This window comes from Abrus precatorius, unplaced genomic scaffold, assembly GCF_003935025.1.
Source record: "Abrus precatorius isolate BTA unplaced genomic scaffold, Abrus_2018 Scaffold4, whole genome shotgun sequence".
Lineage (NCBI taxonomy): Eukaryota > Viridiplantae > Streptophyta > Magnoliopsida > Fabales > Fabaceae > Abrus > Abrus precatorius.
The window spans coordinates 5,975,656-6,262,098 of record NW_020874384.1 but is presented as its reverse complement, the minus strand read 5'-3'; the positions used below and the strand labels follow the sequence as shown (position 1 = coordinate 6,262,098).

Sequence of the window (286,443 nt, the reverse complement as noted above, 5' to 3'; positions counted from 1 at the left end):
ATGGTGCATGTGAGGGATCCACAAGTGAACCACAAGAGCAAGTGAATTATATGAATAATTTTCAGAGACAACAACCATCATATCCCCCTGGATTTCAATTTTCGAATAATAGAACTCAGCAGTATTCTAATTGGAATAATCAATATTCTGCTGCAAAGAATTCTAATTCAAATTTTCCTTTTTCTAATGCAGGTCCAACAACACAATATCCTTATTTTCAGAGGAATTCATCCACTCAACCTCAAGGAAATCAGAAATTTTCCAGACCTATGAATGAGAGGTTGACTGAGATGGAAGAAACTATGCTGCAATTCATGAAGGTAACTCAAACAAGCTTCAAAAACCAAGAAGCTTCCATGAAGAAACTAGAGACACAGATTGGACAATTAGCTGAACAATTATCCAGCAGGGATGAAGGAAGATTTCTAAGCAATACAGTAATCAATCCTAAAGAGCAATGTCAAGCCATAACTACAAGGAGTGGAGCTGTAGTTGCAAGCCCTAAACCAGCAGAAAAGAAAGTGAATGATGTAGTAGAAAGAAATATTGAACAAGATCTGCAACAAGGAAATTTTAAGCTATTGAAGAAAGACCATTCAGAAGAAAAAGAAAAAGTTCCCATGAATTCTGAAAGGAAAACCAAAAAGCAACTCTTTGAAGAAGCTTGTAAGCCAATAGACCCAGAAAAATACAAGAGGCTACCTTATCCTCAAAGAGTCCAAAATCCTAAACAAGAGGAACAATTTGAAAGGTTTATGAATGTCTTTAAGAAATTACAAATTAACATTCCTTTTGCAGAAGCTTTGGAGCAAATGCCTTCATATGCAAAGTTCATGAAAGAACTACTTTCCAGAAAAAGGAAGCTAGAGCATGACAAAACAGTACCTTTGACAGAGGAGTGCAGTGCCATTCTCAAGAGAAAGCTTCCTCAAAAGTTGAAAGATCCTGGATCATTTAGCATTCCTTGTGAAATAGGAAACTGCACTGTGGGAAGAGCATTGTGTGACTTGGGAGCAAGCATAAATCTGATGCCATTAGCTGTTCTGCAGAAACTTGGAATAGAGGAAGTGAAGCCTACCAACATTACACTGCAGCTAGCTGATAGATCATACACTTATCCATATGGAGTTGTTGAAGATTTATTAGTTAAAGTTGATAAGTTCATTTTTCCTGCAGATTTTGTAATTCTGGACATGGAGGTTGATTCTAACATTCCTTTGATCTTAGGGAGGCCATTTCTTGCAACTGGAAGAGCTTTAATAGACGTGCAAAAAGGTGAACTTATGCTTCGAGTTCAAGATGAGAAGGTAATATTTAATGTGTTTGAAGCTTTAAAATATCCAGTTGAAGATAATACATGTATGAAGATAGATATACTGGATACTTTCATTACACAACACCATATGAAAGATTTTGATGAAATTGCTGTGTTAGAAGAGATAATATCTGCAGGGAATGACAAATCTGAAACTCTGAATGAAGAAGATATCATGGAAGTGCAGCAGCAACTAGAAGCTCTGCCAATTCAAAAACCTGCAGAAAATATAGTGAAAGAAGAGCTGAAAAAGGATGCTAAAGAAGAAGAAAAGCAAAGGCTAGAACTAAAACAACTCCCTTCACACTTGCGGTATGCATTTATGGATGAGAATCATGAAAATCCAGTCATCATCAATAATGAACTTAAGGAAGAACAAGAGGAAAAATTGCTCAGAATTTTGAGAGAACACAAATCTGCAATTGGCTGGAGTATTGCAGACCTGAAAGGTATAAATCCTTCATTTTGTAAGCACAGAATTTTATTTAAAGAGAATTTCAAACCTGTTGTGCAGCCACAAAGGAGGTTAAACCCAACCATGAATAATATACCCAATTTCTGACAGCAATTGGGTAAGTCCAGTCCAAGTTGTTCCAAAGAAAGGTGGTATGACAATGGTACCTAATGAAAAGAATGAACTTGTCCCTACTAGGACTGTGACTGGATGGAGAATGTGCATAGACTATAGAAAATTAAATGATGCAACTAGAAAAGACCATTTTCCACTACCATTTGCAGATCAAATGTTAGAAAGACTTGCTGGACATTCATTTTATTGTTTTCTTTATGGGTATTCAGGATATAATCAAATAGCTGTAGATCCTTTAGATCAAGAGAAAACTACATTTACATGTCCATTTGGAGTCTTTGCATATAGGAGAATGCCATTTGGTTTGTGTAATGCCCCTGCCACTTTCCAAAGATGCATGCTTTCTATTTTTTCTGATATGGTAGAAAACATCATAGAAGTGTTCATGGACGATTTCTCTGTTTTTGGTGATTCTTTTGATGATTGTTTAGCTAATCTATCCACTGTTTTGCAGAGATGTCAAGATACTAACCTTGTGTTAAATTAGGAGAAGTGCCATTTCATGGTACAAGAAGGCATTGTCCTTGGTCATAAAATTTCAGAGAAAGGAATGGAGGTGGACCAAGCTAAAATAGAAGTCATTAGTAAATTGCCTCCACCTGTCAATGTTAAGGGAGTTAGAAGTTTTTTAGGACATGCTGGTTTTTATAGAAGATTCATAAAAGATTTTTCCAAGATTGCTAAACCCTTGAGTAATTTACTTGTAAAAGATGCAGTTTCATATTTGATGATAATTGTTTGCATGCATTTTCTGTTTTAAAAGAGAAACTGATTTCTGCACCTATTCTTGCAAAACCAGATTGGAAATTACCTTTTGAACTCATGTGTGATGCAAGTGATAGTGCACTGGGTGCTGTTTTAGGACAGAGGAAAGATAGGAAATTACATGCTATCTATTATTCAAGCAAAGTGTTAAATCCTGCACAAGTGAATTACACAACAACAGAAAAAGAACTTTTAGCTGTTGTACATGCTTTTGATAAGTTCAGATCATATTTAATGGGTTCAAAAGTGATTGTATACACTGATCATGCTGCTCTTAAATATCTTTTGACAAAACAGGATGCAAAGCCCAGATTATTAAGATGGATTCTACTCCTCCAAGAATTTGAGCTAGAAATCAAAGACAAGAAAGGGAAAGAAAACAGTGTTGCTGACCACTTGTCCAGACTTCCTTTGGAGAGTTTAACCACTGAATCATTGGAAATAAATGAAGAATTTCCAGATGAAAAGCTGTTTGCAGTGGAAAACATGCCTTGGTTTGCTGACATTGTAAATTTTAAAGCCACTCAATTCATTCCAAAGAGGTTTACTTGGCAGCAAAAGAAGAAGTTCTTACATGACAGCAAATTCTATGTGTGGGAAGACCCATACCTGTTCAAAATTGGAATAGATGGGTTAATTAGAAGATGCATTCCACAAAGTGAGCAAGCTGAGATACTATGGCATTGTCACAATTCAGATGATGGAGGCCACCATGCAAGTTCAAGGACTGCTGCAAAAGTTTTGCAAGCAGGTTTCTTTTGGCCTACACTCTTCAAAGATGCCAAGAAGTATGTGGAAAACTGTGATAAATGCCAAAGAACTGGAAATATTTCAAGAAGACATGAGCTGCCATTAACCAACATCCTAGAAGTGGAACCATTTGATGTATGGGGGATTGATTTCATGGGACCATTTCCCCCATTATTCTCACACGAATACATTCTAGTTGCAGTGGATTATGTGTCTAAATGGGTAGAAGCAATTCCCACCAGATCAAATGATGCAAAGGTAGTGATTTCTTTTATAAGAAAGAACATTTTTTCAAGATTTGGTGTGCCTAGAGTGCTGATAAGTGATGGAGGTACTCACTTCTGCAATAAGTATCTTGAAGCTGTATTAATGAAATATGGTGTGAAGCATAAGGTTGCTACTCCATACCATCCACAAACAAGTGGACAAGTGGAGGTTTCAAATAGAGAGATCAAGCAAATTCTAGAGAAAGTAGTGAACAGTTCAAGGAAGGATTGGTCAAAGAAACTGGATGACTCACTGTGGGCATATAGAACTGCTTTTAAAACTCCAATTGGTATGTCTCCATATCAGCTAGTATTTGGAAAGGCCTGTCACTTACCTCTAGAGCTGGAGCACAGAGCATATTGGACTACCAAGTGGCTTAACTTTGATTTATCAAGTGCTGGAAAGAAGAGAGTTTTACAGTTGCATGAATTGGAAGAATTCAGACAACAAGCTTATCAAAATGCAAAGTTGTACAAAGAAAGAACCAAGAGGATCCATGACAAATTTATTCTGCAAAAAGATTTCAGACCTGGCCAGCAAGTACTATTATTCAATTCAAGATTAAAATTGTTTCCAGGGAAACTGAAATCTAGATGGTCTGGACCGTTTTTAATCAAGGAAACTTCTCCCTTTGGAGCAATTCTTATAGAAGATCTGAAAACAGGGAGAGAATTCAAGGTCAATGGCCAAAGATTGAAGATCTATCATGGAGAGGAGTTTACAAGGAACATGTCATGCATGAAACTGGTTTCTCTTGAGTGAGAAACATTTAATGTCAAGCTAGTGACATTAAAGAAGCGCTTTGTGAGAGGCAACTCACATTTCTAACCCAATTTAACTTTTCTGCATTAATTTTGAATTAACAGTATTCATAAAAGTCAAAATCTGAACTTTTCATCTTGGTTACCTTGCTGAATTTGATGTTTGGAATAAATCTGGTGGCTGAAACAAGAATGCAGATTGGAATTAATTAGAATGCTTAAAGTTCTTGTACAGTCTGAATAATAGTTATCAAATTCTGCAAATTCTCTTAAAAATACAAAGTTCTGCATCATACTCATCATATTCTGTAAATTTGATGCAAAAGGTAAATTTTGAAGCATGTTAAATCTGTCATTTGTAGCGAATCTGATAAATGTAATTGGACTTCATGCTATAATGTGTTATGGAAAAGTCAGAATTGCATTGTGAATATGTTAAGCAGAAATTCTACAGAATTCAGCCTTGGATAAATGTTGCATATGTAATTAAGGGTGAACATGATGAGGGAAGTAGGTATTTTATATGGTAAGTGTGTATTGGAATGATTACGATTTGTTAAGTGAGCCAATTAAAGTTTGGAGAACTTGGATTGATGAAAGGAATCACTCTTTTGCAGGAAAGCAATCAAGCAGAGATGGAATTCTGAGATTTCCCCTCTGGAACAATCACTCTCGCTGATGAGAGTGATAACGCAGAAACTGACTGGGAAACACAGCTCTCTGGAACAATCACTCTTGCTGATGAGAGTAATAACGCAGAGGCATATGAGAAAAACACACTCTCTGGACCACTTCCTTTCCTTGTCAAGAGTGATCACGCGCAGGTAAGTATGGAATATTTCATAGCGCGTTACTCCTTTTACTGATAAAAGTAACTACACTCAAGCAATAAGCTTGCGCGTTATCACTTTGCCCAGCAATAGTGATAACGCGCATTGCATTCAAAATTTTCAAGTTCTCTGGAACACTCACTCTGTTCGACAAGAGTGACAACGCAGAATTTTTTTAAAAAGGGAACGTTCACTTCTCACTTAAAAAGTGGGCACGTGCACACGCGTGACCCCAAACTCCATATAAAGGAACCACGCTCACATCCATTTAAACCTAAATCCCCATTTCCCTCTGAAATTCCTCTGACTTTCAGTCTTTCGTGAAGCAACCAGCAAGCATTTGTTCCTTCTTTTTCACTGTCATTCACATTTCTAAAGCTCAAGGTACGTTCTCTGCATTCTCTGAAACTGTATTTAGGGTTTTTCTTTGCTGCAACTCTGGAAAAATGTCAAAAATGGAAAAAGGGAAATATCTTGAGCGTAATTGATATAAGGAACTTTAAATACTGTGAATAGGTTTTCAAAGTCATTCAATCTCCTCTGTTAATATATTCACATCTGCATTATGCGAAAAAATCTAAAAATGACTTTGAAAGAAATAGAAATATTCCAGTTGCCATCAACGAAAATACTCCTTGCATGCAATATTTGAATGTTGATGTCTGAACTGAGTTGTATGGAATGAGTTACTGCTGTATATTGCACTGCATGATTGTACAGATACAATATTGATAAGTCCTGCATTAAGCTGATCTTTAGTCTTTGATGATAATGAATGAGTGCACTGTCCTAATTGTATGTGATTCAAAGAAACAATAGGCAATATTCTGGATGAATTTCACTGTCAGAAGAAAATTTCTTTTAGGAATCATTAGTAGTTGAAATTTGGTTGAAAATTGTGATTCTTTTTCTGCATTCTTGGTGAAATTGTGAACTTTAAGGGAACAAATTATGAAGGCCAGTTTAAAATCCCCTGAATATGGTTTGATTAATTTTGTACCTAAGTTCTGGTGTATCTGAAAAGTTAAGAGAGCATGTAAAAAAAAATATATATGTTGATGACCTATAATAGCATCTCTGTGTTAACCTGATGTGCTTTGAGAGTGTGCACTCTAAACTACAAATTTAAAGGTTTAACCAATTTTGACTGTGATTGCTTAGTAATTTGCAATAGTGCTTGTGTGTTGATATGATTACATTCTCATGACAGCAACTGATTGTAAATAGATACATACTGCAAGTTGGAATTCTGCACATGGATTGATTGAATTTATCTAGTAAAGAGATGTATACTGTCACAATTCTGTGTCATGAATTTTAAACTGTCAAATTACTTGCTTGTTTTGCAGCCACTTCAAAATGGTCAGAACTTCTTTGAATACACCAGTTGGACCTTCTAAGAAGACCAAAGCTGGATCTGCCAGCAACACCCCAAGAAGGAGATCTATCAAGAATATGCAAGCTGGAACAGCCAGGAATTATTCAACCACTAAAAGAGCAAGAACTGATGGTGTCTCACCTTCCTCACCCATTGAAATTGCTGACCCTCCTCAGCCAAGTGTAACCACACCTGCAACCTCTTCACCACCTCAGCCGACCAGAAGAAATGCTCCTTCTACCTCTACCCCTACTGATCATGATCCAAGATTCAGGAGCATTGCTCATGAAAACTATTTCAAGGCAAATATTCTGAGGAGGAAGATTGTCCCAGATAGTGCCTTTGAAATTGCTGAAGGTAACTACCCTGAGTACTCAGAAGAAATTCAGAAAAGGGGATGGGACAACTTCTGCTCCTTGGCTGACAATGGTTGGAGAGAAATTACACAGGAGTTTTATGCAAATGCAATGCGGTTCAAGGGAGACCAAATTCCCAAATTTCACACAATGGTCAAGGGTATGAGGGTGGATTTCACTGCTGCCAACATCAATCGAGTGTTGGAAATTTACATTGAAAGACAACCTGGGCAGATGGACTTCACTGACTTTAAGAATAGTCCAGACAAGGATTATATTGAAATTCTGCACAGAATTGGAAGGCCAGGCACAACTTGGCAGCTGAACCTCGCCCAGAAACCCAAGTGTATCACCACCAAGAACCTGCTACCATTTGCTAAAGTCTGGAGTACCTTTCTATTGAATTCTTTCATGCCAGTCAAGCATAGTTCAACCCTGGCAGTAAAGAGGGCTAAATTATTGTTTGCTATTGTTAATGATATGTACATTGATGCAGGGGAAGTAATTAGTGAATGTATCTTAAATATTCTGAAAACAAAAAGAGATTCACTAGCCTTTCCCTCATTAATCACTTTACTTTGTGAGGATGCAGGGGTTGAAGTTGGAGACTACCAAGAGAAAATCAGATATGCTCCCCCTATCTCTGTCTCAATGGTAAAGGAAATCTATGCCACCACCTCCTGCACTTCAGCTGCACCTATCCCTACTCAGTTCAGAAAGGAGAAACCAATGAAGATGAAGGACATCCTACATCTTTTGGTTGAAAGGCAAAATCAATTGGCTGAACGACAAACTGAGCTCCACAACAGTTTGAAGGCAGGAACCATGCTAGTGGAATGTGTGTTGATGAATCTTGGTCAGAAGATGGGAATGACCAAAGATGAACTTTATCACACACCAGACTTGGCTGAGAATGCTCAATGTCTACGCTCATCAGTTTTTAAAGACTTGCCAATATACAAGACTCATTTTCCACAGCCAACTGAAGAAGTGGTGGAGGAAGAAGAAGATGAGGAGGATGAGGAAGAAGATGAAGATGAAATTTCTGATGAGGAGGATGCTCAAGATGACTAGCTTAGGATTTTTATTTTCTTTTCTGTTAATTCAAATTTTCTCTTGATGGTTTTGTAATTAAGTTTCAAACTTTTTGGTTTCATTTTAGAATTTGGGTTTGTAATTTGCACACTTGGTATATTTTGGTTTCATGCTAATTCTGAACAATTATGTTTTGAACACACATTAATTATGCAGAATTCAATCCCTTTTTCACTTGCTAATTGACAAAATTTTTGGTGTTTTGTGCAGAAAATGTCACACTCACACAACACTCACACACATTGGCTGATGACACCTGCACAAGCTGCCATGAAAGGGGGGTTATTCCTTACCTCTTGATTCATGTGTTAGCTACACAATACACTGAAAATTTACTGATAATAGTCTAGGTTATGAGCTGTTTTCTGCAAATTAACTGCAAGATAGGTGACAATTTTGTGAATTCTGTGTGAATTTTTTTTAAGTTGTTTTTCCCATTCTCAAAATGAGATCACACTTGTATTTTCAAAAATGAGGCAGTTGCCACTAGGTGCATAAATTTCTGAAAAGTGCATTGTGTTTTCATTAATCCACATGATCACTTATAATACCTAGTGAGATTTTGAGCTGTCTAATTCTTTTCTTGTGTGATTAATCATATTTGGCTGTATTCTCTAGAACTTGCCCTTGTTCTTAATTGAATATGCATGCTACAGTTTTCACCCACATGATAGAGGCCATGTTTGATTATACCTAGTCAGCCTAAAGGCCTTCCTTTATGATTGAATATCTTAGTTCACCCTTTTGAGCTTAATATCCCTTTCTTGAAATTACCTCATTATAAAGCCTTGACTGAAAAACCAATTTTTACCATTCAAAAGATCAAAGGCATAATGAGTTTAATCAAGAATGAGTTTTAAAACTAAGTTTGGGGTGGCATCCAGATTTTAATTGCTTGAGGACAGGCAATGTTCTAAGTTTGGGGTGGGAAATAGCATGCTATCTAAGTTTGAGTTCAACAAGCCAAAAAGAAAAAACAAAAGTGCTGCAGTAAAATGAAAAATTTATGAAGCAAAGCTGTGAAAAGAACAAAAATGTGAGTTCAAAAGAAAAGAATTGCAGCAAAGTGCTGCAGAAAAGAAGAAAGTGACTGAAAGCAAGAAAAGAAGAAAAGTATCAGTGAAAATTCTGCTGCAAGAAAAAAATTTGTTTGCTGTATAAGTGAGAGAATTAAGAAGGAATAATGCAGATCCAGGCTAGTTTTAAAACAAATCACTCAAAATGCCTCTGATTTTTTTTGAAATTGCATGTATTGTTTTCCATTTTCTTTGATACCTACCTTAACCTTAGCCTTGTTATAACCTGAAAAAGTCCTCTAGATGTGTGATTAATTGTACTAAGCAGAGGAGATGGAGAAATTGGGCAAGCATATGGTAGAGTGCAGTGAAATTGATGATTTAGAATGAAAATAGCACCTAAACACTGTTGAGTGATGAGAGAAACACTTCCAAGTGAGTTGTGATCATGTTGATTAATTGTACTCACATGAATTTTGATGAAATATATGAACTTAGGTAGCAATTCTTACTCAATGATGATTATGCAGTAGAAATATCATGATGAGTATTTGGATGAACAACTTGATTGAAAATTTTGCAGAAAACACAGAATTAGAAATTAGAAAAATCTGAAATAAGCAGTTTATGAACTGAATTTGAAAATGGAGGAACTTACCCTTGGTTTCGTTTGATTTGCTTGAGGACAAGCAAAAATTCAAGTTTGGGGTGGTGATGAATCCATATTTTTACTGATATTTTAGCATAATTCTAGCTCATTTAATAAGAAAAATATATGAAGAAAGCAGAAAAACTCAGAAAAAGAGAATGATTGAAAGTTTAAATTCAATTTGTAGTTATTTTCGCATTTGTAGAATTTATGCTTAGTTCTTAAGGAATTTATCTTGTTTTGAAGGAATAAGCTAAGCAAAAGTCATGGAAATGGAGAATCAACGGGAAGGAAGAGGAAGAATGGCAATGCTGGACTCCAAAATACAAGAATTATGGGTTGCAGCCTGGGCGTGATCACTATTGTTAGTGAAAGTGATCATTCCAGAGCCTAAAGGAGAAGAAGAGCCTTGCGTAATCACTTTTATTTACAAGAGTGAGCGTTGCCAGTGTGCGTTATCACTTTCGCCAGCGAAAGTGAACGTTCCAGAGAAGACTCTATTCCTGAGGAGCTGCGCGTTGTCACTTTCGCCAGCGAAAGTGAGCGTTCCAGAGGCACTTGTATCAGGACAGCTTGCGCGTGGTTACTATTACTCACGAAAGTGATCACGCGCAGCCCTTGACCTCCTGCGTTGCCACTATTATGAATAAAAGTGAATGTTCCAGAGGAGCCTTCAACTCTGCAAGTTGCGCGTGGTTACTCTTGCTCTTGAAAGTGAACACGCACACTACATAAAGCTTCTACGTGGTTACTCTTGTGAAAAAAAGTGACAACGCGCAGAACTGGGTTTCTATAAATACATGATTGAAGCGCGAAACTGGGATCTTTTTGCTCATTTTCTGTTTTGTTAGTTAGAGTCTCGTTGAGAGAGAGTGGAGAGAAGATTGGGGTCGAAGCTTGAAGCTCCAAGAAGAGGGATCGGATTGGAGCTCGTGGCCATGACTGCTCTGCATTCTTCTTCATCTTCTTCTTCTTCTTTCTCTGTTTTTGTTGCAATGTGTGCTTAATTTCCCATAGTTAGGGGTTTATGGAACTCGAATTGATGTATTGATTCGACTTTATCTTCTGAACTTTAAGTTCTTGGATTAATTGAGTTGTTAATTCTGCTCTTCATGCAATCTCTGAATGGAAATTCATTTGATTAATCAAGAGGAATCTTTACCAATGGGAATTGGATTGTTTGCTCCGATCTGAATTGGCAACCAGAGTTTAGGGATTTCTTAGGGATAAGGAGACCTAATTCTGCAATCTTATAGTTCTAATTCTTAATGCAACCTGAAATTGAATCTCACCTAAGGGATTAGGGAGGTTTAGTGGATTGTTAGGGTCAATGAGTTAAGGAATTAACCTTTGGCTAGATATATGTGAAACTGATTGTCAATTATTCAATTGCTTGAATGTTCAGAGGATTTAATTGGATTGATATTGATATTCTTGTGAAGTAAATTCCTAACTATCCTTCATTGCTATTTCATTTCATCACAAATCTTATACTCTGTTTCTCTGCAAGTTCTTTGCTTTAATTGCTTTGGTTTATTGTTGTTATATGTTACAAATCTCCTTCAAAAATTCGTATGGCTCAAATGGTTATAATTCTGTGAAGTGGTACTTGAAACCTAAATTCCCTGTGGAGACGATATTCTGATCTTAAATTTACTCATCACTTGCTGCAATCCTAGTGCACTTGCTAGTGTTAGATTGCAAACAACAATTGTACAACACTAAGCAAAAGGGGACCAAAAGAGACCAAAACTTGAACTTGGGGCCATAAGCACCACCAAGTGCCTAGAGGGGAGAGAGTTGATGGAAACCCTTCGTTTGAGTCCTAGGAGTGACATTCAAGGAGTTTCAGCTACCTAAGACGAGTTTCACGCTCATTCCTTCGCCGCTAAGCAAAAAAGGACCAAAAGAGATTAAAACTGGAACTTGCGGCCATAGGCGCCAGGAAGCGCTAGGAGGGGAGGGAGTGGTTGAAAACCCTTCCTTTGAGTCCTAGGAGTGATAATCAAGGAGTTTCAGCAGCATGAGACGAGTTTCACATGCAATCTTTAGCTGCTAAACAAAAAGGGAGCAAAAGAGACCAAAACCAGAACTTGGGCCCAATGGCCCCAGGAAGTTCCAGGAGGAGAGATAGTGGTTGGAAACCCTTCCTTTGAGTCCATAGAGTGACAATCAAGGAGTTTCAGCGGCCAAAGATGGGTTTCGCGCGCGTTCCTTAGCTGCTAAGCAAAACAGGACAAAAAGAGACCAAAACTAAAACTTTGGGACATAGGCACCAAGAAGCGCCAGAAGGGGAGAAAGTAGTGGGAAACCATTCCTTTGAGTCCTTGGAGTGACATTCAAGTAGTTTCAGCGGCTAGAGACAAGTTTTGCACGAGTTCCTAAGCCGCTAAGCAAAAGGAGACCAAAATCAAAAGCTGGGTCCAAAGGCACCAGTAAGTGCCAAAAGCGGACAGTTCAGTAGGAAATCCTTCCTTAAGGTCCTAGTAATGACATTCAGGAGTGTCAGCGGCTTGCACAAGTTTACCATGGGTTCTTTAGCTGAAAGCCAAAGGGAACCAAAAGAGACCAAAACTAGAACTCAGGGCCATAAGTGCCAAGAAGCGCCAGGAGGGGAGAGGGTGGTTGAAAACCCTTCCTTTAGGTCTTAGGAGTGACAATCAAGGAGTTTCAGTGGCCTGAGACGAGTTTCACACGCGTTCTTTAGCTGCTAAACAAAAAGGGACCAAAAGAGACTAAAATCGGAACTTGAGTCCAAAGGCGCTAGGAAGTGCAAGGAAGGGAGAGAGTGGTTGGAAACCCTTCCCTTAAGTGCCTGGAGTGACATTGAAGGAGTTTCAGTGGCCTAAGACGCATTTCGCACGTGTACCTAAACTGCTAAGCAAAAAGGGACTAAAATAGACCAAAACTGGAACTTGGGTCCAAAGGCGACAAAAAGTGCCAAGAGAGGAGAGAGTGGTGGGAAACCCTTCCTTGGGTCCTAGGAGTGACAATCAAAGAGTTTAAGTTGCCTATGTCGAGTTTCGCACGCGTTTCTTCGCCGTTAAGCAAAAGGGGGGCCAAAATAAACCAAAACTGGAAGTTGGGTGTAATGGCGCCAAAAAGTGCTAGTAGAGGAAAGAGTGGTGGGAAACCCTTCCTTTGAGTCCTTCGAGTAACATTCAAGGAGTTTCAGCTACCTGAGATGAGTTTCACGCTCGTTCCATTGCCGCTAAGCAAAAGGGGACCAAAAGAGATTAAAACTGGAACTTGGGGCCATAGGAGCCATCAAGCGCCAGGAGGGGAGAGAATGGTAGGAAACCCTTCCTTTCAGTCCCTGGAGTGACATTCAAGGAGTTTCAGCAGCCTAGGATGAGTTTCGCGCGTGTTCTTTAGCCGCTAAGCAAAAGGGGACCAAAATCAGAAACTAGGTTGAATGGCGCCAGTAAGTGCCAAAATGGAATATTTCCGTGGGGAATCCTTCCTTATAGTGGTAGTAATCACATTCAAGCAGTGTCAGCGGCTTGCACAAGTTTTGTACAGGTTCTTTAGCTGCTAAGCCAACGGGGACCAAAACTGAAACTTGAGGCTGTAAGCGCCAAGATGTGCCTGGAGGGGAGAGAGTGGTTGTAAACCCTTCCTTTGACTCCCTGGAGTGAGATTCAAGGTCTGCACAAGTAATGAGTAATTTTTAAGAATAGAATATCGTCTCCACAGGGAATTAGATTTCAAGTATCAATTCACAGAATTATAACCATTTGAGTCATATGAAATTGGAAGGAGAAGTGTAACATGTAACAGCAGTAAACCAAAGCAATTAAAAATAAAGAACTTGTAGAAAAACATATTATAAGATGTGTAATGAAATGAGATAGGAATGAAGAATAGTTAGGAATTTACTTCACAAGAATGTCAATATTAATTCAATTATGCCTATGAACATTCAAGAACTTGGTTAATTGACAATCAGTTTCGCATATTAATAGCCAAAGGTTAATCCCTTAACTCATTGACCCTAACAAGCAACTAAACCACCCTAATCCCTTAGGTGAAGTTCAATTTCATGTTGCATTAAGAGTTAGAACCTTAAGATTGCAGAATTAGGTCTCCTTATCCCTAACAATCCCCAAATTCTGGTTGTTAGTTCAGATCAGAGAATCAAGTCCAATTCCCATTGATAAATGTGTTCCTCTAAGGTTAATCAAATGAATTCCCATTCAAAGATTATGTAAAATCCAAAATTAACAACTCAATTAATCCAAATACTCAAATTTCATAAGCAAGAATCAAATCAATACATAAATTTGAGTTCCATAAACTCCTAACTACAAGAAATTACACAAACATTGTGACAGAGAAAGAGAAAGAAGGAGAAGAAGAAGAAAAACTCAGAAAAGCCATAGCCACGAGCTCCAATCCAATCCCTCTTCTTGAAGCTTCGAGGTTCGACCCCACTCCTCTCTCTCACTCTCTCCCAACGAGAATCTAACAGAAAAAATCAAAAATGAATGAAAGACCGCGAGATCTGAGCTCAAAACATGTATTTATAGAAATCCCGATTCTTGGCGTTATCACTCTTGCTGATAAGAGTGGCCACGCAGAAGGTCGCGAAGTTGTGCGTAATCACTTTTATAAGTAAAAGTGATCACGAACAACTTGCCAATGTTGAGGACTCTCTGGAACATTCACTTTCAATTCTAAAAGTGGTTACGCAGAATACTCTGAAACTTCGCCTTCTCTGGAACACTCACTTTCGCCAGCAAGAGTGACCACGCAGAGTATACTGAAATTCTGCCTTCTCTGGAACGCTCACTTTTGTTGATAAAAGTGGTTACGCTAGGCTTGCTGAGTCTGAAGTTTCTCTGGAACTATCACTTTCAGTAGAAAAAGTGTTGACGCAGAGATCAAGTGGTTGCGCGTTATCACTTTTATTAGAAAAAGTGTCTACGCACAACTTGCCAAGCTTGAAGACTCCCAGGAACGTTCACTTTCAATGATAAGAGTGATCACGCCCAGCTTGTATTTCCTTGTTCTTGTGTTTTGGAGTCCAGACTTGCTACTTTCTTCTTCTTTGTCATCAAGCCTCCATTTACATGAACCTTGCTTGAATTATTCCTTCAAAAACAAGATTAAAAACTTAATTCCTAAGCAAAAATTCCACAATTGCTAAGATAACTACAAATTGAAAGAAAACTTCAAATCATTCTCTTTTTCTGAGTTTTTCTACTTTCTTCATATATTTTTCTTATCAAATGTGTTAGATTTATGCTAAAATATCAGTAAAAATATAGATTCATCAGGAACAAAAGAGATTAAAATTGGAACTTGGGACCATAGGCACCAAGAAGTGCCAGAACGGGACAGATTGGCGGGAAACCCTTCCTTTGAGTCCTTGGACTGACAATCAAGGAGTTTCAGCGGCCAAAGATGGGTTTCCCGGGCGTTCTTTATCTGCTAAGCAAAAAAGGACCAAAAAAGACCAAAACTGAAACTTAGGAACATAGGCGCCAAGAAGTGCCAAGAGGGGAGAGAGTGGTGGGAAACCCTTCCTTCACTGGAGTGACATTCAAGCAGTTTTAGTGGCTAGAGACAAGTTTCGCACGCAATCCTTAGCTGCTAAGTAAAAGGGGACCAAAAGAGACCAAAACCGGAAACTGGCTCCACAGGCGCCAGTAAGTGCCAAAAGGGGACAGTTCGGTGGGGAATCCTTCCTTATAATCCTAGTAATGACATTCAAGGAGTGTCAGCGGCTTGCACAAGTTTTGCACTGGTTCTTTTGCTAGGAGAGGTGAGAGTGGTTGGAAACCCTTCCTTTGAGTTCTAGGAGTGACATTCAAGGAGTTTCAGTGGCCTGAGACGATTTTCACATGCGTTCCTTTGCTGCTAAGCAAAAAGGGACCAAAAAAGACCAAAACTGCAACTTGGGGCCATAGTCACCAAGAAGTGCCAGGAGGGGAAAGAGTTGTTGGAAAGCCTTGCTCTGAGTCTTAAGAGTGACAATCAAGGAATCTCAACGGCCTGCGACGAGTTTCACCAGCGTTCCTTAGCTGCTAAGCAAAAGAGGACCAAAAGTGATCAAATTTGGAACATGGGCCCAATTGCGTCAGGAAGTGCCAAGAGGAGAGAGAGTGGTGAGGAACCCTTCCGTAGAGTCCTAGGAGTGATATTCAAGGAGTTTCAGTGGCCAGAGATGGGTTTCGTGCGTGCTCCTTAGCTGCTAAGCAAAAGGGGACCAAAAGAGACCAAAACTAGAACTTGGGGCCATAAGCGCCAAGAAGTTCCAGGAGAGGAGAAAGTGGTTGGAAATCCTTCCTTTGAGTTCTAGGAGTGACAATCAAGGAGTTTCAGCGTCCTGAGACGAGTTATACACACTTTCCTTAGCTGCTAAGCAAAAGGGGACCAAAAGAGACTAAAACTGGAACTTGGGGCCATAGACGCCAAGAAGCGCCAGGAGGGGAGAGAGTGGTGGGAAACCCTTCCTTTGAGTCCTTGGAGTGACATTGAAGGAGTTTTAGCATCCTGAGATGAGTTTTGCGCGTGTTCCATAACCACTATGCAAAAGGGGACCAAAAGAGACCAAAATCACAAATTGGGTCCAAAGGCAGCAGTTAGTTCCAAAAGGGGACAGTTCGGTGCAGAATCTTTCCTTATAGTCCTAGTAATGACATTCAAGGAGTGTTAGCGGCCTGCACAAGTTTCGCACGGGTTCTTTAGCTGATAAGCCAAAGGGGACCAAAAGAGGCCAAAACTGGAACTTGGGGCCATAAGCGCCAAGAAGCGCCAGGACGGGAGAAAGTGATTGGAAACCCTTCTTTTGAGTCCTAGGAGTGACAATCAAAGAGTTTCAACAGCCTGAGACTAGTTTCACACGTGTTCTTTAGCCCTTAGCAAAAGGGGACCAAAAGAGACCAAAATCAGAAACTGGGTCCAAAGGCGCCAATAAGTGCCAGAAAGGGACAATTTGGTGGGGAATCCTTCCTTGTAGTCCTACTAATGACATTCAAGAATTGTCAGCGGCCTGCACATGTTTTACACGGGTTCTTTAGCTACAAAGCTGATGAGCGGTTTTCTTGTTGTGTTTAAAAGATTTGTCGCAAATCCTCATCAAAATTTAAGCAAATTAATGTAGTACTAGGGTTGCCCTAGATTGTCTCCCGTGAACATTGGCTATTAATCTTCATTAAACATGTTGAAGGCATTAATTGAACAAGCAATTAAAATGGGCGGTTTTGTGGTTTCAAATCAATATAAAGAGCAGTAAGCAAACAAGTTTAATTAATTCAAACAGTAGAAAGTAGTAATCCTTAGTTCATCCAGATAGATTCTATCCTCATTCCACTCAAGATTTAACACTCATCCTCTCTCCCATGAATTAGGTTAATTTAACAAGCAAAAATCAACCTTATGGTCCTAATGACATTACGCAATTTGTTAGGCTCTAATCCCTCATCCCAAGTTTACACAACCTTAGAATTAAACCTAGGATTGAGCAATCCCTAGTTTAGAATCTCCTTAAAACGAATTAGGGTTAATTAAACAATGTCCTCCTCATTCACCATTAATTCAATTCAAGGGTAAGGAAGAAGTAATTCATGAAAAGAAAGGAGTTATATTATCACTAAAATCAAGGAACTCAAGAATCCATGTGAACTCACTAAGGATTACACAAAATTTAGCCCTCCATGGAAATGGGGGTCAAAAACATAGTTTGGAAATGCAGAAAACTCATTGGCATTAATGTAAAAGCAAGAGAAATGATGAACCAAACCCTAGGTTGGACCCTTAGCTGTCACCCAAGGTTTCCCTAAGCTCTAAAAAATGTCCTAATTTAGTAAAGAAAAGAGAAGGTATGAAAAGTGTAAGAGTCCTCTACCCTAATTTGGCAAAAATCTATTTATACTAAGGTTGGCGCCCTCCAAAGTTATTACTTTCATTCTTTCATAGTAGACACGCGCAACATCAGTTGATTTTTTCCTTTCTGTAGTGTTCACTATCAACTTTGATAGTAGACACACGCAACACTGGTACATTTTGGGCTCTCTGGAGTTGTCATTATGAACTTTAATAGTAGCTACGCACAACACCTTCAATTCTGCACGCTCTGAAGTGACTAATATAAACTTTCATAGTAGCCATGCGCAGGTGATAAGTCTGTAATTAGACCCTATTTTACAGCCCATATATTTATATTTGACCTTTATTTTATTTGGGTTTTATACTAATTTATATATTAATTGTGCAATTTAGTATAAAAGACGCCGCAAGTGGATTTTGGGTGCATTCTAGGCCCAAATTGATGGAAGATTAGAGCTTCGCAGCAGTCAGCATGCCCAGACCCATTCAATAAGCATGGGGTGCTTTGAGCCCATGCAAGGTCGTGCTTAAGGCCTTGTACGGCCGTGCTCATTTGCGGGAAGCCCAATTATGAAGAGTTTTTAGGGTTTGCAAATCCTATAAAAGGGAAGATCTCAAGCATCGTAAAGGAACCGTTTTGACATCTTAGCTTTGGCTTTAGAATATATTTGACATATTTTAGTACATCTTTCTCTCCATGTTTTTGGTTTAATTGTGCTTCATTAGTGCATTATTTTGATGTGTTAGTTTAGATTTGTGTTAGTAACTAATTTAGGATTTAAATATAAATCTTTCTTAATTCCTGCCATAATTTCTTATTTTGACATAGTTTCTTAAAAAGACCATATCTGAAGCTACACTACTCAGAATTAGACAAAATTGGTGTCCCTGGAAAGATAAGACAGAGATCTACAACTTCTCTTTTGGGAGAAAAGCCCAGTTCGAGCATCTTCAAGTCCAAAATTGCGTCACAATGTTTCGGCCCTGCACTAAAATTTTCAGAATTTGATTGTATTGTTGATTTTACTTAGTTAGGGAGTTGGGTCTTAATTAAGCCCAATTATTATGTCTTTTACTTAGTTAGGTGTTTAGGAAACTCATTAGGGAGTTGGGCCTTAATTAAGCCCAATTATTTTATCTTTAAATAGAGGTTATGACTCTATGTAGAATCCTTGTTTTTCTTTTCCCACAATTTTTTTAGAATTACAAGTCTTTATTTTAAATTCTTTCCTTTATTTTCGTCTCTCTACCTTCCATCTTTTTATATTTTCTGGTTTTGGCCGAAGCAAACATGATCATGAAGCAAGGCTAATCCATCAATCGGTTCAAGGTTCATGATATTGATTTTTCGTTTGCATTCTAAACAGAGAATGAGAATTTCAGATTTGAAATAAATGAATTCACCTAATTCAATAAATCAATTGTTCTGAATTTTGTTAGAGCATTAGATTTGCGATTGCTGTTCTTGCTTTGATGAAATTCATAATCTAGATTTAGATTTTGGGTTATTAATGTCATATTGAATTAGTGTTGATTGGAAATTCGTTGGAATTATATTCGTGTAACAATGAGAATTGCGTTGTAGTGATTGAGATCTTGATTTGGTTGAATTTCATATTTTGTTTCGCTATAATTATTCCTTGTTCTTTTCTTTTCTGTTGTTTACAACTTAATTCAAAACAATCCTTCTCTAAGCTAATCTAAAATCACATGATGGAACTAGAAACAGAATGTATCTTATGTCCTTGTGAGATGACCTAGGTGTACTCCTTATATTGCAAAATTCTTAAGAAAATCTAGTTTGTTTGATACCATTGCGACGTGGTTATCAGCCAGCAAGCACCAGAAGGAGAAAGAGCGGTGGGGAATCCTTTGTTTCAATACGAGGAGTCATTTCCAAGGAGCTTCAACAACCCGAGATGAGTTTTTCATGCATTCCTTATCCGCTAAGCAAAAAGGGATAAAAAAGAGACCAAAATCGGAACTTGAGCCCAAAGGCGTCAGGAGGGGAGAGAGCGATGGGAAATTCTTCCTTTGAGTCCTAGGAGTCACTTCCAAGGAGTTTTAGCAGCCCAAGACGAGTTTTGTACGCATTCCTTAGCCGCTAAGCAAAAAAGGACCAAAAATATGTCAAATCTAGAACTTGAACCCGAAGGCGCCATGAAGCATCAGAAAGGGAGAGAGCAGTGGGGAACCCTACTTTTGAGTCCTAAGAATCATTTCTAAGGGGTTTTAGCAGCCCGAGACGAGTTTTCCACGCATTCCTTAGCTGTTAATCAAAAAGGGATAAAAAATAAACTAATTTTGGAACATGTGCCCAAAGGTGCCAAGAAGAGTCAGAAGGGGATAGAGCAGTGGGAACCCTACTTTTGAGTCCTAGGATTCATTACCAAACATTTTCAGCAGCCCGAGATTATTTTTCCACGCATTCCTTAACCGCTAAGCAAAAGGGGATAAAAAGTGACCGAAACCGAAACTTGGACCCAAACGTGCCAAGAAGGGAAAGAGCAGTGGGGAATCCTTCGTTTCAGTACTAAGAGTCATTTCTAAGGAGCTTCAGTAGCCCGAGACGAGTTTTCCATACATTCCTTATCCACTAAGCAAAAGGGGATAAAAAAGAGACCAAAATCAGAACTTAGGTCTAAAGGCGCCAGGAGGAGAGAGAGCGATGGGAAAACCAAGCGATGGGAAAACCTTCCTTTGAGTCCTAGGAGTCACTTCCAAGGAGTTTCAGCAGCCCACGCATTCCTTAACCGGTAAACAAAAAGGGATCGAAAAGATACTAAAATCGAAACTTGATCCTAAATGTGCCAGCAAGCACCAGGAGGGGAGAGAGCAGTGAGAAACCCTTCCATGAGCTCTTGGAGTCATTTCCAAGGAGTTTCAGTAGCTTGAGATGACTTTTGCATGTATTGCTTAGTCGCTAAGCAAAAGGGGACCAAAAATAGGCCAAATCTAGAGCTTGGACCCAAAGGCGCCATGAAGCGTCAAAAGGGGAGAAAGTAGTGGGGAACCCTACTTTTGAGTCCTAAGTGTCATTTCTAAGGAGTTTCAGCAGCCCAAGATGAGTTTTGCAGGCTTTCCTTAGCTGCTAAACAAAAGGGGACCAACGTGAGACCAAAATCGGAATATGGGCCCAAATGTGCTAGGAGGGGAGACTGTGGTAGAGAACCCTTCCTTTGAGTCCTAGGAGTCACTTCCAAGGAGTTTTAGCGGCTTGAGACAAGTTTTGCACGTGTTTCTTAGCCGCTAAGCAAAAGGGTACTAAAGCGAGATGAAAACTCGAACTTGGGTCCAAAAGCCTAGGAGGGGAGAGAGCGGTGGGGAATCTTTTTCTTAGAGTCCTAGGAGTAACTTCCACGGTGATTCAGCGACCCGAGACAAGTTTTGCCCGCGTTCCTTAGCCGCTAAGCAAAAGGGGACTAAAACGAGACCAAAATTAGAAATGGGGCCCAAAAGCGCTAGGAGGGAGAGAGCGGAGGTGAACCCTTCCTTTGAGTCCTTTGAGTCGCTTGTAACGCCCCAATTTTCATAAATTAGCGAATAGCTCTTGAATCAAAATTATTTGTTGATTCTGACTTGCTACTATCAGAATAATTAGATAGATGCTGATTTTTATTTTTATAGAATATTGATTTATTTGAGTTCAGAATTCTAGGGTAACTGCATCCAATATATTTGGTTTCAATATCGTCCAAGAATTTCTTTGATTATGTTCAGCTGTACTGTCTAAAATACCCCTGAGAGTTTTATCCGAAAAGTCAATTTTTGTCTTATTTAAATAATTGTCAAATCATAATTACCTGCCTCAAAAAACATAAGATTTAGTAATCATTGCATTAGATTCTTAATCATTTCTTAGTCGTCAAAATTCTTGCACGGAATCTCATGAAATCTAGTAATTATTACTTCAAAGATTTCCAAATCTAGTATCGACCACTAGATTTTCATGCAAGAGATTTTGTCTCCCGATTTGCGGACATAATCATTTTGGAAAATTCTTTTCTTGTCTTCCAAAATGCTGACACCATGATTACTTTAATCAATTTCCTTTTCTTGAATTTAGCACCACATCAAAAGCCTCGTCCACATGTCAACCTAGTCATGTCGCAATCTTTTTCGGCCAATCAAATTACATACAATTGCTGCCCAAAATCTCGTCTTTGGAATTTTGTGCCGACTTTTGGGAAATTGGGATATCCATAACCATTTGCATGCAGCCCTAAATTATTCCATGCAATTGCTTGCTGAAATTGTACAAACTTTGCTTGCAAGTTTCCCTAAAATTCACTACTCCTACACAAAAAACCGTGGCACCCTTTCTTATCCCATTTTTCACCAATTTCACCCAAATTTTACCCAATTGGAACCATGTGCAGTCTTTTAACTTGGAAGCCTTGCCAAGTAAGCCAAATGTGAGAAGCTTAGTGGCAATTAGTCACTCAAAGCTTAGAACCTTCATATAAATTGTTCAATTCTCCCATTTGCCCATTTTGCAACTCCAAAAACCGAAAACTCTCTCTCTTTTTCTCTCACTTTGTTCTCACACTTCTCATTCTCTCAAAGTCTCAAACTCTCTCAAAAAACCGAGAGACTCCAGCCCCCACACCTCACAATCCTTCATCCAAAAACTTCCAAACACACCATCCTTCTCTCACCACACGAATCCTCCATCATTCCTCCAAATTTTCGTGTTGAAGGAACCACTTTGGAGGAGAAACTTGAAGGTCTTGGTTGTTGTTTTCTCGGTCCAGCAAGTTCTCTTTGGAGATCCACAAATTCCAACCCTTTCTCCCACCATTTCACGCCCAAAATTGAAAGGCAAGGGGGTGTTCTCACCTCTCTATCTTTTACTTGCTTTCTTTGGTTGAAATTGTGTAAAATCTTGGAAAAGTTTCATTTTTATCTTCAATAATTTTGAACAAGCTCATTGTATCATTTGCATGTTGAGTTCCACTTGATTTCTTCACATTTATTGCCTCTAAGTTTACGGTTTATGTGTGAATGAGGTAATCCCCTTGAAAGCTTGCATTTTTTACATTTGTATGTTGTTTCCTTCTTGTGCATGTCTCTGTTGTACACTTATTTTGCTGAAATTCTTGTTCAAATGATGATCCACCCTTGAAATCATGTAACCATGAGCTTGGATGACAATTTCCTTCAATTGCATGTTGAGTTTTGCCTTGTACTTCATTTTTGTCACTTCTAAATTCTTAGTTGTATGCTTGGATGAGTTGGACCCTTTGAAAGTTTGAATTATTATCCTTCGCATGTTGAATCTTTTGGTGCATGTCTCGGTTTTTGCACTTGTCTTGGCTGAATCTTTGGTTCAAATGATGGTTTACCCTTGGAGTCATGGAACTGTGAAATTATTTGTTAAAATCCTCTTCTTGCATGTTGATTTTGAACCTTGAAGGTTTCAGTTTTCTACTTCCTAAACTTAATATTAGTTTCTAACCAATAATCTTGCACTTGGCTACTCAAATGATGCCTTGCATGCCTTGAATTCCTTATTCTTTTGAGATCTATCCCTTTTTAAATAAGTGTACTCTTTTGGATCACGAAAATGAAAAGTTTAAGTGCTGAAAACCCTTATGTACTGCCTCGGTTTAGACTTTTTAAACATAATCCTTTGCTAAAAATTAAAGTACTGCACTTGGATGATGGAACCTTGTATTTGCATGTTGATTTTTCCCTATTTTACTTGTTACGGACTTGATAAAAAAAATGAGATTTTGAAGGCTGGACAGTTTTGAGTATTATGAGGAAAAAGGTTGAAATTTATGTGTTTTGGAACCTTGGAATATTTGGAAAAGATTGGTATGAGTAATAAGAGAAAATTTTATAAAGGAAAAGGTGAAAATTAGCTTAGATGGTCTCGGTTTTGGCATTAAAAAAAAAGTGTTGCAAGGATTTAGAAAAATATTTTGTATGCCTTGTTTTGTGTAAGGAAGCAAAAGTGAAATTGAAAGTGTCTTGCCATGACTTGATTTGATTGAACCATGCTGAAATTACTTGTTTGAGAGGTTGATGGTTGCTTGTAAATTTTGCATGATTGACCTTGGATGAAAATTAGTGCAAGACTTGAATTTACTTGATTTTGGATGTGGAAATTCATGAAATTTACTTGAGTAAATTGCTGGAAAAAAATGTGATGATGTGAGATATGTGATCGCGAGTGTCGCTCTCGGACAAATTAATAAAAACCGAATTGCATAAAAATTATGCAGTAAGAGGTGCAATCCGAGTCATCTCCCAATGATGATAACGTTATACGATTATAAAATTTTTAGAAGGGGTTTGATTTATAGAATAACTAATTAGAATCAAAAGTTAAAAATAATTAAAAACTCTAATCCAAAAATTTAGAAGAAATACGACCACTCTATCACTGGATTCCAAGAAGATGCATCAACCAACAAATTAGTGATTAACATTAAATTCGAATGAAACATCAATTCAAATTAAGCATTCACACGAGAACCCTCATGCATTCGATTAACACATAATTCGCTCAAAGTTCAGAAACCTCTAGAACCTAATCGATTTGTGTTAATTTAATTCACCAATGCCATTAATCTTAGATCTCAAATCTGAAAATCTAATTCACACTTCTTCAAGAATTAATTACATACATCAACTGAATAATATGTAATCAAACAATTGCATAATTATCAATCCAAATGAAGAACTTCAATTCAAAATCATAATTAGCAAAAGGAGAAAGACGAAAGAGATGAAACTGAATTTGTTGTTGAATAAATTGCGAAACCGATCCTCAAGAGTGTCTTAGTCCTTTTTCAATCCTTGGACTAAATGAAAGTATAAGCCTCCATGGATGGAGGGAAACAAGTCATAAAAGGGGAGAAAAAAAAATGAAAAACAGAGAAAAGAGAGAAGAAGAGAGGAGAGGAGCCAAAAACAACTTAAAATTCAAAATTCAAAATTCAAAAATTCCATTTGTCACTTTGTTCCATTTTTTCGGCTATGAAAACGGCCTCCTTTTGGTTCGTGGCCTGAAGGAAAATTGTAGCCATGAATGTTAGCTTCAAAACGCCACTAGCATGGGCTTAATCGGATATCTGTGGACTGAGATATGGCCCAAATACTGAACCTTGCTCAGGATCTGCGACTACAGCGTTTTGACTTTTTCCAGGCCCAGTTTCAGCTTCTTATCATCAGAATTGGTTTCTGACCTCTCATAGAAATTGTGCACCTTTCTCTTAGCTTTCTTACAAATCAAGAATCACAATGAAAGGAGTTATACAACTCAAGATATGGTCCAGAAACCAAAACAGTATCAGAATTTACCAAATACTGGAAAAATTAAATAAAGCCCAAATAAAATTCAAACATCATAAAATGATCCAATTCAACAAATTAAGCACAAAAGAGGATTACTGAGCTAGGAATGAGAGGAAATAATGTTATAAAAATCCAATTGATCAAATTCCCCCACACTTAACTCTTGCATGTCCTTATGTAAGACACAATCAAGCAAATAAAAACATGTAACCTAAAAATCATAGAATAATCAAAACAAATAAACAAATTCTCCAATGAATCCTTAGAAGTGCTGAACTTAGGGATACAAGATCAAATAAAGCATCAAGAGTTCTACAACAATCAAACATCTAACTCCCAACCTCTCAAAAAAATTGCAAGCCAAGCAATATCATTCAAAGTGTATAGATCAAGCATGAAAGATCCACGAGATGGTGTATATAACTGATGAATCCATATTTTACTAGTATTTTACAATAGTTTTTAGTGCAATTAATAAAGAAAACATGCTTGAAATAGTAGAAAACCCTTAAAAAATAATAAAATGTTGCATGTCACTTTTAAACATAGTTATTTTAAAATTCATTGATTTTCTATGTAAAAAGTGACATTTCAAGTATGCTTTTGTAGGGAATTCTGAGCTAAGTTCATGAGGATTGGATGATCAAAGGAAAAATAGAAGAAAAGTAGCAAAAATTGGAAGAAAGAAGTTGATAATTGAAGAACAGCCTCTGAGTGATCACTTTCACTAGTGAAAGTGATCACTCCAGAACCATAAAATGAAGAAGAGCTTCTGCGTAATCACTTTTGTTGGCAAAATTGATCGTTCCAGAGAGGTTGCAATGAGAAGAGCTTCTGCGTAATCACTTTTTTTGAAAAAAGTGAGCGTTCCAAAGAGTCCTCCAAGAAGAGTAGCTGCGCGTGTTCACTATTATCCACAAAAGTGAACAAGCGCAAGAAGGTAGTTTCTGCGTGTTCACTATTTCTAGCAGAAGTGAACACACGCATGACATTAGTAAGGGAAGCTTCTGCGTGGCTACTATTTTCAACAAAAGTGAACACTTTGAAGTGCGTGTGGCTACTATCACCAGCAAAAGTGAACACGCGCAAGTGGAAATGAAGAATTAGCCTCTGCGTGATTACTATTGTTGGAAAAAGTGATCACGCCAGCAGAGCAGGAATTCTATAAAAGGCAGTTAGCTCAGGAATTTAGGGAGTTTTTTTGTTCATTTTTTTTTTCCATTTGTTTTTGTTGTTGAAAGAGTCAGAGAGGGAGATTGAGGACGAACACCAAGCTTCATTTCTTGAGGGATCAGATTGGAGATTGGCTTGAAGATGTTTCTTCTTTGTTCATTCTCTTCTTCTCTTCTCTTTTTGTAATGTTTGCCTAAACTCTTTGTGGTTAGGAATTGTGAATCTGAAATGGAAATGTTGAATTGATTTTGGATCTGAACTTTGAGTTTTGGATTGGATTGAGTGATTGATTCTGCTGTTAAAGTAGTGATTGAATGGAAATTTGATCAACTAATCATAGAGGAACTCTTATCAATGGGAATTGAATTTGTTTCTCAGATCTGAATTAATTGCCAAGGTTATTGGTTTCTCAGGGATAAGATATCTTAATCTTGCAATCTTTTGGTTTCTCAAACTTAATGCAGCATTTGATTGGATTAGATCTAAGGGATTAGAGTGATTTGATTAGATGCTAGATTCATTGAGGCAAGGGATTGTCCTTTGATTAATATAACGTGACACTGATTGTCATTTCATCTAAATGCTTGAAAGTTCAGAACTTTATTGATTCAATGTTGAAGTTTTGGTGAAACAATTTCCTAACTACTTTTTCTACATCTGTTTACTATATACTTTTGTACTAACCATTCTGTTTTACTTTCTAATTTCGTTTTTGATACATTCATACCAAATCCATCTGAAATTTGTGAAGCTCAACTAATTGTGATCTTGTGAAGTGGTAATTGAGAACTTTATTCCCTGAGGACGATACTTGGAACTCAATTTGATTCTAAGATTTTTTTTTATAACTTGCTACAACAACACTAGTACACTTGCTAGTCAGTTTACTTTCAGTGCAACAGCAATTGTGAAAGTAACAATAACTCAACTCTCAAGTGTATAGTTCAAAGTGTTTCACTCAAGTCACCTCAAAAGACAATGCATTACCATAAGCTTGTTAATCTTCTACTTCTCCACTACTTACAATCATATGCAAACACAAATCAAGAGGGCTTTATTCAATGGTAGTAATGGGGCTAATGTAAGGGTAGGGAAATATGAGGATATGACAAGATACAACCGAAGAGAATAGGAATAACATTGGTCCTTAGACAAATCAAGCCATAACACATATACATTTATTCTCTTTGGACTTCCTTTTCCCTGCATCAAAATTTCCCCATTTTCTTTGTAATAATTTTTTTTATTATTTCTTTTTCTTCATTTTTTTTTCTTTTTCTTCTTGCATTCTTTCCGAACCCCTACACTTGAAATGCAATAACATTAATGAAACCAATGCACTCCCTATTCCCTAAGGTTAGGTATAACATAGTTTTCCACTTAAAGCTTATAATGTGCTAAAAGCCAAAGAATGGTCAAAAAGGCTCAAAGGGGCTAAACAAAGGGCAAAATGCAATGTAAGCTATATGGCCAAGTGAGTACAAATTTGAACAAATTTGAAAAAAAAAATGTCTCTATCATGTTCATAATTGCATATGAAAATTGTAGCCTCAAAGAAGAATCAAAACAAGTTCTAGAATGACAAAATCTAAGAGGGAAAACACACAAGAAAGAAAAGAATGGCAAGAATTTCAACCATCCAAAAATAAGGCTCGAAAGCTCACAAAGGTAAAGTCTAACATACTCAATCATACAAATCAAAATCAATCACCCAATTCACATATATCAAGAGGAAGAAGCAAAAATGAAATCATGTAGGAACTCTATCATCCTTAATGACTAATGCCTTAACTCAACAACTTCCAATTCAACAAAGCAAAACAAAACAAAACAAAAACAATGCTAAATAATAAAGTTACTCTCCCCCCTCCCCCACACTTCAACTTTACATTGTCCTCAATGTAATGTATAATGGAAATGTAAAATATAGTAAAGAAAAGGCAGAGGGGAGCTCCCTAATAAAAGCATAAGTGGCTGCTAGCAAGCGGACCTCCTCAATGGTCTCCAAGGGTGTGTCTTCATGAAAAGGCTTCAAGCGGTGGCCATTCACTGTGAATACTTTATCTGTTCCAGGCTCCAAAATCTGTATAGCACCATATGGAAAAATCTTAGTTACCATATAGGGGCCAAGCCACCTAGAACGAAACTTACCAGAAAAGAGCTTGAGGCGAGAATTGTAGAGAAGCACTTTCTGGCCTATGGAGAATTCCTTCCACAACAACATCTTATCATGAATAAGTTTTGTCTTTTCTTTGTACATGCGGGAGTTCTCATAGGCTTCCAACTGAATCTCCTCTAACTCCTGAAGTTGGAACTTCCTATGAAGTCCGGACTGGCTCATATCAAAGTTACAGTTCTTAACTGCCCAATATGCTTTGTGTTCAATTTCCACCGGAAGGTGGCATGCCTTGCCAAAGACAATTCTATAAGGGGACATTCCCAAAGGGGTCTTGTAGGCAGTGCGGTAAGCCCATAGTGCATCTTCAAGCCTCTTGCTCCAATCCTTCCTGTTTGTCTGAACTGTTTTCTCCAGAATATGTTTCAGTTCCCTATTTGATACCTCTGCCTATCCATTAGTCTGCGGATGGTATAGAGTTGAAACCTTGTGAGTGACACCATATTTCTTTAGTAGGGATGCCATGTTCTTGTTACAGAAATGGCTTCCTTGATCACTGATGATTGCCCGGGGCACTCCAAACCTGCAAAGAATGTGTGATTTGACAAAATCTACAACAACATGAGAATCATCAGTTCGGATGGCCTTGGCCTCCACCCACTTGGAGACATAATCAACAGCCAACAAAATATAAACAAAACCAAATGAGATAGGAAATGGACCCATAAAATCAATACCCCAAACATCAAATATCTCACAAAACAATAATGGTTGTTAAGGCATCTCATTTCTACGCGAGATAGTACCCATCTTCTGACATTGTTCACAATTCTTACAATAGGTGTAGGAAACTCGAAACAATGTAGGCCAGTAAAAACCTGCATCTAAGACCTTTCTAGCAGTGCGTTGTGACCCAATATGACCACCACAAGCAAGTGTATGACAAAAATGCAAAATGGAAGGAATCTCAAGCTCATGCACACAGCGCCTAATAATCTGATCACTACACATGCGCCACAAATAAGGATCATCCCAGACATAATATTTAGCCTCACTCCTAAGTTTCTCTATCTGATGCTTTTTAAAATAAGCAAGCAATTCAGAGGCAACTAGATAGTTAACCAAGTCAGCATACCACGGGTCCTTACCTCGCAGCTCTAAAAGCTGCTCATCTGGAAAGTTCTCACGAATAGGTAGAGGCTCCAAAGTTTGTGAAATTTGACTCAAGGGGTCTGCCACCATGTCTTAGCTCCACTCTTATCATTGATCTCTATGTCAAACTCCACCAACAGCAACATCCACCTGATGAGTCTGGGCTTAGGATCCGGCTTCTTTAATAGGAACTTCAATGCTGCATGATCAGAGAAAACAGTCACTTTAGTTCCTAATAGATAAGCACGAAATATATCTAAAGCAAAAATGATAGCCAGAAGCTCTTTTTCTGTAGTGGTGTAGTTAGCCTGTGCAGAATCCAAAGTCCGAGAAGCATATGCTATGACATGAGGGGTCTTTCCAATTCTCTAGGAAAGTACAGCTCCAATGCAAGGTTTGATGCATCACATATGAGCTCAAACAGATACTCCCAGTTCGGTGACTGTAGGACAGGAGCAGAAATTAGGTGCCGCTTCAATTGATTGAAAGCTCTCCTGCACTCGTCATCAAACTGGAAGTCTATATCCTTCTGCAGAAGCTTGGAAAGTGGAAGGGCGACTTTACTGAAATCCTGGATAAATTGCCTGTAAAAACCTACATGACCAAGAAGAGAACGCACTTCCCGCACGCATGTAGGGTAAGGTAAAGAAGCAATAACATCAATCTTGGAACTATCAACAGCTATACCCTCACCAGAAATAACATGTCCTAAGACTACACCTTGCCTAACCATAAAATGACACTTTTCATAATTCAAAACAAGGTGAGACTCAACACATCTATTCAATACCCTAGCAAGGCTATCCAAGCATGCATAAAATGAAGTACCATAAACAGTAAAATCATCCATGAAGACTTCCATGCAATTCTCTAGAAAATTAGAAAAAATGCTCACCATGCATCTCTGAAACATACCTGGGGCATTGTATAGACCGAAAGGCATTCTCCGGTATACAAATGTACCGAATGGACAGGTGAAAGTTGTCTTCTCTTGATCCTTAGGTGCAATGTGAATATGAAAATAACCAGAGAATCCATCAAGAAAACAGTAATGTGACTGACCTGCCAATCTTTCCAGCATCTGATCAATGAAGGGCAATGGGAAGTGGTCCTTCTTGGTGGCCTGGTTCAGCTTCCTATAATCAATGCAAACTCTCCAGCTATTCTGCACTCTTGTGGGAACTAGCTCATCCTTCGAGTTCTTTACTACTGTTATTCGAGTCTTTTTTGGAACTACTTGCATCGGGCTCACCCACTTGCTGTCTGAAATTGGGTAAATGATGCCAGCAGCTAGAAGCTTGGTAACTTCTTTCTTGACCACATCCAAAATCAGAGGGTTCAATCTCCTCTGAGGCTGCCTCACTGGTTTTACTCCCTCCTCTAACTGAATTTTGTGCATGCATGTGGAGGGGCTAATCCCAGGTATGTCAGCCAATGTCCAGCCTAAAGCATTTATGTTTTGCCTCAGAATGTTTAGCAACTTCTCTTCTTGTTCTGGTTGCAAATCCTGGGCTATTATGACTGGCAGCTTCTCATCTGGTGCCAAGAATGCATACTTCAAATTTTCTGGTAAAGGTTTCAGCTCCAAGATGGGTGGCTCTTGTATGGAGGGTGCTAATCTTGGAATTTGCTCTGTTTTTCTAATTTCAGTACCTGCAACATGTGAAAAGTCTTGCACAAGAGCATTATCATATCCCACAACAGAAAGATCAGCATAAGAGTTATTTGCACAACCCACAGAATAATCAAAATATGCACAATCAGTATTTTCCACTACTGTAAAACTAGAATCAGAATCTGTTCTAATAACATCATAACTTAAACTTCCAGGATCAGCATGTAACTCCTCAGATACATATATGTATGCATTAAATTCGGCACAAACAGCACATAAATCATGAATTCCATCACAATCTGAACATTGAAAGTCATCTCTAATACCTACAATTTCAGGAAACTCAGCACACAAATTCTCATGCATATCATTAACCAATGTATCAATGATATCTAAATGAAACACAGAATGCTCTTCTGGTGGATATCTCATGGCATCATGTAGTTTAAAATGCACCTTGTTATCTCCAAATTCCATGGATAAAGTACCAGAGTGTACATCAATCTTAGTTTTAGCAGTTTTCAAAAATGGCCTACCAAAGATCAATGTTGGTTGAATAACATCATCCTCCATGTTTAACACATAAAAATCAGCAGGAAAAATAAGATCATTTACTCTTACCAACACGTCTTCTAAAACTCCCTCAGGGTGTGCTGTGCTTCGGTTGGCAAGTTGGATCACCACTCCCATTGGCTTGAGCTTTCCAATGTGCAAAGACTGGTAGACTGATTTTGGCATCACATTGATTGAAGCTCCAAGGTCCAACATGGCTTGACTGAATTGCTCGCTTCCTATGATGCATGGAATGGTGAAAGTCCCAGGATCCTTGCATTTTGGAGGAATGCTTGGCTGAATGATGGCAGAAACATTTCTGCCCATGCTCACTTTTTCATTTCCCTTTAGCCTTCTTCTATGAGTGCACAAGTCCTTAAGAAACTTGGCATACTTTGGAATCTGTTTGATAGCTTCTAGGAATGGAATATTGACTTCAACTTTCCTAAAAGTTTCCATGATCTCCTTGTCCATCTCTGCCTCGCTATCTTCTTATTTTGAGTCACTCTATTTGGAAAAGGCAGCGGAATGTTTCGTTCAGAATGGCTACTGTCTCTCTTGTTGGATGGCTCTGGTTGCTCTTCAGTTGCATCTATCTTTGCAGAAGTTGATTTTTCTGCTGCAGCATTTGGAACTTTAAGCTGCTTACCACTTCTCAAAGTGACGACGCTCACATTCCTTGGATTACTCACAGATTGGGAGGGAAGGTTGCCAGAACCTTGGGATTTCAGCTCATTTACTGTTGTAGCCAACTGACTAATCTGTGTTTGCAAATTCTGGATGCTGGCTTCTGTTCTCTGCTGAAACTGGACATTGCTGGTTGCCATCTGCTGCTAGACTCGGTTATGAGCTACTGCTTTGTGGTTGGTCTGGTTTAGCTTGCTGTGAAAATTGCTGCCTCATGTTTGGTTTTGCAACATGGTGCCTGAACTGATATTGAGGTTGTTGTTGTTGCTGCTGCTGGAACTGATTAGAATTACCATACCTCAGATTCGAGTGATCTCTCCATCCGGGATTGTATGTATTGGAAAAAGGGTCATAATTCCTTTGCTGCTGCTGTTGTTGGAAAGGTTTTCCAGGATAAATTCCAGCAACTGTTTCATTGGTTTCTTGCATCTATGGACATTGATTTGTTGCGTGACCTGGTACACAGCAAATTCCACAAATGCTTGCTGCTGCTGCGGTTGCTGTGTCTGACCGAGTGCCAAATGCCTCACCAAAGTTGTCAACTCTTCTATTCTGTTCCCCATCCTTTGCTGGTTTGTATCAGAGGTCTTCACTTCATTCACTCCTCTTGTAGACACCATGGCTCGAGTACCATACTGTTGTGCATTGGCAGCTATGTTTGCAATCAATTCACGAGCTGCAGTGGGAGTTTTGTCTACCAAAGCCCCTCCAGAAGCAGCATCAACCATACTTCTATCCATTAGCATGAGACCTTCGTAAAAATATTGAATGAGGAGCTGGTCGCTGATTTGATGGTGTGGACAACTTGCACACAATTTCTTGAACCTTTCCCAATACTCATGTAGAGTCTCTCCAGTAATCTGCCTTATGCCACAAATTTCTTTCCTAATAGAAGCAGCTCTTGAGGTAGGGAAGAACTTCTCCAAGAACATCCTCTTCATGTCTTACCGGCTTGTGATGGAACCAGATGCAAGTAGTACAACCAATCCTTGGCAGATCCATCCAAAGAAAAAGGAAATGCCCTCAGCTTGATGTGGTCCTCCTCCACTCCATGCGGTTTCATGGTTGAGCACACCACATGGAATTCCTTCAAGTGCTTGTGAAGGTCTTCACTAGCTAAACCATGAAACTTGGGCAGCAGGTGTATCAGCCCTGACTTGAGCTCAAAGTCTGCATAGCGTGATAGTTAATATCAGGTGCTACAAGTTCCTTCAAAGTTCTATTAGCCATATTAATAATATCCTCGGAATCAGAATGCAAAGACTCAGACTCAGACTCAGACTCAGAATGCACAGAATGATTAACACTACTAATAGAACCTACACTATTATCAACTTGAATATTAGTAAAGGAAAGCCTTCTATGTGTTCTAATTAAATGATGAAATGTCCTATCAATTTCAGCATTAAAACGATGCAATTCACTAGGGTTAGCTCGTGTCATGCAACATCAGACACATAAGAATGTTGGACACACAGTATGCCGACAGAATGCTAATAGGGAAATAAAACCAACGAAATAATTTTTAAAAAATATAGGACCACCACAGAAGTACTAGAAATAAAATTTTCTATTTTTCAGAATTTTTTTACTATTTTTAAAAATCCTAAAATACAAAAAAAATTGAAAAAGTGGTCTAAACGATGGAATTTTGGAATTACAGGGGTGCACCACTCAATTTAGGGATTGTGTGGTATTGATCCTTGAATTTTTCTGCAATGTCTGACCAAGTTTCAGCTCAATCCGAGTTAGTCGCCAGAAAAATTACCTTTTTACCCTTTTGTAGAAAAACACCTACCAGATGAAGGAATTTGTGGGAGCTCCTTTGGACAAAGTTGATCAGCATGATGAATGCTATTTGGACACCAAAATTCAGCCTCAAACTCCAAACTCAAACTGGTAGTGAAGTTTCCACCTACAAGACTCACAATAAATACCTCAACGCAAAACGCAAAAACGCAAAACGAAATAAAAACACAGAACGCAAAACACAATAAGGAAGATTAACACTCTAAATATGTTAAAAACGCCAGTGATTCCCCGGAAAACCTTCATGCATTCGATTAGCGCATAATTAATTAAAATTCAGAAAACTCTAGAACCTAATTGAATCGTGTCAATTTGCGATCAATCAATCCTCAAGAGTGTCATGTCTCTTTTAATCCTTGAATTAGATGGAAATCTAAGTCTCCATGGATGGAGGGAAACAAGTCATAAAACGGGAGAAAAAAAAATGAAAAACAGAGAAAAGAGAGAAGAAGAGAGGAGAGGTGCCAAAAACAACTTAAAATTCAAAATTCAAAATTCAAAAATTCCGTTTGTCACTTTGTTCCATTTTTTTGGCTATGAAAACGGCCTCCTTTTGGTTCGTGGCCTTAAGGACAATTCTAGCCTTGGATGTTAGCTTCAAAACTCCACTAGAATGGGCTTAATCGGATATCTGTGGACTGAGATATGGCCCAAATACTGTACCCAACTCAGGATTTGTGACTGCAGCGTTTTGACTTTTTCTAGGCCCAGTTTCAGCTTCTTATCATAAGAATTAGTTTCTTACCTCTTCATAGCAATTGTGCACCTTTCTCTTAGCTTTCCTACAAATCAAGAATCACATTGAAAGGAGTTATACAACTCAAGATATGGTCCAGAAACCAAAATAGTATTAGAATTTACTAAATACTGGAAAAATTAAATAAAGCCCAAATAAAATTCAAACATCATAAAATGATCCAATTCAACAAATTAAGCACAAAAGAGGATTAATGAGCTAGGAATGAGAGGAAATAATGTTATAAAAATCCAATTGATCAATATGTACCATTCATTCTTAGTAATTGTGTTTGGAGAACCTTGAGGTATGTTTGAAGTGATGCTTGGCTGGAAATTTAGATTGCTTACTATTTATGCTATGGAATTGCTATTTGAGAGCATCACATGCATCATTTGCATACCTTTATGAAAGAATTGACAAATTATAGTAAGGTGCAGTGTAACACCCCAAAATTTGTCAACTAAGCTAGTGACTCTTAGATCTAGTTTGGTTGCTAGTATCGGAATAACTAGCTGGATGTTGAACTTTTCTATTTTATTCACTAAGGAGAATAGTGACTTGATCTCTAAGTTTTGCATTTTAGAGTAACTGCATGCAATACACTTGGCTTCGATATCATCCAAGAATTGTCCTGATTGTTTTCAGCTGTACTGTCCAAAAATACCCCTGAGAATCTTGCTCAAAAAACTATATTTTGTCTTATTTAAATTATTGAAAAATCATAATTATCATTCTTGAAAAATGTAAGATTTTGTAATCATTACGAAATATTCTATATTTACTTCAAAAGATTTTGTAATCATTACGAAATATTTCATATTTATTTCAAAAGATTTTGTAATTACTGCAAAACGATTTTGTAATCATTACATAGATTTTGTAATCATTTCAAAATATTCTATAATCATTTCAAAAGATTTTATATTTATTTCTAAAGATTTTATAATCATTTCAAAAGATTTTGTAATCATTACTTAGTCTTGTAATCATTACTTCAAATCTTTACAAATCTAGTATCGGCCACTAGATTTTCATACAAAATATTCTTGTTCCCTAAAGTGTAAACACCATGATTACCCGAATCTTCCAAAATCTAGTACCGACCACTAGAATTACATGCAAGAGATTCTTGTCTCCTAATTTGCAAACATAATCATTTTAGAACATTCTTGTCTTGTCTTCCAAAATTTTGACACCATAATTACCTTAATTAATTGTCTTTCTTGAAATTAGCACCACATCAAAAGTCTCATCCACATGTCAACCTAGTCATGTCGCGTTCTTTCCGGCCAATCAAATTATATGCATTTGCTGCCCAAAATCTTAACCTTGGAGTTTTGTGCTGATTTTTGGAAATTGCTCCACCCAAAACCCTTTGCATGCAGCCCTAAATTATTTCATGCATTTTACTTGCCAAAATATACTAACTTTGCTTGCAAGTTTCCCTAAAAATATCTATTCCTACACTAAAAACCGTAACACCCTTTTCTTGCACTATTCTCACCAATTTCACTTCAATTCTACTTCTTTTGGACCGTGAGCAAATTTTGGGACTTCCAAGCCTTATCCAATAAGCTAACCATGAGTTCTTAATTACCTTGGACCATTAAGACCTTAACCTTAATATAAATTATTCATTTTTTTTCCATTTACCCATTTTGGAAACAAGAAACTGAGACCTCGCTTCTCATTCTCTCCACTTGATTTCTCATTTCTCTCTCTCACTTTGCTTCCTCATTTTTATTCTCTCAAAGTCTCAAATTCTCTCAAACTCTCTCAAGAAAATCGAGAGCTTCCAGCCCCTCAAACACAGCAACTTCTTCATCCAAATCACTCAAACACTTCACCCTTCCATCACTAACTTCTTCCTCTATCTTCTCTCCAATTTCCGTGTGGAAGGAACCAACCTTGGAGGAGAACTTTGAAGAACTTGGTTGCTGTTTTTGGTCCAGCAAGCTCTCTTTGAAGATCCACAAAAATCCAGCCCTTTCTCTCACCATTTCACGCCCAAAACTCAAAGGTAAGGGGGAGTTCTCACCTTTTATTTTGATTCTTGCTTTCCCTTGGTTAAATTGTGAAAAATCCTTAGAAAGTTTTCATTTTTATCTTCAATGATCTTGGACAAAATGATTGAACCCTTTGCATGTTAAGTTTGCATCTTGCTCTCCACTTTAATCACTTCTATATTCTCGGTTTTATGCTTGGATGAGTGGACCCTTTGAAAGTTTGAATTTTTATTCTTTGCATGTTGAATCTTTTGGTGCATATCTCGGTTTTGCACTTGTCTTGGCTGAATCTTTGGTTCAAATAATGGTTTACCCTTGGAGTTTTGGAACTGTGAAATGATTTGTTAAAATCCCCTTTTTGCATGTTGATTTTGAACCTTGAAGGTTTCGATTTTCCACTTTCTAAACTCAATATTAGTTTTTAACCAATGACCTTGCACTTGACTACTCAAATGATGCCTTGCATGTCTTGAACCCCTTGTTCTTTTGAGATCTATCTCTCTTTAAATAAGTGTACTCTTTGGATCACTAAAATGAAAGATCTAAGTGTCGAAAGCCCTTATGTATTGCCTCAGTTTATACTTTTTAAACCTAATCCTTTGCTAAAAATTAAAGTACTGCACTTGGATGATGGAACCTTGTGTTTGTATGTTGATTTTTCTCTATTTTTCTTATTGTGGACTTGATGAAAAATGAGTTTTTAAAGGCTGGACAGTTTTAATTGTTATGAGGAAAAAGGCTAAGATCTATATATTTTGAAACCTTGGGACATTTGGAAAGGATTGGTATGATTCATTGTAATTAATTTCATAAAAAGAGAAAAGGAAAATCGCTTGGATGGTTTTGGTTTTGGTATTTAAAAGTGTTGCAAAATTTGGAAAATAACTTGCATGTTTGAACCATGGTAAATAAATAAATTAAGATGCTGGACAGTTTTGAGTTTTAAGAGAAAGACTTGAATTTTGTATTTTGAGGTCTTGAAACTATTTGGAAAAAGTTAGTGTGAACTTTAAAAAGAAATTGCACAAAAGGAAAGGCTAATTCTAGTGGAAAGCCTATGTTTTGAATATATAAAATGCTATAAAAGTTTGAAATACATCTTGTATGCCTTGGTTTGTATAAGGAAGCAAAAATGAAATTGAAAAGTGCAATTACTTGGCTAGACTTGATTGAACCGTGATGGACTTTGCTAGTGTGAAAGATTAATTGTTGCTTGTAAATTTTGCATGATTAACCTTGGACGAATATTAGTGCAAGACTTGAAATTACTTGATTTTGGATGTGGAAATTCATGAAATTTACTTGAGTAACTTGCTGGAAAAATGTGAGTGATGTGAGATATGTACTATTCATTCTTGGTAATTGTGTTTGAGAACCTTGAGGTATGTTTGAAGTGATGCTTGGCTGGAAATTTAGATTTCCTTACTATTCATTGTGAATTTAGCTATGAAATTGCTATTTGAGAGCATAACATGCATCATTGCATACCTTATGAAAGAAATGATGAATTATAACAATGTGCAGCAAAAATGATAATATGATATTGCAATGTTGATAGTCTAGAGCCTTTGAGGGCTGTTTGATGGAAATGGACCACGAATATGATTGGAATTATTGGAAGTATTATGATTTAGTTGCCTTTTGAGTGATTGAGTATTGAGAATAAAAAATCAGCAAGTGACAATGCAAGAAAAATGTGATAAATGAGAGGAAAGGACTTAGATGGTGTGTGACATAAATTAAACTACTTGGTGTGACAAAAGTACTTAAGTTTGATTGAGATAACCTAATAAAGAGCGAGAAACTGAGAGGTAGTACCCTTGAATCATTGTGTATTAACTTGATTAATTAGTGGTTTAGAAAGGAATTAAGTTTGATGAATTGTTCTTTCATGGAGAGAAAAACCGAGAGGAAGAAAATTAAGAGAGTAAGAGTCAGAGTGAAATGATTTATGGTTTAGAAGGTGTTAGAGGTTAATGAAAATAAATGTGATGGTTAGGATGAACTTGAAAGGAGAGATTGTAAAGATTGAGGAATAGGACTGTGCTAAATTGAAAGAGGGATTGAATTGAAATGTGAAATAAAGAGTAACTTGAGAAAGAGGAAATGAATTATGAAGGCTTGAATAATTTGCCTAAGTTGTGGTCCAATATATTAAGTGCTGCACTAAAATTATCCATGAGTGGGAAAATATAAAACCATGAGACTATGAATCTATGATGAAAGATCTATTCTAAGCTATGAGTTCTAGAAACTATATTACTTTGAACTACTATGAACTCATTGAAATTGCTATGAAAACTCATGGAATCTATCTATCTATGCTACTATGAAACTCATGGAATCTATCCATGCTACGGTGAAACTCATGGAATCTATCTATGCTACTATGAAACTCATGGAATCTATCCATGCTACTGTGAAACTCATGGAATCTATCCATGCTACTAAGCCCTGTGATGGCTTCTATTATATTCTATTGTGCCTAGCCTCTAAGTGGCTACATGAAATGAGAAAACTATCAAAGAAAACTGAAAAATATCATTTCATGCATCATACTATTATTTTGAACGACTTGGAGGCATTATCGCGGCACAGCTTGGAGGTGTTATAGGTTCGGTCCCGAGTAGATCTACTGGGGGTGGCAAAAGGGGGAATAATCGACCTAAGTGGCAACAGTAATGTGCCTCTGTGGCCGGGTCGTGACCCACTACAAACCTTAGCCAAACCTGACAAGGACCACACATTCTATGGTCGTCGAGGTCCATTCCCGAAGAGACCCATCTTGGGCCAAACACCAGTGGTGTTCTACTAAAGCTAAATGTTGCTTCTATTCTATTCTATTGTGCCAATCTAAATGTAGGGAATGGAGTCCTCCGATCGCCGCACGACTTGAATCTATCTATGAGACTCTATGGTAAAAGCTGGGTCAAGTCGCCAGTCATAGAGTGATGGGATCCCCATGCATCATTTGCATGTTATTAACACATGAGTGACTCTATGGATGAGATCGAAACCTGCATTCATGCATCATGTGCATTACTATTAGGGATGATTGAATATTCGTGAGATTTGTTATGATTATGATTACATTTATCTCCCTATTATATGATTGAACCTTTGATGATGCTGAATGTGGATTGTTAGATTGAGATGTGACTGTACGCTGCCTTCCTTGGGGTATGGCTATATATGATGTTTGTGTTTGGAGAACTCACCCCTTGTTTGTGTTGTTTCGTATCGCTTTCCTTTTATCTATATAGATGGACACGAACAAGGTGAAGGCATGGAACCTACCTTCTGAGGAGGATACATACTACTTGTTCACCCCTCGCGCTGCTGAATGGATCGAGGAGAATGATAAAGATCCCACTTCTACTTTTAGTTTTTCTTCCCCTACTTCTTCTGAGGAGTTGAATCCCATTACGAATTACTCTCCTCATGACTGATTTTTTATTTGCTTATGCATTAGGGGAACTGCTCTTAGGAAGTCTGGTCTTATTCTGTTATGTTTTGTATTTGGATAATGCTAATCGTCTTTAATTATGACTAAGTACTTGACTATGCTGCCAAACTGATATTTAATATATCGAGGTGTTATCATATTATGAGCTGTGTCTATTCTTACTCTATTAGGCCGTTGGGATTGAAATGTGGAATGATAATTAGCTATGGTATGGTTAGATGTTGAACAGATATGTATATTAACTCTCTTTTTCCAGAAAAAGGGAACCTATACTTATATTTCTATGTATGAAGAAAAAAAAATTTACCAGATTTTGGTGTTTTCTGAGTTACTACATTAATAAAGTGATATCAGAGCTTTAGTATTAGAAGGGTCGTTATATGCAGCAAAAATAATTATATAATATTATGATGTTGATAATCTAATTGAGGGATGTTTGATGGAAATGGACCATGAATATGATTGAGATTATTAAAAATGCTATGATCTAATTGTTAGGTGAGTGGTTGAGTATTGAGAACAAAAAATCAGCAAGTGACAATGCAAGAAAAGAGTGAAAAATTGAGAGGTAATACCCTTGGACTATTATGAATTAACTTGTTTAATTGATGGTTTAGAGAGGAATTAAGTTTGATGATTTGTTCTTTCTTGGAGAGAAAAACCGAGAGGAAGAAATCAAGAGGGCAAGAGTTTGAGTGGAACGATTTATGGTTTACAAGGCGTTAGAGGTTGATGGAAATAAATGTAAAGGTTAGGATGAACTTGAAAAGAGAATTTACAATGGATTGAGGAATGAGATTGTGCTAAGTGGAAAGAGAGAGTAGACTTGAAATGTGAAAGAAAAAGTAACTTGAGAAAGAGGAAATGAATTATGAAGGCTTGAATGATTTGCCTAAGTTGTGGTCCAATATATTATGTGATGCACTAAAATTATCCATGAGTGTGAAATTATAAAACCATGAGATTATGAAATTATGATGAGAAATCTATACTATGCTTCGAGTTCCTGAAAATATATTATCTTGAAATTATTATGAACTCATTGAGAATTATTATGAAACTCATGGTAACTATCTATCCATGCTAAGGCATGTAACTCATGGAAATTATCTATCCATGTTGCTAAGACTATGATGACATCTATCTTACTATATGTTATGATTCTAAGTCCATGGTGACTTCTATTATTACTGTGCAATAGCCCCAAGTGGCTAAATGAAATGAGTTGAGAAAACTATCACAAGAAAACTGAATTTAGTGGTGAAACACGAAAAACTGAATGAATCTTTGTTGTTTCAAGTAATTTTAGCTTGTAAGCTACTAATCCCACCTTCTGTAATTTCAGCCTCTAATTAACCATCAGATTGCGAATGATATGCTAAAGACATAGCCAAAGTGGTTCCCTGCAAATTAAAAAGATGTTGCCAAAATTGACAAGTAAAAATTTTATCTCTATCTAAGACGACAAACTTAAACACTCCATAAAGCTTCACAAATTGCACCATAAATGTTTTAGCAACCTATTTACTCGTGTAATCAATTTTTAAAGCAGCAAAATGACCATATTTTGATAATTGATCCACTACCACCATAATAACTGTGAACCCAAAAGAATTTGGCAATCCAGTTATAGAGTCCATGGCCACATCTTTCCATATTTAATTAGGAATTGGTAAAGGTTGGAGCAACCCAGCAAGAGAAGAGGTCAAAGACTATTGATAAGGACATGACCATGATGAGCAAGGGCAAGGATCCACTTGAAGGACTTGGAGGACCTATGACAAGGGTTAGAGCAAGGAAAGCAAAGGAAGCTCTTCAACAAGTGTTGTCTATATTAATTGAATACAAGCCCAAGTTTCAAGGAGAAAATACCAAGGTTGTGAATTGCATCATGGCTCAAATGAAGGAGGACTAATGCACCACTTTGCTTCAGTTTTTAAGTGTTTAGTTTGTTTTAAATAATGGCTCAATCCTTTGTAAAGTTGGCTAACCAAATTATGTTTTGGGTTAATCAAGTAATGGGCTTTAGTTTGGTTTTATTTCAAGTTCTAATAAGGGCCCAATTGGCAACTTAGGCATCAGCCTTTGGAAGACAAAGAAAGCGCATATCTGGTGGCTTTTGGGTGACTTTTGGTTTCCACAATTTCAGTTACAATCAACCATTAAGTAGTCTTCATTTCCCTAGGTTAGTGGATCATTATTAGCTTAAGTGGAATGTATTTTCCTTTATTGAATCTTTGTAATTCTGACGGTAAAGCTTCTATATAAGCTGACAATTTTTATCAATAAAGCAAGTTGAGTTTTATTCAGAAATATTAGAGTTTATCTCTTTTATCTTAGTGAGAGTGATTCTCCTCAGTTCTTAAGTGATTCAAGAACACCTTGGTTGTATCAAAGGACTTTCACATCCCTTTGTGTATTGCCTTCCTTGGAAAGAGTGATTCTTTCCTTCCACCATTCATATTCACCTCTTGTTCATTCTTTACCAAAAATCCAAAAAACTTAGTTCTGCCCAGAATTGTCTCATAGTCGTAACTCTTGTTCTAGTAGCCCAAATTGAGTGATTCTTGAGCTTAAATCGAAGTTCAGAACAAGAACTTTTACCTCATTTTGGAATCACCTCAATTGGAGTTCTATAACTTAAGATATCGTCATTTCTAAAATTCTGTCCAGCCACCACCAAACCAGCGTTTTTGCTTCCATTTTCATTCATTTTAACACCAGGAACCAACACCTAATTTACCCAGAAATTCATCACTAAATTTTCTGATTTTCCTATAAGGTTCTAACCCTAAAGATCCTAAGTTAGCCCTTGTGTAAATGGGGTTCAAATCAACTTTGCCTACTGACAAATGACACACTACTGCACAAAATTCCTAATATCCTTTGTCATACCAGGCCCATAGAATTCACTCTTAATTCTAGCTATGGTTCTGGCAATGCATGCATGCCCACCAATAAAAGAAGCATGGTATTCTACAAGAACATCTCTAATTAAAGAGGGATCCTTTGGAATTACTAGTCTCTTCTTCCAGAACAACAAACCTTCCATAGCATTGTCATAAGGATTACTGTTTGATACACATTTTCTATATCATAGTACTTAATTGGTGTATTTCAATACTAGCAAGTGTACTAGGTAATTGTAGAAAGTTATAAAATGTGGAAATCAGATTGAGTCCCAAGTATCATCCTCTAGGATCTTATTTTTAATCACCAATTCACAAGATAATAACCATTTGCACCAAACAATTCATTGAATAGATTTCAATATGAAAGAAAGTAAATTTTCAGAATAAAAGAAATGAGAAATTGTTAAAAATAGAATGTTAATTTGTACTATTTGAATGAATTATGAATGAAGGAAAGTTAGGAATTTATTTCACTTGAATATCAATATCAATTCAGTTCTGCCTCTGAACATTCAAGCAATTGATTGATTGACAATCGGTTTCTCTTTACAATAACCAAAGATTGATTCCTCAATTCATTGGTCCTAATATTCAACCAAATCTCCCTAATTCCTTAGGCCAAATTTAGTTCAATATTGCATTACGAATTAGAACCAAAAGATTGTAAAACTAAGACCACTTATCCCTAAGAAAATCAATAGTTTTGGGAATTAATTTAGATCCAAGCAACAAACGCAATTTCCATTAGTGAAAGTTATTTTTTGATTAATCAATTGAACTTCCATTCAAAGATCAAGTAAACACAGAATTAATCCCTCAATCAAATCAAACACTCAAAGTTTAGAGTCAAAATGAAATCAATATATCAATTCTAGATCCATAAATCCCTAACAAAAAGAGTTAGAAACACATTACAATGAAATGGAGAGAAGAAAGAAGAAAGGAAGATAAAAAGCAGAGAGTCATCTCCATCACTTTGTCTTCTCCCAGATTCCTCTAGCAAAGAAGAATAAAAGTCGCTCCTATCTTCTCCCTCTGACTTCCCTTAGAGGTTAAAACGGTTACAACTGAATACCAAAACTAAAAAATGACAAAAAGCTTCTTTTCTAAGTTTCTAATTCCTATTTATAGAGTTCCTCTAATTCTTCGACTTAACCCTTGAAATTCTGAAAGTTAGTTATCCCTAGGTATTCTGGAATCTTCTAAAAGTGATACAAAAGCTCCAAACGTCCAGAATTGGCGAGAAAAAGAAGTTATAAAAATTGCAGAGTTTTGCGCCAAAACGTGAAATGGCTGGAGTCAAGGCGCGCGGTTGCGCGCCTTGGTTGCAAGTGATCTGCATTGCAATGCGCTCTAGCGCGCCAAAGCTTCAGATGATGTGCGTTTCAACGCAAAGCACTTCAGTGAACGCTTCTTCCATATGCTCAGCTCTGCGTTGCTACGCCATCTGTTATGAGTTGCAACTCTCTGTTGCGCGCCAAAGCTCCAGGTAATGTGCGTTTCAACGCAATGCCAGTTATCCAATTACAGGTGCAGGAGTGTTAACGCGTATCACTCAGAGTAGCCACGCAGACCCAATGCTGTATTTTCTTCTTTCCACGTTCAAACGCCAATCACTTGGAGTTGTAACGCCCAGCTCTTGCGATTTCTTCAAGCTTGATTGTTTGACTTTTCTTCTTTAATTTCAGCTTTTAATCCTTCCTTTAAGCACTTTCAACAATTTTCCATCTTTTGCATGAACTCCTACAAAAATCTAAACAATTTTTAATATTTCAACAAAACAACAATTTATACTAATTATTTTATTTTTTGTGATCTTTTCAAGTTATTTTTAGAACTATTTTCCTAATTATTAACCAAAAAATATGCTAAAAACATGGCAAAATATGGATTTATCACTGTTATTGTTGGCTAAACACAATCCGAGTTCTTGAGACAAAATGGTATTTGCTAGGATGGCTATCCACACTTTTTGAAAAATAGAGACTTCGATTCAGACCATGCAATGGAAAAAGATCTAGATAATCCATCTGCTGCTACATTTTCTTTTCCTAGTATATATTTAATCTGAAAATCAAATCCTAAAAACTTGTATAACTAGTTTTGTTGCTCCAGTGTCTAAATTGTTTGTTTTGTTAAGTGCTTAAGGCTTTTCTGGTCAATGCAAATAATAGAGTGGTGTCCTAACAAATAACGTCTAAACTTAGGAGACAGTTTCTTTGAAAAGTAAGCAATTGGGTGCTGATTTTGACTAAAAATAGCTCCAAACCTTCATGCGTCAGTTTCAAGGACAAAAGACTTAGAAAAATTAGGAAAGGCTAACACTGGAGCTTGAGTGAAGGCCACCTTGAGCTTCTCAAAGGAACCTTTGGTACACTCATTCCAATGGAAATTATCTTTCTTAAGCAAATCTATTAAAGGAGCAGCAAGGACAGCATGTCCCTTAATGAATTTTTTGTAACAGCCCAGCAACTTATTCGGAACTGACGACTATTTCCACAAACCAACGCGAGACTTTTCAGTGTGTTTTATCCTCACTCACACACTTCTCGAGAACGTCCCAAAAGGTCACCTATCTCGTAATTGCTCCAAGTTAAGCACGCTTAACTTTGGAATTCTTAAGTGTTAGGCCACCGAAAAGTAAATGCATTTTGTTGGTATAGGTAGTTATAATCAATTCCTTTAAACTATCCTCAACTGTATACACAGTCTCTAGATCCCCCTCTCATTCCGATGTAAGTTTGATTCATTCATGTACCCTTTACCGCAGGAAGCCTGCCAGGAGCTGCTCCTTGTCCGTGCCCACATTGCACCAGCGATCACTCTCCGCCCTCGCCTAGCGCCTAGGTGTCACATTTTCTATAGTAATTAATTAGGCCCAAAAATCCCCTTAAGTGCTTCACATTCTTAGGTTCTGGCCATTGTAAAATTACTTCTACCTTAGCTTTATCCATTGCAACTCCATCACCTGAGACTATATGTCCCAAATAATCTACCTCCCTCATTCCAAAACAGCACTTAGATAATCTAGCAAACAACTTGTGAATTTGAAAAATTCGTAATAATGTCTCAAGATGTTGCAAATGAGAGGACCAACAGGGGCTATATATGAGGATATCATCAAAGAACACCCGACTTCCTTAGTTGTTGTTGAAATATTTGGTTCATCAAACTTTAAAAGGTTATTGCCGCATTTGTAAGCCCAAATGGCATAACCAGCCATTCATAGTGGCCATGATGAGTTCGAATAGCTATTTTCATTCTATCTTTAGGTTTCACCAATATCTAATGATAGCCTACACGTAAATCAAGCTTTGAGAAATATTGTGACCATAAATTTCATCCAATAGCTCATCAACTGTTGGCATAGGAAAACTATCCTTAATAGTTATCGCATTTAGAGCCCTATAATAAGTACAAAACCTCTAATTTCCATCCTTTTTTTTCACCAGAATAATTGGAGATAAGAAGGGGCTTGTACTAGGCTAAATAATTCCTTTCTCTAACATGTCCTGCACCATTTTTTTAATCTGCATCTTTTAGCTATAAGGATATCTATATGGTTTTACCTCACAAGATCTGACCTATTAACCAAATTGATTGCATGTTTTTGTTTTCTATCAGGAGGTAGTCCCACTGGAATATCAAAGATCCTTTTGTAAGTATGTAGCAACAAAGCTAGAGTGGGTTTTAACTTCTTAGGAAGACCTTGCAACTATTCTTCAAGGACATCTAATATCTCTAGTTGTAGCATAAATGCTTCAGCAATAGCATGAGTATGATAAAGTCTCTTAAAGTGATGAAACCCTGCTTGTAATGCTCTCCTAGGTTGATCCCTGTGCAAGGTAACAAATTGGTCATTGACATAAAATTTAAGGGTCAAAGCACTATAATCTGCTACATGTGGTCCCAAAGTAGCCAACCATAAAGCCCTAAGTACCAAATCTGCACCAGCTATAGGAAGTAAAAATGCTGATAATTGGATCACATAATCCTGCACCTTGACTTGTAGATTTCTAATGCACCCTTCGGCAGTCAAAGTGTTCCTATTACCTACCAAAACCTGAAATTGAGGGGCTGGTTCTATTAGCAAATTGAGAAAATGAGCTATACGTGGTTGAATAAAATTATCACTGCTACCACTGTCCAACAATATTTGCAAAGTAACCCCATTAATCTGCCCTTGAAACTTAATAGTACCATTACCATTGGCTCTTTTTAAAGCATTATAGGACAAGTGGTGCTCTGTGTCTATGGGTGAATCAGGACTAGAAGGGTCATTAGGTAGGTCAGGGTCAGGTATATTGGCATCTGTGTCATCCACTTGTAGAAGGAAGATGTGTTTATTAGGACATCTATGAGTAGGCGTAAATTTTTTATCACATGTAAAAAAAAGTCCTTTTTCTATATTTGCATCTCAGCTGAAGTCATTTTTTTATGTTATTGGGCTTGAAAGGTTGGATAAACGATTTAATTGGAGGTGTTGGCAATAAAGGTGGAAGGTTACTATTTTTGGTTATTGTGTTTGTGTTTAAGGCCATATTGTGGACTTTGTTTAGGTTTGGATTAGAGTTGAGGTATTAGTAAGGCTTCCTAGTGTATTTCTCTTAAAATAGTCGAGCCAATAATATTGCTTTCAGAATTTAGACAGGACCCTGGACAATAACATCCCTTCTAATATCTACCTTAAGACCACTCAGAAAACAATCTAGTAATGCATCTAAAATAATACCAGAAACACAATTTGATAGAGCAGTAAATTCAAAGTAGCATTCACTAACAAAACCAGTTTGACACAACTTAAACAAAGGAGAACAGGGGCATTCATATGGATAAGGACCAAACTTAGTTTCCAAGGATCTAACAAATCCTGTCTGGCTGAGTTTTAATCATCATCTGAAATCAAGGAACAACCTCTTTATCCATGTGTATTGCAGCAATAGTTAGCCTTTGATGTCTAGTTTTCTTTTTTCTTAGTTTACAAATAGTTCGTTAAATATCTAATTTATTTTTGTTGAGACTATAAGTGATATTTTTGTTAAAGGTAATTATGTTCAAATTGAATAGAATTATTGAGGATGATATAACTTTTTTTAAAACATGTAACACAACTACATTTACAGAAATTTGACAATACTACAGAAAAAGACATTAAAAAGCATGCGTTGTTTTAGAAGGTTGTTTAAACTGTTCTAATAAGTTTCACTATCCAAAATAAATGTAACTTAGGGAGCAGTTTTGGTCTCTAAAATATGAGTATAAATTGAAATTTAAAATTTGCAAAAATCTTTTTTAGAGAAGGTTTCTCTCCCTAAAGTCTTTCTTAGAAAATAGTTCTAAAGTAAATGATCTCCAAATATATCTTAAAAATTATTTTCTACTAACTGTTGTCTTAATTGACGAATTATAAAATAAAATTTGACGTAAATTCAAAATTTAATAGTAATTATCTATTTTAATATAAAGTCAATATTTATAAAATAATGATACTCTTAAAAAATTATAAAAAAATTTACAATTTTAGAGAAAGATAATTAAAAAATAAGACGAGTGATAAAATTTTTACAATTATTGTATATGCATGTTGAAGAGAAATATTTCTTGAAAACATTTTTCGCTTGTACTGTACAAAATGATGCCCTAATGTAAAACCAACTTGAATGTACTGCATATGTTTGGCAGAGGGACTATAGGACATATATATCTCTATTAAATAAACATTTTTATATGGTCTTTCCTTTTTTCCAATGAATATTTAACTTTTGAAAAGGAAGAAGAGTTTTTTACCGTTAGTCATCATATTAGTGTTTTCTTTGTTTCAATTAGTTCTAATGAGTCTAGTTGCTTCTAGTAAATTGTTGCAAGATAATGTATCCTAATTATTGGTTTTCCTGCTCTTTTTTTCAAAAGAAAAGTTTGCTTTATTGAAGTAATTAGTAGTTATTATCTGCATAGAGTAAGATAGAGTACTGCTCTGCATAACAAGTAAATGATTCTTAGATATCGCCTTAAAATGAAAAATATCAAATGAGTGGTAACGATATTGAATTATTTATAAATTAGAATTGATATGTAAAATAAAAATATTGTATCTTTCTATTATTTCATTCTATAAATTTTTTGAATCATGTCAAACTGATCCATGTATTTTAAAGAGAGAAAAAGTTAAAAGATAAAAATTAATAATATTTTTTATAAGACACATTATTTTTTTGTGAATAAAAACATTTGTAAACTAAATAAATAACAAAATAATATTTTTTATGAAAAATAGCAAATAAGCTTCGGCTCTTTAGTTTCGTGAGAATTTATCATCAATCTACTTTCTCTTACATTATTTTTTTTCTTTTATCATTCTCTTCTTTTTATCACGTTATTAATTCTAGTTCTTACATTTTTTTTCTCTTCCTTTTTTTATTTTGTCCTATCTCTCTTCTGTTCACTTATTTTCCATAAAAACAAAAGTATCATCATATGATTTCCATATTTTAAAACATTATTTTTCCAAATTTTAATACGTACCCTTGTATAATGATAAAATACAAGTCTCTAGTTATGAAGAAATTATTATATAATCTTAGACCACATTATCTTGACCAATAAAAATGCAGTAAGTATATAGTTTTTTCAAAAAGTAAATACTCCACAAAATGTGAGTAATTGAGATTATATAGTTTCAGATTACTTAAAAATTTCTCTCAAATATGTCACAGTTTTATAATTTTTTAATATATTCCATGATATCGTTTTCCGTCAAATTATCCCATATATATCTAAGCAATGCAATGAACAAAATAAATAAAGGCCTTCTAAAAAAGGTTAGCAAATATAAATAATTGTATATACATATATAACCGAAGATAGATAGAATTTGAAAGAAACTAGTGAGTAGCTAATCGAATCATGTCAAAGCTACGGTGCCTCCCACCATCATATGACAACGTCTTTCTCCTTCTGAAAGTCCAACTTGAAACAGCTTGTCCCCTACTTGTTTCCATTATTTTGTGCAACTAAGGTATTTGTTCAAGAAAGCGCTTCACTGCAAATTTGACCGGAATGTGTTTTCTATATTAAGAAGGATTTAGTGTAAATTTAAAAATTATTACATTCAATTTGAATATTTTATTTAATTTATATTTAACAGTATATATATATATATATATATATATATATATATATATATATATATAGAGAGAGAGAGAGAGAGAGAGAGAGAGAGAGAGAGTTTTTCACAAGAATAAATAAATATGAAAATATAATGTCTTCCTATCCATCATTTACGAAGCTTGAGCACTTAAACCATATTTTAATACCAATACTACAAGGCCATATAGCAGCAGCTTACATGGGCTAATTAGATATGGTACTGTTCTTAGGTCTGCCAACAATTATCTTCAGCACATGTAGTACAAGTTATAAATTTAAGAAAAACTTTATCTGAATTAGATTTTAGAGTTGCTAAAAAACGTTTATTACATTTTTATAATTTTAATATAAAAACATTTTATTTTCTGATAAATTTTTTTACTTTAAATGTTTAAGTTCAGTCTTAAAGTTTAAAAAAATTACAAATTTATATAAAGCGTAAATTTCCTTTACTTTTGTCATTTCCGGTGTTTGTTCGGATAAGTGAGGGGACGAGCAAGTTGCATTAGTATATAGTAAAGCAAAGGAGTCTTACTATCGATGATCGTTGTTCTCATGGCTGGATCAATCTTTATCTTTTCTTTCTCTCCAGCTAATTCTAGTCCCTTCAAACAGACATTTTGCATTTATGACCCGGGGTCCAGAGTTGTTGTTCCACAATTAGCGTATTTCACAACGCTTAATCTTTCTAGAATAATCATTTTATAAATAAATCAAAAAATGAATAATTATTTTTCCAAACTAAACCAAACACGCACTATTTGGGTAAATTGTGTTCTGATTTCCTCACTGATTCATGTTTCGCCTAAAAATGACGAGCTAATTAAACAAAATAGTGCTCATAAAGCAATATTCAGTTGAACATTATACACTAACAAAAATCTAAAGAACGTGCCTGGGATGCATCCTCAGTAATAATTGTCGTCGTTTCTGTGATCTCCAATGATAAGAGCTATCACTTTGTCTACTTAAAATGTGACCCGAAGCTCGATCGATAGCAACCTCTCGAAACCTTATGTCAACATATATGTACCAGCGAGAGCGATGCAAGTATTTTGCGTTATATCACACTTGTGTTGAGGATTTTGGATTTTTCAAGCAAAGTCACGAGAGATTGATTGGATGTAAATTATATAATTCCAGTGTTCGAACGAAATAGAGAAACTTTTCTGATCTAATTTGTGATTATAAGATGTATTCTATGTTCAAAGAAAAGTTTATCCAAGCATTCATAAGTTTTTATTGTACCAAACTTTGGGCAATAAACAAGAGCATAAACTAATTAAGTAATGTGGAAAAATTAACACCGACAAACTTAGCATGTTTGGAACAACTTTTTTTCAGGTGAAATAAAATTTTATTTGTCATATCAATTATATCTTTGTTAAATACTGAGAATAAGAGCTCCCAAAATTCATATATTATTTGTCAATGATACATGATGGCTTTCCTAAATCTTAAGTAACCTCGTTTAATAGGATTTAAGGGTAAAAAAATAAACTCTATTGCGATGTTGATGAGTTTTTTCTTTTTTAATTATTCCCTCTTTCAATTAATAGATATTGGCGTTTGGGTTATTATTTTAAAAAAAGAAAAAAAGAAACTTTGACAAATGAAGAATGAAGATTGAGAGCGACAAAAGCTCATAAAACCAAAAAGCTAGGTCTGCCACGAAGGAGGCTTTGTGGTTCTGCCATCATCAAATGAGTGATGATAGGGAAACGGTCATGCTAATTTCATACGTATGGACGAAACAAGGAAGCCCACAATATGTATGTAAATGACCACAGCACAGTCATATTACCCAGAAAAACTATGTGTCTTATGTGCCGTCTTTAATTTGTTTACCAAGCTTCAACAAAAACAAGAATGGGGCGAGTGCTAAGATCGACCTGTCAATTCCTTCTCCACACCCATCATTTTCTTTCACACATCTTGTTGTTACCATCGCCAAATGCCAACCATTTCTATGATTTTCTTTTTTCAATTTAAATGTTACACTATCTACCACTCGGGAGAGTTATTTTAGCAAAAATTAAGGAACTTCTCTTTCCTTTTTTATCTTAAAACCCAATGCTTCATTTATAATGTCTCGCCCGTCATTAAAACCAAAGAAATTGTTTGCCTTATATATTAAGGTGAATGAAAATATATTCCAGACAAACAATGTCTTATTTAGCAATTTCATGCTTAAAAGGGATTAGCTTATGGCTATTAGATGAGAATATTTTCGATTTATACAAAAAAAAAAAAAGAGTAAAATTAAAAGTGCCTTTAAACATTCCAAAAAAATTATAAGGGTGCTTCTACAACAACTGTATTTTTAAAAAATGTATATTTAACTTTATCAAAATAATTAAAGCTCACCAAACACGTTTTAGACTTAGATGAAGTGCACTGGCAAAAAAAAATCCATGCTTAAATTCGAAAACGAGCATAAGTAACGTGAATGAAAGGTGAAAAGGGATTTTTTTAATTAAATAAAGGAAAACACTTTGAACTGGAGGGGAAAAGTGTGGATAATTAAGGTGAAATTGGTGGGCCTTTGAGGTTTTAAAGATAAGCAAAGTATGGCTGGCTTTGATTTCTTGTCTAATCGTCCAACCATTGACTCCGATAGTGACGTTTAACTTTGTCTGTTTATAGCTTCCCATTATCAATTTTAATCAAATACGCCGTTTATTATTTTCCAACTCAATCGGTGTCAAGTTGATATGTGTGAGCTTTTTTATTTTCAAGTGTGGAATTAAATATGTTTGGCCCTGTGCCTCAATTTCTTTTCTTATTTTCTATCCACGTAACAGAGAAATTAAGAGAGGTTAATTTGAACTTAGGGTGTGGTAAGAACGATATAATGATGATGTTAAAATGCGTATGAGGAGTTGACTGCATGGTGACGTGTAATTAGTGGAATACACGCACGATGAAATGGATGAACGTTGAAGGTTGAAGGTTGAATGTTGAATGTGAGTGTGATGATAGCGATAGCGATTATCCCGTGGAAATATGGAGCACCGTTGCTTTCCATTCCGTTTCAGCTTTGCATTTCCGTTGGTCTAAGATCGCCCCCTAAACCGTGGGACCCACCTTTCCTAATACCTTCTACCCTGTGGACCCCATCTAACCGCCCTCATCCTCAAAAACAACCCTACACTCCCTAACCCTAACACTTTTCAAATTCAATTTTACTTTCCTTTTCTTTCCATTTTATATTATTATTATTATTATTATTATTATTATTATAAACAACTCATCATGTGAATTCTTTTTTTATACACGATATTTAAGAATAGTATATATTAAAATATAATATTTTAAAAAAAATTTAAAAATATGAGTTAGAAAATTTTCAATGATAATTTTTTATACAAGTACACAAATTTAGATTTATACCCTATAGATAAAATAATTAAAAATTTTAAAATTCGTCAAAGATGATTTTTTAAATATTAATAATTTTTAAAATTTAAAACTTGAAAATGATAATTTTTTTTAAATATAAATATAAATACAAAATCACCCATAACAATTTTTAAAAAATAAAAAAATTCATGCATCAATTGTTAACAACTTTTGAAAAAATTTAATATTTTCATTTTTTAAAATACAATATTTTTTATTTTTTATATAAAAAATCTCACTCCATGCTTTATTTAATAAATAAGTTTTTTTGTTGTATAAAATGTTAGTATTTTATGACTTATTAAATTAAATTATTTTTTAAAACACAAAATTTAAACTAATATTTAATTAAAAACATAATAAAAAATTATTTGAGATGATAGAAACGAATATTTAAAAATATTGTTAAAAATACTTTCATTTAGCAACTAATACTTACACTTTATATGCACAAGTTAATTAATTTAAGTTGAATCCTTTATTTGTTTTAAATTTTTTAATAGTTAAATCTTAATAAAAGAATTTATTTTTTTAAAATCTATTATACAATGTTGTGATAAGCTTCTATGTTATTATATATTTAATATACTTAGATATGAAATAAATCAACATCTGAATAATCCTCCAATCCTGACCTAACTTAGATAATAATAAATAAATAAATAAACTCATTTGAATTGAATGTGAGTATACGTGTGAAAATTTTTTAATTTACAAAGGGAGAAGAGAGTTTAAGAATATAACTATATGTTCCACTCTCTACCTGTCACAGTAAATAAATAATATATTAGAGTTGTTATTTTATCGTCATACTTTTTATACTTATTAATAGTATAAATTATTGTAATAGTTAAACAATTTTAATTATAATAATAACTAAATAAAGTTTAAAAAAAATGCATGTTTTATTAAAAGTATAATTTATTTTTTATTTAAAATATTTTTGTTCTATACTTGTTTTTATATAGTGTTTAAATTGACATATAGTTAATATGTGATTTATTTTAAAAATATAAATTTATATCAAATATTAAAAATAGTGAGCAAGTTTGCTGCAGACTTTTCAACGCTCATAAAAATGAGGTTAGGTTTTAATTTTTTATTCTTATTCATTTTAAATTCAACTCTAAATTCACTCTCGTTTTTTAGTGGAAGCAAGAATGAGAACAATTAATCCTGCTTTCTTGCCATGCCTAAATTTTTTATTTAGTTTACAAAACTAAAATTAGCAAGATAAAAAAAATAATAGATAAAGTCAATAAGAGATAAAAATATAAAAAGAAAGAATAATAAATATAATATGTAATATGACACTATCAGAAGATAGAAGATGTTAAATGAATTATAATTAGCATGTGTCTATAAATTAATGTTATAATATATTCAATATGTTACTGTATTGCTTATCTGAATAATTTTTTCATCTCTTATATAGTTTTTTGAATTACTTAAATATAAAAAAGAATAAATTAGATTTGCTTAAAAAACATATTTATCTTGATTTTTTTTTACCGTGGTTTAAACTTTGGAATCCAAAAAATCACGTTAATAATTTTTTTGTTAAAAATAATATAAGATATTTATTAAAAATAGATTAACTAAAATATAACTACAATTAAGATTGATTAGTAAAAGTATAAATAAAGAAGACAAAAAAAAGTATAAATAAAAAACTTAATTTCATATTTTACCATCAAATAAAAATTATTTTTTCCCTTTTGTACATCTGATTTATTATTTTCAATTACTTAAATAAATAATATTTGTATCTTATTTTTTTGTCATAATTTAAACTTCTACATATTAACAACTTAGGAATTAGTATTTTGTGTTTAGAGTGAAAAATAAGTATAAATTTTGGAAAATAATTTTCTTTAGATTCAGTAAAAAAAAAACTTTTTTTATTATTTTTATCATTATATAAAATTTTATCCATTAAAATATGATGTAAACATATTTTAGTTTTAAATTTATATATAACTGCTAAGGATGTAAAATTTATTTTTTTAATTTCTAAGGACGTCATTGACAGATTAAATTTTTTTTTATCAAATATAAATATAAAATACTAAAATTTAAAATAAAATGAAATGTCTAAAATTTTGAGACAATGTCCCTAACGACAAATATATATATATATATATATATATATATATATATACATAAAATTTTAGAAAAAGTTTAAAACATAAAAACTTAAAAATAGCGTAAAAATTTAGAAATAAAACAGTTAAAAGTTATAAACAAAAAATTAAAGTATTTCAAATCGCTATTGATAATAATTAGGCAAGGTGATTTTTATTAATTTCTCGAACTCTAGTATTTTTTTACTAAAATTCTATATTTTGATATTTAAAATCTTTTTTATATAAAAAAAATATCCAATAATGGTTGTAACTATATAATTCTTTTGATTAAATTATTCTTTATTTAACAAATTTAGAATAGAGAGAACAGTACCTTTATATTACGGATATAGATCTAGTGCAGTTGACGTGGGAACTGAATGTGCAGTTCTTCGTTCGCTTAAGCCAATTTGACAAGGCTTAAGCAAATTTTACAATTTTTACTTAAGCCCATATGCCCTAACTTAAGCAAATGAAGGCTTAAGTGAGTACAATATGCATGGAGCGAAACAATGAATTAAAGCGAGTGTCTGATGCGCTTAAGCTAAAATATATGCGCTTAAGCGAGTCAGGACTTAAGCGAGGTTATAGTGGCTTAAGCGAGGGACTAGAAAACCATTTACCTCTTAACTTTTAAAATTGCGCTTAGGACTTAAGCGCTCATGTAGTGGCTTAAGAGAGTCAAGGAACTTCTAAAAGGAAAATTATTTTGGAGGAGGGGCAATTTGTTGAATTTATAGAAGAACTTCAGAGGAGAAAATGGAATACATTGGCTGACCCACCAAATAAAATTGATGAAGATATAATGAAGGAGTTTTATGCTAATGCATGGCCCTTGCACCCAAAAAAATCTGAGAAGAAGTCTTGCGTTAAAAGGATAGCCATCTCCTATGATAGGGATGCTATCCATGTATTGTTGGGGAACCCTCTCACCTTACAAGAAAGGCAGTTGTGCGAATACCAGCAGAGGAGGCGCCTGACCACAAGATTTAATGATGATAATGTAGCAAGGTCCTTATGCATTCCCAACAAATCATATGAAACTAACTATCAAGGCAAGCCAAAGAGGTTCAAGAGAGGAAATTTGAAGACATTGACTCAAATATGGATGTCATTTCTCTTTGCACTCACATATCAGATCTCCGCATGCCTTAGGCTTACCTTGTCTTCAGCATTATGGAAAACCTCGCAATCAACATTGCAATTGTGATCTCTGAGGAGATTCACCATCTTGTTATGTCCACCAACTCCCCTACTACATCTGCAACAAAGCTCTTGGGCTTCTGGGCATTAATCACTGCTTTAAATCCAACACAAAGCGACAAGTTGAAAAAATCTATAAATGCCCAGTTCATAAACAACTATTACATTAACCCATTGGACCAGCCACAACCATATCCAGCTTCTTATCCTTCTTCATCAGCACCACCATCAGCACAACCATCCATCCCAAAATGACACTCATGGAATAGCGTATCACATAACATCTGAATCAAATACAGCAACAAATGGAGGACAACAATTGGACATATACACATATATTACCAGATGGCGGCAAACCATCGAGCCTACACCAGCCTTAATGAATCTTTCTATCGCTTTACCCTACACCAGCATGTAGGAGAAACTTCAACATTTCCATGGCCAACCCCAAAAGATTTTGCAGCTGTAGTGTCATGGCCTGGAGACACACCTTCCTTCCCAAATGAACCTAATGCAAATCATGAAGATGGTGGATCACAAGGAGAGGAAGCAAAAGAAACGGGAGAAGGAGAAGGGGAAGTAGAAGAAAGGGAAGCACAACTTGATCATGAAGGTGGTAATGGGGAAGTAAACCATGTGGAGGACGACCAGCCTATTCATAATGATGTTGCTTTAGAAGATGCATAAACACTTTATTTTTTCTTTATTTCCTTTTTAAAGTTTAGATTTTAGTTTATGTTTGGAGTTAGTTCACATTGTAAAGTTTCAAGGACCTATTTAGTTTGTTGCAGTTAAATTATGGAATTTCACTTTATTTATAAATATCTAAATTCCTTTCAATTTGATTCTCTTTTATAATTTATTTGACTTGTTTACTAAATAAACCCAACAAATTACCTTATAAATTAAAACATCACTTACATTAATCATTTTATTTCCTTTTTTCAAAAACAATTATGTAAAGGACAAATGTATTTTGTTTTCAGAAGTGGTGTATATATGTCTGTCAATTTAAGTTGCTGTTTTTCAGTTTTTCTGCATATTCGCTTAGGCTGATATTGATTCGCTTAAGTCATTCTCTAATAGTTTAAGCTAGTTTATCAGTTCAAAAGAGCATTCTCTCTACATTTTTTTAATGCAATTTTCACTCAAGCTAAAGCATATTCACTTAAGCCAAGCCATGCACGCTTAAGTGAAAGTGTAATCCTAGGAGGTGTGCTCTCTATTCTTTTAGGCTTCAGCCATTAAGGTATCGCTTAAGCCCATCATTTACTTCCTTAAGCCTTAAAAATGCGAGCTTGAGCTCACAACCCACCAACTTAAGCTAAATCAAGCAACTTAAGCCAATTTGTAATGCTAGGAGGTAGGCTCTCTATTATTTTTCGCTTAAGCGCGTATATTTTAGCTTAATCGCATTAGGCACTCGCTTTAATTCATTGTCTCACTCCATGCATGTAGTACTCGCTTAAGTTAGGGCATATGGGTTTAAGCAAAAATTGTAAAATTCACTTAAGCCTTGTAAAATTGGCTTAAGCAAACGAAGAACTGCACATACAATTCTCGCGTCAACTACACTAGATCTGTATCCTAAAATTACTTATAGGGACGTAGCACTGTTTGCATTATAGGCTGAACGTATACAGTATGGTAGCGAATGCAGCCAATCGTATTAACACGCCTATCAATGTCAACTAGGGCACGTATAAATAAAACAATACTATCATTTTTTTATCAAAGAAAAAAAATATCATCAATGGATGTCCTTGTGACACCACATTAAGTGCGTGAAGTCATATAAATTAAATTAGATTAAAAAAAATGCTATCATTTAAATTAAATATATTTAAATTTTTTAAAATATGTTTTTTTCATGTTTAATTTTTATAGCTTTATTTATGTTTATTTTTATTATTTTTAGTAGTTGGAAATTAAATAAATTGTGTATATCTAGATTTCATAAATGATTAAAAATACGTTATTTTTATGAAAAAATATTAAATTAATAACAATTAAAAATATTTTTAAATTTTATAAACTTTTTATGTTTTGTTATGAAAAATCTCTTTTTATGATAAACACAAAAACAATCACTACTTTATTATCCTTCTGTCTTTCACTCTCTGAAGTTAAACTCAAATACATGCATTTAGGTGAAAGAACGTTAAATCGTTCATGGAACCATTACATGATTACAGGGTAATTTATATTAGGCTTAAGCTATATTTAATTTAACTATGTTAAGCTAAATTTTATTAAAAGCATATTTAGTTATAAAAGCTAGATTGTATTAATTAAATTTAATAATATTAAAAAGTATTATGAATAAAGATTAGAAGAAATTAGCATATATAATTTATATGTTTAATAAAAATTAAAAATAAATATTAATTTTTGCACCTGTTTAATAAGTGTTTTAGTCTAACTGTGTAAGATAAATATCTTATCAAATTCGTAAACTATTTTTTTAATTATTTAAATGTAAATTTTTGGTTATCATATAAATAAATAAATTAATACAATTCTGAACAATTGACTATTGAAGTAAAATGAAATCCTTTTTATTTTTTAAATGCACATGTTTTGTGAGAGAAAGGATAAAAAACATGATATAAACTATTTTTAAAAGTATTAATGATATAATTAAGATACACGTTAATAATTACTAAATGATAATGTCAAATTTCGTATAGTCAAATTAAAATATTATTGTTATTATAGAAATAAAAATAATAAATATTTTTTTTAATAATTGACTACTGAAGTAAAATGAAATTCTAACTTTTTATTTGAAATTCAAATATTTTTTGAGAGAAAATATAATGAAGATGATATAAAATAATTGTAAACATATTTAAATATAGGTTAATAGTTACTAAATGATAATGTTAAAATTTCGTACAGCCAAATTAAAATTCCAAAAAATAGAATCAGATTATGTTTGTAATCTAAAAAATAAAATTAACAAAATTTTATAGTTTTTAAATACTCAACTCAAATTTAAGAATTAAAATCTGCAAACTCTTAGAATATGTGAGATTAAATGGTCATATTAACAAATAATTCAAAGGAAATAAAATTTAAGTACAATATAATTTTATTAATTAAAAATGACATTTTAATTTAATAATCTATCTAATAAAAATAATTATTAAAAATCAAAATATACAATCGAATTTAAATATCAATTTTGATAAAAAAAAACATAAAATTTATTTACAATATCGCATTTAATTTTATTTTTTAAAAAGTTTATCAATAGTTTGTAAATGATAATAATGTAAAGAGATTTGACGATGGTGGTGGGAGTATTGGAATTGGCAATAACTAAGGTTAGTCAGTAAAAATTATGAATATAATTTGAGTTTATAAAGATATAATCAAATTTTGGTAAAGTAAAATAGTGTGTTGTGCATATGTAGAAAGGAAGAAATGAGAAGGAAAAATGGAAGGGTGGGACCGGGAGGGGATGGTGTCTTTTTGAAATGCTTTAATCAGGTTGTCGTTGGTTCAAGTTTCTGACTACTCTCTCTCTTCTCCCTTCAACGGTTCAATCACTCCCTCACTCCCTCACTCCCTTACCCTGACTTACCCTTAACCCTCGTTAGTTCACACTTGAATGAATTGACACCGCAGTGCATCACCATCCCCACCCCTTTACTTATAATAATAATAATATACCATTGCTGCTTTCGACTAAACTCAACTGAACTCAACTCAGTGAAGGCTCTACTGAGAATGGCTTACATGTGTGCGGACAGTGGGAACCTGATGGCCATTGCCCAGCAAGTGATAAAGCAGAAGCAGCAGCAGGAGCAAGAGCAGAAGCAGCAGCAGCAGCAGCAGCAACAACAACAGCAGCAGCAGCAGCAGCACCCGCTCTCCCTTCTCCAGCCATGGCCTCCCACCGACTTCACCGACCCCTTCCAAGTGCCCGATCCGGGATTCCACTTCCCTCCACTGGACCCTCATTCCGCCGCCTTCAGATTCTCCGATTTCGACTCCGACGAGTGGATGGATACCCTAATTGACACGCCCCCCGATTTCTCCCTCTACCCCTTCCCCTTCCAACCCACTCCACCCCCTTCTCCCTCTCCGCCTAATCAAAACGACGCCGTCTCGTCGCCACCTCTCCTGAAAGCCCTCTCCGACTGCGCACGGCTCTCCCTCAGCCACCCCCATCAAGCCGCCGAGTCCCTCTCCCGTTTATCGAACTCCATTTCCCAACACGGTAACCCCACTCAGAGACTCGCTTTCTACTTCTCCCAGGCCCTCTCCGCCAGAATCTCCTCTCCCAAACACAAACCTCCTTCTCCAACTCCTTCTCCCACTTCCCCTGAAGACTTCACCCTCTCTTACAAAACCCTTAACGACGCTTGCCCCTATTCCAAGTTCTCCCATTTAACTGCCAACCAAGCCATCCTCGAAGCCACCGAAGGTTCCTCCCACATTCACATCGTCGATTTCGGCATCGTTCAAGGCATTCAGTGGCCTCCTCTTTTGCAAGCCTTCGCCACTCGCTCCTCTGGCAAACCTCTTTCCATTAGGATCTCCGCCATACCCGCCATCGCTCTCGGAACCTCCCCTGCTCCTTCTCTCTCCGCCACTGCCAACCGTCTCTCCGATTTCGCCAAACTTCTCCACTTGAATTTCCAATTCACCCCTGTTCTCACTCCTATTCATCAACTCAACCACTCTAGCTTCTCCATTCAACCCAACGAGGCCCTCGCTGTTAACTTCATGCTTCAGCTGTATAACCTCTTGGATGACACCCCAACTGCGGTTGAAACTGCGCTCAGGTTGGCCAAGTCTTTGAACCCCAAGATCGTTACTCTTGGCGAGTATGAAGCTAGCCTTACACGTGTTGGCTTCCTCACGCGCTTCAACACTGCATTGAGCTATTTCTCTGCTCTTTTTGAGTCTCTGGAGCCTAACTTGCCCTCTGATTCGCCCGACCGGTTCCAGGTCGAGAGTCTTCTGCTCGGACGCCGGATCACTGCCGTCGTTGGCCCTGACTCGCCGGGAGAAAGGATGGAGGACAAGGAGCAGTGGAGGGTGCTGATGGAAAGTTGTGGTTTTCAATCGGTGAGTCTCAGCCATTATGCGATTAGTCAGGCTAAGATACTTCTATGGCATTATGGGTACAGTTCTCTGTATTCCCTGGTTGAATCTCCACCTGGGTTTTTATCTCTGGCTTGGAAGGATGTTCCTCTCTTGACTGTGTCTTCCTGGCGTTAATGGGTTCTTGACTGCTGGAAATGGAAATGGAAATGGGTTTCCACCTGGTCCTTTTAACTCTGGTGTGGAACAACTAATTAATTGTCCATATGCCATGGATGATCATCATGCTATGCTGTGCTGTGCTAGCCACTTCAATTGCTCAAGTTGTGCGATGCTGATTTGATCACGTGTCAGTTTAATTGGCGCTGCAATACTAGATTTTTAGGAGAATTAATATTACCACCACTTTTAGCAGTTCCACCCCCCCCCCCCCCTCTCCTACTACTCCCTTTATTTTTGTGTTCAACTTCAATTGATTTTTCTTTTCTTTTTAGCGTTTTGATGTGGCAATGTTATTATTATTATTAGGTTGAAGACTTGACTAGGCAAAAGGTGATCAAGGGAATAGAATGGAATTAGGAAGAAATGGGGGATGGGATGCAAGAAGCTTTCCTTCCCTTTGCTTCTAGCCATTGTGACTCTGTAAATTTGATTTTGTTGTATGGATTTAAATTCGTCTGAATATTAAAGGATTTTTATCTTTTACTACTTTCTGGCACGGACAAGAAGAGTTAAAATTTTCATGGGTCTCTTTCTGCACTCTTGGTTATATTGTATAATCTCGTCTGTTCTGTGCAATGGAATCCTCTTTTGCCCCAAGTAATTTACATTTTAAGCAAAAGAAGAAAGTCACCGTCTTCTATGTTGAAGTTGATGAAAGATCCTTTTTAACTATTTGCATGGACATTGGTGGGTGATGAGTGATGACAAACTCTTTACTCTGCCCCCTCCTATTATTCATGCACAGTCAACTGTGAAAAAATTATTACTTCACTGTCTAACTCACTGTTATGTGGGGAGAAGCCATTATTTTAGTTCACACCGTCTGATCTGAATAAAGTTTGTTTCTTTTTGTGTTTTGTGAAAGTTTTGTTTAGCAGCTAGCAGAGTATTTGCATAGGTTTGTTGCTAGTAGTGCTGATCTTTCACAAATCTATGGGCCATATGAGTAGCTTTGTTGTGTGTCTCTTTCATGATGCAATCAAGTTCCTTGTCTTGCTGGCACAGCAGAGATGGGGAAGATGAATCAGCCTCTTTTCTGAGTCTTCATAAAAACAATTGGCCAGAGCGTGACAAGGGAGACTGGCACTGCTGTTTCTGGACTTCAGTGATTGCGACAATTCAAGGTTGTGACTTGTGAATAAGACGTTCTCTTATTGATCTTGATGATTTGGCAAAGGGTCCCATAAATGTAGACTACACTTTGTGAGGCTGGGTATGCGTCCTATTCCCCACTTTATATGGTGCTTCATAACTCATCCAGTACCTTCCCTCATCTAGAACGCCATACCCCACTTGGCAAAAAATGAAACCCAAGTGCTTCCATAACAGAAAACTGTCATCCCACATGCTTCACTGCTTTGGTCATTTTAATTTTTTATATTTTCCCTGAAACAATTGCCAGTTCGAGTAGCTTCTCTGCCAAAATTTTGTTAATGAACTGAAACCTTACATTGAGATTAACTCTTGTTCTAAGTAATTTTGGGAAGAAAACGAGTGATTTCAGTGAGTTTCAGTCTTGGGTTGCTATGGCCACGTTCTTCCTGGTTCCCAGGTCACGGAAATATGCAGGAAAATAATTGGTTGTTCAGGAAAATGTAGAAGAAAAATAGCTCTTCTAAAAAAAAAGCATTTTTAAGTATACAATTACAGTTATTTAAGATGATATATAAAGTGAATTTAAATTACTTCATTTCAAAGGCTTTCTCAATAGTTTTATACATTATGAGGCGCTTCTACTTGGAAAAGATTAATCTGTTCTGAGCTGTAATGAATGACTGTTTTTTCAAGTTGTTGGAAGGCTTCAACTACCAAGACCCAAAACCTAAAAGTTGGCGTTTAGTTTGGGATTTCTACTTCTAGTCCTCAAGCTCTGCGTAATATTTTAATTGACGTAGTCATTTTAATAATTTGGTGTAAGATGTATGATAAAAAGCCAATCACGTGCATTTATCACATAACATTTGGTATTAAGATGTATCTTGAAGTTTGACAGCTGTTGCAATTGGCTTTATCTAATTAACATAGTTTGCAACTGCTGCGTATGATGGATAAAGTGCAAGAATAAATGGAGTTGGATATAATTATATGAATTTAAAATATCAATTGTGAAACAGTGGTAAAGTTAATTACTTGTTGTAGATATTGTGAATTATATCGTAAACGATTTACGTGATGTGCAAATTCTTTCGTGAGTGAAAAACTAAGATCTTCCTTTGTCTAATCACGCCTTCTAATCTTAAGTTCTCAATGGGACAAACCTAGAAAGTAATAGAATGTGTTTCCGTGATGGCAAAGAGGATTTAGCCACCATATTTATTAACCCTAGGTACTTCCCATTATGCACCTAGAGGTTAGGCCCACACTATATTCCGCATAGATTAGTATTAAGTGTCCAAAGCCCATGAGGAATTGATCATATTATTAATAGGCTTAAGCATTGTCAAATGGATCACAATATTAGTCCGTTTTTAACAAAATAAAAAATTACAATTGATTGTAGCCCATAATGAATTTTATAGAAAATTCTAATATTCTTCCACTTGGGCAAAATCAATTGTGTAGTTCATAACTTTTGAAAACTTTAAAAAAAAAAAAACTTTTAGGCTAATAACATGTTGTGATCACAAACATATGATCCAAAGATACAACACTTAACTAAGACTCTATCCAATAAAATCATACAAATATCGAATCATGGCGATAATTACATCTCCTACTAACGTAACACCTTCCATGGTTACAAATACTGCCAACCTTATCGACTAGTCATCAATGTGGAGTGTAGTGAGAAAATGACATGTCAATATGATCAAACAGTCATACTATCATTTTCTACATTAGTCCTTAATTTCTCTCAAGTGCTTAAAAGCTAAAGAAATTACATAATTCATTACAAACCTTTATGCCTTAGCTCTAACTGACATCAACCATCAGCATAGTGGTCTCAATGACACCGAGCTCAATATTTGGTCATAATACCTCAGCTCCAAATGGCATCAACCACAGGTATAGTGGTCTTAATGATACTAAGCTTAAAATTTGATCATGCCTAAACTTAATACAATGTCAATCACAAACATAATGACTCTAACAACACTGAGTTTTATATTTGGCAATCAATATAACAAATATGCTTATATATACAAAGATGTATAAAAAGATGTATTATCAATTGTTCAAAATAAAATAAAATACATGTCAACCAAACACAAAAGGTGTTCAAAATAAAAGGTCCAACATGATAAGAAAATGACATATGAGATAAACTCTCACTAACTAAGTATATTAAAAAAAATTCATAATTTTATGTTCTCAACATATACCTATTCAAATATAATATGCCTTAACTCCTTAATTTAAGAATCATTTAGCTTATATTATATATCAATATACTTAATAACTATGTCATTTTTCTTCATAAGATTTAACTGTCAAATTACTTTTATTTTAAATGCTTAGAACCATTAGTAATTTTATTTTATTTTTATGTAGAACACAACATTGTTATAATAATAAGTCTTCAATGGTCTAGCAATGAAAATCACAAAATAAAATCTTGTCATTAAGTTTCTTAACCAAACAATATAAGGGTCAACAACATAAACAAACAAAAAAATTTTGCTTATACAATAAAAGTCAATTTCTTACTCTTCCTGTATGTGGATCCCCCAATCATCATAAAGATGTATCCCAAAGTCAATTATTACTACAACACTCAAAAAGATTTATATATATATATATATATATATATATATATATATATATATATATATATATACCATAATCTCTAAATTGTCAACTCTCCCATACATAAGCTCACACTCTTCAATCCCTTGCAAGTACTTTATTACTCTCTTAACAACTATTCAATGATGAATCTAAAGAATGTATTTACATATAGCCAAAAAGTAAACTATTAAAGTAATGTTATGTCTAATTATTTACTCGCACACACTCAAAAGATGTCTAGAATTAGTTCTCTTGATAACAATCAAACTTCTCTCACTAAGCTAAAAGTTTCTTTTATTAATGTGTATTTTACTAGTTGATTATGAGCTTATTCCTCACGCAAAACTAAATCAAGAACAACAATTCCAAAAAAGGAATTTCAGGTATTGCTTTCATTTGCTATGATACAATTAGGGGACAAAATAATTGTTCACAAGAAAAAAACAAGAATGCATAAGAACAAATTATAAGACAAGGTATAACTCAAGATGGTAATAAGCTATCAATGTGAGGCCAGTAAAATAGTACATTCCCCTTTGGGCAGAATGCACAAACCAAAGTCATTTACCCTGGTCAATACCTTAGATTGGTTAATCCATAAGCACACACCGAACTCAGAAAATTATCCCCTTTGGGCAGACAAATCTCTTAACTCAATGCATTATCCAATAACTCCATCCATTTTCAACTCTCAACCCAAACATACAACCACCCCCTTTGGGAAGACAATTGCATGCAAGGATCAAAAGCATTCCTAAACTTATAAAATTCTCCATAAACCAATATAAATTGTCCCACTTTGGTGGTAACAGCTTGTAGCAATCTATGAAAACTCTTATACAAGAATCAATTATCTCTTGTCTAAAATTATGACTTAGTCAACAAGAAGATACGCATCTAACAACATTCTTATTAGTCATTCATTAATTATCAATTGCATTCTTAATATGTTTATACTCAAATAGTTATAATTATACATTAAAAATATTATTAAATCATAACTAAATATTAACAATAATTTTGTTGCACAAAATCAAATAAGAAAATTGAGCACAAGAGCTCTTAGGAACACAATATCTAAGTTGTAGTAGCATAAACTAAAACTTATAACAATAATAATGATGAATTAATTTTACATCAAATTACGTAATAATGGTAATGCATAACTTTAATATATATATATATATATAAGTCCTTATAATGAGGTCAATTACACATTCTCCTTTGGGCAGAATGTGTAAACCATGATCACTAAGGTCAGAACCTCAGATGAGTTACTCAATAAGCATACAATGAGTTTAAGAACCTATCTCCTTTGGGCACATAGATTCTTTATACCAATGTACCTTCAATAACTTTATCCATAAATTTCAAAATGAGTTACTCAATGAGCATATACTAGGTTCAAATTTTATCTTCTTTGGGCAAATATATCACTTCCAACAGCTATATCAACAAATCAACTCTTTTGACCACAAAATTTGAATTTCAAAATTTGAAAGATTGCAATAGTAACTCAAAATTTGAAAAAATTGCAATAGAACATGTAATTCAAAATTTGAATTGGCAATAGTAAAAAACAAAGACGCATATTAATTCAAATTATTACAATTGCATTTATAATGCAATGGAAGCAATAAAATTTAAGAATTAAATATTATTCTAAATTAACGCACAACATAATAGTAGCAACAGAAACACATCATCATAACACAATAAAAATATGAAACGCCACAAGAGAAGCATAAACTCACACACTTACTAAAGTATGTACTAAAATGGCAGTGACAAGAATATTGCAATTTATAATTCAAAATTCGAAAACATGATAGTGAAATAATATATAATCATGCAGTGACATCACATATTTCCCTCAATTATATGTAACGATAAATTATTAATATATAACAATGATAATTAATGCAAACTTAAATATTATTCCGTACAAAACAAAATAATATATAATTGACCACAAAGCATATAACATAAATTAATAATGTTAAGGTTGGTCGAACAAGATCAAAGTATCATGTTTGATTTTTTTAAAAACTTTAATTTTAATTTATTTTGATTATTAACCCTTGTGGTAGCAAAATGTCCACATACGGCAATAGACTCAACATAGCATTGCATCACATAATTCAAAACAAGCGCTCAGCAGTAGCAGTTGCAGTTGCTAACAATATTGCATAAATATTGGATTACACAAATCAATTAAAACAAAATGCGTAGTAATTTGTCATAGGCAACGACAAAATAATTCAATTATTAAAAAATTAAAATTGAAGCGCTAGTAACAATAGAAAGCTGATTTGCGAAACGTAATTAAATAAAATGAAATTAGCTATAGGAGATGCACACATAACGTGATTCATTCAAAATTAAAATGGTCATATGACATCCACATTGAATTAGGTAATTTTAAAATTAAATTATGTCAAACAAATACTCATTGAATTACGTAACTCTACAGTTAATGTATGTTAGACATACAAACAAAAATAACAAGAAATTATTAATGCATATTCAAATAATATTAGAGGCAAAGATCAATAGATTTAGAAATGCAACAAGATAACAGCCAAAAAATTAAATATTATAATATATATATTATATATATATTAACACAATCGATATGTGATTCAAAATTGACCCTAAATGAATACAAATAGCGATTACAAAATTTGATAAGTTATAAAATTGACAAATCAACCATGAATGGCAGCAACATAATGTAATATAACACATCAAAATTTGCAACACAAGAACGTATCACACTGTGACAGTATGACAGTAGAATACTGAATTCAAAATTTGAAAATAGAAATGCATAAATTTCATACAAACATGACAATCGACCCAATGAAAGAATATCATATAATTCAAAGTTTGGAAAGCAACCTAATACATGTAATTTAAGATGACAACAAAAATAGTACGTATAATCCAAAATTGCAATAATAATAAAAAAAAGGCGATCAAAATATTTTGAATTCAAAATTTGAAAAATTAACATGATGACAACAGAAAAATTTGCAACAAACACGATAACAGTAACACAAATATCGGATTAAAAATATGGCATCAGTTGCAATAACAATAACACAAATATCATATTGAAAACATCGCAAAACATCATACGGTAGCATTGCATCAAATTGAAATTGAAAATAACAAAGGTAATAGGAATAACACATAAATATTAGATATCTAATTAATATCACAGCAACGCATTAAATTGGAATCAGAAATTGCAAGCAAGCGTAATGGAAAACAATGCTCGCAGTAAAATTGAAATAAGCATATAAAATATTCATATTTAACTGAAAAGTGTTGAAATATTAGGTATTACAACATAGCAATTGAAATATTTATTCAATTCAAGGTATTAAATTATTGAATATTACGACACAATAACAATGGCAGCGAAAAATTCTTTGATGTGAATGTAAATTCGTTCATTTAGTAAATAATTTAGAAACAATAACAGTGATTAAAAAATGAAAATCATCAAACGCATGAATTCAAGAATTTAAAAGAAACGACATTGAAAAAAAAATCTTCAACATAAATTGAATTGATTCAACAAATAACAGAGGCAGCGACGATTAAATTTGGAAATAAAATGACAATCTGATATATATCAACGATACAAATAGCCCACATAATTTAATCTAAATTCAGATTAATTAAAAATTAATAGTTAGATCCTAAATCATATAATGATAGGCTATGATACTAGATGTAAGAATAAATGAAGTTGGATCTAATTATATGAATTTAGAATATCAATTGTGAAGCGGTGGTAAAGTCTTTTACTTGTTGTAGACATTGTGAATTATATCGTAGACGATCTACGTGACGTGCAAATTCTTTCGTGAGTGAAAAGCCAAGATCTTCTTTTGCCTAATCACGCTCTTCTAATCCTAGGTTCTCAATGGGGCAAACCTAGAGAGTAATGGAATATATTTCCGTGACGGTAAAGGGGACTTAGCCACCATATTTATTAACCCCAGGTACTTCCTATTATGCATTTAGAGGTTAGGCCTACACCATATCCTACATAGACCAGTATTAAGTGTCCAAAGCCCATGAGGAATTGATCATATTATTAATAGGCTAAAGCATCATCAAATAGATCATAATATTAGTCCATTTTTAACAAAATAAAAAATTACAATTGATTGTAACCCATAATAAATTTTATAGAAAATTCTAACATAAATTTCATACTAGTTTGCTTCAACAAAGTCACTATTTTCATTGCTTCTTTCGTTAACCTTTAATGATTACATATATGCCATGCCACCAAACCCGGATACGCAAAAAATCATTCACGGATGTGTTGTATCTGTATCTGATATAGGTACACGTATATTTTGCTCTATATATAATCAATATGATATACATAAATACAAGTATATTTTACTTATTATATATTGCCATATGCGTATTCTAATATTTTAAAAAATTATCATGTTTATGTATCATATATTTAATACTTGTACAACATAGGTAGACTGCACACGTGCAAAACTATGGCTCTTCTTTGAAATGCTAATGGTGTTTAGAACGAAGTAAATCTCTAATACCTTTCAGGGTTGGCACTGAGCAGCGCAGTAAAATTTCTATTTCAGCGACTTGGTGATACAATGAGGATAGGATTCTGGAGGGAGCTGGTGGGCAACTTGATTAGATCATATGTTCTCTTGGTGTTAAATGCCATGACAGCTTCTGGACCCATAAAATTGTGGCTCATTGACTTCTTCATTGGAGGGAATATCAAAATAATTTACGTCAGAGACCCAAACCCATTTGAGTAGTATTGGATCATGTTATTTGATTGGTTGAGCTGTCTTGCGGTTGCACTCTGTTGGGCAGTATGATTAATTCTCTAACTAATATCTTGGCTTTGCACTGCCTCACGCATGTGTGTTCAATTAATTTCATTCAATTCTCCCCTTGTTATATAATCCAGATTCTGAGACTTTATAACCATTATGATTATCTTGATTTTCATAGTTAAAACTGATTAACTAATAAGTAATCATGTCTGAAATTTGTGACTACTGGCCAGACTGCAGAATGCATTTACCTTTTACCCTTCAATTATGCTCTGACCAACTCCTGTGTCCTCTGAGAAAGTAAATTTTCATGATCCGTATACTACAGAATGTTCAAATGACGTCAATGAAGTCAAGGATGGAAAATTTCTGAGTCAGATTTTTCCATCATCCCATTATGTACAGCTAACTCTAACCACCTAATTTGCTTTCTCACCTCACCTTCTTGCTAAACAGGCCTATGCCACTTTCACTCCCAACTTTGAGATTTAGATGAAATAAGTAATTCAAGTAGTTAGGAATTTTTTACAATTCTGGATTAGTGGATTAGTTCCTGATAATATTAATTACTCCATTCCACTTATTTTGATCACTCTAGTACTATATACTAACTTTCAATAAAGTTCACCTCACCTGGGTCCTCATTCTTAGGCAATTTCATTGGTTTAGCCCAAAGATTCTTACGAAAGTTTCCCTCTTAATAATCATTTGCTCGTGCTTTTTTTTGGAGAAGGCCATTTTTCCAAACATATTTTTATTTTGTTATTAAGTGAAATCCTATCATCACTCTACCAAATGACCCGGGCTCATTTTCTGTTATTAGAGTCAGCATAAAATTTACCATAATAATAAAATGTTAAAAAGAAAATGCCAAATGAGTGTGTTATAAGCATTTTTCTTTTAAAACATAGTATTTTCTTCTATTCAACCAAAACATAGGTCACTCATTAGCACTCTGTCACCGTGCTGGCTCTGACTCTTGCTTTCCTCTCTGACTGTTTCTAGATGTTGTGTGGTGTGTGACTGTGTTGATGAATGGGAACTGGTATTGTATTATACCTAATGGATATGCTAACACATTGAATTCTCAAGAATATTGTTGAATACGAATTTTATAATAAATGCTTAAAATTATATGAATAACCAACAATTACTTAGGTGTTTAATGAGCACCATACTGAAAAATAATCACTGGAATAATGTGTTTGATGAATATATGCGGGTTGAAGCTTAAAGCCTGACTGTCTTTACCTTTACGGAAAAAGTATACTCTTCAAATAGTCATGCTTCATTAATCGTGCCTAATGATCCTTCTACACGAGCACGGATTTTTCATTCAATAAGTATTCAAGTATAGTGATGGTGTTATAGATCACGAAATATGATTGTACTGTTAGAAATATTACTTTCAACGTGCACCAAAATTTCCCCTTAGAGTTAGTCTTTAACTTATAGGGGAAGGGAAAGAGAAGGATTAAAGATATGAGGAATGAAGATAAACAAAATTTGGGTAGAAGATGAATACAGGAAGAACACAAGTTACAGAAAGAATTGAGGAAAAAAAACTGCATAAATTCATCATTACGGATTGCTGGTTTATATAATATGTCATACAGCTACATTGGAAACAAGACAAGTAGCAGCATAGTACTATGAACAGATATTTATAGAGGCAACAAGGTGACTGATTAGAGACATTTGGCCTCAATCTCCTCTAGTGTTAGCCCTTTGGTTTCTGGTACAATAAGGTATATGAATACAAGAGATGCAACCGCTATTGCACAAAATATGTAGAACAAAATTCCTGCTCCCAGTAATTCCTGTGAAGAAAACAAAGCTAAGAGTCAGACAGGTAATTTTGATGAAGCAATGGGTTCACTGAATAGCAAGTTTAAAATGATGTTTCCGTTACGGCTCAGTACAGTAAGGAAAAAACACAATGGGAAAACAAAATTCTATTCATTGCACATCCTAATTAACCAAATAGAAAGAGAGAAAAAGAGACAGTCATCAATACATTCAATGGAACACCGATTTAAATCAACAATTGAAACAAAAAAAATTCACATGCATATGTATGATGTGAGATCAGAATTTTGTAAAATTTGGCAATCATCTGATTGATGAGATGACACATTTAAAATATATGGTGAGTTTATGGTCTCTCGTTTAAGATCTTCATCACCTCTAGTGGGGAAAAAGCAAATGTCACAAGGGCATTTGCACCAAAATTGACAAGTACAGCTATACTAAGTCCTCGTCCTCTTAGGCGCAGGGGGAAAATCTCTGCTATCATGAGCCAACCGATTGGACCAAAGGAAATCTGAAAAAAACATAAGGAGATTCATTCAAATCAAACTATGTGGTATAAGTATGATACTGAATGTAAGCATTTATCTCGGTGAGTCTTCAGCTTACATGATCTAAATCATGATATGAAGAATGAAGACAAAAGAAACTTCACCTGATAACAGCCTACGTACAACAGCAGACCAACTACAGCAACAGCTGCTGTGTTATCCAAGAAAATGTAATACGAACCCAGAAGGAATAAAGAGATCACCTGTTATATAAAGAAACACAAGTTCTTAAATTTTGAAGAATGTTTCACAAATAAAATTTTCATGTCACAATCATTCCTCTTTTATAATTAGCGAAGCTGAAGTTGACTGTGCATGCAGAAATAATTAGCAGATTGGCCTGGGCTTCTCAATTTGACATTGAGTTTTCTTTTCTCAGGAAATTGCTACCAAAACCAACCATCAGAATCAAAGAGATAAGAAGGAACTCACCATTCCTGAAACTCCTCCAAGTAGTAAAGGCCTCCTTCCAAGTCTATCAACAACAACAACTGCAACTCCAGTCATAATCAACTAGAACAGAAACAGAAGGAAGTTGCCATGGAAAATATTAGGGTGACTGGATAGATGGTCATACGTTTGGCAAAAGAGAAGGACAATGAGAAAATACAAGATTCAGGACTAAGGAGTCACAAGTTTATTTATTTATTTTCTTTTCTCCAGCTGAAAATGTGACACGTCACACTGTATAGATGGGAAAAGGAATCCACTTTGTTCTTAAAACGAGTTGTTTATCAAGAGCTTTTGCATAGACACATTGGAACTCAAACATGTCATTTAAGCGAAATTAATTAAAAATTAAATACAGAGGGTAGTGCCAATCAAAGTCTAAAATTCTAATCCATTAAAAGTTATTAAAGAAGAATTTATTAAGAACATGGTAATAGTGCTACTATGTTTTAATACAAATTCACACATTAACTATTAAGTAAATGAAAAAATAAGATTTACCTTAAAAAAACCAAGGAGAATAGAGACCCGGGTTGCATCGGATGCTACAGAGAATCCTGCACTCTACCAAATTGGATTGGATTATAATGTTATCACAGCTCATTTGTGCCACATAATAGATTATATGAATATGCAATAATTTTCCTTGACTAAGTCTAAAATTAACATAATACCTGAAGGATCGATGCAGCATAGTAGAGCACACTTGGTTGCCCTGTGATCTGGCATAATTTGCAGCCTATGGTATAAATATACAGAAATGTTGGAAACTGATATTTTTTACTATTTTACTTGAGCAATTGCAGTACCTGTTGAAACAATACCAATCCTGCGCCAATCCAAAGGGCTTTTAAGCATTTCCCTTGGAACATTTCTCCGAAGGTAACTTCTTTTTCTTCCCCTACACAAGAAAGCTCTTCCAGAATCTCATCTACTTGCTGAGGAGCAGAATCACAAATAGCCTGACCATGAAGCTGGATCAAACTACGAATTGCTGTGTCTTTCAAATCCTGAGCATCCCCTTTCCCCTGTATAGCCCGTAAAAGTAGCCATCTAGGAGAAGCTGGGAGCCACCACATTCCAAGTCCCATGATTACTGCCACAGGACTACTAGCTGCAAACATATACCGCCAACCAGCTACAGTGTCTACCAACAAGCTACCAATTCCATATCCTGTCTGCACAAATGATATGTAGTCATTTTTTGTAATACCAGGAGATTCAGGACAGAGAGTAATTTGATAGAAGATTATTTCTGAGAAATCTATACAGTAATAGAATGAAAAATTCAAAAAGTTTATTTGGTTCCTGCATTTATAAAGCACACAAGAAAAGTTAAGGTCCACCTGGAGAGTTCAAAAACTTACAACAATCCCAAGTACTATAAAGAACTCTTTTAAAGAAATTAGTTGTCCACGTATTGGTGTTGGAGCTGTCTCTGCAATGTACATTGGAGCAGCATGCATTGCCTAAAAGAGATAAAATTAACATCATGTATCTCGCTTCAGAGTTAATAAATTACAGAGAAAATATACAGCAAATTATTTAAATATTTTCTCTGCATAGATTCTTTAACTAGCTATTCCTTTTACAGAATAACTCATTTCCCATTTTTCTCTTTTCCTCGCTTGCATGTTTCTACCATTGCAAACTTTTCTAAAGTCTTACAAACTGATATAACTGGATGTATCAATCTTAATTGAAAACACTGCTAGAGAAATTTAATAATGGAAGCCTAAAAAACTGCATAAAATGATATAGCACATAAAATCTAAGGGTTGACATCATAATTCAGTGGATTCAATAAATTGATTTACATTGTTTAGGTAGCGTTGATAAAAATCACTTTTGGATGTGTAAGTGCCAATAAAAATGGTGTTTGGTTTAAATTATAAAAAAAATTAAGGGTCATTTAGTAAAATATACTCCAATCTCCAAATGTGATTTTCTACCAGAAAAACAACAGAAGTTTCTTATCAGTTGTCAGAATACACAGAAAGTATCTCAGAATATATTGTAGGTGTCATGTCAGTTAAAACAGATGTACCATGGCATACCCACATCCCACGTCCTTCTGCCTCTAGCCCCTTGGCTAGATGCATGGGTGAAGCAGAGGCCCACTGTTCCTTGTGTTGAAACTCAGTTAAATTATAAAGAATGAAAGGAAGTATTTTAACTCTTGAACACTTGATCAAATAAATCTTAATATCAAGTCAAAAACCAAATCTTCTAAAAGCATGATCTGTTACTTAGGCGCACACCCACAGATCATTTATTGCTTTAAGACATAAGACTGAAATCCCACCATCTTCAATTGTCTACATGGTATGTACCTTGACAAATCAGAAATTAACATTACAAGCTTGGATGTACTATTTGGGTGAACGAGAGCATACCAGTCCAATTCCTATGCCAAAGACAATTCTCCCAAGCACCAAAATTGGAAAATTAGGAGCTATTGCTGTTACAATGGCTCCAACAAGATACAGTAATGCAGATGTAATCAGCTCCCTTCTTCTACCTAAAAATCAAATTTGTCACATTAATTTCACTGGGGAAGAAAATAGCAAAGATGATAACTGATTGACCTTCCAAAAGAAAAGATGATGACTGATAAAAGGGGAAATTACCTAAGAAGTCAGCAACATTGAAGGCCAATACAGAGCCAATTAAGGCACCATATAATGATCCACTAGTCTGCAAAAGACAGCAAGCATCAATGCCTCAGTATGTATTCAAGATCAGTACATAATTACAAAAATGAACAAATGTGTCAAATCATAAGAATGACCAAAAGACAATGGTAACCGTGACCAAAGAAAAAGCAAATTAATAATTTAATTTAAACTTACAAGAAGACCAATTTCAACAGAAGACAACTTGTACCAAGATATTCCACTTAGCGTTGGTGACTGCATAGAAGGGAAATTGTAAGTAAACAAGAAAACCATAAAAAATATACAACTGAATAAAGCTGCCCTGTGTACTGTTTTTTCACTTGGATAGAACCACATGGCCTTTTTTTTTTCGGGGGGGAACATAGACACTGTGAAAACCCCAACTAAAGAGATCATGTAACTGTCCTAACTATAAATTCATTCCTAGTTGAGCATCTGTGTTATGGATCTGAATTATGCAATTTATACAACTAATCACCATAGCCATATCCGATGAGTATATGGGAAGCATTGCAGATAAACTATGACAAAACTACTATACCATGAAATTATGCTTTAAACAGATGGAAAGTAACTAGTGATGATACAGCAGAAAAATCTTGGTCCTTTTTAAGTTCAGGAAATTATTACAGGTGCTGCACCACAAAATTAATATTATAAAAAAGATGAGTCAGTACCTAAATTATAGTAAAAGGGTGTATACCTGAATGGAAATGGTTGCACTAGATGTGGCACCAATATCATAGCCAAATAGAAAGCCACCCAGAGCTGGGAAGAGAAATCTGAGATTTTTAAAATGCATTTTAGGTAAGACTACAGGCAGGCTTCTTTTTCAAGTAGAAAAAGTATCACACAATCAATTCAAGACTCATTATCAGAAAATCAGTGGGGGCATAGTGAACATGAAATAATGCCATTTTTCTTATTTGAAGTGGTCATATTGTTTCATCAATGTCAAGCAGCAAGAAGATGAAGAAATCTAAAAGAAGGCCAAGATATGTTATAAAAATCAACCCTATAAACATGAGAAGCAAGCTAATTTTATGGTTTTGATACTGTATTAAGCTGTAGCAGGCTATACCTAAAAGCTCAAGGTGATATATGGTATGAGGACATCAAAAATGATTTCTAGGAAAAAAAAATACTCAAAGGCAATCTATTATTTATGTTGTCTACTCAAGATTCTGAGATAGGATCTCAAGGAATCATGAATTCCATGGGAATCAATTTTCTTTAAAATGAAGGAAACTAACACTCATTGTTTATAACCTTAGGGTCAAATTCATCATCAAGCTGCGCTCCACCTTCATCCTCACCATCACAATAATGAGTGATGAGACAACAATCTATGATGAAAAAAGAAAGAGCAATCAATTCCTTTCCCAATCCCCAGTACAACGCGATGTCTATCAGCCATTCTCTAACATTCATGATTAACACATTTTTCCACCTCACAAACATGATCAACATAACACCACTCAGTGAAAATTATGGTTCTCAACATAACACCACTTACTGTCTACAGAAATTACGGTCCTTTACCAGAGCTAGTCCAAGCTAAAAGCTGATTATTTATTTAGCTACCAATTGATTTGTATGTTTTGAAATGAAATAAAGATAGATGACAGATTTCCTAAGCATCCATCAAAATTAACGCAGAAGGGATCAGAAGTTAATACTCACGGGAGAATTGTAGCAGAGACGGAATAGCTTTCGGAGTCATGAACCCCATTAAGCAAAGGCTCCCTTGCACTCCTAATCTCACCAGATGACTTTCCTTCCTAATGAAAGTCAAAGCATTTCAAGCGTTATGAAAGTGAAAATAAACACCAAAAGATAACAGCAAACTAGTTTAATTGCTAGTAAAACAATGCATAGCTCTGAAAGTGTTAGTGTGACTGTTTCTGATTACAAGCATTCAGCTTATTCTTATTTCTATTAATTTTTACCGTAGACCGACCAAATACATAATCAAGAGCTAAATGCACATAATTCTCTTCTCTGTTTTCACTAAAAAAATTGTCGATAGGCATGAATTTGCAGCTATAAAAATGACAATTTAATTCTCTTATTTCTATTGAGGCTCTGTCATAATGCACACGCTGTAACGTAGTGCATCAATATATCCAAATTAAAGGAGCAATTCAGTATACGTTAACTTGAGTGCATGAATTCCAAAACCCCAGATCAAGCGAAGCAGTTCAAGTCGTTTTCTTTGATAAAGTTCATATTTTGAGATACCGATTGAACCCATGATTGTTTGGCAGCCAAAATTTTTGCTCTTTTTTCTCTCTGAATTTCAACAGTTTCCTTCCCTCCCAATACAGCTTTTCTCAGAAACCAAACAAAGTCTTGCACTATGCTAAAATTCAAATTCAGGGTATAGGCTGAAAAGTTCTAGCCCACACAGGAAGAAGAACGGAAAATGAAACAGAGATAGATAATATGGATAGAACCTTTGCGAGAGAGGAATGAGGGAGTTGCTCACGATCGGATGCCATTTCTTTGAAGTTTGAAACTCTGAAGGTAGAAAGAGATAGAAATAGAGGGAGTAGTTGTAGAAGAAAGAAAAGTGAACAAAATATAAATAAATAAATAAAAAGAAGAGTGAACAGAAAATAACCAAGTTTGAAAGGGGGTTAGAGATTGAGTTTGACAACGAACGAATAAAGAAATGAGTGCACGTTGAGGGGTAGAACACACGTGTCTACATAATTTCAGTAATACAACATCATGCATTTTACCTTTAGATGTCTAACTAATTCAACCTCAACATACGAAGGAAGAAAACAGTTATACACACCGAATGATGACAGTGCAATCCTATTTTTTAAGGTTAGTTTTTCTTGGACATGTTTCTCGACATACTAATTTACTAAAGTTTAAAGGGAATTATATTTTAGTTTTCATTCTTTTTTCTAGATGTATATATGCATTTGAAAGTCTAAATTTTATTCTTAAGGAAACTAATTAAAAATCATGAACAAAATTAAAATTGTTGTAAAAGTGTTTTTGAATTTAAAAATTACTATATATTTTTTTTCCATTTATCATTTTCCCCCCTTTTTCATCCATTCTTGTCTTCAGTGTACATGGATGAATATGAGCTTTACATGTGGGTTGATATGCAGAACTCCTTTTTCATCCATTCATGTCTTCATTTTCCCCCCTTTTCCCTTCATTCTCTGATAGTGTGAGAAAATATAGTAGGGTTTATAAAAAATGTTGGAGTGCAAATTATAGAATATTTTCTTATAGAAGAAGAAATTGTTTTGGCATTGTAAAAACAACACGAAACTGGCATGGCTGTCTACCCTGTGCTTCACTTGTTTGCTGGTCCTGGTTGTCACTATCTTTCTATCTACTTCTTTATTTTTCACTGTAGTCCATTATTTATATGCGGTTTCGGAGCTGGCAACGTTCATCCAGTCATCTGGAAAGTTGAAACCTAATAAACTTTTGTTCATTTAATGTTTATAGTTGATAATTTGTATCCACGTGAACATGTTAAAATCAATTTTAGGGATAATTTTAAATACTTAAAATTACTCATTCTTTATTAATAATATAATAACTACTAGTATTTTCAATGATCTTCATACATATAAACAATATTATAATCATGTAAAATAAAAGAATAATTAAAATAATTTCATTCTAATTGACAAGTAATTTAGATTTAGTCTAATTAATGATGTGACAGATGATGAATTTTAGAATCTCTAATCAAACTTTGTATAAAATAATTAATTTAAATACGTGTATGATATATTCAACATCAAGCATACTTCATATACAAAAATAGTAATTTGAGATTTTTTCTTTCTTCTTCTAGATTACAAGTATAATATCATGGTTTGAATTTTCATTTTAAATATGTTGTGCGGATTATATTAATTAATTATTTTATCTTCACACACATGCTTCAGCAATCGATTCTCTAAGATAACTCAACATAGAAAGTAATATTTTTTATGTCATTATTTTTTATTTTCTACTTTTCATGTCAATTTTTTGAGATAATTGATGTAGAAAGTATTTTTAAAATAAACAAACTTGCATTCAGAGAACTCGATATAGAAAATAACATTTTTTATGTCTTTTCTATTTTTTGTCTTCTCTCAACCACGTTTCATCTTCTTTGATAGTTATGAGTGAAAACTGATCTACAACAAATTATTCATAGTAATTCTAATGGTTGATGACTAGAGACAGAACAAAAATGATGCAACAAATTAGAGTGTGATACAAAGTAACATTTTTTCTTCAATTTCCGTATTCTCCAGCGACGTTTCATCTTTTTAACAGTGCAGAATTAATAACACTAGATATCGTGCAAATATATAAAGAGAACAATTTACTTTTGTACTTTTTATGATAAATAACAAACACATGTTATTTATCTAATTTTTTTTCTTTTTTTAATTAAATCATATCGACTTACTATAAAATATAATTAACAGTCTTAATTGACTTACAATTTACTTATTCAACAACTTTACTTTTATAATTCTATTACATTTAGTAGAAAAAAAATACCATAAACTCAACTGGTTAGCGCAATTGACATGGTTGAATTTATGATCTTCTATACGTAAACTGCTCTAATTGTTTTAAAATTTAAAATTGCTTACTTGTAGGATTTGCGTCAACTTTAAGATATGCTTACGATTCCCTAGGCATCTCATATATGCTATTTTGATTGATACAGTGATTTGAAAGTTATATAGCATCTCATATGTTATCATTGGTCATGGTTAGATAGCCATATAAGAGTTATCAAACTGAGACATTTTTTTTTGCTGCGGTGCGGCTATTCACATTGCAATATAAAAGTCTTTTTTTTATTATAAATTTTTTTACACATAAAATTACACAAGTTGATGAGGTTTACCCTAAACCTTTTGAATTTCAGACCTAACTAGAGCTATGATGTAACTCAAGCTATAGACCTCAAAATGGAGTGTTTCAAAAACGACAAGAAAGTTCATGTCGTGAACTATGATTTTGGCTCAAGAATCACTTAATTTGGAGTTGTAAATCATGAGATATAAATTAAAGTTATTTTGGGTACAAATTGGGGTTTGTTTGGAAGAAAGTGCTATGAACCCCTAAAATTCAGAATTAGGAACAATTGAAATCATACCTTCTAAAATAAAAGAAAAAAGGAAGAAAATATGATGGAGAGGGCGCCACAAACAATGATATTTGATAAGCCAATGAGATAGACACAAGAATGGATGAATTCTTGATAAGATCGAAGATTGCAAGGAAGAACTCTAGCAAAGCACAATACTCACTTTAATTTGATTTCAATCTGAATTCTCCTTTTTCCATTCAATCTAAGTGTTTTTAGTACAATGCAAATTAAGAGTTTGGTTAACTAAAATCAAACAAGAGAAAAAGAAAAGCACATTTAGTACAAGTAAATTAAGATAGCCTAGTAGTAATTAGGTAACACTTAGCTACAAGTACCTAGGTAATAAATCAAGAGATGTTAAAGGATTAAAACCATATACTACCTCAAAAGGAGAATAATTAATAATAATATGAACAACCCTATTATATGCAAATTCTACATGATGCAAACACTCCTCCCAAGATTTAATATTTTTCTTTATAATAGCTCTAAGTAAAGTAGAAAGAGTCCTATTTACTACTTTAGTTTGTCCATCAGTTTGTGGGTGGCAAGTAGTGAAAAATAAGAGTTTAGTGCCCAACTTACCCCACAATGTTCTCCAAAAGTGACTTAGAAATTTGGTATCCCTGTCACTCACTATGCTCCTAGGCAACCCATGAAGTCTCATCACTTCTTTGAAAAATAGGTCATCAACATGACATGCATTATCACCTTCTTGCAAGCTATGAAATGTGCCATTTTAGAGAACCTGTCCACAACCACAAAAATATAGTCTTTCCCTCCTTTGGACCAAGGCAAACCTAGCACAAAATCCATAGAAATATCAATCCAAGGATGTTCAAGAATAGGTAAAGCAGTATACAAACTATACGGCATGACTTTAGACTTAGCTTTCTTACACATAATGCACCTCTCACATAGTTTATGCACATCACGTTTCATATGAGGCTAATGAAAATGTTCATGCAATATCTCTAAGGTCTTTTGAACCCCGAAATGCCCCATTAGTCTCCTTCATGTGCCTCTTGAACTAATACATTTCTTATTGAACATTAAGGTATACAAAGTCTCATATCCTTAAACAAATAACCATCATGTTTAAAATAACTATCATGTGCAGTATGTGAACATGTCTTAAAAATATGAGAAAAATCAACATCATGTTTATACAATTCCTTAATGTGCTCAAATCCTAAAAATTTAGTCTCAAGGGTAGAAAGAAGTACATACTTGCGTGACAAAGCATCAGCCACAATATTGGACTTACCCTCCTTATGTTTGATCACATAAGGAAATTGCTCTAGAAATTCCACCCATTTGTCATGTCTTTTGTTTAACTTACCTTGCCCCTTTAGGTACTTTAAAGATTCATGATCACTATGTATCACAAATTCTTTAGGCAAAAGGTAATGTTGCCAAGTCTGCAAGGCTCTTATTAAAGCATATAATTCATTATCATAAGTAGGGTAATTCAAAACAGCTCCATTCAGTTTTCACTAAAATAAGCTATTGGATGTCCTCCTTGCATTAACACGGCTCTTATCCCTACCCAGATGCATCACACTCTATTTCAAAATATTTAGAAAAATCATGTAATGCAAGAATAAGTGCATGAGTTAATTTTTCCTTAAGAACAGTAAATGCCTTCTCTTGCTTCTCTCCCCAACTAAACCCTACATGCTTTGTAACTATCTCATTCAAGGGTGCAGCTAAGGTATTGAAATCTTTCATAAATCTCCTATAAAAACTTGCCAAACCATGAAAAATTCTTACCTCATTAATGTTCTTAAGAGTTGGCCACTCTTGAATGGCCTTCACCTTCTGTTGGTCAACTTGTACACCTTGAGAACTAATAACAAAACTAAGGAAAATAACATGATCTGTACATAAAACACATTTTTTCGTATTTGCATATAGTCTCTCTCCTAAGTGTCTCTAAAACACTCTTCAAATGTACAAGATGATCAAAATAAGTTCTACTATAAATCAAAATATCATCAAAATACATAACTACACACTTTTCTAGAGACTCTCTGAACACATGGTTCATTAATCTCATGAAAGTACTAGGAGCATTTGTCAAGGCAAATGGCATGACCAACCATTCATAAAACTCATACTTGGTTTTGAATGCAGTTTTCCATTCATCCCCTTCCTGGATTCTTATTTGATGGTACCCACTCTTAAGATTTTAGAAAATATACAAGCATCATGCAATTCATCCAACAAATCATCTAGTCTAGGGATGTAATGTCTATATTTTACCGTGATATTATTAATGGCTCTACAATTGGTGCACATCCTCCATGTTCCATCTTTCTTTGGCACAAGTAAAACTGACACTGCATATGGGCTTAAGCTCTCTTCAACCCATCATTTTTGCATTAACTCTTCAACTTGCTTTTGAATCTCCTGGGTATCTTGAGGATTACTTCTGTATGCTGGTATATTGGGTAAAGAAGCTCGTGGAATGAGGTCAATCTAGTGCTCTATCCCTCTCAAAGGTGATAAACCATGAGGCACCTCTTTAGAGAATACATCTACAAATTCTTGCACCAAAGAAGAAACTTTCATGGAAGTGGGTTAGTAGCATCTATTATGGAAAAGTTGTTTTCTTTACTTAAAAGTAAAAGCATTGACTTTTTCATTAACATAGCCTTTTTCACCCCTTTTTCTCTTACAAACACATTTTGCACTTTCTCCTCTCTTTTCTCACTCTCTTTCTCCTTTATTTTTGAACTTTTTCTCTCTTTTTCTTTTTCTTTTCTCTCTTGAGTTCTTTTCTTTCTCATAATAATTTGATCTTCCCTTACCTCCCTGGGTGATAAAGAAGCCAAAGTCACCTTTCTATTCTTGAACTCAAATGAGTATTTATTGATTTTCCCATCATGGTGTGTTTCTCTATCATATTGCCAAGGCCTACCAAGAAGCACATGGTTTGCTTCCATGAGTACAACATCACACAACACCTTATCTGTATACTTCCCAATTGTGAATTCTATTTCAACTTGCTTATCCATTTTTAGCTCTCCCTCTTCACTCAACCACTGCAACTTATAAGGCTTAGGGTGGGATGTGGTTTTCAAATTCATCTTGGTGACCAGCCTAGTACTAACCACATTAGTGCAACTTCCCCCATCTATGATCAATGAACATACTTTTCCTTGAATTTTACATCTAGTGTGAAAAATATTCTTTCTTTGACTCTCCTCATTTTCCTTTGCAACTCCCCCAAGCATTCTCCTAATTATGAGAAGGTCTCCCTCAGTTACTTCTTCATTCTCTCTTTCACTCACTTCCTCACTAGAGTATTCAGATTGTGATGATTCACTTACTATTTCACCACTCTCTTTTAGGACCATGACTTTTTTTGTAGGGTAATCAGAAGCTATATGTTCTCTTCCTAAATACTTGAAACACTTGATATCCTTTGTCCTAGTTTTATTCACAACCTTTTTTCCTTCGTATCTAAATATTGCAAACTTGTGTTAGAAAACAATAAAATTATCAATTCTATTTTAAAAGAGTTTAATCTGAATATTGATTAAGATGAGGACTTTTTTGATTTAGGTGATACGAATATTTGTGTTGAAATTATGATTTTTTTAGAAGATTATGAGAATTGGTGTATTTTTTTTTTTAAATACCATAATAGTGAAACTTTTAGGAAAAAAAATATTAGCCTAAAGTATTTGGATAACAAATTAAAACATATATGGAGTAAAAATGGAGACTTGAAGGTCTTACATTTGAATGAAGAATTTTATTAAGTCAAATTTGATTATATAGATTATTATAAGAATGATATATTTGAGAAACCTTAGTTTTAGATCATTACTTGTTAGTACAACATTGGAGACCTTTGCTTAAACTTAATGACCATTCTTTTAGGAAGTTACAATTTGGGTTAAAGTCTTTAATCTTTCCTTAGAGTTATATGATAATAAATTTCTTTGAAAAGTTTGATCTTGTTTAAGTACAATATTAAAGATTGATAATAATATTATTATCCTATCAAAAGGTAAATTTGTTAAGATTTATGTAGAACTAAATTTTAGAAGATTAGTTCCTCCCTTTAAGGTATTTAGTCAAGAATTTAAAATAAAACATGATGATCTTCACCTTATTTATTTTTGTTGTGGAAAATATTGTCATAGACAAAAAAAAAATGTGCTAAAAAGATAGGTGATGATAAGAATATTAATAGGTCTGATTCTTTAAAAAACCAAAAAAAAATTTTAAAGAATAGAGATAAAGATAATTTGAAAATAGTTTAATGATAACTAAAAGTCATAATAGTTCAAATAGGATAAATATAAATGAATAAGAGACTTTTAGTTTTTAGATGTTAGTTAAAAAATCTCAAAGAAAAAAAATAACTCAAAATAGAAATTAAAAAAATTAATCAATTAAGTAAATATAAAAAAATTAGTGTCACATCTAAATTTAAGATTTTGAGTCAAAATTCTATTGAAATAACCTATACATCATAATAGTTAAGGACAATATGGAAATACTAAAATTAAATATCCTAAAATTTTTTTTTAATAAAAATAATGATGTGACTCATTTAACTCAGTGAAAGAAATAGTCTTAATAAACAACATGTAATAATAAAAGGTATAAATAAAATTTTTTGCATATAAAAATATTAAATTACTTTAAGTAAATAATTTTAAAATATTTACCTTTTGGTAATATTTATAACAAAAATAATAATTTTTCTTACTAATAAGTTTATTTAATTTTCCTCCTTAATTAATTTGATTACAGAAAATAATATAAATAAATTTAATACATAAATTCAACAGTTTTATATTTAATTATGAAATATAAATTTATTATTTATAAACTATTTATATAAAATGTGTTTCAATATTTATATTTCAAGTACCCGTATAATCTCGCGAGTAATAATTATGTAGGCGTCAATATTCGAACTAAGATTAATCACTCATTAAAGGGACGACGCTAGTATGGAAGGGCAAAAATACTTGCTTGACCAATGGGTTTTCATTTTAGCAAATGTTTATTGATGCTCTAAATATGCTTAATCAAGAAAACAAAGTAAAAAAAAAATCTGTTAACATGTAATTTTCATACCAAAATCATAAAATTTAGTAACATATATTTTAAAACAATTTAGAATATTCTATAAATTACATTAAATCTTCATTAAACAATACACTTCGATCACTAATTAATGAAGACTTCTTCATTTTTTATGCTTACTGTTGGTGGCTAAATTTCCATTCACACGAATCCGACGTGGCAAAATATGGTTGGATACTCATACATCATATTTTTAGTTTTTCTAAATTGACAGTCATTTTAATATGTTTTAATATTAACTTAAAAAAAATGGAAATCCACGAAGACGGAACATCGAACCGGAACGTTGTTTCTCCGTTCCATTCCGACTGAGATTGTGAGACCCTTCAACTCCAAAATTGGTACTCCATTATATCTCCGTGCAAAGCTTTGATTTTTGTTTTCAATTTTTCATTTTCTCTAACGCCCTGGATTGGTTGCATTTTCACCTCATTATTAGTTAGGTTTGAGTTTCTGTTAAATTAGACCATAACACAATCATATGATATCTTCTTTTGCTAACTCAAATTTCAATTTCTACATTACAAAATCGTTCATTTTCTTCTTGCTTCCCCTTTTCTCGGTGATGTCTAATCCAATTATCGAATTCGTAATTTGGATTTTTTTTCTGCTCGATTATAATTTGTATTTTATGCATGATGTTGTGTGTGTGTGTGTGTGAGAGAGAGAGAGAGAGAGAGAGAGAGCGCATGCTGATTCAATGATTAATGTATTCTTTGTAGGGCAAAATGGTGAGGCTTCAGACATATGCGGGTCTTAGTTTGATTGCAACTCTGGCTATTACATATCATGCATTTAACAGTAGAGTCCAATTTTATCCGGCAATGATTTATCTGGCAACTTCCAAGATCAGTTTGGTACTTCTTCTCAACATGGGTTTGGTCATCATGTGTGTTATGTGGCAGATAACTAAAAAGGTGTTCCTTGGTTCCCTTCGAGAGGCTGAGGTTGAGAGGCTTAATGAGCAATCGTGGAGGGAGCTTATGGAAATCCTCTTTGCAATTACTATCTTTAGACAGGATTTCTCTATTACATTCCTTGCCATGGTCACTGCACTCTTGTTAATTAAGGCTTTGCATTGGTTGGCTCAGAAGAGAGTTGAGTACATCGAGACTACTCCTTCTGTGTCCATGTTGTCTCAGGTTCGAATCGTATCTTTCATCGGTTTCCTTCTTCTTCTGGATGGCCTCTTTGTGTATAGTTCTGCGAAGCATTTGATACAATCACGGCAGGCTTCGGTTTCGCTCTTCTTTTCTTTTGAGTAAGTCCTCTTTCTATTGTTTTCTTCAATGATTTGTGACATGGTTAATTAATGTAAATTGAAAATGTAACTATGAAAAGTTCTGTAGCACAACTATTGATTGGATAAGAATACTTTACTTTTTACTTTGTTATGCAAAAAGCAAGAGTAGTTCAAGTTAATGTATGGAAAATCCTATTATATTTGAAATTACACTGAAATTTTAAACTGTTTCACATAGGATGTAGACTGTATAGAGATGCAGTAGATGCAGTTGTCATCCAATTGTCATATTTATCAAATTCATTTTGTTATGAATTTTTTTATCATAGAATCAAATGCTGTAAGGACTTGGATCTCTTTTGACATAATCTCTGTTTTGATCTCAGGTACATGATACTGGCAACAACAACAGTGTCAATTTTTGTAAAATATATCTTTTATGTTAGTGACATGCTTATGGAGGGACAATGGGAAAGGAAACCAATCTTCACGTTTTACCTGGAACTTATTAGGGATTTGCTTCACTTGTCAATGTATCTGTGCTTCTTTATTGTAATTTTCATGTAAGTGATCTGTTATGTGTGATAGCTTTCTTGCATTGATTAAACTGCATTGCAAGCAGCATGTGCACCAAAAAATTCATAGTATATGTTGCTGTCATTAACACTTACTTATTTAGGCATTGGATTGAATGTACAATGGAATGTGTAATCATCCAACTGTGTGTGTGTGTGTGTGTAGGAGTGGGGGGTAGGGGGTGCACTTTAGAGGATAAACAATTGAATTTTTAAAAATTTCATAGTTTGTTATATATGTGCATGTATTTTGTCACAATCTCAACCATTGATTTTTTTAATCAATGGCAATAACTACACTTTGTCCTCCAAAGTTCGCCCCCTTACGTTAGAGGAGAAAATCTTTTGCAGTAGCACCTCAAAGTATAGTTATAGTGTGGTCAGTTCTGTTGTGGCTTATAATATAGTTGGCTGAATATGATATCAGTCAAACATTTGGTATATTGGACTTGGTACTTGGTTTTTGTACTACTGCTTTAACCTAAAGATAAGATTACATGGTTAACCTTCACTAGTTTTGTTTATTGCCTAATAACTTGAAGTTGATTTATCAGAAACTATGGAGTTCCTTTGCACTTAATAAGGGAGCTGTACGAGACATTTAGAAACTTCAAAGTTCGTGTTGCAGATTACATACGTTATCGCAAGATTACTTCAAATATGAATGATCGGTTTCCAGATGCAACCCCTGAAGAGCTTAATGTGTGAGTTCTAAATGTGGTACCGCATCTATGCTTATTGTTTTCATATTTATGCACAAAATAATATTTTTGTAAATGGCTTTGCAGAAGTGATGCAACCTGCATTATCTGTCGCGAAGAGATGATCACCGCCAAGAAACTTGTGTGCGGGCACCTTTTTCATGTTCATTGCCTTCGATCATGGCTGGAGCGGCAGCATACTTGCCCTACCTGCAGAGCACTGGTTGTACCACCAGAAAATGGGACAACTGCTGCTGGAAGGCGGCAAGGATCACAGTCAGATGCTCACCAATATGGTAATCATATGATAAACAAAAATTACTGAGGAACAGCATTCATAGATATCAGAAGCATGTCGGCGATGTGCAAAATGTCAGAATTGAAATTATATTATTGCCAGGGATACTGCACTTTTGGTATGAAAAACAGAGTTAAATGTATGATCCTGACAAATTATTGCTCAGAAAAACCTTTAATTCTTTGTTCTACACTTGCAGAAATTTCTCACTCAGTTTCATGTTATATTTTCATTTCAGGTTCATAAAAATACTTCTATATGTAACTGCATATATTACTTAACTTTTCAGACCTTGTTTTCTTTTAATGTTAGGTTGGGTCATTATGTTGCTCGCGGAGTCAGCACAATTATACTGTTTAAAGTATTTTAATAGGGGATACCTATAAGCATTATATGAGGCTTTGCATTTTGTATTCAATGTGATATTTGAAGTTGTTTATTATAACCTGGAATATCCTTTAGTGGAAATAGAGGCTACTTGGTTATTCTTGTGGGTGTATTTTAACTTAGAAATGGAACTCGAATAGGCACTGGAAGCGCAGCTCAAGCTGAGATTGGCAATGGGGTGGCTACTGATAATTTGAGTCGGCATCAAGCAAGGCTCCAAGCTGCTGCTGCAGCAGCAGCTTCAATATATGAGAAATCTTATGTTTACCCCTCTGCAACTTCTTTTGTATGGTATACATTCCCTCCTTGGACAATATCCTTCTTTTTCTGCAGTTGCTTAAGAAATCAACTATGCATCTTTATCATCTTCTGAAAAGGTAAAAAGTGAGTTAAAAATGGAGTTTGTTGAATTTGAAATAGGATAGTAAAGTTATAGTATGATTGTACAATGAAAGTATGATTATTTTTCAAACTCTTATATGAATAAAGTAGTGCCATTTTCGCTTTACTCTAAACAAATATGAAAAGCTATAGATGCTTTATCTTTACAATCTAATTCCTGCTCAGGGAGGTGCCTTTCTTTGCCCAAAAATGAAGAACAGGGTGCTCTTTGATGCATTTTAAGTGAAAGAAAACGGAAAGTGAAAGAGGGGGAAAATAAAAAGATGGAGCAGTTCCATTTAGAATGATTGGTGAATTTTAAAACATGAATTAAGTTATAGGGTATGTTTCTCTGTAGGGAAATGTTTGGTTTCATTTAATTCTTGTTTCCAAAATTATGATGTTTTCATTCCGCTTCAAATCTGAAATCACAAGAAACTGGCTCTACCTTTGTCCTTTTGTTACATAATGAATTAATGAAATGATCCAAAAGTTGTGTACTTTTGTAAAGATGATACGGATGCTATTCCTTGAATCTAAAACTCTAATTTCTCAAACTCGCAGGTCCCCTGGATACACTCTCTATCCTCCAGTTCAAAGATCTTTGGCCGAATCATCTGGTAATGAGCTCAATGGAGAACAAGCTTCCATTGAGCAAGCACAAAAGCAGTTTGTTATCCCTGATGGACCACTGAGTGCATCCATTCCTCCAATGGGGAACTTTAATTTTCTACCTTCCCAAACACATGTAGCCCACATGAATTATGGAGAGGGATTTATAAATGATCCAAATATGCCAAACTCTCAGCAGGAAGCTCAAAGAAAACTCCAGATTGAGGTACAATACCTTTTTTTCTCCCATTAATTGCAACTTGCTTATCATTCCTTCTCCAACTGCAATAAATGGTCATCTTGGTGCACTTCTACTAGCATGTAAACAAGGTCACATCTGATGAATATATGGTGACCACAAAAATTGATATTCACTTCTCACTGTCTCTGTTTTCAAAGCTGGCATCTTATTAAGGGACATTAACTGATTATTATTAGAACTAATTTTTTACTAGGTTTTTCTAAGTATGTGTCATGTCCGATGAATGCTTACAGTTGCTCTTTAGACTTTTAGGATATTTAAGTCTGGTATTATACACTTTACAGTACTATTGATGTCCATGTTTATAAGAAGTTGATGTATCCACTTACTTTAGACATTGGTGAAGCCTAGATCTACTCCATGTTATTACCATTGTTTGTCCTCTGCCAAAATTTTAAACATTTTGCATATAATCAGTGTGTTCCACAAATAGTCTGTTTCTCCACATAATTAAGTTGTTTGATACAGAGGGCACTGCATGATCTTTGAATGAAGATGAAATTAATCCAAATGCCATAGTAACTCATCATTGATGATGTTTCCCCTTAACTTTTAAACAGCTTTTGCAAAATCAGGTTCAGATTCTGCAAAATCAGCTCCAACTTCTGGAGAAGGCAAATGTTGAAAAAGATATAGATGAAGACACATCATTATCAGATAGCAGAGGCAAGCACATCACTGCCCCTTCATCATCTAGTCATGAGGAGATTCAAGACACTGAAGCATAATCATGACTTGGCTTATTTCTGGCTATACCATGAGGAGACTACCTAATGTAGATATAGGGAGAAGGTTAATGCAAAAATCACAGCATTGCTTATTTGCTTCCATGTGACATTAATTTGAATGCTGTATTTTGTTCAAGGATATTAATCTTGGGAATGCATTTTGCCTTTAATAATTTATTTTTCCCTTTTTTAGAAAATAAAATAATCAATGAAAATTTCATTGGTTTTTATTAGCTTATGAGAATTTATACCCATATTGGTACTCTGCAAATAGGTTAGGATTGGCTTAGCAATTAGTAGTTCAATATTTATTCAGTGTGTCTGCTTGTTTGAAATTTTAGGAGTCCAAAATTGAGATGTCTATATCTATTTGCATAACTTGTTATAATGATTGGTAGTGAAATTTTTGGGCGTTTTTCCCCCTCACGTTGTGGACCTGCTTTCTGCTGTAAATATGTTACTTTTCTTCCAGTAATTTATTTTGAAGTTATAATTCGTATTGAAAAGAAAAGAAGGAATAATAACATTATACTATTATAATGAATGCTGGTTTACTTGTTTTGGATCAAAGCAAATACGTAAGGTATCCCAAGTCTTCTACAATTGGATCGAAATTGTCCAAAGGGTCAAGTTGAAAACTACCTTACTACGATACAGTTTGGCTATATATAGTTGGCTTAAAAGCACTTCTAATCTTTATAAACTAAGCAAATTTTGTGACAAGTCTTTATAATTGTTTTTTTATTAGGATTAAGTCTTTGAAACAATAAATTAAAATTTAGTCTCTACACTTAATTTCTTTTTTATGACTAACGTAGAATATTTTTACATCACTCTTACATTATTATGTTATTTAATTTTATAATATTTTATTATTTAAAATAAATATTTATAATATCTTTGCATATATTTTAAATATTTACAAAAAAGTTTTTTTTTTAACTTTCCTTTTCTCTTCTTTTGGAAACTACCTAATTCTTACCGTAGTCTGTTCTACTTCAACTCTTCTTACTCTCCACAGGTTTCACCAAGCAAGAGAATGTGTCTCGCTTAAAATGGAGAACTCCAATACTCTTCTTCACTTGCAAATTCAGATCCATGTGCTCTATCATTGCTTGCAAACTCTATTATTAACAAATACATTCATCTTTAACCTCACCATCTTAGAACCCCATTTTCTCCATCTTTTTCACAAACCCTTTGATAGCATCCATACTCCTCACAACAATGTGCAAGATGCTTGTAAGACCTCAAACTCAAGCTCCTACCAAGCTTTCACATTTCGTCAAATATGTGAAGTGCGTTTTTGTATACTTTGTGGATTGGACAAATCCTGGTTTAGGGTAAGGGAGCACATGAATCATGAGGGTTAAAAAAGTAAGTTGCACGATGTATTTGGACTAGGAAGCAAGCAAAGGTGATTACCACTTTAATGGATTGGAACATACTACAATCCCAGAGGTGGAGAGCCGATATCGAGGTGCCAAACCTTTTCATTGAGACCTCACTGGTGAAGTAAATCATGACATCTACAAACCAACCAATTAGGAGAGAATTAATAGATTCCTCTTGGGGAGTCATTCATCCTTCCTAAACACAGCACAATATATTTGGACTAGGAAGCAAGCAAAGGCGATTACTCAAGTGCCAAAATTTTCATTTGGTTCATAAGTGCCAACAACTCTTATCAAATAAATTCAAATCTCATTAAACAACCAACCTATAATACCACAGTTTCCCAAAACATTGCAACATACACATTCAAGCTCATGAAAAAAAATTTCACTCTCCAACCACAAATATATATTGTCAATGTGCGCCCAATACAAAACAAGTAACAAAATCCACACCAAGTGAAAGAAACCATCGCTAATCCCTCTCAAGGACCCATGAAGAACCAAATCCAAACACATCCTCCAAGTCTAGATTCCAAAATTGCAAATTTGACAACTACGACATGCAAATCTTCCATAATTGCGAAAAGAAAAAGAAGCAAAACCTAAATAAAGTATTGAAACTATATTACAAAGTCCAATTTGCACAACATCTATGGGTTCATATTAAAAACGAAAAAACAGAGAAAATTGAGAAACAGAGAAGAAGTGTTGTAAGTTAATTTTAATTAGTTGTTGTTACAGTTTCTTATTTCCTATTATTAAGGTTTATAAATAGAAGTTCATTTGTTAGTTACTTTCGTCAATTAGTCTCCATGTTTTAAGCCATGTAAGTCGTGAGTTAACTACTGCTTTATTTTTTATATATACTATTTGTAAGGCTACGACGTCAACTTACACAAATAGTTCAGTTTTATCAATAATACGTTCTCTCTCAATTTTGCAACAATGTTCTACTTTAACAATTGGTATCAAAGCTAGGTTATTAGGGCTTAATCCTGAGTGTTTGTGAGGAAAACAGTGAGTGTGATTCAAGAAAGAAACTACAGTTTTCTTTCAGGTAAAAAAGTTGAGAAGAATGGTAGAAGGTGGTGGTAGTAGTTTTGTGCAACCTATTATTCCAAGGTTTGATGGTCATTATGATCATTGGGCAATGTTGATGGAGAATTTTCTTTGCTCCAAAGAATACTGGGATCTTGTTGAGAAGGGAACATTGGTTATGGCAGATGAAGTAGAACCTACTGAGGCACAATAAAAATTGATTGAGAAACGAAAGTTGAAGGACTTAAAGGTAAAGAATTACCTTTTCCAAGCAATAAATCGAGAAATTCTTGGGACAATTCTTAAGAGGAACACAACAAGAAATATATGGGACTCAATAAAGCAAAAATTTGAGGGTTCAACCAAGGTCAAAAGAGCACTATTGCAAGCATTATGCAAAGATTTTGAGATCCTTCACATAAAGGAAGGAGAGACAGTGAATGCATATTTTTCTCGTACACTAACTATAGCCAACAAAATGAAAGTTTATGGCAAAAGTATAAGTGAATCAAGCATTACTGCAAAGATTTTGAGATCAATGGTTTCAAAATTTGATTATGTGGTATGTTCAACTAAGAATCTAAAAACTTAGATATGATGAGTATTGATGAGCTTCAAAGTAGCCTTTTTATTCATAAGCAAAGGATGAGAAGTCGTGGAGAAGAAGAGCAAATTATGAAGATCTCTCACAAAGACAAAGCAAGTAGAGGTCAAGGTTAAGGTAGTACTATCAATGTATATAGAGGAGGATAAGGCAGAGAAAGGGAAAGACAATTCTTCAATAAAGCTTTTATCGAGTGTTTCAAATGTCACAAATTAAGATACTTTCAATACGAATGTCCTGATTGGGAGAAAAAGGCCAATTATACTAAATTGGCAATGGAAGATGATAAAGAGTTGTTATTAATGTCTTACATAGAACTCAAGCAAGCCAAGATGGAAGAGGTGTGGTTTCTTGATTCAAGTTGTAGCAATCATATAACTAAAAACAAAGAGTGATTCTCAGAGTTTGATGAAAGCTTTAGCCTAACTGTAAAACTTGACAATAAATCCAGAATGGTTGTTGTTAGGAAAGGCAGCATTCGTATGCAAGTAAATGGATTTACACAAGTGATTTTTGGCTTTTACTATGTTGCTGAACTTAAGAATAATCTATTAAGCACAGGGCAGCTTCAAGAAATGGGCTTGGCTATTTTGATTCAGCATGGGAAGTGTAGTGTATATCATCCTGATAAAGGATTAATCATGTAGATTGATATGAGTGAAAATAGAATGTTTTCTTTGTTGGCTACCATGATACCTAAAGCTCCTTCATGATTTCAAACCATATCAGAAAATTAATCTCATCTTTGGCAATGTTGATTTGGTCACTTAAGCTACAACGGATTGAGGACACTTTTTAATAAGAAGATGGTCGCCTTCACTCAAGATTCCAGAGAAGTTATTCATAGTGTTTAACTGGAAAACAACACAGAAATGCTATATCTAAGAAGAGTTTGTGGAGAGCATCAAACAAGTTACAAAGTGTGCATGCAGATATATGTGGGCCTATTAAACCAGAATCAAACAACAACAAAAGGTACATCCTAAGTTTTATTGATGATTTCACTTGTAAAACTTAGATTCACTTCTTACATAAAAAATCAGAGGCTTTTGCCATGTTTAGAAAATTTAAAGCTTGTGTTGAAAAGGAAAGTGGTGCATATATTGCTTCTTTAAGGACAAATAGAGGTGGTGAATTTATCTCAAATTGTAACACATTAATTTTAATTTCAGTTAAATAATAATTTCACAAATCGGATAGCCAAATTTTCATAAAAGATTTCAAAATAAGTGAAGGGTTAGTCTTATAGAAGTTCATCCGTCCCTTCACTGAGTCTGATGCTGATCGTCTTGATTATCTGAAAAATGAATGTAAGGGTGAGTACTCTACACTACCCAAAAACACATAATCAACGTAGAGTCTCACCTCTAGAACATTTCTAACACATTAAACAAACACAATTACAAGCAGCATTTCACATCCATAAGCACAATTCATAAACTCATGCATATGCACACCAGTCACACTCACTGTGGCATTGTGATTACAGATTTATACCATGAATAGTCGCCGGTTACCCCCGCCTCACGGATACCATGTGGGCAGTCACAAGTCGCTCAACAAAGGTAATGGTCAGAGGTCTAGTCAGGAAGAGAAAGTGTGGTCCGTGGTGCACCCGTTCCATAGTCGGTGTCACCACCACTCCCCCTTCCCCAAGGTATTTCTACCGTCCTCATCTCCCACACTTCCAGTGTATCGCTGAACCATTCACAACACATTACAACGGCCCTAACACGCTCATTCACACATATTTCATTCACGCATGCAGTAATCATGCTTACATACGGCACACAGCCTACAATTATCGTTTATATTACACGGCCCTTAGGCCCACATTTTCAAAATATTCATTCAAATATACAGCACAAGTGCCCATACCCATTCACAACACTCGGCATACATGCCCTCAGTCTATCACACAACATTTACATACAATTCACATCCATCAAGTTTGGGTCAACACACATAATGTTCACATATCATGGCACATGGTCCACATTATCTTTCTCAGCAATTCCCTACCCACTAACTAAGCCACAATACAATATTCAGCAAAATAACAATAATTTATGCACAAAAGAGTAGGATAGAGTCTCCCCTTACCTCGAATTGAAGACCCATAATCAGATTTGACCACGGACGTGCTCTCTACACAAATTTCGGCCTAAAACACATGGAAGAACTCCATGAGAACTCCAAGAAACTGAGAAATAGAGAAATGGGGATGAGAAACGGAACCTAGCCATTAAAACTCACCTCCAAGTGTTCGCCACATGGATTCAACCCAATTAATCGGTGCAATAGGGCTTTGGAAATGAGAGGATCAAAAGAATTTCAAAGGGAGAGGGAGAAATAACTCTTCCCGAACCTTAACTCTCTTTAAATCCTTTTTTAGTCGCGACACTCTCGCTACAACGAAATATTTTTGCTGCAACGACACGCCCTCTCGCTACAGCGAAAAAACTAGAGAAAACTGATGAACGGAAAATTTTCTCATTTTGCAAAAAGATTTGTCGTCAACCTTCATCAAAATATGCAGAAAAATTTATGTAGTCTAGGATGCAAGCCTAGGTTGTCTCCAATAACTTTAGTTTGTAACATACATTGAACATGTTGTGAACATTTACTATGAAAGCAATTAAAACAAGGAGGTTTTGTGTGATTCCAATTTTAATGTAAAGGTAAGTGATGAAATTAATCAATCCAATCAATAAAATGTGCAATCCTTAGTTTGTTTATGTAATTATATCCCTATCTCTCTCAAGATTCAATACTTTTCTCTTCCTCTGAATTAGAGTAACTCAAAAAGTAAGAATTAACCTCAAAGTCACATATGAATTAAGCAATTTACATGGGCTTCAACCCTTTTCCCTAAGATTACGCAACCTTAGAAACTAACTTAGGATTAAGCAAACCAAGTTAAGAATTTCATTAAAATGAATTAGGGTTAATTAAGCAATGTCCCCTTAATCAAACATTAATTCAATTCAAAGAGTTGAGAAATATAAATTCATAAAGGAAAGGGAATTATATTAACATTCATACCTAGGAATTCAAGAATCCATGAACTCACTAAGGACTACAAGAAAGTTTAGCCCTCCATGAGGATGGGTCTTACAAATTTAAGATGAAACCAAAAGGAATTCAATGATATTAATGCAAGAATTAAAGGAAAATGAAGAGACATTGTAAATCAAACCCTAAGATTGGCCTTGGCTGTCACTCAAGGATCCTAAGCTCTGCAAAATGATCCCAAAGTGGCAAAAGAATCTAAAATTATGAAAAAGGTCCGTACCCTAATTTCTAAAAATCTATATATACTAAGTTTGACACGGCCCCATAGTGATCACTCTGTAAACAGGAGTGTTTACACGCAGCAACTTCAGTTTTTTTTAATTTCTAAAGTGATCACTCTCACTTCTGAGGGTGTTTACACGCAGGTACTTTGAATCTGGAGCTTTCTAGAGTGATCACTCTCACTTTTGAGAGTGTTTACGTGCAGGCCCGGTAGTTCTCTCTAGCTCTGGAGTGATCACTGCTGCTTCTGAAAGTGGTTACTCTGACCTACCCCTTGGAATCAGCTTCCTAGAGTGATCACTATGGTACTTGGGAGTGATTACTCTCAGTTCATTTTTTTCCCAGAGCCAAAAATTCATGAAATTTGTCTAGAATTTCCTGCACAATTATTCAAATGATCAAAATTGCAAAATATATTCACAAAAATTAGTGAAAATAAGACAAAAATTAAGAAAGCTATAATATTTGACCTAAATGGGGTTTTTATGTTATTTACAATCTCTAAGTCTATTTTTCATATTAAAATTCTATAAAAAGCTAGACAAAATATCTATAAATTGTGGATTCATCAAAAACTGCACTCTGATTTTTGCAGAATCTCGCTACAGCGAGACTCTCTCGCTACAGCGAGACTGCACCCCAAACTGTCGCTTTGTCGCTAGAGTGAGACGTCTCTCACTACAGCGAGAAGGCGACAGTTCTGGTCCTTCCTCCCAGGCCCTCTCGCTACAGCGAGAATCCTCTCACTACAGCGAGAACAACCTAGTATTACACCCTGTACTTAGGCACTTAGCCCATTTCAGCCTTATCCAGTCATGCATACACACAATACACACATCTATATACTTAATACATATAACCCTCATTATCAAGTAAATCAACACACGCTTATATATGCATTTAGATTTATATAATAAACAATAATTAATATTACCAAAATTCGGGGCATTACACAAATGAGTTTGAAAATTTTTGCAGAGATCAAGGTATTGGTAGACAATTGACTGTAGCATATAATCTTCAACAAACTAGAGTTGCAGAGAGGAAAAAATAGAATGATAATGAAGATGGTGTGCTCTATGTTGGTGGAGAAGAAGATTCCTAAAATGTTTTGGCCACAAGTTGTAAAATAGAGTGTGCATATTCTTAATAGATGTCCTACTGTTGCTGTGCAAAACAAAACCCCAGAGGAGGCATGGAGTGGTGTAAAACTAACGCTTGCTTACTTTAGAGTTTTCAAGTGTGTAGCATGTGCACATATTCTGGACTAGAAAAGAACCAAGTTAAATGACAAGAGTAATAAATGTGTTTTCTTGGGAATAAGTGACGAATCAAAGTCATACAGGTTATATGATTCACATTATAAGAAAATCATCATTAGTAGGGATTAGAGGTGTCAAAAAACCCAATAAATCAAAAGTCCTATAGGCCAAAAGGCCCATAGGGTTAGGGTCAGGGTCAGGGTCAGGGCTTTAAGGGCAAAAAAATTTCAGCAATTATAAATTTTTAACTTAATTTTAATTTCATGTCTAACTATTAATCATGCCAAAACAACATATACACTCTCTTAAGAAGCAACACTAAGAATTTCTATAAACAATCAAACATGTAAGATTTCAAATATTTCATAAGCAATTAAACAATTAAACACTCCCTTTGTCTTTTCAGCATAGATAAAAACCAAATAACAACAAAATTCATAAAGTCAATGTCTCACTGCAAGACTCAGCATTATCCATTGTAGAGCAATGTAGAACACATTAAAATTGTCAAGTGTCAATTCACCTTTATCATTTTCTCTCTGAAAGAAAAAAAATAAGATGATAAAACTAGTAAAAAAAAAAAAACTCAACACATTAATTCTTGATAGATTCATACTTCACTTGCTTGTTAGTCTTCAATATCTTATTGCATATTAGACTCTAGTATTTTTCTCTCATCATTATATCTAAAACACAAAAATAATAAAAATAGAATTATATTTGTACAAATTATATAATAATCATAAAAGGTGATTATAATAAATATTACTACTTGCGCTTTCAATAAAGCCATGCAACCAACTTCTAGTACAAATTAACATTTGTATATTTTTTGGAAGTGTAGAGCTTCTATATTTAGTGAGAACATGTCCACGAATGCTAAAAGCAGATTCTGATGCTACTGTAGTGATTGGAATACTAAGTATGTCTCGTGCTAATACAGAGAGTGTTGGAAATCTCTTTTCATTATTCTTCCTAATAATGAAGCATATTAAATTCTTCAGTATCATCATAATCAACTTATGAATCATCCAAATACAAATCCAATTTACTCTTACCAATGGTTGACTTAGTTTTATTTTAAAACATTTTAAACTCCTACAAAATATAACATAATAATCATTTAAACAAAATGAAAATAAGAAACAAACCATAATTAAAATAACATAAAAGAACATAAATTGAACAATCTTGATTTCTTTGACCTATTTCTATCTCCATGTGACTGGCAACAAATTGAATTCATTGGAAGGTTGAGAGCCACTTATAGCATTAAAACTGTTTACATATTCTCCAAAAAGTTTATCAAACTTATCCTTCACATTGACCTTCTTATAAGAGGTTAAAGGATCAAGTTTGGTGTAGCAAAATCTTAAAAAATCAAGCTTTAAATGAAGGTCAAGAATAGCTCCAAAAGCTAACAATACACAATAATTCTCTCAATATTTTTTAAATTTTCCTTTCATTCTTGCAGCCATATCCTTTATAACATCATCCTCGTTCAATAAATATTCATTCAACAAGTATTCAATCTTCCAAACTTGCATAAAATATAAGTTTGAAGTTGGATAACAAAAACCAGAAACCATATTTGTAGTCTCATAAAATGGCTCTAAAAATTCACATAATTTATCTCCTTTCCTCCATTCCTCGTATGATGGAAAATATTTATCATTCCTATCAACCACATGAAGAATATCAAAGCTTTTTCATACTTGATTGCACTCTCAAGCATTAAGTATGTCGAATTCCACCTAGTAGAAACATCTAATCTTAACCCAATTATTGTGTCTATTCCAGTATCGTGCACACAATCTTGAAATTTAATCATCCTTCCATCAGATTCGCTCACATACTTAACACTCTCACTAATTTTAAAGAGTGTTTCGTTAGCTACTTTTAGACCCTCTTGTACAATCAAATTGAGTATATGAGCAAAACAACGTACATGAAAAAATTCTCCATCACATAACAAACTATTCTGCACATGAAGATGATTTTTTAAAATATATTGCATATTGTCATTGGCAGAAGCATTATCTAAGGTAATAGAAAAAACTTTTTTATCAATTCCCCATTGCTTCAAGCAATGAAATAAAGTGGCTTCTAATTCAACTCCAATGTGAGATGGTTTTATTCAATAAAAATTAAGAATCTTACTTACTAATCTCCAATTCTCATCAACAAAATAAATAGTTAAGCAAATATAACCCTCACTAGTAGTTGTTGTCTAAACATCAGAGGTAAGACATACTCTATTAGGAATAGTACATATGACTTCTTTGAGTTTTTCCTTCTCTCTCATGTAAAGTTTTTAAACATCCAATACAATAGTATTCCTAGAGGGCATTACAACATTAGGATTCACATAATTAATCCACTCTTTGATTATATCATACTCAACAAAGTTGAAAGGAAGATCATGTTTGATTATGGTTTGTGCAAGAATGTTACATTGAGTATTTTGGTTAATCTTTCTCACACCAAAATTTACATCTTAAGTAGGAATTGCATCTACACTTAAACTTTGGATGTTTTTACAAACTGAAACATGTTGACATAAATGTGAAGTTCCATAATAATTTTTTGTTTTGGGATTTATTCCAATACCATAATCATGGCCACAATATTTGCACACAACTCTTTCAACTCCACCTTATCTATACCAGTTTTAATAAAATATTTCCAAGCATTTGAAAGGTGTTTCTTAGGTGTCTTGACACTTTTAGATAACACAGGAGGAGTTTCAAAAACAACTTCATCATCTATATTCACAATCTTATTCATAGAATCCATAATATAATTTATAGTTCCTATGCATTAAAACAAATATAAGATAAAAATTAAAACAAACACATTTAAGTACTATTTAATAAATATATTAAAACAAAATTTATAATGAAAACTATATCAGTAAATTATTATTTTATGAAATTACTAAATTATGCTATATATATATATATATATATATATATATATATCTTTCTAAATAAATTATGAAATTCATTTCTTAGTAGTACCATGTATCATTCATGTATATTTCTATAAATTATTATTTTGATATCAAAGCATTGACACTTAAATTAACATTATTGTATTATGTTGAAAAAAACAAGATATGATAAATCTATCTTATAGTTTTATGGTTTCCTCTGATGTAAATTTTATCCTGTGAGAGGCCTGAATTAGAAATAGACATGACTAGATAACACAATATATCTAGTTTATTATTTTAGCATGCATGAAATGTAAAATAAGATAAGAGTTTATCATGCTCTTATCCTGTCTTAATTTTATTCAACTATCCTATGCTATCAGTTTCTATCTTACCACCAATAGGCTTAGTGGCAAGAAAATGTCATAAAAAGATTACAAAAAAAAAAACTAAGCCAATAATAGTAACCAAAATTCAATTTTGATACACACACAAGTTTCAATTTCTACTTTCTGTATTGGCCATCCATATCTTAACATCTTGTAAGCATAATCTCATAAAAGAAACAACCAGGACCATTTAGTTAATGACAAGAAAATAATCTTCTTAAGGAGCATATCAAAACATATATATCGTAACTCAGTTTTAAGTTATGACCTCAATAAAAATGTGTTGGCCAAAATGTATAAATACAACATGGGACATGAAATGATATGATACTAAATAAGATATATTTTAAAATTACAATAAAATTAGTATCAAATTAACACAAAACACAATTTTTAAATCAAGAGAGAAAATACATGTTTTAAAAGTTAACACAAGTCACTGATCATTTAATCTAAACATTATGGTATTTTTATCTGTATTGGTATAAAAAGAAAATTTTAAAAAGTAAAATGCAACTAGGAGTATCTTAAGTGTATATAAAATGTCCACAAGATACACATTTGATACATGTACAATTACTATTTTCAAGTGTTAGTGCTTCCTTTTGCATGTGTGTTTGCCCTTCCTTTACCTAGTGTGTTTGTCTATCTCATGCTTCTATGTAATTGCAAAATGTTTGAAAGCTCAAAATCTGCCTAAATTCTTCTTTTATTCTGCTCAAAACCTTAAAGTTTTATCATATTCATATCCACTGTTTTACCAAACAAACAAAATTTTAAAGTTTCATTAACTTGAAAGATAATAATGCGTATTCACCCAATACATTCAAGCAAAATTCTTGAGATTATTAACCGTGAAAATGTTAATAACACTGGATAATAATCAAGAGTCAAGAAAAAGCATTAATTACAAATACGTTTTTGATTGTCAAAAGGTTCTTGTTAACTAGCAGTAGACTTTTAAATGTAGCAATGACATTGGGATATCCACCTTTTGTCCTTTTGTGGGGAAAAAGATATATTACAAATGGCCCTTTCATGTACCAAAGAACAATAATTGAACCTTCGCCTAAGTGTATTAAGTTGACAAGGTAATTCATTATCAATTTTAAGCGATTGAAATCATAGGATACTAACATGAAACATCAAACAACTAAGGAAACATTTATGCCTATATCAACATGCAAGTATAAAGTAGTCGATGTTATGTTTAACTATTTGTAATCCAGTAACCATTAGTTCAAGAAAAGACTTTTCAAATCAACAAAGAAGAAAGAATATCATTCACTACAACTTACATAGTAGAATCAAAAAGTTTGTTCTGGGCACAGTTGAAAAAAATATTTGTCACCAGTCAATATAATACATAAGCAATGATGAGTCCTCCAGATAGACCACACCAACTAAACTACATATTCATATACTATTCAACTTAGGAAGTTTATCCTAGAGAATAGAGATAGACAGAAAGTAAATGTTTTGTTTGAAGAAGTTTATGGAAAACTTATAGAAATAACTAATGACTCTCGTAAGTTCAATATACTTCTTGATACACTTTTCAAAGTAAGTTATTTTCAGCTTAACAAGTTTCATATTTAAATTTATCACATAAGCCACCATATAAAAAATCTCATTGAATAAGCACTTATTTAAATTGTTTTCCAAACGCACCCTAAATCTTATGCCATTACTATAGAATTAACTGAGTAAACACGGATTGACTGTTTAAGAAACCACCTGCAGCCAACAACAACATGATATGCACATACATAATTCAACAAACTCAACCAGTTTTGACCAACGTATTTATAAGATAACTTGGTTATTTCATGAATATCATTTTAATCTTTAACCCAGTTGTCCCATCCTCAAAAACTACTCTTAAGTACAGTAAGGTCCTTTACATAATTTCTTAGTAATCTAAATGAAAATTCCTACCTACATCTACTTGCTCTTAAAAAATCAGTTGTTGATTAAGAATGTGACAGAGGCAAGATGTAGCCACATAATTCATTAAAAAACAGAGCCAAAATATCTCATCCACATAAATTAGTAGCCTAATTTATATTATAGATTTACCTCAATGAATAGACCCAAAAAAATATCATGCTTTTGAAGGTACCCAATAGCATTAGCAATGACAGCTCCAAGAACATAAATGTTTCCTCAACCGCACATAAATATTATGCCTACAAATATATTATCTTTCTTGTTAGTGTTTAAAATTACAAAAAATGTCAACAATTCACAGATGTAGTGGTGTGACTTGAAGAATGGTTAGTATGTATTTTATGAACAATTTGAATAGAACAAAGGAATGCCAAGAAATGAGTACCTTAGTCGGAGACTTGGTTTTAGCTTCCGCCATTGATGAGGAAGAGAGAGACCAAAAATAGAAATTGGATTTTGGCTAAATGAAACTATAAATTACATCTTCAAGTTGTGGATTGTCTTTGGATCACACAGAGTTTGTGTTATGAGAGCCAGGAGTTGAAGTGTTTGTGCTGCGAAAATTGGGAATAGTGAGAAAATTGAAATTAGGGTTTTCTAAATAAAATTGGGGAGTATTTTCTAGGTCAGGGCCAACCTATGGGTATCCCTACCCTGACCTATATATTATGGGCTAAATAACTTAAGGTTAAATTAAAAAATTTTAATTAATATTAGAACTAGGCTTAGTATATTATTCTAGGGTTGGGTAGGGTAGTCCCAGGATTTTGACCCTTTTTGACACCTCTAGTAGGGATGTAATATTTTAAGAAGATGAATTTTGGAATTGGAGTAAAAGCAAATAAGATTGCAAACATGATCTATTAAAGTGGAAATATGATGATGAAAGTGACATTGAAAAGGAAGTAGAATGCAATGAAGATGGCATTGATGTTAATGCACCAAATACAAGTGAAAATAGTTCTGCTTCTAATGAATCAAATGAGGATGATTTAGCAATATTGAATGAAGGAAGGGTAAGAAGAACACCATCTTGGATGATAGACTTTGAAACATATGAAGCTTTATCAGATGAAGATGTTTTGAATACTATGATAATGCTTACTAAAGATGACTCACTTACATTTAAAGAAGCTATAAGAGTAAAAAGTGGATGGATGCGATGATGGAAAAGATTGAGTCAATAGAAAAGAACAAGACCTGGGAGTTAACTGTTCTACCAGAAGGAGTGAATCCAATTGGAGTTAAGTGGGTTTTTAAGACTACTTAATGAGAATGGAGACGTAGACAAGTACAAGGCAAGACTAGTGGCAAAAGGATATGCACAACAATATGGAGTTAATTATACTGAAGTTTTTGCTCCAGTTGCTAGACTTGATAACAATAGTTGCTAGTGGGGATGTTTTTCAGCTAGATTTAAAGAGTGCATTTATTCATGGTGAGTTTAGTGAAGAAATTTTTGTGCAACAACCAGTGGGATATGAGAAAAAAGGTCAAGAAGGTATAGTTTACAAGCTAAGAAAGGCATTGTATAGTTTGAAGCATTTCGAAGCAAGCGCTAAAGGCATGGTATAGTAAAATAGAGGCTTATTTCGTCAGAGAAGATTTTTAAAGGTGTTTATATGAACAAACACTATTCACAAAGTCAAAGGAAGGAGGTAAAATTTTAATAGTAAGCCTTTATGTTGATGATTTAATATATTTAGAAATGATAAAAGTATGTGCGATGATTTTAAGAATTCAATGATATTGGAGTTTGACATGTCTGATTTGGGGAGAATGAGGTACTTTCTTGGAATTGAGGTGGTACAAAATTCAGATGGAATTTTTATGTGTCAAAGAAAGTATGCTCGTGAAATTTTGGCAAGATTTGGAATGGATAAAATCAATTTAGTGAAGAATCCTATAGTCCCAGGCACAAAGTTGACAAAGGATGAAGCTAGAACCAAAGTTGATGAAATTTTGTTTAAACAGGTGGTTGGTAGTATGATGTACTTGATTGCAACTAGACCCAACCTAATGTATGGAGTGAATCTTATAAGTAGATTCATGTCATATCTAACTAGATTTCATTGGCTTGCAGCAAAAAACTATTAAGGTATTTGAAAGGTGCAACCGAGCTTGGAATTTTCTACAAAAAGGGCAGTTGCACAAATCTAGTAGCTTACAATGACAATGATTTTGTTGGTGATTTGGATGATCAGAGGAATACTTCTGGCTTTGTTTTCTTACTTGGTTCTAGAGCTATTTTGCGGTCTTCTAAGAAACAACCTGTAGTGACATTGTCTACCACTGAGGCTGAGTACATAGCAGCTGCGTTTTGTGCTTGTCAGTGTGTTTGGCTGAGAAGGGTGTTAGAGCAACTTCGTCACAAAGAAGAAAAGAGCACCCTGATTCAGTGTGACAATAACTTTACCATAAAATTATCTAAAAATCCAGTTTTTCATGGTAGAAGCAAACATATCAATATAAGGTTTCACTTTCTTAGAGATTTAACAAGGGACAAAGGTTGGAGTTGAGCTATTACAATTCTCAAGATCAGGTTGTAGACATAATGGCAAAGCCTCTCAAGTTAGAACAGTTCTTGAAGTTTGGAATATGCTAGGAATGGTTGATGCTTCACTGGTAAACTAAATGCTTTTTGCATATAGTTTAAGGGAGGGAAAGTTGTAATTAGTTAATTTTAATTAGTTGTTGTTACAGTTTCTTATTTCCTATTATTAAAGTTTATAAATAGTTCATTTATTAGTTACTTTTGTCAATTAGTACCCACGTTGTAAAGCCATGTAAGTCGTGGGTTAACTATTGTTTTCTTTTTTATATATACTATTTGTAAGGCTACGACGCCAACTTACATAGATAGTTCAATTTTATCAGTAATATGTTTTCTTTCAATTGTGCAACAATATTCTACTTTAACAATTGGTGTCCATTCTCTCTCAATTGTACAACAATATTCTACTTTAACAAGAAGAATGAAGAGGAGGAGAAGAAGAAGAAATATGAACCTGTGAATCAAGCTATTGTATAGGAGAAAATTGTTTAGATGTTAGAGAGAATAAGGGGAATAGGCTTTTCAAACTAAAAACTAAAAGGAAGGGAGTTTGAGTTAACGGGGAATGAGATGGTGTAGCCAAAAAAGGATACACTAAAGAACAGAAACAGAGGTGTAAGAGTTTATTTTAAATATTTAAAATATGTTAAAATTTGTTTATAAATATTAATTTTAAATAATAAAATATTAAAAAAATTAAATAGAAATGTTGAGTTAATTATTCATCAATAATAGTATTTTAAAAAAATTACAAGAAAAGTTAAATCACAATTTTTTAATATTTAAAAATTTAATCTTAATAAAAAATTTTATAAAAATTTATTATAAAATAGGCTGACTTTATAGATATTAAAAATATATTTAAATTAATAGCTTTTCATGTCCAAACAACACAATGATAATAAATTTTTATTGTAAATAATAAAATATTATAAAATTCAATGTATTATTAATATTAAATATTATATATTTTAAAAAAATTGTCATTTCTTGAATTTTTAACATGTTTTTAAAAATACATTAGAAAAGATGAAAAGTTACGACTTTTTTTTTATTTTTAGTTTATCAAATATTTTCTAAACTTATTGATAAAAATTATTCTAAATTATTGCATAAATTATAATTTTGTATTATTAAACAGACTTTTAATTATTTAGACGTTTTTTAAAACAAAATATTAAATATATATTTAGAGAAAAAGTTATTTGCATCATCAATTGAGCTTAAAAAGAACAAGTATTTATAGCATTTAGCTAAAAAAAGAAAACTACTACAATGAGAGTTTCCTTGCATCATTTGAACCTAAAAAGTTCTTGCATCATTTTTTCATTTGTTGTAATTAATTTATAAATAACGTTGCCATAACTGATCATTCAATATTTATGTAAATGTATTAATATAAATATAAAATTTAAATATATCTTTTGATTGCATACATCAAAGTAATTTCAAATTGTTCTATATTTGAAAAATATTTCTAGTGTTTTTTTCCTCTCAAGATCCTAATCTTTTTTGTTGAAATTGAAAAGTATTTCTATTATACGCTCTCACATTATGAGAGAATAGATAGTGTCTACTGCTTACTGAAATCTTTTGCGTGTTGTTTGATTGTTTTGTATGTATAACGCTGATATGTATTTGTATGTATTGTATGTTTAGTGATTTACTTATTTAAATCAAATATATGGTTTAAAAATAATAAACAAGAATATATAATTTTATTACAAATATTCATGATGTTGAATTATTTTTTTATGACTTACTTAAATATAAGTCTTATAACCTTTAGAAACATACCTATTTAGATGGTTTGATAGTCTATTTATAAAGAGATTTAATAACTTATTAAAGGTCTCAATACAAAGTGGATCATTGAAAAGATTAATAGAACAAATCAAATTTTTAAAAAGGTTAGACTAAACTTGATAAAAAGTCTATGATAAATAATAAGTTAAAATTAGACTTTAAAATTATTAAATAGGTCATGCTTACTGATGCAAAGGTTAACATATTATCATCTCTAATGGTAAGATTAATATTGAGTTAATAAGAATCAAATTAAAAATAATTTTCCTTTATTAAAACTTTAAAAATAATTATCTTTGTAACACCTTAAATTTAACTTCAATTAAATAATAATTTCACAAATCGGATAACTAAATTTTCATAAAAGATTTCGAAATAAGTGAAAGGTTACAAGTTAATATCAAATCACTGCTACAAGACTAGTTCAATTACAACGTTTTCAAAATAAATTCTAAGTCCTATAGCAGTCCACCCGTCTCTTCACTAAGCTCGGTGCTAATCGTCTTAATTACTTGAAAAATGAATGTAAGGGTGAGTACTCTATATTACTCAAAAATACACAATAAACGTAGAGTCTCACCTCCAGAACATTCCAATACATTAAACAAACAAAATCACCAGCAGCATTTCACATCCATAAGTATAATTCATAAACTCATGCATATGCATGCCAGTCACATTCACTACAGCACTGTGATCACATATTTACACCATGAATGGTCGTCGGTTACCCCCACCTCACGGATACCACGTGGGCAGTCACAGGTCGCTCAGCAAAGGTAATGGTCAGAGGTCTAGTTAGAAACAGAGAGTGTGGCCCGTGGTGCACCTGTTCTATGGTCGGTGTCACCACCACTCCCCCTTCCCCAAGGTATTTCTACCGTCCTCATCTCCCACACCCCAGTGTATCGCTGAACCATTCACAACACATTACAACGGCGCTAACATGCCCATTCACACATATTCCATTCACGCATGCAGTAATCATGCTTACATATGGCACACAGCCTACAATTATCGTTCATATTACACGGCCCTTGGGCCCACATTTTCAAAATATTCATTCAAATATACGGCACACAGCCCACATTGCATTCAAATACACGGCACTAGGCCAACATTCATTTCACATTACATGGCACATAGCCAATATTCATCTATATTACACCACATTTACATACAATCCATATCCATCAAGTTCGGGTCAACACACATAATGTTCACACATCACAGCACATGGCCCATATTACATTTCTCAGCAATTTCCTACCCACTAACTCAGCCACAACACAATATCAAGCAAAATAACAACAATTCATGCACAAAAAAGTAGGATAGAGTCCCCCCTTACCTCAGATTGAAGGCCCACACTCAGGTTCGACCATGGACGTGCTCACTACACAGATTGCGGCTTAAAACACATGGAAGAACTTCATGAGAACCCCAAGAAATCGAGAAACAGAGAATTGGAGAGGAGAAACGAAACCCTAACCATTAAAACTCACCTCCAAGCATTCCCCACACGGATTTAACCTTCAATCAAGCTCTTAAACGGCTTTGGAGGCAATTAATCAGTGGAATAGGGCTTTAGGAACCAAAGGATCAAAGGAATTTCGAAGGGAGAGGGAGAAATAACTCTCCCTAAACCCTAACCCCCTTTATATCATTTTCTGGTTGCGACACTATCGCTATGAAGAGGTCCCCTCGCTGCAGCGACACGCCCTCTCACTACAACGAAAAAACTAGAGAAAATTGTATTCTGGTTTCTGCAGAATCTCGCTACAGCAAGATTGCACCCAGAATTGCACCCTAAATTATCGCTCTGTCGCTACAGCGAGACGTCTCTCGCTACAGTGAGAAGGCGACAGTTCCTTCCTCCCAGGGCCCTCTCGCTACAGCGATAACAACCTAGTGTTACGCTCCGCACTTAGGCACTTAGCCATTTTCAACCTATTCAGTTATACATACATATATACACACATTCATGTACTTAATACACATAAAATATCATTTTCAAATAAATCAACACACATATGAATATATATATATATATATATATATATATATATATATATAAGAATAATAATAATTAATATTACCAAAATTTGGGGCATTACAATCTTTATGCTAACTAATATTATATGTTCTTATTGTAGGAAAAAAAATACTTTTTATTAAATAAGGATCCACTATAATTGGTTGTAATGTCTACTAATTAAATTTAATTCAAATTACATTTCTCTAGCTTAAGCCTATAATATTATTCTATAAAATGAAAGAATCCAAACCTGAAAAAATAATGAGTATCTTGTATTAAAGAAGAATTATTAAAGGTGTGGGTCTAAATTCTAAAGCTTAGAAACAATATTGCTTTTCCTTTTTTTGTTGACACGAATTCTTTCTTTTCTTGATTATCAAACTATTTTTTGATGCTGGATTCTATACCGGTAACCATATGTCACTATGCCAGAAATGAGTTTTTAGAGCGCTAACTTAGACAGCGGTTAGTAAAAATCATTTTGTAACTATATATTTAGAGAGCAGTTCTCTATTAACCGCTCTCTAAAGTCATTCTTGGAGAGCGGTTAGTAAAGAACAACTCTCTAAAGTCATTAAAGTCGTTTATAAATGAAACACGCTCAACACATTTCTTCTTCTTAGCTAACAAAGTTGGTCTCCTTTACTGTAAGTTTTGTTCGTCTTCTCTACTCTCTTATGTTCTCTTCATCTTTTCTGTTAGCCTGTTTTCGTGTTCTCTCACTAACAAATTAATTTTTTTTCCACATTTGTAGATACCTCTTCCTTCTCTGTTAGCCTACTCTCTTCATCTTCTTTGCGCTAACAATTAATTTTTTTTTTATATCTGTAAGTACTTCTTCATTCTCTGTTGCTCTCTTCATATTTTTTGCACTAACAAATTGGTTTTTTTCACATCTATAGGTACTTCTTCATTCTCTCTTTCTTTCTTCTTCTCTTTGTTAACGATGAATCATTCATTCTCTCTTTTTTTCTTTTTTCTCTCTATTAACTTTAAAAATCATCCTACTAATTTATTCCTTTTTTTTTCTGTTTGGTTCATGCAGATATGGAACACCAAATATATAAACTCAAGATTCAATTTTGATTTGTGATAAAAATGAAGAAAACTCACAAAGAAATCAATTCCAAAATTTGATTTAAAAGTAATAATAAATTAATTTTACTCTGCAACAAAAAACTCAAAAAGAAATCAATTTCAAATTTTAGATTCGCGGTTTACATTTATACTTTGGAGAGTGGTTCCACGTGGAATCGCTCTCTAATCTTATACCTATACTTTGGAGAATGGTTTTGCGTGGAACCGATCTTAACTTTTGAGAGCGGTTGTTTAACTGCTCTTTTAAATATAACACATCAGATAGCGCAAGATTTTAGAGCAATTCTAAACGCTCTCTAATTTAAAACAGAACTAATCTCATATCTCTATTCTGACATAGTGTATCACTCCAAACTAGTGAGGTCTTGAGAAGGATAAATGTACTTAGTCTTACCTTCCACAAGTGGAAAGGTTGTTTCCAAGATTTGAACCCATAACCAATAAGTCACAAGGCAACATGTTGCAATATTGCTCACCTTTCCTATACCAGATTACCAGTAATATCAAAGAAAATGGCACATGACAAAGTAACATATTTTACTTGCAAAGTTTTTAAGCATCTCTGAAGCTTATAATTTTATAACAAAAATTGTACCTGGCTTGACAGTATTCTTTATTTTGCTTGTAAAATATCTTTTCATATCTAGTTTTATGTTAAAATTTCTTGAAACCTATTCTAACAAAGTTTTGAATGAGTATTGTTATCATACAAATTATGTTGTAACCTTGAAAATTACAAATATCATTTTTCTGTTTTCATTGCTTCATTATTTTTGTTTTTTGTTTGCCTGCCATCTGCTTTCGTGTGAATCTTTCCTGTGTCATGTATGTGAAAATCTGAAATAATATTAAAAGTGCATATTGGCTATATTCCCAGTGAAATAAAAGTTCATATAGAATGAATTGAAACAAACAAAGTATTTTCTTAGTGTGTGTAAAATTTTAAACTATAATAAAGTAAGCTAGACATCAAGTTTGTTAAAGTATGTAAAATAGAGAATCAAGGACGTAGCTTAAATTTTAAGAATGATAACTTATTTCCTTTTGCACTTTGGGCCTTTAACTTCAATTCTACATGAAACTCATGCCAACATTTTCCCACTTCCATTTTAACATTCCTCTTTGAACTAAAAAAAAAAACTTAGTATTTTATTGTTCATTTGATTATTGCCCTTTTCATTAGATGAATTGAGCAAAATTGGTCATAATAATGCTTTACTTTCCAATGTGACTGAAATTTTGGCATATCTGATGAAGACTTGAGGAATGTACTTTTCTGAAGCTCTATGACATGTAGAGAGAGAGGGGAGGGGAGGGGGAGAAGAGAAGAGCAAGGATAATGGACTTTTTTTTATAAATATTATAATTGTATATAGGAATTTTTTATAATTATATAATTTTAAATAATAAAATAAAAATATTAGCTAGTACTCTTTCCAAATCTCTTGCCCCTTCTAGGTTAGGTTCGTATTCAAACCTTCTTTCCAAATCAGTCCTTGTTCATTTCATTCGTGGTGCTCTTGGCACAATGGTCTAATCTGGAGGAGGGAAGTTGGATCTTTTTCTCTATTTATCATCACTACGGACCATATGGCCAGATCGACGTTGTCAGAATAATAGTGTTCAGGGTCTGCCCCTTTTCAATGGATGAATGCCCCACCCATGTGATATATGCTAAAGGCTTCGTTAGTGAGGTGATATTTCAACCCTATCTCTCCTTCGGGGTTCAACCTCCTTAAGCGGTCAGGAGGCATAATTGGAAAAAGAAAGGCACTCTATGTTCTCGTTCTTGGTGCCAGCTTAGCACTTATCAAGATAAAATTGATGGTTAAATTTTAATTTTTTAACTTTTTAAAAATTAAATTTTAATAAAAAATTTACAAAAATTTATTGCAAAATGATCAATATTTACATAGATCAAAAATATAATTAAGTCTACAAAAATTCTAGATTCAAGTTTTTTAAAGTAAAAAAAATTGTAACATAAAAATTATTAAAAAAAGCACAAACTAAAAAAAATAAAAAATCTTAATCCAGTAAAAAAATGGCACAAACCTAAACAACAAAAGGCTATCTATATTACAAAAATCTTAATATTACAGTGTGTTCGTTTTTTCTTCCGGAAAAGCCGTAATGTATGTCAAAAAGGCAACTAATTATAACTATTTTTGTTTGCATACTTAGAATTTGTGCAACGAATTATAACTATTTTTGTTTGCATACTTAGAATTGGTGCGGAAGAGAAACCAAACGCATTGTCTAAATCCCTGTTTTGATTCACAAAAGCCAAAGACATTATATATGAAAATTTGTCATTTAAGATAAATTTGTCATATTTAATTTTTTGAAAGCTTTTGATTACCTAAATAAAATTATATCGTTTAAATATATAATAACTTTTATGATCATTTTTTTGAAAAATAAATTGTATCGAAAAGTGAACTAAACGGATCAGGTAAGTCAAATTGGCACTAATTTTGGTACCAAGTTGTGATGCATGCAATGCACAATTCTTAGAATTCCACAGAAAAACATGCATATAGACACATAGCGTAATATCCAAAATAAAATAATAGAAAGGAAAAGTGGTCTACATAGTCATGCCACCACCCACCAAACAATTGTGGTCAAAGAACAAAGCACGTGATGCATTGCTACCCTCCAAACCCATAGTGCATTGCAACATATAAAATCCCCCTTCTCCATAACAATTTCGTAGCTCACCCATTACCCATTTCTCTTCCTAGTTAGCACTGCCAATTATTCAATTAAACATATACTTAATATTCTCTCTATCGATACAATTAATTAGAAAGATGGTGAGCGTAGAAGAGATCCGCAAGGCTCAAAGGGCTGAAGGACCCGCCACCATCATGGCCATTGGCACTGCAAATCCATCAAACTGTGTTGATCAAAGCACTTACCCTGATTTTTACTTCAGAATCACTAATAGCGAGCACAAGACCGAACTTAAAGAGAAATTCAAACGCATGTGTAAGTACTCTTCTAAACATACATACATACATATATATATTCTCTAGCTGTGAAATAAACCTTCCAAATTTCCTATTGTCTGGTTTATTTTAAGATTGATTCATGCAAGTTAAGTTATAGAAAATAATCGGTTATGGTTTTAATGTTTTTTTTTTTTCATAGAATTAAGGCTATGAAACCGTCAATCATCCAATAAGTGGCAACTCAATATTTTATTAATTTATTCATGCTGTAATCTTGTGAAAATGTTTAGTATCTGTTCTGTATTTTGAGAAGGAAAAAGAGATTAGTACTGCTAGTAAATTTATATAACTAAACGGAAATGTTATCTATATTTTTATTACCTAAATTTCATTGAAGTCATTGGTGAAGTGTGGAAAAAGAGAAAGGAAAAAGGATATAAATAAAATAATGTATAATGTTTACATAGGGATTTTATTCCTCAAAAGAGAATATATATATATATATATATATATAAACTAAGAAAGTGAGAGTTTATTTATCAATTAAATAGCATGCTGAAATTTACCAAACTTATCTTTTCTCTGTACAAAATTTTTCAGGTGACAAGTCCATGATTAAGAAGCGATACATGTACTTAACAGAAGAGATCTTAAAGGAGAACCCAAATCTTTGTGCTTACATGGCACCTTCCCTTGATGCTAGGCAAGACATGGTAGTAGTGGAAGTACCAAGATTAGGGAAAGAAGCTGCAACAAAAGCCATAAAAGAATGGGGTCAACCAAAATCCAAAATTACCCACTTAATATTTTGCACCACTAGTGGTGTAGACATGCCTGGTGCTGACTACCAACTAACCAAACTCCTAGGACTTCGCCCATATGTGAAACGATTCATGATGTACCAACAAGGATGTTTTGCAGGTGGCACAGTGCTTCGTTTGGCCAAAGACTTAGCTGAAAACAACAAAGGTGCTCGTGTACTTGTTGTTTGTTCAGAGATCACTGCAGTCACATTTCGTGGCCCTACCGATACTCACTTAGATAGCCTTGTGGGACAAGCATTGTTTGGCGATGGAGCAGCTGCACTCATTGTTGGGTCAGATCCAGTTCCAGAGATTGAAAAACCTTTATTTGAATTGGTATGGACTGCACAAACAGTCCTTCCAGATAGTGAAGGTGCTATTGATGGCCACCTTCGTGAAGTTGGGTTAACATTTCATCTCCTTAGAGATGTTCCTGGACTCATCTCAAAGAATATTGAGAAAGCTTTGGTTGAAGCATTTCAACCATTAGGAATTTCTGACTACAACTCAATATTTTGGATTGCACATCCTGGTGGACCAGCTATTCTAGACCAAGTTGAACTTAAGTTAGGCTTAAAACCTGAGAAGATGAGAGCTACTAGACATGTGCTTAGCGAATATGGTAACATGTCAAGTGCATGTGTTATATTCATACTTGATGAGATGAGGAAGAAATCAATTGAAGGTAAGCTTAAAACTACTGGCGAAGGACTTGAATGGGGTGTGCTGTTTGGCTTTGGACCTGGACTTACTGTTGAGACTGTTGTTCTCCGCAGTGTCACTGTTTAAGATTTATACTTGTTATTTTTTATATTATGTATTGCTGAGTTTATTTCACTTTTAAAGTTTTTTTCTTATGATAAATAAAAAGTGGCTAATAGCCACTCTTAATTAAGGTATGGAACCTAATGTTTAAAAGAAATTTTCCTTTGCACAAAAGAAAAAATACCATATAAAATAAATATTAAATTGATAGATTGTTTATTTATTTTATTCGTGTTTCATATTGAGTGATGATTATGACGTTATATTTCTTTATTCAAAATTTAGATGCAGGATTTCTCTCAACTCTCTCTTTATTCTCTTCTCTTTCTTCACCCTTTTTTTTTTTTGGTAATTTTTTTCTTTTTAAAAACCCATTTTGTTCTCCTTCACTTTGTTACCACACCACCCTGCCAAAAGGTTCTTCTTTATGCCATGTCATTGTCTCGTTAAAGTGATATTTTTATCATGCACTTTTTTTTTTATTAAAATTAAAACTTTGCAATATGTCTTTTTCTTTGTATGCATGCTAAGAGCTTTACCATAAAAAATTAAAAAAAAAAAAACTCTTTGAAGGAGAAAAGGAAGGTATTTACTGGATTTTCTTTTTATTTAGGTGGAATCTAAGGAAACAGAGGTGCTATCAAATAACATACTTATTATCTTAACATTGACATCTCCTTTTTTCTAAAAAAAAAGATTAAATGTTTTTATGCCAAGAAGCTTCTTTTGAAATGCAAATTCTATCATAGCTAGAACAAGATGATTTGCACCCATTACCAAGGAAATACAATATGAGGTAAAGAGAAAGAAGAAGAAATATAATATTAAGAAAAATGGGCATTAAGCTGTAAATCAATAGTATGCGAAAATGAGTTAAGGAAATGAACTTTCAAAGATAAAAATGGTGGATTGAAGAAAAGGAAAGAAAATGATTAAAAAAAATTTTAATGGTGAAATTAAAATGTATTAAAAAAGGAACGCAACGGTGATTTGTGATTTATTTATTTTTTGCATATTTTTTATTATTTAAATATTCTAATATTAATTTTATTATATGAAACTTATATTCATAATGTGAATGTACTTTAATATACATAAAAAAAATATAGAATACATGACAAATTTAATTAAAGTTCTTAAACCTTTTTTTTATTATTTTCTTTTGCTTCTTCCTTCTCTCCACTCCTTCTTTTTTTCTCTTTATGTTCATAATATGCTTTCTCTCCAACTTTTATCCAGCTTATTTTGATACCTCTCTCAATAGTTATAGTTATTTCTTTCTCTATTTGTTGGTATGATTTTTGCTTCTAAAGTTTTCATAAAAGGTCAAATTTTTTTAATTTTTTCTTCTTTATGTATAAAGCTAAGTACGGATTAATGAATTTAATTACTTGCAATATTTTATTTTTCAATTTTGAAGTTAAATATAAATTTTCTTATTTTATTAAAGCAAACTTTAATTTTTAAAAATATTTTATTTTTATTCTCTTTTTATAAAAATAAGTTTAGAATTAAAAAAAAATAAACAAATTTTGGATATTCACATACATTATAATGTTTTTTAGTTAATTAATAATATATGAAATAAATTTTTATGTTTCATTTGAATATGTGAGATGTAAAAGTAATTTTCAAATAATATATCTTGTTTTATTTTTTAGATATAATAAATTAAAAATTATTATTATTTATAATAATTATTTTTATATTTAAAATAAACAATTAAGATGAAATAAATGACATTATAGAATTTAATAAAAAATTATTATTTTTAAATAATATTTAAAATAAATAAAAAAGTTAATCATTATAAACTTTCAAATTTTTAGTTTTTCTATAAAAGCTTCTTTTTTGTTATAAAAATAATTCAATATTTTAAATTTATTTTATCACAAACGGCAAAAATGTTTTTAATTTTGTACTTAAATGTTTTTTTTTTTACATTATGAAATGTAATTGAAAGTTAAATATGTGATATGCTTAAAGTCAAAATGAGAGTGACAACTTCCTATGGTCATTTATTGATCACGATCTTATTTTAAATGATCTCTAGTTAAATGCTTTGAATATATTATTATTGGAACCACCTTGATCCAAATACTCTAAATACTAATTGTTGCACACATACTTTCACTATTTGACAACTCTAATATCTTTGACATATTAACTATCTTATTAGGCATGTCATATATGTTAGGTTTACTTTTATGGAGATAATTACAACATTAGGTGTAGATAAAGACAATTTACTTTAGTCCTAAATATTTATATATATTTGATAGAGACTATTTTGTTTAAATACATTCTCAATAACTTTGACTAAATCTCTACTAACTTAGACATTAAAGTGTTTCATACGAGAAGACTATTTTTAGAGACATTCAAATCATTATGTACTATTGCCACATAATGTTAGACCATCTTGTAGTAAGGATATTAACCATCTCAACTGCTACATATCAATATCAAACCAATTTAATTATTTGTTAATATGTATTTGATTATATTTTTTTTAAGAGCAGTGATAAATTTAAAACCATAACCTTTTTCTTATAGCAGATAAAATTGTAATTATAATTTTTCTATTAAACTTTTATTAACTTTTCATTATTCTTAATTTGTTCATTATTTTTTTTGTTTAATTTTTTTTATCAATTATAACCATTTTTTTATAGTTAATTTTTTTTAACTTCTCATAAATAGTTATTATTGACAATAAAAAATAATCGCAATAGATAAAAATAATTAAATTAAAACAAAAAATAAGAATGACTAAATAAAGTCATTCCAAAAATAAAATTTTATTTTTAAGTTGATCAAATTAAATAATTTTAATTCAAATAAATTATTTTCATTAATTGAAACACAATCACATTTTTTAAAATTCAATTGCATTAATTGCTCAAATAAATTCATTAGACATATTTTTTAATTTGACTATAACTTGTGACCAAATTCAAATTTAAAATATAAACTAGTTTAATAACTTTGTAATGTACAAATATTTTACTTTAATATATATATATATATATATATATATAACTTGATAATTAAAAACAAAATTTATATTTTTGTAAATAGTTAAATATAAATATTTATTTTAAGCAATAAATTTCTTTATTTAAAATTAACTCTATAACTACGAAAATATAATTTATTTTAAAATAATATTTTTTATATAATGTGAAGAAATAAAGATAATTTTTATATATGTGAAAATAAGTATTAACAAAAAATCTAAAAATTATTTTCTAAAATTTATAATAAAATTAATAAAGACATAAAAAAGAATTATTAAAAAAAAATATTTCACGCGTCATACTTGTCTCTATTAAATAAATTCTCAGAGTTTTACGTAATTATGCATCATCCGAGAGTTATTTTTTTATATGAAAAAAAATTAAAAAAGTATCAAAATATGATATTAGAAAAAATTATAAAAATATAAAATTTTTTGACAATTTTTTAAAAATTGTCACTGGTAAATTTTTATTTTTTTAATTTTTTATTATTTTTCTAAAATTTCTACTGACAATATCTTTTAAATATATTTTTAAAAATTACAAGTGACAATTTTTAATATATATATTAAAAAAATTATTCCACCATTGGACGAATTTGCTTAACCAACTATAACGTGATATTCATTTAATTTATTGGTGTAATTAGACATTTCATATTATTGATGTAATCTTTTTGGAAAGTCCAACTAAAAGGACTTGAAAAGGCAATGAAAATAAAAACAATTTTTTAATTAAAAATATTTTTAATAAATTTTAAATTCTTTAAACAGTGTTTTTAAGATATTATTTAATAACATCTTTTATTTTACATAAATTTATTTATTAATATCCTTTTTTAGAACTAGTTTTTAAGTATACTTTTTAGAACTAATTTTAAACATTTAAGATTAATAAAAAACATTTAAAAAATGAAAGATTAAGGTTAATTTTTTCTATTTTATATGTAAAAAATTACAAATTTATGTCGTTAATATCGTAAATAACTTACTTAAGTATCTTATGCCCTAACCCGAATGTGCTGTGTTATGTGTCACCCCGCGTGTCTACCAATTCACACACACGAGTCGGTTTCATTACAATAGGCGCCGGCGGCCTCATTTCCTTTACGCTCTCTCCTTCATATTCACATTCTCATTCTCACACACACTCCCACTCGCGGTGGTTTTTGCGGCGGCGCTGTTTCATCTCTCCGGCGAACGAATATCCGAACGCCACAAAATTCTAATTGGCGATAAGGTGAAATGGCGGAGCCGAAGCTTCCAGTGGAAGGAAAACGCAACATCCTCATCACCAGTGCCTTGCCTTACGTCAATAACGTTCCTCATCTCGGCAACATCATTGGATGTTAGTTCCATTCTCTCTCTCTCTCTCTCCATATATATATATATATATATTCATCATTTTAGTTCTTCCACGAAATTGAAATTGAACTTGTTTCTGATTGAAATCCATGACTGATTCGATATTTATGGTGCGTGCATGACTGAGCTTATGTATTGGTTTGATTCTGATTCAGGTGTGTTGAGTGCCGATGTGTTTGCTCGGTACTGTCGGCTTCGGGGTTACAATATTATTTACATCTGCGGTACTGATGAGTACGGTACAGCAACAGAGACAAAAGCCATGGAAGAAAATTGCTCTCCGAAAGAGATTTGTGACAAGTATCTGTTTCCTCTTTTTCTTTTTTACATTTAATCCGAGTTACATATAATTGCTTGCTTACTGTAAAATATCGTGTTCCTGGTTATGTGGTGAGGTTTGATGACTTAGCTTAGTCATATTTAAAGCATCGGCTCCAAGAACTGTTGCAAGTCTATATTTCATGATATCTAGAGTTGTTAATCTGACCTATTTCTGTCCTTGTGATTTTTTTAAATATATGCATTTTACACTTGTCTTACACTTGCTCATTCCTTGAATAAATTTTTTTAATACACTCAACTCTCTGAATTTGTAGATACTATGCTATTCACAAGGAGGTCTATGATTGGTTCAATATAAGTTTTGATGAGTTTGGGCGGACCTCATCCCCTCAACAGACTGAAGTTTGCCAAGCAATTTTTAAAAAAATATATGATAATAAATGGCTCTCGGAGAACACAATGCAGCAGGTTCTTTGGCTAAACTGTATTTATTTAATTGTTTTATTGGTTTTTGTTGGTGTCATTCCTCTCTCCTGTTTGGTTGAAAGTTGAAGGGTAGTTCCCTGTTGTCAAGATATTTTAAGGATGTGCTTGTTATACTTAGTGAAATGCATATTGTATTTCAGCTTTACTGCGATACATGTCAAAGGTTCTTAGCTGATCGACTTGTGGAAGGTACATGCCCAACTCCTGGCTGTGAGTATGATTCTGCCCGAGGAGACCAGTGTGAGAAGTGTGGAAAGCTTCTAAATCCAACAGAATTGAAAACTCCCAGGTGCAAGGTATTAACCCCCCCCCCCTCCCTTTATTCTAAATTTTACTGATTGATTTCTTGATTGTGTCATTCCAATTTGTGGAAGCATTACATGTATTATGATGGATGATCTTTCTAAATTGAATGGATTCCAAAATTGCAACTTTTAGTATCTCAGTTTCAGTGCACAACTTTATTCCTTAAGTTTTGTTTTCCCTTTGTGTTGGGTTTCCTTCTTTGGTTTTTCTTTCTGATATTTTCTGTTTTAATCATGGTTTCTGAAGCACCTGTTTATTTACATGTTCGTTTACAATTTTATAATTTTTGGCATAGATGAAAGTCAAGGGAACTTAGGTGAGATTTTTTGACATCTGTAACAGGTTTGTCAAAAAACTCCTCGAATTCGTGATACAGACCACTTATTTCTTGAGCTGCCCCTATTGAAAGATAGACTGGAAAAATACATCAATGAGATGTCTGTGGTTGGTGCATGGAGTCAGAATGCTATCCAAACAACAAATTCATGGCTTAGAGAAGGATTAAAGCCTCGCTGTATTACCCGGGATCTAAAGTGGGGGGTTCCTGTTCCACATGAAAAATACAGTAACAAGGTTTGTTTATCTATTGGATCTCTAAAAAAAAATTTCATTTATTAATTTTACAAATTATATTCTTGATATTGGAAGGTTTTCTATGTTTGGTTCGATGCACCTATTGGATATGTCTCAATCACTGCATGCTACACACGGGATTGGGAGAAATGGTGGAAAAACCCTGAGAATGTGGAGTTGTATCAATTTATGGGCAAGGACAATGTGCCATTCCACACTGTAAGTTGTTGTCTTTATACAGTTTGAGGATTTTTTATGCTATTATGTGCTCATATGTTTACTTGGGATAATTTATGTCAATATCTTAGTTTCTATCATTTTCCCCTCACTGATCTGTGAATCTCCTGCTGAGTTAAATATTTCTTCTGTTAATTTCATTTTATTTTTTGAAACAGTTTTCTGTGCTAGGTGGGCAATATTGTATACTTAATAGATAGCATTATCTTTTTTTTTTTTTTAATTTTTGGACTGGCATACGTTCTCATGCCTATCTATCTCTTTGTTCCTGTTCTCCTTCTTGTTTTCTGGATGAGAATTACTAGGAAGTCTGATATTCATAATATTGGTGCACTTTTACATTATTTTCAAATATTTTTTCTTCTGTCACACTGCCAGCCAGTTTCTTAGTTGTGCCTACATCCCAGCCAGTCCCATTTTATATCATTACTAACAATCATGGACTTTGTGTAAATTGCTCTAGCCACTTATTCATTACCTTGCTGTTTTTTTTGCTGCACCCTCTATTATGTCAGTATCATTTTGTAACTACAAATTTGATATTTCCACTAAAAACAGGGAAATATTTTGATTACTAAAGTATATTGAACTCAAATGTAATGTTCAGAAACCTACCATTACATTCAATGTTTCATTTGTGTCAAGTTGGAGTCTTTATGAATCATGATGTATGTCATGAAGTTTATTCAATTGGGAAGCTCTTTCTGCTTGCCATATTGTTAAGTGCAAGTTTGGACTAGCTTATTTGGAGTCAAAAGTTATTTTTTGAAATTTCCTCAATTCTCAGAGAGCATACAGAAAAAAATAACTATTTCTTCTAAATATAAAAAAAGATTTCCAGACCTGCTTTAAGTATTTTGTAAATCTTGATCAGCCAATGGATCTCTGTATTGTTTGCAACCTTGGTTTAGCATTTATTTGCTTAGTGAGGTCCTGAAACAAAACAAATACAACTAGAACTAGCCTTGAATTGCTTGATGGATTTGGTTGTATTTTTGTTTTATTATTGAAACATTTCTTGGTAATCTGATGGAATTTATTCTTCAGGTGATGTTTCCATCTACTTTACTTGGAACAAATGAAAATTGGACTTTAATGAAGACTATTAGTGTTACCGAATACTTGAATTATGAAGCAGGTTAGTAATCTGTTTTGAAATGGTTCATCAGTTAGAGCCAGTTATGATAAATTTCTCAACAAACCTTTATAGTAGAAGAAAATAAAATGAATTAAATTTTTCATATGTTAAAATAAACTTATGTACTTCAACTTTTTCGTCTAACTTCTCCATGAATATGTATAAACTTCCAGATGTTTTTCATATGTTAGGATTCAGTACTTATCTTGATTGAAAAACTTCCATATGCTAGAAGTTAATCCAAATTGAGCATAAATGAAGCTTATAGCCAAACAACTGACTTTCTATAAAAGTGATAATGATTGTCATTTAAACAATATGAAGTAACTGAATTTTACTTAAAATGGATTTTAGGGAAGTTTTCCAAGAGCAAAGGCATCGGGGTATTTGGTAATGATGTGAAGGATACCAGTGTTCCAGTTGAAGTATGGAGATATTATTTGCTCACAAATAGGCCCGAGGTAATTATATTTTAAACATACTTTATCAATGCTATTTTATCTGTATTGTTAAACATTTATGGATGTTATATTCTCTCCCTTTATTAAATATTTTTTATGTGATTATACACTGTAGGTATCAGATACGTTATTTACATGGCCTGACCTGCAAGCAAAATTAAATAGTGAGTTGCTGAATAATTTGGGCAACTTCATCAACCGAGTTTTGAGTTTTATTGCCAAACCTGCAGGTTGGTTGAACTCTTTGGTTATTTTTCTCTCTAATGTCCACTAATTAGCTGCTACAAATCCCTAGAAGTTACATGCATGAAGACTATGACTATATATCTTGAAACTAATGAAAAATAGTTGTCCTTTATCAGAGTTTTGGAAAGTCTGAAGTTCTACGCCTATTTCATTCTTCATTATTAAAGTTATTTCATTTTCTGCTTTTTCCTGTTGTTTAATGCACATATTACTTTGTCTTGTAAAGGTCAAGGATATGATTCCATTATTCCCTCTGTTCCTGATGATGTAAGTTGTGACTCCCATGATCTGACAAAAAAATTGACTGATAAAGTTGCTGCATATCTGGACCAGTACATAGAAGCAATGGAGAAGGTAGCCAATCCCCCTTTTGAAATAGCATGATATTGAAAATTGTAATCACTAGAGTGCACTGCCTTTTGAAACATAATGATTATCACTGTCTGATGACATTTTTTTTACAATATGTAAAGGTTAAACTAAAGCAAGGATTGAAAATTGCAATGAGCATATCTGGTGAGGGAAATGCATATCTGCAGGTAAATTTGGAATTGTTATATTCTCTATTTTTACCCCCCCTCCTCCTTGTCTCCTTTTTTATCCAGTTACATGATGCATGGGTGTGTGACTTTAACTTCTGTTTTTTTTTTTTTTTTTTGGTTCAATTAACCTTATAGGAAACTGAATTCTGGCGCCTTTACAAGGAAAATCGATCTCTCTGCTCCCTTGTTATGAAAACTGCAGTTGGGATTGTATATCTTCTTTCTTGTTTATTGGAACCATATATGCCATCTTTCACTACTGAGGTAAATGAAATTCCCTATATATTAATATTGCACTTTGGCTCCATGTTTCAATTTGGTTATTTATTCCAATACTTTCCTGGTACTGGTATTTATCTGTTTTCTGGCATTGAAGGTATTTAAGCAGCTAAATTTGCCTGCGGAGGTACACATTTCACTTTGTGATGACAAAGGAGATGTTGATAGGGTAAAAAGACCTTGGGATATCATAAGTGCTGGTCATAAAATTGGAACACCCAAGCCGCTGTTCAGGGAACTGGTAAGTGGCTGCTCTCTGAAAATTAATGGGATTTGAGTTGTTCTTTTACTGTGCATTGAATGTATTCAAAATTGTTGACCAGAAAGATGAAGAAGTGGAGTTCTACAGGAAGAAGTTTGCTGGAAGTCAAGCTGATAGGGTTGTTCGTGCGGAGGCTGAAGCTGAAAAAGTTGCTGAGCAACTGAAGAAAACGAAAGTTTCAGGTGTTTCTATCCCCTCTTCCATTTCTAATGATAGTTTTGAGTTAAAAAAAAAAGAAAAACAAAGACAGAAAATGAGTTGTTGTGATATGATTTTCACAAAGCATGAACCTGGAGAAGAGGGGGAAAAGTATATCTAAAACTGTAGGCCTTAGAGCATCACTAAACATCCCAATTAGCACTTGCTTTACAAAGACATGACAGTCAATCCTAGTCAACAATAAACTGAATGGCCGAACCTTTTGTAATTCCAATTCTCCATTTTATCCTTGTATATTACTAATACTCAGTGTATCGTTACATGTCTGCATACACTATTATATACAAGAGTTGACTGCTTTATATACGGAATGTATAATAAATAAGCTAACTCTATAATTCCTAAATTGCTGCACTAATTATAAATTAATTGCGAATTAATTACTTCTTGAAATAATAGGAACTAATTCTGCTTAACAGATAAAGAGCTCAATCCAGCCCAAAATAAACACAACATTGTGCAGCAATAGAAATGAGCCGCAACATACACTCTGCACAAGGCACACTCTGCCACCTCACCTTTTTTTTGCATTACAGAAATAGCTAGCATTCTTCTAGAATATGATGAGCTGTATAGTGTATTTGGGCTGGTGTATGTTTGATTGGGCTCTTGGTTGATAATGGTTAAAGGGGAATCAGTGTTTGGTGAGGACCAAGTTTGGCTAGGACAAGACAAGGCTGGATTGAGCTCTTGGTTGGGAGCAAAAGGAAAAAAAATTTCGTGAAAAAGCACATTTTTGGAGATAAAATCTCTTTTGTATCCAAATCCAAAATAATATAACCTTTTGTGCCATTTTGAAAACCTAAGAACACACCACGTCTTGGTCAAATTTTTTACGCTTTGTGTGTGTGGATGCATAACATAAACAACCAAAAAATTTGATCATGGAAAAATCTAGTGGCTATTTGTGCAACAACACATAAGGAGTGTTATTTTGAATGACGGGAGAAGGAACACAATTAATGAGATAGACAACATGTTTGATGCAGTGTTGTCAAATGGCCGTTATGGCGGCGCCATGGCGGTATGGCGTGGCGGCGCCATGGCGGTATGGCGTGGCGGCGCCATGGCGGCCGTTACGAGCATGGCGGTAACGGCCGGCCATGGCGGAAATCGTGATAAATGGTGTTTTTTTTAAAAAAAAATTGGATTTTCTGCACTTTTGGGCCAAATCCGACCCGACCCGACCCAGCTCAGAATCCAACTGCCTAAATCCAGGTTTTTTCTCTCTCTTCTCCTTACAATCTCACTCTCCCTCTCTTTGCAATCGCACTCTCTGCGATCTCACTCTCCACTCTGCTCATCTCTTTGAGCTCCCTCCATCTCTCTCTCTCTCTCTCTGCGACCACTTCTCTCTCTCTCTCTGCGACTGCTTTCTCTGAGATCTCGTTGCTGAGATCTCATTTTCTTGGGCTCTGTGTTTCTGTTTGGGTGCATTTCGGTCTGTATTTTCGGCGACTGCACCATCTCCGGTGACTCCAACCTCCATTTCCGGCGACTGCACTTCCATCTCCGGCGACTCCATTTTTCTGGTAGCTATTTTTTTTCATTTTTCCTCTCAGTTTTTTCTTTATTTCCCCCATTTAAATTTTACCCTTTCCATCTTTCAATTTTTACCTCTCCCACATTTCTATTTTTCTCTGTTTTTTCTCTGATTTTCCTCAAAAAAAAATTCTATTTATTTCAGCTACTCTTAACATGGCTCAACATAAGTCTTCATCAAATTGTTCAAGAACTTCTAATCGTTCTGACCCGGGATGGAAATATGCTCATTCGGTGAAAGATGGAGATACAAACAACATTGTATGTAATTTTTGTGGAAAAGTTATGAGTGCGGGAATCACTAGAGTGAAACAACATTTAATTGGAAAGAAGTGTAATGTGAAAGCTTGTCCCAAGTGTCCGGAAGAAGTTAGAAAAGAGATTGAGACATATCAAAAGGAAAAAAAGAATCAAAATAATTTTGAGATGCCAAATGTGAGAAGCTTTGAAGGTATAAGCTATGATGTAAGTGAGGATGAAGAGGATACCCAAACCCGTAGCGTTGCCATTGGAAATCAGAAAGGGCCAATGGACTTGTTTTGTAGAAAGCCTGAAAGTGCAATTGAGAAAAGAAAAAAGGAAAAATTGAGACAAACAAATATAAGAGAACGATGTGACAAAGAAGCCAAGGCAAGGGTCCATCAATACATAGCTCGATTTTGGTATCAAGCTGGCCTTTCCTTTAACCTCATTAAAATGAAGAGCTTTCAAGAAATGCTTACAGTTGTTGGTGCTTTCGGTCCAAATTTACCAGCTCCAAGTTATCATGATATTCGAGTTCCACTTCTAAAGAAAGAGCTAGAATATACTGATTCCCTCATGAAAGATCATAAAGAGCAATGGAGCAAACATGGCTGTTCCATAATGTCAGATGCATGGACCGATCGCAAGCAAAGATGCTTGATTAATTTTTTGGTCAACTCTCCTACTGGTACTATGTTTGTGAGGTCTAATGATGGATCTAATTTTGTGAAGACCGGTGAAAAATTATTTGAGATGCTTGATGCTCTTGTGGAAGAGATTGGAGAAGATAAAGTTGTGCAAGTGATAACGGATAATGGAAGCAATTATGTCTTGGCTGGTAAGATGTTAGAAGCGAAAAGACCACATCTTTATTGGACTCCTTGTGCAGCTCATTGCATAGATCTTATGCTTGAAGATATTGGAAAGCTTCCTTTGATAAAGAAGACAATTCAAAGGGGAATATCGGTTGTTGGCTTTATCTACAGTCATTCAAGTACCTTGAGTTTGTTGAGAAATTTTACAAACAAGAGGGAATTGGTAAGACATGCAGTTACTCGATTTGCAACTTCTTTTCTATCATTAGAAAGACTTCACCAAGAAAAAGAAAATCTTAGAAAGATGTTTACTTCTGAGGAATGGTGTAAAAACAAGATATCAAAGGAAGCTAAAGGGAAGCAAGCAACAAAAATTCTATTAAATCCTGTATTTTGGAATAATGTGGTGTATACTTTGAAAATCATGGCTCCTCTTGTCCGGGTGTTATGTTTGGTTGATGGAGAAAGAAGACCAGCTATGGGGTATATTTATGAAGCAATGGAGAAAAGTAAAGAAGCTATCATGAAGTCATTCAAAAATAATGAAAGTAAATACAAAGATGTGTTAGCAATCATTGATAACAGATGGACTTGTCAGCTTCACTGTCCATTACATGCAGCTGGTCACATTTTAAACCCGGAATTTTACTATGACAACCCTCAAATTGAATTTGATTTGGAAGTTACAGATGGGTTGTATGATTGTATCAAGAGGTTGGTGCCAAGTCGGGATGTGCAACAAAGTATACTACTTGAATTACCAATTTACAAGAGCGGTGGTGGTCTCTTTGGGTCCGACTTTGCAAAATCACAAAGAAAAAGCATTGCTCCCGGTAATTCATCAAATTTTTCAATATTTTAATTTTAAGGTTATACTTCATCTTCAGAGTTATAATTTGTCTTTCATTTTATAGCTCAATGGTGGAGAATGTATGGACATTCAGCTCCACATTTGCAGCAACTAGCTATCAAAATTTTGAGCTTGACATGTAGTGCATCCGGATGTGAACGCAACTGGAGTGTTTTTGAGCAAGTAATTTTTTATCTCTCGAGCCTACTATTTTCTTTTATAAATTAGAGAGAAACTAATTAATATTCTTATAATTAAACTCACGTTACAGATTCATTCAAAGAAGAGAAATGGCTTGATCACAAAAAATTACATGACTTGGTTTATGTGAAATACAACCAACAACTCATAGAACGTTACAATCTTAAAGATGTAATTGATTCAATTACACTCAATGATATTGATGAGTGTAATGAGTGGTTGGTTGGAGAAATGGATGATGATGCTCTAGATGAGGATGCTGGAAATGACTTAGTTTTTTATGGTGACAACACTTTAAATTGGGCAACTGTTTATGAAGCTTCTGGAATTGGAGAGCCTACAACATATACTAGGCGTCATTCTAAGAAAAGAAAGAATCCATCAAGTGGTATCACTATCAAAGCTGCAAAAGTTTCCAAGATTAAGGCATGTTCAACAACAAAAGGAAAAGAGAAAATGGTTCTTGAAGATGATGATGAAGAATTAGAAGATGAAGAAATGTCGGAAGAAACAGAAGATGAATTAGAATTTAATCTTCCACAATCTGAAGGAGAAGAAGAGGAGGGATATGCCTTGGTGGATGAGAAAGAGGATGATTATGTTGGAGTTGAAGAAGAAGACTAAATTGATAATCTTTATTTTTATTGTTAACTTGACATTTGATAATTACATATTTTGTATTTAATTATACTTTAGATTGAAGGTTATGTTACATATATTTTTAGTTAATTATTTTCTATTATTTTCTGTGACCTATAGTATTTTTTTATATATTTTATTACATCCGCCATAAATCTGCCATATGGCGGCCGCCATAACTTTATGGCAGTTTTTTGAGTTTCCGCCATGAACCGCCATCCGCCATTAATAACATTGGTTTGATGGCATAGGGCCAAAAATGAGTTGACACGTGATTGAAAAATGAGTGTTCTTGCAACATTGAGAATGTGTTGGTGTTTTCTTTCAACTCTTGCATTTTGTTGTAGAGTGGCAACACAACTTGTTTGGTGCAAAATTCCTTTTGATGAAAAAAAAATCTTTTAAGAAAAATTCTGGACCATTGTCTGATCTAATACATTTAACCTTTGATTCAAATTGATTTTCAACTAGAGCAACAAAATTTTGAACATTCAATTGGACTTCTGCATTTGATTTTAATAGAACAACTTAAGTATATTTACTATAATTATCAACGATGGTTAGAAAATATTTGTGACCATGAATGGAAACTTTAGAAAAGGGTCCCTATATGTCCATGTGAATTAAATCAAATATTTTGGAAGCTCTACTATTATTAGAAGAATAAGACAATTCCTTTGTTTAGCCAAATGACAAACATCACAAGTTTCATTGAATTTGTTGGAAATAAAAGGAAATTTTCATCTAAAACATTAAGACGTTTTCCAGACAAATGTCCTAATCTAAAATGCCAAATGTTGTTCATGGTGATAGGACTTGTTGTGGAGGAGTTGACAAAGGGTGGAACATTGGGTAAAATTTGAGGTTCCTTGCTGATTGCTGATTACCAAGTGGTAGAGACCTTGTAGTTTAGCCAAACCAATCATTATCAAGGAGTTCACATCCTGTACTATGCAAGAATCATTAGAAAAAATAAGTTTATAACAAATATTAGAAATAAATTTGGAAATAGACAAAAGGTTGAAAGAAAAGCCAGGAACATAAAGAACATTATGTATGACAAAGGAAGGAGAAAATTGTACAATTCTAGAAAAATTTGATGTGACAGAGGCACCATTGGGTAAGTTTATTCTAATAGGTTTTATTTTGATATAGACTTAAAATAAAGAAAGATTGGATGCAATTTAGTCTGTAGCCCTAAATCTACAATCCAGGGGGTGATGCGTGAAGAAATAAAAGAGAGTGCATGTGTGTGAGAAAGGAAGTGTGTGGTGGCACAAGAAATAAAAGGGATCCCCAAGTTTGAACCAGGTGAAGGGATTGGGCTCTTTAGAGAGAGAGTGACACTTTTGGGCTGCTTGTTGTCTATTGGGCCCAAACGACAAGAAGGAGGAGTTTGTTGGAGAAGACTAATTAAATGTTGAAATTGGGCCTTAGTGAGATTAAGCCCGGAACCTTGAGTGAAACCCTCATTGTTTTCCTTCTCTTGTAAGAAGCACTACTAGCTAAGGAGTTAGTTTGAGGATTAAACTTTGGCCTGTCTAAATAACAAGGATGACCTGGTAGATAAACATGCTTGTTATAGCAAATATCCATTGTGTGGCCGAGACAATAACAATAACCACACTTTTTTTGGTGGTGTTTGCTTTGTTTGTGCTACTTCTAGCTCTGTCCATGGCAGCATTGGCAAACGAGTTATGCTTATTAGCGGGAAACACGGGATAGGGTTGTTGATGTTCGTGTTGAATGACCATGGGAAAAATCTGATTCACGAAGAGTAGAGGGTCTGTAAGGAGCACCTGTGACCGAACCACTGCAAAACGATCATCAAGACCTTTAAGGAACCTAATGATGAAGTCCTATGTATAATACGTTTTGGCAAAGCATTCGCAAGTAGTCATGGGGTGAAAATTATCCAGTTCTTCTCACAAGCAATGTTGTTAAGATCGGGATCTTACCTAAGATTGGGAGAGGGGTAAGAAATCGTAAATCGTGGGATCATAAAATAGATCGTAAGATCCTACCAAACATGTAAAACCATACTTAAACATATATATAAGCATAAAAAATAACATACATAAATAAATTAACATCTAAATCACATAATTTGTTTTTTTTATAAATTTTTCTTTCAATTTAACAACAATGTTTAACATTTGTTTTTGAACATCATCAGGGACAGTCATGCAAGCTCTAACATTTTGTTTTGTTCCTGCCAAATGATGTTTGAAACGATAAACTCTTCCAATATATATTCATTCTCACAATGCTTGCATTTGATTCGTCTATCATCTCCAAAAATAAAAATGTCATAGTTCCACACCATATCATTTCTTATTCTAGCAGTATTGTTTGATTTTGATCTTAAACTTCCACTTCCACAACAATACCACTCCCTACAGCTCCACTTAATTGAATTCCCTTTCCTTTTCCATAGCCACCAACTTTCTTACTTATATTATCCGCGATGCAGTAATGAAAATAACAAAATTAGAGGGGAAATGTAGAACTGAGACCCCACAAATTCACCCACACAAAATTGAGATAGCCTCACCCACGTAGAACCAGCCACCAAACAACACAAAACCAATGGGAAGAAGAAATCAAAACTGCAAATACCAACAAAAACCAAACAATCAAACTTGAAATCTACAGTGTAGACGTTGTAAAATCAGACCTCAAATAGAGAGAAGATGAGAGATTGGGTGTCGAGAAGTTCTCCAATGGTGGCAAGGTTAAATGTAGAGGAAATGGAACAATGGGAGTCACAGAAGAGAGGGAAAATGGAAGGATGGGTGTCGCAGAAGAGAGAACAAGAGAGAATGGGTGTCGGAAGAGAGAATCAGTTGCGCACAGACGAGAGAAGAAGAGAGAGTGGGAAAAAATTTGGGGAAAAATAACCTAGATAGGTTTTTTAAAACTGGGTCAGAAAAACCTGACCCGGAAACCCAATTCCAGAGCCCAACCCAAAAACCTACCCAAAAAACCTGCGCCTGTGATCAGATCGCTGATCTTGCGATCCTGAGAGAAAAGATTGGGATCTCATCCGATCTTCCATATTAGCGATCTCAAATCTGATTAAGATCGTGGAGGGGGTTTAGGATCATAAAATCGTACGATCTCGTTATTTTAATCTCGATTTTAACAACATTGCTCACAAGGCTTTTAAACTAGTAAAGTAATCAGTGACATTGCGGGTGTCCTGTTTGAAGGTATAGACTTCTTCTTGAGGTTCTGCAATTCGGAGTAAATCGTTTTAGGAAAAACGTTCACAAAGATTGGTCCAGATGTCGATAGCTTTGTCAAGGTAGATCACACTTTGAGCTATGGAAGGTGACAGGAAGTTCAATAACCATGACATGATGAGTGTGTTGCATCGTTCCTAGTGAGAGAATAATGGGTCTGTGGCAACAAGGGCTGGAATGGAACCATTCAGGAATCCCATTTTGCTTTTGGAGACAAGGGCCATGCGAAATGACTAAAATATAAATGATAATTGTTGCCAACAAGGGTGGAGCAACAATGATTGATGAGGAACTTTCACTAGGGTGAATGTGATAGGGACTAGAAGGATTCTGAGTGGGGTCTGGTGGAGGATTTGATTATAACATTCTATTATAGCAATCATTAGAAATATTTCATTCATTTTGGGTAGGCAAAAGCGGATTCCTAGTCTTTTAATAATTTATGAATCTTTCAAAGTTTTTCTGAGATCTCCAAAACCTGGATAGTATTTAGTATTGTGAATTTTTTATATTGTTTTCCTTAATTGCACTTTACCTGAAAAGATACTGTTTATATAATGATACTGCACACTTCCATTATCTGTTAAATTAGAAGTAAGCTTAACAGCTTCAGGCTTGATTGTTATTAACTATTAACACTGAGATTCGTTGAACCCTTGTTTAGGCTTTAAGTTTGATCATAGTTGTCTTCTATTTTTGCATTGCATTTTTTTTTCTCCGTTAGATAACAAAACTGTTCAAGATTGCTTACCCAGATTAGGGCTATTGTTTGCAATAGATAGCACTGGAAAGAAAAAATCATCATCAAAATCATCAAATGAAGCCAAAACCAAGGCTGCTGAACTGGATATTTCCATCACAAGGCTTGATATACGGGTTGGACTCATAAAAAAAGCTCAAAAGCATCCTGATGCAGATTCACTATATGTGGAAGAGATTGATGTGGGTGAAAACCAAACCAGAACTGTTGTTAGTGGGCTTGTCAAATACATACCGCTTGATGAAATGCAGGTGTTTTTTCTAATCTGAACATCCATTTTCTGTTGATATAACAAGTTTTGGACTTATTTTTACTGGTGGTGTTAAGTAATGCTAATATCTTTCTCCAGAATCGAAAGGTCTGTGTTCTTTGCAACCTAAAGCCAGCAACCATGAGGGGCATTAAATCCCAAGCGATGGTTCTTGCTGCTTCCAATGATGATCACACCAAGGTATGGAAAAACACAACACCTGTACAACAGGGGGTGTCGATCTGTTTTATTAGCATTTTAATTTACAGTGTACTTTGTTACTATCTTGTTAGTATAGTTAATGTTATTGAGTTATATTAGGATCTCCCACGTAAGTTTTGAGCATATATGATTATAAGGTAGTACGATCCACCCATGTTGAGTGCTTATTGCAAGACAACTGAGTTCTCCAATATTTTATGTCGTTGTTTTCATAATTTGCAGTGTGCCTTTTTCATCTCAAACATTAACAATTAATCATTGAACTTCTCCCTTCTGATTCTTTACAATTGGTTTCAAAGATAAAAGTTTTAAGCTGAGCTCCTTGAAAGGTTAGGAGGCCTGGGAATTAGGTTGCCATTACTTTAGTTGTCTCGAAGTACTGAGATGTCCTTTTCTGCCAGAATTTCCCCTATCTTGTGAGTGTGGACAATGAGATAGATGCATAGAATGTGCGCATTCTTATTGCAACATAAGGCAATGTGTGGACAGCGCACCAGTACTTGACCAAATATTTAGAGGGTCCAAAGCAGTTTACATATTTGTATGTATAATAATTTGTTTTTAGAAAGAGCTATACATAAAAATTAGGTTCAAAGTATACATTTAATCTTTATGATTAACACTCGTCTAAGAATTAGTTTTAATATCTTAGAAACTTAGGCTTTTAGTGTCTTTCTGAATGTTTTGTTATGTTTTGGTCCTACCATTACAACACTGTTTTTATAAGTTATTATACATTTTTAATATTTTTTTTAACGGTGTCATAATAGTAGGGACCAAAATATAACAAATTAACAAAACTCTCGTATAAAGATTAAAATAAGAATTGTAGTTTTTTAAAAATACATAAAATAAATTTGTAAATAAGTGTCACAACTAGAGGGATTAAATGTATATTGTAACCTTAAAGTTATATGGATCAATTAAGAGAAAAAAATTTTGGAGGAAGGGATGGGGCTACCTCTTCCCTGTGAAGCTCAGCGCTTATATTTTTTATTTTGTTGAGAAAATCTTTTTCTTTTGTTAATTTTGTGTCTTCCTTTCAAGAGCTTCTTTGACTGTGGTGGTAGAGGAGTAGAATACTAAGTATCTGGTTACTGTGCACCCTCCAGGTTGAGTTGGTTGAGCCTCCCAGTTCTGCTCAAGTTGGAGAAAGAATTACTTTCCCAGGTTATGAAGGCAATCCTGATGAACTCTTGAACCCAAAAAAGAAAGTTTGGGAGACATTGCAAGTCGATCTGCACACTAATGAGGAACTAGTGGCATGCTACAAAAATGTGCCACTCACCACATCATCTGGCATTTGCAAGGTTTCATCCATACGCAGTGGATCAATAAGGTAGACTAACATCAAGGTCTGGAGTTCAAGAACAGAGCCAAAAAGGAATTTAGAAAGGAAAAGAAAACAAGTCTTAGCCCTTGCAATCATATTCACAGATTTGTTGCATTTTTATATTTTTCGTAAATGTAGAGATTACATTATGTGTAATACGACTTGTTTTCTACTTCATTTTTGCTGCGTATTTTTTGGATGAGCTGAAGCCAAATTATCTGTTATAATGATTTATTTGATTTTAATTTGAATCTACGTACTTCCCTGGGATACGTCTCTATCCAAACATACTATATGAAATTTCAACAATATCATTTCACTTTGTATTAAGACAAAAATGGTTAAAAATTGTTATTTAATAAATAGAAACTATTTGGTGACAATTCCATCTTCTTTTCTTTTTAACTCTTCCTCATCTCTCCTCAAAATAATAATTAAATTATCTGTTTTATTTTCGTATTTTGTTTTCACTATTTTTGTTTTGTTAGACTTTACAATGGTTGAAGTTTCACGTCACTGTAACCTCTTAATTAAGTATGCATTTAACAAAGTAGAAGATAATATATAAAGAAATATTTAAGATAAAGAATTAATTCTTATTGACCAAATGGTGACTTTTTTACCATAATATTACAAAAAAAAAAATTTAAATACTAGAATGGGAATCGAATTCTGAGATAATTTTTGGTTTTTTTTTTATATTAAAATATAAATATTATTATTTTAATTATATTTATATATTTATATAGTAATATTTTGTTAAAATAAATATTTATAATAAATTATTTTAATAAATATTTATAAATATTTTTATATTATTTTAATAAAATAAGTTTTATTATTTGAATTATGTTTAAATTTTTATATTATTTTAAAATAAATAACATACTATATTAATTTTAAATGTTTATTAAAATTTATTTGACATATTTAAGATAATAAATAATATTTTTATTTTTCTTATTATATTATTTAATAATTTTTTTTGAAAATAATATTAAAATTATATTTTTGGTTATTTAATATTATATTTAAAAATAATAAAAATGACAACAACAATTTATTTAAATTTAAATTTGTATTAAAAATTATAATAAAAATTTATTTAATATTATATATTTATAAAATAAATAAAGTATTAAATAATAACCAGTTTATTTATTTATTTTGAGATATTAATATTTATTAAAGTTTATACATAATTATTTATTTTAAAAAATGTTATTAATATTAATAAATATAATAAAATAATATTATGTAGATATATTATATATATAATTATATATTTAATATAAATTACAAATATTAAAAATTTAAAAGTTGCAATGACATTCATAAAATTAAAAATGACATTAAGAAAATTTTAAAATAATAACAACAATAAAAATCAATAGCGGGAATTAGTAGCTTGAGCAATGTTTGGACATGTCTTCCTTGTGTGACCATAGGTATGATAATAAGAATAATTTTTTGCTCGACTTTGTTGTTATCTAATGTCCATCTCTGTTCTTATCTTATTAGACTTGGGTCGACCCTTTGAAGTTCTTTTCAGTTCTAGATTTGAACACAAAATTAGGTCTATGTAAGATGGCCAATAGTCTTCGTGTTTAAGTTCACCAAATTGACCTTCGTATACCTTAGAAATTTGTTGTAAGGTATACACAGAAGATATGTAGATATCAAATTGACCTTTGTGGTGTGCGTGTAAGCATGAAGCAAGTACATGCGAGCATGAGATGTGAACTTTTTGAAACTTGTCACAGTCATATCACATTTCATCTAACCGTATTGTAAATCTTCCTACGAGTCAAATTTCTGTCGGATGTTGCGTTTCTTCGACTAAAAATCTAGTGTTTGTTCTGTCAAAGGTGATGACTCTATGAGTGTTTGCCTTTGACTGTACATCTTGAATTGCTTTAGTTGCAACCTCCGAGTACATATGTCCAACATTAATCATTGCATCTACTTCTTTGCTTCTATCAATGAAGAACTTATTGCAATAGGTGTATGTTGCCATGACCATAGAGCAAATTGGTAAGTTTCTAGTTTCCTTCAAGACCGAATTGATTGACTCCGCTAGGTTTGTTGTCATGTGTCTCCAGCGTCATCCGTTGTCCCATGTCAGTGTCCATTTTTCCCTTGAGATGTTGTCCAACCATTGTGCAGCTTCAGGATTATTATCTTTTACTATATTGTAATAGTAAAAGAATCTCGCTTTAGTCATCTCATATGCCGGAAACAAGATTACAAATTAAATTAATATAACTAGCTAAATAATTGTATAAAATATTAATGATAATATAAAGTATGTAAAAAATTAAAATTACCCATATTGACGATATCTTTCTTCAGTGCAGTATTTTTGAATCGTCATATGAAGTTTTGTGCAATGTGTCTAATGCAATAGACATAGACATTATTGTTTTCTTTCCAACCACTTCCATTTCTGGAGTATGCACTTCTTATGGCCTCGTGACGATCCGAAATGAGGCACAACCCCTCTTGCGGGGTTACGTACCTCCTTAAGTTTATAAAAAAAAAGAACCATGCATCGCTAGTTTCACCTTCAACCACAGCAAAAGCAATGGGAATTATGTTGTTGCTGCTGTCTTGTGCAACTGCCACTAATAAAGTCCCTTTGTATTTGCCAGTCAAAAATGTACCATCCACTTGAACAATTGGTTTGCAGAAGGAAAAACCACCAATGCATGCCTTGAAGGTCCAAAACAACCTCTTGAAGAACACATTCCCCTCGTCAAGCAAGCTACCGTTGTATGCCGGTTGTGTACTCAATTTCCATATGAAGCCCGGAACATACAGTTGCATTGCAAGCAACTGTTTAGTTAACTTATGGTATGACTCCTCCCAATTTCTGAAGATATTCTCAATGGCATATTGTTTCCCTAACCATCAATTTCTATAGCTGATTGTATAACCCATTGTGGACTTTATATGGGCTAAGATGATTGAGATGAGTGTGGATGGATCAGTCTCAATAATTTCACGAATGCTTTGAGAAATCATTCGTGATCCCAACTTGTTGTGATCTTGTGAAATGAGTGGAGAAGCACATGTGTGGCATCCTTCAAGCTTCATTATTTCCCAGTGTTACTCTTTGGCGCGCAATATAGCGTGACATCTCTAGGCACAGTCGTTGTGAACGCATTCCACGACAAGCCTAGTTGTACTTGACATTTTCACCTTGTAAGTGCAATGATTGACAATGTGAAATTTATCTATGGCGTCTTGCACTTGTTCTTTTGTTAGGAAACGTTGGCCAATAAATAGTATTTCAGGCGGATACACTACCATTTCACGATCAAGGACATGGCCAAACTCATGGTAACGTTGGATTATCAATCATTCAATGCTTTACCACATTTTACGATTGATGGTGACTTCTCCATTCACGCATGCCAAGAGATAGTGACATCTCAGTCACGCCAAGAGATAGTGACTTCTCTGTTTATCTATAAATATGTTCATCCAAGGCCACATGTTTTCATTTAAACTTGCATCCATCTTTGTTCTTCGTTTCTCTCTGTCTTTGCTCCCATTACTAAAAATGTTGTTTTGGAAGCAAAACGAACACAGGTCCGCCTTCATTGGAAGAACGGTAAGTTTTACACATTAGCATTATTAACTGAATATGTAAATATATTATTCTATATATAATGTTATTAATTTATTAATAACTGCAGGAAACTTATAACATGATTTCATCTTTCTGTCATTCAATGTCAGAACTCAGTCCTCTAATTGTTCCTATACTTGAACAACTTGATTTTGCTGGAGTAGCAAAGCTAAGACATCTTAAGGTGGATCACGCATTGATAACAACTTTGGTCGAGAGGTGGGGACTTGAAACTCACACATTCCATTTTTCAACAGGGAAGTGCACCATAACCCTGGAGGATGTTGCACTTCAACTCGGGCTAAGAGTTGATGGTTTACCAGTCATTGGTCCAACAATGTTTGATGGGAGGAAATGTGTGACACATATCTGGGTATCGTGCCAGTCAAGAGAGACTCACTTATTGACTCTATGCTAAAACTAAAGTGGCTGAGAGACAACATGTTGTCATTACCAGAACAACCATCTGAAGAAGAAGTTCACGTCCATTGTAGGGCTTATATACTAGGTTTAATTGGAGGTGTTTTGATGCCTGACAAAATAGGCAATAAAGTACATCTTATGTATTTAGCTTTATTAACTAATCTTAGAAGAACAAGATGGTATAGTTGGGGTTTTGCTTGTTTAGCTATGTTGTACAGGGAAATGTACAGAGTTACGAAAGTTGGTAGCAAAACAATGGGTGGTTGCTCATCACTATTAATGTCCTGGGTATGATATCGCATGCCATATATTGTGTCAATTTCTAGTAATCTATCAATATACCCTCTCGTGTGCAGATAGAGCGGGGGTAGAGTACTAAACTTTCGAAATAAACCTCACAATAATGTTGTGGGGTACAGATTAATGTTTGATTACATTCAAGCTAATCAGGTAACTTTTCATATTTATTTTCTTATCTTTTATACATCATCTTAAGTAACAAAGTTAAATATATTTGTAGTTTTTATGGACGCCATATCAAGACTTGCAGACATCAATACCCATGAAAGCATATAGAGATGTCCAACTGTGAACTTCATGTACTGTCATCCTTTGTTTTGCAATTGTTGAATGACACCAAACAGATATAGTCAAATTACAGTTTCATCTAATCCAAGAAGTCCCTTCTCCACCTAATAATTTGAATGACCTCCACAAAATTGACATGAGAGAAAGACAGGATGAAAACTGGATTACAAAACATGCTCAATGGATCGAGATATGAAACAACAGACGTAAGCTAACAATAACGGGTCATCTAATGCAAGGCCCATTGTGTCACATATAAGAATACATGGAATGGTACATTGCCAATTTTATCTATTTTCTATCTATGCCACCACTACTACAAGATCCAAGGAGGAGCGACCAACAACTAAGGACTACCAACACATTTTAAATGGGTACGACTTCCACACCATCATACCACGAGACTACATCAATTCCTCTGAACATTACACCAAAAGCAAACATAATTAACACAAGACATTCGTTTGCAACAACATTAGATAATTTTTTTACAAACTTATTTGGAGTTGATTTTACAACTCCATCTTTAGCACAAACTTACATGCAGTCTTTTTACCAACCGAATTTTGATAATGAACATGATAATTCATCAAATGCATTCCAATAATTAGACCTTCATGATGATCCAAATCCTCCACAGGTTCATCCTGAAATCCTAAAACAACAACCATAACGACGAAACCCACAACGTCAAAGACGTCGCCCTCGTTGTGGAACTGACTACCATTACGGAGATAGTTAATTATTAATGTTGTTATAAATTTGTTATATCTTTATTAATGCACTTTATTTTCATCAATGTTACCTTAATAATAATATGAAAATGTTAATTTTAAAATATTTGTCTCAATTATAAATAATTTACGTATAATTTAATATTTTATTTACTTTTTAAAAATAAATTTTTTATTCTCAAATAAAATTTATTCAAAATTATAAAATTATAATATTAAATAATGACACTTTTAAAAAAATAATTTAATTAAAATAAAATTTTTATTCAAAATATCATTTTATCATACTAATATTTATAAATATTAAGTCAAAATTACATATTTAAATAAATAAATAAATAAACAAAATAATATTTAATATATATTTTTTAATTTTAAAAAATATATTTAGTATTTTTAACTATAAATAATTTAAGTATTAACATTATTATCTAAAATAATATACTTATTATTTAAATATTTTAAATAATTTTTAAACATTAACTAAAATAATTTACTTATTATTTAATTATTTTAATTAATTTTTAAAAATTTAATTATTATTGTTTTCTAAAAATATTATTTATTATCTTAAATATGTCAAATAAATTTAATTAAAATTTAAACATAATTCAAATAATAAAACTTATTTTATTAAAATAATATAAAAATATTTATTAAAATAACATATTATAAATATTTATTTTAACAAAATAAAACTATATAAATATATAAATATAATTAAAATAATAATATTTATATTTTAATATAAAAAAAAACCAAAACTATCTCAGAATTCGGTTTCTAGATAGGCAAAAAAATGAGTCTAATCTCATAAATAAATTGCCTATTCTAGTATTTAAATTTTTTTTTGTAATATTATGGTGAAAAAGTCCCAAATGGTCACTAAGAAAATAATATCATTTGTGATTTTGATACAATTGTTTAATTAATTGAATATAATAAATAAATCATTTGACAATTTTATATTCGTATTTTGTTTCAATAATTTTTGTAAGACTTTATCATGAAGTTTTACATCACTGCAGCCTCTTAATTATGCATTTAACAAAACCGAAAGATTAGATAATAAAACATAACTTATTAAATTGCAACATTTGAACAAACATTAAAAAAATTAGCATCAAATTAAAACCTATTAACAACAAAATATTAAAATATTGTTCAAGAAAAAACTATGATACACCTATTGAACATATGATCACGTGAGAAGAACATCGTTTGTGATTTTGATACCTTTTTTTTGGAATAGAATATGATAAATAAATCATCTTACAAATTTATTTCCGTATTTTATTTCCAATAATTTTTATTAGACGTTACCTTGCTTGAAGTTTGACATCACTGAAGCCTCTTAAATATGCATTTAACAAAACCATAAAATAAAATGTTACAAATTTAATTTAAACTTAAATTTTAATAAAAATACCTGAAAGAAAATAAATTTTAGAATTAAAAACAAATAAATTAAAAAAGAGATCAATACTTGAATGATAAAAATCAAATTAAAATCAGGTGAAGTTATGGTATAGAATTAGTAATTAATTTTAATTAATTTAATATTTTGAATTGTATGTTTTTTTTTTCATTAGCAGTTAAAATAAAGTGGACCAACAAATTTGAACGTTTCAGAGTGACAGAGCAGAGTAGCATCAAATCAAATCGGTACACCCTTACGTGCGCCTCTTTTCCCCTCTTTCGAACTCTGCTTCAAATTCAAGCTGTCTTTTTCACCCTCTCTCTATATATATCTATTTATTTTAATAATTTGAATAATAAAAATAAAAAGTCTAAGGCCGTTCTTCTCTCTCCCTGAAGTCTCTCTCTCGCGCTCTCTAGGGTTTTGCTTGCTGTGGGCCGTACACTACTGAGTCTAGGGTTTTGTCACTCTCATTCCATGGCCGCCGAGAAGCTCAGAGATTTGAGTCAGCCGATTGATGTGCCCTTGCTCGACGCCACCGTCGCTGCCTTCTATGGCACCGGATCTAAGGAAGAGGTCACTCTCTCTCTCTCCCTCATTCTCTCTGCTATTCCGAACTCTTCACACTTGCACTTAATGGCTTTATTACTCAATTGAATTGAACACTTCTCCTCGCTTTAGTTACACTTCACGTACTCTGCCACGTCTTTCTACACGAATTCTCCTCTTGCTGATGAAATTATCAATTATTTCATTTGTTTGGGTTTAAACTTGAAACTATTTAGTTCTCTTGTTTCTTTTTGGAAGTGCGATTGATTATAATACTGGAACATCGAACTTATTTCACTTTAGAGAATGTGCTACTGTTTACGCTCATTTTGCACTTTTGTGTTTTTGCCGCCTGAACGACGAACTTTGTATAATTTAATGATGCAGAGAAATGCTGCCGATCAGATTCTGCGCGACTTGCAAAATAATCCTGACATGTGGCTTCAAGTCATGCATATCTTGCAGAACACTCAAAATCTCAATACCAAGTTCTTTGCCTTGCAGGTTGGTTTGTTTTACGATTTGTTTCAGTGTTTCTGTTATGCAAGGTGACTAGTTATTTTTGTGAACAATAAACAATGGATTAAGAAATTTATGGTCTCGGACAAAACGATACGTGTTTCTGCTATAATGCAAAACTTTTTTTGTCGGATACTTAGGGTATTCCTTAGCCTACATCTGGAACAAAAGATGTGGGTTTGGGTTTCTATTATAAATGTATAGCCAATGCAAATTGTAATCGGCACTGTTGTTGCAAAAACTTCAGAATCTCTTTATTGGGATTTATTCTAGCCTGTAAAAGGTTTTGCTGATATGTTATATGGATCTATATATGTGTGCTAGGTTAATCACGTGTGTTGTGCATCATGTTTGTGGGAAAATTTGCCATCAGAGGCCTAGAATTTATTGCCTATACTTGCTGTAATCTTCACATGCATGGTTATGACCAAAATAATTTTTTCATTTTACTTTGTGGGAGAGGTTTATTTACCCATTTGCTTCTTGTGTTTTATATTTTCATGTTTGTGTTAAATGGATTGTTTAGTTTTGACCACTTCTTCCAACTGTTTATTTGATTGAAGACTTTAGAAGCAATGCTTCTTAGGCATCAAACAAGTTTTCCATTTGTTATGAGAATGATATTTTCTCTGCCTTTTTAATGTATACACACACCCACATATATATATACACATACATATTTTATTTATTTATTTACTCTTGTACGTTCAGGTTCTAGAAGGCGTAATTAAATATAGATGGAATGCATTACCTGTAGAGCAGCGTGATGGAATGAAAAATTTCATCTCTGATGTTATTGTACAGGTACAAGCTACATTTAGAGAAAGCAGAAATTTGAGCTGCTCTGACTTACTTTGAACTTCTTTTGTGAATACTAAGTTTTTCTGTGTTATTAATCTCATTGCTGGCTTTTCTTGCATAGCTTTCGAGCAATGATGCCTCTTTTCGATCAGAAAGGTTGTATGTCAACAAACTCAATATTATATTAGTTCAGGTAAAAATTGCAGTGCCGTAAGTTACTTTGACTGATAATTCTGATTAGTCTTATAACCCAGTGTTCGTTACATATATTTTTATGACATTATTTCCATATAGATATAAACTCATGCTGCTTAGAAATATACTATCTTTTTTTTCTCCTCCCAATCTTTTGAGGGTACCTTATGCTTACAAATTGATTTGAATTCCTTTTATTCTCAAAGTCAAGCTTCAAGATGAAAAAGAATTTTTCTACAGTTTCATAAAATTTTATTATTGAGCTTGTAGATTTTTGCTTCATGATGTATGCAGATTTTGAAGCATGAATGGCCAGCAAGATGGCGAAGCTTTATTCCTGACCTTGTTGCAGCAGCTAAAACTAGTGAAACAATATGTGAGAATTGTATGGCTATATTGAAAGTAAGTTTATCCTACTTTCCCATAGATTTTGTTCCTTATGTTGATGACTAACCTGAAAAATGTCTGTTCAGCTTTTGAGCGAAGAGGTTTTTGATTTTTCAAGAGGAGAGATGACTCAGCAGAAGATAAAAGAACTTAAGCAATCATTGAACAGGTAACTATTGATGGCCAATATCTATACATCTTCTCATGGTTGGCATTTCATTTTTCTTTCTTTTAAGTTGGGTGTCTGGATGATTTAGTTTTAATTATTGGTTTTACAGTAATAGATTTATGAGGTTACCTTTTTGAAAACATTTTCTGTGATGTTGTATAATTTCTGGTTCACTTTTGTGTTTTATTGATTCAAAGACTCGAAGGAGATGATAACTGCTTTTATCAGCTGGAAGGATAAGTTGGGGTGATTGATGTAAAATGCTTTAGTGTCTGTTTTATAGAACTGATTGTGAATTGTTGAGCTTGATTGTGATGTGTCCTCAAATTAAACTCAGTACAAATTTTGCATTGGAATGTGGGCAGTTGGTAAAACTGGTTTTGGCAATAAACCGAACAGAAACATATGGTCTGATTAGCTAACTGTCTTCATGAGTTGAAGCGGTGTTTGAGGGGACTTAAATACTATTTTTTGCTTTCAGAAAATTGACTTGGGAATCGTATTTCTCTGTTGGTAATGTTAAGACAAACATGCTATTAGCTGTTGATTGGTAATGGCTTGTCTATTTTGGAACTGAAATTATTTTTAAAAATTTAAGAAGGAAATTCTTGATAGAAATATTTTCTAGTCTAAGTAATTTACTGCCAAGTGTTTAATAGCCACATGCTGGCATAGTTAAATAATTGGTTGTAAACTTCAAATGGTTTTAGTAGAAGCTTCTTCATTGTGAATTTACCTTAATATTTCTCCTTTTTGGGCTAACACTACACCATACTACACATAAATTTAATAAGAGAAATGCTAATAACACGTTTTTTAATACATTCTTTCTAACATACTCACAGAAAATGAGTCCCACAGCTAATTTGATGATTCTCACATACTTTTGTAGTTCCTAATAAATTTTAGCCAATAATTAAGAGTGTGTTCAGAAAAGGTATTATATGTGTTGCTAGCACTCCTCATTTAATAGGACATAACTTCTCATAACTTCTAACCTAAACTGCCAATATAACAGTTATTATTACCCTTAAATTTAAATACGTAAAAATACTCCACAGTTATCAATCAGTTTTCATCATGTGGTCATGTCTAATGTAATTGGATGTGAGTTTTCCTCATTTATTTGATATATGATGTCTAATAACTGCTAAGAATTATTGTTGGTTATTTGCAGTGAGTTTCAACTCATACATGAGTTATGCTTATGTGTGTTATCAGCATCCCAAAGGACTGAGCTCGTGCGTGCAACTCTATCTACTCTGCATGCCTTTTTATCATGGATTCCCTTGGGTTATATATTTGAATCACCTTTGGTAGGTGTAGTTTTTGGCTTCAATGATATTGTTGTGGAGGAATTTGGATTTCAGAAGCTGAAATCTTTTAATTTTTGTGTACCTGACAGCTTGAGACACTCCTTAAGTTTTTCCCAGTTCCAGCATATCGCAACCTAACATTGCAATGTTTAACTGAGGTATTTTCCATCCTTTATCTCCTCTTGTTTTTACTTGAAATTTCCAGCATCAGTATTCACTTTATATGTTTGCAGGTGGCAGCCCTTCAATTTGGGAACTATTATGATGTGCAGTATGTAAAGATGTATACAATATTCATGGTCCAACTGCAGGTGTGTTTGGACTGGTCTCCTCTCTTGTAACATATGCTGCATTCTTATTTATTTGATTCTATTAAGTATATCATTTAATTTCTGTTCTTGACTTTGGGATAATGTTGTGTTTAATGTAGAGCATTCTTCCACCAACTACAAATATACCTGAGGCATATGCACAGGGCTCAAGTGAGGAACAAGTGAGTTTTGCTGAAACAAGATCCCGAATTTGCTTAAGTACTTGTGAAGTATTTGCCTGACCCCCTTTTTTTGTCTCTGTTTAGGCATTTATACAGAATCTGGCATTGTTCTTCACTTCATTTTACAAGGCAAGGTTCTTTTTTCACTTTAATGTTCATTTATAATTTTATTTTGGTAATATATAATCATTAAACAGCATGATTAAGCTGTGAAAGAATGTCATCTGCTGAGGCTGGCATCTTTAAGCTGCATTGTAGACTATATGATTCCATATCATACTTGTTGCATATTTAAGAATAGATCCACCTTTATTGGTCTTGAATTATGATATTGAAAAACCTTTATGCTTTAATTGCAGCTCCTCTTCCTCTTCTCATTTTTCTTTGACATAATTTGTTGTGTTGTTTTTGAATGTTCTGCTCCCTATTAACAGTATTCTGGTACCCATCTCTATTTATTCAGGTTCATATTCGCACCCTGGAATCCACTCAAGAGAATATATCAGCTTTGCTGATGGGCCTTGAATATCTTATCAACATTTCATATGTGGATGATACAGAGGTTTTTAAGGTATGCTGATATTGGAATATGTTTCTTCCATGTGTGCACATTTCTTCTGTTATGATTATGAATGCTCAAGCTTGTGTGTTTAATGTTGTATTTGCCTAATGGATGTCTTCTGCAGTCTCACTCCCAGCAATTGTCTGTTAGCCTGCATGTATATTCTGCATAAGTTTGTGTGCGACTACCTCCTGTTCTGAATACTCCAGTTCATAATGTACCTGGTTTGTGAAAATAACAGGTTTGTTTGGACTACTGGAATTCCTTGGTTTCGGAGCTGTTTGAACCTCACCGAAGTGTGGATAATCCTGCAGCTACTGCGAACTTGATGGGACTGCAGGTGCTATATTCCTAAAGTTGCTACTCTTTGATTGTTAAAATAAAAAATTGAATTTTCTCTTTTTCCTTGCTATAAAAAACTTGTCTTTTGTCTAAGAAATTAAGACATGGTATCATAATATTCATATTGAGACCTACACATGTCATTATTTTGTTGACGGTTACTAAATAGGTACTAGGAATTTTTTGTATATTCTTATATTAATTAATATAAATATTTCAGTTTTGTGTATTGTCCCTTCTATCCTCACTTTTAATAAAGAAACTTTTAACTTATTAGCATATTTGTTATTAGATTGAGAGAAGATACAGGGTTGTTAAAGTAATTAATTAAATGAGTAAAAAATAATTAAGTTAACTGAAAATCATTGTTTTAGAATAAACGATGTTTGAATGGTGTGTTTCATATATAATATTTTCATCTATCTCGTGTGTGTTTCTGATGTATTAATTTTTTCTAAAAATTGTTACTGCCCATAAGTGTTACTGATGTTATTTTTTTCAATGAAATAAGCAGGTACCAGCAATGCTCCCTGGTATGGTTGATGGGCATGGCTCACAGCTTCTTCAGCGCCGGCAACTTTATGCTGGTCCCATGTCAAAGTTGAGAATGCTTATGATTTGTCGAATGGCTAAGCCTGAAGAGGTTCTCATAGTTGAAGATGAAAATGGGAACATTGTCCGTGAAACCTTGAAGGACAATGATGTTCTTGTTCAGTATAAGGTATAAGCTGACATCTGATTTCTGCCATAGTTGTGTCTAAATGCGTGTTTGATTTAGCTTATTACAAAGAAATAGTCATGTAACGTTCTTGTTCATGTGTTGTTATTCATATTTATATAGAATAAGAAAATCTGCCTCAGCTTTTTTACCTTTGTATATTGTGTTTTGATAGATTGCTTGTTCATAATATTGATAGTTGATAAAATTGAGACTCACAATCATCTATGTTCATTATACAGATTATGAGGGAGACTCTTATTTACTTATCCCATCTTGACCATGATGATACTGAAAAGCAGGTATGAATCAGGAATAACTGGTCCTTCTGTTGTTTTGCTGGGAAAGACAATCATATTCTTTAGTTTCCTTTTTATCTGTAGTAATTGTTATTTTAGGGAAGTTTATATTGTTTAAAAAATGAGTTGATTTTTATTCATCAAATGGGATATCTATTTTCTTGAAATATAATAATAATGTTCTGAAGTCAAATAGAATAACCTATATATGTCATATTGTATAAATATATTTTGTTTTAGAGTGATATGTTGTAAAGACTACCTATTTATGAGTATTTTTGTACTTGTATAGATATATGACACCTTTATTCAGTTGTCTCTTCATTGTGTAATATGCAGATGCTGAGGAAGTTAAGTAAACAACTGAGCGGTGAGGATTGGACATGGAACAATTTGAATACACTCTGCTGGGCAATAGGGTCTATATCTGGTTCCATGATGGAAGAACAGGTACTGTGTACTTCATGATCTGGCTTAGTTGACATTATTTTCCAATATGCATGGGTCAATTTCAAAATTAAGAATATGATCAGTTATCTTAATCTATTGAGGTGTTTCCGTAATTGTGGCAGCCTGTTGGTTTTGTTAATTTTTTTATGTAGATTTTAAAGACATGCATATTAACTTTGTCAGTTTTATATCAACCAGATTGAGGACTACCTTGAATGTAATCAAGTATTGTAATTGTTAGCTACCATCTGTAAATGTTGACATTGTACGGAATCTTAACTATTTCATAAATTGTTAATCTGCGTGTTTGTGCATGCATTTGTCTGTCTCTTTCATACATGACTCCATATTGGTTTGTTTTGCCTTTTCTGTGACTGATGCATGTATAACATTGCTTTCTTGGCTGATTTGATTCAACCATCTCTGTGTTTCTCTCAAGGCATTCTTTTGTTAGTTTTAGTATTTTTCTGCCTATTTATGTTTAAACCCCTTGGATTTTTTGACAGGAAAACAGGTTTTTGGTTATGGTCATTCGTGATTTACTAAACCTATGTGAAATCACAAAGGGAAAGGATAACAAAGCTGTTATTGCCAGTAATATCATGTAAGAGTTGTTTACATGTGCCATTTTACTTGTTTAATATTTGCATTTCTTTAATATATATGTAACTTTCTGTTGGCAGGTATGTTGTTGGACAGTATCCACGGTTTTTAAGAGCTCATTGGAAATTTCTTAAAACTGTTGTGAACAAGTTGTTTGAGTTTATGCATGAAACACATCCAGGAGTTCAGGTTAATTTTTTACTTTTGAAGATTTCTATTCATTTCTGCATGCCTATATTTGTAGCAGAACTTTTATCAGCTGATTCAATTGAGTTCTATAAAGTCCATTTTTTCTTTTTAACCGTGTGTGCTATATATTTCTTAAGTGTTTCTAATATCCTGAAGCATTTGCTTTCTATGACTTCTCATTCCAAAGGGCATTGTAACTAATTTTTTTAAAAACATATAGTAATTTTGACAAGATACGTCATTTTATTCGGCTTAAAATAAAAAAGGTTTCAAAAGTATTCAGGAGAAGAGTCAGAAAACCCTTAGTGCCTCATCTCATTTTTATGCTCTCTTTCCCTTTGATCCTCTGTTACTGTGTGACTCTTCAACCCGTTGCTCTCCGGTGAGTTTTTTGCCATGACCTGGTGTATTATGGTGAACCCATACACTCTGCAGACTTCCTTCTCTGTGTTTTTTACTGGCTACTGACTTTCTATTCATGTTTTCTTATTTTGTCTGAGTTCTCTCTTGTTTCTAATTTTTTTGTTCTCAGTGTTTTTGAGTCATGTCTTCCAAAGGCCCAAATTTGCAAACTTGTTTGTTTTGCTTTAGACATGAATTTTTATTGTTAATTATTAATATGTCATGAATTATATATATGTGTGTGTGTGTGTAGCATAAATGGTTTTTCTATAGTAAGTTTTATGAAAAAATGTAATATTTAATGTTATCAATGCTTGATCTTGTGATATCCTATGATTTTCACTGAAAACTTAAAATATGTTGGTTTTTATCGTGATCACATTTTAGAAAAATCGTAGTATAAATTATGTAATTTGTGTAAAAAAATTTTGAGTAGTGGGCATCCATCTGTGTGCTATAGCTTTGGGTTGGGTGCTACATGGAACTATCGATATTAACTATATTCATCATATTTCATGTATTTCAGGACATGGCCTGTGACACATTTCTGAAAATAGTCCAGAAGTGCAAGCGTAAATTCGTTATCACCCAGGTAATAAGGGCTATAAATTCTGTTTTCCATCTTCCTGACTCTGAGAAAAGTGATCATGTTGTGTCTTACAAATCACAATAATTGTATTTCAGGTTGGGGAAAATGAGCCATTTGTGTCTGAACTTCTATCAGGTCTTCCAATCACCATTGCAGATCTTGAACCCCATCAGATACACTCCTTCTATGAATCTGTATGAGTTTTAGATATTTTTTATCTTAAGTTTATTGGTTATACTTTTTTATTTGTTCTATTTTGTACTTGTGTTTGCACATATTTAAGTTACCTTGTATTGTAGGTTGGTCACATGATTCAAGCAGAGTCTGATGGGCAGAAGAGAGATGAATATCTTCAGCGGTTGATGGAGCTGCCGAATCAGGTTCTTCATTTAATAAGTCATTATTTTCTGATTCTCCCTTATCCTATATGCATGAATCCATGCATTTTTTTAAAACCAAACATTATAATGCCTGTGATTTTTTCCCCCTTTTTCCTGCAGAAATGGCTGGAAATTATTGGGAAGGCACATCAAAATGTTGATTTTTTGAAGGATCAAGATGTAATCAGGACTGTGCTTAATATATTGCAGGTATAGTTTTATGATCATTTATATAATTTTGGAGTCATTCTGCTGTATATTCTTTATAATTTACCATCTTTATGCTATTAGTAGGCCATTTGAATTCTGAAGTTTCTTTTTTTTTTTATGGCATGTTGATTCAGTGAACATTCAGTAGGAGACTAAATTTCTCATCGTTGTTTGTCTTGTCCAGTGATTGTTTTTAGGGATACGTTCTTACTTAATACTTATTAGTAATTAACAAAATAGATTTTTTTTTTTTCGTGCTTTTTGTCTTTTATTTTTCATTGGAAGTTTGACAATTATCATACAGCTCTGGTACCATACCTTATGACTGACAATATTAGCAACAGGTTGTGAATACATTCACAACCTTGCCCCTTTTTAGGTTTCTGCTATGTTTTGATGTGTAATTATTACGTTTGTAACAGATCCCAGGTCCTTTGACTTTTTCTTTTTAGTTAGTGTTACTTAACGTTGTAACCTTGTTAAGGTTGTGATTTGAACCCTTCCTAATTGCAGACGAATACAAGTGTTGCATCTTCTTTAGGGACATATTTCCTGCCCCAAATCTCATTGATCTTTTTGGACATGTTGAATGTGTACAGGTATGTTCTATTAACTGTTTAGTTTTTATGTGGAACACTAATAACAAAATTGATATAGAGCCATAAGTAGTTTGATTTGATTATAAATGCTAAATTGCATTTTTTTCTTTCTGCAACAGAATGTACAGTGAACTTATTTCAAAAAGTATTGCAGAAGGGGGACCTTTTGCATCTAGGACATCCTATGTGAAACTTCTACGGTAAGATTAATTGAAGATGTATTGGTTTTGTACAAATGAGATTACTAGTCAGTTCTCTATTTCTATACATGTTCATTTTGATGCAGTTCGGTTAAGAAGGAGACACTTAAGCTGATTGAGACATTCTTGGATAAGGCAGAAGATCAACCACATATTGGAAAACAATTTGTGCCACCAATGATGGATCCTGTTCTTGGAGATTATGCTAGGAATGTTCCTGATGCAAGGGAATCAGAAGTTTTGTCACTTTTTGCCACAATTGTAAACAAGTAGGCTTCTGCCTTTTTCTTCATGTTCCCTTTATTATTGATGATTTCTTTGCTATTTCAATGACAAACAGCATGTGTCATTCGATTCTCTCTCTCTTCCAGATATAAAGCTGCAATGATTGAAGATGTACCTCGCATATTTGAAGCTATTTTTCAGTGCACACTAGAGGTAATTGTGTAGGGATATTCAGCTGGTTATTATTAATCTATCATGGAGGACCCTATGTTTAACGTCCAGCTTTTGCTGCCCATTGTTCTCTTTTATTTTAAATATTTTTACTTTTGCAACTGAATATCACCTGGTTATTTTTAGATCAACAGTGTGTTTTTGTTAGTTAACATGTGAATTTACTGTAATAGTTATATGCGATTGTGCAGAAGATTGAGAAAGTTGGAGTTGCACTTATTGTATAAAAATGTAGAATCTTGCCTTCGGTGATTTGGACATGTAAATACTTCTAAAAGGCCTGATAAAGAGTCTAGATTAGGTGGAGAGTGACTTAATTGTGGTAGATGATGATCAAAAGACTATATGTGAAACTATTTAGAAGGATTTATAGGTCAGTCGTTTGTTTATAGACATGATTCTCAATAGAACATATGGCGTCTTTTGATGCTTAAAGTTTACCTGATTTAATGTGAAAAGACTAGGTATTTGTTTTGAGATGCATAATTTAAAAGTCGTGCTAATGATGCACAACTTAAGTTGTAATTTTAACAACACCGATGACAAATAATTATTGGGTATCTGCACATGAAGTGTAAACTGAATTATTGTTTCCTTTTTAACTATTTTACAGATGATTACAAAAAATTTTGAAGATTACCCAGAGCATCGGCTCAAGTTCTTCTCTCTTCTCCGCGCGATAGCTACTCATTGTTTTCCTGCATTAATCTGCTTGTCAAGTCAGGTACTGTTTCTTGCTCTGTTTGTTCACAATATATCAGTGACATGTCAAACAGTGTATTTGGGTATATCTGTTGTTGGCTGGCTATGACTGCATTGCCAAATTTTGTACTCTCTATAGTCTGCATCTCATATTTGTGATCTCTGCCAGCAACTGAAGCTTGTTATGGATTCAATCATATGGGCTTTTCGGCACACAGAAAGGAATATTGCTGAAACTGGGCTGAACCTCCTGTTGGAAATGCTGAAGAAGTTTCAGGTGTGGCCTTTGTATATTATTTTATCACTCCTTTCTAACCTCCTGAGGTTCTTTTTGCTTATTTAATTTTCTTTATTTATTTTGTGTAAGTTTTCTTGTTTAGGAGGGATTCTTACCTCTCATGTGAGTTGCATTTTCCATGTTTTCTCTATAATAAACTTTATTTTTCCATCCACAACAAAATTAATCTTCATGTTCTGATTCTTATTGTGCTAGTGTATGCCTTTGTTTTATATTTTTGTTGGCTGAATATGTCTTTATAACAGGGCTCAGAGTTTTGTAATCAATTTTATCGGACATACTTTTTGACAATTGAACAAGAGATATTTGCAGTCTTGACTGACACTTTTCATAAGCCTGGGTTCAAATTACATGTCTTGGTACTTCAACATTTGTTCTGCCTGGTACAGTGCCATAATCATCTTTTATTTCTTTTATTTGTTTTACTAGCTCGTAGCAAATGTCAAAATTGGTGAATTTCACTTTTTTCAGCTTGAAACTGGTGTCCTAACTGAACCTCTTTGGGATGTTGCTACAAGTCCATATTCATACTCGAATAATGCAGTGTTTGTACGGGAGTTTACCATAAAACTTCTAAGCACTTCATTTCCCAACATGACAACAGCAGAGGTAATTGGAGAGAGACAAATAAATATTTGATGCCCCTCCCTTGCCGGAACAAATGACGAATTTTAAAAAAAATTGCAGGTTACCCAATTTGTCAATGGACTATTCGAGTCCACAAATGATCTCTCCACATTTAAAACTCACATACGCGATTTTCTTGTACAGTCAAAAGAATTTTCAGCTCAGGTACTGAACTATGTACTATTGCTACACTACGTATATTGTTGCACTCCATCTTAATATTTAAGTTGGTTCTTGTAATGATTGTCAGTTAGCATTTTGCTTATCTTATTGGTAAAGTTGTTAATGTTTTTGGTTTGCTTTATGTTGTAATTTGTTTCTTTCACACAATGTATAATGTTGACACTTCGATTATATTTTTGCCCATAATTCAGTACATATCTGAGGTTTGTCAATTGCCCTCTCTTCTGCAGGATAACAAAGATCTCTATGCCGAAGAGGCTGCAGCTCAGAGAGAGAGAGAACGACAGAGAATGCTATCTATTCCAGGGCTAATTGCCCCGAGCGAGTTGCAAGACGAAATGGTGGACTCATAGTTAGGCTAAACAACATGGGAGTTAATAGTAACACCGTGGGCATTTTAACTTGTTTCACAGGCTCTTTGATTCAATCAATTGCCAGATACTTTGAGAAGAGATGCAGCTCTTTCCTCCAAGTTTAATTTTCCCCTGTTCCCGATATTTTATGTTGGGACTGGTTTGGCAAAGTTCCTGTTTTCAGAGTTTTGGCTGGCCAGGGATACTGCCTTGTCCATTGGGTGAGTGTAGATTATTCAATTACTAATTGGGATGATAATATTGTCTCATTTGTAAGGGATTCATGAAGGCATCTTTATATAGAATGGCAGGATGAAAGACTCGTTCCGAGAATTGATGACTCCTTAGGTGTGACCTCCTAACTTCGGGCGGTTTGTGCAGAAAACCCTTGTGGTTTTATATTTTGTATTTTTTCCCTTCACCAATTAATTTTTAGGGATATTGATGTACCATGAGTGCACTTAATATATGGTTTCATTAATTAGTGTGTTATATAGTATGTCCCCAATTCCTCCAAATAGAGGGAAGACTTATCATTTTATTCTTCTGTTGCCTATCGAGTTTCAACTTTCTGGCAGATTTTTTTACACGTTGAAAGCAACAAAAAATAACCTAATTAATCAAACTACTTGATGACAAAGGTTTATATTTAATGCTTACCGTGAGTTACCCATGGCTTTTTATTGTATCAAGGCTAGAAATGGGATTTGAGAAAAGATTCGGTGTGTTTGGGAAAGAGATCGTGAGTAGTAAAATTTAAGATCACGAGTCAACAGTGGGTTTTATATATTGTATGCATTGGTCTCCTTGAACTTTTTTTAAAATTTTAAGTCTCATCTGGAGTGTGCATATTTCACTCTATAATTCTCGCAAAGACTTGATTTTTGAAGTTATAAAAATTACTTTTGTGCATTTTAATGAAAATTATTTGTTCTAAAAAAATGTAATTCAGATCAATTTAGGTGTATGTTTTAAATATATTTAATAGTGTAAAATTAATTTTATTAAAATAATTTTTACTCGATTTTAAAACATGCATAATAATTATTCGTGAACATTATTAATGTTCATAATGTTCACTTAATGTGTTTTTAAAAATAACGTGTTCATAATGTTCATTTTACGTATGTCCGTCGAGAATGGGATGCTAAATTCAAGTTATTGGATAGAAATAATATTTTAAATTGCCTCTAAATCAATTTTAAAATTTCGTCAACATTTATGAGGATGTTATGTTAGTAGTTAAGTAATGTTGAGTTTGCTTCTAAAGTGAATAAGGAATAGTTTTTTGTTTTATCTAATAAAAATCATTATTAATTTATTAACTAATCTAAATGTGAATGCATGTTTTTCTTTGCTTGATTTAAAAACAAAATAACTAGGAGTTTAGGACCTCTTCCAAGTGAAGTCCGTACTCCGTTGTAATGCAGTGATTATAATGGGTTAATAGTTATAGAATTACGGGGGATGGAAAGCGTTAATAATGAAGAAAGGAGTAGATAAATGATGCTTGCGTATACATTTTTTTTTAATGGAAGATATATTGACCATGCAAATGATTATTTAGCCAAGGAGTGCATTCTTGGATAGAGAAGAATATATTCCTGAGATTTTTTCAACACTGAACATTAATGCTTTACTGTTGATATATGCGATTTTTTTTTTAAATAAAGTTATAAAATTAAAAAAAAAATGAAAAGGTGAGATTCTTATTTTTATTTGTATTATTATTAAGGTGTGGTGAAATTGTTGTTGCAAATCCAAATTCCAACGCAACGTAGGGGGAAGGCAACGCCATTGAATCCCTTCCCTTTCCATTCCAATTGGAAGGTTCATATTTCTTAATGTGTTTTTGCAATTTCAAATCTATTTGATCTCATAGACGGAGGCATGGGTCAAGCTTTTCGGAAGCTCTTCGATACCTTCTTCGGCAATACCGAGATGCGGGTCTCTTCTTTCTCCATTTATTTGTTTCTTTTATAATAAATTTTATTTTTCTCTGTTTGTAGCTTGCAATCAGTTATCATCATGATTAATAATGAAAGGTTACGCAATTCTTAATCATCAATACTTGTGTTTCTTGGTCTAATAATCAATTCTTAATCAGAGACTCACTTTTTTTTGTTCCCGTTTGTCTGGTTTAGGTTGTGATGCTTGGTCTTGATGCTGCTGGCAAAACAACTATACTGTATAAGCTCCACATTGGAGAAGTTTTATCTACTGTTCCTACAATTGGTGGGTATATATATAGATTTCCTGGTATAAGCTAGATAAGTTATTTCTGTCGTAAGGAATGTTAAGCTTATGCTTGTCAGTTATCTACTTTATTTTTTGTTTATTTTTGTGTCCATTTGATTATGCTTGTAAGTTATGGAGTGTTTTGTTTTCTCATGACTGTGTGAAGTAATAAAAACCAATTTTTAATAGAGAAGGGTTTAGTGAAACTTGATTTCTTGTGTGTTGAAAAAGATATTTTCCCCTCTTGATTGGTAGGGCAAATCCGCAAATATCTATAAGCAGTTCGTATGTGTGAATTGATTAGATGTTTGTTTGAGGCTTATAAATTTGTACTTTTTTGTAGGTTTCAATGTGGAGAAGGTTCAGTATAAGAATGTTGTTTTCACAGTTTGGGATGTTGGAGGGCAAGAGAAACTAAGGGCACTTTGGAGGCACTATTTTAACAACACTGATGGTTTGGTAAGAATTAGTTTCCATGATTTTATATGCTCTATCTTATTGAAACCACAATTTGTGCAATTTTTTTTGTGAACTTTTTTACAATTATTCATCTATCCCATAGGACTGAAAAAACAGGATACAGGTCCATATTTGTCAGGTTAATACATATGTGCACATTTATGCAGATATATGTTGTGGATAGTCTGGACCGTGAGAGGTTAGGGAAAGCAAAGCAGGAATTTCAGGTGATAAAATCAAAACACTCTCTCACACACACACCCAATGTTATTCCAAGCACACTTTGAATAGATCTATGGATTATTTGCAGACAATCATAAATGATCCATTTATGCTTCACAGTGTCATATTGGTGTTTGCCAACAAACAAGACCTGGTATGTCTTCATTACTTCTTGATCTGTGATTTTTGGGCTGAACAACCTGACATTTATGGTTATCTTCACGAGTAAGATGAAATCAGAGCTAAAGCATGTGAATTGATTAACATTGTTTGCTGAATATACTACAAAACTTAGAAGAGTGTGCTATAATTAATGCATATACAAATACCAACAATGTAGGTAAGTTTTATATTACCAAAATTGTTGAAATAGTTAAAATAATTGGAAATTAGTTAGAAGGTTTGGATTCTTTTCCACTGCCAATAGGCTGTGAGACTAGGTAAGTTGCACTAGGAAATCCACAGAGCTAAGTTAATTGCACCGGAAAAATTTGTGGGATCAAATTTTATTTTATTTTTCAATCAAGTGTGGCCCAATACAAGATTTAAAATAAGCTTTGTTACCATTTTGAATTTGGGATTTAAGCTTAATTCAACCCCAAAAGTTAACTAGTAAGGTGAGAATTATTTTAGCCTTTATAAACTCTTATTTAGCCACATATATAGATGATGTAGGACTTTAAAAGTTATAGGCTTAATCCACGGCCGTATGTGGGTCAAAATAATAAAAACCTAATTACTATAGCACGAGGCAAGCAACCAAAGTCATCTTTCTAGGATCATCAAAGCAATTTATCAAATTAGAGTTTAGAATGGGAGAATTTAACAAAATCTAAAATGAGAGGAGATAATCAATTAATTGAACACTTAATTCAAAAATCAAAAGATAAACAACAATACTCAATCATTGAATCCAAAAATTGATAATATTCTAATTTGAGATATTAAAACCTGAATTTGAATGAAATCTCAATCCAAACCAAGTGATCACACAAAAACTTTCATGCATTTGATTAACACAAAATTAAAATCCAGAAACATCTAGAATTCAATCAAAACGCATTAAATTTTTGCACCACTTAATTAACTCCAATTTTTTAAAATTGACTCACACTTCAAACGAATAATAATGAACCAATCACTTCTCAATTGGAATTAGAAAATACCTATAATTCATGAAATTAAATAGATTAGAGAGAAGAAGAGAAAACCCAAATTGAGAACAAACAACGAGAATCGATTTTAAAAAATGTTGTGCTTCCTTAATCCTTGAATGAGATTATGAAAGCTGCTCTTCCAACTATGGAAGAGCACAAAAATTCAAAGTTTTTTGAATAGCAAAGAAGAGCAAAAAGAAAAGAAGGAAAATTCAAATTGAATCTAAATCTGTCTACGTTCTCCCTCTCTCCTTTTAATAGATTCAAAAAAATAGAGGATAACAAAAATCTTAATCATAATGATAAGTAATTTTATCAAAAATTTGAAAACAAGATTGCACCAAGTTTGAAATTTGAAAGATACCATAATCTAAGGAAAGATATCTTAAATGGTAACTACATAATCTCCTAGAACAAATTCGTAACTTGCTCCTTTATTTTGACCCAAAATTTGCGCTCATTTGGCTATGTGATCTGAATATGAATTGAAGACATGGATGTTAGCTTTCAATGCTACTGGAATAGACCAAGATATGACCAAAACACTACACCCTGATTAGGATCCGCATTTGCCTCCTTTCTCTTTTAGTTTAAGCCCAATTCTTGCTCTATATGTTAGGATTCAGTCTCTGATTTCTTAATTAGAGTTGTAGGTCGATATCTTAGCTTTAAACAAGAATCACATTATAAGGAGGTCTATAGCCCAATTTATAACTCATACTAAATAGTGTCAGAATATACCCTATGCTGAAATAATTGAATTAAGGCCTAACCAAGATAAAACTTGTCCAAATCAATTCACTTATGCACAAGAGGTGGTTAATATACCAAATACGAAGGGAAATATATATGAAAATTCAATTCATCAAGGCTTCACTATTTTTTTATGTAAAAATTATTAGATGATGCATGGCACATCCAACTGAAACAGACTATGTGTGTGCACAGAAATTCTTATTTACCATTGTGATTAGCTGATATGTTGGTTGGACCATATGAGAAATATGAACCTACTTGGGAAAGTTAGGTAAATTTATACCCACAGAAAAGAGTAAAAGCATTTGCTGAGAGAAACTTGTTCCTATCATAGGTCCAATCAATCAACACAACTGAATGATATTAAAAAGTTATTGTTTATTTATAAAACACCTTCTATGGAGGGCATGCTCATGCAAACAATTTTTCAATGCATATTTCCCAAAGCTTATTAGAATTTACATGTCCAAACTAATTAACTAAATTTTATAAATCACTCGTCACATAATTCCTATTATGTAGTTGGCTCAACAGCTAGTACCACACAACCATAATATCTCATCTCATTTTGGTAACGTTCAATTTTGATTTTACGTTTGTATCTATAATTGATTTTTCCTTTATTTATAACTTTTGTTTCTGTAGTCTAAGTTGGAAAGGAAAAGACATACTATTGCAACCTCAGAGCAATGTTAGCAAATCTCAAGGGAGATTAGTATAATAATATCTTGAAAATTTTCAAATTCAAAGCACTTAAGGAAAAAACTGAACCACAGTATGTGTGCTTGAACAGAAATCTTTTGTATTTTCTGGTTAACATTTTTTTATTATTTTTTATTTTCTTCTTGTTTGTACATCATTCTGCTTGACCATAAAGTTGTATACCAGTGAAAAATTTTTATTTTTGGTTTCTCACTTTTTTGGTGGGATTTGTAATTTTTTTTATTACACGTTATTCTTACATGTATACCACTTGAATTCTGCATGCTATCTGCCCCAAAAATCTGACTGAAAAGTTTTCATTCCCAATATATGCTGTTTCGTGAAATGGAGCTTCTCTGTCTTTCGAAAGTAACATGCACTTTATATGATTATCAAATATCAATATCCTGTAACCTTAGCAAACCATTCTTTTTGAACAAACTACTCTCCTCCAAAACAAATAATAGAGCGTTGCCTTATTCTCAAGTCTAGTTATAATAGTGAATCTTTTCCTATTCTTTTCCAGAAAGGAGCAATGTCGCCTAGGGAAGTATGTGAAGGATTAGGTCTCTTTGATCTCAAGAATAGAAAATGGCACATACAAGGCACTTGTGCTCTTCGGGGAGATGGCCTTTACGAGGGCTTGGACTGGTTGTCCTCAACTCTAAAGGAGAGAAAAGCTGCTGGATACTCTTCAATAGGACTAGGAACTTCATCCTTCTAATTTCAAGGTTTGAACTATCATCTTATTTCAATCATAATCTGCCTTCCTGTTTATCATCTCATTACATTATGTGTATTCTCCACTGCAGAGGTAATTGGCGATGGATGAATGGGTAGTGTGGCCAGTTCGACGATGATCTGATTGTTAATCAAATTTTTTGGGTTACATCTGAAGCTGATAAGTATAAGTTGCTTCGCCTTTGAGGGTGCTTAAGATATGACTTACTCCAATTATAGAAGTTTGTGCATGACGAATGATAAACTAAAATTCTTTTGCAATATTTATATCCCTTATTTTGTGCACGTGTACCGGATACAAGGTCATGGATTCCGCATCTCTTCACTTCTTCACTTGTTCATTCTGCCTCATTACCTTCACCTCACTTTGTAGTATTTCTCTATGGCTGTGGCTGTGCCTGTGCCTGTGATGATTCATAAAAGTAATGATTCTGATAAATACATTGGGAGCTTGTCTTGATTTTCTTTTCGGCTACATTTTCTTATGATTCAATTAAATTGGGTGGTTGCAATACGTACTTTACTTTTGGTTATAATCCAGTCATCTATTGAACATCAGAAAATCGTTATTGCAATTGCTTTTAACTAAACTTGAGCCGCATTGTTGTATATTTTGAAATTATCAAATGGATTTCTGCAAAGGAGTCGGAATGGTAATGGATTGAATTTCGTACAGTTAGTAACTTTACTTTTAGTGTCCGAGTCGATACCCAAAATGCTAAATATAATATGTTTAAAGACTAATTAAATTGTGTTTAAATTTTATCATGTTTGACGCATCTTTCTTGTTTTGCTTAATTAATTTTTTATCTCTAAATAAATTGTAATTTTTTTATTTGATCTTTTATCTTTAATTTTTTTCCAACTGAATCTGTCAAAATGTTTTCTGTTACAAAATAGTTTATTTATTTTTTCTATTTAATTTATCATGTTGTCTCTTATTTTATAGTGTACAAGCAAAAAATTCATGATATTTAATGAGGATTAGAGGGATCAAATGAAAAAATTTATGATATTTAAAGGAATTAGATAAAAAAAGGGGGGGGGGGCATTTATCAAACAAAATATTTTATGAAGGACTTGTTTGAAAAAAATAAAAAATAGGGAAGTAAATAAAAAATTAATAATTTTTTTAGGGATCTAAAATTTAATTAACCCCTCTTATTTTATAGCAACTCTTGGACCTTCTTTGTACTACAAATTCTCGTTAAAAAACAAAACTGAAAGAAAACCAAACTATTCAAGCTGAAAGGTAAATACCTAAACGACACCTAGGAAGGGTTACAAATTTCAAATAAACTGGATAGTATAAAGCTTTCTAGTACTGAGGAAAGATCAAAATCATGAGGTCGATTTAGTATAGGAAAGAAAATGAAACAAGAAAAAACGAAAAGAAAATATAGAGAAACAATATTAAAAATTTAAATATGAAATTTACCGATTAAACTGCGCAGGGCCTTGTTATATTTCAAGAGTTACATGCATATGATTCTTTGACAGGATTCCGTTCAACAATTATTAATTTTTCATGGAAACTGCATGATAAATTTGGCAATTACATATCTCTCTCTCTGGTGTGTGGGTGTGTACGTACAAAAATACATTACATTACAGTCTACAATTTGCAATCACCAACATTTGACATATGAACAGTAACATAAAATCACCATCTTTCATCATTTATCCAATTATTTTTCTCTTTTGGCCCTGTGGGACCTTCCTCACCATACAGTTCCCCGGGAAACTTGTCAAACAAGTTTCTCACTGAATATCGAATGATGCGTGGAAGAGCATTGATTATCTTATAAAGCTCAGTTTTTGAATCATAAACAATTTTGGGACCCCATTCTCTCATAAACTGCAACCAATGAGGCTCAATGACTGCATTTTCTAGATACTCAGCTGCAACAACCTCATAGTGAATACTAGAATCCACGTACAAATTACTGCTAGCAGCATCATTCCTAATGCCAATCCCAAGTTTTGGAGAGCCTTGAATATAGGTCCCAGGATGAGGGTAACTTGCATGTCCATTTTTTGATGAGTAAACAATAGCTTTATTGCCCTCAATATAGTCTAAGTCACCGGAATCCACCCATTCACCACCACTGTGCTGTGAGAAGTATATACTATAGAGTTCTCCACTGAAGTTGCATATACGAAGCGTAAAATGCTCCCAGTCACCAACATGCTCTCCAATCTTGCTCAAATGAATATTCTTAATTCCAATTTTCAGAGTGGCTGGTCCATTGAAAGGACAAAAAACCCACATTGCAATGTCTGTAAAAGTTCCACCAAGAGCTGGCTTCACATGAACATAAAGCCTTGCACTTTTCAAGTCCCCATGTTTGAGCAAATCCCTTTGATCATCACTTGGCAAGTCTATCCAAAACTGCCCATCATTTGTTCCCCCTTCTGGTAGATTTGAGCCAGCTGCATCAATTCCCTCTCCTGTAGACACACCCTTTTTGTACAACAAGGCTCCATTGTTGAAAAACCAATCAACAGAAGATGGCAAGTAAATTTCCTCAGGATGAAAGAAAATAGTGGGGCCATAATGCTTAATAAGTGCATGTATTTGTTCCAAATTTGGCATCGCTGGTAACACTGGATTCAGGTTCTTCAAGCATGCAACGGGCAACTCTTCTCCCATTCTCCAGTCACTACTGCAGAAAAAAGTCCAACCAGAAACTCCTTTCCCTAACATGCCACGGTCACAAGGTCTCAAGCTCCACACCTGAAATGAAAACTCTGGACTTCTAGAACCTGCAGCAAGTATTAAGCGGTAAGGTTGATATTTATCAGTGAGGTCAATTCGAACACAGCATATTTCATCCAACTCAGGCTTGTCAGGTTTGTTAGTAACCAAATAGCCAATGGCCATGTAACCTTCAGGAGGCACAGGTAGCCAAAAGTATGCACTTGACATTTCCTGATTTCCTGCATTTTGATTCCAAATTAACTTAAAATCAAGAGGATTCTTCAGAGGAGGTAACTTATCCTGGTTGCGAATATCAGCAGTTTCAGGCAAGCAAGTTTCCACTTCCCTTGCCACAAGTATAAAACCGTGTAAAGGCTTGTCATTGGGTTGACAATAGTGCCCAAGGATATGGAAACTATCCGGTACTCCCACTGGCTTATAGAATGTAACAGCATTTTTTGTGTCTAGTTTAGAACTGCTGCTCCAGATTAGCTCAAACCTAGTCACCTTTAAAACTTCTATTTCACCAAGATTTACAAGGCCAGAAGCAAAACCTTGTCCTGTAATGACATATACAAAATAGATTAGTTTAGACTTTAGAAAGGTGCGTTAATTTTCTTTTCTCAATTTTTTTTAATCTGACTTTAAATGTCAGTTAAAGAAAAGTTTCTATGTGGCATTGGGACTGCAATATTATAGAAGTACAACATTCTTGGATAAGATACCGCACCGATCTATCATGGTAAAATTTAGTTTCAAGATCATTACCAATGTTAAATTCCTAAAACAATTTAGATTTGATGTCAGAATTTGTAAGTAATCTATTACAGAATAGTTACTGAATGCACTGCATTTTTAACTAGAAATAAAGCTTCAACAAACATGCGACAGCCAGTGAAACCGGAACTTGACACGGGAAAGGGGTGCATAAATGATATTTATAATCCAGAAAGGTCTGCATAGGAATAGAGACAAGGGTTATTTGCATAAAGGATAAAAAATAAAAACTTTACATGAACCATTGTGACCCAGTAACAAAAGAAGCAAAATGCAGATTCCTGTCATAAGAATTTTGGAAAAGCAAAAGACAAAAATAGGGACCTTGAGGCCATTGAGGGATCGGGTTGGGGAGAGAAAAGGTTTGAGGGGAAGACGATTGAGCGATTGTATTTGTATTCGAATGAAAGCACTTAGAGTCCATCAATCACAGATGCACACTTTACACACTCATTTTCCCAACACAACAAACGGAATTCACGATGCACTCTCTACGTTTGTCAGCAATTCTACTCTGCGATTAACACCTTTAATTAATAAAAGTGCACTGCATGGCTTTTTTTCACCCACAAAAATAAAATACAGTTGCATGGCTCTTACAAACAGAAAAGCACGCATGTACATACACGCAGTTTTTCTTTCTTTCTTTTTTTTTTTTTTTTTAACTTTCTCAACTTTCTACGACATAAAATGTTATATACATATTTATGGTAAGAAAAAATTTCTAAGTTATAAAACCTTAGTGGAAGAAATAACATTTCGAGAAGTTTCATATGGAGTCTCGCCCTTTATTGAAAAATATGTGAACTCAAGAAGCGATTTTATTAAAAAGACTACATTTCAAGGTATCTTAGAGATTTTTGTCATACCCTTAATTTCCTTCAAAACTGCTGGAAAGATAGAAGAATAGTAAAAAAATTATTCTAAGTCCACAAGACTGAAGGCCTTTTCGAGGTGTTTTTGAGGGTTCTTAGCACCTGGACTAAGAATAGCTAAAAGCAATCGAAATAAGACTAACAAAAAAAGTATTCTAAGTACATAAGACGAGAGGCCTTTCGAGGCATTTTTAGAAGATTTTCAAGCCTCTGACTTCAAAATTGCTCGAGAAACAAGAAGTGGTCAAAAAATATTCTAAGTGCACAAACATAGTCAAATTCCATATTCTTCTCATAACTGCTCAAAAAATAAGAATAAGCTGAGGAAATATGCTAAGTCCATGAGACTCAAAGAGCTCGCAAATCCTCCATAATTAGTCGAAAAGATAAGTTAAGGAAAAATTACTCTAAGGCCATCATAATGCTAAAAGAGTCTCTTAGATTTCTTCCAAAAATGCTCAAATGATAAAAAAAAAATAGAATTCTTGATAGGACTCAAGCTATTTTAAAAACATTACCAATAATTACCACCAGACAAAGGTTTAATAACATGAAGAAAAATCATGAGTAATAGTGGTTATGGAAGAAGCCCCAACCAAAAGCACGATCACAAGCAATCATGAATAATGGGCAACAATTGAAGGTAGTTATCGAGAGGTGTCCGCGAAAAGAGGAGAACAGTAGTGGTTGCCCTTGCCTATAAATACGCTAAAGCTTCATTTTACAAGGAATAATTTTTTACACTTAGACACGGCACTTAAATTCTCTGAACGCTGAAACCTTACACCGCGTCAGACACCAGCTACCAGGAGACTCACAGTAGCCACTGTTCGCTATTGTGAGAAGTCGTATGTTTATTTACCTGCACATTTACGTTTCTGCATTTTAATTTCAATTCGTGTTGCTTATTTCTTTGTACGCAATTTGGTTATTCCTTAGCACATTTCTGTAAAAACTCTACGTCTGATTAAATTCTGTTTGATTATTAGTTACTATTTTTGTTTAATCCTCTACTTTATAACGTCAATTTTACTGTTACGTTAACAACACACTTAAAAGAACCCAAAAAGGACATAAATTCAGTTCCCAGATTGTTCTTGGATTATTTGTTTACAAACTGTCATTTTTTATTAAAATTTTTAACATTTAATAATATCAATATATGTAATTTTTAATAAAAAATTTATATATAACTTTTTATTCTGTGCAATATTATACTTGTTAAAAAAATTAGATATATATATATATATATATATATATAGAGAGAGAGAGAGAGAGAGAGAGAGTGATAAGCATATTTTTACCTATAGAACCCTGAGCAATTTAATTGTGTGCAAGAACTTCATTATGAAAATAATTTGATTCTAAGGCTATAGTTTGGTATGCAATGGCGAGTGAAATATAATAAAATGAGACAGAAAAAATAATAAAATAAGATTATCATTTTATTAGAGTATTATTTATATATTTTTACAATGAAACAAGAAAATTTTATTGATTGGATAATTTTACGATAAAATGAAGAAAAAAAACGGTTCCTTCCCGTACTTCTAAATTGGAGGGTAAGAAAAGGATAGATATTAGGTAGATCAAACATTTCAAACAATAAAATCTAATGCATTCCATTTCATTTTGTGGTGTTTAATCTTTTCTCTGTCAGTAATTTATTTGTGATTTTAGTTAAATATAAATGGCAGTATAAAACTTTTTCATCCATATAAACTTCATTAAATTTGAAACTTGTCAATATTAAATGTTCTTTTTACCTTTATCTTGATTAATATTAATGTTTGTAGAGGAAGAAAAATGCATGTCGAGAGTAGGATTATTTGTTTAGAATATTAACCAAATACAGAAACCTTTTCCGATTAATAGTGTTGACCTCGGCAGTGTTCAAGCCAAACCCAATTTGAACTATTTGAACGAAATTTTTGAGTGCAAGTATTGTGCAGATGAAGGATAGTTGTTTGATTACAGGATTACGGTGTAGTAGCTACCTTTGTTCGTAAGTCTTCGAATACACTTTTTTTTTTTTCAGCTTTGACATGTGTATGTTAAATAACACACGAGTGATGGTTGGACCTTGGAGTTATAAGAAAAGAATAAAATGGTCTCTCTCTCTACTCTCCCAGCAGAAATCTGTTCTGCAATTTTTCCATTCGGGACCTAGCATGCATAAATTGTGTAATCGAATTATATTATTTGGCTTCAATTTTTCTACTAATGGGTAAAATTTGACCAATTTTTATTAACTCTTTCCAAATTTGTGTTTTGCCTGTAGTTAAGACTTGAGACATGTTTTGGTCCAAAATCTCAAAACGCTCAACGCACACACGACCTAGCTCAATTTGTCACACCAGCTCATTTTCGAGCTCAGACTCCAATATATCTATACGAGATATTACCAGGTGCAAACCGCTTTCAGTTGGACTGAAACCGCGAGCTGCACATTTAATCTCTTGCACACCCAAAATGCGAGCCAGATACTACCATACCCACTGCAAAGGGCATGAGAAGGAGGATGCAGAAGTTCATGAACAAGTTTGTGAACATAACTTCAGAACATAAATTAAAAGCAAATCTACATTGAGCTATTCAATATCGTCCCACCAACACAAGCATAGCATCCAAGAGATAGAGTAGAGACTGTTATGATTTTAATTTTAAAGTGAATGTCCAGCTCCAATGATTACCAAACCAGGGATTAAAGCACTCTGCAATGACCAAGGTCCAAGTTGTCCTCACAGCATTTGGAGCTCACCAGGAGGAAACATTCGAATCTTTGAGCTCATCAGAGTTTATGGATATAAAGATGGACACTAACCATGAAGCTTACGCATTATTAGCATTAGGCTCAGAATTTGTTTCTGATGATTTCACGTCTTCAAAAGCTTCCATGTCAATGGTCATATCATCACCCGTATCAGCCTCAGTCATTACTTCATCCTTGTCGACCACCAGAGGCTCAATGCCATTTTGTGTACTATCGGTTTGCTGCTGCTGCTGTTTTTCACTAGCCTTCTCTTGGTCATCTGGCTCTTTTTCTGTAGCTTGGGGGCATGGATCAGTGCAGATTGTTAAGGTAGATGTAACTAACAAGTTCTACAGAGGAAAACACCATACAGAAGTCAAGCAAATTGTTTAAACAAACTACCTATAACTCAAGTACCAATGATAAAAATGAATGATGAACTAAATACATGATTTTTTATTGTTAATCTAAAAATAATAATTTTGAACAGCAATGGCCGCTATTCCCTAACCTAAGGAAGGAATAGAGTAAGGCCTTTACTGCTCCATAGTAGAGCAAGCCCGTAAAGCTAGCTGAACTCAGGACGGGCCCAGAAGAACCAAGAAAATGGACTCTAGCTTGAAAGCCATCCATGAGCAAGGGAGAATACAATTAACACATACCTTTTCAAGAGCTAAAGCAAGCTTTGAAAGATTCGGATAAATGCTTTTTGCACCCAATAGGATCTGTTCAATGCAATATTACCCAAGTAACATTATTATTTCGATGTTAGCAAGTTAAACTTGAAATTGATACCAGAACATAATAATGTACAATCAAAAGAAACAAATTTACCTCACAAAGCCTTTGTAAGGTAAATGGAGGGCCTTCGATGAAACAAACAAGTGCTGGAATCCATAACAGCATATCAAAAAATTTTAATGGAGCTTTCATACCAAAAAATTAATAATAATAAATAAGTAAAAATTTAGCAGATCAAGTAAATAAGAACAGCTTCAAACATTTGAAGAATATATGCAACGTGAAATGAAAAAATGCAACCTGAATTGGCCACAGTTTGACAAGTTAAAAGCTTACCATAGAATCCACAAAAAGGGAGAAGTGAGTATCAGACATGGATCCCATAGCATTGAACTCAAATGTTCAACTACTAGAGCATTGGTGCTTCTAGTTTAATAATATTAGATTATCAGGTGTGTCTATTGTCATTTCTGTTTAAGTGATTTTTATCTAAAATACTCTTTCTTTAATGTGAATCAAATTAACAATAAGGATATTTAAATAAAAAAAAAAGTTCTTAAATTGGAGTGACAATAGATATGATATGAGAGTAGCAATAAATAAACACTTCCTAGATTATCTATTCTTATATATATTTGTTTGTTCAGTTTTGGTGTTGGAATATTTCTAAGATTTATATTCCCAGTCAATAATTTTATTAGTTCATATCAAAAGAAAGTTCAATATTTAAACAAAAGTTTCACGTGTTAATAGAATACTGTTATAACTATCAGTATGAAAATACCAAAATTAAATTCTTAAAGTAATTGGTTATATTTCTAGTTTAGACACATCTAACAAAGATGACTCTTTACTGGTTAAATATTAGCTAGGGAACTTATGTCGGGCGGGATACCTTCATCCAATTTGTTGACCAACTCAGTGTATGATTCTCCTAATGAAGCATATTGCTGCTCACTTGTCATTTTTGCCTCAGGGTATTCTGATAATACCTGTATAATCAATGTGTAGAGAAAGAGGCAAAAGATAAGTGTAAGAACTATGATGTATGAATAATAAAATTCAAATAAACAATTAAACTGAGACAAAATTACAAAAACTTACATGTTAGCATACCTCTAAGAATCAACAAAATATACATAAGAATGCATGCTAGCATTCCTCTAAGAATCAACAAAATATATATACAAATGCATGCCAGCATACCTCCCCATACCTGCTTCAGCTGAAATGATAGCATACTCTTCAACTTATCCCAATTATGCCTGTAATTCAAAATTTTCACCACATTAGACTTTTTCAAATATAGATCCATCTCCAAGTCAACTTTCATTAAATATATAGCCACAGTAGCCAACCCCACATAGCAATTGTTATAGACCCAAAAATCACAGAACAAGATATGGATGTAGAAACAGCAATATTGAGAGAACATAAGGGAAGTTTGTATTATTCGCAACAGAAAAAAGAAACTATGCAAAAGAAGAAAGGTTATTCTAATGCCCCAAAGCAATGCTCCTTATAGAGAGCAAAACGACACCCTATCCCACAACTTCCAAAAAACCAAAAATCTGCCCTCCACTCCCGGTTAAACATGCCTAAGTAATAAAAATTATTTTCTCTTCACAACTAACTTTGCCAACTCAGCACATCTCAAACACTTCCTAATTTCTTTCTTTTCCTCACATACACTATCTAATCCTTAGGCTTGGTTGAAGCCTCATGGATGTTAAGTTCACCAAACACGAATATAACAAATAATTGTAAAGAACAGAAGAAATCAGAAATGGAGTAATATACATGTATATGAAATGTATGATATATGAAAGAAGGTATAAAAGTAGCACTCTCTCTCTTGGTTCACAAAACTAAGAGCCTCCCTCTCTAGGCACAAACAGCCTCCTTAATCATTTTCTTCCATAACTAACTTCTCTCTCATCCTTTCCTATATAACTGACTCCCTTTACACGTGTGCTCCCTTTCCCTTCCTGGGGTACACACACCAGATTTTGGGTCTTTCTACTTGACTCACTAGTGGGCCCATATCAGTCACCCTAAAAATGGTTTACTTTCTCCTCAGGCCCATGTTCTTCTCCTTGATCCCCATCATTACCCCTCCATCAACATGAATCTTGTCCTCAAGATTGAGATGAGGGAATTGGCTTCGGATAACTACAACATCTTCCCTGTTGCTTCTTCTACTAGTTTCTTAGCCCACTACACAAGTCATTGCTTGACCCTATCTCCATGCTTGACAATGTTCTAGGAAGCTAACACTGTCGTAGGCGTCCACACATTAGTTCTATCATCTTCCAAGTCAGTAGGTAGCTCCGGTTGCACCTTGTAATTACTAACGGCCTTCTTCAGCTATGATGCATGGAAGACGGGATGAATTTGGGTTGTTTCTGGCAACTTCAAGTGGTAAGCTACTGCTCCCACACGACCAATAATTTCATATGGCCAATAATACCTTGCAAATAGCATGGCATTGATCCAAGACATAACTGATTTCTACTTATGAGGTCACAATTTTAAGAAAACTCACTCTCCCACTTCAAAGCTTTTTTCTTACCTCTTGAGATTAGTTTGATTTTCATTCTTCCTTGGGCCCACTGCAAGTGTTCCTTCAATTGCCTCAAGACTTCATCCCTCTCTAATAACTCTCGCTGGACTACTTCTACTCGTACTTCACCTTGTATCCCCTTAACCATAGGAGGAGGTTTTCTTCCATAGACTACTTCAAAGGGAGTGGTTTGACTGGACTCATGATAGGATGTGTTGTACCAATACTCCACCCATGGGAGCCAAATTGACCATTCTTTAGGCTAATTAGTGACAAAACACCTTAGATAAGTATCTAAGCACCGGTTAACCACCTCTGTTTGTCCATCCAATTGTGGATGATAGGCCAAACTCATATTTAGAGAAGTCCCCTGCAATCTGAAAAATTCCTTCCAGAATTAACTCATGAAAACCAAATCCATATGACTCACAATGGAATTAGGAACCCCCACTACTTTTTTAACCAAAAATTATGCCAACACCTTAGCAGTATATGGATGTTTCAATGAAATAAAATGGCAGTATTTTGACAATCTATCTACTACCATAAAAATAGCCTCATAACCTCTTCATCGCAGCCCATAATAAAATCCATTGAAATGTCTTCCCACATTCCTTTCGGGATGGGCAAGGGCTGCAATAACCTACCAAGAGAAACTGTCATATACTTCTGCCACTGACATGTATCGCAGGATCGCACATACTGCTGAACCATGCATTTCATTCCCCTCCAATACAAATTGGCAGCAATTCTCCTATAAATCTTGTTGTATCCCAAATGACCTCCTTGTGGAGTGATGTGATATTCCTCTAGCAATTTTGGAATCCAAGAGGATTTTTCAGATATCACCAATCTGTCATCATAGAATAGGACCCCATGTTTGTAGGAAAACCCAACTGAACCGTTTTCTCCCTTCTAGAGCTATTGGATAATCCCCTTCAACTTATCATCTTCATGTACTTCTGCAATGATAACTTGACTATCTAACCACAGAGGAAAATATGTCAATGTCCTGTTCACCATCCTCTTTTTTTAAGGATAATGCATCCGCTCCTTTATTTTCCGTCGCAGGTTTGTAGATGATTTCAAAGTTGTAGCCTAGTAATTTAACAATTCAATTCTATTGGCTGCCTATGATTATCTTTTGTTGCAATAGTTGTTTCAAACTTTTGTGATAAGTGGATACCCAAAATCTCCTCCCTAATAGGTACGGTCTCCAATGATTAATGGCTAATGCAACAGCCATCAACTCCTTCTCATAGGCAGATTTAATCAAATTTTTGGACCCAAAAGCCTTGCTAAACAACGCCACAGGATGTTTATCTTGCATAAGGATGGCGCCCACACCTAAACCAGAAGCATCACATTCCATAGTAAATTCCTTATAAAAGTTCGATAAGGCCAAAACCAGAGCAATGGTCATTCTTCTCTTCAGCTCAGCTTGAGCCTCTTTTCTCCACTTAAACGCATCTTTCTTGGTCAGTTCTGTCAAAGGTTTTGCCACCTTCCTATAGTTGTGAATGAACTTTCAATAATATTCAATTAAGCCAAGAAAATCTCTCACCCCTTTAACATTTTTCGAAATTGGCCAATTTAACACACTCTTCACTTTTCTTGGATTAACAACAGCTCCCTATTGCAATATAGTATGACCCAAGCACTCCACACTCCTTTGTGCAAAGAGACATTTCTTTTTATTAGCAAAAAGCTTTATGCAATTCTAAAATACCCAAAATTTCCTTCAAATGAGCCAAATGAGATGCACAATACTGTCAATATTATCAATGGCGGATGGCGGCTCATGGCAGAAACTCAAAATACTGCCATAAAGTTATGACGGCCGTCATGGCGAGTTATGGCAGATATAATAAAATATATAAAAATAATACTATAGGTCACAAAAAATAATAAAAAATAATTAACTCAAAATATATGTAACATAACCTTCAATCCAAAGTATAATTCAATCCAAAATATGCAATTATCAAAATGTCAAGTTAACAAAAAAAATAAAGATTATCAATTTTATCCTCCTCTTCAACTCCAACATAATCATCCTCTTTCTCATCCAGCATATCCCTCCTCCTCTTCTCCTTCAGATTGTGGAAGATTAAATTGTAATTCATCTTTTGTTTCTTCCGACATCTCTTCATCTTCTAATTCTTCATCATCTTCAAGAACCATTGTCTCTTTTCTTTTTGCTGTTGAGCATGCCTTGATCTTGGAAACTTTTGCAGCTTTGATAGTGATACCACTTGATGGACTCTTTTTTTTCTTAGAATGACGCCTAGTATATGTTGTAGGCTCTCCAATTCCAGAAGCTTTATAAACAGTTGCCCAATTTAAAGTGTTATCATCATAAAAAACTAAGTCATTTCCAGCATTCTCACCTAGAGCATCATCATTCATTTCTCCAATCAACCACTCATTACACTCATCAATGTCATTAAGTGTAATTGGATCAATTACATCTTTAAGACTATAACGTTCTTTGAGTTGTTGGTTGTATTTCACATAAACTAAGTCATGTAATTTTTTGTGATCAAATCTATTTCTCTTCTTTGAATGAATATGCAACGTGAGTTTAATTATAAGAATATTAATTAGTTTCCTTCTAATTTCTAAAATAAAGTAGTAGGCTCGAGAGATAAGAAATTACTTGCTCAAAAACACTCTAGTTGCATTCACATCCGAATGCACTACATGTCAAGCTCAAAATTTTGATAACTAGTTGCTGCAAATGTAGGCTGAATATCCATACATTCTCTACTATTGAGCTATAAAATGAAAGATAAATTATAACTCTAAAGATGAATTATAATCTTAAAATTAAAATATTGAATAATTTAATGAATTACCAGGAGCAATGCTTTTTCTTTGTGATTTTGCAAAATCGGACCCAAAGAAACCACCACCGCTCTTATAAATTGGTAATTCAAATAGTATGTTTTGTTGTACATGGGACTTGACACCAACCTCTTAATACAATCATACAACCCATTTGTAACTTCCAAATCAAATTCAATTTGAGAGTTGTCATAGTAAAATTCTGAATTTAAAATGTGACCAACTGCATGTAATGGACGGTGAAGCTGACAAGTCCATCTATTATCAATGATTGCAAACACATCTTTGTATTTACTTTCATTATTTTTGAATGACTTCATAATAACTTCTTTACTTTTCTCCATTGCTTCATAAATATACTACATGGCTGGTCTTCTTTCCCCATCAACCAAACGTAACACCCGGACAAGAGGAGCCATGATTTTCAAAGTATACACCACATTATTCTAAAATACAGGATTTAATAGAATTTTTGTTGCTTGCTTCTCTTTAGCTTCCTTTGATAACTTGTTTTTACACCATTCCTCAGAAGTAAACATCTTTTTAAGATTTTTTTTTTTTTTTGTGAAGCCTTTCTAATGATAGAAAAGAAGTTGTAAATCGAGTAACTGCATGTCTCACCAATTCCCTCTTGTTTGTAAAATTTCTCAACAAACTCAAAATACTTGAATGACTGTAGATAAAACCAACAACCGATATTCCCCTTTGAATTGCCTTCTTTATCAAGATAAGCTTTCTAATATCTTCAAGCATAAGATCTATGCAATGAGCTGCACAAAGAGTCCAATAAAAGATGTCTTTTCGCTTCCAACATCTTACCAGCCAAAACATAATTGCTTCCATTATTCATTATCACTTGTACAACTTTATGTTCTCCAATCTCTTCCACAAGAGCATCAAGCATCTCAAATAATTTTTCACCGGTCTTCACAAAATTAGATCTATCAATAGACCTCACAAACATAGTCCCAGCAGGAGAGTTGACCAAGAAATTAATTAAACATCTTTGTTTTCGATCGGTCTATGCATCTAATATGATGGAACAACCATGTTTGCTCCATTGCTCCTTATGATCTTTCATGAGAAAATTGGTATATTATAGCTCTTTCTTTAAAAGTGAAACTCGAATATCATGATAACTTGGAGCTGATAAATTTGGACCGAAAGCACCAACAGCTGTAAGCATTTCTTGAAAGCTCTTCATTTTAATGAAGTTAAAGGAAAGGCCAGCTTGATACCAAAATCGAGCTATGTATTGATGAACCCTTGCTTTGGCTTCTTTGTCACAAACTTCTCTTATATTTGCTTGTCTCAATTTTAACTTTTTCCTTTTCTCAATTGCATTTTCTGGCTTTCTACAAAACAAATCCATTGGCTCTTTCTACCCATGGCAATACTATGTGTTTGGGTATCCTCCTCATCCTCACTTTCATCATAGCTTATACTTTTAAAGCTTCTCACCTTTGGCATCTCAAAGTTGTTTTGACTCTTTTTATCCTTTTGATATGCCTCAATCTCTTTTCTAATTTCTTCAGGACACTTGGGATAAGCTTTCACGTTACCTTTCTTTCCAATCAAATGTTGTTTCACTCTAGTGATTCCAGCACTCATAGCTTTTCCACAAAAGTTACATACAATGTTGTTTGTATCACCCTCTTTCAACGAATGAGCGTATTTTCATCCCGGGTCAGATCGATTAGAAGCTCTTGATAATGAAGATTCTTGTTGAGCCATGTTAAGAGAAGTTGAAATAAAGATAATGGGCTTTTTTGAGGATAAACAGAGAAAAAACAGCAAGTGAACAAAGGAAAAATTGAAACATGTAAAGAGAAAAATAGAAATGAAGAAATAAAAGAAAAAACAGCGAGATAGGAAAAAACAAAAAAAGATGGCTACCGGAAAAAAGGTGTCGCCGGAGATGGAGGTTCAGGTCGCCGGAAATGGAGGTTCAAGTCGCCGGAGATGGAGGAGATTGTCGCCAGTGAACAGAATAGAATAAAGCAGGTGAACAGAACAGAGCAAGTCGGAGAAGAGAAAGATGTGAGAAAAGGGCAGATCTACGTCAGAGAAGACAAATCGGAGAAGATAAATAAAAAAAGATGATGGTAGAGAGAGGTCCGAGACGTGCGGAGATGGGAGACAAGCAGAGAAAAGAGAGATGAGAGATGAGGGAGAAGGGTTTGAGTGACGGAGAAGAGAGACTCACCTTAGTAATGCGTGGGTCAGTCTTGGATCAGGTCGGGTTTAGGCCCAAATAACATAAATCCGCCATTTTTCACACATTTCCGCCATGGCCGCCGTTACCGCCATGGGCATAACAGCCGCCATGGCACCGCCACACAAAACTGCCATTTAACGAAGGCGACATAACGACAGGGTTGAAATCTGCCACCGCAACCCGCCATAATGCCGCCAAATCCGCCATTTGATAACACTGAATACTATATATTAAATTAAAATGTCATTAAAAAATACCAAAACATACCTCCTCAACTTGCCACAAAAAATCTCATTGATCAACAATTGGAAGTTGGAAAGGGCATTCATGAGTCCAAAAGACATTACAAGATACTCGTTACCTTCATGAGTTTTAAATGTTATCTTTGGAATATCCTCCTCCTTCATTCGCACTTAATGGTATCTTAATTTCAAATCTAATTTGAAGAAAAAACCAGCCCTGTTCAACTCATCCAAAAACTCTTAGATCACCAGAATGGGGAATTTATTAGGTACGATTACTTTATTAAGAGCCATATAATCGATGCACATCCTCCAAGACTGGTCTTTCTTCTTAACCAAAATTATAGGACTAGAATAGGCACTGTTATTGTGCCAAATGACTCCATTGTTCCATAGCTCCTTGACCTATCTTTCTATCTTATCTTTTTTATGATGTGCATAACGATATGGTTGTACATTCACCAGTCCTTGGCCAGGCAGCAAGGTTATACTGTGGGCTTTGGACCTCTGAAAAAAACTTTTTGGCTCTAGAAAAATGTTCTCATAACGACCCAATCAAGTTTCTAACTCTTGCTTCTGCTTTTCAGTTAAATACGCCTTGTTATGACCTTTCAATTCAGCAGACATCATAATTCCCTCCACACATCAAGAATTCATCTTCACCACTACTCCCAGTGCAGTCAAGGTAGGACCCCCAGTCCATGCTCCACAGAGTCTCCCACTTGCCCTTAAAATTAATTGTCATGATTTGGAGCTTCCAATCCACCACAATCTCACCCAAAGATGCCAACCAAGAGATCCCCGACACCATATCAATATCCTTAAGATCAAAAAGGAATGCACAAGATAGATTTACCAACACATGGAGACTGCATAACTGTCCTCTGATTTCTTCTTTCAATCCATGAAGGAAATATGCAAAGTATTGTGCCTTTGGAATCTTGCGGACTTGCGCAGTGAGGAACTCAAAATCTTTAATATATTCTTCAACATCGCTGGTTTGCTGCAAGGCCATGCGTTGGTCATAAGCATTACCTTCAGCCAATCCCGCGTGCCTATTGAGCAAAACTTTCTTAAACTAATCCCAATTGAGATCTTCTTCTTCATTCATCAATGAATTGAAGAGGTGGATAATTCCTCCTTCCATACATAGCTGAGCCCAAGTTGACTCTGATGGCATCACTAGTTTCTTGCACATGGAAATAAATCTCAGCTCTGATTATCCATCTAGCAAGATCCCCACCATTAAACATCGACAACTCGACCTTCTTCACTGGCTGTCGAAACTTGTCTAGTGCCTCTCCTCGTAATTTCTTCAGACCCAAACTGCTATTAGCAATCTTCTTTTCTAGCATGTTGTTCTGTTCTGGATTGGGAGATTAATAGTTATCACCTTCCTTCTCTGGCGATTTTCCAGCTTCTACAGTGTTTTTGGAAAGCAGAGAAAACAGTTTCGACTGATATTCTGCAGTCTCCTTACACAACAACTCCATTGTCTTTTGATTCTCAAGCCTCATCGCCTCCATCATGGCTCTCATACTCGACAATTCCCTTTCAATGAAGTTGATTCTCAATTCCATCTCCACAGATTTTGCTGTTTCCTGTGATGGCGTTTCGATGATTGTTGCTTTCTTCTTCTGTGGTGGCATTCACCGTCGAAGAATAATCCGGCAAGTTGGACCAATTTGTTACAAACCCGAAAATCACAGAACAAGATATGGGGTAGAAACGACAATATTGAGAAAAAATAAGGGAAGTTTGTATTATTTGCAACAGAAAAAGGAAACTATGCAGAAGAAGAAAGGTTCTTCTAATCCTACAGAGCAATGCTCCTTATAGAGAGCCAAATGACACCCTATCCCACAACTTCCAAAAAACTGTCCTCCACTCACGGCTAAACATGCCTAAGTAACCAAAAACTATTCTCTCTCCATAACTAACTTTGCCAACTCAGCACATCTCAAGTATTTCCTAATTTCTTTCTTTTCCTCACATACACTATCCATTCCTTGGGCTTGGCTGAAGCTTCATGGATTACTTTCTCCTCAGGCCCATTTTCTTCTCGGTCCCCATCAGCAATGCAGAGTGACCAACCACAAGGCACTATAGGGATGTAGTGGATACAAGGAGGTTGCTATACCAAATTTAACAGAATGAAATGCAAAAAGTTTATAATACACATCAACACATGTAACTCCAAAGACAAAATGCCTCTTAAACTTAGATATATTGAACACTAATACCCAAAAGTCACAGAGGCAAAGGCATATGGTGATTCTGTAGCAATAAATCCTAAGCAACTACTAGAAAAACACAAACATACATATGCTCAATAGTTAAAAAAAATGTCTCACAAAAACAAAATAACTAGGACAAGTAAATCAAATCACAAGAAATGAACAATAGAGGGATGGATAAGACAAGAATCTGCCCAGAAAATCACTGGGTTGGGAGTTTGGTTGAAAGACAGAGAAAAGAAGGGACATGTGAAACACAGGAAGAACACAGAAAACATAAGTGTTCAGATGCAAAGCAAAAGGGATCTGTTGGACCAGAAAACACATTTAACACATGGTGGGTAATCTCAGAGGCAGAGCAGCTGAGTTTTTGTTGATCGAATAAGGATCTCAAACCATGAAAACCCTCTGATGCAAAAAGGATGAGAACTCCCTAAAATTTCCCTAAAAAATGAATGGAAAACCCAAAAACAAGTGGGCAAACAGGGTTTGCAGATCTGTTTGCTGGAGCAGCCAGGACGGCTGAAACTCCAGCAATGATTTGCCCACTATGACATCTGCAATCCCAACGTCCTGTAGCAGCCTGAGACAGTGGCCACATTCAGTGCAATTCAACACTCTATTTTTGTGGGGTACACTTTAGGCCCACTGAAGCAACCCAAAAAGTAATTGAACCATACTTATTCATCATTTCAAAATGCTGCACATCGTCAGATAGACTATGGAATTAATAAGAAATGGAAATTCCTAAAAAAAACATTAGTAAATTAGTATCATTGCTTGAATGCAAATTTTGCATCTATTGATTTGCACAATTTTCAATTTAACCACCTTTATTACAATAGCAACAACACTGCACCTCTAGTTTTTTAATTGGTCAGATTAAATCCATTATCAAGAAACCATTCAATGGGAATATTGAGGTGGAGCTCATGTGGACAGACACTTAAAATGTTTATGTCAGCATCAAATAATTGAAATCTAGGCATATCAGGTTAATCTCAAGAATTTCCATTTGCAATTGGCAGTCCATTAACAATGAAAGTTAAAAGTGTCAATTCAATGTATGCTGCAAAAACTTAAAATAAATTAAATGTATGATTAAATGCATCAATTCAACGAATGCTTAAATCTAGAAATAGTTAAATGTATGCTGCAATTGTAACCGTAAGGACAAATAGAAAATTCTATAAAATTAAATGATTTAAGCGTTTTTAAACTTAATATCATAAAATAACTCATTCTCACAGTGACATTCTAGATTTTTTTTCACGCAAAAAAAAGAGTAGTAAAAGGAACCAAAAGGCACACCTAAGTTGCTGAGGCAAGGTGCCAGAACAAGTCAGCACCTTAGAGTGCCTCCCCGATTCAAGCAAGGCACGGCTTTATAACCTCACCAATAATAATTAAAAAATAATCGCTGAACTCTCAGCCATATAACTTGCACACTGTGACACCAAACTGACTAAAATAGTCAAAATGTTAAAAGAACAACTAGTTGTGCATCCATGCAACTATATTAGCAGGGGATTGGCTTAGGGTTTTCTAAATTGAACAACATAATCTTTTGTGTCTACTATGAAAGTTAGACTTGAGTAATCCGTGTATACGAAAATTCAACGCAAAGTAGCAAAATGTTTTACAGCTGTCTTTTTCCGCGCACTTTATCAACACCTATGGCCTCAAAGTGTTAAAATCCCCTAAAACCGCAAGTGAACCATTGCCTTCGATTAACATCACAATAAGAGACAGACATCCCTTGTATTGTATTATCAACAAAAAATAATAAAATCCAATTCAAACAATTTCACAACCAAGGCACTCCCAAGTCCCAAGCAGGCACGGTTAATTCCATTATGTGCACAACATAACTAGTTCAAAGCGGAAAAAAGCACACACACATAATCCCTAACTAGTTCAAAAAGTTAGTAGTGCAATGAGGCGTACCAGAACCTCCCAGTGGATGCAATAACTTGTAGAACCTTCACAACCTCTTCCGTGGAAACATCTTGCTGTTGCTCATTGTCTCTGCAAAACCAAAAGTCACTGATTTAGGTATACAAGTGAATTTGCAAGCAAGAGATGAGTGAAATTGCAATCACCTGTGGTTCGAAGCTTCATCATTGTGTACGTCATTGGGAGGATGCTCTAAATTTTCTTGCGATTGCGTCTCCATAAGGACTACACTGAATCACGGAAATCATCAAAAATTGAACAATGAAAGTATTGGATACAGTTGGATACACACATAGGTACGTACATACATACCTATAGAATACCTTCACTAGTTTTGGATAATGGAAAGCTGTGTGGTGTGTTAGTTGAGATTTGAGTTTGAGTTTCGTTTCGTTTCGTTTCGTTTCGTTTGCAGCCTCCGTCGCCGTCAGCGGAGGAACTGCGTCGGTGTGTCTATGTGAATGTTGGGCTTTGTATCCTATTTGTGTTGGACCCATGGGCTCATTCGCTGCTGGGCCTTCTTCTTCAATAGAAGAAGAAATCTTAACCTTAACTTTAAAATATTATTACTCATATGGACTGTATACAGTTTTATTTTAGACCTTATAGCTACTATTATTTTAAAAGAAATCTTAACATTAACTTTAAAGTTGAGAATAAACAACTAAAATTTTATTAAAAAATAATTATACTTTTATAAATTTAATACAATAAATATATTTTATTTATAAAATTATTATAAATTGGATAGAAATTAACAAAATATTTATTTTAAATACATGTGTCATCTGTGTTGCTATGATAATATTATAAAACTAACATGAAATTAAATTAAAAAATTGTTAAGTAAAAGAAAAAAAAAGTATTAGGATTCAAGTTGAAAGAAAAAAAATTGTGAGGTATAACACAAAAAAAAAAAAAAATTGTTTTTTTAGTTTAATTCCTGTGCTGGTATTAGATGGTATTAGAACCAAAAGTGTTAACATTGGTTAAATTAGATCTTTTATTTATCCTGAAATTCTAAATTAAAGATCAAATTAAAAAAGAAATTGTAGACATACAAACTCTATTGAAAACTTTTTTTTTTCTATTTGAGACAGATTAAAAATAAGTGTTATACCTTAATAAAAGATCAGAAAAATATCCGTAGTGTATGAATCAACATGTACAGTAACTTTATTTTACTTTTTTTAACTCATCACACTATATTGCCATCTCTCTCTCTCTCGTTTCATTCGCCTCATTTTTTATTACAAATACTTCACTCACGGATCAAATATCTCATGGAAACCCAAAACTGTATTCTCAAATATTTTCTCTTTTTCTAAGCTTTCATTGAGGCAAAGAAAGTTATTTTACGATTAATTGTGAACAATGAGAGTTCGCTTTGGACAAGAGTTGTATACAATCATATATTACTTAATTAAGCAAAAGGTAATTTTCAAGATAAATTATGCGTACACTTAAAAACTTTTTGGTTACATTAAAAATTTTCAACTAATAATATTTAAACACATATATATATTTAAATGATAATTTTATTTAATAATAAATTATATATAATAATATATTTTTTAATAATTTCTTAGGTATTTCTTTTTTATTGATACAATTGTTTGAATACGATTTGAGATACTAAAGCAAACATTAATTTTGAATGAACTTGTTAGGGATATGGAATGAGAATTATATTTTAAATTTTCTAGTTTAATTATCAATTTATTTATTTAAATAATATTTTTTTAAAATTAATTCTAAAAATAAAATAAGTTTATTACTATTTTTCTGTTTAGTATTATTTTTTGTAAAATCAACAATAGAATCATTATTGCATATCCGATATAATATTTTTAATAATATTTTATTATTCTATTATCCCAATAAGTGTAAAAGTTAATACATTTTTAATAATACTTTAATATATATATATATATATATATTGTGTTGATGGAATAAAAATTATACCGCACCACCAGAAAAGAGCGAAGAAGTTTATTAAGGTTAGTAAAATTTAGAAATTCATTTTTTTGTTTTTTTAAGTAGGAGATTTAATTTTTGTAAGTTTATTTATTTTTTATTGATGTAATTATTTTTTTAATAAAATATATACTATTTATTCTATTTTAGTCTACAAAGAGCTATAAAATATAATTTAACTATATTGTTGCTTTATTAAATTTTTAAGTTAATAAATTTATTTTACTCTCCTAATTAATATTATGATATTAACTCTAATTAATACTTTTACCTATTTTGTTAAATAATTTAAGAATTTTGTTAAACTCAACCCTACTAAGGATAAATAGTTAACAATAATAAAATTTTATTAAAAAAAATTATTTATTATATTTTTATAACTTTAATATAATAACTATGTACTTTTTTTATATAAAAAATTTATTTGTGGATACTTAAATTCAGCCCTAAAGACTTAAGTTAACAAAACTCATAATTTAAATTATATATTTTAATTTCACAATACTACTATTTGATTAATTTAATTTACTTACATTAACTATATTTTTCTTTTATATTAATTAAACTTTTAATATCATTTTAATAATGATTAATTTTATGATTTGTCTTATTTAAATATTCAATATTTTAATTTATGATTTAATTATGTTTTTGTTCCCTATAAATATAGATCATTTTGTGATAAGTCTCTATAAATTTTTTTGTTAGAATTTAGTTCCTGAAAAGTTAAAAATTTAAAATTTAGTTAACTTTACTTCAATTAAGTGCTGAGCTAGCACTTTCACATCGTCACTACTTCATTTATTTTATTATTTAAAGTTTATATTTATAAATAAGTCCTCCTAAACAAATTTTAAATATTTGCATAAAATTTCTACTGCATTAACCTCTCAGAATCTCAATTTTTCCAAATAAAAAAACTTTAACCCTAACTTTAACTTGCCCTTTTGCTCTTCTTCCCAACCACCTCCCATAGTCTCTTATGATAGTGTTGCAAAATGGAGCTTCACAATGCCATTTTAAATGTATGTACTTGTCATAGCATTCCATGGAACCATACCTCTTCTTCCTTTTGCAAAAATTTGGTCAAACCTTTCTCTACTCTTCTCAATCCTCCCCCATTTACCAAACAAGTAAATCAAGACTGCGTTAACTGAAACTTGACAAGTTTCTTGAGAACTCATGATTAATTAAACTCTTAATATCATTTTAACAATGATTAATTTTATGATTTGTCTTATTTAAACATTCAATATTTTAATTTACGACTTAATTATGTTTTTGGTCTCTATAAATATAGATCATTTTGTGATAAGTTTCTATAAAATTTTATGTTAGAATTTAGTTCCTGAAAAATTAAAAATTTAAAATTTAGTCCTTGCCATTAATTTTACTTCAATTAAGTGCTGAGCTAGCACTTTCACGTCATCACCACTTCATTTATTTTATTATTTAAAGTTTATATTTATAAATAAGTCCTCCTAAATAAATTTTAAATATTTGCATAAAAATTCTACTGCATTAACCTCTCTTAGAATCTCAATTTTTCCAAATAAAAAAACTTTAACCCTAACTTTAACTTGCCCTTTTGCTCTACTTCCCAACCACCTCCCATAGTCTCTTATGATAGTGTTGCAAAATGGAGTTTCACAGTGCCATTTTGAATGTATGTACTTATCATAGCATTTCATGGAACCATACCTCTTCTTCCTGTTGCAGAAATTTAGTCAAACCTTTCTCTACTCTTCTCAATCTTCTCCCATTTACCAAACAAGTAAATCAAGACTGTGTTAACTGAAACTTGGCAAGTTTCTTGAGAACTCATGCTATCATCAACCAATTCTGAAAGAACTTTAACCCATTTCTCAATTTTTTATATCTTAAGGCTAGAATAAGCTAATAAAGCTCTGACCATAGTATCACTTTAAGGAAGCAATTTTTGCCTAATCATCACATTGAGAATGACATGGTTATGGAGTGTCAAGAGGCATTTCTAAAATGAAGTTAGGAGTGAGTTTAGATTTAGGTCTCCAAGATGAGAGAGTAGAGGTTGCGAGTGAGTTTGGGAGTAAGAGAGGAAGGGGAGGGACTCCAGGAAGTTGGAGGTGAGGGATGGAGAGGTTGCATGAAAGGGGAGGGAGTGAAGAAAAGCGTGATGGAGGTAAATGGTAGGGAAAGGTGGGGCGCCTGTAAAATATTTGAAGGTTTTTTCTTAATGTTTATTTTAAATAATAAAATATTATAAAATAAATAACGCAGAATGTCACTTGTTAATACTGAGTTGAGTTTCTGTCAGCTACCTCGACATTTAACGAAATCAAATTAACAATAAGAATTAAATCTTAAATTTTTAACTTTTTAAAGACTAAATCCTAACAAAAAATTTTATAGGAACTTATCATAAAATTACTTACATATATAAAAATAAAAACATAATTAAGCCTTTAACTTATTGCAAAACTTTATTTAAATTTGTTTAAACTCATGGTTTAATTTCAGTTTAATACAACCTAATAAATATATCTAATTATGAATTTTAAACTTAATATATTATTTAACTGAAATTATATATTTATTACATTTTTTATCGTCATTAATTTTTTTAAACATTTTTTTCAATAATCTAAATATACTAACAAATATATCAACTAATTGCGGATTAAAATTTTTTTCCTGACCCACATATATTAACTCAGCCCAGAATCGAAAAGCATATATATATATATTGGATATGCACGATTCTATTGTTGACTTGGCGGAAAATAGAATTAAACTTACCCTATTTTTAGAATTAGTTTTTAAAAAAATATTATTTAATAAATAAGCCAAAATCATCTGCTCAAAAGAGTTAATATAAATACTTTGGTTCTATAATTTACTTTGCAGCATTAAAAAAAAAGAACTTGGGATATTCTTGGAGAAGATATCTCACACAAATTTTAGTAACGTAGCATCCATCCAATCTCACAAAAGGATTGAGAATCTGTCAGACGCATTAACATCAAAATGAAAAAACTTCACAAACCAATGTTCTGATTAAAAAGACATCAATCAAAACAACGAGCTTTTTTTTCTTGTAACAGGAAATTACAATAAAAAAAAAACATGCAACGCAAACTGAGATAGTCAAATAGAGGAGGTGCCAAAAACAAAAAGTTTGGACTTCAATCTCCCACCCTACAGTAAAAAACCAACCCAAAGGATTTTTATTCATAGCGTGCCACATCCAAGTGGTGACGCAAAGTGCCACATCCAAGTGGTGACGCAACCCATAAATTTCTCTACAATGGTTTATTCAACCATCATTCTGATTCTGTGGCAGTGCCTGCAGTGCAGTTCTTTTCTTCACTTCCTGCAAACGTCAACATTAAATAAAGTCAGTAAGAAATCAAATAGACTAATTGCTAGTGAGAGAAAAAATATATATAGAAAAAACAACCTAAGCCTAACCTTTGGAACATTATTAATCTGGCATTTTGATTTATCATTTAGTGTAAGCTCCTTCAGCATCCTCTTAAGTTCCCCCATACTCATATTGTATAGTTCATTCGTAGTCATGTTCTCTTTCATTACATCAGCATTGTGCACATCTCCCTTTAACTGGTCAGAAGCAATTGACTGAATCAGAGCATCACTAGTTTTCTGCTCATGGATTGGAGCTACTGTCATAGTTTCCATCGAGACACAAGGCTCCTGTTTTAAAATGGCAATATCTTCTGAAACAACATCATCAACCACTGTGTTGGAATTGCAATTCAGCACACCATCTGAAGTAAAATAATCAATGTGACTTCCAGCAGATTCTACTGAAACCTGTTGATGAACAAGAGGGATTTGAGGACTGCATATTCCATCTAGAACACTAGAAAATGCATTAGTAGTGTCCAAGTCCAACACACTGTCTTCATCTTCCAAGTTCTCAGAATTATTCTTATGGTCTTCTTCTACCTCCATGTCCAGTAATGAAGATTCAAGACTGACATTCTTGACTTCCATACATTGTTTTCCATCTGGAGAAGATTCAGTGCAGACTCCGATAATAGCTACAGAATCCTCACAAATAGCATCAGGAGCCCCTAAAGGACTTGCCAAGTCCTTTCCGTCAACTACTTTTTCATCAACATAATGTACTGGCTCAAAATGTTCAGTTTCATTATTCTTATCTTGTATAACAGCACCTTCATTGCTGCCTTCATCATCAATGTTGCACTCAACAAATTCATTTAGTCTCACCAAAGCAGCATCTTGGTCAGTAACATCCATAAAAGCAGCAACATCTTGGACAATGCCTTGGTCATCCGGTACCACAACAGTCAAAGCGGCAATATCTTGGTCAGTCACCTCCGCAGGCAAAGCATTTTGCCTTGCTCCAACGAATTCCTTATTTTCTATTTCCTCAAGTAAAGGTGACACTACATTTCCTGCAAAATAATCAACAAACATCATACTCAATTAGCTTAGCTAAAGCACATCATCAATTAAAAAAAACTAACCAGACAAATTAACAACTGTTGGGAAGACCTAAAACAAACCTGCTTCTTCTGAATCAACACATCTGACAGAACCTCCCTCAACTATTAAAGTTGAGTCATGCGGTTCAACCTCTTCTTGTGGTTCGATGTTCTTATCTACCTTATCATCACCACCCTCATTGCATCCTTGATCTTCAATGTTGCATTCAACTAATTTTGTTAGGCTCAATGAAGTGTCACTAACGGATAACACAGTTAGCGAACCAGCAACATCTTGAGCAATAACTTCAACAGAAACATCATCAGTTATCAGAATAGTTGAAGCAGCGATATCTTGGTCAGTAACCTCCTTACAAGCATCTTCAGACACCTGCACAGGCAAAGCATCTTGCCTATTTGCAACACATTCCTCATTTTTCGTTACTAGTTCAGTGGAATCACAAGATTCCTCAAGTACAGGTGACAACTCAGATCCTACAAAGTGATCAACATCATACTCAGATGACTTAACTGAAGAACACCGTCATCAATGAACAAGAAAAAACCAAAACAATTTTCAACAAATAGAAGAAAGAAAAACAAACCTTCTTCATTTGAATCATGTCCCAAATTTGAATCATGCAGTTCAGCCTCACAAAAATTTACTTTCCGGGGCTCAGGTTCAGCATCCACTTGTGGTTCAGCCTGCAACCCAGCCCCATTGTCATTTTCTGTCACTGAATCTAATCTTTCATCTGAACCCAAATCATGTGACAGGCATTCATATTCAGCATTTTTTTCTATAGAAGAAACTTCCAATTCATGAGTATCCTCCAAATCCGAAACCATTGATGCAGTCTGCAAACTAGCACCTGCACCATACACTCACAATTAGTTGATTAAAATAAATATCACTCAAAAGCATTACATTGAAAAAGGAAATCCAACGTACCCTTTTCAACTTGCTGAGAGACGTTACTCAGTTCTTCAGACACATAATCAATCTTGTCAAGTCCCGTGTCTACAGCATCCATCAAACTCATCTTAGACAAGCTATTCTCCAACAACCTCACCGACCTCCTTGTGTTATATGGTCGGTTCAGTGAAGCAACAGAAGAGTTCTCCTTCTCCATTTTGATGCAAATCGAACGACCAGTGCCTCTTGTTCTACTCCTTGGAGCTGCAGCAGGTGTTTTAGGCACATCACTTTGCTTTACTTGAACCCCTTTCTTATCATCATCATCATACACCAGCTTCTCAGCTTCTTTCTTTCTGCGAGTAGAAACTGCAGTGGTCTTTCTCCCGCTAACTGCCACTACAGCAGGAGTAACAGCCACATTCGCATCGTTGTTCTCTTGAGCTTCAGCATTTCCTGCTCTAGCACTCCGGGTAGTCACCTTCACCTTAGACCCTTCTGCTTCTACTCTCCCTGCTTTCCTTTGAGTTGAGGCTCTTGTAGCCGTAAGATGATGAATCTCTGGAGTTCCAGCGCCACTTTCTCTCTCATTCAAAAACTCATCTAACCCTTCAACCTAATTCAATTCAATTCAAGATTTTTTCAGAAAAAAACACAACGTGTTCGTAACTTCAAAAGCAGCACGGACTCAGTAGAACAGTTAAAACAGTTCGCAATGTAAAGTTTTAATATTTTTCCTTTAACTGAAGAAGGGTTTGTTTCAACAAGGAAAAGTAGAAAATTGAGAAAAAGCAAGGAGATGAAGATGTGGAAGAAACGTTTACATGGTTAAGAGCAGATAGAGCGTTAGCCATGGCTACATTGGTGATATTAGCTGGAATCTTGTTCTTCTTGCAGAGAGTCTGAAGCTGTTTCCTTGAGAGGGTTTGGAAATCCATTGTAGAAAGATACAAAAAAAGTGTGTTTTGGAATTTGAAGATTGCGGCGATATGAGAGTGTGGGGAAGAGAATGGATGTGGGTATTTATTTTTTTATACACTCTGGTCGTTGATCCGACACGACGTTAGAGAATATGACCGTTAGAGCGTCGGTTTTAAATTTGAATTCGTGCGTTCAAATTGGTTCTTTTTGGTGATATCTTAATCACTCTCTTTTGTGAAAAATATCCGTACAATCAACACACATGTATCAGCAACTTGGTGTAAAGATATGCAACCCGATAATTTCAACTTACTAGGAAGTGAATTAGTAATTGATATAATTAATTACTTTCTTTCGTTGCAAAATTTGATGTCCTAGAAATTATTTTTGTTGAATATAATAAAATTATTTATTTGTTTTTAGTTATAAACATTATTTAAATTAAAAATATCCATGTAATGAATGGAAAATTGTTAATTTCATACAGTTTTTTTACATACAATTTTGTAGCATGATACTTATTTTCCATAAATAAAATTGCAGAAAAACATAAGTAATTAAAAGTATTTTCACTTCGTAATTGTTGGAGAAGCAAAAGTCAATAAAATATAATTTTTTAAGAGGGAATCTGAATATTATTTTGAACATAAATTACAAGTAAATATATTTATTAAATTATTGAAATCGTGAATTATTTTGTTGAAAATAATAAATGAAAATAAAAAAATAACTTTTAAATTAATATTTTTATTCGATCATCTGTTATTACACATGAATGAAAAAGTTAAACGCTACCAGAATTGAAAAATAAAGTATGATTGTTTGAAAATGAAAATGAAGACATAATAAAAGTATAATACTTTAGATATTAACATTGAGAAAAGGATTTTGTAAAATGATACTCGTAATTGTAAGTTACCAAAAAAATATACATTAAAAAAGAAAGAATCAGAAAATAGATAAAAACCTATTTCTTCTCCTTCACTCATCTGTGCAATCTCCTCTTCCTTCGTTAGTTTCACCCATTTTCTTTTTCAACTCAATTTTCGGATAAATTTTGAGTTAGGGAAGGTGTGGAGTGCTTCCCACTCCTTGAACAATTCATATTTGCACTGTTTGAGGTATATCTCCAATCCAAAAATTTAAAATGTGTTTCTATCCAAAAAGAAAAAAAAGTTTTCAACATGTGTTAGCTTTGGGTAAAATTATTTCTGGAATTTTGAGTATACATTCAAGAATTTTATGGCTACCCATGATTGGTAAAGTTCTCAATAAAATTAAAATTTTAAAAGCTTAAAATTCTTTGTTGGTCCTCAAATCTATTTACCATTTTGGCCTATTTTTAAATATTATTAATTTTATTATCTTGATGTATTTGTTTATTCATTTATATTAGAGGAAACGTACCTATGAAATTCTTTGAAAAAATTGTTTTATGAAATTTAGTTTGTCAGATTGTAAATTGAAAAGTAGCATGCTTAAGAATTGTGAAAAATATGAGGTTAATAATTATATTCTTCAAAAAGTTTGATACAAATTATGGACAAAAATTTCGGTTTATTATTAGTTCATTTTATTATAACTAACTTTTATTTAAGCTTATCTCTAGGGAAAAGTACAATTCACTCTTAAGCAAGAATTAAAAAATCACATTTATAAAAAGTAACGCAAAAATTACAAAAACATGTTTATAATGCAAATTTGAATAGTCTAATTTAGTAAATTTTTAAAAAGTCTTTATAAAAAAAATTGATATAAAATATAATACAACTTATCTTGTGAATTAAAAATATCTTATTTTTAAAAATTTTAGAGAAATTAAATGAGAGTTTTCCAAAATGTTTTTTAAAAAATAAAAAAGAATAAATTAATTTTAACTTATAAAAAAGTTATTCATTTTTTATATTATTTTTTTCTTCTATAAAAATTTAATACTTGATATGGTATTTGTAAATTTAAAAAGGCATTGTATATCCTCTTTAAAATTATTGTTATAATTTTTCTAATATCTTAAGGATTAAAGAATATTTATATATTTTTTAATAAATTGCTAACCCCAATATTTATTAATTTAAAATCAATAATAATAATTATTTCTTTCTTAATTTACAAGACACGGTGAAAATTACCTAATAATTTTTCTAAGAATTTATCTAAAACGGGCCTATATCTATCAGAACCACAAACAAACGAGGCGACCTGCGGTTATGTACCCGTTTATGTAAAACAAAGCCGCAGCTACCAATTTTCAAATGAGGCAGTGAAAGTTTATTTAAGTTAGTAATAAGCTGTAAATGAAAACGAATTTGAGTAACTAGCTAGCCGTATATCCCCGGACACCAAGATCTGTCAAAATGTGCACTTGCAAGGAAGTTAAATAATTTCATGTACCTTGTTATTTATCTTGACTAGATACATGATGAATAGGGAACTATACTGCATATTAATCCTCACAATGCTGACAATTAATTGAATAGGACTTCCCTAGGTTTGAAACAAGATATCCCTAATAAATTGTGCTACCACTGTAAGATTATTGTTCCCATGTAATAATGTACATGTAACCTATGAATTTCTCTCCACACCAGTATTCAGCAAAGCCGCATTATTAGCTGCTTTCAATGGAGGCCTATTAATCTTCTCAAGTAATCTACTAAATACTAACTGGACTGGTATGCAAGCTACTGTAGGGGGCCCAGATATTGCTGGTTTAATCAATCTCTCTGTTTGATAACTACCGCTATCATGTAATAATGTCTTTCTACTAAGATTATGTTCAGTAGATAATGAGGAGAGAGTTCTAGTTTTCTGGCTAGATGACAAACTCAATTTCTTTGGCATCTTTTTTAAGGACTTTTTGTCAGCTGAAGACCGATGACTTTTAAGGGCACTCTTCTTTTGAAAGCTAGCCTTGTGACTGGAACTTCCGGCATTTAATTTTTTGTATTCAAAGTTTTGTTCTTGATCTGAGGAAGGAAACTCTGCAGCAACTTCAGCACCATTTGATGATGATACATGGGATCGTGGGACGCGAAAGTTTGCTGTTCTCCTTGCAGTACTCCATGCTGGTGTAAGCACACTACTTCCCTCAATACCAATCCCATCATTACTGAAGTCATCCATTGCAGGAAATAGAACATCAGATGAACCATCTTTGAGAGCTTCAACTTGGATCGGGTGCCCTATTATTGCCCTCCCATCTAACTTACTCATGAGAGAAACAATGGGTACAGGCTCTTTCCGATAGCTTGCTTGCACCTTCAAATCTACATTAACTAGCATCGACCTCATCTTCCCACCAAAATGATGACGATCACCATATTTTGGAGAATATCCTTTAATATCCCAATATCCTTTAGAAGCAAGATGATCATCCCAGGCCCAATCATTCCAAGAAACACCACGATGAATTTTATTTTGACTTCTTGATATAGCTCTAGAAGCTAGAGAGTATTCATCTTCCAATCCAAACATTTCATCATCATCATCATCAAGAGCATCATTAAAATCATTTTTGTAGCAATTGAAACTTGGACCCATTCTTTTGTGGTTCAAATAACTTCTTCCTTCAGCATCACCTTCTGCTCCATACATAATACATTTTCTATCAGAAGCACCAACAGACCTCTTTACAAGATTACGATTATTCCTTTTTCCTTTTAGTTTCCATTTAGACACAGCTTCATTACATGTAATTTGGTCACGAGGATAGAGGTGAGGCATATCACCAGAAATCGCTAATTCATCTGGATCCTCACTGCTAGTGCTTTCGTGTTCTTCAGCACCACGACCAGTTTCTGCAGTTATAGTAACATCAGGGAAGATCCACAAAGGATGATGTGAAAGAAAGCTAAAAAATAGTCCAAAACAAAAATTGAATCCTTAGTGGTTATAAAAAATGAAGCTATGAATCCTTAGATCATATGCCAACACACAAATTTGAAGTACCTACCAAATTACATTACATAAAATCAGTCAAAACTAAAATATGCATGATGGTGACGCCTCCTGCATGTCAGTCCATAGGCCTGAGCAAATCGAATTGTTCATATAGTACATTTTATCAATCATGACCTTTTTTATCTAAGGTGTAAGAAGTAAAAAGTACAGTAGTTGCTTAAAAAGGTAGGAGAACTTAGAATCATATAATTAAATTCTTGTAGCAGATTGGCAGCCACCAAAATCTTTTTGTTGATTTCATTAGAAGAGATGAAAAGAGAATTAGACAGAGATCTTAGGTGGATGAGGTTTAGTCATCTGGACTTAGCTAATTTTAAGCCATTTGCCACAATTACTAGTTAAGAGTTACAATTAGTAAACCGAGTAAGGAATGCAGAAAGGAAGAACAAATGCATCCAAGGCAGACACAATGACCAGCATATAATTCATTACAATATCCATACAATCATGTCACAAGAATAACCAACAATTATTTTCAGTGCAAGAAGCCAAGAAACATATTTAAGTGAGAGAAATAGTGAAGTCACTAAATAAAAGATGCTGGCAGAATAGATATGCTGTTTTTTACCAAAAAAAAAAAGACACATGGCATGATGGATCATACTTCTAAGGTTAGCATAAGAATGGCAGAAACTTAACCTGAAAAGATAGTCATCTCTTCATCCATGTCTGGTTCTGTCTCAGAAGAATCTGAATCAGACTCAGTAGAAGCTGTTTCTGAAGAATCAGATCCAACATCATCCATAAAAGCAGATTCAGTCTCTCCAAACAAAGAACCATGATAAGGAAACTCCCTTCTGAGTTGGGAAGATGACATCTCAACATGGGCTAGAGTCTCTTTATAATCAAGAGAATCACTAGACTCGACTGGAAAATACATGCATCTGCTCCTCTTTGCCCGGCAAGCTCCCCCTACTTGCCCAGCTCCTGAAAACAGAACCATAGTCAGATCACACCCTAAATCATATCCTCAATGTTTACAACAAAATAGGAATGATTTTTATGCCTCTTTATTTTCAAATACTTCTCACTTAATCTCTCTCATCTGGCCTTCTTTGCTAGAGAATTTTACCATTCATGTGAAGTGTAGTCCCCATGCAAAGATCACCACTTGCAAGAGCCCGAGCACCATCATCAACAGCAAGTTTCTGAGAAATGTTTGGATCAAAAGAAGATGAAAGCTTCCTTTTCAAGGGGGCAATTTTGAGTCCAAAATCCTGTAGGTCTCTCATCCGAGGTATTGTTTCAGAATAATCTACTTCCCCACTCAGTTGACTGCCATCCTTGGCTACCTCCAAAGGAAAAGAACCTCCAGTAGTCTCATTTTCACAAGCCATAAATGACTTTGAATTTGCATGTTTTTCATTATCATTTCCCAGTATCTCCGACGGCAACGTACCTATGCCCTTTCTAACAGTATTTGACGATCTACAATTGATTTGATCAGAAGTAATACCTGATTTCCCTTGCTTCTTCAACATTTGTCTCTCCAGTTCAAGAGCATGAAGAATGGCATCCTCTCGGCGAGCATATTTCTCTCGTTTTTTCAACGGCATCCCCTGGGAGGATTCAGCCCTTTCAATACAATCATCAAACTCGCCACATCTAAATGCCTTGACACGCTTGGATTTCTCCAAATTGTACCAATCCCTAATAAAACAGAAATCAACAAAAACAGTTAAGAATGCTAATACATTTACACAATTCAATGAAACTAAACAATGCCCCAACCTCTCCACCAATATCAGCAAATTATAATTCTTCACTAGCTAACTAAGAAACATGAAGCGTGAAGTGGAGGAAGAAGTGAATTGAGAAAGAAAGCTTACACGCTGGCGTCTTCCCTGCCGAGAAGCTTGACGGGAGTTCCTGATCGAGGAGAGGTGAGATGAGAAGCGGAGAGGTCGTCGGGGCCGAGTATTTGACCCGGCCACCACGACCCGTTCCTCCGTCGCACCCAAACGATGGATCCCACGCCGCAATCCATCTTCCCCAGGGTGTTTCAACCAACGGCGAAGATAAACGATGATCGGAGGATCCGAGAACCGTCGTAAGTGGAGGATCCGATTAATGGGAAATGGGTTAGGGCAAATGTTCCCATTCAGATTTGGGGAAATTTCATTTTTGGGCATTCAATTTTAATCCTTCTTTTTTCCAATCTTCTTTTTCTCTCTCCTTTTTTTCTTTTTTGGTGTCCCTATTAAGGATGAGTTAGATTAGTTAAAATATTAAAATGGTTGCATGTTTGTGTGACTTGCAATTCAGGCTGCTATTTAGACTACGCACGTTTAGCTTATTCAACTATTATTTTTTCTTAGTATTATTAAATTAATTTTTTAAATAATAAGTTAAAAATGTATTATATGATTTGTTTTTAAATTTAATAAATTGTATAAATTTCAAAAAAGAAAATTTATTAAAATTATTAATGATAAGTATTTATTATATTAAGTAAAATTTTAAATGTTTTTATATAAGGATTGGCATTAATAAATTAATACATAATATGCAATCTTCAGGGTCGTTGACTTTGAATGCATGCATGCGTTTAATGTCATTATAAATGAGTATCTACATGAATTGTTGTTTACTTGTAATTCATTTAGATTTTTGAACGACACACTCTTAACTTTGAGGAGTTAAATATCTGTTTTTTAAACATATGTGATTTACAAATTTATAGAGTATACTTATTTGTTGTTTTATAATAAAAAATGTATTTTAATAAAAAGAATTTTATTTATTCAATATCTTACTAGTAGATTTAAATCTTTTAAACCTAAACTTGTTAGTTGATTAATTTAAGTCATGGGTCAAGTAAGTTAAGATTAAATATTTTTAGATTAATTCATATAATTTGTATTTACGTGTATATATATATATATATATTATTTTAAATTTTATTTTCTTCTTAATATTTCATCATTTATAATATTTTAAAATCAAAATGTTGTGCGCTTTATTTTTAATTAATTTCATATCTTAATAAATTTTAATTTTAAGAAACAAAAGAATATATTAATTTTTAGTTTTGACTACGAATTGTACTTAATAAGATTACTATTTCTAAATCTATAAGCTAGGGGTAGTAGTGAGAACTTATTAGATATTAGCAAGTTCGGATAAGTAGTTTCAAGTAATAAGTTTAGAGAATGACAATAAAATTGTTGGTCAGTTAGAGTATTTTCATTATGTTAAGATTAAATATTTTAAAATGGCTAGTCTACTAAGAACAATAAGTAAGTTAAATCTACGAATGAATAATCAAATAATTAAAAGAGATATGGTTGAAGACGGAACATGCAATAAATAACTATTAATAATATTGAAAAATCTTTACATGATTGATCTATACCAATTATGAAAGAAAAAGATATATATCAACAAAGGTCATTCTGGTCTTTTAATTACAATGAAGAGATTCACAAAATTGAGTATTCCTATCCAAAAATTCAAAGGAAAAAAGAAATACAGTTATTAGGGGATCATGTAATATAAAAACACAAAAAAGACAGATTTAACTTTATCCATCTAGGATTAATTCAATTAGCAATTAAACTAAACTATAAATTAGGAGTTCATCTTCCTGTTCTAGTACTTTTAATAGATATGAAATTATTAAGAATAAAAGATTCAATAATAGTAGCTTGAGAAACTAATCTTGATGATAGGCCAATTTTTTTAATTATTTCTAAATTTTTCTATGAGCCTAAACAATAAAAAAACTTCTAAAGCTATAAAAATATTTATAAAATCTCCGACAATATAGTAGATGATCTTATGATCCTTTCCATTTAATATATAAAGTATATTATAAAATTATAAAAGTAAATTATGAATTTCAAGTTAAAAGGCAAACCAATAAAGATGAAACTCTAATAATACAAGCTAGTATAGATAGAAGTACGGTTCAAGCCCCTAAAAATTTAAAACATAAAGACTTAAAGATTCTGAAAGAATTGATTATACAAGAAGAACAAAAATCTAAGAAGATATACAACATAGAAATAAGAGATATCATAGAAGAATTTAATGGTAAGTAAGACTTAGAATGAATAGATCTCTTATATAAATATACAAAATCCTCAAATAATAAGAGAATCATAAAAATTTTCAATAGATAATTCTATAATAAATGTAGATTTAAGAGGAATAGATAATACAACTAGACCAAGAATATCTATATCCATATATGAGCTAGTATTAGTAAAAAATACTAGTGAAAATAATTATAATCCTACTAAATCTCAAGTACTTAACACTTTAACGAAAAAAAGAATCATTCATAATAGATAAAAATTTGGACAAGACACGAGATATAAGCAAACTATAATATAAAAATTAAAGAATGCTTTCTAAAAAGTTTAACAGAAGGAGAAAAGATAAAAAATATGAATAATATTTTATGAATATCTGAAAAATAGAAATAAATGTACATTTCTTTCCTTGGTTAGAACAATATTGTTTAAAAGAAAATATAGATTATCCCTTTGAAAAATAAATTAATCCATTATAAAAAATTACAACTCCTTAGAAGATAGTAATAGGAAAAATAATAGAATTAGCATACCCCACATGAAAAAATAAAAATAAAAATAGAAAATGAAAAAGTAGAAGCAAGTCCATATAAAAAAATAACAAATCCTTTAGATAAAATTGTAGATAAAAATGACATAAATAAGATACATTAAAAATTAAATTATTCAAATATAGTATTAGAAGTTATGACAAAACATTTAACTAAAATAGAACATAAAGAAAAAGGAAGTAGTAGTTCGAATAATAATTTAAATAATTTAAAAAAAAATAAGTTATTTAGAAAAACCTATCTATAATCTAACTAAATTATCCCTAGAAACTATGAAAGAATTTGAAAAGAAAACAAGAATAGAATTATATATAGAAGAATAAAAAGAAAGAATAGCTAAGTTAAGCATAGAGAAACCTACCATAAACACAACAGAAACAGTTTCAAAGGTAAACAAAATAAAGTTTAATAATAATTATCCAAAAATAAAACCGTACCATAATAGACCAACTTTACCATGTGTTTTATCAAAACAAAGGCCCTGTTTTGTACAAAATTCATATAGTAGAATAAAATTTATATAATTTAAATTAACAAACTATATTAGATATGACACAACAAATGATAATAGCAGTAACTGCTTATAAATTTAAAAAGGTAATAGACAAAGGAGCAGTTGAAGCTTTACTATAAGGCTTCACTAGACAATTAAGAAGATGGTAGGATCATCATGTAAATCCTAGTGATAAAGAGTTTATATTATGTCATATAAAACAAGAAAATAATGAATAAGGTGTGATAGTAATGTTAATATATTCAATAATACAAAATTTTATAGGAGATCTAACATTATTTAAAGAAATAGCAGGAATACAATTAGCTAACTTAAAATGTCTTACAATGTCAGATTATCAATGGTATAAAGATATATTTTTCTCTAAAGTAATGTTAAGAGAAGATGCAGTTGCACCTTACAGGAAAGAAAGGTTTAGTTACATTGCTAACCTTATTGTCAAGAAAGGTACTAGAAAACTTAGAATTTAGACATGAAGGAAGAATAAATTATGAAAATTTAATATTTGGACAAATACACAATATAATAGTAGAAACAAGATTAAGAGTTTGTAATGATACAAAATTAAAAAACCAAACAAGAAAAGAAAAACTAATTGAAAGAAGAGAATTAGAAATTTTTTACGAATAATATGGTATGGAATCAGTACAAGCTCCCAATAGAAAGTACAAAAAAAAATAAAATAAAAAGCATACAAAGTCTCAAAATAATCCAACTTATAAAACAAGAAAATATAGAAAGAATTATAAAAATAATTAGACAAGTAATAAGCCTAAAAAAAATAAAAATTATCAAAAGAATAATAAATTTAAAGGAACATACTAAAAGTACGATAAATATAAACATAGCATAGACTAATGGAAAGTAGAAAAGAAAATTAATTCTTTAGAAAGTGAAGAACTAAAACAAGTCCTAATAACAATATTAATAAACTTTAAACCAGAAGAATCTGAAACTGAAATTTCATATGAAGAAAAACTTTAGAAAATGAAGTTTATCAGTTAGCAATACTTTAATAAATGTTTTAACCAGAGATTAGACATAAACTTTAATAACATTAATTGAAGAATTAGAAGAGGGACCATTGAGAAATGAATTTATTAAAAAATTAAATAATTTAATTAAAAAAGAAGAAGAAAAACTTTTAGAAATAAAACTAATAGAAATGAAAGATATGTTTAAAAATTTAAACAACCTAATGCAAGTATAACTATTCAAGATTTACAAGAAGAAATAAAGAATCTAAAAAAAGAGATAAGGGAGCTAAAACAAAATCAAACAATCTTAGAATTTAAAATTTCAAATTATTAGAATTTGAAGGAAAAAAACATGCTAAAAGGACAAACAAGTAATGATAAAGAAAAAAACCACAAATATTTAATCTAAAATTATTAACATTATTAACAACTCATAAATGGTGGTGCAAAGTTACTTTAGTAACAGAAAGAGAAAAATTTAATATGATAACTTTAATAAATTCAGGAGCTGATATTAATTATATACAAGAAAGATTAATCCCTACAAAATATTATGAAAAAATAATAGAAAATTATTCTTTGCTAATGAATATAAAATGTATATACAATATAAGTTATCAAAAGGAGCTGAAAGAATTATAAGTAATGTAGTAGAAGAAAAATCAATAGAATTTAAATTTATAAAAGCTCCTAGGATTAGAGAATTAAATATTCTATAAGAAGCTTCAATTTCTAAATTAAATTTAATAGAGAAAAACAAAATAAATTAAAATGATAAATGAAGAAATAAAATATAAAAGAATTGAACAAAAACTTAAAATTCTAAAAATACAAAAAATTATAAAAGATTTTGAGAAAAGAATGAAGAAATTTGTGAAACAAATCTAATAGCTTTTTACTCTAGAAAACAATATAAAATAAGTCTATCTTATGAAGAAAATTTTAATGAAAAAGATATCCTAATAAAAGCTAGACCTATTGATAAATCCACATTTTACTATATTTTTAGCCTAGTTTTTGTTAGCAAACAAAGAGTTAAATAGTAAATAAACTTGAAAATATCATAAAAATTGCATTAATATTCATAATTGTATAAATAGTTTAAAATTTTAGATTTTATTCCAATTCTGGACAATTTTGCTTAAAAAGACTTAATTTTGTGTAGAAGCTTAAGCTAAAGATGTTTGAGTTGAATATTGAAGTGAAGAAAGTAGAGGAATTGAGCTTAAAAGATGAAGAATCAAGTGTTATGTGTTGGGCGTAGCCACTTTGAGTGATAGAGTTAACACTTTGAATAAGAAAATCTATGAAGACCAAGATAGTAGTTACTTCAAGTGTTTAGAGTAGTTACGCAATAAGCACATAGCCACTCCAGGTGTTGAGAGTAGCTACACCCAAGGCCAATTCATAATTGCACAGTGCAGTAGCTACTTCAAGTGCTCAAAGTAGCTATGTAATTGAGCGCGTAGCCACTTTAAATGCGCAGAGTAGCCACGCAATAAGCGCGTAGACACTTTAAGTGCTGAGAGTGTCTACCCAAAAGTAACAAAATTTTAAATATCACTTCTAAGTGTCAACTTTGGACGATTTGAATTCCTAATTCAGTTATAGAAGCTTCTAGAAGACCTTTCATGCTATAATCCTTAGAGATTAAAGTGTGGAAGTGGAAAATGCGGAAAAAATATTATAAATAGAAGTTAAGAGTTCAGAATTGGAAGTCTTTTGCCATTTTTTGTTTTCTTTTCATTTTTACACCTTAGGAGAGTTAGAGAGGGAGATTGAGGGTGACTTTCAAGCTCTGGACCTTGAGGAATCAAGCTGAAGATTGAGGGTGACTTCCAAGTTCTAGACCTTGAGGAATCAGGCTGGAGATTAGATTTATGAAGAAATTTTGTAGCTCCTTTTCTTCTACTGATGAATCCATATTTTGACTGATATTTTAGCATAATTCTAACACATTTGATAAAAAAAATATATAAAGAAAGCAGAAAAACTCAGAAAAAGAGAAGGAATTGAAGTTTTGTTTAAATTTGTAGTTATTTTAGCAATTGTGAAATTTTTACTTAGGAATTAAGTTTTTAATCTTGTTTTTGAAGGAATAAATTGAGCAAGGATCATATCCATGGAGGTTTGATGACAAGGAAGAGGAAAGAAGCAAGTCTGGACTCCAAAAACACAAGAATAAGAAATTGCAGACTGGGCGTGATCACTATTGTCAGTGAAAGTAATCACTTCAGAGCTCAAAGAAGAAGTGAAGCCTGGGCGTTACCACTTTTATCATTAAAAGTGATAGTTCTAGAGAGGCAAAATATCAAGAAAGCTCTACGTAACCACTATTATCATCAAAAGTGATCGTTCCAGAGAGTCTTCAACTTGGCGAGTTGCGCGTAGTCACTTTTATCAGCAATAGTGATAACGCACAACTACCTTGGCTCTGCGTTGTCACTTTTATCATCAAGAGTGATAGTTCCAGAGAGCTCTCAATATCAGGAAGTTACGCGTGGCCACTATTTTTGGGAAAAGTGTTAACGCGCAACCAAAAACTCTCTGCGTAACTACTATTTCTCATAAAACTGATGACGTGAAAATCTGAGAAATTCTATAAATACCAGAAACGATCCTGAAAAAGGGGATTCTATTCATTTTCAGTTTTGTTAGTTAGATTCTCGTTAAAGGAAGTGAGAGAGAGGAGTGGAGATTCGAATTTGGAGTGGAGCGAGCTTCCATGGCGATTCTGAGTTTCTTCTTTTCTTCTTCTCTTTCTTTTTCTTTCTCTGCTGTCATGGCTGTGTAATTTCTTCATAGTTAGGGATTGTAGATCTGAAACAAACATGTTGAATTGATTTTGATCTGAATTTCAAGCTTTGGAATAGATTGAATGATTGATTCTGCACTTCACGTGGAAATTGAATGGAAATTTGATTAACTAAATTCAGAGGAACTCTTGTCAATGGAAATTGAATTTGTTCTTCAGATCTGAACCAATCACCGAGATTATAGTTTTCTTAGGGATAAGAGGCTTTGATCTTGCAATCTTTTGGTTTCTTACACTTAAAGCAATATTGAATTGAATCAGATCTAAGGAATTAGAATGGTTTAATTGAATGTTAGGTTCACTGAGTTAAGGAATTAACTTCTGAATAATATAATGTGAAACTGATTGTCATTCTTTCCAATTGCTTGTTAATTCAGAACTTTATTGATTAAACATTGGAGTTTTGGTGAAGTAATTCCCTAACTATGGTTTCTTCCTCTGTTATCACATAATTGTTTGTTCGCTATTTTGTTTTCTGCAAGTTCATTTTACTTTTAATTGTTCTAGTTTGCTGTTATTACATGTTACTACTCTCTTTCCAATTTTGAAAAAGCTTAAATGGTTATAATTCTATGAAGTGGTATTTGAAACCTAAATTCCCTGTGGAGACGATATTTGGATCTTATATTTACTCATTACTTGCTGCAATCCTAGTGCACTTGCTAGTGTTAGATTGCAAACAACATCTACTCTTTCTCTCTTTTTCTTTTAGGAACATATTCTGATTTCTTTTTGTTATGAATCCATGGATCTAGATTTGATATTGTGATGTAATTTTGGATTTGGACCTTGAGGTTTTGATTGAATTGAGTATATGATTCTGTTCTTAATGCAGTTGTAAACTAATATTTCATTCAATTGAACCTAGAGGAATCTTCATCAATGGAAATTGAGTTTATTTCTCATATCTGAATCATATGCCTAGGTTATTGAGATCTTAGGAATAAGTATTATAATCTAGTAATCCTATAATTTCCAGAACTTAATGCAATATTTGATTAAATTTCACCTAAGGAATTAGGGAGATTTAATTAGGTATTAGGATCAATGAGATAAGGAATTGTCCTTTAGTTAAAGAAGTGAAATTGATTATCAACCAATTAGAATTCTTAAGAGTTCATAACATTATTACATTGCAATAGAAAATCTGGTGAAGTGATTCCTAACAATTTTCCATATAGCATTTTAATACAAAATTCGTATTTCTATTTTTGCTATATTTTTCAGATTTCTGCACTTTATTGCTTTTGTTTATTAAATGATTCAAAATACTCCAAATTCGTTTGGCTCAACTAGTTATTGATTTGTGAAGTGGTAATTGATAGACCTAATCCCTAAGGACGACACTTGGAACTCACATTGATTTCTAAATTTTATTACTTGCTACAACTACCTAGTACACTTGCTAGTTAGTTCTCCAATTATGTGACACCTATACAGATGAATAAAGAACAATTACAATACTATAAACAAGAATTAGAAAAAGAAAGGATTAATTAGACCTTCTAAATCTTCTTGGAGTTGTACAAGATTTTATGTTAATAAGGCCTTTAAACAAGAACGAGGAACACCTAGGTTAGTAATAAATTATAAACCACTCAATAAAGTTTTAAAATAGATAAAATATTCAATACCAAATAAACAAGACTTAATCAAAAGGCTAGTTCATGCTAACATTTTCTCAAAATTTTATATGAAATTAGGGTATTATCAAATATCTGTAAATGAAGAAGATAAATACAAAACAACATTTGTAGTACCTTTTGGCCATTACAAATGTAATGTAATGCCACAAGACTAAAAAATGCCCCTAGTGAATTCTAAGAAATAATGAATAATATTTTTTTATTCTTACATAGAATTTTTAATAGTATATCTTGATGATGTACTTATTTTTCTAAGGGAATACAAAAACATACGAAACATCTAAATAAATTTATAGAATTGATAAAAGAAAATAGTCTAGTAGTATTAGCCAAGAAAATGAAAATATTCCAGGAGAAAACTAGATTTCTTGGGTATGAAATATATTAGGGAACAATTACACCAATTCAAATATCTTTAACAAATTCCCAAATCAAATAAAAGATAAAAATTAATTACAAAGGTTTTTAAGATGTTTAAACTATATAGTAAACTTCATCTCCAATATTAGAATGATATGTGCTTCTTTATACAAGAGGTTAAGAAAGAATCTAGTAGCTTGGGATGACTAAATGACTAATACAATACAGAAGGTAAAGGTTTTAGTAAAAACACTTCCCTGCTTAGATATACCAAATCTTGAAGCCTCTTTAATAGTTGAAACAGATGTTTCAGATTTAGGATTTGGAGGAATCTTGGAAACAAATTCTTCCTAATAGTTAGATGACTCTTAGGCTTTAGATGCTTGTTTGTTTTCTTGAATTCTGATCTTTTAGTGTTAAATGAGTTGTTAGGTGCAGAGATTTCTTGGTAAATCTCTTAATTTTCTTTGAGCATGATTTATTTTTATAATTTACTATCTATTGGAATTTTAAAATCATTGCATGCAATTTATTTGGCTTCAAAATTAGTGAGTTGTCTAATTACCCAAATTTTGAGGAGAGTCTAATTTTCATAAAAACTAGTCATTTGGACAACGTTTGGGCTTCCTAAAATCCCTTGATTATTTTCAGTTATGGCTGCCAAAATATTTTGTAAAATCTTATCCAAAAAGCTAATTTTGTTTTGATTAAATTTATTGAAAATCATGATTAATGGCCTTAGAAAATGTAAAATTTTGTAATCATTATATAGATTTTATAATCATTGCAAAATATTCTATAATCATTTCAAAAGATTTCACATTTAATTCAAAAAATTTTATAATCATTACAAAAGATTTTGTATTAACTTCAAAAGATTTTATAATTATTGCAAAAGGATTTTGTAATCATTTCGAAGGATTTTGTAATCATTACTTAGCAGATAATTACTTTAAATATTTTCAAATCTAGTACCAGCTACTAGATTTTCATGCAAGAGAATCTTGTTCCCTAAATTGCAAACACTATGATTACCTTAAATCTTTCCAAATCTAGTATTGTCCACTAGTTTTTCATGCATATTAAATGCTTGTGTCCTTGATTTCAAACATCATGATTATAAAAAGTTCTTCCTTTGTCTTCAAATTAGCAAACATCATGATGGCCCAAAATCAGCAAAATCTTTAGAAGTTTGCACCTTGTCACTTGTCTTATCTTCATAGTCATATCCAATTTGACATCAACCAATCAATTTTTCATGCATTGCAACCCAAAATCTTTCATTTTGGACTTCGCAAAATTTTGGAAAAAAGTCGGCCAAAATCGTGTGCACTCTTGTACTTGAAACTTTCCAATTTCTAATTGCAAACATAAAGGAACCGTGTGAACACTTAGGTAATTGACATTTGGTACTCCAGCATTTTATTTGAAAGGAACCAAACCCTTCATTCTCTCACCTTGTTTCCAAAAAGCTGAGAGCTTTATTCAAAAAGCATATTCACTTTTCTCTCATTTTCTCTCAAGGAAACCGAGAGAATCCTAGCCCCTTTCTCTCATCCTCCCTTTGTTTCTTTTCAACCAAAACATTCCTCCATCCTTCTCTTCAAGAATTCGTGAGGAACAAACTTCAAGAATCCGTGAGGAACAACTCAAATTCCGAGGAAGATTTAAGCTTTTGGTGGACTTCTTGTTTGGTCCAGCAACGAAGCCTTGGAGATCAACTTTGTTCAAGCTCATCCTCTTCATTTTTACGTCTTCATCCAAGGTAAGGGGAAGTTCTCACCTTGTTTCTAGATGCAAAGTATGTTGATTTATCTCTTGCATGTTGAATCTTGCCTTTGCATGTTAATTCCACCCTTTCCATGTTGCTTTTTCCTTTTGAATATCTAAGATACCTCCATTTCAACTTGATTTCCTTTTCAAATTGAAGTTACCTCTTTTGATGCTGAAGCCAAAGTGTTGCATGTTATTTTCTTCTTTTGCATATCACGGGTTTTTGAAGAAAACCTAGGTACGGTTTTGGTTTTGCTTGAAAGGCCACTCTTTTCATGTTTTGGTATTCTGAAATCTTTGAAAAACACATATGTGATTAAAGTAAAAATCACATATCTTGCTTCATTGTCTTGATTTTTTCCTTTTCAAACTTGATTTCATTTTGATATGACATTATCTTTTTGGATGATGAAAGTTGAATGTTTATATGCTGAAATTCCCTTGTGTATGGCTCGGCTTCTCTCCTATAAAACTTGATTTTCTCATTTTTGATCTTGGAAAGGCACTACCAATCTGAATTTTACTTTGCATGCCTTGATTTTCTAAGAAATTTAAATGAAAGTGAAAAAATGTTACCTTTCAACTTTGTGATGGTCAAATCCATGTAGAGTTGTGTGTGATCTTGATTGAATACAACTTTCTTGCAAGTTTGGTTAATTGACATTGTGTGAGCCTTAATGTGTGTTTCGGGTTTTACCGTTGATGTAGTGCTGGAAAATCTAAATTTAACATGCATGTGATGTGTTTGGAATGTGTGAATTAATGTGATCCTTTGAACTATTCATTTTTAGTTTTGTGAGAAAACTGTGTGGAACTATATTTGAATCTCTTGGTGTTGTTTGCTGAAATTTTGAAATGATGGTTGAGTAAATGAGTGGAAATGTTGTTGTTTTTAGTGTGAATGTCATGGAAGGATAGTGAAAAATGGATCACATGCATCATTCATTTGAAACATGAATTAATTGATAAAATTGATAATAATGCAGCTGTTTTGTGATGGTGATATGATGTGTTTGATGAAGTTTGTGCCTTGAGGGCTGTTTGAAAAATGAAAGGTGAACAAAGTATCTATGATAATTTGATGGATATGCTTGTGTATTGAAAATGTGAAAAGATTTTGATAGAGTCTAAGTTTGAATAATTATCCTTGGTGGAGAGTGAAAAACCAAGAAGTAAAACCATGTGAGTTTGGGAATTAATTCACCTACTTAAGGACAAAATGATGGTTTGGAATGGTTTAGAGATTGATGATACTAAGGATGAAAGTGGGACAATAAGATCACATGATGTTTGAGTAATAGAAATAAATTAAGTTAAAGGGATTAGACATTTAAAGGATGCAAGTGTTGAAGTAGGTTTATGATATAATAAAAGTGAGTGAGTTCTTGAGGTATGAAAGGGATGAGGAAGTAAATGTTTAGTTTATTGAGATTGAGTTCATTAGTGGGATTTTGATGTGGTTGTTTTGAAAGGTTTAGTTTACTAAGATTGAAATTGCTAATAGAATTCCAAGTGGCTAATTTCAAAGGTTTAGTTTACTAAGAATGAAATTGATGATGAGATTTCAAGTGGTTGATTTCAAAGGTTTAGTTTACTAAGATTGAAATTGATGATGAGATTTAGAGTGGTTGATTTTAAAGGTTGGTTTATTAAGTAGTAAAATTGTTAGTGAGATTTCAAGTGAATTGACTTAAAGAGCTTAATTAATTGAGAGTGAAATTATTGATGAGATCACAAGGTGTTTGGTTTCAATGTGATGTGGTATTGTTCACCAAGGTGCTACACTAAAATTTCCATGAGAATGAAACTATAAAACTATGAAACTATGAATTGGAGAATCTACGATGAGAATATGCTATGGTCCATGAAGGTGATGGAGGGTGAAAGTTCTAATTTATGTTGTAAACTCTTGAAACTATTCTACTTTTGAATTGCTATGAACTCATAAAATCTATACTAGGTTGCTAAGCCCTATGATGGCTTCTGGCTATTGATATTGACCACATGGAGTTTGGCATGATGGGAGCCCTATATGGCTATTTTTCTATTTGTGCATTTATCCCTGAGATGACTATGTTAAAATGAGAAAACTTGTGAAAGAAAATAATAGGCTTTATGACATGCATCATACTTTTACAAGTGATAAGGCATTGGTAGTGCACAGCTGATGGTGTTGGAGGTTCAGGTCCCATGTCAGACCTACAAGGGGTGGTAAAAGGGGAATAATCGACCTAGGGGGTGCAGTTTAGCTCACTGTGGCTGGGTCGTGACCATGCAAACCTTTGCCAAACTTGACAAGAACCACACATTCAATGGTCGTTGAGGTCCATTCCCGAAACTGATGGGCGTATGCCTCTGATTTAATATTGATGGGCGTATGCATCTGATTGATCATTGATCATGATATATCTATATTTCTATCTGTGCTTTTGTAAGGAATGGAGTCTTCCAGTCGCCTTGTTGATTCTGGTGGTCGTTGATTTTGGTGGTTGATGACTTGATGATTTGGGTGATTGGATCCCCATGCATTATTTGCATACTATTGAAACATGAGAAACTATATGGGTGAGGTTAAAACTTTCATTCATGCATCATATGCATTACTACCAGGTATTGTTGATTGATTCTGAATTTGGTGCTGAGTATAACTATCGTTTTCCTCTGCTATATTACTAAGTACTTAATGAGATGTGCTGATTGATGAAATTGTGTGTGATTGTGACGCCACCTTCCTTGGGGTATGGCTGATTGGATGATTGTTTGTGTTTGGAGAACTTACCCCTTTGATTTGTCTTATGTCGTGTTGTTTCTCTCTTGTGTGTGTATGTATATATAGATGGACAGGAATAAGGTGAAGGCATGGAACCTACCCTCTGAGGAGGATATCTGTTACTCGTTCACCCCTCACACTTCTGGATGGATTAAGGAGAACGATAGAGATCCTACTTCTACTTCTAGTTCTTCTTCCCTGACTTCTTTTGAGCAATCTAATCCTATCAAGAATTATTCTCCTTACAATTGATGTGTTGAGTTTATATGTTTATATTATTCGGAGAACTACTCTTAGGGAGTCTGATTATGCTATAATATGTAATTGGATAATGTTACTATTATTCTAAGTAATGTTAAAGTACTATGACTGTTTTCCTCGATAGATCAACTGATATCTTTAATATATGGAAGTATTTTCAAATTATAGGATTGTGATTAATTCTACTCTACTATGCTATCAAGTATGAGATCTTGAGATGATGTTCTATCTATGGAGTGATGAGGTGTTGGACATAATTCAGATATGCGTGATAACTCTCATTTTCGAAAAAGGAATATATATACTTCTACTTATGTACTTACAGAAAAAAAAATCGGTATCAGATTTTGGTGTTTTCTAAGTTGCTATAATATAAAAGTGGTATATGAGATTTAGTACTAGAATGGTCACTATATATGGCATCCAACACAACAAAAATATTCAACAGTCAAAAAAGAAATTTTATCAATAATATTCTTCTGTTTACAAAAATTTCAAGATAATATTTTTATCAAAATTTTTTTAATAAAAATTGAGTGCAAAGCAGTACCACAAGTTTTACAAAAGGATGTTAAAAATCTAGTTTTTAAACATATTTTTACTAGATGACAGACATTATTATCAAATTTCAATTTTGACATTGTACATATCAAAGGAAATAATTTTTTTTACCTAATTGTCTTCCTAGAGAATTCTTGTAAGAAGAAAAATGTCCCGAATGACCAGTTACAACTATGGGCCACCAAAAAGGCCTGAATCAAAACCACTACAAACACCTACCAAGGTAGAAAAAGATAAAAAGGTAATGACAGTCCTACAAACCCTACAAAAGCCCATTCTGGTTACTCCTAATGAGATAACAACTTTCTCTAACAAATTTACAATATAAGTCTCTCCAAGTTCTACAAAGTCACAAGAAACCCCATATGTGGAAAATTCAGACTGTATTCCTGTCATACCAATAAAACTAGAATGGTTCTCATTACCAAAAAATGAAATAGCTAAAAAAATATTTCCACCAGGATATCATATTATATCAATATTATCACAACAAAAACGAGAATTTTGTGAGCTAATTCTAGTAGACACACAATCTCTAAAATTAACTCATCAAAAAGACACAAATACAAGAAATAATGTTTTTGAAATTCAAAATAAATAATATTCTAAGAATAAAAGATTGGGGACAACCCCTTTATCAGTATACAAGTTTTACAATAGACTATCAACCGAAATAAAATAATTATTTTGATTATATTGATGCTTGGAGAAATATCTTTTACTTTAAACCAGTAACCCAATCATGGTTTATCTGATTTAGAAAAGGAATTTCTCTAAAGTTTCCTAAATGGTTTCGATACTGGTTCCACAATTTTGGACCCATGGTCTCTATACTACTTGAAAAAGCAAGAACAACATTACAATATTTCAATAGTAAGACAAACTTTACTCCATAATGCTAGTTTATATCTTTCATTGTGAGTCAAGGAATTTCCTGGATAATCATGTGGGAATATGACTTAGCTAACTTATATGAGCATGCATCAATTTAGCTATTAGTCAGGACTATAAAAGTTAAATGGTGGAGGAAATTTGATCTTAACCTCCTCCGTAAACAAAGATTTGATCAGTGGTTACAAACATTCTCAAGATCTCCAAATCATACCTTGTCAACTCCCTCTAGTCTAACCAATTCAACATTATTAGAAAAGAATAACCAATTATTTCTTCAACAAAAAACTAGATTATTAACTAGTCTTAGTACAGTTGAGCCTAAAGAAGAATTCACCAAAATAATTCAGACAATATCTCCAAAAGGTATCGGAAGCGGCCTCGGATGAAGATGAAGAAATACAAAATAATCATAATCCACTAAATGACATAGAAGAATTCAGATCTTTGGTAGACAATGAAGATGACTGTTATGGAATCTATACTCCATGTGAATACAAATAAAAGTTAATAAACAAAAACAGAAGTGTTAGAAACATCTTCGTACAAGCATAGACCTGCGAAATAGTAAAAAAGGTGAATCCCATTACCGATTCAGCCTTTTTATTAAAGGATAGTTCCGAAGCAAAGGAATGCATCGGCAATCCTAGCACCTCATAATCCTTATACATTTCTTGCAAGCCTAAAAACTACTTTTCTTAAACTTTTGTGTTCCAATATCCTGTATCAAATTCCCCATAATTTTGTAAGAAGCTTTGAATATCAATACAAGAGTTGATACCAGTTTCTCTAAGTTTCTTATTATCTTTCCTGTATTATTATTTCAAAATTTATCTCCTTCTTAACATTTAATTATTTACAATATTTTAAAATCAAAATGTGCGATATGTCCCTAGTTGGTATAAGAGCCTAATAGGTTCTGATTTTAAGAGAGGAGAGAGTATGTTAGTTTTGACTACAAATTGTACTTAGTAGGATTAGTGTTTTTAAATCTATAACTCAGGTGTAGCAGTGACAACTGTTTAAACGTTGGTAAGCTCAAATAAGTAGTCTAGTAATAAGTCTAAAGAATTACAGTAAAATCATTGGTCAGTTAGAGTGTTTCCATCACAATTTGAACAAAGTGAGTTGGATGCAAGCAATTGATTTTTTAGATCCATTAATTATTAACTCATTTAATGACGATCTATCATGGATCGTGGTACAAGTTTAGGTTAATTCATATATCCACCTTCAATTATAAATAATTAGTTTTAGTTCTTAGAAAAATATAATTTTTCATTTTATTTTAATCTAAATTCTTAAAAAATATTTTTTATTTTTATCTCTCCATTAATAATATTAATTTATTTTATTCTTCATTTATATAATATATAAATTGAATCGTAAAATTTGATTGAAAATAATATAAACAAGATTTGTATTTTAAATCCAACTGTAATTTATTATAAAATATAAAAAAAAAATCATATTATCATTAATTTTATATTACATTATATAAGTTAAGTTAAATTATATACAAGTATGTATTTTAAAAAATTTGTTTAAAAATAAATATATCAATCAAATTTTTAGAATAAAAAATGTCATAAAAAAATGTAAAGTATTTTGGTTTAAATAATGTTTTGATCTCTATCCTTAACTCATATTTATAAATTAGTCTCCACATGTAAAAAATTTGTAAATCAGATCCTAGACGTACACTTATTCTTGATTTAATTCTTGACATTAAGTTTAAAGTAAACGATATTAAATAAGTAAATGACTAAATTGAAATAAATGTACACATGTGAATTGATTTATACATTTTTTTATATATAGAGACTAACTTATAAATATGAGTTAATGGTATTTTTGTAAATTTGTAATGCATCTTTACTTCGCATATTAATTTTGATAGTATGAGGGAGTGAATAAAGACATGGATAAATACATCAACAATTTTGCTTGACAACATCTATGAAGGCCCATTTTAGGATAGAAAGAGTTTTGAATTTTGATGAGAGATTGAAGTTTGGGGTAGGTAGGTGTGAATGAGGATAAATATAGTAAAGATAGTAGAATTGAAAATGAAAGTGAAGGTAAAAGAGAAAGTGTAGATAATAGTAAGAGTGATGAAGTAGTTGAAAAGAGAAAAAAATTTGGTGAATGTCACTAAGAGTTGGTTGAATTTTAAAAATGACAAGGCAAAAAATAAATTTTAACATTTATTAAAGATTAAAAATAGTAAAATTGAGAAGTGAAAAAAATACAAAAATTTATAAATGAGAATGACATATTTTATTTATTTATTTTTATACTTAGATTCAAATTTATAAGTTAATTTTGATGTAAAAAAAATTATTAATCATGTGTATATTTATTTTAATTTAGTTCTTTATTTATTTAATATTTACTTTACAAATTCAAGTCAATAACAAGATATCAATTAAGCCTAATATTTAATACTGGAGACATTTCAAACAAAAATTACTTAAAACAATTTTTTTATAATGATATTAATAAGAGTGTAAAAAAAAAAATATTACTAGCAAATGTATTTAAACAAAATGACTTGAACAGTAGCAACACCCTGCACCTTGTACGTACGTTTCTCTCCCTCGCACGACTTGCTCGTTCTTTCTGAAAGATGAAAAATTGGTCGAAGGAGGGGTGGCGCTGGGTATCTAAGATCACCAATTCTCACGTTCATTTTCAGGCAAATGTCAACCCCGCGATCGTGTCTCGGCGATTTGGAAGCGCTATTAAGGGTGCGGATCATCATCAATTGACGAGGGATTTCCTCGTTAAGCTTTGGGTTTCTGATACCAAAATCAGGAACCCCAGGGGAAAGCAGGGGAGAAAATTCGTTAAGTGTCGAGGTTGTGGTTATGGTGACCCTAAATCGTTTTCGGGTTCATCCGTTGCGCAGCACCGTGATGATGGTGTCATCAGCAGAGGTAAACGGGTCTTGAAGCAGCCCCCTATCAGTCAATCTGTCTCTGAGTTTTTAGACCCCCAGTCTCCTCAAGAGGTGCTTACATTTTGCAATTTCCAATGTTCTTTTTTTAAAATGATTGATATGAAAATGATCTTGAGATTTGGCTTTAGAATTTACTGTGAGGGATTTAGGAATAGTAAAGGAAATATAGTAACTATAGGTTCCTGTTATTCGTTGTGCATGTTATGCTAGATGTAACGGTGTATTTATGTATCATCATGATCAACATTCTGGTATTTCAGGTCATGACTAGAGTTGAAATATATCATGATGACGCAAATCACGTAGATTACAAATTATGATGTTTCCCAACCTTAAGTTGTTTGAGTTTAGACGTATTCTTTTTAACTAAAAAGCGTTTTTCTGGCCCTTCAAAATAACACTAACAAATGGTCCTAACTCGATATGCCTTTTTGTTGATTTTAATATGGAGATATTCTGCTTTCCCTTTCTTGATCTTGTTAGGCCAAGGTAGCACCTCTGCTTGCCAGGTCCAACTTGCTCATTACCAGAGATATCGAGTGGGCAAATCTTGTGCTTGGCTTTGAACAGGTGATTTTCTTTATTCTCTGATGCCTGGATCCTTTAGCTATATTTGTCCTCCAAAGCAGCTTTGTTCATAGTTTATTTCATTTTGTCCTTTTCGCTGCATGTAATGGATATTGTGTATGTTGAAGTTGTGGGGCATTACTCTAGCATCTTCTAATGAATTTAATTATTACTACTTTTTTTACCCTTTTATTTTATCTTTCTTGACTATTGTTCTTGACTTCATGTCTAATTCTGTGATTTTTTTGGTTGGATTGAAGGAAAATCGTTATGCCATTGTAGATGCTTGCTACCCTCAGTCGGTCAGTGACAATTTTTATATCCTTTTCACCACTCAGTTATACTGTGTGCATGTATTGTTCTCACATAGCTCCTAATAATGATTGTTGACCTTGTTTGCTACTTGCTGTCATGATGCAGCCTGTAGGTTTTATTCGTGAACAGAGTAATGTCATTACCAGACAGGTATTCAACACAATCATTTAATTTTCACTCCCTTCAATTGTTTTTATTCTCTGCTGTGTTTCATGTATCATCCACATGGAAAGAAAATAGTTATCATATATTTGTATTGTTTACTATCATTTCATGAACAGGGCAATCAACAAGAATGTAATTCCTGCATATTTAATAAGTAAGAATGCTTTTGTTGTATTATTCATTTCTGTATCACTCCATACATATGATGTAGACTGTTCCTTTTACAACTTCCAAGAATACGAGAAATGAGAAATACTAATACTTCCAAAGTAGAGGGTGACAAATCTAGTTTAAACATCATCATAAAGGATAAGAAATGTCACATGACTCACATCACATGAAACACAATATAAAAATTTTGCAACATCTCTTGAGCGTTAATTAATTAATGCTCTCAAAACCTTATTAGTAGGGAGTCATAAGGATTCAGAAAACAATACAGATAAACTTGTCCAAAAAAATCCCATCATAAATATGTCTAACTGACATTTGTCAAGTTCCCTCCCAGTCTAGATTTAATGACCAATCTCCATTCCCTAATTAGATTCAACTAGCAATGTGCCTCATTATTAACAACCATGGACTATTTATGAGGAACGACACACCTTATTTGAACATAAGTAGAGCAAATTTCTTATTACAAAACACTGTTATTGACACATTCTCTAAATTGTGACATGGATGATTAGATTTTTCTTATAATTATATGGAATGAAAATATCCTTTAGACTTGTCTACTCTAGGTTTTGGATTTTGAAAGATATGCCTTATTTTCTAACTATTACATAGGTGTTGTCTACTTAATGTTTTTTATTTAGTTCTTTCTTTGTCTAAACAGGGCGATAAATCTAAAATTCAATTATAGGAGTTCTGATTTGGTCACTTTGTGCAAAGGCCAAGCCCTGAAATTTGTAATTCAGTTGTGAATTCTGCAATGGGTTAATGGGTGCATTACTTATGCTATGTATCTTAGTTTGCAAATCTTTATTTGCTTTCTCTGTGATATTCAGTTATGAATTATTAGTTTTGTTCAATATTTATTTATTTCACTCCGTTTCAACATTTCTTGCTGCAGTTGCTTCGTCTAAGGCGGCCTTTTGTTGCATGTATAACTGATGCTTTGGGGAGTGAGCTCTTTAGGGTGAGAAAATATTTTTTTTGTATTGGTTTTTTTTATGCACATGAAAATTTTATTTCTATCCACACTAGTGAAATAAGTCGAACATCTATCGTTAGATAGTTTCTCCTTTGACTTGAGTCTCTGCTTTTCCGTGGTTAGGTTCGCAGACCCTTCTGGTGGATAACAAGCTCAATTTATGCTGAAATTGATGGTAAGGTATGCCATTTCTGTTAAATGCTGTAAATTTTTTTCATTATGAAATTTTTATCATCACTTTGTCTGTTAATTGTGTCAAGTTCTCTCTTCAGGAAGTTGGAGTTGTTCACAGGCGGTGGCATCTCTGGAGGAGAATCTATGATTTGTACCTGGGGTAATATTAGGATACTATATTTTGAGTTTATTTATTATATATATAATCAATTGCCTAAATCGTAACACCCTTTGCTAACCTTAGTTGTCTTTTTACATCTGAATATTTTATTTGCAAAAATTAAAGTTGTGTCCAAGCCAAGATGTGTGTTATTCAATTTTCTAGAAGCTGCCTAAATAGCTAAAGTCTTGTATTACAATGATTTGTGTGAATCAAGAGCTTATTAGATCAAACTTCTGTCAATCTATAAGACTACAAATTTCTTCACCACCAAAGGTTGACTTAGATGCTCATTATGTGTCCTTTATAGGCTGTATTATTATTTAATTTATGCAGTTTGAAATTTCGCGTCTTTAGCAACATGCATTATATTTAATATCATTGCTTTTGACTTTTGTTTGTATTCAGGTTGACATTTATATTCCAATGTCTTCTAAGAGAACTTATTTTTTTGGTGTCAAAACTTGCATTATTATCTCTGTTTCTGTCTATAATTTATTTTCTTCATGAAAGCTAATAAAAGCATGTTAGGAGTTGGGCAAATTAAGACCTTATAATAATTAGTTAGTGGGTTAAATAAATAGGAGAACAGTAGGGGAAAGCTCTTAGAGGAGTGAGCTCTCTTCTATTTTCTGATTAATCTCATTCTATCAATAAAATATATCTTTTCTTTTCCCCAATTGTGTTCTTGGTTTGTATTGAGGCATGCCAATTTTCTGCTAATTTCCTTGAGAAAAATAGGTCATGTTCTTTTTTCTTTTTTTTACTGGACGGAAAAAATATCTCATTACAACAGAAGAGTGCACAATAGGAATTGATTTGAAACAGAGAAAAATACAAGAACAAAAAATGGAAGAATATAAAAGTTGGCTGAAGAGAGCTCTACAATCCCATTGCATCTGATAGGAACTGAATGCAAAATTGGATTAATAAACCACTCAGGAATTAATCCTTGATTTACACATGAAACAGAAAACTGATAACAACAAGAACAAAGAAAGCTACTGAGAAAGGGATATCTCTCCACCCTGTGGCAACAGCCATTCCCAAACCCAAAATTTTTCCTGCCTTCACCCTCCTCCGTCCATCCTTTCATATTCCCTCTACTCGGCTGATTCCCGCATCTTCCAGCACCATTCCCTTCATGCCATGTATTCAGTTTGTTACAATTCCTTATAACACACTCCTTGTTTACATTCTCCATCTTACCCTTCTGGTTATTTCTTCTTCTTTGATATGTCTTTTACGAAGGCCCAATTTGCTTAGGCCCAAGAGCATCTTAGAAGTTGATTCTGTCCCAGAAGAGATGCAGTGTTAAAAAACTGTGTTTGAAACCTTCCATTTTAGCCTGTCCAATGGTCAGGAAACTTTTAAATTGGGACTCATGCTTATGCTCCGGTAAGGAGTGTCACTGGTCGTGTGGGTGCTTTTCCATGCAGATATATTGGAGTGTCTGGCGTCTTCTAGTGGAACAGGGGAAACCATAAAGAGTTTAATCTAGACCTTGTTGGTATTTTTTGCTCTTTTTCATCATCCAAGTTTTTTTTTCTTTTTGGCTTGCTTTTTACCCTTCGTTGCATACATACTGTAAAGATAGAACATGAGTGTTCAGATTTGGGTCCATGTAAAGACCATCAAGTAATTAAAGTTATTTTGTTGCATGATCTAAGTTTCTCCTGATACAGGTTTGATTCATTCTGCAGTTTTATTGTGTTTGTTGTGTTCATCAATAAATGATGTAGTGTATAAATATTTACTTGAACTTTCCTTTGTATATGCTTTTGACCTATTTTATTGGTTTTTTAATTCACTTTTGGTCAGAAGTTTAAGTTTGAAAATGCGAAGCATTTGTAGTTTGTGCGTAATGCAAGTTTAAGAATAAGATTTGCAGGAATAAGCAATTTGCTGTGGTTGAGAATCCTGGCTTGTGGAATTGGACATTCACCTTAAAAGATATTAATGGTGAGGTGCTTGCTCAAATAGATCGTGATTGGAGGGGTTTTGGATTTGAGGTTGGTTTTTGGCATTTACCTTTATTCTAAAAAAAAAATGTGTTTGTTACCTTTGTTAAACATGCTTGCTAATCAACAATTACTATTTTTTTCATTTATTGTTTGTGGTTTGTGTTACGAGTCTCATATTAAGTAGAATAAGATGTTTAATATGATACTTAAACCATAAGGTCACCTGCCTAATGGACTAATCTTTTTGGTTGGGTTTTCCTCTAGTACTTAAGTCATAACAATTGGTGTTCTCTTTGAGAGGGGTTACAAAAAGGAAAAGGGGTTATTACCATGGGGTCAGTATCAATAAAGTGAAAGGCGCTATGGTTGTCAGCCCTTAAAGGTGGTGGCTATGTTATAAGTTTCATATTGAGTAGAATAAGATGTGCAATTTGGTACTTAATCTATTGGGCTTTCTCACATAATAAACTAATCATTTGTGTTGGAATCTCCTCGTGTGTTTAAGTCCTACAGTGACAATTTTTAAACATTCTAGGTAAAATTATCTTTTTAGAACATTTACTGCAATCTTGGGATTACCGTTGGTTTTTTCTATAAAATAAATCCAAAATTGATTTCTATTGTAATCATGTTGCTAAGCTATCTATATTTCTCTTTCACCAGGTAAGTGACTACTTTTGTTATTAAGTGGTGGTTTTTAAAATTTCAATTGAAAGAATAGAACTAAAATAAACAATTTTTGGTTTGTCAATGAGGGTTAACTTGACTAGTAGAATCAAACTGCATAAACAATAAGGTCTGGTGACCTCCCCTCCCCATAATTTCTCACACAAAAAAGATGGCTGTATATATAATTTAGGAGTAGGACAGAAGCAACTAGTGGGAAAAAATAGAGGAGGAAGAGAAAAGAGCAAAAGCAGAGAGAAAAAACAGTTAACTGATCAAATTAATTATTATTGAAATGTCTTCTCAGGGACAGGGATGAATTTAATCAATTGTATTCCTTAGGATTCAAATTTCAAGGTTCAATTTACATTGTTAAGATAGATATTTTATCATTGCAATAGTGATACGTGAACATTGAAAAAAAAGTCACTCACACCACAGTAGCAAAAGTATGTAGAGCAGCCTTGTCTAAATGTTTTTTTATCTTTCCAGTTATTCTCATTCTAGCTACCTTAGACAGATCTGGTTAGATGTGCCGTCCAAGGGGTGGTATTTGTCTTAAGATAGGATTTATCCTAATATAAAAGGGATTTTCAAAACTGTTGAGTTCAGATTTTCAGTAACAAGTTTTTCTCCCATATTCCCTGGTTATTAACCAAATTTCCATTATTGGCTGAGTCCTGTATATCCTTGCCTCTCTTTTTTTTCCCTGTTTATCAAGTGCTACGGATTTAACCTCATGGCATCTATTGATCATCAACTTGTCTAACTGTTATCGTGGAGTCAGTCAAACAAATTGAACTGAAGAGTTTCATGTTCAATTCTTCAGACATTTTAGTTTTTGGATTAGTGTTCAAATTTGAGTGATACAAATTATAATTTTGCTTAAATGTGCAGATTTTGACTGATGCTGGTCAGTATGTGATTCGATTTGGGAGTTCTGATCCTAGCTCCAAGATTGGCCTTGCTACTGCGGTAGAGACATTGTCTGCTATCTTTAGAAACCTCACCCTCCTCTTCTCTTACCCAATTGATATGATGTTCTTTCTGCAGATTCAAGACCTGGAAGTCAGTCGTCCACTGACCCTCGCGGAGAGAGCTGTGACTGTAGCTCTTGCTATATCACTAGACAATGACTACTTCTCAAGACATGGAGGCTGGTAAGCTGTTTAGATTGTTTAACATGACTGTATTTCATGTAAATAGAGTTTTGAGAGAGGGATCACCTATTGACCTAGGAATTTTTGCACTTCCTTTCTTACCTTCTGTTTATAGTCCATTTCTCTTGTTCTGAATTGCCAACAGTTAGAAAATTGGAACCGGTATTGATTTTTTTCTTAAATTTGGGATGTTAGGGGATTACCCTTGATTGCTGTCGGTGAGTAAATACGATTTCACAGAGTAACCTGGTTAGCTACCACCAGCGTAATCCCTGAAGCCAGAATTTCTACAGAGTAATTTTTAAAATTGAAGGGGTTCTCTAAGCTACCACCACGGTTGACTCGTTTGCGTACGCATGATAGCTGGTAGTGGGTCCATTTATTAATGTAACAAAGTCTGAAATTTAACTCTTCAATTTACTTGTGCTTCTTGTTGATTCCCTTTGCTGGAATGCAAAGGAATGGGATAATTACTATTATTGCTTTTTTAGTTGGGCAAAAATGATTTAAGATGGATTTTTAATCCATATACAACTACAAGGACCTTTTATCTTTGAACTGGTTTCAATTTTTGGTCAAATGGTTAATGCCGCTATTCACGAAGACAAGCATTAAGCGATGTTAAATTGACCAGTGTGATGGGATGTTGAGACAAAAACTGATTGATTGAGCTGTTTCCATTTACTCTCAAATCATGTTTTCAAGCAAGTATTAGATGCTTGAAATTTCAGCCAGGTGTTTTGAAATGGACTATAAATGCTCCAAGGCAAGAGTTTATAGTGAAAGACTGAGATGCTTAAAGGCAAAAAATGTTATAATCAAGTGAAAGACAACAAGTATATTTATGAATAATTGCAATTCTTGCATGTTACGACTGGATTTCTGTATGAACCTACTTTGGAGCTGAGGACCTTTCCTCGTTACGAAAAAACCAACGAGATGGGGTTTTTTTGCCTGTATAGGGTTTAATCAAAAATATTTTATCCGTATGGGGTTCTTTGACAAAAAATTCTCTGTCTAGGGTGATTTGTGAGTGTCGTCAAAACTGCTGGCGACACATGATCAAGTATCGGCTGAAAGAATGCCAACATAGGCTGTCAGACCCGACTACTGAGAGCGGTTCAAAAGGAACCGCTTTCATAAATCAATTTTAGAGAGCGGTTGTTACGGAACCGCTCTCTAAAATGGACTTTTGAGAGCGGTTTGAAATGAACCGCTCTAAGAAGTGCATTTTAGAGAGCGGTTCGAATTGAACTGCTCTCAAAAGTCCATTTTAGAGAGCGGTTCAATTCGAACCACTCTCAAAAGTCCGTTTTACAGAGCAGTTCAATTCGACTAGTATGCAAACCATGTAGTAATAGTTTGGTTCTACACCATACTAATGCAACCAAAGGGCTCAAATAAACACACACACCCAAAGAGCCAAGCATTTTATGGCCATCATGCACACGAGAAAAAAAAAAAAACACCAGGTAAAATCCACTGCAGAAATAATACAAGAAAATCCAAATATGAGAGAAAAAGAATCTTACGGCGTGTGGATTGCTGTTGACAATATCCACAGCTTTTTCATTAGTCAGGTGTTCCCACCATACCTCTATATCATTTTGAAAAATCAAAAGTCCATTTTAGAGAGCGGTTCGAATTGAACCGCTCTCAAAAGTCCATTTAAGAGAGCGGTTCAATTAGAACCGCTTTCAAAAGTCCATTTTAAAGAGCGGTTCCATAACAACCGCTCTCTAACCCGCTCTCTAAAATGCACTTCTTAGAGCGGTTACTTTCTAACCGCTCTCTAAAATTGATTTATGAGAGCGGTTTGAAAGTAACCGCTCTCAGTAGTCGAGTCTGACACCTGTGTTGGCATTCTTTCAGCCGATACTTGATCATGTGTCGCCAACATTTTTGACAACACTCACAAATCACCCTAGACAGGGAATTTTTTGTCAAAGAACCCCATACGGATAAAATGTCTTTGATTTAACCCTACACAGGCAAAAAACCCACGAGATGGCAGTTCTCCCTTTGACATGAACTTCGTTTTCCGCTTGATATTTGTACAAGTCACACACAGCAGAAATGCTAATGAATTTGAGAACTTTTTTGTTTTGAATTATTAAACGTGTGCCACATTGACTTTTTGAGCCATTAGTAGCTTCTTTGAAAATAATGTTGGATTTTAAGGTGATCTTATTTTGGTTATCCAACAAGAGTAAGCGTGAAACAAATGATGGATTAAGGAGGTTATAGTTGCTAGACAAGTCAATTCACAGGTTCTTTGATGTTACAAATTGGACCTGAAACAAGACGATTAATATTCGAAGTGCGTTCAATCTAATTGCAGAACATTATGCTACCGCTATAAGATCTAATGATTTATGTTTATGTACAAATACAATATCAGGACAGATTGGTTCTTCAGCTGGAGTTTCAACATTTTTCAAAAACGAAAAACCCATCACCTTTGTCTCTCGCTGTCCCTCGAGTGATTCAACCGGCAAAAAAACATGACAAGAGATTAAATCCTTACAATATTACTCGAGAATATATGTGTTAAGCATTTAGTCGCTAAAATTTTAAAAACCTTCCGTTGATTCCTGACTTTGAAAAAAGTCATTCATTCATTTGTTTCTTTCTATTTTATTTTTATTATCGTTTTGCATAAAAGAAATTAAAATGAATGATATTTTACAAAATCAAAGAATAACAATTTTTAAAAATTAAGTGATTAAAATCTCTTATACATACAATTTCGAAGCTACAATATTTTATCTTTAAGTCAAACAACTAGTTCAATGAAAGAGGCCAACAGTCTGGACGGGAATTCTGACCTTCCAGTCTATTTGTCGTTGACGCAGTCACTCGTGCCATGGAAATTCAAAAGATTGATATGTTTTTCCTATCAAAGTTTAATAGTGTATTATTTAGTAAATGAGTTCTCATGTCTTCAAAACTACAAGTACCAATCACTTTAATCCTTCATAAAAATTTACTCATTTTAATTAATTAATGTCATTTTGTACAAAAAATATTAAAGTGAATGATACTTTGTATAATTAAAGACTAAAGCAATTGATACTTATAATATTTGCCTACCTTGTAATACTTTAAATATAATTTCCAGATATACCTCCACATGTATATTTGGCTAAGAGTATGAAGAGTCAATATCTTAATTCTACTGTTGTCTCTTGTCTGGACCGGACCATCCAACTACAAAACATGGCAAAAGTCATAACTCCCTCACAAAGCATTTTCTAATGACACATGTACACATACAAACCCTAAGAAACCCTGCTTCCTAAAGTTACATTTTATAAAGCAGGTTTTGATTAAAGCAGCCTCCACACTTCAATGTTGTGAGTTTAACAGAGTGATGCAATATGCAAGGGCTAGCTGCTATTTTCCTATCATGTGAACTGTCGTCTGATGTATGTGTCTTCATGCACAAATACAGGATCTTGAGTAGTCTGAGATGGAATCTGTGGCTGTCCCATGGCTATGACCCCTTGATTAGGATATGAGGGATCACCAAAAGGATGGCCACCATTCTTTCCCTTAGCTAAGGTAATGTAATACACAATTCCAAATGCAACACTTGCAAGAGATAAAATTGCACCTCCTGCAAACACTCCAGGTTTCACAACATAGCAGTAGTAGTAGCCAAAGTATACACTCTCATCGCCGCGTTGATCATTCAGTGCAGCACCAGTTAGCAGCAGGAGAAAAGCTATTACAAATGTGAACCTGTTTGAACAGAGAATCCAACCACAGAAATAAGGAGTATGATTTACAATCCAAGTCCAAGTCCCCAAGGTTTCCAATCCTAGTCAGCATGAACATAAAATGACTAACCTTCAATAATAGCAAGTAAGGAGAATCAAAATATTTAAATTATAAAAGCAAGTAATTTTTATCCTAATTTCACATGACATCATGTAGCCCACTGTTCTGAAATAAACCTAGCAGAAGTACTTGGCTCAACAACACAACGCCTTGGCATCAGAAGGAAGTTAATGTTTCAGAGACTCAATGCAATTCCACAGTGCCATACACACAACCAATGTCTTCATACAACAGAACAAGCATCGTCTTTATTTCTTCAATAATCAGATAAACATGTTGGATCCAACAAATTATGAACTCAATAAAAAAAAAAATCTCAAATAAATAACATTTCCATTTGTGTTTGTGAAATGGACAAAATAAAATAAAAAATGCACAGCCAACAAGAAAAAAAAAATTGTGACGGATCTCATCAATACAAATTTTACATTTCAATGGAAAGAATAAAACAATAACATGAACATTATTATGTTTAGACAACTAAGAGTACAATTATATATAATTGAAGAGTAATTGTTATTATCATGTATATCAAAATTCACTAATTTATTTATATCTTACTAGAATGATGTATTAAATAACATTTTCTCTGTAGTGTAATCATCTTGCTAAGTTTTGACAATTTTGAAAATTTTATTAGAAAAGGAGCAATAAAAAGTTATGATATTATTATCCATGCTGTTTACACATGAGAAGGATGAACTATCATTTTTATCAATTCACACAATTCATACATCACGATATCATAATACAGGCAGATTAGATATATTAAACATCGTCAATCGTACCAGCATGTAAAATAGGACCTTCCTAACATCAATATTCATTTAACCAATTTGCTGTAGTTAATTTTTATTTGCAAGCAAAATATATTCACACCTCCTCTTTGAAGAAGAGATCTCAAAGTTCAAATTGCTTCTCATTCAATCCATCATCAATATCAAAACAAGTGTTATCCCACTGTTTGTGGGCCTTCAATAGCCAATTGCAAATAAATCATAAACATCTAAGCATGAAGGAACATATGCTATACTGCACAAGAAACGGGCAGATTCCGCAAAAAATGTTAATGCCATATAGTCCACAATTCACTGTAGATATACTACCCTGCAAAATGAATGATCCAAATTCATCTTTGCTGCTTATATATTCAGCTCTGCTTTGTTTAAAGCCAAATCCTTACTTCTCAGCAGAATGGGAGTAAATTCACAAGCTGATACCAGTTTTTAAGTATGAGGATAACAATCTCATGGACCACACTAGCATAGTCAAATAGTAACATGACAAACCAAAAAGTGAAAATTACCAGGATAAAACAAAGCAGACCAGTGCCACCTTCCAATTGGAATCTGGGATTCGAGGGCTTCTTCTGCAACAAATACACCCAGTTGAAACATTTATGACTATTTGAGATATCATCAGAGCCAGTGCTGCAGTTAAACCAAGAGGTAGAGCTGGACTACGAGGATACATGCACTGGTTTGCCGTAACAAAATGAACTTGAGAACCCTGCAGAAGTTACAGAGCAACAATTATTATCACAACCTTTGTTCATGGTGAATATAAACATAGCAGAATTTACAATGGTAAAGCAAAATCAACAAAAATAAAGTGAAAGGTACGTTACTAAAATACTGAAATAATATACAAGTTTCGTTAACATCATCAGGATGAATTTGAAGCACTTAAAAATAGTAAGATTTTACAAAAAACAACATTCACTACTCTTCTATATTCTCAACGTAATAAATATGAAAAACATCGTCATTCCTTTTCCTTTCTCTCCTTCCTAAAGATTGATGGTAAAACTCCTACCATCTAACTTCATGCCCTTTTTTCAGACTCCATCTGCTCCAAAATTGGTAGAAAGAAAAGGATATGCAACTAATCACAAAAGACAACAAGTAAAAGGGAAAGCTTGATGAATGCATAGGATTTGCTGCGCTGCACCCACTAGAGGTAAAGCAAAATTTTGAAGATGAACAGAAAAATATACGAAAAGAAGAAGTGGGGGTTCAATGTAATTTCCCAATTAGATGGATGATGAAGGAAAGTTCTTCATAAATGCTTAAAAGTTTAGAAATTTCAAAATTTTGCTCATACTCGTTAAAAGCGTACCCTTAACAGTGCCAACGACAAGTACTGGACCCAGTATTGAATTGTTAAATAAGGCAACAAAACTAAAGGAAAAAAATAATCTTTATTTGGTGGGTTTTGAGAACAAGCAAAGAACGAAAACCATCCATTAACCAACCAAAGAAAACAGAAACCTTAATCCTTTTAGCTTCTGCACCAAAGCTAGTTGCAGCCGACAACAGCCCCAAGAAGCCCACAACGCAACAAACTATCACAACCTTTCTCTCCATTCTCTCTCTCTCTCTCTCTCTCTCTCTCTCTCTCTCTCTCTCTCTCTCTCTCTGCGTGTTTGTGTTTTGAGTATCTCTTTCTTTCAGTGGCAGTGTTGTGAGTGTGTATGCGTGTTTGTGTTTTGAGTATCTCTTTCTTTCAGTGGCAGTGTTGTGAGTGTGTAAAGTTGGTAAACAGTGATAGTTATTGGCCCAGAAACGTGTGATATGCGTCCAATAAATGAGATGAGATGAGAAGAGCAGAAGAGTGAAGACCCCGAAACCAATGAATCCAAATAAATTCAAAACTACGAATTGACAGTAATACTTACTTATCTAAATAAAATAATACTAAAAGAGTAGTTCGTAAATAATTACTCATTTAACCTAAAAAAGAATAGCTTATTTAAAAAACAATTGACTAATTAATTATACTTACAATTTTTTCAATGTATATTTAATAATGAAATACTTTAAATTATCATTTAAAATATTTATTAAATATTTTATTACTATTTTAAATAAGTAACTACTTTTAATTTTTTAATTTTTAATATATTTTCTTGAACACACATTAAAAAACAATATATTTTTAATATTTTTCTTTATATGTCAAATTATATTATCATTAATTTAAAAGTTGAATAATGTGATATCAATATGTTGATTATGACTAAATTTTAAATAGTAAATATGATCTTGAACATGTATGTTTGTAGTTAACATTTAAGTTTTATTTGGATGGAGAATGAAATAGATAGGAAAAAATAAAAGGATAAAAAATATAATAAAAATATAATAAAAAATATTTCTTATTTAGATAAGTTAAAATAAAAAATGTAATTTATCAAAATATTAAATGTTATATTTTTAATAAAAATATTATTTATTATCTTTGTTATATTTCCTTAAATATATGTTAGAAAATTGTCATTTAAATAAAATAACTTTAATTAAAAAATTACGATAACTTAATTTTTATACTTTTTAAAATATCAATAAAAAAATGTAACTATTTTTCCTTTTTTGTATTACAAGATCAAATCAAGAAGAAAAAAAAAGTTCTACTCGTATTTAGTCCTTTTTAATTCTCTGGTATCAGAGCCTGATGGGGAAGTAAGAATATAACTGTTGATTATTTGTAACTATGTTTTGGATCTGGACTTTAAAATTCTTTATGAAATTTCTGTAACCATGGTTTATAGGCTGAACAGCTGACAGGCCCTTCGGGTGAGACTTGTAATAGTCGTCCCTGTCTGTAACAACTCCACGAACTAATGGTTCTGAAATATTGCTTTTGTACAATTTTTTATTTTTATGAAAATCCTTTACTGGAAGTACAACAGTTCTTAGTTCTTTTGAATAGAGCTGTAGCAGTAAGACCCGTGTGGAGAAAGGGCAGTAAAGCTAATTTGACGATGCTGTATTCAAAAGGAACAAAGAACATAAGAAGCTGGTGGCTATGGTAAAAGAATTTCAGAATTTGTAAATGTAAAAAAAAAAAAAAATTCCACAAATAACCAGATCTAGTTGAATAAGTTATAAATAATTAACAGATATATTGTTACGGAACTAGATGAAGGTGATGTGCCAGAAATATTTTTATGATGTCCAAACTTTTGCGTTCTTTCTCCCGCATCTCTTTCCGTTCTGGCTCTAGTTCATCTTCTTCCTCTCCAACCAAAAACAATCTTTTTAACGAACAGGAGAAACAAACTCTTGAGATCACACCCAAACATAACCTCTTCGACGAAGAAGTTCGCTTCAAAGAGATCAACCAAAGCTTGGATGACTGGACCATTCCAGAAATCCCTCAGGACACATTATATGTTCCTGAAGAACATTCCAAGAAAAGCAGTTTTGATTACATTATTAAGACTGTTGAAAATAATATTCCTTTAGGAAAAGACCTAGGAGAAGAATTTCATCTCCTGTCCAAATCTTCCATCAATGAGCACAAGCGTAAATACAAATACCTCCACATAGGATGTGTTCAGGTAGCCATTAAGCCCCTCATAGACATAGGTATAGATGCTGCTATCCTAATGTGTCTTAGAGATGCTCGACATAATGACTTCAATGACTCCCTTATAGGAACCGTTGAGACCAGCCTTGGTCAAGGACCAATTTATTTTAATTGTTTTCTTAACAAAACAGTGAGTCTTTTAGATGACCATATTCTTGACTCTCTGTTCCTCAATGTCTGCTTTCATGGGTTAAACATGAAAGAAGGATCTATTCCCGCAGCCTTAATCTATAGGATTCAGTACAAGGCCATGAACTCCTGTGCTTTTCGGGTCCTTCTCAAACCTCAAAGAGGCGAGACTACTTTGTTTATCACTGATATGACAGAGGCTAATGTCTCTCTTCCTAGAATTATCAAGTGGGATGAAGTTTCCCTTCTAGAAAAGTGGGTACTAGATAAGGCTTTGCCTTCTGTCCCTAGACCTGCTCCTCAAATTGAAAATATTTCTCAGGACAATTCTGGGAAAGTTGAAATAACCTTTGATAGGAGAAACTCCTTCTTTTCCAGAGTCGATGCTTACAGCGGTCGATCTAGTTTTGCTTCTGCTAGGAGGTCATTCTCTTACAGGTCTCAATCGACTAGATCAAAAATTCCCATTAACCATGATCCTTCCATAAACCTACAGGGTTTGGATACTTCTTCTAGGATTCCTAGAAATGTTTACCAGACTTCTGAAAAAGAAGAAGATCATCAGAGTATCCAATCTCTAACCTACTCTTCCTTAAATGAGTCTTATGATGTTATCTCATAAATTCATTATTGATAAGGAAACCCTTAGGAAAGATTTCTACTCTGAGGAATGGAGACCTCAAAGAGAGTGGTTCTTTCAGAAGCATAGGGGAAAAGACAGGTTAGATATCCAAGAGAAATTTTATCAATTTCTCTAAAAAATCAAACAGAACATCCCATTCTTTGATTGGTATCATGCATATACCATTCATAATAACATAGATTATCCTTGGCAAGAGGATGTTATTAGTACCTCCTCTGCTAATGTCATATCCTGGCAGATCAAAGATGGACAAATTGTTCAAAGTGAACTGCCACCCACTACTCAATACCAATTACCTAATTTGAAAGACAAGGGCGGTAACCCTGTTACTGCTACTCCTTTTAAATCTAAGAACCCAGAAGAGTCTATCACTCCTAATGATATCCAAGGCCTTATGGAACAGGCCAATTATACCAATAAGTATCTTCAGGTTCTAGGAGAAAAAATCTTTGTTAATCCTGTCAAACCCAAAGTTGAAGAGATGGCTTCTTCATCCTTTCAACCTCAATTAGAAAAACCTCTGTTTAAACCTTTTAAGATTAGTGCCAAAGCTAAACAAAAAATCTTAGAACTCAGGCAGAAAGAAAAAATCAGAGTGAACGAGGATAACCAGAATGAGTTGCTTAGTAAAATTACTAGCCTTCTTACCACTGTTCCCGACACTCCTCAACCCTCTGAAGAATCCAGTGCTAAACCCAGAACTAGATCTCTTACCAAAACTGTCAATGCCATTTCTAAAACTGATTCAGAACATTATTCTTAAACAGATTCTGTTTTAGCTATCAATCCCATCAATACTTAGAAAAATTCTTCCAAACTTTATTATAATAGAGCTACTGCTCCTGATCTTATTTTAGAAGAAAAACAAGATTTTATTCAAAGTTTCAATTCTAATGATATTTATATTTAGAATATTGATGGATTATCTGAATATAATATCATTGCCAAACTCCAAAACATGTCGGTTGTCGCCATGGGCTATTTTACTAATCAAAATATGCCTGAAGACACCATTGTTTATATTCTTGTAGCTGGTTTTACCGGCCAACTCAAAGGATGGTGGGATAATTATCTCACTGAAGCTGATAGAGAAAACATCCTCTCTGCAGTAAAAATTGATGATAAGGGAAAAACTATTGTCAGTGACAATGAGCGTCTTCCTGATGCAGTGTATACGTTGTTATACACAATATCCCAACACTTCTTGGGTGATCCTTCTCTTTGGAGAGAAAGATCAGGTGAACTCTTTTCTAACCTCAGGTGTGATTCCTTAGAACATTTCAAATGGTATAAAGATACCTTCATGTCTAGGGTCTTAACCAGAGAAGATTGCAAACAAGCCTATTAGAAAGAAAAATATCTAGATGGGCTTCCCAAAGCTTTCAGAGATCTTATTAGAAGCAAACTCCGAAGTCATTCTCCTACTGGAGAGATCAATTATGACAGTTATGATTATGGTCAGCTTACTGCCATTATTATTCATAACGGTATTAAGGCTTGCCAGAAGGATAAACTCCAGAAGCAGCTTGCCAAAGAAAAGGCCTTGAGGAAGAAAGAATTAGGATCTTTCTGCGAGCAGTTTGGTCTTCCATCTTGCTCCACCAAAAAGAAGAAACATGCCCCCAAGAAAGAGGCTGTTGAACTTTATAAGAAACCTTATAAACGTAAGTACAATAGAAAACCCATTCCCAAGAAGCAAGGAGAAAATGTCATCCCCACCAATATTCCCAAGAAACCTAGAATAAGCGTAACCTGTTACAATTGTGGAAAACCTGGCCACATCAGCAAATACTGTAGGCTAAAAAAGAAAATTAGCAGTCTTAATCTTGAGCCTTCCATAGAAGACCAAATTAACAATCTCCTTATTGAATCCTCTGATGAAGATTCTGTCAAAGAATCTGAGGAAGATGTCAACCAAATCCAAAATGATGATCAAGTTTCCTCTTCTGACAGTGATGATACTCCAGAAATCAATGTTTTGACAAAAGAACAAGATCTTCTTTTTGAAGCAATAAGTTCTATTTCTGATCCCAAAGAAAGAAAAGAATTTCTAAATAAATTCAAAGAGGTTTTAGAAAACAGACCTAAACCTAGAGAGTATTTTACCACAAATAAATTTGATATTACAAATATTTTCAAAAGATTAGAAAAGAATTCTAACATTAAACCTACCACTATTCAGGATCTCCAGATTGAGATTAACAATCTCAAGAAAGAGATCAGGGAAATCAAAGATCAACAACAAATTCATCAAGTTATTATTTTCCAATTAGATGATGAATCTGACATTGAAAAAGAAGAACTTCCTGAAGATAATGATTCTGTGAAGGTCGATTCTGGTAACCTAGAAGAAACCTTTATGTGTTTGATCAACAAGGTCAAAATACAAAAATTTTACATTAATATCAGAATCGTTATTGATGACTTTGTTCTTGAAACTTTAGCCCTCTTTGATATAGGTGCTGATTCAAATTGTATTTTAGAAGGATTAATTCCTACAAAATATTTTGAAAAAACTTCTGAAAAACTCAGCACTGCTAGTGGTTCGAAGCTTAAAATTAATTATAAACTTTCTAAAGCTGTGATTGAAAATCAAGGACTCAAGATTGAAACAAACTTTCTCCTTGTAAAAAATTTAAAAAATGAAGTTATTTTGGAAACACCTTTTATAAAAGCCCTATTCCCTCTACAAATGTTGAAAGATGGTATTTCCACTTATCTTTTAGGGAAGCAAATAACTTTCAAAATTTTCAACAAACCATTTACAAAAAATATCAACGCCATTCAAAATAAAATCAATCAAATTAATTTTTTGAAAGAAGAAGTTTCTTTGCTAACATTGAAAAACAATTACAGAACCCTTCACTTAAGAAGAAAATCCAATCCCTTTTAAGAAGCATCCAATCCTCCATATGTTCTGACCTATCTAGCGCTTTCTGGAGTAGGAAAAAACATATTGTTAGTCTTCCTTATGAGTCAGGTTTTAAGGATAGCTAGATTCTCACTAAGGCCAGACCTATCCAGATGAATGAAGAACTCCTTCATTATTGTCAGAAAGAGATCAAAGATCTCTTAGACAAAAATCTTATTAGAAAAAGTAAGAGTCCTTGGTCGTGTTCTGCCTTTTATGTTAATAAACCGGCAGAAATTGAGAGAGGCACTCCCAGGCTTGTCATCAATTACAAACCTCTTAACCAAGCCCTTCAGTGGATTAGGCATCCTATCCCCAACAAAAAAGACCTTCTTAACAGATTAAACTCTGCTAAGATCTTTTCAAAATTTGATATGAAATCTGGATTTTGGCAAATCCAAATTTGTGAAAATGATAGGTACAAAACTGCCTTCACTGTCCCCTTTGGGCATTACGAATGGAATGTTATGCCTTTTGGTTTAAAAAATGCTCCATCTGAATTTCAGAAAATTATGAATGACATCTTCAATCCTTATTCAAAGTTTGTCATTGTCTATATCGATGATGTCTTAATTTTTTCTCAATCCATTGATCAACATTTCAAACACATAAATGTTTTTATCAATGTTATCAAACAAAACGGACTTGCTGTTTCGAAGACAAAAATTAATCTCTTTCAAACCAATATTAGATTCCTTGGTCACAATATCCACCAGGGAACTATCATGCCTATCAGCAGGTCTATTGAATTTGCTGATAAATTTCCAGATAGAATCATAGATAAAACCCAATTACAGAGGTTTTTAGGATGTCTCAATTATGTAGGTGATTTTATTCCTCACCTAAATAATATCATCAAACCTTTACATGATAGGCTTAAGAAAAATCCTCTTTCTTGGACTGATGTTCATACTAATGTCGTCAAAGAAATCAAAAACAGAGTCAGGAAGATAAATTGCTTATATCTTCCCATTCCTCAAGCTTTTAAAATTGTTGAAACTGATGCCTCGGACATAGGTTACGGGGGTATCCTCAAACAAAGAATTGAGTCACATGAGCATATCATTGCATATACTTCAAAACATTGAAATTCTGCACAACAGAATTATTCTACTGTTAAAAAGGAAGTTTTGGCAATTGTTTTATGTGTTTCAAAATTTCAATCTGATTTACTAAACCAAAAGTTTCTTATTAGAGTAGACTACAAGTCTGCTAAAGAAATTTTACAAAAGGATGTAAAAAACCTTGCCTCAAAACAAATCTTTGCTAGATGGCAAGCAATTTTAAGTGTTTTTGATTTTGATATCAAATATCTCAAAGGCACTTCAAATTCTCTTCCTGACTACCTTACCCGTGAATATTTACAGGATAAGTAAGATGCCTAGAAAGGCAACTACCCCTTCTAGGAGAGGGACATCTAGAGGCGGCAGAGTCAGGCTGGCCCTGACTCTAAACAAATCAAAACCACAATCTGCTTCGGCAGGTTCAAAATCCTCTTCTTCTGGGTCATCTACCCCCATTGAGTCATCGACTCAGAAAGCAATCCAAATTGTTGAGTCATCAACACAGCAATCTGGAACTCCAAAAGAATCTTCCAAAAAGACTGATTCTTCTGTCAAAACTACAAAACAAACCAAAGCAGATTATGCTCTCCCAATAAGCACACTCTTAGCTGTCCAACAAGGAAGCCTGAGTAGCCTACCAAAATAATCATGGGCTGACATTGCCTCTGAAAAAGACATGGAAATAGATTTAGCAAGTCTAAACACCATACTCCAGTCTTTTAATCAAACCCAGAAAGCAATAGCAAATCCGAGTAAAACAGAAGGGACCCTTGACCTTCAAAAAGGTAAACAAAAATCCACTAATCCAAACCATTATGTGGCCAAAGGGAAATTTTCCTCAATCATACAAATGGAACCTGAATTTTGGGACAAAAACCCATACAAAGCTATTACCAAAGTCTTCCCACCTGGATTTCATTTTAGACCTTATGCGGCAAATAAAACCAGGCAATTCTATGAGTTTATTTTAGTGGATTCAGACTCTGTCTCCATCAAACACTATAAAGACCAAAAAGATCCATCGATCATAACCCATTCCATAATCCAGATCTTAAAAGTCTTAACCCCAAAGGCTTTTGGAAAAAATCTGAACTCTTATAAAAAGTATTCCCAACCTTTTGACCCAGTAACATATAATTATTGGGATTACATAGATGCATGGACAAGAACTTTCTGGTTCCAGAATAAGCTTAACCGACATTCTTGGTTAATATATTTTAAGAAGAATCAGAATTATGATTTTCCAAATTGGTTTCTCCAATGGTGGGACTATTTTGGGCCAATCGAAGAAATCCTTCCTACACCTGTCAAAGAAGGATACAGAATTTATAAGGGTAGATATCTGCGAGAATCAAGAATTCCAGCAGACCTCAAATACTTCTCTGACTTTGCCTTAGCATGGGTATTCTCATGGCAGTATAGATATGGCAAGACAGAAAATAAAGATACTCTCCCATTACTTCACAGATATTCCTTTGTGAAATGGTGGAATCAATTCAATGCTGACCATGCCGGTCCAGAAGGTGTTGCTGAATATTTTGGCAAGAATCCAAAATTATTAAATTTAGCGGATCCAGCAACATTTCAATTCCTAAACCAAAAATAAAAAATTGCAGCATTTTTATCAAGTTGTGATTCAAATGAAAAGATGTAGAAAAATTTGTAAGATGTTCTTCTTCTCTTACAAAGCCAAGAAGAAGGAGAATCTTCTACAAAACAAGATACCAATATAGAAGAAATGTATCAAAATGAAGATGACTGCTTCGGCATTGACATCCAAGAACTTTAAAACCGGTACTGTAGTAAATAGTTCCAGTTACCAACCGGAACTGTAGAAATAGTACTCAAATTTTTCTTTAAAAGGAGTCCTTGACCATGTTGTGAGGCACCCTTTTGATTAAGCAAGTTTAGAGAGATTTAGAAAGAGAAGCTCTGAGAGAAACAATCATTTGTAAGCTTTCCTCTTTGAGATCTTTTCAATAAAATTTGCTGTTTCAAATTATTTTTCTCTCTTCTCCCTCTTAGCCGGTTCTGTTCAGACTACCGTCGTCCGGCTTTCTTCCCTTCTCCCTCTACTAGATCTGTGCCGGTTATACCGTCGTTCTAGTTTCTTATGTTTTAATACATCATTTTACATTCTGTACTTTACTTTTCTGCATTTCATTTAGTAGTCCTACTACTACTTACTTTCCTTTCAGTCTGTTCTTTGTTCTTCCCTTGATCCACTCGGGGTTCTATTGTATACAAATTATATATATATATATATATATATATATATATATATATATATATATTACACTATCTTAATTTATAATAGGTTAAATTACTTTACAAGTTTCTAAATTTGTATACAATAGAAAATCAATCTTTATATTTTAAAAAATATAAATAAATGATAAATTATTAATTTATCACTTTATCCTAATTTAGATAATTTTTTAGAGTTCTTATATGAAACAAAAATTAATGTAAAAAATAAATATTTAAATGTTATTAATCTTTGAAATATTATATTTTTTAATTTTAGTCTCTATAAAAATTTTATTCAATTTTAATTTTTATATTTAACCAAAAAATACATAATTCTAGTCTTTCATTAAATAATAAACCATATATTTTTATTTTAGAGAATAAATCAAATAAAATTTTTATTGAAACTAAAATTAATAGGCATGACATTTTTAAGGATCAGTAATTTATTTAGATAAAAAAATAAAATTTTTTCTTATAAGTTAGAAATAACTTATACTTTTCTATATTTTTAGAAATATTTTTATTTAAATTTTTTAAAATTTAAAAAGATAAGTTATTTTTAATATGTGAGAAAATTTTTATTGATTTTTATATTAATTTTATTATCATATAAAGACTTCTTTAAATATTTACTCACCCTTATTTTTATCTAAGATATTTTAGTTGAATTTTTTTGTAGAAATGTTATTTTACCTCTTGAACTAACTAAGTTTCTTTTAGTTCTACCGTAGGAAGTGGTAACAATACAAATTAATTAAAATAGGCCAAATTATAAAGAAAAAAAAAGTTATTGATATAAGTAAAAAATAGGTGAATTTGAAATTAAAATTGACATCAACATGCTTGTGCTCAAAACTTGGAGTGTTTGACTTATCTTTTTAGAAGTCAAATCATATCTATCTTAGAGATCAAATTATATATTTTTAGATTCTACGCTATATAATAAAGGCACATTTAACCTATCATTTTCTCTATATCCCAAAATCTTAAACCTTTTTTATCTTAAGTTCCTCTTTATCTCTTGCTCAGCATAGAGTTAATAAGGTTAGGGTGAATTTTAATAATGTAACTTTTTTTTAATGTTATTAATGTTATTTGTTAATCAGAATTATGTGTGTGTGTGTAAATTAATATGACAAAAATCTAAATTAAAAATTAAGATTTGTTCATTCATCTTCTCATTAATATGACAACCTCTAACTCCGATTTATCAAGTGACAAATTAGCAACTTTAAACATTCTCATGCTATATCCCATATTTTTGTTTCTTCTTGGTCATATTGTGGAGAATTTTGTGAAAGAAGACGAAGATTGCTATGAACAAATACTAGATCTTTTGCCTTATGTGATGTCATCTTGTTTCTCTTTATAGAATGAATAGAATAGTAAGTTCTCTAATTTCTTTCATAACATGAAGTTGTCCAAGTAGTTTAAGCGTAACTTGTTGAAGTATTGGAGTATGAGCACCGTGAAAAAGCTATCAAGAATTTTCATCCATCTTTCTCTTATCACTTAAATAATCAATATCATCAAAACATTCTCCTCCATTTGAAAAGTTTGCAAACTATACATTCACTTGTCTCCTCACATCCACACCAACAAAGTATCATTTGAAAAATTTCATCCTTTCATGAGAGTTTCATATCTTGATGTGGAAGGACTCTATTAGAATCTTCACTTAGCCATTCATGACTATAATATCTACAATATAAGCCATGAAAAATTATTTTGGAATATATTTTATTACCTTGAGTTTAAAGAATGAGCTAAACAAAGGAGAAGTGTGCTACTCTGCATCCAACATTCAATTAATATGGACTGCACAAAGTTATAAAAGCTTGATTCTTCACTTTATGCCTTTCTTTATATCGATATATGACTTTTCTCACCTTTTTAATTATTGAGCCCCATATTTCATGTGCTAAATGGAGAGATGAAGCTTCCGTATTCATTTTTCTAAGAACATCATAGATAGGACTAATGAAAGATAATATATTATACATTGTCCCACCAAACATCATCCAATAATGTATCTTTCACAAATTTAGCTTTTCCAACATCATCTTCCTTATAAGAAGACCGTTTATCACTAACAACTATCTTCAATTGCTGAAATCTCTTAAGCATTAGTATAGTAGAGGCAAATCTTGTTGGAGCATTAGAAAGCAACTTCAATGAGTTGAAAATGGACAACCTATATAGTGTGACCCATGATAAACACTACTAAAAATATGGAAATTACAATCAAATTTATAGACATATTTGTTAACGCTTACAGACGAATTTTACAGACGAGTTGGAGTTGTCTATAATTTTCTCGTCAATAAATGAATATGGATGGACAGATTTTTCTATCTATAAGTTACAGACAAATTTTTTTCATCTATAATTTATGTCTGTGATGTTACGCGTCAAATGATGGGTTGATTACAGATGAATTTTATATACGAATTTTTTCCATTTGTATTATATACGGATTTCTCAACAACAAAAAATTGGATTTACCATATGTATATCTGTTTGTAATACATATGAAAAAAATCACCTGTATTTTGTGTGTTTCTAGTAGTGAAAGTTTTTTATGAACACAACATCTTCCACTATTGAAGTGGTCCAAGAATATTTATAAATAACATTTTTTTTGTGTTCTTAGCTGCATATATATTTTTTAAAATAAGGTTTAGAGTGTGTACAACACAGGGAGTCCAATAAATAGAAGAAAAATGAGTCTCAATCATTAAACCTATTGCCTTATATATAGGTACATTATTAGTCACAATTTGCACAATATTTGAGAGTCTAACCTCCATAATTACATTTTTCATTTGTTTAGCTATAAAATCTTTGTCTTTAATCTTAACAGAGCATTCTATAGCATTTAGAAACATGAATTCACTCTTACAACCATGAAATTAATGAGAGACATTTGGAGATCACTCCATTTGTCATTGACAATGCAAATACTTATTTGACTCTGTATTTTTTATTGGCTCCAATAGCCTTTGTGCAAGTCTTCTTGTATTTTGAAGCAAGCTTGTTCTTAACTTATTATTCTAGAATTTGATATCCATTTATATAATTATTGGCAGCAAAAGAAAAACTCTTCTATAATAAGGATTTCTTATTAATTGAAAAGGCAATCCAATGAGTAAAACATCCTAGCGATTTCATAGTCTAATGCCTCCCTAGCTTACATATTAAATCAACACCATCATTGGTGTCCATGGGTGATTCATTAGAAATTAGAGTAAAGGGACAAATTTTGCTTTTGACTTATCTATCTTCAATGTAGTCTCATTGTCTATCTTTTCTAATTGAACAAGCTTTCAGGGTGTTACCTTTTGACAACCTCAAACTCCTTTTCTCGTAATCATCAATAAATGTATCCTCACTTTAGTATAAAATCCATTGAAAGTTTGGTCACAAAAATTACATTTGACTTCATAATTTCTACCACCTTCACCCATATTTTTTTTTAATCTTTGTAACATAATTTCATAGGAGTTTGGTGTAATCATCTTGTAAGGGTTGACTAGAAATACTCATTTCTACAAGAATTAGAGACAACTAATTTAGTTCCTATTTATTTCCTAATAAAATAGAGCAAATTAAAAAAAACAAAAAATAAATATGAATATAGCATATAAACAAAAATAGTGAAAGAAACTAGTGAAAATGATAGAGAACAGAGGAAGAAAGGAAACAAACCAATGAAACAACACTGCAGAGCTGAAGCATAAACATGCAGAGGATTGAACAGGAGGGAGTTTTGGAGCTGAAACATAAATGTGTAGAGAAAATGTTCTTTAACATAACACATTAACAGAGAATAGTGAAACAAAAATAGAAAACAAAGGTAAATAAAGCACAAAAACAAAAATAGTGAACCTAAGATGAATAGACAACAAAAATAGAGATGAACCAAGCATAGAAACAAACCAGTGAAAATGACAGAGAATAAAGATGAACATTGACTAAAGAACGATGAGCGGCAATTGAAAATGGTGAATGACGAGTAGAGGAAATGTACAAAGGAACGCAACACAGTGGAGCAAAAATGAAAACGTGTAGAGGAAGGAACGAAAGGAGGGGCCTTTCGTGTAAATGAAATGTTTTTTAACCTTTTAAGTTTTAACCAATTTATTTTTTTTAAATGTAATTTTTGGTGTCAAAGTTGTGTCTCTTCATGTCGAGCCATGTTGGAGCTATGTTAGAGTCGCAAAATAATGTTTTTAAATTCGAACACCTGCAAAACAGTGTTTGACATGTGTCCAAGCTGTCTCACATCAGTGTCGATGTTGGAGCTATGTCCAACACTCAGACACTCCACTGCATAGATGTGTCGGGGCTTCACATATTAGAATTATTTTTTTTTGAAAATATTATTCTTGAATTGACTAGTCAAGGATAAATCCTAATTAATCAATTGATAAGCAATTATATAATTATTAGGTTAATGGAACTACTAGGTAATTTGAGTTTAAGAGATAAAAGAATCTCTTTATCACCCAGACTTCTAATTAGTTAATTGAAATTAGTAAATCTAATGTTTTATAGTGCTTTTATTTATCTTATTATTTTATATGATAATTGTATCATGGTAACATATAGGTAAGAAAATTATTATTATTGTATGATCATTGGAATAGTGGTAACAATTGATTAGATGATTGATAATTACTTGAACACAATTGAATTGAATAGGAAAACATACAAGTAATCATAAAAAGAAACCAAAGTTTTAGGCTTTCATTTATATCAAATCAACTTTGTGATTTTATTGTTTTCAATTTTTTCTTCAATTTTATATTTTATTTTAATATAAATATTCTCAAACTTTGCCACATAATAATTGTAGTATATGTTTGTTGTATGATCTCTGTGGAAACGATATTGAAAGGGTCTTAAACACTTTATTTTATTACAATGAACAAGAACACTCGCCTGTTGGTTAAAAGAAAGTGTTTGAGACCTTCCTAGTATCATTTCCTCAGAGATTATATGACAAGCATTTTCTACTATTGTTTCTTGCATGTTAAGAAAACTCAAAGATTGAGAATATTTAGATTAAAATAAAATCTGAAATTGAAGAAAAATTAAAAAATAAAGAAATCACAAAGATAACTTGATATGAATAAAGGTTTGAAGCTTTAGTTTCTTCTTGCAATTCAATTGTGTTAAAGAATATCATGCAATAATAATAATCTTTTTATCTATATGTTACCATAATCATCATAAAAGGCAACAAGATAAATAAGAGCATTTAAAAACATTAAATTTGTTAAATTCAATTAATTAATTGAAATGTGATAGAATGATTCATTAACCTAATAATGGTATAGTTGCTTATCAATTGATTAACTAAAATTTATTCATTCTTGAGTGACCAATTTAAGAATAATAATAATAATAACATAAAAAAGACAATTATAATTGACAAATAATATCAATTTTATAAAATCAAGTTAGAATCCAAAAAGAGTTACATTATAAGAATTCACATCAGTCTAATTGCAAGAGGTATTTAGTGACACAATCATGATGATGAATACAAAGGTACCTAAATATAAAACATTCATAATCACAACTAATATGAAAAAAAAAAACTCATGCAGTTGATCTATTATAACAGAAACACGACTCTGTGATGAGAAAGGGATTAAGAGAGGAGCTTGAGATGGAAAGTTTGGAATTTTTGTATGTAAATAGAAGTACAAGTCAAGTGTCAAGTGTATCTTTACAAGAGAAAGTGATACTCTTTATATAGAGAGTAAAATGTAAAAAGATTGATTTTTTAACATCTAAGGTTTGAGCACAAGACGTGTTGATATTAAATTTAAAATTTAGATCTAAATTCCAAAATTCAAATTTAAAACTCACCAATTCCTTACTCATTTTAACTTTTTATTTTATTTTATAATTTGACCTATTTAAAATAAGTTGCATTGTTACAACTTCTTATAGTGGGAGAGAGAGAAAAGGACAAGTTATAGTGGAAATTCATTATGGTCACCCTTCTTAATTAACCTTTAAAAACTGAATTAAAACTTTATAAAATTTAAACTGACAACCTTTCCCTTCCTATGTTAATTCTTGCCACATTAACGCATATAAAAGGGAACCCCTACATTTTGCCTTAACTTTTGAAATCATCCTTAGAATGATAAACATGAAAGGGAATTGAGATTCCAAAAATACTCTCCTCTAGACTGCACCTTTGCTGCTGCACTACACTTACTAACCCTCTTGCTTTCTAATTTTTGACACTGTGGGATGAGTAACTTCCAGCTAAAGTCGTCATCTAGCCAAGAAAATCTGCGTCATTCTTCTTCCTTAGCATCACTAAGTCGAGATAGGGGAAGTCCATGAACCTTGTCGTGATTGTCACAATGTGTCGTATGCATATTTTCACTGTTGCTCTATGTATAAAATGTTGATTAGGGTACATGCATATAACTTTTCTTTGTTTTTCTTTTGCTTTTTGAGTAACTTAATGGGATACGAGAGTTTTGATTGCATGTATGAGCATGACGATATATTGATTGTGTTGCATGTCACTTTTATTCAATTTGTCTCCCTCCCTTTTCTTTTTATGTGTTCTTTTTTAGTGAATCTAGTGAATGTTTAAATACGGTGTGTAACATCCTTATTTTTATATTAATTAAAATTACATGGTTATGATAAATATACATGTGAGGGTATGTTAGAAAGAGTTTTGAAGTGTTAGAACTGTAAAGCTCTTGCTGTAGCGAGAATGAGGCGGTGAAAATAGAATATTTTGGAGCGCTCTCGCAGTAGCAAGAATGGTCTCGTTGTAGCGAGGATTTCTCACTGTAGCGAAAAGTGCAGAAAATAAGGTGCAATTTTGCCTGATATTTTCGCTGTGGCAAGAGAGAGCCTTGTTGTAACGACAGTCTCTTGTTGTAGCGAGAAAAGACTCGTTGTAGTAAGAATATCGCAATTCTTGTAACGCTCCGAATTTTTGTAATATTAATTATTATAATAGATATATGTAAATGTCAATGGATGTTGGAATTGCACTTAAGTGCGTGATGAGTGTTGAATGGTGATATACATATATATATATATATATATATATATATATGTGTGTGCGTGTGTGTATGCGTGTGTGCATATATGATAAATGTGGATGCTAATTGTGTATCAAGATTGACTACACTAAATTGTTTGAAAAAGGTTAAGTATAGGGTGCAGGGTGTTCTCGCTGTAGCGAGAGAAGTCTCCCTGTAGTGAGAGGGCCTTAAAAGGAAGGCGTGAAACTGTCGCCTTCTCGCTGCAGCGAGAGAGCGACAGTTTGGGGTGCAATTCTGGATACAGTCTTACTGTAACAAAAGAGTCTCGCTGTAGCAAGATTTTGCTAAAACCAGGATGCAGTTTTCTTTGAGATTTTTGCTATAGCGACAAGGGGCGTCGCTGCAGCGAGAGGATCTCACTATAGCGAGAGTGTTGCAATCAAAGGGGTATTTGAAGGGATTAGGGTTTGGAAAATTCATTTTCCATTCCTCTCTTCAAAATCTCTTCAATTCTCTCGACCCAAAACCTCATTTCACCGATTAAATTGCCTCCAAAGCTGTTTGGGAACTCGATTGAAGGTTGGATTCATGTTGGGAATGCTTGGAGGTGAGTTTTAATGGTTAGGATTTCAGTTTCTCATCCCCATTCTCTGTTCTCTTGGTTTCCCTTGGTTCTTCCGTGTGTTTAGGACGAAATTCGTGTGGGAATCACTTTCTTGGGCTGAATTTGTGAGTGGGTCTTCAATCTGAGGTAAAGGGAGACTTTACCCTATCTTATTGTATTGTAAATTTTGTGTATGTCGTCATTTGTTGAGTTATAATTGAAATAGAACGTGGAGAAATGGTTGTTTGATGAAAGTGGTGTGTTTGAGCATAATGTGGTAGAGATTGTATAATGTATGTGATGCAAATGAATTGGTTTGGGTAGATTGTGATGGAAGCTTTATGATTAATTTCAATGTAGTTGGTATTGAGTAATACATGTGTTGGGGGTGGCTGTTGTACTTGGATTTATGTTGAAAATATTGTGCGTTGAATGTGATGTCAATGAATGTGGGCATGTGTGCTGTGTGCTGTGAAAGAATATTGTATGTAACTGAAATGTGTGTGAATGAGGCATGTTAAATACGGTTGTTAATATACTATAAATGGTTCAGTGATACACTGGAGGTGTGGAAGATGGGGATAGTAGAAATAACTTGGAGAAGAGAGAGTGGCGATGACACTAACAGTGAGCATAGGTGCATCACAGGTCACACACTCTCTTCCTGACTAGACCTCTGACCAACACCTTTGTTGAGTGACTCGTGACTGCACATATGGTATTTGTGATGCAGGGGTAACTGGCGGACCATTCATGGTGTGAAACTGTGATCACAGTGCCACAGTGAGCGTGGCTACGTGTAGTGAGCGCATGTGTATGAAAAATGTCTTGGTACCATGAGTGCATTGGTTATGAATTGAAATGAAATGCTTGAAAGTGTTGCCTGTAATTGCCTATACTTGAATAGAATATGTTAGAATACATGAGGGTGTGCAAGGTGAGTCTCTATGTTATGTGTGTGTTGGATAGTATAGAGTACTCACCCTTACATTTATTTTTCAGGTGACCAAGACAATCAGCACCAGACTCCATGAAGGATGGATGAAACTGTTATAGGTCTTAGGAATTTATTTTGAAAATTTGATGTATTAATTAAGTCCTATAGCAATCATTGATACAAACTTGTAAACTATCCTTATTTTGAAATATTTGTTTGAACTTGTACACTGAGAACCACTTTAATGAAAAATTTTATTATTTCCATTTTTCTTTCAAAATTTATTTATAGAAAATTAAATTTAAGGTGTTACAATTTTAGTATCAGAGCAGTTCATCTAAATCGGACTGGGGTATCAGGCTGAAGCATCCAAGCTGAGTGTTGATTTGTTTTGTTTGCCTAAATTATAAATGTGTTATTGGTCTGATGTACTAGAATTTGGTTTGCTGAATTGTTGTTAGCTTAGACTGAACATGGCTAGTAGAGGTAGAAGGGCTAGAGGCACCAATGACCTCATGGAACGCATGACTCAAATTCTAGAGGCCTTGGTGCACAACCAACGCAGAGAGCTGGCTGAGTATTGAGGATTGTCTGCCTTCACTAGGCACAATCCTCCAAAGTTTAAGGGCGAATTAAACTCTGAGGGAGATAAAAGGTAGTTGGTGGATGTCGAAAAGGTCTTCAATGCAATGGGGTGTCGTGAGGAGCATAAGGTTGCCTATGCCACGTACTTGCTGTGTGGAGAAGTGGAGGACTAGTGGAGGTTTGTCAATCAAACCTCCATAAGAAAGTGGCTATATCCAGTGGGAGGCTTTTAAGGTGATCTTCCTAGGGAATTACTTTCCCTGGGATATGAAGAAGCAGAAGGCTAGAGAGTTCCTTGAGTTAAAGCAAGGAAGCATAACAGTGGGAGAGTATGTAGCAAAATTTCAAGATCTGATGAAGTACTAACCTCACTATCAACATGAGGATGGAGAGGAGGATTTGTGTGTTTAGTTTGAGCACGGATTGAGGCCAAACATCCAAGCAGCAGTCAATGTGTTTCAACTGACAGACTTGCCCACTCTGATAAGCAAGAGCAAAATCTTTGAAGCTAATTGAAAAGGGAAGACAGTGGACACTAGGGGAGCCGGTCCAGTGAGACAAAATAGAAGACCCCCTAGATTCTCCAAGGGGTCGTATTCGAGCTTCAGTCACTCACAATCCAGAGGGACTTCATCTCAATTGAGGAGCAGTGGTACTTGCTTAGGCTCAGGATCAGGCTTTTTCAGAGGCCCAATCAAATGCTTCAGGTGTGGAGGGCCACACATAGTGAGGGATTGCCCACAACCATGGATAACTTGTAGCAACTGTGAAAATTCGAAACACACTGCAAATGTGTGCTGAGCCGCTAGGAGGAGGGGCAGTGCTAGTGCAGCTCAGAGACTAGAATCAAGAGGAAGCATAGGGCCGACGATGGGGTCAAAGCCAAGCATTCCTAGTAAAGAAAAACTAAACTGTGAAAGAGCACAGGGTCGACGGCGACCACATATACTGTGAATGGTTTTCCTCTCTTTATGTTTTTCTCCTTCAGAAGGTGTTGATAAGTAATGTCAACTTATTCGCATGGTCAGCCTTAGATATACCAGGAATAGATCCTAATTCCCTTTGTCATCATCTATCAATTCATAAAGGGGCCAAACCGATAGCATAGAAAAAGAGAAAGATAGGGGGTGACAAAGCACAAGCAGTCAAAGAGGAAACTCGTAAGTTGTTACAAGCCGGGTTTATTCATGAGGTACGATACTCCACATGTCTGGCTAATGTTGTAATGGTAGAAAGAAAATGAAAAGTTGAGGATGTGCACGGATTTCACCGATCTAAATAAAGCATGTCCCAAGGATGCTTATCCTCTCCCCAACATCGATAACCTGGTTGACGGGGCTATTGGCCACAAAATACTCAGTTTCTTGGATGCATATTCCATGTATAATTAGATTCGGATGTACCCCCCGAATGAGGAGAAGACGACATTTATCATGAATACGACAAATTTTTATTATAAAGTTATGCCATTCGGTCTTAAAAATGCAGGGGTGACATATCAAAGGTTAATGGATAAAATCTTTGCAAAGCAAATTGGGAGGTGTATGAAAGTATATGTCGATGATATGGTATTTAAGTCCATCTCTCTTGACAGACATGTTGCCTATTTAACCAAAGTATTCGGTTAGGCGAGGCGGCATGAGATGCGGTTTAACCCAGAGAAATGCACGTTTAGGGTAGCTGGAGGAAAATTTCTAGGGTTCATGCTTTCAGAAAGGGGGATTCAGGCTAATCCTGATAAATGTCAGGCTATTATTGGGATGACGAGCCCTCGCAATACAAAGGAAGTGCAACGACTAGTTGGCCGAATAGCTGCACTCGCCAAGTTCTTGCCTACAATGGCAAAAAGATCTCGGCCTTTTATTGATCTCCTCAAAAAATCACAAAAAATCACCTGGGTAGATGAGTGTGAAGCAGCTTTCGTTCAATATAAAAATATGTTGGCAGCTCCCCCCACCCTAATAAAGCCAAGACCAAATCAAGATATGATCGTCTATTTGGCAGTATCAGAAAAAGCTATCAGCTCAGTTTTATTACATGAAATACCAGAACAGGTACCAATTTATTTCATTAGTCGAGCACTTCAAGATGTTGAAACCTGATATCAACTAATGGAAAAAGTAGTCTTAGCACTGATTCATATAGCTCGGCGTTGAAGGCATTTTTTTAAGAGCTATCGTGGTGGTAAGAACTGGTTGCCCATTTGTTAAAATTTTACGAAAACCTGAGTTAGCAGGTCAGTTAATGACATGAGCGATTGAACTATCCCAATTTGACATCCGCTTTGAAATTGGAGGACCTTTAAAAGCTCAGATACTTGTCGACTTTGTCAATAAGTTCACTCCCCAGAAACAAACTAATACGAACATGTGGATGGATCATCAAACCTTCGTGGTTGTGGAGTAGGAATTATCTTAGAAGTGCCGAATACTGTAATGCTTGAACAATCTATACGGTTTGGGTTTAAAGCATCCAATAACCAATCATAATACGAGGCATTCCTGGCCGGCCTTAGACTTGCAAAAGAAATCAGAGTCAGACGCATCACATGATGGAGTGACTCAAAAGTTGTAGCTAAATAGGTTAACGGTACCTATCAGGTAAAAGATCTGGTCATGTTGCAATACTATCAGAAATTTAAGAAGATACAAGATGAGTTCGAAGTGATATGGTTCAGCATACACCGAGAGCCTTGAATAAACAGGCTGATCGGCTCACAAAATTAGCTACTTAGAGGAAAACCGGTCAGCTTCAAAGTATGATCCAACAGGAAATCAATGTCCCTAGCGTGAACGGACAAGAGTGCATGGAAATAGAAGACATGCCTCAGAATTGGATGACAGTAATCATACAATACCTCGTCAACAATAAACTACCTGACGATCCTGCCCAAGCTAAAAAGATAAGAGAGCAGCCAAATACACCTTTCTCTGCAAAGAATTATACAAGAGAGGGGTTTCAACCCCCATGTTGAAATGTTTAGACAGAGATCAGGCTAGTTATGTGATGAGGGAGATACATGAAGGTATTTGCGGTATCCACTCGGGGGAGAAAATAATGGCAACAAAAGTACTGATAGTCGGATACTATTGGCTGACCTTGTTCAAAGATTGTGAGCTTTTCATCAAAAAATGTATCCCTTGCCAACAACATGTACAAATATACACCAACATGCCGACAACCTTCACCTGATCACTTTGCCTTGGCCCTTTGCAGTTTGGGGAATGGACCTATTAGGACCCTTTCCTTTAGCTAAAGGACAACGCAAATTCCTGATAGTCGCAGTGGACTATTTCACCAAATGGATTGAAGTCGAACCACTTGTCACCATCACAGTAAATAATATTCAAAAATTCACTTGGAAAAACATCATCACGCATTTCGGCATTCCACACTTTTTGATCACAGATAATGGCCTACAGTTCACAAATCGACGTTTTAATGAATTTCTAGAATGATTACATATTAAGCATTGGGTCACCTCTGTTGAACATCCTCAGACTAATGGTCAGGCTGAGACAACAAACAAGGTCATTCTACATGAACTTAAAAGAAGATTGAGTTTGACAAAAGGTGAATAGGCAGAAATATTACCTGAGATTTTATGGGCTTATCGATGTACTCCCCAAACAACCACAAAGGAAACACCTTATCGATTAACCTATGGTACTGATGCTATGGTCCCAGTCAAAATTGGAGAACTGTCTTTTTAGAGGCAACACTTTGAAGAACACTCTAATGCTAAATCCTTAGCTGTTAACTTGGATTTATTGGACGAAACACGTGATCAGCCAGCAATCATGGCTAAGGCTAGCAGAAGAATAATGGCAAGAAAATTCAGTTCAAAACTTAAACAAGGCAATTTCAGGATGGAGACTTAGTATGGAGAGCCATGGGGGAAGCTAGATGAGACCGACAAGAAGGGAAGCTTGCAGCCAACTGGGATGGACCTTTTCGAGTAATAGCATGCCTCAATAATGGATCATACAAACTCAAAACACTCGAAGGGAGAACTATACTGAGGACATGGAATGTGTCACACCTTAAACATTATTTTAGTTCAAGCTTATTATGTAAATCAGTGCACTCTTTTCCTCACTCAGATTTTGTCCTCTTAAAAGAAAGTGAAAAGAGATTTTCTTGAGAAGGTTTTTAATGAGACACTTTGTTAATAAAATTACCTCTTTCTACAAAGTACTCGATTATTACGCATTTTTGCTTATTCCCTCCAAGTACCCCACTCAGGTAAGGATGAATCAATTAAACTATTCCCTCCCGAGTACCCCACTCAGTTAAGGATGAGTCAAATTATTTCCTCCCAAGTTTTTTACTTGGCTAAGGATGAATCAACCAATTATTCCCTCCCGAGCACCCCACTCGGTTAAGGATGAATTAAACTACTCTCTTAAGTATCACCTCTTGGTTAAGGAAAAATTAATTACAAGTATCTTCTCCCGAATACCCTACTTAGTTAAAATTGAATTATTCTAAGTACCCATCTTGACCAATCACTCAATTACGATTAAATCTTGGATCACGACACAATAAAGCAAATGAATAATGTGTAACATAAAATGGCAAACATGAATTGAAGAAACCAAATTTGTATTATCAAAAAGGCCAAAGGCATTACAAAAAATAGACACTATCCGCCTTTGATTTACCAAAAAAGAAAAATTGTTAGTTCCCCACCTTAGCACCATCATGGTGCATAAGGGCGTCTTCGGCAGCAGCGCGAACTTGACAGGGTGCCTCGGTGTCGGGTTCCACCTCTTCATCCACTTCATCATAAGGTAAGAACTTCCCACCAAAGAAGTCCCTAGTTAGATCTAAGCAGAAGTCGGCAGGGACTTGGCAAAATTCAAATGCTTGACGCATAGCATGATAAAAATCGGCCTCATGCTCGACAACTATCTTGTCATTGCATTTGGCAGTGAATGCCCTCATCTCAGCATCAGTTTTTTGCCTTTCCCCTGTCACGACTTCATCTAACTCCAAGGTTTTCACCCTTAGAGCCTCCTCGGTGGCGCACAACCAACCCTCAACAATTTTGAAATGCTCCTTCATCTGAGACACTTCATTCTCTAGAGCTCTGTTTGTTTCAGCCAAATTTGACCGAATCTCTTCATTTTCCTCCAAAGCTTTTTGGAAGGATGAGAGCTGGTTTTAAACCTTTCTTGTTCAAGTAGAGGTTCCAAGGCTAGGTTGTGCAACATCACTATTGCTTGAGACTGCAACTCACAGTACCATTGCTACCGAGACTTGTTATTTTCTTTATTTACAACATATTTCCCTGTCTCTGATAACAAATCTGAGCAGACAAGCTTTGCAGGCTGAATCCCTTTAGTAAAGAATGAGTCATAAAAGACAACGGGAGATGACGGTACAAATAGTGGAGCTGCTTGGACCAATCGACCTCGCAGCTTGGGCATGTTTGCGCTTCCTCTCCTTCTTATTTTTCTTTGCCTTTATCTTTTCTTTTCCATTGCTAACCTTCGGCAAGAACTAAATCACGAGGAGAAGGGCGTGCTTTAGCCAAATTTGGAACCCGATCTAGAAAGGGGTTTCGATGTTCTTCAGCTGAGGTACCCTCATGAGCTCGTTGTCTCAAACCTCGACGATAATTCACATTAAGCCCTCTTTGAGCCATTATACCTACAATGAAAACAAGAAGTTAAATCAATATAATCCGGTATCCAAATTATGCACTACAAAGACAAAGTATACCATCCATGTCCAAGCAAGGTTGGGGGACCTAGGTAGAGATTTCAAATATTCCAAGGCCGATAACTCTTCTGTCGATAACATTTCTTCAGGGAACACCTCATACCGGCGAGGTACTTTGGTCCAATGAAAAGGGAAGAGCGGTTTGTTTTCATTATCAAAAAAATATTTTTTACCGATAGGGTGCACATTTAATTTAAAGTAGCTGGTTTTAAAACCTTGAAAGAGGAAGTATAAGGCTTAAAAAGCAATAGTTCGGACTGCCTTATTAATGACACCCATCTTGCTTTATCTGAAGGACGGATATAGAAAAAATGAAGAAATAACCCTACACTAGACTCTATATAATAAAAGTTACATAAAATTCTAAATGCTTACATCACCGCCCACACATTTGGATGAAGTTGTGTCGGCACAATATTCAAAACCCTTAACACACTCATTTGGAAATCATCAAAAGGAAGTTTTATACATAATTTCCTAAACATATACTCATACACAAAGAATGTGTCGACCATCTCAACACCATCCCCTAAGAATACAAGGTCGGGATTGCCGGAACCATCCCCTCGGCAAACACTTATAGTTATAGGATATAGATCTGAAGCCTCCCATAGTGATATATCACAATGGTCTACAAAGGCTTGAAATCATCTATTTTGTTGAAAACGAGAGAAGTAGACGGCTACTTCACCATCTACCCATTCATAACCAGGAATTGCACAAGGTAGAAACGATGGCCTCTCCCTAGGGGGCTAGAATTCTATAGCGATTCGCTAGACTCAGAACCATCGTTGACAGCATCAGACGATTCAGCATTGTCTTCACACTCCCTAACAGTCGTATCAAGCTCATCCGCAACATCATTCGGCCTTGAAGAAACTTCTTCAAACCTTTCGATCCCTCCGAGGTCCCCAACCTCAAAAGTAGTAGTCGACCTTGCATGGTCTGACAATGAATCTTCCCACTCGAGGAAATACGCCATGAGAAGAACAAGAAAAGAAGAGAAGGACAAAAATAAAACAAGCGTACCTTAAAATATCAAGAGAAAGAAAAGTTTCTAACAAAATATTAGCATATACCCCTCCATTTAGAGCAAGAAAACGTATATGATACATAGACCACCACATATTTATAGAACACAAGGTTTTGGGAAGATAAAGAGTCACACCCTTTTCTAACCATTAGATCTTTTCAGATTAACAGATATGAACGACCAACCTTTCGTTTCAAAGGCACAGACCACGAGAAAACCCTAATTATTGAAAACCCTTGTTTCATGAAACCCTAATTTCATAATATTAGCATATACTCGGACTCACCACCAAAAAGGAAACTGACTACCTATTTGGCAGAAATCTAACATACTGTAAAAATCAAGCAGGTAGTTGATAAAATCATATCATTCTCATCTACAGGAGCATCATGACACTGAAAAGGATCAACAGTCCTTAAAAGCCCTTGTATTGTACCTCATCTGACTTGGGGGCTAATGTACTAGCTAAGATACCACTCGGTCCTGGGGACAGAAGAAAGAATCCGAGTATCCCTTCGGTCCATAAGACGAGTATCCCCCAGACAAGATTAAGAATAAAATAAGAGATATTTTTTACAAATTAAGGTAAAAAATTATTAATTACTTTTTTACAGATTAAGGTAAAAAAATCATTAATTATTTACTTAAATGGAAGGTCAAACACAAGATTGACACATAAAGCCCATTAGCCCATAAAACTGCCTATAAAAAGAAAGTAAGAAGCACAGGTAAAATGTTAACTTTCGAATATTCAATAGCATTTATTGCCTAAACTGACTCCTAAATTTATCATTGAAATGTCTTTCGTAGATACATCCCCCACGTCATATAAGAAGAAGTCAAAGATACTTACAAAGACGTCATATCACTTCATAGAAGAGGATTTTTCAAAAGACTCTTGTTTCCCTAGCAAGAATAGATAAGAATAGAAGAAAATATAAATGGGAATGGAAGGAAGGAGGGGCATGGGAACTTCCAAGTGAGCCTTTATATATATATATATATATATATATTAGTTAATACTTTATAAAATATAAAAATATTTTTAAAAATTTTAAATTTATTAATATATTGTATTGAATAAATAAATTTTTATTAAATTAAAACTATTATTACTATTACTATTGAAAAATTAAATAGTTAAAAATTAATTATTTCTATTCTATTTCTTTCCTCTTTATTTTTTTGAAATTTTTTTTATCTATTTCTCTCCTCTCTATTTCACTCTCTGTTGAACCAAAACAAGTGTTCATTCATTTGAGTTTTATAAAATTAGTTTGAATAAAGATGTATGTTTAAATTACTAAAAGGTAGGAGGATTAATCTTTTTAACTTAAAACTGGAACTTAAAAATATATACAGCAGCGTCTTGGGGAGGTGGAAGCCTGCAAGGATTGGAAGCCCTGACTTGGAACATGGATGCTACCGTCTCCAACATGACACATGCAACTCTTTCCCCATCTTTATCTGGTGTGAATAAAAGCAAATGTCACACTGGTCGCAAAGTATAGGCAACGACATGGAGATAGGAATTGGGAAGGTAGCTGCTTCCATTGGGATAAATCGGCTACCTGGGCAATCAAAGTGTAGATTTGAGATTGATTGTAAAATTTCTCTTCGATTTTGGATTTGTATTCAAGTGGGAAACTTTGACTTGAAAACATCCGAGTTTGTACAAAATGAAGAGCCAAGATTCATGAAAAACACAAGGATAGACCACTTGTCACCGACTAATTTGGCATTTCTTTCTACTGTACCCCATTTCCAGTCGAAGAACGTGCATCATTTTCGTCAACCATTCCATGCATACGAAATAAACCCTTTTCGTATAGAGTATTGAAACAGGGAAAGAAAAAACAAATATACGATCAACTAATTATCCTACATTACTTTATATATACACCTATTATTTTTTCTATTTCTCTCTAAATTTCCCATCACATCTCTCTTCATTTTTTCCCCTCTTTTTTCTCTCTTTCCAGCACCCAACTCACCCATTTATGGGGTGGAAGAATGTCCTTATTCATTGATTATAATCGGATAAGGTCTGACATTTCTTGAAACATGACAATCCATGCTTCCAAGCAGTCATGGTAGAATTAACAGTGGGATATTTGCCAGATGTAACAACAGATGCTCAACTCAAATGCCTGGTACATAAATTCTGCTTTACTTTGAAAGACAAGACGTGTTTTATATGGACCATAACATTTATAATCCCGAACATAGGAAAACACAAGTCCACGAACAAATACCCAAGTTACTTAGACCTTTCCTTCTAATGAATATCAAGGAAGTTTTACCATAAAACACTGTTTTCCGATACTAGAATAACAGTCAAATTTACTTATATAATACTTGGGTGCACCGGTCCCTTAGATAGACCAAGACGAACTTCCATCCCATGATGCATGTCCAGTGGTCGCAAAGTCTCAGATTCGCGAGGGTCTGTAAGCAACGTTAGCAACATTGAGAAGACAGACAGAAACAGAAAAATATAAATGATGTGCATTATGGACAACAACTAAAATTGCATTCCTCAATGATCAGGGATCCCAAATTCATTATTGATAGAAGAAAGCTACAACTAAAAAACAGGATTCTGAGCAGGCTATGTCCTTTTCGGTGGTTAAACCTAATGTGAGCCTAAAATATTATCACTAGGGGATAGAAACTATAAATCTATCTTTACAGTATCAAATTTAAATTATAATGTCACTCATATCTTAAAACAGTGTACCATTTTCAACAGAAAATTCTCAATTAGTCTGAATCAGCTTTGAAAATTTATGTATACATTGCTCTATACATCCCCCTAACCAAGATTGATGGTTGAAAGAGTGATTTAAGTATGAATAAGTCCTAACACACTATGCAATTTGCAAAATTTCAATAGCAATGGAAATTCTAAACAAGTCTAATTCAGCTTTGAAGATTTTAGTATAGACTCTTTAGATTCCTGAATGATCCAAGTCACTGCAACATTAATAATCATCTCAAAACAAAAGGAACATAATTGCATGCACCAATTACCACAGCAAAGCTTTTTCACATTGATCTACAAGACAAATATCATACCACAGCAAAAAGGTGCATAGTTGCTTATGCCCCCCAAAAACAACTTTTTCTGGTATTCCTACTAACATGAAAAACTTGCAAAACAGTTTAATATAATGTTTTAAGGTTTAGAGCATAAGTTCTTCCCAAATCTTAGATAACAGAAAAGATCCAAGGTGGCTACAAATTTATTTAATCAGAAAAACAATTGAAACAGACAAAATCCAGTTATATCCCATGGCAACTATTATTTATGGAGTTCATTTCCAAAGTTAATGAAACATAAGTTCCACAATTGCAGCATAACAATCACAACATTTAACAGTACTAATTTGAAGATTTCATGTTAATGAAGCATAATTTCATTATATCAAGCACAAACCACTTCATAAGCAGAAGCAACATGTTTCAAAGTAGGTAATAAACACTTCCAACAACAATACAAAAAAGAAAGGCAGATCATATCACCATTTAGAAAATCCTCAAAACCAAAGTGATCAAGACTTCCTGTAACAGTCTCCAAACCCAGCATTGAAGATGGAATTGGACCAGGAGGCCGCTGGAACCTACAATGAACAATGGCATAGCATCAAATTAAATTGCTTTTTTCCCTACTTCATGAAAACATATTTAAGCAATTTTATTGAAAAACACACTAGATCTCCATCAAGAGTCAAAGTTCAGCCCACCAAACCATATGAACCAACCAATATGGCAATGTTAGTTAATCACTAATGAGAAACTCATTCACACATTAATAGTTGTTTTAATATTTATAGAACAAGCACAATCTTAGCACACATTAACATTCCAAAGTCATTGCCCTATGTCCCCAGTATGGTGATCTATATGATCTGTGCCTGAAATAACAGCTATACGCAGTTAACAACTAACCACTAACGCAAACAAGGTCATGTGCATATTATCACTGAAACAGTTTTAACTTTCGAAACATCTCAAGAAACTAGACTACAATAGATCATTCCAATTCGAATACTCGTACCTAGACAAGATTTGACTGTCAAGCTCCTGCTTCAGTGGAAAAGCAGTTCCATACAAATTGACTTTGCATTGCCTCCTCATCGCTTCATCGATCCTCCTTGTCTGAAAACAGCAAACCCAAGAAAAATAAAAACAAAAATTGAGTTCAAAATCCAAACTTGCAAAGACAGAACCAAAGAGAATCTGTTTATTCGACGATAAATTAGATTTGTTTCAATTAAAGGTTTTTTTTTTTTTTAAGGGAAACCCTAATTAAAAAGGGAAATAGCAAACAGCTGAAACTGGATAAAGCGGTTCCGAAAGCAGACTATACAGAAAAACGGAGGAAAATTGGAAGTTGAAACTGAAAAGAAGGAAGAAAGTTGAGAAAGATTACAGATTCGACGGAAGATTGGAGAGGGTGCGAACCAACAATGTCGCTCTTGACTCCGTGGAGTCCGAATCGAAGCGCATCGTTTTGAACCCCTCCGATTTGGTGTGGTATGCACTTTGATGCTGTTGCTTCCTCCATCGTCTTCACTTCGATCTTCTCTTCTCCTTCTTTCCCAACAAACAACACAATACAGTGTCCACCAAGCAACGCATTCGCTTTATATATAAGGAATTTGTTTTACCATTTTATTTGGCAAAAATTATTTCACAATTTAGACCCGTGATTTTTAAATTAAAAAGAACAATTATTTAATAAATTTAAAATAAAAATCGTATAAATATTATCAATGTTTTTTATTCGAATTTTATAATTTATTATGATTTTTAATAAATAAATATTTATTATTTTTAATATATACCTTTAATAGATTTATCGATAAATTTTATTACTTAATTGTTAAATTTATGAATGATTATTCCCTTAAATTAATTAGGAATTATAAGGGTATTTATAACAATACTTTATTATAATAATTCATCCGATTAATAACGTTAAATTAATCATTTAATATTTATAATTGATAGTGATTTATGATTTATTTTATATATAAAAAATTATTATATTTACAAAATTCACATTACATTTTTATTTTATTATTTGAGCTTACTAACGTGCGCAAAAATGTCTTATCAGACAAATGAGTCATTAAACGAGTCTATATTTTAATTACCTAGTAAAATTAACAATATGTTTTTATTTTTCAATATAAAATTAAATGGCTAAATAAAATGGAAAATAAAATATTAAAGATAATTAATTTATTCGTATAAATTTTTATATTGTATCAAGAAATATTTTTTAAATATTAAGTGAACAAAATTATCGTTTAAAATATAATTTAATTTATTAAAAAAACAATTCTAATAAGTATTATAATCAAATTGGGTATGAGAATAATTTAAAACCTTTTAATAAATAAAATATAAATAACTTTTAGTGCTGTGGTCTTACACCTACAATTCACCTCATATAAATTACTATACAGTTTTAATTTTCTTTAAATTCTATATATAATAAGCTTATTTTAACCTTAAATTTTAATATATAACAAAAAGGTAGGCTAAGATGATGATTAAATATGGGTTAACTCATTCTCTTAATTAATAAATATTATATTATTTTTAATAAAAAATATATATGTTTATTTGTTATTTTTGTTAAATAATTTGATTTAAAATTAATTAAAAATTATATTTTAAACATAAAAAATATATTTAAAAAATAAAAAATTATATCAAATTAAAATTAATCAAATTTTAAATTTGTAAATATTTTTACATCTATAAATTTTTTAACAATATTAAGTGTGTTTATTATTTTCATGATGACAGTATTGTATATATTTTTTAAAATATTAAAATTTATTTAAATAAATAATTTTGAGTATTTTATAATAGATTACTTAAAAAATTTTAGTAACTTTTTTTATTGTGGGTTTTGTATCTTTATTATTATTTTAAAAATATTTATTGAATATATAATTTTTTAAAAATTTTATAAAAATAAATAAATAAACAATTTTTTTAAAATTAATTAAAAAAATTATATTTTTAATAAAATACATATATATATATTTATTATTTTTATTAAAATTTTATTTTAAATAAAAAAAATTTATAACTCTATTAAATTATGTTATTTTACTTTAAAAATATTATTAATTAAAACGAGTTAATATTCAAATTTGTAATTATTTATTAATTATAAATTATTTTTTAATGTCTATAAATTTCGTACTATCATGTATCATATATTTTTTTTTTTTTTTATAATGAGAATGTTATATTTATTTCTAAATATATTAAATTTTATTTAAATAAATTATTTTAAATATTTTATAATAGATGACTTAACAAATTTAATTAACGTTAGTTTTGTGTCTCTATTATTACTTTAAAAATATGTATTTAATGTATGATAGTTCTTAGAATAATTATATAAAAATAAATAAACATATTTTTTAGAAAGTAATTAATAAATATTATATTATTTTTTGGTAAGAAAATACATGTGTATTTTATTCTTTTTATTCAATTATTTTATTTAAAATTAACTAAACTATATTTAAAATATAAATATTTTATTTAAAATAATAATAAAATTAATAAATTAAGTTATTTTACTTTAAAAATAAATTTTATTAATTAAAATGAATCAAAATTTAAATTTTTAAATATTTATTAATTTTTGCTAAGTTTATAAGTTTAATTTTTTATATCTATAAATTTTACAATATTAAGTATCATATATTTATGATTTTTATAATGATAGCATTGTATTTATTTTTTAAATATATTAACTTTTATTTAAATAAATCATTTAGAGCATTTTGATAATAAATGCTTAGCAAATTTAGCTAACATTCTTTTCATTGTCAATTTTGTATCTGTATTGTTACTTTAAAAATATTTGTAAAATAAGTAGATAAAAACTTTTTTTAGAGAATAATTAATAAGTATTATATTTTTCTTCATATTTTGAACGCTGGTTTTTTATATATTTATTTATTATTTTTATTAAATTATTTTATTTAAATTAATTAAAAAATATATTTTAAATATAAAAAATTCTACAAATCAACTTATTTCACTTTAAAAATAAATTCTATCAATTAAAATAAGTTAAACTTTAATTTTATAATATTAATTTTTGCTAAGTTCATAAGTTAATTGTCTATGTCTATAAATTTTATATTTATAAAATAAATAAATAAACACTTTTTTAAAGTAATTAATAAATATTATTATTTTTCAAATAAAAGATAAATAGGTTTATTCATATTTTTATTAAATTATTTTATTTAAAATTAATTAAAAATATATTTTTTAAATAAAAAAATTTATTTAAATAATAAAAAATTTCATCAATTCTATCCAACCAAGTTCACTTTAAAAATAAATCATATTAATTAAAATAGTCAAAATTTAAATTTACTAAAATTTATTAATTTTGTTAATTTCATAAGTTACTTTTCTTAAATTATAAATTATGTAATATTAAATATCATATGTTTATGATTTTCATGATAATGTTGTTGTATTTATTTTTTTAACATTTTAAATTTTATTTAAATAAATTATTTTAAGCATTTTGAGAACAAATGACTTAACAAAGTTAACTAAAATAATTTTTTTGGCGAATTTTGTGCCTTTATTATAATTTTAAAAATATTTATTGAATATGTAATATTTATAAGATAATTTTATAAAAATAAATAAATAAAATATAATAATATAAAATTACTAAAATTTGAAATATTTTATAATTAATACTTAAATAAAATTATAAAATAATATGTTAAAAATATTTATAAAATTATATAAATAAAAAATATTATTATAATTTAATAATTATCAATAATAAAAAATTGATAGACATGTAACTTAATTTTATAATAAATCGTTATATTTTATTTAATATTATTTAATAATAATAATTTATTTTAAATATTTAATATTATATAAATTTAATTATTCTTTATTTATTATTTTTTAATTTTATTTATTTATTTATTTATAAATTTATAATAAAAAATATGTTATAAAAATAAATATTTTTAATAGATTATAATAATTTTTTAAAAAATAATTGATCTATGAGTTAATCGTAATTCACTTAACTCTATAAATTTCTTGGTTCTAATCCACATTAGTTAAAAAAAATTAGTTAAAGCAGACCTATTTAACACATCTAGTAAATTTAACTAAACTATCACCATAAATTATTTTAAATAAGACATTTTTATCTTGATATCTTTTGTTTCAAAAACATATTTTTTACTTATTTACATTTAAAGATATATAATTTCTAAATAAACTAAAAATATTTTTTATAAAAATATATAAACATACTTTATTAAGTCTTCGCAAAATTTCCTCTTTACACACGGCCTTAAAAATAATACTTATTACATTGTTTCTACTATTAACATTTAGAAAATTAGGGTTGAAAATTTGCATTCTATTATTTGATTAAGCACTAAAATCTTGCCATTTGAGAGATAAGACCTATAATAATATACGGAGAAAATGATCAACAATAAAAAAAAATAAACAACTTTTATACAAGAATTAAAAGGTAATGTTCACTTTATATAAAGATTAAAGCATAATGTTAGATTCACATAAAAATTAGAAAGTGAGACTTAATTGAAAATTTAAAAGTCAACTTAGACTTATGATGATAAAATATATTAATTAATGTATAATTTATCCTTAATTTATATATTAGACAAAACCTTGATAATAGCTTGGCGGGGTCGGCATAAGGCAACCAAAGGTTCAACTTTAGGCAACGTAAGTCCTATTCCTTCTGTCATGTCGATTTCTTGATGCCCAATTCTTTCCCACTCAAAACACTGAATCAAGGCTCCTAATGCATGTCCCATAAAACGTTTGGCCAAAACAACTCCTGGGCAAGCTCGTCTTCCAATACCAAATGGAATCATATCATAAACATGACCACCTTGTTCCCCTTCATCAAATCTTTCTGGCATAAACCTTGTTGGATCAACCCACAAGTTAACGTCCCTATGCAAAGTCCATAGATTCACAAGTAGCATCGTCCCTCGTGGAATATCAAAACCACAAACATTGCAATCAATTGAGGATTCGTGGGGCAGAAGAAGAGGAACCGCAGGATATAAACGTAGTGTCTCCGTAATTGCATTTTGCAAGTATTTTAGTCTTGTTGTGTCCGATTCATTCAACAGTTGATCATGTCCTACATAACTGTCTATCTCAACCTTAACCTTGTTCATTGTTTCTGGATGGTTAAGGAGAAGAGAGAATGCCCATTCCATGGAAGTGGCCGCAGTTTCTGAACCAGCTACAAGAATCGTCTGCATAAGTTTTTCACAGCTACATTATGTTCTTGATTAGGATTTGATTAGATTAACGTCAGAAATTTATTCTTACACGGTTTAATATTTTTTATTAGATAATTTAATCATAAATTTAACAGTTGGATTAAAAATTTCAATCACATAAATAACGTGCAAAATTTAAGATTGATTCAGATTATAATTCATCAACAAAAGGGATGAATAAGAGAAAACTTTAATATTTAATAAATAGTTTTTAATAATATATCTTTTTTTTTAAAAAAAAGGTAATTTTCTATTAATGTCTTGTTTAATTTTATGTTATTATATACATAACAAGTCAAGCCCGTCTATATCAACAAATAAAATCGAAAGATATGGTGCTTAATTTTTGACACACCATATTCCACTTCAATGTGGAGAAATCAATTTCAAATTTTCTTGCACTTTTCGTAGCCGCCACTAGATAACTTAGAGATAGCAAAAGCAACTAAAATTATCTTATGGTAGATAAAGGTTTATTCTGAGTAATTTTCCTAAAAGTTTCTACATAAAAAAATTGTTTTTATCCTAATTTTTTAATTCAGTAAAAATTTACTAAAACTGAATCAAATTAAAAAAAAAAACGCGAAATTGAGTTTTTATTAGTGTGCGTTTATTCTTGTTAAATAATTTAGCTATTTCTTTAGTAAAAAGAAAAAGCATCACGTTATGTTTCCTCTTAGCATATTCGAGATCACTCATCATCGTTCATCAAATTTGGTAAAGGTAAATTTCTAGAAATTTTTTCCAAAAATAGAAAAATATAAATTATTTTCAAAGTATTTTTTATGTTGATTATTTCTCTAAAATTTTATCAACTGAATTCTTATTTTTTCTTGGGAAAATCAATGAGATATGTCATATTAACAATAAAAAAAAAATGAATTTTCTGACCAGGATAACAGCTTTCACGGTTTCATGCGTGTAGAATTGTGGCTCCGTTTGTTGCAAGTCCAACATGACACCAATCAGCGTCACATTCCCTTGTGGGTTTCCTTCATCCACGTGTCTGTTTCTCCGTTGTTCATCAAGGAGCTTCTGCAAGAACCTGTCCAGCTTCTCCATCAGCTTCACCATCTTCTTTTCTACCCCTTGAAAATCAACCCATTGCAATACCGGAAAGAAATCATTCAAATTTCCGTTTCCCATAAGCTCCGCAAACTCCTTCATCAGACTCTGAAATTCCTTCCCTTCTTGTGCAACTTCATGCTTACCATAGTACCGTTTCCCAGATATCATCCTCAGCATCATATTGAAAGAAAGCTCCACAAACTTTGACTTGAGGTCAACCTTTGACATTTCTTGCCCTTTGCACTCTTCAAATATTTGCTTAACCAACAATTCAACCTCTTCTTCTCGAACCCTTGTGAGCATGGCAAGGCGATGGGTAGAGAAAAGCTCCACTGTTGTTAGACGGCGAAGGTTGCGCCAGTAGTCACCATAGGAAGCAAACCCCACAGTCTTGCTATTGTAATTGAGATGCTTAGCGGCAAGTGTTTGGGGACGGTTTGCAAAAGTGATGTCGTTTTTTGTGAAGCATTCTTCTACTGCTGAAGGTGATGAGACAACGAGGACATTGCGTGTCCCAAGTTTGAGAAACATGATGTGGCCATATTTGTGGGTGAGGTTATGTAGACTTCGGTGTAATGGTTCTTTTATGAGGTGGAGATGACCTATGAGGGGTAAAGGTGGTGGACTAGGTGGAAGGTTTTTATGGTTGGCTTGTTTTTTAAGTATGGAATTCAAAAGATTGAAAAAGGAGAGGAGAAAAATTGAACTAGTTATGATCAGAATCGACCAGAAAGTTGCTTCTTCCATATTTGGATATATTATCCAACACAACACTACCTCCTTGCGGCTTCTCTTAATTAGCTATGTTATTGTTATGCTGTGTGTGTGTGTATATCTGTTTAGACCTATGTCGGCAGTCCAAAACGTAGGACTTTTGGTTTAATTTTTCAGTTCAAATTAAATTTGGAATTTTTAGTTTAAGGTGAGTTAAATTTTAAAAAATCTGCAAAAACCAAATTTTACTTGTTTTAGAAACTTTTCTTTTTTTTTAAGAACTTTTTAATCCTATGAACTTTGTTACTCACCATGAGTGTGTCCACTTTATTAAGTTGAGGTTCAAAATATTTGATGTGTCGCAATTGAGTTATAAAATTTATGATAAATTTATCTCTATTTTTATTATTACGTTTACTTGTTTTATTTTTTTTTCTCTTGTTTTTTAAATTTATAGAAAACATACATATTGATTAATTCTCTTCGCGATTTTAAAACATTGAAGTTATAGTTTATATTGTAATAACTGATTTGTAATAATTATGTATTTTTTTTTAAACGTAATGCTTGATAAATATCACTTTCTAATCATTCATATATATATATATATATATATATATATATATATATATTAATTTGATGATTCTATTTGCTTTTTTTAATTTTATTTATATTGAACGGTACTTGATCAATTGATTAAGTATTGTCTTTTTATTTCTTATTTTTTTCTGATGCAATTTTTTTACTTTATAATAATAATTTTTAATATGTACCTTAAAATACATAAATAAAAATGTTAAAATAAAATAAAATGTCTTTTTTTTAGGATTACCATTCTTTGTAATTGAAAAATAACTACGGAAATATTTTTAACCTTTAAATTTATTTTGAATTTATTAAAATATAGATAAAAAGATAATGCCAAACAATTTTTAATGGTGAGAGTTGTAAGCACACACCATGGATTTGAACAGTAATGCTATTCAAACATCCAAATTTGGTGTTTATACTTAATATCGTATACCAATAGTTTTCAAATACAAGGTTGCATATTAGTTATTCTACATACATGAATATATTGTCTAAACTCAAAGTTAATCAATTTTTTTTAAAAAAAAAAAACTACAACATCGTGTAACTCTCCCGTCCACTGGCCTCTGGTTCCTCCTCTCTTCTTCTTGAACAAATCCACAAAAAAAAAAGACATTTGAATCGTGAAGCTACGTTGTTGTTGTCCTTCTTCAACAAAAAAAATTCCTTTCTCACTCTTAGGGACTATTCATTGTTGCGTGACTCTTTCTCACTAGTTCTTTGCAGCCTACTCCTGGGTAGGTTGAAATATTGGTTAGGCATTAGTCGTTGCAGCATCATAGGTACTTTTAGTGTCCTTTTCTTTGGATTTTCTACAATATTGATGAGTACTCTGAAATCATTTTAGATTCCTCTGTGGTAGCCTTATAAACAATGACAGTTAGTGAAAGTAGTTAATTTCACATATTAAGTTAATACATTTTTTACCTAGGTTTTAGTAATTTAGTGTATAAGCCAACGTTAAATCATTTTACATATGTTTTCTGTTAATCCTGAGTATGATAACAATAATGCTATTATTATAACTGTATAAAGATGGTTATTCACCATAAAAATCTAGTAATTCAATTTTTAATTTGATGGTAATTGAATGTAAAAAGTGATAACGTTGCAAAGTGTATACAAATTTTTTCTACTTCTATAATATATGTTAGTGAACTAACTTAATTAATGGCTAACATAAGATTATTAAATTTTTGTCACCAATATTAGGCCATAAGTAGGAAACTGCTACTAATATCATAGAAGATATGCTACGTCTAAACTGTATGAAGATGGTAATTGACATATAAACTTGGTAATTCAATGTTTAATGTGATGGTAATTTTAATATAAAACTGGTAATGTTGCAGGGTTAACACAATTTCTTTTCCTCTTGTGTAATATGTGTTACTAAACTTATGAAAGGTTATTTCTTGAGGTGTCACTAATATTAGCTGATAAGTCTAAAACTACTAGGAATATGATAATAGATGCTAGAAGTCGAGTTGCATATGAATCTTTTGGAGATATCGTTAGTTTTGATACAACCTACCTAACCAACAAGTATGACATGCCCTTTGCTGCTTTTGTTGGTGTAAATCACCATGGTTAGTCAGTTTTACTTGGCTGTAGCTTAATATCAATAGAAGATACAAAAATATTTGTATAACTTTTCAATTGTTGGGTTAGATACATGTGTGGGAAGGCACCCAATGGGATTGTGACTGACTAATGCAAAGCTATTGCAATAGTTTTTCCTAATACTCGACATAGATGGTGTTTATGGCATATAACAAAAAAAAAAATTCTAGAAAAACTGAAGGGATATGGTTAATATAAACAAATCAAATCAGCAATGAAAGATGTTGTTTATGATAGTCTAACGAAGGATTATTTTGAAGAGAAATGATATTCTTTTTTGAAGAAGTTTGATGTTGAACAAAATGAATAGTTGTGTGGATTATTCATTGACCGACATAGATGGGTGCCAATATATTTAAAACAAGATTTTTGGGCTAGACTATCAACCACACAAAGAAGTGAGAGTGTTGATGAAGCGAAGTTGTGTGTTTAAAAAATTTGTCGCAAATCCTCATCAAAATTTAAACAAATTAATGTAGTACTAGGATTACCCTAGATTGTCTCCCGTGAACATTGGCTATTAATATTCATTAAACATGTTGAAGGCATTAATTGAACAAGCAATTAAAATGGGGGGTTTTGTGGTTTCAAGTTAATATAAAGAGCAACAAGCAAACAAGTTTAATTAATTCAAACAATAGAAAATAGCAATCCTTAGTTCATCCACAAAGATTCTATCCTCATTCCACTTAAGATTTAACATTCATCATCTTTCCCATGAATTAGGTTAATTTAACAAGCGAAAATCAACCTTATGGTCCTAACGAAATTACGCAATTTGCTAGGCTCTAATCTCTCATCCCAAAGTTACGCAACCTTAGAATTAAACCTAGGATTAAGCAATCCCTAGTTTAGAATCTCCTTAAAACGAATTAGGGTTAATTAAGCAACATCCCCCTCATTCACCATTAATTCAATTCAAGAGACAAGGAAGAAGTAATTCATGAGAAGAAAGGAATTATATTATCATTAAAATCAAGGAACTCAAGAATCTATGTGAACTTACTAAGAATTACACAAAATTTAACCCTCCATGAAAATAGGGGTAAAAAACGCAGTTGGGAAGTACAGAAAATTTATTAACATTAATGTAAAAGCAAGAGAAATGAGAAACCAAACCCTAGGTTGGACCCTTGGCTGTTACCCAAGGTTGCCCTAAGCTCTGGAAAATGTCCTAAATTTAGTAAAGAAGAGAAAAGGTATGAAAAGTGTAAGAACTCTCTACCCTAATTTGGTAAAAATCTATTTATACTAAAGCTGGCGCCCTCCAAAGTAATTACTCTCATTCTTTCATAGTAAACACGCGCAGCATCAGTTGGGTTTTGCCTCTCTGGAGTGATTACTATGAATATTCATAGTAACCACGCGCAGCACTGGGACATGTTGGACTCTCTGGAGTTGTCACTATGAATTTTGATAGTAACTACGCGCAGCACCTTCAATTCTGCATGCTCTGGAGTGACTACTATGAATATTCATAGTAACCACGCGCAAGTTTAGTGGATTCTGGGTTGTTGTAGTTGTCACTTTAAGCTTTGAAAGTGATCACTTTGGTCCATTTGCTGGAAATGGCTTGCTGTAGTTGTCACTATCAATTTTGAAAGTAGTTACTTTCACCTCAAATTCCTTAAAATCCAATAATTCTTCAAAATAAGCTTGGGGATTCCTGTCACATTATTCAAATGATCAAAACATGTAAAATAAACTATCTAAATCAATGTAAATTAACCAAAAATTAAAAAACCTATATTATTTAGCCTAATTGGAATATTCATCTTATTTACACTATCTAAGTCTATTCTTTTCTATAAAAAGTAATAAATGATGTATAAAAATTTAGTAAAATGTGGATTTATCACAACTCCCAAACTTAAATTTTTGCTTGTCCTTAAGTAAACCAAAATTCAAGGATTTAAGTAGAAAGGACTGGACTTATCCAAAAAATTTTCTCAAAATTTTTCTATTCCAATTTTTCAACTTTATTATGCACTTTCTCCATTTCAAAATCATGGAGTCATTCAACAAAGAAAGCACACTCATATCAATTAATTTTATGCAAAGTCCCATACAAGTGAAACAAAAATTCAACAAGGTTCATCATACTTCACACAATGCAAAGAAATTATCTAGGTCACAAGGTGGTGTTTCACTCTTAACTCGTCAGTGTTTCAAGTTAGGTATTTTCCCTCAATACATGCAAATTGCTCTACCCTACCATATGCTTGCCCATATTCTCTATCTCCTTTGCCTTAATACAATGATTTACCTATCAAAAGGACTTGGTTGGTCACAAATAGGGATAGGTAAGGTTCAATTTGATCAAGGAGGGTCAAAAGCTCAAGTGAGTTTTCAAGATAAGGGAATTCTTTTGATTGAATGAATACATCAATTAGAATGAAATGCATTAAATGAGGTAGCCTAAGAGGTTCAAGCATTTTTTTTTCACCTTGTTTTTCATCATTTTTCATTATGTAAAGATATCTTCAATCTTTTGGACCTTGCTTCATTTTATTTTCTTTCCTTTTTCATTCTTTTTTTATGATTTCTTGGACTTTGGCAACCACTCTTCTTTTTTTAATTAATTATTTTTTGACATGTATTAATAACATGTATGATGTCCACCACCCCAAACTTGAGAGGTTGCTTGTCCTCAAGCAACTACCATCAAAATCAACACCCCAAACTTAGTATTTGCATACACTCTTGATGTTGCTCAAAAGAAATACGTGCTTGATGGGAGAAAAAATGTTCTGGCAAATTAAGTTTGGCAAAAGAAAGGGATGTAATATATGAAGGTGCAAGGGTGGGCAATGGTGAGTGTGTGTGTGTGTGTAAATGAGGCCTCAATCATCTAGATAAAAATTGCATAATGCATATTCAATTAAGAAACAGGGCAAGTTCTAGAACATAGATGCAAAATTACATGGAACATACACACAGAAAAGAAATTAGGGGCTCAATTCTCTACCATGGTAAAAATGGTGATAATTACTTAACATCATGTGAGGGTAATTCACCTTGCAAGAAAAGATATTCAGCATGGCATGGAGAGAAAATTATTTACAAAAGTAGAGTGTGTTCATGAATTGAATGAAAATTGCAGCAAGAGTCTAGAATTAGAATTACAAAATTGGATTCAATGAAAAAGAAAAAGAACAAAGATATATTTTTATATTTTGATGTATAATTGTGCAGGAAAAATGAGGTTAAGAGTATATGAAATAGAGGCAAAGAACTTCACTTCCCTTTCATGAATGATAGTGCCTCAACTCATGGGCAAAAAAATGATGCTCCTCTTGATGGAACTGAGGGCATTCTCTGCACAAAGAGACAATAAATTCAGCACCAGTAGAACAAAATAACTCAAACTCAGATAATATATATATAGCATAAAAGAGTTAAGTTGTTGTTCATAGTAGAAGCAATAAAGGGAAATTAAAGGCAGGGAAAATAAAGGAAAAAGTGTACTAATTACAGGAAAATTAGCTGAAAAGATATGTACAATGAAAGAGAAGGTTAAATAAATAACAGAAATAAAAATTTAAAGCTATATTGCATCCTCATCAGAGCTGGAGGAGAGGTCATCATCATCAGCTGCATCAGTATCGGTATCCTCATCATCCTGCTCCTCTGCTGTTGCTACTAGGTCTAGTACGGGCTCACCCTCAGAGCTGCTATCTTCCTCTTCCTCCTCCTCTTCTGCTGTAGGTGTGAAAGGCGGAAGATCATTCTGAACTGCTGCTCGAAGATAAGGAGCTGAGAAGGTAGAGGCATAGTAGATCTGGTCAGCGGTTATCCCCATCTTCTTCCCCATGTTGAGCAACATGGTCTCTGTGAGGGTCAAAGCAGCCTTCTGACCAGCATGTATAGCATCTTGTCGCAGAGCTATTTCCTTCAGCTGGTCCTTCATTTTAGAAGGGAGGCCTTTCTTTCCTGCAGGTTGGGGAGGTATCTCTAGGGTTGAGCTCTTCTTAGCTTTAAACAGCTCCTTCACCATAGCTGTGGTGATGCAGAGAACTGCTCTGATTTTTTGCTGATACTCCCCAAAGTTAACTCTAGCATCCTGGCAGAGCATAGTAATGATGGAGGGAAAGTCCATGGAGTCCTTCTTCCTAGCTAGGATCTCCATGATGGCATTGCTGATAACATCGCCAACATGGATGGGCATCCCTGTCATGATGGCATAAACTAGCTTTGCCCTCTTCACTGCCAAGGTAGATGAGTGCATGACTGGCATGAAGGAGCTAAGGATGAAGATGCTCCAGACTTTGGCAAGTGGAAAGAGGTGCTTTGTAGTTAGATTCTTGGGCTGGAGCTTCATGTCAAACTCCCAGTTCTCTCCAGCCTTGCATATTGCTTGAAGGATTGGCTTGTAGTCCTTCTCCTCCAAGTAGCTGAAAGTAGTGTAGTATAGCTGTCCAGGCCTCTTTTCAGGAAGAGGAATGTTGAGGATTCTCTGGATGTTGGCAGGGTTGAAGTCTATCACCTTGCCTCTGACCATGGAGTGCCTGTAGGGGAAATCATCTCCCTTAACCCCGAAGGCATTTGCATAGAACTCCTGGGTGATGTCCTTCCACCCATGCCCACCACATGTAGTGTACAAATCCCATCCCCTTTTCTGGATTTCCTGCTCAAATTGGGGGTAGGTCCCTTTTTGCAGGTCAAAATTCCTGTCATGCACAATGTGTCGCCTAAGAATATTGGCTTTGAAGAAATTCTCATGAGCCAGGGACCAAAATCTGGGATCATGTGCAGGCTGAGGCCTAGATGAAGAGGCAGCAGGTGTCTTGGCCCTGGGTGTGTTCTTTCTGGGAGTGTTTGCCATTAATCTGCATATAGAAAAAGGAATAAATGAGTGATAGTGCAGAATTAACCATGTAGCAAGAATTTCAACATTTTATACAGAGTAATCACTACGAATTATGAAATAATATGAAAGAGTAAATTTAATTTTAATCATTCCTATATATGAAATAATATGAAAGATGAACTCACCCATTATGTTGTCTTGGGACACTTGGGTACTCAATTTGAAGGTGAGCATTTATAGAGGCAAAGTTTTGATCAATCAATGTGAATATCTCCTCAAATCGTTTAGCCTACAATGTCATATTATTATTCAGCTTTATCATTAACTATAAGTATGAAACATGCATCATATGACACTAATTCAAATTTTCCACACCGCAATTGATCTAACATTGCCATCTTTCCCATGTGATGTGAGTACATAGAATCTAAGACGTATAACTTCATCTTTTGTTGGTCCACCACATAGCACCACCAATGCTTTGAATACAAGATTGGTGCAAATATCTATAACACAAGAAGATTTGCATTAGTCTGTTGCGACATTGTAACACAGCAAATACACAATATATGGCTTCAATTAAAATACCAAATTGTAGTTCAGAAGTTGAGGCTGATTAACAGAAAAAAAAGGGTAATTCACGCCATGGCAAATGCTTATCCTTCATGAAATTATTAAGATCAACTTTTACTCAATCCTCCAGTTAGATAAATGAAAAAAAATTACACCAAAGACACAAAGATATTGATGTAATACCAAAATAAAATAAGTTTCAATCACCATGAAGTATGAAGACAAATAATAACGTGACTTTGAACTTGGGGAAATGTTTGTATCATTCAAGATTGCACTAGCCAAGCTAACCACCTAAGCATAACCAACACACTATGTTAGCAGCAGGGGAAGTTAAGAACAACATAACAGAACTACCATTAAATGATACATTGTACTATACATTGTTACAGAGTTGTCGTCTACGTCCCATTGTCATGATTGTAACACCTTAAATTAATTTCCAAGTAAAATTTTTTGCAAAATAGGAGTAATAAAATTTTTATTTAAATAAAAGATCACATCATAGAGTTTCATAAAATAGTTTAAAACAATAAAGGATTACAAGTTTATATCAAAAACTGCTAATGGACTAATTCAGTTACATCATAATTTTAAGCTACAGTCTAAGTCTTATAGCAATTTATCCTTCCTTCACTAAGTCCGATGCTGATCGTCTTGATCACCTGAAAAATAAATGTAAGGGTGAGTACTCTACACTATCCAACACACATAAACATAGAGACTCACCTCAAATACTACATATTTACTAACATAATTTAAATCATGCATCCACAAGACAAGCATCTCAATCTCAGTCACAATCATCATTCATCATCTATTCCAATTCAAAACACAACCGGTACACTCACTGCACCAACATTGCACACACATGCGCTTAGTGCACCTACCCACGCTCACTGTAGCACTGTGATCATAGTTTCACACCATGAATGGTCGTCGGTTACCCCCACCTCATGGATACCGCGTGAGCAGTCACAGGTCACTCAGCAAAGGTATGTGGTGCACCCACGCTCACTGTTGGTGTCACCACCACTCTCTCTTCCCCAAGGTATCTCTACCGTCCCCATCTTTCACAGCTCCAGTTTATTGCTGAACCATCCATAACACATCATACACGGCATACTTTGCCCACATTTATTCACATTACACAACACAGAGGCCCACATTCCTTTAAAGTACACGGCACACAGACCCATAATTCATTCACAATACTCAACACATATGTCATTTCCAACCATTTACATCATTCCTCAACATGCTCACACACATTCTCAATCAAGGGTATGTCAACCCCAAAATCAATTCACATTTCACTCCAAACACACAATAATTTTCATCAAATCACGCATTTCTTACTCTCTATCTCATTCATATCACAACATTCAACGAAATAAACAGTAAATTAAACACAATGACATATGGTAAAGACCTTTTACCTCAAATGAAGATCCACACACCAAATCAACAAGGTAAGTGCTCCCCTACACAAACTTTGACCTAAATACATGAAAGAACCCCATGAGAACCCAAGAAAGCCAAGAAATCAGAGGATGAGGATGAGAAACCAAAACCCTAACCATTAAAACTCACCTCCAAGTGTTCTCTACACAAATTTAACCTTCAATCTTGCTCCTAGCAGCTTGGAGGCAATTTAATTGGTGAAATAGGGTTTGGGAGTGAAAGAATTGAAGAAATCTCAAAGAGAAAGTGAGAAATGAAACTTCCCCAAACCCTAACCCATTTAAATCCTCTTTTGGTCGCAACACTCTCGCTGCAGCGAGGCATCGAGAGAGGCATCTCTCACTGCAGCGATGCCCCCTGTCGCTATAATGAAAATATCAGAGAAAACTGCACCTTGATTTCTGCAAATTCTTACTACAACGAGACCCTCTCATTACAGCGAGACTGTACCCAGAAATGCACCACAAACTATTGCTTTGTCACTACAGCAAGACACTCTCGCTACGGTGGCTAATGAACGAAATATTTTCTCATTTCATTTTGCAAAAAGATTTGTCGTTAACCTTCATCAAAATTTGCAGAAAAATTTATGTAATCTAGGGTGTAAACCTAGGTTGTCTCCAAAAACTTTAGTTTGTAACATACATTGAACATGTTGTGAACATTTACTATGAAACCAATTAAAACAAGGGGGTTTTGTGTGATTCCAATTTTAATGTAAAGGCAAGTGATGAAATTAATGAATCCAATCAATGAAATATGCAATCCTTAGTTTGTTCATGCAATTCTATCATTATCCCTCTTAAGATTCAATACTTTTCCTCTTCATTTAAATTAGGATAACTCAAAAAGCATGAATTAACCTTAGATTTCCATACGAATTAAGCAATTTATATGGGCTCCAATCTCTCATCCCCAAGATAACACTACCTTAGAAATTAACTTAGGATTAAGCAAACTAAGTTACAAATTTCATTAAAATGAATTAGGGCTAATTAAGCAATGTCCCCCTCATTCAAATATTAATTCAATTCAAAGAGTTGGGGAATATAAATTCATGAAGAAAAGAGAATTATATTGACATTCATACCCAAGAATTCAAGAATACATGAACTTACTAAGAGGATTGCAAGAAAGTTTAGCCCTCCATGAGGACGGGTCTTACAAAATTAAGATGAAAGATAAAGGAATTCAATGACATCAATGCAAGAATTAAAGGAAATTTAAGAAGAAATTGTAAATCAAACCCTAAGATTGCCCTTGGCTATCACCCAAGGATCCCAAGCTCTGCAAAAATGCTCCCAAAAGTGGCAAAGAATCTAAAATTATGCAAAAGATTCATACCCTAATTTCTAAAAATCTATATATACTAAGTCTGACATGTCCAATCCTATATTCAAGTTTGAAATATTAGATTTATCAGTTCGGGAGTAATAATTGTTAGATTAATTAACTTATGCAATATGTACAAACCATGTTCTGGCAGCCCAAAAACTTAGGCTACATCGTGATAGCTTATTGAAATCTACTCTCCCTTTGCGTATATGCACAATTGATTTAAATGAAAAGACTTTACCAATTTTAAGCAGACCCTCCTATCAAGTCTTGTACATTTTACATGGAAAAGTCCTCCAAATCCCATATCAATGACTATGTCTCGTTGTTCTTTTGTCAAGATATTACAAATAGTTTGTAAATGATTTGGTGAGCATCGACAAAGGAATACAGCCTGTATACATGCATTCCAATTAAACTATCAAACATACAACCTCAATTTGAATGATAAATGGTCCACAAGTTTGATGAATACATATCTTGCTGCCATATTTCTTCTTTGTCTACTTCTTTGACAGTTGACGGGTCCTATTATTATGCATAACTTGTCTACTTTCATCACTAGAATCATTTTTATCTAAATCAGTATTTTCATTAGGATCAAAGTACTGGTCTGATTCTAAGGTTGTTGCTTGTTCAACAACACGTCCTTTTCCTCGCGTCATTTTTTAATTGTGTACAACCCGAACATTACCAGTATATATATATTACAATTACCATCACATTGAACATTGGTTTACCAGCTTTATTTGCTAAATTACCATATTCATACAGTTCAGACAGAATACAACTATTATCATATTACTAGCAATTTTAGACTTATCAACTAATATTGGTGACAACTTAAGAAATAAGCTTTCATAAGTTCAATAACACATATTATATAAGAGGAAAAGAAATTGTGTTAACCCTACAACATTACCAGTTTCATATTAAAATTACCATCACATTAAACATTGAATTACCAGGTTTATATGTCAATTACCATCTTCATACAGTTTAAACACAACACATCTTCTATGATATTAGTAGCAGTTTCCTACTTATGGCCTAATATTGGTGACAAAAATTTAATAACCTTATGTTAGCCATTAATTAAGTCAGTTCACTAACATATATTACAGAAGTAGAAAAAATTTGTGTACACCCTGCAATATTACCACTTTTTACATTCAATTACCATCAAATTAAAAATTGAATTACTAGATTTTTATAGTGAATAATCATCTTTATACAGTTAAAATAATAGCATTATTGTTATCATACTCAGAATTAACAGAAAATATATGTAAAATGATTTAACATTAGCTTATACACTAAATTACTAGAACCTAGGTAAAAAATGTACTAACTTAATATGTGAAATTAACTACATTCACTAACTGTCGTTGTCTATAACATAGAAGAATCTAAAATGATTTTAGAGTACTCATCAACATTGTGGAAAACCCAAAGAAGAGGACACTAAAAGTACTTGTGATGCTGCGACAATTAATGCCCAACCAGTATTTCAACCTATCTCCAACACAAAGGCTCAAATGTGGGCCAATACGCAAATATTCAGGAGTAGGCCGCAGAGAACAAGTGAGAGAGAGTCACGCAACAATGAATAGTTCTCGAGAGTGAGAAAAGAATTTTTATTTTTTATTTTTTGTTGAAGAAGGACAGCAACAATGTAGCTTCACAATTCAATTTTTTTTTTTATATTTGTTCAAGAAGAAGAAGAAGAAAGGAGAAACCAAAGGCCAGTGGGTGGGAGAGTTACATGACGTTTTAGTTTTTTTTTTTTTTTTAAGTTTGGTTAACTTTGAGTTCAGCAGTATGTTCACGTGTGTAGAATAACTAATATGCAACCTTGTATTCAAAAACTGTTGGTATACGGTGTTGGGTATAAACACCAAATCCAAGTGTTTGAATAGCATTATTGTGGATTTGAATATTCTATTTTAAGCTAGTTAAACAAGGATTAAGCTTTTGTCGCATATATGAGTATACATTTTATTTGAAGGAAGTGAAACTAGAATAAGAATATAAGGGACAATGTAAATTTAAGAAATTAAGAAGTTATTATCCCAAGGCATAATCGGAGATGGAGAAATTAACATGAGAGAAAGGAGGTAAGATTACCATACTCAGTTAAATATTCGGTGCCTTATGTAGGTTACGTCAACATGATCAAGATTCTCTCAAATATATAAAGTGTGTGTACTACTAAACATTTTAAGATACAAACCAAGATCAATGATAATGTAAATACCTAATGATAACATGTTCGTTCAAATAAAAAAAAGAAAATTAGAAATAAGATTTATGAATCGAACAATTAAAAAAGAATTTATAATTATAATTGATGTTGGAAATATTAACTGAGAGGAAATTAAAATTCACTTAATCCACATAAACGAGTCTTTATTTAATAGGATAGCAAGCAATGACACATCAAGTGCCAATCCACAATAAAATAAGTATTAAAAAAAAAAAACAACATTAGTGTAATGACTTATTTATTCAATAAGTTTAAAATATCCTCTAAATTTATATTCAAGTGAATTTCAACCTGTTGACACAAAGTGCTTCATATATCGGACAGAACCTTGATCATGGTTTGGCGTGGCCTACACAAGGCAACCAAGGGCTGAACTCTGGGTAGGGTAATCCCTGTTCCCTCTGCCATGTTGATTTCTTCATCAGCAATCCTATTCCACTCAAAACACTGAATCAAAGCACCCAACGCATGTCCCATAACACGCTTTGCCAAACCAGCTCCAGGGCAAGCTCGCCTTCCAGTGCCAAATGGGATCATATCATACACTTTTTCACCACCTTCTCCTCTTTCATATCTCTCTGGCTCAAACCTTGTTGGATCTGTCCACCACTCTGCGTCCCTATGCAAGGTCCATAGGTTCACCAATAGCATTGTCCCACGTGGAATATCATAACCTCCAACTTTGCAATCATTGGCGGATTCGTGGGGTATCAAGTTTGGAGCCACTGGATATAAACGAAGTGTCTCTGTGATGACGTTTTGCAAATACTTGAGTTTCGTAGCGTCTTGTTCGTTTAACAATTGATCTTGTCCCACACAAGTTTCTATCTCAATCTTTGTCTTGTTCATTGCTTTCGGATGATTGAGAAGAAGTGACAGTGCCCATTCCAGTGCAGTTGCTGAAGTTTCAGAGCCAGCCACAAGCATTGCCTGATTATTATAGTCTAGTATAAGTGCTTCATTATTTGTCAAAGAACAAATTTAGAAACATTTGATATTGAATAAAACATCATTGCCTGATCAATAAATTATTATTAAATATATGTCAAAGGGATTGGATTTGGTTTTCATAATTCATAGGTGGGGTCTAATTTTTCTCTTTTTTCTTTTTCTTTTTACCAAAAAAAAAAGGTGGGTCTAATATAATCTGCCGATTCTGGTTTTACTCTTTTGAGCTTTAAGTTAATTATAAATTTATTTATACATCTTTTACATTTTAGTAATTTTAATTTTTTAATGGACAAAAAAATTAATTTTTTGTTATAATTCAATGTATTTAATGAGATATTTATTTTAATGCTAACATTTCTTTCAACGTCTTCAATTTTATAAATAAATTAAAATTATATCAATTTAATTTAATGAAAAAAATCAGTAAACCACTTCAAGTCTTTAAGACTTTATTTCAAGGTTGTGTCAAATTTGATAATAGTTTATATACTGTAAAAATTTGCTCTTTAGTAACAGCAATTTTAAATAATTTGACTTTTATTACCAGCCATTGAAGGGACTAACACTCAAAAAGTAAAATGAAATAAAATTATGATTACAAAAAAAATTGAAATATAAAGAGAAAAACTAAAATTAAGACAAATTAACTATATAGATCAAAGTTGTATTTATTAAAGTTAAAAGATATTATGCTAGCATTTGATATATTTATTAATATACTATATCTACATAATTATTTGTTAATATAATATATGTATAAATGTACATTATATATAATAATCAAGTCCGAAGGGTAGTTTAAAAATGCGACCGTATAAGGTTCAAAGTAAAAATTGTGTTTTATTTTCACATGAAAAAAAATTTTAACTTTTAATTACAGTTTGTAGTTGAAAAAAAATAAAAAAATAAAAAAGACTTTTTAATTTCTTACATCTCACTTGCCATAAACGTAGTCAATTTCTTTACTTCTCTAAATTTAAAACTTCATTTAATTCCTAAATTCTACTCTTCTTAGCATTAAAGCTCATGAAGAATTTTAATTTTTTTTTTAAATTAAACAGTTCTTGAGTTTGTCAAATCTGTAGATTGTTATTCAAATATTTTAATCACTTATAGAATTTTTTTTATAATTCCAAAGACTATAGCATCAGCTGAAAGAATTTTTTTCAAAGATAAAGTTAATCAAAACTTACTTAAGATCATCAATGTCACAAGAACGATTGAATGATCTCGTAATTTTATTGATCAAGAAGAAATTTTTAGAAAACATTGATGTTAATGTTATGATTAATGATTTTACATCTCAAAATGTTCATAAAACCTATTTTTTATAATTTTTTTATATTTTTGCAGTTAATTATAACATATGAATTATTTGAATGAAAGAATTTTTTTTTTATTTTATTAAAAAAATTATATTCACTTAAAAAAGTCGTATTATTTTAATATAATTATTGGCATATATTTTTATTTTATTTTATTACATTTTATAATTTTTTTGAAATGGGCTTAATTTCTTATTTTGCTTAGAGCCTTAAAAAAGTCAAGAACGAGCCTGATAATAATATTATAATATTTATTAAAAACTAGTATATTGACAATTATAGCAAAAAAAAAATTATATTAACAAAAGTTTTACTCAATATTAAATTATTAATACATGATTATTTTTTAATAAAATTATATTTATTTATCCTCTTTTATTCTTAATTTATCTTCATCTTCTTTCAAGATTAAAAAAAAATTAAACCTTTCTAAAATATAATAATTAATAATAGTTAACAGATAAAACTTTAATATTTTTATAATCTATTTGATATGTACTTATATATACACATATTATAATTCAGTTGTGCAATTCGAATTTTTTTTTTAGTTTAGTCAATATCATCTATAAAGTATTACAAATAATGTTACTTGTGCATTATTTCGAGAGTATTTGTTAGGAATATGTAATAAACTTAATAACGTGTAAATGTATTTAAAAAATAATTAACTTAAAAATAGATGATAAAAATTATGTGATAATAAAAATAGTAAAATAACAAGTAAAGTGACTATATATATAAAATAAGATTATAATGTGGAGTTGCTATTTTCAAAGGATATTTTTTCTTGATAATGAGTTAGGTTAATTTAGACATAAAGTTAAATAAATTTGATTTATTATACAAAACTAGAGTCTGAATTTAAGTCTATAATTTAATATAGGCCAAATTTAAAATTTGACTTAATCTCCTTAGAAATCTAACTGACCTAATAGCTTATTTAATATTAAACTCTTTAAATAATACTAAAATTTACATTTAATTAATCAATAGAACCAACCAACTAATAAACTTATTTAACAATAACAATACGTTATATATAATATATTATATATTAATTTTTTTAAATAAATAAATATAAATTATAAAATAATATAATTATTTAATTACGTCAATCTAATAAATTTAAAAGATTTTTTTTTAATTTAAACTGACTTCTTTATTTAAATAAATTTTTAAAAAAATTTAAGCTTAACTTTTTTAATTAATGAGCTGCTGAGTGTACTCTGCCTTAAATAAACCAGAGCATATGCCCTCAACATTGTGAGTCATCAAATGCAAATAATTGAGAGCGACACGAACCAACTCCCCATGAGAAAAACAAAATTTGTGTCAAAGTCAGTAGTGTGGTGGGATTAGGAGATTGTGGAACATACTATAAAAACAAAACATGTTCCAGAGCCTTTACGAGATACTTTTAGTGTTTTACTTACTAGGTTTATTTCGAATTGATTTTTTAATAAATACTTATTACAGATACAGAAAAAAATATTTTAAATTAAAATAAATTTATGACTTTTAAATATTTTTTATACATCAAAAACGTGAATATTCCCTAACTTAAAAGATTAATTATGGAGTACTTATATTTATTTTACTCAAATAATCAAATAATGCTTTAAATATATAACCTACTTAAATTTTGTCTTGTTTTAATTTATTAATCCCTTTAAGTTTAATTATTTTAGAAAAAAATAGATATGTTTATACAATAAATATATAAATAAATAACCATATATAACAATGGATTTTATATTAATTTTTCATAATTTTAAAAATAGAATTGTTTTCAAAATAGCTAAATGATTCTACCTTTTTTACTATTATGTATTCATCTTTGAAGTAAAGAAAGAGACATAATTGTTTTTTAATTAGACATTTCAAATCTATATATATCTTAAAAAGATTTGACAGTCCTACCTTTTCTTTCCAGGTTCATATTAACGTTTTAAATTTCATTACCTAATTATTTTTAAAATATTTAAATTATTAGTGTATTAAGTTTTTAAAAGTTTTGTTGTGAAGATAACTTTTACATCATTTTTTTAATATTAAATATATTATTAAATTAATTTTAAGAATTCAAAACATAATCATATTAAATTTTATAAAACAGGTGGTGAAAATATATAATACTTTTTTAAAAATTTACAATAATATGAATTAAAATTTATTGTTTGTATACTTAATTTAAAAATTTAAATCTCGCCATTTAAATTTTTATTAATTTCAAATATTTTGTTTGAATAAAATAATTGAACTTTTTCGTTTTGAATAGTTTTATTTAAACAGAATAATTAAATATTTTTATTTTTACATAAATATTACTATATTTAATAAAATTAATTAAAATATAAAATTTAAATCAATGAATTAATCATAATTAAATAAAAATATGAATAAAACACATAATAAATAAAAATAAAAATTTCAAAATCTAACTTCCTATTAGAATTTAGAATATATATTTTTTATTTTACTCAATTAAATATTTCAACTAAAAATATTTAAAATTAAGTATTCCAACAATAAATTTTAATTTATAAAATTATAATTTTAAAAAAATAAATAAATTGCCCATGTAAAATATTTCATCCAAGTACACACTTAAGAAAAGAAATTATTTTTCATAAAAACTAAAATGTGAATAAATAAATAAATAAATTATTTTTAGTGATAACATTTTTTAAAAAAAATTAATCAATTACGTTATTATTAAAGATAAAAAGTGATAAATTTAAAAAATTAAAGACTAAAATAAACAAACAAAATAAAAATGAAATAGAATTACCCACCAGAATAACACCTTTGACAGTTTGGTTAGTATAGATTTCTGGTTCCTCTTTTTGCAGTTCCAACATGACATCAATGAGCGTCATGTCCTTCGAACCGTTCAAGAAGTCGGCGTCGGTGTCACTGTTTTGGCGGTGGTTATCAATCAATTTCTGGAAGAAGCTATCCACTTTGTGCATCACCTTAATCATCTTCTTCTCTATCCCTTGGAAATCAATCCACTGAAGTATTGGAAGAAAATCATTCAAATTTCCACTTCCATTTAGCTCTGCCAAGTCTTTCATCAGAAGCTGAAACTCTTTCTCTTCTTCTGAAACCGCATCTTTGCCATAGTAGTGTTTCCCAGTTATCATCCTAACCATTATGTTGAAGGAAAGCGCCACTAGTCTAGGCCTAAGCTCTACCTCTACCGACACCGTTTCATCTTTGCAATCTTCGAACAGTTGCTTCACCAAGATTTTCACCTCTTCTTCTCGAATTCTGGCGAACTTGGCGAGCCGGTTGGAGGATAACAGTTCGAGGGTCGTTAGACGGCGAAGGTTGCGCCAGTGATCGCCGTAGGAAGCGAATCCCATCGCTGTGCAGTTGTAGTTGAGGTGTTTTCCGGCGAGCGTGCGGGGACGGTTTGCGAAGGTGATGTCGTTTTTGGTGAAGCATTCTTCAACCAAGGAAGGGGATGAAACGACGAGGACGTTTCGGGATCCAAGGCGGAGAAAAAATATGTGGCCATACTTGAGAGTAAGGTTACTGAGAGTACGGTGTAGTGGTTCTTTTATGAGATGAAGGTGTCCTATCAGTGGTAAAGCTGGTGGAGTTGGTGGAAGGTTTTTGTGTTTTGTTTCTCTCTTTAGTATCGATTTTGAGAGAAAATTAATGAAGAGAAGGAGAATTGAAATGGATATCACCCATCCATTTTCTTCCATCTCTGCTACTTCCAATGGTTTATTTCAACTATCCCACTGTCTCCCTTCGTGTGTATGTATATACACACATAAAGAGTGCATAAAGAAATGTTTAAAAGTTATTTTGTTTTATGTATATTACGTGGATACTGTTCTTCGTGTACTTTAAAATTTAAATTTTCAATTTACATCTTCTCTATATTTTTTTTATTGTGGGATACAGCTCAATGCAACTTAACTTTGTGCCTATAATTTTTTAATATATTATTTGACACATGTTAAAAAAATTATTAATTAATGGCTTCTTTTAACTGAAAAATACAAAAGGATAACGTGCGTGGGCGAGGGAGCAGTTGAGTGGTTGGGTAAACTAATGGTACTTTCACCGGTGTTTTTAAAAGTACCAAAAAAACTCTCCATTTTTAAAGCAAGTGGCTACTACAGTAGTAGGTACCATGTTTGATGAGAGGGAGAAGGAAGAGAGAAAGGAAAAAAAATGAAAAGTTTGTTTGAAGTAAATTTTAGAAAAAAAAAAAATCTCCTAAAACTGGGAATGTGAGAGCGGGAAGATGCCGTCTCACAAGTTATTTATTTATTTTATTAAAAATACTTATGTGATTAAAATTTAAAATCAGTTTAATATTTTATAATTATTTTTAATATATTTTTTACTTTTTCAAAAAATTACAGTGAATTTGTTTATTTTTTATTTTAATTTATTCGAGCATTATTTTTTAATATATTTTTGCTCTCTTTTTTACTAATTATAAAATGCTAAATCATATTCCTGATAAAATGTTTTGCTAATTTATTTTTATACAAGTCATGAATTCTTTTTTTGTTTTTGGTGAATAATAGCGGCAAAACCCTAGAAATTAACAGGGTTAAAAAAGCACATCTACCTCAATTAGCTAGTAAATTGTCATTTTTTAAAAGCTGGTTCTGCCAAGGTATATGTATTCGCTAAAGTTTCAAAATTTTCATCTCCACTCCAACTACGGTTAATTTTTTGGGAAAATAGGATATGTTGCTTAGTTTTTATTAACTTCTGAAGGTACATTGAAGTGTAATTTATTCAATCTGTTGCAAGAGATCTAAGAACATATCAAGATTATTACACAAAAATGGTGATTTTAGAATTTTGTGATAAACTATACATCTGCTCACCTGACCGAACTGCAAAGGTAAAATTTTCTACAATTACAACGGCCTTAATGTGCCTGCTACCAAGGATTTTGTTTCATTGAAAACAAGTTTAGTCTATTGTAAAGACAACAATACATTGTGTACATGTGTATGATATGAAGGATTAGATTCATAATTTAACTGTAGCATGTTTCATCCATAAATTGAATGAGGCTAGTGTGTAAAATATGTTAGATTTTCTCTGATCTTTATCTTTGATTTTTATCTGGATCTATAGTCTTAATATATTCTTTTTGCAGTTTTGATCTCTCAGAATTTTTTTTTAACTCTTCATTTCTTTTTTAATTTTTTTGATGACTGAGAGGAAGTGACGTTGTCTTACCATTGTAGGACTCGAAAAATGAGTCAGTGTATTAATTTGCTCCGATAATTGCTCTATTATTTACATCAGAAGAGAAAAAGTTTGTTTTAATTGTATTTATATTTATACCTTCGTTCACCCTATTTTTTATAATTAACAATCATCACATTAAATTCTTTAATTAAAGTTACATCATAAGTTACATGGTCACTTATTAAATTACTAAAATACCTAACAATTTTCTATTTATTTATAAGACGACTTCAAGATTCAATCAACTATAAATACGTATTATAGATTGAAATTATTAAATTATTATCTTTAATTAATTTGAAATGATTGAATCATTATGACTACAAGTTATTCAACAACATAATTCCTTTCAATTATCACAAAATTAGCTCAAATCAAATAACTTTAATCAATTTTATTATAAATTGTAACTTTATTGTGTTTTTAACACTTAACATCTTATTATACTTAAATCATACATACATATAACACAATTCCTATAACAAGTAAAATAAGTAGAAACAACACTTCTATTAAATTATTAAATATCACAATAATATGAGCAAAACAATTCATACATATATGTAAACCATACAATCAGGCTAATAAAGACTTGTTTATAATGTTCATTCTTCTAATATGGTTAGGAAACATTTTGGGCATCAATCTCTTAGTTAACGGATCTGCTATCATTAAATAAATACCGATATGCTCAATAGACATTTTTTGTTTCCACATTTAATAAGTACTTTAAGTACATGTGTTTTACTCTCCTTAAGTACTTATCATTTTTAGAGAAAAAAAAATAACTGTAGAATTATCACAATACATTCTTCGCATTTTTTCTATATTGTCAACTATACTAAGCTCTAAGACAAAGTATGCCACAAATTATGTCTCCATAGTAGATGTAGTAATAATGGATTCTTTTCTACTTTTCCATGAAATTTCATCTCCAGTTAATAAGAAGATGTAACCAAAAGTCAATTTCTTTGAGTCTACACACTTAGCATGGTCTGAATTTGAGTAGCCAACAACTTTAAGGTAATTGGATCTTATATGAGTAAGTGTGTAATCCTTAGTGTCTTGTAAATACCTAAAGACTTTCTCTGCAGTCTTCCATTGGTTCATTCCGAGATTACTTTGATATCAACATAACATTCCAACAGTAAAACTAATACCCGATCGAGTGTATATCTAAGCATACATTAAACTCCCAACCATTGATGCATAGGGAATAGATTTCATTAATTTCTATTCTAACTAATTCTTGGGACATTGCAATTTACTAAATTTATCTTCCTTTTGAATTAGAACTATCCCTGATGAGCATTTTTCATTTTGAATCTTTATAAGACTTTCTTGATATAACCTTTTCGAGACAATTACAAAATCTTTGTGGTTTGTTATAGAATTTTTTTATTCCAATCACATAGAATGCCTTACCTAAATGTTTCATCTCAAATTTCTTAGAAAGAAACTCTTTTATATCATGCAACAAGCTAACACCATTAATAGTAAGAAGAATATCATCAACATATAAGATTAAAATAATGAACTTACTCCCATTGATCTTCATATAGACACATCAATCAACAATTTTCTCTATAAAATCATATGATATTATGATATCACTAAACTTAAGATCCATAGTTTGGAAGCTTGTTTCAGCCTATACATTAACTTTTTTTAACTTATATACCAAATTTTCTTTCTCGTGGATAAGAAATCATTTGGCTAGTTCATATAAACTTTCTTCTTCTAAGCCATCATTCTTAAATGTAGTCTTTACATCCATTTGATGAAACTTTAGGTCATAATGAGCCACCAAAGTCATAACAATTCTTAAAGATTCCTTTTTTGAAATTAGAAAGAAAGTCTTTTTATAGTTAATGTCATCCTTTTAAGTATACCTTTTAGCAACAAGTCTAGCTTTGTAATTTTCAATATTGTCTTTTCATTTTTGTTTGATCTTAAAGATCCATTTATAACCAAGTCATTTTAAATCTTCAAGCAACTCAACTAGTTCTAACACATTGTTGTCATCTATTGATTTTAACTCTTTTTTCATGGCATTTAACCACTTTTTTTGAATTATTACATTTTATGGGCTTATTTATTTAAATAATACATTTTTAAAAAAACTAATTCTAAAAATAGGGTAAGTTTAATACTGTTTTCCTGTTTGATGTTATTTTTCTCCAAGTCAGCAATAAAATTGCCACTGCATGTTTGATGTAATATTTTTAATAATATTTTATTATTCTATCGTCCCACTACGACTAATACAGGTGCAAAAGTTGACACGTAGCGAAGATCAGGCGTATATCACCATAAAAGGAGAAAGATAAATTTGACGGTGGCGATTGAGATAGATGTTGTCTCTCAGAGTAGTATCGGATAGTCATGGACAATAGTGTTATTGATGGTCAAATTATGTTAGCATTATCAGAAGTGTAGAGACCCTAATATTACTTGTCTGACACATGAAACGAAGCATTGTTTTATCTGATAGTCCAAAAGTCATGCACCTTTTATCCATTTCAGCCAGTGCTATATATATATATACACTCTGCCTTGGTGGTATAAAAATTCCACCGCACCACTAGAAAGTAAGGAAGAAGTTTATCAAGGTTAGTTAAATTTAGAATTTTGTTTCTTTATTTTTTTTAGTACGAGATTAAATTTAGAATTTTGTTTCTTTGTTTTTTTAAGTACGAGATTTAATTTTTGTAAATTTAAAAAATTATAGAATCTCATCTGGGTAGTATTTAATTGTATGAAATTTAAATTATTTTTAATTATTAGTTTAAATTAAATTTTTATAGTATTATAGAGATTTTGTTAAGAAAAAAAATAATGAATATATAGTGTAAAAAAATTGTAGAGAAGATGTAGTATTTAAAAAAATGTAGAATTATTTTATATAGTATGAGTAATTACAAATGAAAATGTTTTTGTAGATATTAAATAAAAAATATGAAACGTTTCCAGTAAAAATATGGAGAAGATGATAAAAATTCTGACATATTACTCATTGTATGGGTAGTAGTTTCTTTTATAATTTTTGGTATTCTGGTAGTTGTTAAAGAGCTTAATAAGTTATGAAAGCGTAATGAAAATTTAATTTGAAAAAAAATTGAAAATATGTAAAGCACATAAAGGTAGTAATTATTTATCTTATGTATGAGTATTTGATTATATTGTTAGATTATTTTAATAATCTTATTATTGTGGCCTATATAACGTATAGCATGACTCTAATTAATGATTTAATGTGATGGTGGTTAAATATAAAATATAGAATCATAGAGAGTATAATTGTAAATACAATTATAAGGAAACCCTCCCTTCTCCCATCAAATAAATAAAAGAGCGGTTACCAAATAAGGGTTACGACATTCTCTATTCTTTCACTTTCACGGTCTCTGAGTAAACTCACGGTAAACAAAAGAAAGGAACTTTCTCTCAACCATCCTAGAGGAGCTAAAAGAGGAAGGAAGAGTTGGGAAAAATACAAAGGGATCAACGACTTCAAAGAGAGAGGTAACATCAAGGAACAATGGAA

At 32.9% G+C, this 286,443-nt stretch overlaps 17 protein-coding genes across 37 annotated transcripts; 8 read left to right on the top strand and 9 right to left on the bottom strand.

Moving 5' to 3' along the window:
* Positions 1-27,383: 27,383 nt before the first annotated feature.
* Positions 27,384-29,440, bottom strand: LOC113866049. The gene is made up of 4 exons (XM_027500939.1): positions 29,090-29,440; positions 28,766-28,951; positions 28,073-28,648; positions 27,384-27,479 (listed from the first exon to the last, which is right to left on the bottom strand). The coding sequence occupies exons 1-4, from the start codon at positions 29,438-29,440 to the stop codon at positions 27,384-27,386; spliced, it is 1,209 nt and encodes a 402-aa protein (XP_027356740.1).
* A 31,084-nt stretch (positions 29,441-60,524) lies between these two features.
* LOC113865332 (scarecrow-like protein 4) lies at positions 60,525-63,920 on the top strand. Of its 2 annotated transcripts, XM_027499800.1 has the most exons (2): positions 60,749-62,095; positions 62,600-62,708. In XM_027499800.1, exons 1-2 carry the CDS (start codon positions 60,749-60,751, stop codon positions 62,648-62,650), a joined length of 1,398 nt encoding a protein of 465 aa, XP_027355601.1. In that variant the 3' UTR covers positions 62,651-62,708. The 2 variants fall into 2 exon arrangements, with proteins under 2 accessions (XP_027355600.1, XP_027355601.1); XM_027499799.1 differs by having other exon boundaries at positions 60,525-63,920.
* An 8,471-nt stretch (positions 63,921-72,391) lies between these two features.
* On the bottom strand, positions 72,392-79,155 carry LOC113864730 (D-xylose-proton symporter-like 2). 5 transcript variants are annotated; one of them, XM_027498786.1, is made up of 15 exons: positions 79,099-79,155; positions 78,811-78,874; positions 78,038-78,135; positions 77,058-77,136; positions 76,529-76,588; positions 76,307-76,373; positions 76,073-76,197; positions 75,044-75,145; positions 74,486-74,854; positions 74,351-74,398; positions 74,178-74,240; positions 73,659-73,739; positions 73,331-73,429; positions 73,052-73,189; positions 72,392-72,686 (listed from the first exon to the last, which is right to left on the bottom strand). In XM_027498786.1, exons 2-15 carry the CDS (start codon positions 78,853-78,855, stop codon positions 72,555-72,557), a joined length of 1,506 nt encoding a protein of 501 aa, XP_027354587.1. In that variant the 5' UTR covers positions 78,856-78,874; positions 79,099-79,155; the 3' UTR covers positions 72,392-72,554. The 5 variants fall into 5 exon arrangements, with proteins under 5 accessions (XP_027354587.1, XP_027354586.1, XP_027354590.1 ...); XM_027498785.1 differs by having other exon boundaries at positions 72,410-72,686; positions 78,978-79,118; XM_027498789.1 differs by lacking the exon at positions 79,099-79,155 and having other exon boundaries at positions 72,410-72,686; positions 77,058-77,122; positions 78,811-78,857.
* Positions 79,156-86,822: 7,667 nt separating this feature from the next.
* LOC113864771 (ERAD-associated E3 ubiquitin-protein ligase HRD1B-like) lies at positions 86,823-92,215 on the top strand. 3 transcript variants are annotated; one of them, XM_027498860.1, is made up of 8 exons: positions 86,823-86,947; positions 87,329-87,867; positions 88,236-88,412; positions 88,979-89,128; positions 89,213-89,421; positions 89,951-90,101; positions 90,756-91,029; positions 91,626-92,213. In XM_027498860.1, exons 2-8 carry the CDS (start codon positions 87,335-87,337, stop codon positions 91,791-91,793), a joined length of 1,662 nt encoding a protein of 553 aa, XP_027354661.1. In that variant the 5' UTR covers positions 86,823-86,947; positions 87,329-87,334; the 3' UTR covers positions 91,794-92,213. The 3 variants fall into 3 exon arrangements, 2 of the variants coding, with proteins under 2 accessions (XP_027354661.1, XP_027354662.1); XR_003504919.1 differs by having other exon boundaries at positions 86,856-86,947; positions 90,378-91,029; positions 91,626-92,172; XM_027498861.1 differs by having other exon boundaries at positions 86,861-86,922; positions 91,626-92,215.
* Positions 92,216-114,977: 22,762 nt separating this feature from the next.
* Positions 114,978-116,814, top strand: LOC113864675 (chalcone synthase 1). The gene is made up of 2 exons (XM_027498667.1): positions 114,978-115,155; positions 115,719-116,814. The coding sequence occupies exons 1-2, from the start codon at positions 114,978-114,980 to the stop codon at positions 116,708-116,710; spliced, it is 1,170 nt and encodes a 389-aa protein (XP_027354468.1). The 3' UTR covers positions 116,711-116,814.
* A 3,904-nt stretch (positions 116,815-120,718) lies between these two features.
* On the top strand, positions 120,719-136,243 carry LOC113866361 (probable methionine--tRNA ligase). Of its 2 annotated transcripts, none has more exons than XM_027501247.1 (17): positions 120,719-121,053; positions 121,226-121,370; positions 121,667-121,820; positions 121,979-122,134; positions 122,487-122,717; positions 122,793-122,936; positions 124,002-124,092; positions 124,447-124,553; positions 124,669-124,783; positions 125,026-125,153; positions 125,273-125,338; positions 125,477-125,605; positions 125,718-125,861; positions 125,944-126,064; positions 134,415-134,647; positions 134,746-134,847; positions 135,981-136,243. In XM_027501247.1, exons 1-17 carry the CDS (start codon positions 120,951-120,953, stop codon positions 136,209-136,211), a joined length of 2,400 nt encoding a protein of 799 aa, XP_027357048.1. In that variant the 5' UTR covers positions 120,719-120,950; the 3' UTR covers positions 136,212-136,243. The 2 variants fall into 2 exon arrangements, with proteins under 2 accessions (XP_027357048.1, XP_027357049.1); XM_027501248.1 differs by having other exon boundaries at positions 120,753-121,053; positions 125,718-125,865; positions 125,948-126,064.
* On the top strand, positions 125,994-130,186 carry LOC113866362. Its single transcript, XM_027501249.1, has one exon. It carries the CDS (start codon positions 127,800-127,802, stop codon positions 129,561-129,563), a length of 1,764 nt encoding a protein of 587 aa, XP_027357050.1. The 5' UTR covers positions 125,994-127,799; the 3' UTR covers positions 129,564-130,186.
* A 6,980-nt stretch (positions 136,244-143,223) lies between the features above and the next one.
* LOC113865067 (protein EXPORTIN 1A) lies at positions 143,224-156,156 on the top strand. 4 transcript variants are annotated; one of them, XR_003504961.1, is made up of 33 exons: positions 143,355-143,576; positions 143,937-144,053; positions 144,780-144,872; positions 144,991-145,062; positions 145,359-145,466; positions 145,538-145,620; positions 146,798-146,936; positions 147,026-147,094; positions 147,170-147,247; positions 147,367-147,429; positions 147,514-147,558; positions 147,893-148,000; positions 148,233-148,331; positions 148,848-149,054; positions 149,294-149,353; positions 149,690-149,800; positions 150,307-150,404; positions 150,484-150,592; positions 151,521-151,586; positions 151,679-151,777; positions 151,883-151,963; positions 152,084-152,173; positions 152,687-152,772; positions 152,892-152,972; positions 153,059-153,241; positions 153,344-153,410; positions 154,042-154,152; positions 154,300-154,407; positions 154,674-154,811; positions 154,900-155,037; positions 155,116-155,220; positions 155,469-155,812; positions 155,895-156,104. XR_003504961.1 is itself a non-coding variant. In XM_027499423.1 (32 exons), the coding sequence occupies exons 1-32, from the start codon at positions 143,478-143,480 to the stop codon at positions 155,589-155,591; spliced, it is 3,234 nt and encodes a 1,077-aa protein (XP_027355224.1). In that variant the 5' UTR covers positions 143,224-143,477; the 3' UTR covers positions 155,592-156,156. The 4 variants fall into 4 exon arrangements, 3 of the variants coding, with proteins under 3 accessions (XP_027355224.1, XP_027355223.1, XP_027355225.1); XM_027499423.1 differs by having other exon boundaries at positions 143,224-143,576; positions 155,469-156,156; XM_027499422.1 differs by adding an exon at positions 143,230-143,257 and having other exon boundaries at positions 143,420-143,576; positions 151,883-152,173; positions 155,469-156,080.
* Positions 156,157-157,166: 1,010 nt separating this feature from the next.
* Positions 157,167-162,445, top strand: LOC113864321 (ADP-ribosylation factor-like). 4 transcript variants are annotated; one of them, XM_027497914.1, is made up of 8 exons: positions 157,170-157,421; positions 157,601-157,636; positions 157,736-157,826; positions 158,173-158,288; positions 158,456-158,515; positions 158,599-158,664; positions 161,652-161,856; positions 161,938-162,373. In XM_027497914.1, the coding sequence occupies exons 3-7, from the start codon at positions 157,742-157,744 to the stop codon at positions 161,847-161,849; spliced, it is 525 nt and encodes a 174-aa protein (XP_027353715.1). In that variant the 5' UTR covers positions 157,170-157,421; positions 157,601-157,636; positions 157,736-157,741; the 3' UTR covers positions 161,850-161,856; positions 161,938-162,373. The 4 variants fall into 4 exon arrangements, 3 of the variants coding, with proteins under 3 accessions (XP_027353716.1, XP_027353715.1, XP_027353714.1); XR_003504822.1 differs by lacking the exon at positions 157,601-157,636 and having other exon boundaries at positions 157,168-157,538; positions 158,631-158,664; positions 161,938-162,445; XM_027497913.1 differs by lacking the exon at positions 157,601-157,636 and having other exon boundaries at positions 157,170-157,538; positions 161,938-162,371.
* Positions 162,446-163,304: 859 nt separating this feature from the next.
* On the bottom strand, positions 163,305-165,941 carry LOC113865723. The gene is made up of 2 exons (XM_027500448.1): positions 165,669-165,941; positions 163,305-165,127 (listed from the first exon to the last, which is right to left on the bottom strand). Exons 1-2 carry the CDS (start codon positions 165,766-165,768, stop codon positions 163,530-163,532), a joined length of 1,698 nt encoding a protein of 565 aa, XP_027356249.1. The 5' UTR covers positions 165,769-165,941; the 3' UTR covers positions 163,305-163,529.
* A 2,505-nt stretch (positions 165,942-168,446) lies between these two features.
* LOC113865022 (serine/threonine-protein phosphatase 4 regulatory subunit 2) lies at positions 168,447-182,232 on the bottom strand. 4 transcript variants are annotated; one of them, XM_027499336.1, is made up of 8 exons: positions 182,088-182,232; positions 181,922-182,000; positions 181,767-181,847; positions 170,929-170,977; positions 170,608-170,704; positions 169,806-169,858; positions 169,634-169,696; positions 168,447-169,321 (listed from the first exon to the last, which is right to left on the bottom strand). In XM_027499336.1, exons 2-8 carry the CDS (start codon positions 181,993-181,995, stop codon positions 169,052-169,054), a joined length of 687 nt encoding a protein of 228 aa, XP_027355137.1. In that variant the 5' UTR covers positions 181,996-182,000; positions 182,088-182,232; the 3' UTR covers positions 168,447-169,051. The 4 variants fall into 4 exon arrangements, with proteins under 4 accessions (XP_027355137.1, XP_027355139.1, XP_027355141.1 ...); XM_027499338.1 differs by having other exon boundaries at positions 168,523-169,321; positions 181,922-182,005; positions 182,088-182,224; XM_027499340.1 differs by having other exon boundaries at positions 168,630-169,321; positions 181,922-182,005; positions 182,099-182,221.
* Positions 182,233-192,411: 10,179 nt separating this feature from the next.
* On the bottom strand, positions 192,412-196,190 carry LOC113864977 (uncharacterized protein At1g51745-like). 3 transcript variants are annotated; one of them, XM_027499260.1, is made up of 4 exons: positions 195,830-196,177; positions 195,457-195,650; positions 194,640-194,927; positions 192,412-193,837 (listed from the first exon to the last, which is right to left on the bottom strand). In XM_027499260.1, exons 1-4 carry the CDS (start codon positions 195,985-195,987, stop codon positions 192,606-192,608), a joined length of 1,872 nt encoding a protein of 623 aa, XP_027355061.1. In that variant the 5' UTR covers positions 195,988-196,177; the 3' UTR covers positions 192,412-192,605. The 3 variants fall into 3 exon arrangements, with proteins under 3 accessions (XP_027355061.1, XP_027355059.1, XP_027355060.1); XM_027499258.1 differs by having other exon boundaries at positions 192,418-193,837; positions 195,073-195,650; positions 195,830-196,190; XM_027499259.1 differs by having other exon boundaries at positions 192,418-193,837; positions 194,640-194,921; positions 195,073-195,650; positions 195,830-196,175.
* Positions 196,191-213,725: 17,535 nt separating this feature from the next.
* On the top strand, positions 213,726-221,094 carry LOC113865066 (altered inheritance rate of mitochondria protein 25). Its single transcript, XM_027499421.1, has 11 exons — positions 213,726-214,169; positions 214,602-214,688; positions 214,946-214,987; positions 215,106-215,150; positions 216,241-216,306; positions 216,445-216,501; positions 216,594-216,655; positions 218,547-218,667; positions 220,183-220,260; positions 220,339-220,445; positions 220,641-221,094. The coding sequence occupies exons 1-11, from the start codon at positions 213,786-213,788 to the stop codon at positions 220,669-220,671; spliced, it is 1,080 nt and encodes a 359-aa protein (XP_027355222.1). The 5' UTR covers positions 213,726-213,785; the 3' UTR covers positions 220,672-221,094.
* Positions 221,095-223,517: 2,423 nt separating this feature from the next.
* On the bottom strand, positions 223,518-226,876 carry LOC113865532. Of its 2 annotated transcripts, XM_027500148.1 has the most exons (4): positions 226,766-226,876; positions 226,559-226,665; positions 225,595-225,797; positions 223,579-224,189 (listed from the first exon to the last, which is right to left on the bottom strand). In XM_027500148.1, the coding sequence occupies exons 2-4, from the start codon at positions 226,652-226,654 to the stop codon at positions 223,853-223,855; spliced, it is 636 nt and encodes a 211-aa protein (XP_027355949.1). In that variant the 5' UTR covers positions 226,655-226,665; positions 226,766-226,876; the 3' UTR covers positions 223,579-223,852. The 2 variants fall into 2 exon arrangements, with proteins under 2 accessions (XP_027355950.1, XP_027355949.1); XM_027500149.1 differs by having other exon boundaries at positions 223,518-224,189; positions 226,559-226,807.
* A 25,990-nt stretch (positions 226,877-252,866) lies between these two features.
* On the bottom strand, positions 252,867-256,199 carry LOC113865466 (cyclin-B1-2-like). The gene is made up of 4 exons (XM_027500039.1): positions 256,015-256,199; positions 255,640-255,740; positions 255,105-255,202; positions 252,867-254,027 (listed from the first exon to the last, which is right to left on the bottom strand). Exons 1-4 carry the CDS (start codon positions 256,147-256,149, stop codon positions 253,927-253,929), a joined length of 435 nt encoding a protein of 144 aa, XP_027355840.1. The 5' UTR covers positions 256,150-256,199; the 3' UTR covers positions 252,867-253,926.
* Positions 256,200-260,135: 3,936 nt separating this feature from the next.
* Positions 260,136-262,805, bottom strand: LOC113865922 (isoflavone 2'-hydroxylase-like). Its single transcript, XM_027500731.1, has 2 exons — positions 261,830-262,805; positions 260,136-260,911 (listed from the first exon to the last, which is right to left on the bottom strand). Exons 1-2 carry the CDS (start codon positions 262,751-262,753, stop codon positions 260,291-260,293), a joined length of 1,545 nt encoding a protein of 514 aa, XP_027356532.1. The 5' UTR covers positions 262,754-262,805; the 3' UTR covers positions 260,136-260,290.
* Positions 262,806-274,925: 12,120 nt separating this feature from the next.
* Positions 274,926-281,377, bottom strand: LOC113865687 (isoflavone 2'-hydroxylase-like). Its single transcript, XM_027500405.1, has 2 exons — positions 280,457-281,377; positions 274,926-276,312 (listed from the first exon to the last, which is right to left on the bottom strand). Exons 1-2 carry the CDS (start codon positions 281,375-281,377, stop codon positions 275,692-275,694), a joined length of 1,542 nt encoding a protein of 513 aa, XP_027356206.1. The 3' UTR covers positions 274,926-275,691.
* Positions 281,378-286,443: the final 5,066 nt, after the last annotated feature.

Excerpts from the sequence above, each read along its gene's own strand:
- LOC113865067 (XM_027499422.1), top strand. The coding sequence starts at position 143,478 with ATGGCCGCCGAGAAGCTCAGAGATTTGAGTCAGCCGATTGATGTGCCC. Across the intron at positions 152,773-152,891 it reads GACATGTTGAATGTGTACAG|AATGTACAGTGAACTTATTT; the intron begins GTATGTTCTATT and ends TTTCTGCAACAG. Across the intron at positions 155,038-155,115 it reads CCAACATGACAACAGCAGAG|GTTACCCAATTTGTCAATGG; the intron begins GTAATTGGAGAG and ends AAAAAATTGCAG.
- LOC113864977 (XM_027499258.1), bottom strand. The coding sequence starts at position 195,987 with ATGGATTGCGGCGTGGGATCCATCGTTTGGGTGCGACGGAGGAACGGG. Across the intron at positions 195,651-195,829 it reads GGCAGGGAAGACGCCAGCGT|GGATTGGTACAATTTGGAGA; the intron begins GTAAGCTTTCTT and ends CTGTTTTATTAG. Across the intron at positions 194,928-195,072 it reads GACTACACTTCACATGAATG|GAGCTGGGCAAGTAGGGGGA; the intron begins GTAAAATTCTCT and ends TTCTGTTTTCAG.
- LOC113866361 (XM_027501247.1), top strand. The coding sequence starts at position 120,951 with ATGGCGGAGCCGAAGCTTCCAGTGGAAGGAAAACGCAACATCCTCATC. Across the intron at positions 122,937-124,001 it reads ACAATGTGCCATTCCACACT|GTGATGTTTCCATCTACTTT; the intron begins GTAAGTTGTTGT and ends TTTATTCTTCAG. Across the intron at positions 125,862-125,943 it reads AGCCGCTGTTCAGGGAACTG|AAAGATGAAGAAGTGGAGTT; the intron begins GTAAGTGGCTGC and ends ATTGTTGACCAG.
- LOC113866362 (XM_027501249.1), top strand. The coding sequence starts at position 127,800 with ATGGCTCAACATAAGTCTTCATCAAATTGTTCAAGAACTTCTAATCGT.
- LOC113865022 (XM_027499336.1), bottom strand. The coding sequence starts at position 181,995 with ATGGAGACGCAATCGCAAGAAAATTTAGAGCATCCTCCCAATGACGTA. Across the intron at positions 170,978-181,766 it reads GCATCCACTGGGAGGTTCTG|GCATAATTGGGATAAGTTGA; the intron begins GTACGCCTCATT and ends TTTGAATTACAG. Across the intron at positions 169,697-169,805 it reads CCTTACAAAGGCTTTGTGAG|ATCCTATTGGGTGCAAAAAG; the intron begins GTAAATTTGTTT and ends TGCATTGAACAG.
- LOC113864321 (XM_027497913.1), top strand. The coding sequence starts at position 157,482 with ATGGGTCAAGCTTTTCGGAAGCTCTTCGATACCTTCTTCGGCAATACC. Across the intron at positions 157,539-157,735 it reads TCGGCAATACCGAGATGCGG|GTTGTGATGCTTGGTCTTGA; the intron begins GTCTCTTCTTTC and ends TGTCTGGTTTAG. Across the intron at positions 158,665-161,651 it reads TTGCCAACAAACAAGACCTG|AAAGGAGCAATGTCGCCTAG; the intron begins GTATGTCTTCAT and ends ATTCTTTTCCAG.
- LOC113865922 (XM_027500731.1), bottom strand. The coding sequence starts at position 262,753 with ATGGAAGAAGCAACTTTCTGGTCGATTCTGATCATAACTAGTTCAATT. Across the intron at positions 260,912-261,829 it reads CCGTGAAAGCTGTTATCCTG|ACGATTCTTGTAGCTGGTTC; the intron begins GTCAGAAAATTC and ends AAACTTATGCAG.
- LOC113864771 (XM_027498861.1), top strand. The coding sequence starts at position 87,335 with ATGGTGAGGCTTCAGACATATGCGGGTCTTAGTTTGATTGCAACTCTG. Across the intron at positions 89,129-89,212 it reads ACCCCTGAAGAGCTTAATGT|AAGTGATGCAACCTGCATTA; the intron begins GTGAGTTCTAAA and ends ATGGCTTTGCAG. Across the intron at positions 90,102-90,755 it reads TCTGCAACTTCTTTTGTATG|GTCCCCTGGATACACTCTCT; the intron begins GTATACATTCCC and ends TCAAACTCGCAG.
- LOC113864730 (XM_027498786.1), bottom strand. The coding sequence starts at position 78,855 with ATGGCATCCGATCGTGAGCAACTCCCTCATTCCTCTCTCGCAAAG. Across the intron at positions 73,740-74,177 it reads TTCTCCTTGGTTTTTTTAAG|TTGATTATGACTGGAGTTGC; the intron begins GTAAATCTTATT and ends TTTCTGTTCTAG. Across the intron at positions 73,430-73,658 it reads TTGGAGGAGTTTCAGGAATG|GTGATCTCTTTATTCCTTCT; the intron begins GTGAGTTCCTTC and ends TTTATATAACAG.
- LOC113865687 (XM_027500405.1), bottom strand. The coding sequence starts at position 281,377 with ATGGAAGAAAATGGATGGGTGATATCCATTTCAATTCTCCTTCTCTTC. Across the intron at positions 276,313-280,456 it reads CTGTCAAAGGTGTTATTCTG|GCAATGCTTGTGGCTGGCTC; the intron begins GTGGGTAATTCT and ends TATAATAATCAG.
- LOC113865723 (XM_027500448.1), bottom strand. The coding sequence starts at position 165,768 with ATGGACTCTAAGTGCTTTCATTCGAATACAAATACAATCGCTCAATCG. Across the intron at positions 165,128-165,668 it reads GATCCCTCAATGGCCTCAAG|GACAAGGTTTTGCTTCTGGC; the intron begins GTCCCTATTTTT and ends ATGTCATTACAG.
- LOC113866049 (XM_027500939.1), bottom strand. The coding sequence starts at position 29,440 with ATGGTGGCAGACCCCTTGAGTCAAATTTCACAAACTTTGGAGCCTCTA. Across the intron at positions 28,952-29,089 it reads CACAACGCACTGCTAGAAAG|ATATTTGATGTTTGGGGTAT; the intron begins GTCTTAGATGCA and ends TTGTTTTGTGAG. Across the intron at positions 28,649-28,765 it reads GCAGGTTTGGAGTGCCCCGG|GCAGAGGTATCAAATAGGGA; the intron begins GCAATCATCAGT and ends ACTAATGGATAG.
- LOC113865066 (XM_027499421.1), top strand. The coding sequence starts at position 213,786 with ATGAAAAATTGGTCGAAGGAGGGGTGGCGCTGGGTATCTAAGATCACC. Across the intron at positions 214,170-214,601 it reads ACCCCCAGTCTCCTCAAGAG|GCCAAGGTAGCACCTCTGCT; the intron begins GTGCTTACATTT and ends TGATCTTGTTAG. Across the intron at positions 215,151-216,240 it reads GTAATGTCATTACCAGACAG|TTGCTTCGTCTAAGGCGGCC; the intron begins GTATTCAACACA and ends TTCTTGCTGCAG.
- LOC113865532 (XM_027500148.1), bottom strand. The coding sequence starts at position 226,654 with ATGGAGAGAAAGGTTGTGATAGTTTGTTGCGTTGTGGGCTTCTTGGGG. Across the intron at positions 225,798-226,558 it reads CAGAAGCTAAAAGGATTAAG|GGTTCTCAAGTTCATTTTGT; the intron begins GTTTCTGTTTTC and ends TAACTTCTGCAG. Across the intron at positions 224,190-225,594 it reads GTCTGCTTTGTTTTATCCTG|GTTCACATTTGTAATAGCTT; the intron begins GTAATTTTCACT and ends CTGTTCAAACAG.
- LOC113865466 (XM_027500039.1), bottom strand. The coding sequence starts at position 256,149 with ATGGAGGAAGCAACAGCATCAAAGTGCATACCACACCAAATCGGAGGG. Across the intron at positions 255,203-255,639 it reads GACAGTCAAATCTTGTCTAG|GTTCCAGCGGCCTCCTGGTC; the intron begins GTACGAGTATTC and ends TGTTCATTGTAG. Across the intron at positions 254,028-255,104 it reads TTTTGAGGATTTTCTAAATG|ACCCTCGCGAATCTGAGACT; the intron begins GTGATATGATCT and ends CGTTGCTTACAG.
- LOC113865332 (XM_027499799.1), top strand. The coding sequence starts at position 60,749 with ATGGCTTACATGTGTGCGGACAGTGGGAACCTGATGGCCATTGCCCAG.
- LOC113864675 (XM_027498667.1), top strand. The coding sequence starts at position 114,978 with ATGGTGAGCGTAGAAGAGATCCGCAAGGCTCAAAGGGCTGAAGGACCC. Across the intron at positions 115,156-115,718 it reads AGAGAAATTCAAACGCATGT|GTGACAAGTCCATGATTAAG; the intron begins GTAAGTACTCTT and ends AAAATTTTTCAG.